The following is a 236377-nucleotide window of genomic DNA, read 5'->3' as shown; positions in this document are numbered from 1 at the left end:
TTCCTCTGCACATGGACTCAATGCTCCTGATGAGAAGATTGATTGGTGTATGAATTTAACCCATTAAAGCCTGAAAACACAAATTATAGCCAGAAAATTCTAATTTTTTGGAACTGAATATTTATTTCACTTTCTAATGACGCCCCCCCCCCACAAATTTCCAGAAAATTTAACATATATATATTTTTAATCTCATTTGATACATTAGGTGTTTTTAGTAACTGATAATCCACTTGAAGGCATTTTTTTTTATCATTTTTCAGATTGTATTCAGAAGGGTTTTTTTTGTCATTTATGATCATATTGATTAGATAGAGGTATCATAAAAGTATGTATCAAATATGATACAACAGGCTTTAAGGGGTTAATTAGTGACCATGCTAACTAGTGACTGCACTCTCAGATATTGTCATGAATGCCTCTAAATTTCATTTTTCATGATAATGTCCAAATATCCTCATCAGATATGTGTTTAGTAAATACTTAAATAAGAGAGAAAAGTCACGACTGCACTCATTGGAGGTCACCAGTTAACATGGTCTCTTTCTGAACTGTAACACCAATCTCATTTATTTTTGCAGGTTAACTCACTGAAGTCTAAAACAGTCTCCTCCCAGCTTGTTTGTCCATCTCTGTGCAGAGACACCGACACGTCACAAAGACGTTTGTCTCTAAAGCTTTCAGTCATTGCTGTCTCTGCTGATGGTCCACACTGAACTCTCCTGTTTCTGAGGGCGAGCCCGCCACCAGACGCACGGCGGCCATGATGCATCCATTTACACGTAGTTAACAGCAAGTTCATCTCTGGCCTTCAGGGTTTTGAACCAATGTTAGTTTTTTAGAAAGAAATTGTTCTTTTTAAATTTAAAATGAGTGAATCTGGAAAGCCTGGAGGAGGATTAGAGCCAGGGGTGAAGGGAAAAATAACTCTGAGCACTAAAGACAAACCTTATTAGACTAACAGAGAATCTTCTACTGATGAAACGATATTTAAGAAGGTTCTTTCTCTTTCATAACAATGGTCATTTTATTACAATGCTCTACACTTTATATATCTCATAGAACAGGGTCTATTAATGGTTTTTTTTTATCTAGTGTATTAGGCCTTAGCCTTAAAATACATGTGTGAAAATTTTAGACTACTTTCTTAACCGTATACAATTAGTACATAGTAGGGTTAGGGTTTATCATCCTCTATAATGATCAATAGTTTATTTTTTTTTGTACTTTGTCTTGTCAGCTGTGGTCCTGTCAGGTGTCTGCCCTTGTTTTTTGGACTTTTACGTTTGTTTTGTGTCAGTTTTATGTGGGACAACAGATGGAAATTAGTGACTCGCTAATCATTGTTTTCATTTACTCTGTATGAATGATCAATATCATTGCACACTGTCCCCTTGATAAACGAATAAACTAAACTATAAACATGGCCTGGCTGTTAAAGTTTCACCATTTGTTAAAGATTTGACTTTCAGAAAATTTAGATTATTTTTCTCCTCCTTTGTTCTTAAAGTGCGTTGTTTCTTCCTTCCCTCCCAGCCCTGATCCTCTTCTGGACTTTTCAGATTCAATTATTTTAAACTGAAATAATCTGACAAATAAAAATCACACAAAATCACACGTTTGCTTGTTTCCAGACTGCAGACAAAAACAAACTTAATGTTTTTTAAGTTCAATAAAGTCATCCACCATATTTACACAGTGACCATTTTCTTCTGACCAGAAATGAAACCATGGCGATCTGAGGAAAACATGAATATACCGTCATTATTCTGAATGACGGTAGATGAGGGCCACTCTAAAAAATAGATGAATAATAAAGAGGATTTGTTAATTTTAGAGAAAAATAACTAGTTAAGTTAAAAACTTGTACATTTACAGGGAGGAAAGCTAAGAATCTGAGATTATAAAGTTGAAAAATAGTCGATCGTGTCAGAGAAAATCGTACCAGTTGGAGCCATTTTCCTTCCACGAGTCTTGCAGGTGAGAACCTGATCAGATCATACTCTGGACTGATCAATAAGGAAATCCTTGTGATGTTAGTCCAGAATCATCACATTCTATACTTTTATCTGGACTCAGAAGAGACAACACTGCACACACAGGCTGTTTTCAGTTTGGTTTCTGAGAATTTGACTTTTTACATTTAAAATTTATTAAGCTGTAAAGTCAAACTTTGGAATTTTAAACTAGAAAATTCTGAATTTGCGTTCTTTTTATTTTACCATTCTATAATCCCCAAAATGTTGAGTTTTTCCCAGAAATTTCTTCTGACAATGAAAACTGTGAGTGTGTGCAAAATGCTTAGAGAAAACTTCAGACTTTTACTGTGTTTATTAAGCTTATGACTCAATAAAACTGTAGTTTCTGTGCAGCCCCAGTTGACCATTAATCCTGTTATCTGATGTTTGGAAAAAGTTTTCAAAGAGGACATTTTAACTTAAAACACCCTCATTTTCACTACCAAGCCTCACTTTTGGTCAGACTTGCATTGCAATACATGCAGCAAAGCATCAGAATAAAATCTGAGCTCTCCACCTGCAGAATGTGATCAGCAGAAAATGGTCAGTGTGAAAATATGCTAAACTGTTAATGGCTTAAATTTAACAGATAAATGTAGTTGTTTTTAACATTTGTCGATAAAACCAGACACTTGACTCTCTGCACACTCCCATCTTTTACATCAACTCTTGCGAACAATCTAGAAAACAAATGTAAAACCAGTCAGACAATCTTTTGGATAAAATAAACACTGGTGTGAGGAATACAACACTGGATCTGCAGAATATTTCAGAGGCGATGATGAGTTAAGAAATAAAAAGTCTTTTCCCACAACATAGAGATTCCCATGAAACCAAAAACAACAACAACAAAAAAAAAAAAACAGCATGTATGAATAATGTAACAAGCGCAAAAGCAACGATATCTGTGTGCAAAATTCACATCATTCGCAAAATTCCCTCGACAGGATTTGATGGATGCTGAAATCTTTGGGTGATTAAAGATGAAGCACTTAGAGACAAACAGGAAAACACAAATAAAAGAGACAAACATCCGTTATTCAGTCCTTTTAGACTGTTTCAGGCCACGTTTACACAACTTCAGCTGGAAACGGTGAAACGTTTTATGTTGGCTGCTCTTTAACACGACAATGGCGGTTTTTGTGCCTGAAAACAGGAACGATCTGAACACTGCTGTCTCCATCATTGTATAAACTTGCCACGAGCAGTTCCTCTGAAAACAGAGAATTTTTGCACATTTATTACACTTCCTGTTGATATTAATTAGTATCTGGACTACAACAATGGCGGCCTCCTGAGTTTGTGCTGCTCACTGCTGTGCCGTCTGCACAAATAATAGTGTTTTAACCATTTTTCTATGTGTCTACCTCACTTCTGCTCTGTGGAAGGAGGAGAACGAGCATGATCCTGTTTGAATGCATGGCAGCTGTTACTGAAACTGTTGACTGAGAGCAGAACTTTGTTAAAAACCGGTTCAATTTTCAGTGGATCGTTGTCGTGTAAACATGGCCTTAATCATTTTTTCATCTTATTGACATTATTAGTTAAAAAGGCAACCTGAAAGCAAATAAATAAGAGGACTTGGCATCTAAAATATGAGCACAGTATCTTAAATACTGCAGTATTTCAACATGTATGTAACTACAGGTGTGATATAAGGTTAAGAGTGAGTGGACGTTTCTGTGGCCTCTTGTCTTCAAACAGACAACACGCGACGATTTACGATTAAAATGTTTCAAAAGGAAACAATCTGTAACTGAAAGGTGTGAATCCACACTAAGGCAATGACTTTTACAAATGGGCCACAACGGGACAGGAAATAAATACACAAAGATTTTGTCCGTGACAGAGTAATTACAGGATGGCGTCTTTTGGCTAGAGAGGAGGAGAGGGAGAGAAACGCAGCGGCAGGAAGTAGAGTCCCGTGAGCGATGCTCTCCTCCATCCTCCTCCTCCTCCTCCTGGAGCCGGGCAGTGTCTACGCTCCGATCGCTCAAAAACAGACCAAAGACTTTTTATGGTGCAGCCCAGGAGGTTTAAAGGAGGCGGAGCCAAGAAACCGTGGGCTCTAACAGTCGGGACGAGCAGTTAGTGGTAAAGTTTGTTCCGACCCTGTACCACCGGTGCCACCACACCCTCAAAGTCACATCCTGACCTGTCTGCAGAGCGAGGCAGATGGACGAACAGCAGGAAGTGGATCACGGCGAGGACGAGGCAGCTGCGTGGTATTTGACGAAGGCGATGGCTGCCAGCTCTTTGCAGAACTCCTCCAGCACGATCACGCCCTCCAGGAGAGTCATGTGGTCGATGCTGCGGGACAAAAAAAACAGAAAGGGGAGATGGATTAAAAAACAACACAAACCCTCCATAGAGCTGACTCAAAAATGTGACAAATGTTCCCTCCTTTTCTTCCTGACCTGTCTGGCTTCGATAAAAAAAAAAAAAAGGTACTGTGAAAATTTTACTGCAAAATGTAAGCTTTTTTTTTTGGTTTAATTCCTGTGGAGTACTTCCTTTCTCTCTTTTTTTCCAAAATAATTTAACTTTTTCCCTAATCACATGTTCTTTTTAAATTCATGCTCTGAGATCACCAACATCCATGATTCACCTTCAGCCTTGACCCTTGCTCACAGAGATTTCTCCAGATTCTCTGAATCTGTTGATGATATTATGGACTGTAGATGGAGGGAGATTTAAAGTCTTCACTATTTGACAATGAGATGACCATTTTTCTGAAATTGTTCCACAGTTTTAGACACAGTTTTCACAGACTGGTGAACAGTCCATTAATACCACTTACGTTTTCAGCCTTTTGCTGCCTTGTCCCTACTTTTTTGAGACGTGATGCTGCCATCAAATTCAAAATTTGCTAACTTTTTTTTTTTTATGAATTGGTAAAATGTCACATCTGATATGTAGTTTCTGTTCTATTGTGAATCAAATACGGGTTTATGAGACTTGACAATCATTGACTTCTCTTTTTATTTACATTTTAAACAGCAACCCAACTTTTTTGGAATTGGATGTGTAAGTTCATGACTAATTCACGTACCTTTATCAAATAAATATTTTCAGGGTCTCTGCAGGTTTCAACAAGTCAAATGTAAGCATTTTTAAGACTTTTTTAGACCATAATGAATAAAATTTAAGACCCATTTCGCATCCATACTGGCAAAAAAGTACAAAAGATATGAAGGAAAATTGGAGGCCTGGAACTACTTGCATAGTATATGAATTTATTCACAGCTCTTTCACATTGAAGTACCACATTGCAGTGTGGTTCATATATGTTTACATCCACTGGCTTCAACCATGCATTAAATTGTTCATTCGGGAGCCACCATCTTATACAAGTAATTTGGCTTTGCTGTGGGCGTTTGTTAAGTTTTCTCCGCTGCTATGCTCCTCTGTAACACACCACGGCACGCACACAGCACACTAGCTGGTTGTGCTTGATAAATTCTGACCGGGCTGCACAGGTACTTTAGTTCCGTTTTGTAGTCATGTTACAGCGTCCTCAAAAATCGAAACATTTAAACGTGAGACTGAAGTTTATGCATTTGTTTTAAATAAAAGTAATGTTACCTTTTGAAGACTTTTCAAAATCACATTTAAGACATTTTATGTGTTTTTAATAGAACTGTAGACATTTTAAGTCCTTGAATTCAAACGATTGGATTTTAGACGTTTTAAGACTTTTTAAGACCCCGCGGATACTCTGATTTTGATACACTAATTAAAGCTTACATACAACATCGGTCTTCCTCCACTCTCTCTCTCCCCATATTTCTTCTCTCTTCAGCCAATAAAGGCAAAAAAGTCCCCCAACATTTCTCACAACATTCTGGGAAATCTGCAGCTTGAACCACGGCTTTCAGGGCTTTCAAGTCTTTGTGTTGATGAGCGTTTGAATATAAACAACATTTCTGAGGCCTCTGTAAAGCTGAGAAACCATGAAACTAAAATAAGCGTGAGACGAACACAGCAGCCTTCATACGTACGTGATGCCCTCTGGCTCCAGTCCCAGTAATCTCTTCCTCACCAGCAGCAGTTTGGGTGTGAAGTCTGGGATACGCTGAATCCTCAACATGAGATCCCCCACCACCTGAAACGCACAAATCAACACACACTAGTGAGAAAAACACAAAGACACTGTTAAATGGTCTAACACTGATAAAAGTATAAAGCACAAACTAAAGACAAACCATAAATTACACACATTACTAAAGATCTGCTTAGAAACAGCCCCGTCTCACCCTGACAATGACGGAGAACAGAGATCTGCAGCCGGGGGCGAGGTTGATGTAGGGGTCCAGCAGGTACTCGTGAAGGTGTGGGTGTGGCAACAAGGAGAGTTTGGAGAGCACGGCCGTCACCTGCAGGTTCACATCGTAGGGCTGCAGACACACAAGACATCAGATGATCACACTTTAATTAGAATTTCTCGCACATTAAAAAAGAAAATCAATTTCATCTTGTTTTACTCATGTTTCCACACACAAAAATTTTCATCCATGATAATTTTTGGAACAGGTTCAAGTCTATGCATATTTTAGCATCAGTCCAAGTCATTTTAATGGATGATTGATGTTTCAAAACAGATCCTGTTACTTTCTTCTCTCTCACCCAGCCACGCCGGACCCCTCCACTCCCTCTCTCACACCAAAACCTCCCTTTAAACCCCATTATTTCCCCGTGTATTATGTAGATATCAACCATGGAAATATAACAGACAAGGGCACTAGTTTGTCCTCACAGAGGCTCTCCATCTCTCCAACCTGGCACCGCTGTGACACATGAGCTGGTGCTGTACGCAGCTCTCTGTCCAATCAGCATCAGAGCCACAGGCTCATACTCACTGCTGATTGTTGTCACAATACAAAACAATTTGCCACATTTTACACATTTTCCCAGTGAAAATATATAAAACACACAACGCTCAGTGTGCAAGGTTTGAGTGATGTGTTTTTTGGATTATGGAACCGAGAGAAAAAGCATCAGAAAATAGCGGACCAGACCTGTGTTCTAAAAAGATCCATTTAGCTGGCAAAAAGAGTATTCCACTTCAGAACCATCTCTAATAATCTACAAATCCTCCCTCTAATGTCATTCATCAGACAGGTTTACCTTTCAGCTGTTTATATTCCAAAAGAAACTTCTCCATAATCAGCAGCTCATTACAACTCTGCCCTCATTTACCTCCTCACGCTCTGTTAGTGGACTTTAAATACGTTTAACTGCAGTGATTGGTGTTTGTATGCAGAGAGTGAACTTTGGTCTGAGTGGGAGAATTAAATCAGTGAGAAAAATCTCATTAAGTTTGACCTTAAATCAACTTCTGTGCTCATTTGCATGCAGAAAGCTTTTTTTATTTATTTAATTTAATCTGGTTATTTCATCTCCATCAACTAAAAGGATGTTAACTTTTAATTACAGTGATGAATAAAACTTGATTACATCAGTTTTTGCTTTGCTTTTCAGGCTTGTGGACAAATGGGGAAAAAAAAAAGTGAAAGGAAGGTTTTAAAACATAAAGCATGCAGTTACCTTGAAAAAGGTGTTGCAACAGAACTGCTTCTCACCTCTTGCATCTTTTGGGCACATGCTTTCACGTGATTTGACGTGCGATTGGAGCGAGTTATTTGCGCAGATTTAGAAAAAAATAAAGTGAGTAAACAGCTTTTAATCGCATGTTCTATTGCGATGAAAGAGATGCTTGTTGCTGTGGTGTGAACAAATTACACTGCTGAATTGTTCTCTCCTGTGTTCTTAAGCTGATGATTTCCAAGCTTCTAAATTATAGCATAGAGAAATGCCCTTTGTATGCCCATATAAGGACATATAAGGGCCGTGTGCAAAAACAGAAGGCACACAGAAGTGAGAGAAGAACAATGTCAGTAACTTACATCAGAAAAACAATATCAGTACTTTCAAGATTTTAAAGTGAATGTAGATCTGCTCCAAATGACACCCAAAGAGGGTGAATTTTTTCTATTCTAGCATAAGCTTAAGAATAAAAGGATGCATTCAGGATGAGTTTAAAAAATAAGGGGGGGGGGGGTGGTCATCATTTTTTTTTTTTTTCATAGTGTGTAAGTGATTAAAACATATATTTGATTAAAAACCGGATGCTTTAATTGATAAAAACAATTAGAACACATTGAAATGCCTGTGTGTGAAGACATTTTTATTGTTTTATAATAAATGCCGAATAAATGTCCTAAACATGCTAAAAGGAAATTGGTAATTGGTAAAAACCCATTGGTAATTGTCAGAACCTCCTTAAGGAGACAAATTATTTAAAAATCAATCAATCATTTAAAATCAAATTACTCCTTAGAACAGTTGTTGAATGAGACCCAGTGTTAAAGAGATTAATAACAAGACAGATTTTTACACTAAATACTAACCTGATCCAGGATACGACCCATCCTGTCAAAGAGAACCTTAAGGAAATGTCCCTCGAAGAACGGGGTGTCCAGGTTACACTTTTCAAATGGTTTTGGATTCCCCCTCCAGTCCCACCGCTGACAGATGCCACAGTAATCCCTGAACTGAGGAGAAGTTATGAATGATAAGAATCTGATTTATTGAAGTCTAAAAAAATCTGACAACAACATGACCCCCAATGTCTTTATCAGTGTTTTTATTGAAAGTTTTTTTCTTATTACATAAAAAGTTATTTGATCGGAGGTGTTAATTTACTAAGTAAACAGACTAATTTAATCTCCAAACATTTTTTTGTATCAATGAAACAATTAAAATCAACAGTGACTACTGAAAGCCTTGTATATCTTTTCTATGGTTGGTCATGGGGAGGCAGGAAACACTGCATTAAGGATCTATAAGACTAGATAGCGATGTCAATAAGCTCTGAAGTCACTGATTTTCTTGTTTGACAAATGCAGGACCTGATCCTGATGGATAAACAGTTTTCAAACTCCATCTCTATTCCCGTTTAGTCTAACGAGTAAGACTGATCCTTACCTGTCTGTGCGCATCTCTGAGGTAGGTGTCGTATCCCGTCCCTTCCACCTGATACGAAGACTTTGCCTCATCAGGAACCAAACACAGGAAACTGTAGGAGAGAAGTGAACTTTTAATCTTCAGTATTCAAAGACTAGGATGTGTCATAGAGGAAAGAAATTACAGTACCTCAAGAAGTGAGCACACCACTCACATTTCAGCAACTATATCATATCTTCTAAAGGGACAATACTATAGAAAACTTGGATATACTTTAGAGTAGTGAGTGTACAGCTTATATAGCAGTATAGATGTATAGCAGACACAGCCTTAGTGGTCTAAATAGCTGGCAACACAAGTGAGTACACCCCTAGTGATACCTGTACATGTGGTTCAAACATGCAAAGCCACCTGTCTGATTCATCATGTTCATGTTTTGGCCTGACTGGACCATATAAATGTGTGCATCATGAATTAGAGCTGTTAAATTTGATGCGTTGGGAACAATTCTCTTATATTGGCCCCTGGATGTTTGGAATTTCCACTCGGGGGACCAATAAAGGAATATCTTATCTTAACATGGAACCTCATGGCAAAGAACTCTCTGAGGATTTGAGAAATAGAATTGTTACTTTACACCAGTGGTTCCCAAACTTCTTCTGCCTGGCCCCCCTTTGGCAGAAGAAAATGTTTTCACACAAAATATTGAAACTTTGGGCACAATTTGGACATGTTCGCTGTGAGGTGTACTCACTTGGGTTGCCAGCTGTTTACACAATAATGGCTGTGTGGGGAGATATTTTCAGTGGATAGTAAATCTATACTGCTATACAAGCCGTACACTGGCAACTCTAAGCTATACCCAAATTTCATCTCTCTAGTTTTGTCCCTTGAGAAGACATAATATGGTTGCTGAAATGTGAGGGGAGAGCTCACTTTGTGAGGTACTGTGCATCTATAGACTGCTTTAAGATAAAGAGCAAAGTTAATTGCTTTGTGAAAATTGGTGATGCAGTAAAATCACTGGCAATTATTAGCAAAAATATGCATTGTTAAACTATACAAGAGTACTGACTGTTAAATGTGAGGCTTTTTATTTTTCATTGTTTTGTTTTACTCTTTTTGTCCTGATTGTTCAAAATAATCAATAAGACAAACCTAGAGATATGCAGCCAGGACTTTTTGTTGCTTTTTTCCTGTTAACCAAACCTTTACCAAACCGTAACGTAAAAAGTAAGATAGGAACCGCACCATGACCTCTGTTAATGGGTATATCCTGAGTTAAAATGTACCTGATGTGTATTTTCTACTCTCAAACTTCCTGAATGTATCACTGCATGACTTGTGTCCTAAAAATAAATTCAACCATCTCAGAGGAAACATCACGCTAAGACTAGGTGACCTCTCTCTTTTTCTTTGATGTTAACAAACTGAACTGAATCCTGCATCACGCACAGATCACATACCTGTTGACGATCTTATGGACCTCCGTTTTACCGTCTGACTTTGAGTGTTCAGGGCTCAGAGGAGGAGACGAGCTGAGCCAATCAGAACCGGACATCCTGCTGTCAGGAGAGACGTCATCACCGAACAGCGGATCCTCCTCCAGGTCTCTGCGGAGACGGACAAGAAGAAAAACACTTTTTATTTTTGATGAGCTCTAAAAATTAGGAACAAAAACAGGAATCTTTAGCATTACTGCAGCTCTCATCCTGTTCATCACTTATTTATATTCATTGTGGTTCAAAAGTCTGCATAGTTCAAAAGAAGAATTGAATATTCTTCCTGGTATTAAGGGCCTTAAGGGCTCCTTGATGTGCAAAGCCTCTCCTGTTTCTGTTATATAAGGTAGGAAGTGGGTAAATATATGGGTAGAGGTTCTTTTTGGAGTTGGTGTAGTATGATTCTAACATTTAAAACCTTTCTGTAATCTCCTCTCACTGTCTACAAACAATATAATCATGTAAAGAAAGAATAACAGTGCCGCATTCGGTGATTTAACTCTTTGCATAACTGTGTAAAACCTTAGCACTCACAAATAAAGAGGCTCTTATGAAAGCATCAAAAAATGTGTTGTTTAGGATTTTCTCTGCAGACAACAGAGCTCATACATCATTTCTGTGGCTCTCTTACCATGGGTTGGTAACCCTACATGATGATTAGAATGAATGAGGGAAAATTAACGACAAGCTAAGAGGTGAGTGGTGCCTCTTTAACCACTTTTCTCCCTGATGCTGTCATAAAAATGCTTTTAAAAGACACACTGATACACTATTTAGTGCATTAATCATTTGGTGTAATGGTTAGATTGAATTTGACAACTATATTCAAGAAAACACATTATAAGAGTCCTGTTGGTTCAGGATAAACCACTTCTAAGAGCTGGTTCCTCTCGTCAACAACAGACACCAGCTCCTACTTCAGAGATATTCCCTTGTTTTTGTATTTTCCTGGTTGTTTTAAAAGATAAAAAAGTCAAAATGGTACCACTTGAAGAGCCGAAAGACTGGCTCCTATTACTGAGCTGAGACGCATAATCCACATCACAAAAAGGGCTGTGATTCCCATCACTTCAAGCATCTCTGGACGGACATAAAGTTTTTGTATAGCAGCAGGATACAGCAGACCACATTAGATAACGAGGTGGTTTTTAATTCTAGCAGTATTTGTTCTATCTACACAACCAATCCAGTTTGGAGGAAAACCACCTCTGTATGCAGTCTGAGCTAGAGGTAAGCTGAGCTTTGAGGTAATTTTTGGTGCATTTTTCCTCTTTTTATTAGCTCCTATGTGGACTTGGTCTTTTGCAAATGCATTGCAGGAGCCAGTAGGAATTACTCTCTGAGTGCCAGTGTTGTATATTGTTCTAAGTGTGGAGTTGTATTCTTTTACAGTCTTTGGTTATCCTCTATAAAAGTGGGCAGTCGTTTTAACAGAAGCATTCATCGATGTATCCAAGCATGCTGAAGTGTGTGTTAACGTGTATGTGAGAAAGAAAAGGCTCCATGTTAGGCTACCACTGTTAATCTGTGTGCATAATGTGCACAAGCCTGTGAATATCAGAGAGTATGCACTAGCTTACTGCCCTTGTTCTTAAGACAATAATCGCCCACTGGTCTGGGTATTAAAAGGGGAAAACTGCAGGTAACGGGCTGGATATTGGGTCTGAGCTCTACAATTGCAGTCAGATGCAGGTTTGCAAAATCAGACCAGTGCAAGACTCCCGTCTGAGCTACCAGATACCAAAACATTTTCAGTACATGTTGAGGTATGCCTACAAAAAGCTTGAAGCATTACCACTTAGTATCTGAATGCCCATAACAGATATAAATCCCCTTTAATTCACTGCCTAAACAGAGTTTCAGACAGCTGATCATTCAGTTCCAGAATGTCTCTTCATGAAGTACCATTTGGTCTTTTTTACAGCTTTACAAAAAACAAAAAATGCGGCAGGCTAACCAATACCCCACCAGATTTATTTCCTGAACAGTTTATCAGCATGCCCTTTAAAGGTATGTTTATGAGGGAGAAATGCTGTTATAGAGGAACCACTGGCCTCTATGCTAGTGGTGAAGTCATACCTGTTCACTCTTACTGCCAGCAGCTTTGGACTTAAACAAATCAAGGTTAGCCTGAGATTCAAGGAAATGATACATGGGCTGTTTGCACAAGAGGCAGATTTGCACAGCTTGTCGGTTTTCACACAGGAAAAACACTGCTGCACACATTAATGTGCACTCTCTTGGTATCTGAGGGCTTTTAATACAAGGTAATAATGCTTTCTAAATGCCAGGGTTGTTTTTCTTTGGTCAAAGTTTTCATTCATCTTCAAAGTTTTGGCACTATGCAAGCTTCCATGCTTCACATGTAAAATATTAATAGTAATAAATTACCTTGCTTAAACTCCCAAAAAACTAATTCCACCAACCATGGTTTAAAAAAACAATCTCACTACTGAACACACAGTATGGAGCAGTTTTAGCAGAGTTGGTTCCACGTCTGAGAAACACAGCTTGTTGATGCATTCTCTTTATTTCTACTGGTGTGTATATTTTTCATGCAGGGGATTTTCCAGGCAGCCTGAGGCGAGATCCTTACACTGCATCATGAGGCTGCCCGTTCTCCAGAGGCTCCCGCTCCTCCTGAGGTTTGTTCTCCAGGTAGTTCCTCTCTTCCAGGCTGCGCAGCACCAGGCTGTGGAGGATGTGCTGGTTGGGTTTCTGGATGAGCTGCTCGAACAGCCGCAGAGTCATGATGCTGATCTGAGGACACAGGAGGAGGAGAAATCAACCGGAGGAACAAGCAGAATGAGACAAAAGTGACTTTCTCAAACTTCAGACGGATGATTCATCTCACTTTGATACGATGACAATGTGCTCTGTCACATAGTCATTAAAATTCATCTGCTTTTTCTACACCATATGATTCACTGAGCTCTGCATCCCTGAAGGGCAGATGGACATTTGTTACTTTGATTATTAAAGAGTCCAGAAGACTTAATGGATGTAGGATCTGCAGTTTTTAAAGCAGTTATGTGACTCAACAAAGCATTAAAGAGTCTAAAGATCCTTTGTCTAAGATTTTCCTAAGTACAAACATTCGTGTTGGGTTAACCTCATCTGACAGGTGGTCACAGTGCTCGATGAGTCTGTGTCTGAGCGGATTCTGAGCGATGGTGGCCGCCGCCTCCGGCTCCCTCTCCTCTCCCAGCAGGAAGTAAACCATCTCCTGCAGGAGAGCTTCCGACGTCACCTGCCTGATGATCCTGTTCAGCAGCGCAGTCGAGGTCAGGATGCCTACCTCAGACCTGCACGCAGACACAGAGATAACAAACCGTGATACTGAGAAGGAGGATGGTCAGAGTACCAGAAGTCTAACTTCCATTCAGTATCCACGCTGTAAAAACATTTGTCAACTTTGAATATGGATATGGTTGGAAATGACAATACTTCTTTTTGGTACATAGACATGCAAAAAGGAGTCATTTTCTTGTTGAATTCTATTAAACCAGACACACTTCATCTTGTTATAGCAGTGGCTGTGATGTGTTTTGCAGATAGACTGTGCTGAATGTGTCTGACTGTGGTGCTTCCTTTGTTTCTTTGTAAATCAGTTTGCTAGCCCAGGGGAGGGATTAGCGTCTTGATCTCCAGCTCCTGGCTCTGGCAGGTGATAAGATTTAGCAGAATAATGTCAAGATGAAAAACTTCATCTCTTGCCTCTCGACAGGCCATGCCTACTTTTTTATTCAGAGCTTCTGTAGTTAGTTTTCAGTTAGGACTGAATCAGCAGTTTGTTTAATCTTCCTTTTCCAGTTTTTGTTCATCAGAGAGGAAAATTGACTGTACTTTATTTTCTTTGTTCATGTTAGGTCAGTTCCCTCTAGCTTCAGTATTTCAGCTCAGCAGATATTTGATGTGTTGGTACCAGGTTTCTATACTTATCCCTATGTACTGTGTGCAAATTCCATATGGTGAAAACAGCCAGGACTTAAAAAGTACAACAGCTGCACAGAAACTGCACATTGTGGACACTGCTGAATAAAACGGGAACCATCAGACAAGTCTTTTTGGTTGCTAACATTATTTAACTTTGCACAAGGAAACAAAATTATTTCAGAAAAAAACAAAAACTACCAGGACCTAAATGATGAACTGACCTTTTTGTTGATCCATAGCACAAAGCTTGTCAAATCAAGTTAAACTGAGGGTTATCTTCATGTTTACAGTCTAAAAACTTCAGTAAGGGTTTGAGCCTTCACTGAAGAAAGCTTCATGGCAAAAACCAAGGAAATCAGTTTTAAACTGGAGATAAAAAATTGTTAATGAAATCATCACAGTGTTTCCAAGAGTCAAGAACTGGAGTAAGAAGAATCATCAAGAAATTTAAAGAGAGCCACACAGTCCAGAACATGCCTGACAGAGGCAGGAAGAGAAGAATTTCAAAGACTCTGGTAAGAGTGAGAGATGTGTCTAATAGGGGTGTAATGCTACAAAAAAATTTCAGTTTGGTAAGTTTTCGGTATGGTAATAAAAGCAAATACATAACAGAATTTCTATTTCATTTTATCAAATGGTATTCAAATAAAAAGGCTAAATAAATTACATTTAAATTATCAATAATGTTGCAATCTCCTTCCAAGAAGTCCTCAATCAATAAAAATATTAATAAATAAATTTTTGTATAATTAGGTTACTTTAATTGATATATTGACATATCTATACCCATTTTTTAAACACTAATATTTCCCAGCCAACTTGAACATATCATCATGCAATGCAAGTTAGCTTGTTAAGTATGCTAATTAGCGTCTATCCTGCCAACTTCAACACTGGATTACTTTTTTAACCAATGGGAACTACTACAAAGTTTTCACATCCCATCTTGGAGGATAAAGAGGTTAGAGCCGTGTGATATCTGAGGATAACTTTACCTATGACGCAGCTGCAGACATGATGGAGTCTCCTCTCCCCCTCCTCCGAGGCTGACAGTTGAAGGTACGCATTTACAATTATTTTAATTCACAAAACCAGAGCACCATTGTTATAATGAAAAAATCTTAAATCATGGGCATAACCGGCTGGTGAGACTTTTTGTTGTTCCTCCTCGTTAAAGTGACACTCTTGTTTGAGTGGAGCCTTTTCAAATGCTTTGATTGGTCTGCTCTACGACGTGCTGTCAGCAACACATCTGCTGAATAATGTCAGCACTACTGTTGTTGTCTTTGTCCACTGTTGTACGTTAATGGGAAACAAGGTGTTCCTGAACAGGACACTTTTATCTGGGAATATTCAGGCTGTTGCTGTCATTTGCTGTGGCTGCCAGGACAGTGTGACAGTAAGTTGATCTCTGGTTGTTCATCCGTGTATGAGCTTCGTTCAATGTCCGTTCGGTAAACGTCTGTACCGTACCGAGAGGCCTGTACTAAATGGGTATGGTACAAATACATGTACCTTTACAACCCTAGTGTCTCAAGAGCCCAGAACAACTGACAAGACTCTAGTGAAGGGCTTAGCCAAGTAAGGAACTGTAGTCTCAAAGAAGACCATCACTCGAGCCCTGAGTAGGAATGGACCAAGAAAAAGTCCACTTCTGCAGAAGAGACCCCTTCAAGCCAGACTTGAGTCTGCTAACCACAAACTGGAAAAGGATTATGAATTCTGGAAGCATGTCCTTTGGTTTGGTCAGATGAGACCAAACTAGAGCTCTTTTAGCCAGGAGTCAGGAACTGGGGATCTGGTAAAGGTGGACGCAATCACAAAGAAAGAAGGATATGTAAAAAATCTAGAACGAAAACCTGAAGCAGCTAAACTGGGTCTGGGTTGTTGCTTTATCTTAAACAAATCAACAACCCCAAAAATCTGTGGCTCCCGGTGAAAAACTACCTCCAGAACACCAAAGAGAACCTTGGTGACTGGCCTGACCAACGCCCTGACTGGAATGCTATTGAAAATCTGTGGGGTGAACTGAAGACAAAGGTCCATGCCAGAAGGCCATCAAATCTGGAGGAGCTTGAGAGATTCACCAAAGAAGAATGTCAGAGACTAAAATTACAACAAACAACTGCAGGCTGTTATCCAGCAAAAAGGAGACACTAATGACTATCAGCATCAGGGGGGCTAATATTTTAGACCCTGGTAGTTTTTTTGTGGAATATTTTCATTTCATTGGTGTGCAAAGTAAAATAATTTTGGCATCCAGAATAAAACTAGGATGTTTGAAAAAGCTGTGTTAAAAATTCTTTGCTAGGGGCGCGCCGGTAGTCGAGTGGTTGGGGCGTGCACCATGTACGCAGGCAACCCGGGTTTGAATCCAGCCCGTTTCACTACTTCCTGCATGTCTCTCCCTGCTCTCTTCCCTGTTTCCGACTCTATCCACTGTCCTCTCTCTAATAAAGGCACGAAAAAGCCCAAAAATAAATCTTAAAAAAATAATAATATTATTTATAATAAATAAATAAAAATTCTTTGCTAAATCAATTACATTTTCATAGGGGGGCTAATAATTTTGTCCCCACGTGTAACTTTGCACCAAACATGCACCGGGACAGGGATTTGATCCTGTGACAAGAGCACTAAGGACTGTTGCCTCTGTGAGTGGGTGCCTGTTTTACCAGCTGAGCTAGACTGCGCCCAATATACCGAGTATAGAAAATGACTGATAGTATTGAGCTGTCACGATGTATATCAACCAAAGAAAAGACTAAAACTTCAATAGAACGCTGATTGATTGATGATTCAGATCAGGACTTACGTCTGCATTAGCTGCGGTTCCATCACAGACACAAAGAATCGCTCCCTCACTGCCTTCGCCATCACAGCAGCTGCTGACTGTAGAGAGGAGAAAAACAACAATGTTGTTCAGCCTTCTGTGGCTTTCAGAAGCACAAACAGCTTGTCTACAGAGTGGCTCTTTTGTTCTGTTAACTCTGACTACAGGATGACACATCGCAACACAATGAAGCAGCATGAAAACCTTCTGAGCCTCTTTGATGAGCTGGTCGCAGTAATCGAGCCAGGACAGGAAGGAGATGAGGGCTCGCTTCCCCGTGAAGACAGCAGCGTCCTCTTTAAGGTTGTACACGTCCAGACTGGAAAAGAGGAAAATATTAAAGTGTTTTAAGAAATTTTTAAGCATATTCTCTCAAAGAGGCATGTCTCTGAGGATGCTGTTTAAAAGCTATCAGTGAAGTCAGATATTCACCCCCAGTTGACGGACTCCACGGTCTCGATGTCCAGAGGGTCCATAGACTGTGGCAGAGCTTTATAAAAGGAGACCAGCCTGTTGGTCAGAAGGTCACAGAGCTCCGTATTTTCTGTCAAACACTTGGCGGCTGCAGGCTCCGGTAAACTGACCAGCAGCATCAGACCTTCGCACGCCTTCACTACTATCCTCCCATCCTGAGCATGGGGAAACAGAGAAATATCATGCATTTATAACCCGTTTATACAATGCATCAACAGGAGTCTATATCCATTTTTTTTATTTTCAGATAGCAAGTTGTCACCCTTAACGCTTTGCATGGAAAAACGATTTGATATCTGAGAAATGGTTTGATATCTGAGCTCAGACTGCATATGGAGAGGGTCTGATATTTCCTCAACCAGACTGTGTTGGTTGTGTAGATGCAACACTTACTGGCACCCATAAAACACCAACCAGGACTGAAGTACTAATGGGCAGTCACTTGGTATCTGAGTGCCTAGCAGGCGTGGGCCAAACTGTTTTAAATTGTGGGATTCCCTCAATCCAACAATTACAATTACTTTTATTTTAACAAAAGGAACAAATATCTATCTTAAATCATGCAAATGCAAATAATAAGGCTTAATCTAATCAGCTTTACATAGAATTTCAGCCAATTTAAAGGGTTTTGTAGCACTGAACATAACAGTTAAGCTAATGGTTATTTTAGTATATTTGACTTACATAACTAGTAGGGCTGGGCAATTAATCGCAAATTAGATTAAATCGCAATATGGCCTGCTGCAATATTCTAATCCCAGACAGTGCAATACTTCTTTAACCTGAAATGTGTCAGAATACCAGATACAGTTTTTTGCATTAGATGTTTTATGCTCTACAGCAGTGTCACACAACCCTGCTCAACCAAAGAGCCAAATTGTTGAAAAATACCTTTGCAAGAGCCACAATCTAAGCGGTGAAAAGTGACAAAAATGGCATGAAGTACAATCAAAATGAGTTAAAGGTGGCAAAAATGGTAAAAAAGCAGCAAAAATGGATGAGAAGGGGCAAAAATTGGGAGAAAAGTGGAAAATAGTGAGAAAGTAACAAAAATGGTCCAAAAGTGGCAAAAAAAAAATTTGAGAGAAAAGTGACTATAATGGGCAAAAAGCAGTCAGGAGTAGCAAAAATGAGCAAAAAAATAGGAAACAAGTGATATGTTATGGCAAAAGGTAGCTTATTTAGATGAAAAGAGGCAAAATGGGAAAAAAGGGCAAAAATGGTGAAAAAAGTGGCAAAAAGAAGAGGCAAAAATTTTGGGAAAAAATGCAACAAGTGGTATGTAATGGCAAAAAGTCGCTTATTTAGACGAAAAAAGGCAAAAAATGGGAAAAAGGGCAAAAATGGGGAAAAAGTGGCAAAAAACAGAGGCAAAAATTTTGTGAAAACATGAAACAAGTGGTATTTAATCGCAAAAGGTCACTTAAATGGGCATTAATTGGCAAAAAATTGTGAAAAAGGGCAAAAAAATTGAATTACAGTGAAATAAATAAAATGGCAAAAGAAGTTGCAAAATGGCCCAAATAAAAGAAAAGGGGTTTTTTAATGGCAAAAGATAGCTGAAATGGGTGAAAAGTGGCAAAAATGGTGAAAATGGCAAAAAAAAAGAGTTTTTTCTAAGGTTTTCTGGGGGAATAATATTTCAGATTAAAACATAAAAGAGCCACATGTTGAGTATCACTGCTCTACACTATATGCAAACAGTTTCTTTTGTGTGTTTTTTTTTTTAAAAACCTACTTTTCTCCCTTGTGTGTGTTTTTTTTTTATTCAAAACAAGAATAACAAGAAAAGATATGAATCAAAATGTCTTTTCTTTTTTCAAGTTATTTATTTCTACTTGTGTTTATCTAATATGGTGCTCTTTTTAATAAAGAGTGATTTATTGCTTGTGTTTGTTAAACAATACATAAGATGGGGAACCTAAGAATACTCGCACATTAAATCGCAATTGCAATATTGGGAAAAACAATCGCAATTCGTTGATTTTTGCAAATCATTCAGCCTGAATAACTAGATCTTTACATAAATGATTAGACTGTGTATATAAGAGGTTTACGGCAGCAGTTAAAGCCAGTTCTCTGTTTCCCTGACTGACAGAAACAAGTGATCAAAGATAATTACAAAAATGTTTCGATTTTTAATGTTTTCCTAAAAGATTTTTATCATGCGATCTCAATTTATTCAATTTCCTGTTTGTGAAATTAGTTTGAGAGGCGCTTGATTGAGGAGGAACGCAAGATGTGGCCCCCTGGTGCATCTAACTCCAAGTACTAACAGCATGCCATGCCAGAGAGCATCAGCAACCATGCGCCTTGTTGCTGCTTTCCTTTTTGTCACTAGAAACTAGAGAGGCACCTGACTGTGGAAAGCGGACATCCATAAATGCATGCCTTGTTAGCTTCCATCCACTGATATAGCCATAGCTTTTAGAAGAAGACATGGACATTTCAAAGAAGTGGTCAAAGTTTAAGGATGTAATGAGGCAACTTAATAATAGTCATATATAAGGCTTGTCCTAACTGTAAAATTAATGGTTTAAAATATAAAAATTGATCATAAACATGAAAATTTGAGATATAATCTACAATGTTAGTTGTTAAATAACCCAAACGCTACAAAAATGCAAGGACAGAAATTATTACTAAACTTTATTGCTTAACTTTTAAAATATAATGGAAAAGTAACATCAAATGAGCCATTTTATAAGATTAGAACTTGAGAAAAAAACTCTAAAACCTTTTAACCTTTTATAAACCTTGTGAAAACAGCACTGAGGAGAATAGCTTTCACCAGAGAGTCCTCCCAAGTTATTCATCAACAGCGGAGACTAAAATCCGCATGCACCAAAGAACGCCACCTAAAATCCAGGGGTGTGTATGTGTTTAAGGTGTCTGCTGTCTGCAGCCAGGTTCTCCTGTGCATGGAAGAGCCCAGGAGACTGACAGGGAACTAGGAGTGTTATCAAGGAAGATTTTCTTGATTTAAGCTTGTTTTACAAAGCTGAGATCGACACACATTAATAATATCCAGACCCACAACTAAATTGTTTTGCTTCGACCCGAGTTTACACATCAGCAAAACTATTTTTCCCAAAGCTGTCAAAAGCTGTCAGTTGATAGCTTCAACCCATCTGGGTGGGGTTGGATCAATAAAGATCTGAAAGCTTAAAATATGAAAAACACATGGTTTGCCAATTATTAAGAGTCCAAATCTAAAAGTTAGTGAGTTATGCATTAAAAATATGACATTTCAGAATGACTGGCATCTAAAAATAATAAACAAACAACGTTTTAGGTGTCTGTAACTCTCAGTCAAACTGGACAAATGGCCCCATCTTGTGCCCTAAGTTTGCATGCATTTCAGCCTTGTTAAGTAAATAAATTCTCAGCATTTATAAAGTCATTAACACAAAAGCAAACGTTTGAAAAATCTGTTTAAGGCAAGCACTACAGCTATTGTTGTACAGAGCGATTGCAGGCTAAAGTCAGTGGAAACACAGTAACGCTCCCAACATTTGACCACTATAATCCTCTCTAATTTTGGCCTAAAGACACAGAGCTCTCCTCTCACTCTCCTTCATCAATTAGGGATAAAAACAGTGTGGTAGCTAGCAATGTGCAGAGCTTGTTTAACCCAAACAGGGGCGTGGTGACTCTGGAGAGCAAAAAGTGACTTTGCACTGTTTCTATTTATAAAAGTGCTACACTTCTGTATGTCCCCCTTTCAAAATAAGACACAGATATTCACTGAGGAGCTAAGTTGATATTTAACAGATACAGTGTTTGCAGAGGCCGTCTGGTGCACAGTGCTTTCTGCCAGTGTGATGTTAGAAACCAGTGTGGCCCAAATTTTAAAGCATGAAGACGTTACTTAAGTACCTATCAGTGACTGCATACTGCTTTAACTTACGGGGCTCTTTGTGAGGTTGAGCAGGGAGGAGACGAGGTTGTAGTTGTTGTTGTTGTTATTGTTGGTTGGACTGGAGGTGGAGGCAGCAGCTACAGCCGGCGACCCCTCAGGTTGTTCCTCTGACGGAGACTGACCCGTGTCTGGAGCCAAAACGTTCTCCTTCACCGGACTCTTTGTTTCAGGTCGCTTTGACTTGCTCTGTAAAGAAACAAAAAAATCACACATATGATTAGAAAAACTCTTTAACCTGTTGGCCTTAAAGTAACACTCTTTTGTGTGAAGATAAACATTTAGAAATGTACCACTGTATCTTTTTAATCTTTTTCTTTGTCAGCATGCATTATGCCTATAAAAGAGATATAATAATCATGATAACTGTGGTGGTTGGAAAACTGGTATCGATACAGTTTCAATCAGGGATGCACAATATTTGATTTTTGCCAATATCTTGACACTTCTATCATGAACCTTGATATTATGTTGTGAATGATTCAGCTGTGCAGTGTGAGATATTTCTAAGATGACTTTATAATGGCTGTGCAGTGTACACCAGGCCTTACCTCGAGGAAGAAGTTGACGAGGTACGGGTCTTGCTTCAGTTTGGCACAGACGATACAAAGAAACTGGATCTCCTCGTTTTCCGTTGGAGCAGCCAGCACCTCCCCACACAGCCGGATCAGTTTCTGAGTGTGACAGCCAGGGAAGAGATTAAGGTATAAATAACTTCAATCTGTCAGTAAACAGATGATTTTTAAGGAGGGAAAAAATCAACTGAGTGCTCCTCTTCTCACCTGTACAGGTCGGTGGACATTGATGTGGGGCAGGAGAGGCTGACGAATGTGTGCAAGCAGCTTTGTGTAAAACGTTAGCACCTGCTGCTTCATCCCTGGAGGACACTGATGGGACAAATCCAAACAGAAGGTGTTAGAAATGATCAGACTGGTCCAAGAAAACAGATGTGACCTCTATGTTTAAGCTGAATCCAGCTCAAAGTGGTGATTAGTCAAAGAACTGAACCAAACTGTGCAAGCATACGATCACTTGATAGCTCTGAATCTGTCGTTTTCCCTCAGATAATTCTCACTTCCTTGATTTCTGTTGTTCTTAACTTTGTCATTTCACAGGATATAGTGCAAGCATAAACCATCTTACATCTGCTTTTCCCAGTGTGTAGAGCGTCTCCAGGATCTTGTGGTGCAGGAGATACTCCATACAGGGTCCGGTCTCTCCAGACTCCCGCTCCGCCTCCTCCTGGGTCAGGATGTCCAGCATCTGTTCCAGGTGAGACGGGATGTTTGTGTCTGTGACCGGAGCTTTGTCATCTAATGGAGAAAACAGTGAAACCTGTCAGAGAAGGCATTGCATATCCACCAGACGCAACTTTAAAAGAAATGTTTTAAGGTTGTGCATCATGCTGGAAGCTTGAGGAAAACATTCTGTACTTTTTGTCTGACCACTTCCCCTTTAAAAGATTTTTCATTCCTGCTAACAAAAGAAGAAAAACATTTTAAAGCATCAATTTCAATCAAGCTGCTTAAAGTTCACTGTTGTTTGAACAGTTAAACATTCATTTTTATTTTCTGATCACTGACCTTTTTGGTTGCAGTAAATATATTTAATACCACCCTCTGGTATACAAAAAGGGCGGTCTCAGAGTCAACACAACAAAAACAATAAAAAATATGATCACAGCTTTCTGCTTATTTTGAGTCATTTTGGTCAGATAAGGACCTCTTAAACACCTAGATTTCTCGGTTGTGCAAGGTGGCACATCAGTTTGCATTGGCTGGTCATGCTTGTCAAGTTTGTGCCATGCTTAACCCCATGCTTGCCATCCATGCAAGGACCAAGGGCTGTGTATGTGCAAAAAACAGAGCACTCTGGGGAAGTCCAAACTTATTTGAGGCACATTATTCAAACAAACTGGACCTAAAGCTCTAAAGCTGTGACACTTAAATTGCAAAAACTTTCATCAAATCACTAAAACAAATTCTGAAGACTTTCAGGCTCTCTGAGTAAAAAAAACATAATCTACTAAAGTCACAAGTGAGCAAAAACATTAAATAAATAACCCTGACAACAACCTCATCGCTATAAAATCCCACAAACACCGATAATCTCACCAACTGTTCAGAGAAAGTTTGTTAAACTGGACTAACTGGGAGAACTGTAGAAGAGAAGCTGAACCAGTACGGAGGGTGTCACATACAACCAGACAGGTACATTAACCCTCAAATGTTCTGATAAAGACAGAAGGCGTACAAGTCGTACCTGCTCAGATCCCCACAGGCGAACACGAGACAAATCTGAAGGTGCTTTAGTCCTCACAGCAAACTCACCCAGCATGACATTCCTCTCATACTTCACATTTAAGGTTCTTAAGGCGGATTTTCCTCACAACCCTTCCCTTCACACCACCTGGGCTATTTCTACAATCGAGTGTTACATAAGCAGGAGTAGGGCTGGGTAATATGCACTGAGTTGTTGAGGTGTTTCTTACCAGAAGTCTCGATGTAATAATGTGTAATGGCCTTCCAGTGATAGACAAAGTCCTCCTGCAAAGGCAGCGACGGGGCCAGCTGGAAAAGAAAAACAGAAAATTTAGCAAAATATATGTTTACGCTGTTCCCACCGGACTCAACGTCAACATTTACTGTGTTTTCATTTTCTTAACACTCTAAAACAGAGTTCAGACTCAGCTTGATGTCACAATACCTGAATTTCAAACTTATATATGACCATAAAAATCAAACAATATACCTGTTTGGTACCATGAAAATAAAAATAACTTCAGTCCAAAGCACTTAAAATTTCTTTTTCTAATATGGATGCATCATTTTAAAACTCCAATACTAGCTTAGAAGATAAAAATTCAGCCAACTGTTAATTCTGATACCAATATCTTGTTTTTGTCTATTCTAGCTTCTAGAGCTAAGACTTGCAGCCTGTCAAACAGGTGACTTCCTCTTTTTAGAAAAAAGAACATTTTTCCCTAAATCAGCAGATCGGCATCAAAGCTAAGTCGCAATAACAACCAAGATACCATGGTTTAAATTTGGCTACAGCTGTTGATGCCACATTATTAGTTGAAGGGCCGGAGTTTGTCAACAGGGCTAATGTCGGTGCACGCACTGATGTCAACAGACGCATCGGTGCATGACAAAGAATTGTAGGCAAACTCCTACACACGGTCTAAATTGTACAAAACATTAAAGATGCAATTAAGAATGTTTTTGTACATTTAAGACAGTCAGCAAGAGTTTACATGCATTTTTGCATGGATTTATTCTTCTCCTACATAACTGTCATACAAATGAATGTAGTTTTTTTTAAAAATGATTTTTAACATTTTACTGATTTTTTGTGACATCAGGTACAATCATTTATCAATTAATTTGTACTTGTATACAAGGTGAAAGGTAAGGACAAAATATATCATAAAATATAAAGAGAAAGAAAACGTAACAATTAAAAAAACTGCATTTAATATGGGGAAAAAAACATTTAAAAAATTAAATCAATTTTAAAATTAGAGGAAAGTTTAATCAAATCTTGTAAATGATGGATGGACACACCAACATGGCATAGAACAGGGCTGGGCAATCAGAATTTAGATCAAAGACATAAATGAATGGCATTTTAATAGCTGCAGTAGCTTTCAAAACTTGGACCATTAAAAAACACAGACTTTATTGTTTTAAAACATATAAAAAGCATTGAAGTACTATACATTTTGAGGCCAAGTCCACGTGTAGGTTGGTTTCTCCTGTTCGATCACAACAGTGTGCAGCATTATTACTTTTTCACTGCAATGGTGGCTGTAGCCAAACTTGTGCTGATGTTAACATTGTTAACTGGACTTTCTCCGTGCTTAAACATAAACACAGCTGTGCAACCACTGTGGATGAGCAGACAGCTGAACAGACTATAGAGGCCACTGCTGCTTCATACAATGCTCTAAATAAAGGATGCATAAACGCATCGTTTTAACATCAGTATCAGCCCTTTTGACAAAAACAGTCAAAAATCAGCTAATAATGTGGGCATGAACACATAAAAGTTCCAGATGTTTGTATTGTGTCCTCACAGTTTAATGCTGGCATTTAGCACATCTAAGTGTTGATTTAGAGCAGTGTTACTCTCCGTGTGGGTCTGGAGCCACACGCGGCTCTTTTGTGATGATTTTTGGCTCTTTTATTTCTAAATTTGAAGTATTATTCCCTAGGAAAACCATTAAAAAGGAAACTTTGACCTCAGTCAAATAGGTCATCTTTTTGCTGCTTTTTGCCTGTTTTAATTATTTTTCACTCATTTCCCATCTTTTTGCCAATTTTAGTCATTTTTCACTAATTTCCCCCTCCTTTTTGCTCATTTCAGTTACTTTTCACTTAGTTTTTTTTTTGTTGCAATTTTCTGCCTATTTCACCTCTGTTCACCCATTTTTTTTTTGCAGCTTTATGACCTCTATTGCCATTTTTAACTTATTTTTATTGCCACTTTCACCCACTTTTCACCACTTAGATTGTGGCTCTTGCAAATGTATTTTTCAACAATTTGACTCTTTGGTTGAGCAGGGTTGAGTGACACTGATTTAGAGCAAAGATTTATGACTGGGCAGAGGATGTGACATGTTGTGAGGGGGTTACACAGAAAGACATGATGAAAAAACATCGGCATACGAATGGGCTGAATTGCTACTTTAAACACTAGTATCTGCTGAGAGTGTGCACTGTGTTTAGATGGGATTTTTTTTTTAATGGTAAGAAATTTCTGTTTTCAAACTGCTTGCCAACATGTGGACTAGGCTTGAGACTGTGAAGAAGAATCTGTATAAGGAATATCCTCTAGTTTTGGTTGTAAATTCTCAATGTTGGAGTGATTCCTGTATCAGTTTTTTATTTACCGATAAAACAAACCCTCCAATTATGAAGCTCACAAACAAGCTGGAAGTTAGAATAACAAATCAAAATAATATCTTAAAAACCCACATTTACCTGGAGACCCATCTCTACAACACATAAAACGCTCCCTGTGGGTCAGCTGTTTGTAAGTGTCTCTGACAATCTAATAATTTGATTCTTTTTGATAAGACGTGACTTACAATAACATCATCTATGACATTTAAAACGGTTAATAGCATTTAAAATACAGAGGCTTTTAGAAGACGCAAGTTAACCTGTCATATTTTTAATCAATAAAGAGATGGCAGTTTTCAGGAGTATCCATCACTGTTTGGTAGAGAAAAACACGAAAGCACCTAATATCCGGTGACAACTAATACTGTCTGTGGTATCAATCACCTATCAATAAAGTCTGATTTTCATCAGAATGATATTAAAGTTAAAAATCTGTTGTCGTGAAACCCATACCTGCTAAAATTTCACAGTTTTAACTCAGGTATGACAGAGCATGAGAGCAGCTTCAGGGCAGGTAGTCCTTGTTTGTAGCCGATAAAGCTAGCAGGTCGGCTAACACGTTAGCCTGAACTAAATTCTCCTAGATTATGAATCAGAAAAAACTCTGACTTTCCCTCTCACACTGACGCTAACAGTATTGCGCAACATCAAACAAGGCTGTGCAATCATTTCGACACAGCTCCACACGATAAGACTGCTGTTTGAACCGAGAGCCAGCGAACGTTACCGCATTAGCTTAGCTTCTTGAGGCTACCACTGGTGTGGCGGTTTGAGTGGTTACCGTGTTAACTGGTGACTTTCAGCCGAATGCGTCTACTGGGAGACAGAAAGGGTCTAAACAAATATATATTTGTTTAGTTTCTTGTCGAATTGGCGTTTCTTACATCATACCAAAACTAAATTTAGAGGTTTAAAGAGCTTCAGGACGTTTTCTGTTTCAACACCTAAATCATTCAATCAAACAAACTTCTTTCATAAAGACTCTTCCAGACAAAATCAGTCGTAATTCAACCCATTTTTACAAGAGAGCAGAGAAAAGTGTCATGCAATAGAAATGGGATGTTTAAAAGATTAAGATACCACTACATACCTATCTGAATTAAATTAATCCACAATAAACACTTTTGATGGTAAAAAAAATAGAGAAAAAATGTAAAACACTGAAAATATAATATTAACAAATATTATTATTGTAAAATTTAGTAATAAACACAAGAAACAGAACGGATTATAAAATATAAAAAATAAATAAAATGAGAGAAAAATCAAGGAGCAGTGTGAATGAGAAATGTATATATATAAATGTGAAAAAAAAATTTAAACATTCAAATGTAAGTTTAGTAGAGCAGAAAAGGGCTGAGCAATATTTAAGTATGTATACTATTTTCAAAATGAGAAATAAGGTGATTTGGGATTGTTTTACCTATGAAAATAGTCAGTAACAAGATTATGAGCCACTAACAGTTATATGCTCTTTTGACCATACAATAATGTGTTTGAAAACCTTTTGTTAAAGCGTGGAATTATCATTTTTAAAATTTTGTTTAGGAGTATTTTTATTAGTAAAAATTAAATGATACGGAAAATTATTGGAGAGCATGAAAACAAAAACGGAAGTCCTAGACACTTAGAGTTTGGCAAATGTTTTATTTTTAATCATAAAATAGCTGCAGCTGTTAGAGATGCAGGATATTGGATTTTTACTGATATTACAAACAAAGCCTGAGTCCATCAGAGCTGAGAGAGAAGCTACGAGGGAGCCAGTCTGATTGTTTTATGTTTGGGGCTTCATTGGAAATTCTCAGGGCTCACAGTGAGCCTCTTTTACTGTGAAGCACCCCAGAAAACTGCCAGTGTTTACAGCTGATATATCTGCTAGGCAGAAAATTTCACATCCGCCTGACTCCTATATCAACAAGCTAATACCTGCCAGAACAAATATCATGTGGACAATATTGTGCATCCTTTATTTACATGGGTGGCACAGGTTCCAATCTGGCCTATGGCTCCCTTCCCACATGCCATTCCCCACTCTTTCATATCCATTTGTATCTCTTATCTACTTTCATTCTCCATAAATAAAGGTATAAAAAGCCCCAAAATAAATCTTAGAAATATTACAGGTAAACTCCTCTTGCCATTGTCTAATTGTACTAATGAGAAGTGAGTTCCACTTTCCCACATGTTGCCCATAGAAATACTCTGATTCTAAAAATCAGGGTGAATACTGATACTGATGTTTTACTAATAACTTCTTTTGGTGCAACACTCTCACTATGCATTTCTTCTCTGGTGTTTAACCTCAGAACACAGCAGGTCACATCCTCTGCCCAATAATCACTTTCCTCTTTGAATCAGTCATTAGGTGAGCTAAATGCCAGAATTTAATTGATACCACACAACAATTAAACATCAGCTGACATTGGTTCACGCCCACATTATTTACTGCTGTCTGCCAACAGGGCTGACATTGGCCAATACAGATCTGTGCATCCCTAGTTGCATATTTCTGCAATTTAGACAGCTCTTTCTCCTCATGTTTTAAATCATTATAGTTCTGACTCAGTAACTTAAAGGAATATAACTTATTGGAGTTACTATCTCATAAATGGAGCATGGTCAACTATGATGGGATGTCAATCTCTGTTACGGCATCCAAGGTAAAGGGAACTATACCTTTACAGTGTAGACGTTTTTAACAAACTCAATGAACTGATATATTTCCAATTATTGTGCACAATTTAGACAGTGTATGGAAGTTCTGCAATTATTTTAAGTTAAACTGAAAATCTGATCAATGTTAAAATTTTAACATTTATTGTTGTGGTATCAAACAGGTTTCAATTCGGTTTGATTTCCAACAAACTTTGATACACTTAAACAACAATAAATCAATGCAAAAGTTTAGTATTCTGCGATTATGACAACAATTATAACTTCTCCACAATAAAAAATATTGTTTTCCAGATCGCAATTCAGTTTAAAAGATCGTAGTATAATTTTTGGTTAAATTTGTTGAGAATTTGTCCCACACAGCCGTGGAATAGAATTAAAATAGTGATAGGAAATTAAGTGAAAATATGAAATCAGAACAAGTAGTAACCGCGGCGAGCATAGGCACATTCGCCTAGAAGTCACCAATTAACACGGTTACTATTTCAATCACTACAACAGCTACCATTAGCGGCTAACCAGCCCATCCTACACTACTACAATTTAAAACACATAATTGGCCGCATAAAAACATGCTGACAGTACACCGTTCGGTTGGATGTAGTCGTACATGTATCGACAAACAATCACAACCACAGACTAATTTAAATTAACTAAAAACAAACAAACTGATTGCATAAACACAAAACGCTAATTAGCTAGCTCGCTAGTTAGCATCTTTTGCTTATGCTGACGTTATGATGTGATGTCAGGTCGACCTGAGGCCTCTTTAAACAAAATAAACGACACCAAAGAGCCCGCTAATGTTTAAATGTGAGGTGTAGGTTGGAAACTCACCGCTTCCACAGCATGCTGCAGAATAGAGGTAAATTTGGAGAACATCTTGTTCTTGGACTGGACGATTTTCTCCCGAGAAGACCGAGAGAATTCCTCTATCTTCTTCTTCCTGCTGCTGCCGCCTCGATCCAGATTGTTGCTTTCATATAATGACCCTTGTAACGAAAGAAAAACCGGGGCAATAAAACTGAGCACGTTGTTATCCTGCCGACCTCACAGGCCTGGCACCGCCGCTGTAAACAAGCCTCAGACTAAGGCTCAGGTACCGAGGAGGACTCTGGACACGGTGGCACTTCCTCCGCCAAAGGCTGCTGCTTTAACCACCTAGGCTGCATTCAGGTGTCACTGAGAGTAGGGAAAACGGGCTATTGAGCTGGGAAACAGCGCAACAGTGGCGTTTCTGCAGTAACAAACACATTCATTTCTCCACAGTGGATTTGGTTTGTAACCATAATGTCAATTATGGTTTGTAAAAAAAAATGAAAGAAAAACAAAATCACAAGTTTTACAAGGAAGAAACTTTCAAACTGAATGGTTGAGAGCCACTGATTTAAGAAACATTATCCTCTCATTTTAAAGGAGGGCTCTGTGAGTCTGAGCTGAAATTAGAAAGGAGTAAAGTGGTTAAAAGTAGGACGGGTGTTGTGCCCCTGTTTACTTTCAGTTGCCACCCTTAGCACACACCAGCAACAGCATGTCACAGATTAAACTACCCGCCAGCCACTAAGAGTCAAGAACCCACCTGGAGGTCACCACCCTGCCTCACGGAGGAAGTGAAAGAAACTATAAGAGCAGTGGTATTCACCAGCAGAGGAGCAATAGTTTTTTTTTTTTTTTTTTTTAAACCTTTTTTTTTTATTAACACTTGTGAGGAGCAATAGTAAGTATCTGCAGAACTGCAGGTAGCCGTTTCAGGGCCGCAGATCCAGGACCGTAGAAGTAGGACCCATGTTTTTCACTACATTTCCAGGACCGCTCCATCCCTCTCGTGAATGGTAGCAATAGCTAGCAACCTGTTAAAAAATGCTCATAAGCAACAAGCATGTGTGCTTGCAGGGTCCTGAATCTGCTGCCTGCAGATACACTTGGAACAGGAGATGGCGCTAGATGTCTCCTTCTGTGCTCTCAAACAGAGCTGCTACCACAGTAGCTGAGAAGTTCCTGTTTAAATGGAAAACATTTTTTTTCTGACTAGCAGTGGCGTGAATCATAGACATAATGAAGAGTAGACACCGCATTGGCTGCCGGGGCGCAAGAAATACGGCCGCCATCTTGGTCCGGTCATCCCACCTGGAAACATAAACTGAAGCAGCAGAGAATTCAAGATGCCAGAGCACTGTGCGGCGTATTCCTGTGCAAATCGGAGGACTTTTCACAGGTAAGATTGAACATTATTATTATTGGTTGTGTTTTGTAAATAGAATATTATTGTACTGTATTTATGTCCACCAGCGAAATCCAAGCCAGCTAATGTTAGCTAGGCTATGTTTACAGCTGGTGTTCACCTGGCTATTAGGCCAATTGAGACTATATATATATATATATATACAATTAAATTTAATTTAAATGAATGTAATAAATTTGTTAATTAAAATCAAATTATTTTTTATACTTTTCTTTTTTCTGATATATAACTTCTGTCTATTGTGTTATATCATATATGGATATATAATGTATTCATATATTGTTTCTTCATTTTTCAACTTATTAAAATAGCTGAGTAGTACACAATCTGCTTCTGCTTCTCTAATATATATTAGTGTTTATATATACAGTGCTTAACAAATTTATCAGACCACCCTAACCCTAACCAAAGTAAGGTTTATGACACAGCTGCCCTAAATTAACAGCACTGGTAATTACCAAAATCATTTTTTATGTTTCCGCAATGGTTAACACACCAATATGTAGAAGCTCTTTAACCCAAATGATATTTTTAATGCTAAAATATAATTTTTATTGTTATCCATGAATTTTCAAATTTACTGATTTACAAAAAAATGAAAAAATAGTAAAGCACATGAATATTTCTTGATTAATATGTCAAATTTTAGTTATTTACTTGCATTCCTGAACAGAAAAATGAGTTTTAGTGGTTGAATGTTATGCCTGATTAATTTCTTACTTCTCAGAGAAGCCCAGTGAGCCGGCTCAGATTTGGGTGAATTCAGTTTGAAATTCTTCATTCCTGTTCAAAATGGTAAAACGTGGAGACCTGACTGAAAAATGAAAGAGTCCACATTAACACACCTCATGATGCTGCTGTGGCATAAACCTTACTTTGGGTGGCGGTCTAATGAATTTGTTAAGCACTGTATATATAATTTATTTATATCTATCGTAAAATGCAAAATACCTATCATACATCACATATATCACATATCAGAATATTCTATTACTGTTAAGCCCACTATGGATATTAAAATACGCCGAACCATGTGTCCTGTATCATACCTACATGTATGATGTTTGCAGAAAAAAAAGACGTGAAAATCAGTTTAGTATTCAGTGAGTTATGATTGATTAAATGCGCTGACACCTCATTGCGCCTGCCAAACAGATTACACTGAGTGGAGCGGGTGACCGGACCAAGATGGCAGCCCCCACGACTCGTCAGCGCCAATAGGTAGTAGCGGCCGATGCGGCATCTACTCTTTATTATGTCTATGGCGTGAATCGCCACCAGTGTGGGTTTTTACATAGAAAATAATTTGGGCAATAATTTGGATGTGCATTGGACATCCAGTTTGCTTTGGGCTTCTACATGTGGGTGTGGTTTGGACTTAAACACACTGTATGTTAAATTTCACCACCAGGGGGCGCTCACCCAAACTAACACATTATGATGAGCACTACCCATCTCTGCTGTTTACCTCTAGCTTGAATTGAGGACTCTGTTCAATAAAAATGGCCCCTGAACAAGAAAACCACTGTTTAGTTTTCATTCATAAGTTTCTCATAATGAGGGAGAAAAGTGCATGTAATGAAAATCCCATTATAATCTACATTATTATTTGTTTCATTACCATATAAGGAATTGTGGAAGTTATTCTGATGTTTTTATACCACAGCTTTGCTGTGACACCAGCTGTGTGCCTTATTTTAGAAGTATGTGCTGTTATCTTAGACACTTGCTCTTCCTGTTGGTTGACAACCTCCAGATGATGAACTTTGCTCTCAGCACCCCAAGTGTTTGTGCAAAGCTGCATGAGATTTGTGTTGTTTCTGTTATGTGTGAGAAGTGTTTAAAAGAAACTGTGCCTGGACGAAGGGATGCGACCAAGGAGGTACTTTGAGACAGGGAGGCTGCGGATTCAAGGACGTTCAACCTGTTAAATCAAAGTGAAGGACTTTTTCTTCTCAAACTCCCTAAAAGGAGGGTTGCTTATTCTTCTCTAAAATCTGCTTTGTACAGACTATGCTGACTAAAGTATACGCCTACTCACAAAAAACTGTAACCGTGCATCCTTATATTACTGTGTTCACACATCTTTCCTCTGATTGGGTGGAAGTTGCATCTTATGATTGTAAACTGCTCAATCCCTTGCAAGTAAAGTCTTTAAAGACAGCTCACTCTCTTGTCATTTTTCTACACCGGCACCACCGGTCAGAGGTGGATGAAAGGAATTTTTCTGACAGTGCACTTCAGTGTTCACGCTGGAAGTGACACTAGAGTGCATGTGCATCCTAGGACCTTTTCCAAAACAAATGCAGATGTGTGTTTTTCAGTGCATATCTCCCTCATTATGATAAATTTATGAATGAAAACTAAACAATGGCTTTTGTACTTTTATAAATGCACCTTATGAGTAACATTTTATTCCTACGTTCAGTTCAGCTACTGTCACTCATCCTTTCTACAACTCTGTGGCTAGACCAGCTCTCCTGCCCTCCAAGTGAGAGTACGGGTGTCTGTGGAAACGCAAACTGTTTCAGCGTATCAAACCATACCAAACTGAACTGAATCAAACCGGACCTCCTGATAGAAACACGGCTAAAGACATCCAGAGCACAATCTTGATTGTGTCAATCCTGCTTCCTCACTTCAGTCTCATTTTTGGCCCAAACATGCCTAAAAATTCTGCAGTACTTTACATCTATAACCTTGTTCATTAAAGAAAATATTAAACTAGTGCTTGCTCAGGAAGGTCAACCTTCCCTAACCCTAACCCTGTCTGTCCCAGTTACCTTCATTCATTTAGGCCCCGTCATTAATGGTGGATTGCAGGGTTGTGTTTGCGCTGCAGGAGCTACTGAGCTTGTTATGGCTTTGACAGCTAAATCTGATGCTCCTTTACCACCACCGCGAAACGCATACACCAGATGTTCTTTAATCCAATGTGGAGAGCAACCAGAAGGACAACTAGAAGAAGTTTGTGTCAGTTTTCTGCAATCTTCTTCTTCTCCTTTGGTGCATTTCAGTGGCAGCGTTACAGCGCCACGTACAGGCTTGGCATATGCACTACAGCGTTTTCAGTCGTTTCAGTGGTTCCTGAAATGACTCCGTCTTTACAGAAAACTTTTTCAAAACGAAACGGCAATATATTGTTTTCGTCTCTGTGTGGACGGCACTTAGATGGTCTGTTTTCGCGTAGGCCCCGTCCATACGGAGACGAATTCAGGCGTATACGCAAAAGTTTTGTGTTGTATTGGCGTTTCATTCACAGGGAAACAGCGTTTCGGGTGACTGTAAACAATACTTTTTGAAAATGGGTCCCAGAGTGCATAAATCCATAACTGACTACCGTTTGGTCTCTGTGTGGATGGCTATCCGTATCTTTCTTGAAATGATTACGTCACACACAGCGTAGCTCCCCTAAGGCGCATTTGAGGGTCCAACCAAAACATTAATGGTGGATTACAGGGTTGTTTTCCTGCTGCAGAAGCTACTGAGCTTGTTATGGCTTTTACAGAAAAATCTGATGCTCCTTGACCACCACAGCGAAATGCAGACACCAGCTGTTCTTAACTCCAACGCGGAGAACAACCAAAAGGGTAACTAGAAGAAAGTTTGTCAGTTTTCTGTGATCTTCTTCTTCCCCTTTGGGGCATTTTCGTGGCAGCGTTACAGCGCCATGCACAGTCTTGGCATATGCACTACAGCGTTTTCAGTCGTTTCAGTGGTTTCATGCTTACACGGATATTTCCTGAAACAACTTCGTCTTTACGGAAAACTTTTTTCAAAACGAAACAGCAATATATGGTTTTCGTGCCCATTTGTACAGGGCCTTAGAATGGCGGGGGCAGGCAAAGTGCCTGGATGGACTTCTCTCATCAATCAAGAGCAGAAAAAACTGATCATTTAAAGTCTAACTGAGCATGTGCAGCATGAGCGCCATCTGCTGTTTATGATTGGAGGAGTTGTTGCAGCAGCTCCCAGTCTCCCCTATATGTGGACTTTATTCATATATTTTATTTGTATGTGCACTGCAAGATGCTGTAATGTTGCAAGTGTTTGTTGTTTGCCATGCAGAGTGACCGAGTCAACCCTGAATGATAAAAAATGGGCCTGTCCGAGCTGCACGTGAACGCAGCATCATAATTAGTAAACGGGATCAATGCATAGCAATGACGACAGGCAGCTGCCAAAGCATGCAGCGAGGCTAGGATCGATATTTCAGCTTGGAAACAGCAATCAATGAGTTCACTTTAAAAATAAAAACTATTGGAATCAGATACTAATCAATCGATTATTGTTATAAATAAATCTGGTATTAGAATGTCTCTGCTGTGGGATAAAGTTATGGGGATTATAAAGTATTTTATCTTTAAAGTAGCAGCAGGGCTTTAATACAATAAAACGGTTTTTAAAAAGATCCATTGCTGCTGAGTGTTGTCAACTTTATGATTTAGCCCAACGAGCGCGTGCAGAACAGCCGAGTCATCCCAGACACAAAGTCCCGGTTTAGAGAGCTGACAGCAGAGAGGGAATTCCAGGAAAGATTTCGTGCTGATTTTTCCATAATTGTGTGGTTTGATGTTGGGATGAGGACATGTGGTTAAATGAGGAGGATGCTGCCTGTCTGTGAGTCCAGGACACGCCCTGTCGCTCAAAGTGCTCCCTCCATAGCAGCAGTCTGCTCCCTCTAATCGCTGCTGAATGTTTCCCTGCTGTTTAATCCTCCAAATGACAGCCGAAAACTTCAGGTTCACGTAAAATCAGCCTCTGTTTCCGTGTGCCAGAGCTGCTCTGGATCATCTCCTGCTGGGGGGGGAATCTGCAAAGAAAGACAAGAGAGGCTCTACCTACCGGGCATGTCTGCGAGAGGTGAGTGTTTGCCGCAGAAGGCTTCATGACAGAGAGGAGAAAGTGTGAGAGTTTTCAGGGAGGAGGAGGGTGATGGTTCACGGGAGGATAGCATGAAGGAGAGAGCTCATTCCGTCGTGTTTCTGCAGGATCATGCTGATGATGACAGTGGAAGTGGGTTACATCGGTGCATGCTCAGAGCTGCTGCTGCTGCAGACCAACACTCTTTAACTTGGTCAGATCAACACTTTGTTGGCTGTATCACTGTCCTAAACCCCAGCTGTGCTAACAAACCTCCCCTGGGAGCTTTTATTTATTGTTTCTTAACCAGGAGCAGTTTTACTATTAGGCAGAAGTTAGTAGTTATCTAGGGCAGTGTTTCTCAGCCTTGGGGTCTGGACCCTCTTGGGGGTCGCCAGATGCCTTAAAAAAAATGAAGAATATTTTTTTAAAAATATGCTGTTGCGTATTTACACCGATTTTACCAAATGTTAACCCTTTTTCATCACTTTTTACCACCAATTTTGCCAATTTTAGCACATTTTTTTCCGGTCAAACCCCTTTTTTGTCAATTTGAAACCCTTTCCGTCACCTTTTTCTGCCTGTTTTTGTCACTTCTAAACCAATTCTTGCCACTTTCTGCCTGTTGTTGCCTCTGTTCACCCATTACTGCCTCTATCAACCGCTTTTTTCCATCCTTTTGCCCATTTTAACCACAGTTAACCCATTTTCCGCCTTTTATATCAATTTTTCATCCCATTCCACCAAATTTCCACCTTTTTTTGCTCTCTATAGCCATTTCATCCACTTTTTAAAAGCCTTTTACCACTTTTTGTGCCCGTTTTTGCCACTTTAACCTATTTTTTGGGTCATTCTTTCCACTTTTGTCAAATTTTGGCCATTTATGTTTTCTCAGCTTAACTCTACAATGGACCATGGTTTTGCTGACCTCCATGGGCCCCTAGTTTGGCTGGGTCCCAGAACCCCCCCCTTTATAACTCTTTTTGAGCAGCCTTATCTCTACATGACTATTCTTGAATGTTCATGGCAGTGTTCGACCACCTTCAGGTACAGTGGGGGTCCCCGGTCTCTGCCACCTTTATTTTGGGGGTCACAGGCTGAAAAGGTTGAGAACCTCTGATCTAGGGGTGTCAAACTCAGTCACAGCAGGGGCTGGATTCTGGATTCAGGACTAACCTGAGGGCCTAACAGGGTCACCTATTAACCAGAAACTGTCAACCTCATTTCACCAGTAACTAGAAAAGCACTCAGAGAGTGCAGACCTCCGCCATAAGCCCTATCTCCCAATGGTAAAGAATCCTTTAAAAAAATTCCTGGATCCGGTCTGGATCCAGGAATCAGATCCTGATCCGGATCAGTCCCAAAATCTAATCAGTTCTTCCCTATGCCATTTCTGACATGTCCTGAAAATTTCATGAAAATCCGTCCACAACTTTTTGAGTGATGTTGCTAACAAACTAACAAACCCACTCGATCACATGACCTCCTTGGCGGAGGTAACAATGAAATTAGTTGAGAAGCAATTCATCTGCAGTAGCATGAATCTGAATATGAGGGTGCAACAAGCTTTATGCTATAAAGGTGGAGGCTGGGGTGGAGGAGGTGAAGGTTTGCCAGCAGCAGCAGCCTGGTGCATCAGGGTTGATGAAAGCAGGGATTAGTGAGAAGGGCATCATATTTAGATACACCGGTCTGTTGTGAGAAAGAGCTATGATTGGCTCGGAGGCGATGATTGGGATCAGCTGACAGTCAGCTGACCTGGGCTGGGCGTATGACTTCTGTGTCCTGCATGAACAAATGCTGAGCTTCATTTGAAACAGAAATTTACTGAAGCAACAGTGAATAGTACTCTGTTTCTGTTGCATTAAGAAGCATTCTGAGTATTTAGGTTTGATAGTAATATTACAGATTAACCATGTTGTTGCTCTTCATGCAGTTGGGCCCCCGAAAGTTCCCATTATGTGTGGCCTTCATGTACTACAGGTACCTGCTCTACCAGATGAGCTAAGCTGGTGTCTGAATGAAGATGTTTTTGAGAGTGTAGCATGTGTGTGGACAGGATTATTTTTGAAAATGTGGGAGGTAATCCTCAGTTTTTAAAAATACCTGCCTGCATGCAGATGATGCCTTCAGTCATAACAACGGCAATGACTAAAACGTGCTGCAAAAATCCAGAATAAGAGCATGAATATTAAATGCGCTGCAAACACAGATGAAGAGACAGCTGAGCGGGGGCTGTGTTGGAGCAGCCCTGGGGGGCTTTCACTCATTGTTTGCTCTCATACATGAAAATACAGATTTCAGGTCTTTAGTGACCCACATTTGTATGTGAAACTCAGAGACATGTTTATTTCAAGCTTAAACTAAATGTTGACAATGACACAATTTAATGCCTAAACTTTTTGGGCATGATGAACTTTTTTGTGTTAATCTGGACAGATTTAATGCTCACAAATGCTTATTAACTTGTTATAAACAAACCTCAAACTTTTGCATTTGCATGGCTCAAAGTTCATGCATTGCATGTGTGTGCAGTTCTCTGCAGACTGGGGAGGATCCTCTACCTTTCCTCTGGTCTCATTGTAAAGTTCAGGACCAGCTTTATCTTTGTGAAATATTTCCTGCTCTGTGTTTTATACCTTAACTCAAGGTATGAGGCCCCCATGAGGCTGGGCCCCAGAAAGCTTCCTCCCCCTTATCAGCAGCTTTGCTGTGCACTTAGTTCTTAAAGTAATGAGAGATGAAGCTCTGATTGGTCTGCATCACATTCAAACATCATCTGCACAAGGATTCATACCTTGACTCTGCACAGGTGCAAGATAGCAAAATGTAGCAAGAAATCTCTGTGCAACATGTGCTTTAGACCAGTGGTTCCCAAAGTGGGGGTCGCGAGACAGTGAAGTGGGGGGGCCCAGGATGCTTTCCATAAAACAAAGAAAAATTTCATATGATTTAAAATCATACATTTTATCTGTTATTTTAAAAAATATTGCTAAAATGAGTTCAAATTAAAATCAAATTTTACTTATTAAGTGATATTTGTGCTTAAATGCAAGTAAAAATTATAAATACTATCTAAAATGCAAGTTTTGTACATGATGCTTTATGCAATATCATGCGCTTCATCCTCTCTGATGCAGTTATTTGGGGGGCACAGGCTGAAAAGTTTGGGAACCGCTGCTTTAGACAGCATGCCTTATGCCATCAAAATAGGGACCTTGTAGCGCCACATTATGTGATAACGCTGCATCATGTAATAATGTAATAAATTTTCAATTTATTAATTAATAACGCTGCATTTTGTAAGCCACTAAGCGGTTAGGGTTAGGGCAAGGTAGTAGGGTATGTAGCACAGCATTATGTAATAATGTAATACATTTTCCATTCATCATGTAATAACGCCACATTTTCTAAGCGGTTAGTTAGGGCAAGGTAGTTGGGTAGGGCATACCTTGGAGCCCACACTAAGTCCTATGGTTAGGGTTATTACATAATGCAGCGTTATTACATAATATGGCGCTACAGACCTTAAAAAGAAATAAATTATGGTTAAAATACTTCACTGTTAACCCAATATAAGAATAACTTCCTATATTTTTCATGTTGCTGTAAATGTAAGAGAAAGAAGAGACATCATGATGCCTATTTTTGTCCAGTATCATTCTTGTACTGGTCATAAAGAGTTTATTCCTACTCTCAGATAAAACTCATCCTTTATAATGAAGCTGAGGTTCTGTGCGTCCCTCCTCTGCAGTCTCCGTGTCTTTGAACCTCCCAGCATTGATGCGTCCTGCTGTATCTGAGCTCCATGATGCTGCTGCTGCTGGAGATCAATGAAGTCCACCTCCTGATCGGCCCCCTCGCGGTACGCCGAGCTGATTAGCCCGTTTAAACCCCCCTGCAAGCAGCCAATCATTATTCAGGAGAAGTGACAACCTGGAACCCTATGGGAGACGTGCCAATTATCTCTGTGTCAGTTACATGAACACATGTTTATATTTCATCATCCCAGTTTATTTATAATCACAATTAAGCTCCTAATATACTGCAGGCACACATGAGGACATAACATGCTGGTGTTCCTACAACATAATGACGATTTCTACTATTAGAACTTAAAAAATAATAATTTCAGCTGAAATACTGGGAGAATTTGCTTTGAAATTTTCAAGAATTTTCATATATTTTTAGGAATATATCTTGAAAATTTTTGAGAATTTTGATGGAAAATTCAGGATTTTTTAAAAATATTTTTGAGTGCTTTATTTAAAGTTCTTTTAAATGAAATTTGTGAGAATTTGCAGAAAAAAATTAGACTATTTTAATCTCAAAATTAAGGCTTTATGATTGAGTTTCATTGAAACATTTGAAGACATTTTGGGTTTTGGAGTTTTTTATTGGAAGCTTCAAAAATATGTTTATGATTTTTTACAGAAATGTTTAGGTAGGTTTTTTGAATTTTCTGGAGTTTTTGTTGCTATTTGACTTTATTTTGGTCAAAATTAATTCCTGTCAAAGACGAGGCTAAAATGTAAAATTGATCAGGTCCAAATTATCCTTAATAAGTGGGAGAAACTAAAAATGCATTGCAAACAAAAGCTGAGGTCTCAGGAGGTTAAAGTGGAGCAATGTTCACAATACAGTATATAAACCCATGACATTTATCTCAGGGTGACAGGAAGCAGACTCAAACACAGGAGTAGAGTTGAAAAACTTTACTGAAGAAGTTCAAAACAGAACCAAACAAAAATCACTCTAGATATCTCATCAAACTGAAAACTGAGAGGCTAGATAAAACACTAAATCTGTCTGCAATTCTCAAACACACTGGCTGGCTGTGAACTCCAGGAGAACAAAGACATCTGCCAGCCCTCAGCCTAAGTTACTTCCTGATTGAAGATCTCCATCAGGTGTGCTTCATCAGAGAGATGATTGCAGCCTGCCAGTCAAGTCAGGCTGGGATTGTGACACAGGGCTGATTTTTTCATTTTTAACCATGGTTAACCCTTTACCTACTGAGTCTAAAAATGGTGATTTGGACATATTTTGTTATTCTGGCTGTAAAATAGTCAGGAAATGCCCTAAGTCTGAGAGCTTTGCTCCCTTTTCCCAGGAGTACTTGAACTTGACATTTCCTATTTGGTTAATGATTATTTCACATTATATGGAATTGTCAGCAGTTTAAAAGAAGAAAAACACAAAACAGATTTGTTTTTCATGGCTTTAATGAGTAGAAATGTTGTTATTGCTCATGAAGTTTTGATTTGACATTTGAAATGTATCTATATCTATACATGTTTAGAACAATCACCAGTGATTTTTTGAGTCTAGGACTCTGGGTGTGCAAAACAGTGCAAAAGATAACTATATACATAGGCCACAATTAGTGCAAATAAAGGTGGAAAAATGCATTCTCAACATTCTCAGTAACATATTGTTATTGCACATGACAGACACGCACAAATGCCACTAACGCTACTTTTTGAAAACAAAAAAACACTCTCATTTGCTCTCATTTAACTCTCTTCCTTCACTCTCCTTTCTCACTCGTCTTCTGCCAAAGCTGCTGTTTTCTCAGTGCTGTTCGACATTAGCGTAATATATATACCACACATCATATATTGCCAGAAAGCACAGATTCTCAGCTCTCTGTCAGTGTTGGAATATTTTAGATTGAGCAAACTTTGGAGGAGTTACAGTGTTGAGAATCCATGTAGCGGTCTCGTGATACTTCTGGTGTTTTGCTATGAATGCCCACGTCATATGGTTGCAAGTAACATAATAACCAAATATGTGCGCATGCCCACAGTTCTCAGCTTACCAACACTGTTGAAATGTTTCTGATTGGACAAACTTTGACAGAGTTACGGTAATAATACTCATATCAAACACAGCGCTGGTCAGTAGGTAAAGGGTTAATCTCATTATCTCTGATTAATCATGATTAATCTCAGAATCTCTTTAGTTAATCATGATCAATCTCAGAATCTCTGATTAATTATGATTAATCTCAGAATCTCTGATTAATCATGGTTAATCTCAGAATCTCTGATTAATCATGTTAACCTCAGAATCTCTGATTAATTGTGATTTATCTTAGAATCTCTGATTAATCATGGCTAATCTCAGAATCAATGATTAATTGTGACTAAACTCTGAATCTCATTAGTTAATATTGATCAAGCTCAGAATCTCTGAATAATCATGATTAATCTCAGAATCTCTGTTTAATTATGATCAATCTCAGAATCTCTAATAAATCATGGTTAATCTCAGGATCTTAGTTAAATCATGATTGATCTCAGTATCTCTGATTAATCATGGCTAATCTCAGAGTCACTGATTAATTGTGACTAATCTCTGAATCTCATTAGTTAATAATGGTCAAGCTCAGAATCTCTGATTAATCATGATTAATCTCAGGATCTCAGTTTAATCATGAGTGATCTCAGAATCTCTGATCAATTATGATTAATCTCAGAATCTCTTTAATAAATCATGATTAATCACAGAAGTTCTGATGAATTGCGATTCATCTCAGAATCTCTGATTAACCTTGTTTAATCTCAGAATCTTTGATTAATCACAGCTAATCTCAGAATTTCTGATTAATTGTGATTAATATCAGAATCCCTGTAGTTAATCATGATCAATATCAGAGTCTCTGATTAATCTCAAAATCTCTGAGAAATCATGATTAATCTCTGAATCTTTTTAGTTAATCAAGATTAATCTCAGAATTTCTGATTAATCTTGATTAATCTCAGAATCTCAGTAGGTAATCATTATTAATTTCCTCTTTTGTCACATTTTGAAATTGTACTATTTCAGTTTAAAACTATTTTTTTTTCTTTTTTGGATTCTTGATTTGAGGGTCATTGACTTCCTGTTTGGATACAGATCGGCTTTTATTTTGAAAGACAATAAGGAACCTATTGAATACTGAATATTTTGACAGGCTCAGTAGAGAAGACAGTTCTGTTTTAGTCATGAACATTGAAGAATGTTTTATGGGCGCAGAAATAAATCTATAATAATCCTTACCTGTTTCCTGTTGCAGACTGATTTTTAGCCCCTTTTTGTGCTTTATTTCCTTAAATTAAAGAGCATCCATCCATCTAAAATTCTTCTGTCAGATGTGACATTTCCCCTCTCTGAAGAGAACAGATTGACTGAAATGGCTCCACTTTTCCTCGGCGAGTCCTTTCATGATGACCGGTCACCCCGGACCAGCGAGTGTCGGCCATAACTGCGCTCTCAGTCTAATAGTCGCCGACCTCCCGCCGCAGTCATCATCACAGGGCCGTCGGCTCTTACATCCTTCCATTAGCAGGCCCACCTTCTAGAAACCCGAGGATCTGCTGCTCCCTGTCAGCAGATTTCCTCTCTTCTATGTCAGAACCATTTCAGCGTGTTGTTTCTTTAAGGTCAGATCTCTTTGACGCTGTTATCCTCGATGTTGGATGTTTTTCAGGCAGAGGTGTTCTGTTGATGTTTATCTGAGACAGCTTTGAGAAGTTAAACTGAAAAATGATGAAATGATCACCTTGTTTCTGTAGCATCACCAATTAACAAGGCTGCCCATGAGGGGAGATAAAGGGGAGAGTTTCAGGGGCCCACAGAGGAAAGTCAGGAAAGTCATGGTCCCCTTTACAGTTAGTGTGATGACCAGAATAATCATCACTCTAATCGAAGCAACAAATCTGTTTAATCTGTTTATGCAGCATTTTTCTACATCTAAACCATTTCTCCTAAAACAGAATCACCTTTTATTAGTGCTGTTAACAAAGTGGATGAGAGCGGTGAACTAAACTGTTCAGAAAGTGATGTCAGACTTTACAGCTGAGCCACGATGCAGACAAATGTTGGGGTACCAGAAATTAAAGTAGAGGGCTTTAAAACAACTTAAAGGGGACAAAAAGGGACACCAGTGGTTTAAGGCATGCCCTGTGTACCCAGGTTTGAGTCCTGCCTGTGGCCCTGTCCCGTATGTCCCTCCCCAACCATCCCATCACTATTTCTGATTCTATCTACAGCCCTTCTCTTCCTATATAGTCAAAGAGACCAACAATAAATAAATCTCTTAAAAAAAGGAAAAAAGGGGCCAAAAATGAGTGGACAAAGGTGAACAGTGACAAAAATGGATTGACAGTAGCAAAAAATGGGATAAAAGTGTCAAAAGTAGGTAAAAAGATGCAAGAAAAGGAAAAAAAATGTCAAATTTGGATAAAAAAGAGAAAAAAGTGGCAAAATAAAACGAAAGTGGCAAATATTGGTTACAAAAGTGCACAAAATGGACAAAAATGAGTTAAAAGCTGCAAAAATGGGTTAAAAGTGGCAAAAGTAGGTTTAATGGGGAAACAAATATTTGAAAAAATGCGCAGAAATGATGAAAAGCGGTAAAAAGTGGCAAAAATAAGGAAAAATGGCAAATATGGGTTAAAAAAAGTGCAGAAAGGGGACAAAAATGAGGGAAATAGTTTAAAAAAATGCAAAAATGGGTTCACAGTAGCAAAAATGGGATAATAGTGTCAAAAGTGGATATAAAGATGCAAGAAAAGGGAGCAAATGTCAAATTTGGATGAAAAAAGGGGACAGAAAAGGGGCGGGAAATGATGAGGTTTGGTTAAAAAGTGGCAAAAATAAGAAAAAATGGCAAATATGGGTTAAAAAAAGTGCAGAAAGGGGACAAAAATGAGGGAAATAGTTAAAAAGTTGCAAAAATTGGTTCACAGTAACATTAATGGGTTAAAAGTGGCAAAAATTGGTTAAAAGCAGAAGGAAGTGAATGCAAGGAGCAAATTTGGGTAGAGACAGTACAAAAAGTCAGTGGAAAAAGGCAAAATTTGGATAAAAGCAGCAAATTTGCATTCAGAAAGTACAAAAAAGGGAATAAAAATGGGCAGAAAATGGTGACAATCACATAAATGTGTTAAACGTGGCTAAAATTGGACAATAGCAGCAAATGATGACAAGAACAAGTGCTGCTGACGTCGTAGGTCACTAGGGTCTAGATTTGACACAGGAGCAGGAACCCTGCTTTCAGGCTTCAGCTTTATTTTCCAGCTCAGAGTTCAAACATCCAATTCTCTGTTTGAAATCCCCCGACCCTCCCAGAGTCAGACCCTCCGTCCATCTCTGCTTGTATATTTATATTTCAGTGTTCTGCCATCATTGCTGTCCTTCTGTTGCTGCTGGCTCTTCATATGTGGCTGGATTTATTGTTCATCCCGCTCCATTTAAGCCTTTCATCCGTGCTGCGCTGCAGAATCTTACAACAACATGTTGAGCTGCAGAGTCCTCATGTGTGGGCCTGCACTGTTCATTCAGGGCTGAATATTTTTGCATCTCCTGTTTTAGGTCAGGTTTCATGGATCTTTTAGAAGGGAACGCTGGGCTAAGTTTGTGTACTTTAGGTTTTCTCTGACAGAGTGAATCAGAAAAGTAGATCATTTTCACGTGAGAAAGTTAAATCTGTTTTTCTGAATGAACATGGTACCTGCCGGTGTCACGGTTTAACTGGTGTTGGATTAGAAAGGAGGTTTGTCCCAGATGAAGGGGTGTATGTTGAACTATCTACACAGCTCGTCACAGCGGTATGAGTTAACGCAGTGGTTTTCAACGTGTGAGGCGGGCCTCCCCTGGGGGGCGCCATAAACCTGAAAAAAGGTTATTTTTCTTTGCTAACCTCTGCTGTGCATGGAGCTAAATGGATAGACTTATAGTTACTATAGGGACTATGCTATAGAGCAGCGTTACTCAACCAAAGAGCAAAATTGTTGAAAAATATCTTTGCAAAAGCCCCAATCTAAGAGGTGAAAAGTGACAAAAACAGCTTGAAGTAGCAATAAAAATAGGTTAAAGGTGGCAAAAAGGTCAAAAAGCAGCAAAAATGGGTGAAAATGGGGAGAATTGTAAAATTTGGATGAAAAAAGAGAAAAAAAGTGACAAAGGGGGCAAAAAATGAGATAAAAGTGGCAAAAAGACGTTGCAAAAATTAGCAAAAAAATTGGGGGAAAGAATGGATATTCCATGACAAAATGTAGCTTAAATGGGCAGAGGTGAAAAGGGCAAACATGGGGAAAAGTTTCAAAAAGAAGTTGTAAAATGGCCAAAAAGAAAATGAAAAAGGGGTATTTAACCGCATTATATTTGAGTAAGAGGGAAAGGCAGATGTTTAAGGACATTTGCAAACCAAAATATCCAAAATAAATTAATGTTAAAAATTTTAAAGATTAGACATAAATGTTTGAAATATATATATACATATATATATATAGCTATATATATATATATATATAATTTTTTTTTCTTTTTCTTTTTTTGAATCCTTTTTGTGGGTGGGGGTCCACCAAATGAATCATTTCTTCTTAGGGGAGGCTCACTCTCACACACTTTGGAAACCCCTGAGTTAACACATCTGCTCCCAACCTGGAGTCTGGGGTGTGACGTTCAGATTTCCTTCTGATGTTGTTGATAATAGCAGCAAATACTGCAGGTTTGTTTGAATATCAAGCACCAGCAGCATAGTCAGACTTTAGTTTTGTTTGAATTGACACTTTTTGGCTGTTATTGTTAAAGGAGGACACGTCCAGTCTTCCAAACCCTCCAAACCGCCCTGGATCTGATGGCTTCTAAATTCTGGCCCATCTCCAGTCCATCCTGCTGTGAACTCCTGGCCAGCCTCGCCCTTTTCTTCAGCTCTTCCTGCACAGCCTACCTGTTACACTGCAGAGTAATCTACATGATCAATGGTGGGTGGAAAAGGAGGCTCGTTCTGCAGCAGTCTAATGTGCTGCCTCCTCCCCATCAGAGCGCCGGAGAGGGCTGCTCGTGCTCCAGCAGCTCGACCCTCTGCATCAGCACTTTCCTCTGTCATTGTGAGTGTATGTGTGAATATCAGGGCTGGTGTGCGCGCGCATGCATGTGTCCTGGCCAAAGCCTGAATAATTGATGAGCAGGGGAAGGAGTAAGAGCTCTGCCGGACGGGACGGTGTGAGTGTAGAGATGGGGGAGAGGAATACAGCGTGGAGGCAGCCTAGCTACGACGGGCTGTGCAACTACGCCCAAAAAATCACCTCCTGCTTCGGACTGGATGGTAAGACGGAGGAGTGCAGATGGAGAGGAGCTTGTGTGTGGTGGGGGGGTGTGTTTCTTCTGCAGGGGCGATGGAGGCTGTGGTGGTGTTGCGATGCTGCTTCTGAGCGTGCTTGTGTTGGCTTGTGGGTAGTTGTGTCACAGCATCCACAAAGAGGATGACAACTGGAGGGCAGCGCCTCTCTGCAGCATGTCCTTACTTCCTCTCAGCTCCATGTGTGGGTGGAAAAGTGAGTGTTTTCCTGCTTTAACCTCATTATGGCACTTCTGGGATGAAGCTCTGCTGTCTCTGGAGGTGTGCTTGAATTAAGTCTAATGAGTTGAATCCTCCATCGATGTAAATATCACAGCCAGCAGCTCCAGCCAATCGCATCTCAGTCGAAGAGGAAAATCATTAAATTTAAAGTGCAGGCCGAGCCGCCGTCTCCACACTCAAAGGAGATTTTATGCTTTGTCATCTCTGCTGTGCTCTTCATCATGCCTGCGTACCTCACTGACCTATTTCACTTAGAGAGAGGGAGCACAAAGCCGAGATTTCCTCTCTGTTTGATGGGTATTACATGTCATGTCATGGATTTTATTTCTCTGCGTATCTATGTCAGAGAGCAGGGGCTTTGCAGCATCGTGTTTCTAAGTATCAGAGCTCTTTTGTTTGCTGGTTTTTAATCTCGCTTATTCCAAAAAAGAACCGCTGCACCTTTGACCTCAGGAATCATGCTCGTAAAGACTGGATGGCTGCAGGATTGTGACATGGATTTGGCTCGCAAAGAAAACATTCCTAAAGCCGCTGCCCGGAAAATACTCGTCCCATTAGCTGATTTGAAGATTAAAAACTCAGAACATGCCTTCTTATTGAGAACATCTAAAATCCCAAACCCGCTGGTTTTAGTTGCAGAGCCATGGCCGGTGTTTCTGATGAAGTTGCAGCCGCTCTCTGTCTCTTATTGTGAAGGGTCGTGCTGATGATTAATGTGTGTTTTTGCATTGTAGGCTGCTGCGATGACCTTGCTGCTCGGTAACCTTGTGAAGGACTGGCAGCCTCCCAAAGCAATCTATCCTGAAAGTGTTACTTAGATGACTGGGAGGCTGCATACTGATGTGCATCTGTTTGCTCTTGCTGCACATGAAGCCGCTTCAATGCAAAGAGAATTCGGAGAAAACATCATTATCAAATTAGATGCATCTTAAATCAGTGGTTCTGATGCTTGAGCAGGCCACATATTTATATCCACGGCCACTTCAGTAAAATTACTGAACTTTCTTTCATCCGTGCATGATTGCAAATGCAGGCAAGAGAGAAAAAAGAAAGAGAAACCCACTCAAAAGTCCTGCCAATAAATTTAGCTCCTCATGCTTTACACCGCTTTCCACATTATTAAGCAAATGACATTTTTCTATTATTTTCCTAAATATTAATGCAAATGACAGTCAGAGTATTTTTCAAGTCATCAGCCGTTAGAGCATAATTCAAATGTTTTTGAACAAACTTCATAATGATAACGTCATTTAAAAAAAAAATACAAACCTCAAAATTCACAAGGTTATAAAGAACTGAAAATGATCATTTGTTGAATTTGCAGCATTAGGAGGTCATATTTACTGAAATCAAAGCTATTTCAATCAAAAACATCCTAACAGGCAAAGTTCCATGTTAACATAGGAGCCCTTCTTTTATATCACCTTCACTATTCTTGCATCCATTGAACTTGTGAGTTTTTGGAGAGTTTCTGCTTGAATTTCTTTGCAGAATGTCAGAATATCCTCCCAGAGCTGCTGTTTTGATGTGAACTGCCCCCCACCCTCATAGATCTTTAACTTGCTACAGAAGGCACTGTTCTTCTTTTTGTACCATGGAAGAAAGTGGTCAGTCAGAAACTCTGTATACTTTGCCGAGATCCTTTTCACACCTTCAGGGACCCTAAAGGGGCCTATCAGCTCTCTCTTCATGAATCTGGTGCAAAACATGACTCCACCCCCTCCTTGCTGACATCACAGCCTCATTAGGACATGGTGGCCATCCACCAACCATCCACTGCTCCTCCATCTGGACCATCCAGGGTTGCACGGCACTCATCAGTCAACAAGACTGTTTGAAAATGAGTCTTCATGTATTTTTTGGGCCCACTGCAACCGTTTCTGCTTGTGAGCATTGGTTAGGGGGGGCTGAATAGTAGGTTTATACACGACTGCAAGCCTCTGGAGGATCCTACACCTTGAGGTTGGTGGGACTCCAGAGGCACCAGCAGCTTCAAATACCTGTTTGCTGCTTTGTGATGGCATTTTAGCATCTGCTCTCTTAATCTGATGGATTTGTCCATCAGAAACCTTCCTCATTATGCCTTTATCTGCACGAACCCGTCTGTGCTCTGAATCAGCCACAAATTTCTTCACAGTACGATGATCATGCTTAATTTTTCATGAAATATCGAATGTTTTCATTCCTTGTCCAAGGCATTACACTATTTGACACTTTTCAGCAGCAGAGATCCTTTTTTTTTCCCATACTGCTGAAACCTGGGGCCTGCTTAATGATGTGGAACATGTGGAAAAGTGCATTTTGAGGTTTTTATTTAAAAAAAATAATGGTTATCATTATGAAGTTTGTTCAGAACTTTTGAATTATGTTCTAATAGTCGACTTTAAAAGTATTCTGACTGTCATTTGCATAAATATTTAGGAAAATAAGAAAAAAATGTCATTTGCTTAATAATGTGGAAAACAGTGTAGTTTGAACAGTTTTCTTCAGATGTTGCCGCCTATGCTCTTCTGCCATTGGTTAATTGTTACTAAAGCATCATCATCACAAGTCTCCACAAATGTGGATGAAATAGAAGGCTGTGCTTCTGTTTGCTCTCTCTGTATTTGAAGCTGCTGTATTTCAAAATGCATTTAAAGAAAAATAATTGGATAAGATGGTCATGTCCGTTTAGGTAAAATTACTGAGCTTCATGCCATCTGTGCATGATCACAAATGCATGCAAGAGAGAAAAAAGAAAGAGAAATCCACGCTGTCAGTTCTGGTGTAAGTGTAGGGCTTTGCTTTGCTGCTAGTGATGGAGCGCCGGGCCGCTGCGTTCGTACGCGCCGCCCCATGCTATCTCAGTAGGTAGCATGCAGTAGTCTCCTGTTGATCAGGCAGTTACTGGCAGTTGATGTTAGCTTTTAAGCTAGCCAGGAGTTGTAGTTGAGACTGAGGTCTTCTTTTCACCTTTTTTGGGTTTTTCTTGATGGAAATTTCCCGTTCTTTCTCTCAAAGGTGTCCTGGACCATCCATCTTCTTTGTTTTCATAGGTTTCAACATATGATGTCAACTTAATTGTGAAAAAAATACTACAAGTCGAAGATATAACTCAAGATTGCATCTTTCTTGCTGCCACCTGCTCTGGTTGCCTGGCAACAGACTCATCTGTAACAACTTTCTAAATAGATGCAGGCATACACTTCTGGGCAGTCTCGAGCAGTTGTTAAATCCATGCCACTAGTACTGATGCTTATTTAGCTTTCTCCTGTTCTGTGCAAGAAAAAAAATGCTCCATGCATCAAAATCAGAGCCAATTGAGATTTTGTGCATAACAGGTGCTGACATGTGCACGCTGAGACATCAGTGTGGAAGCGGTGCATGAGTGTGTCAGGAATGAGAGGGTATGAACGTGCATAACTGCAACAAATGTGGAAAATAAACATCTCAGATAGTGATGTAAATACATTGAACGAACATCATTTAGTAGTAAAAGTGGTGTGAATCTTCTTTTAACAAAAGTAGTCTACTAGAGGGCCACTAAAATTTACTTTGGGGGCCCAACCTTGCCCCAGGGCCTCCAATTGAAGAGCCTGGCTCTACTCCATGACTGTTTTCACTGCTAAAAAGTTATCATGCTCTGATCATTGAAATTCTATGGTTCAAGGCAGGAGTCAGCTGTTGTCTCAGTGCCATACAGTGAGGTTGCCCAGGCCTAGTATTTTCCCCTCCTCCTTTGACTGACAGGCATGAAAACTTCCTGCTGCAAGGAATAAGTGTGACCAAGCAAGTCAGGAAATGTGAGTGGGTATGAGTGGGTAACCCTGAAATTTTCCAGAAAATTCCCAGGATGCATCAGTGAAAAGGGTAGAGATGCTCAAACTAGGGCTGGGCAATTAATCGAAATGTAGGTTAAATCGCAATGTGACATTTTGCAATTTTCTAATCACAGAGGGTGCAATATTTCTATGACCTGACTTGTGTTTTTGAAATACCAGTTTAATACATTTTATTAAGCAGAAGTGTTTTGCTCTACACATCATGCAAACATTCAAGTGCCAATATTTTCTAGAGTAATTGACAAAAGTTCCTACTTTCCTTGTTTGTGTATATTTTTGTCCTCTTCAAAATAAGAAATCCATAAAATCATCACTCCTTCATTACAATTCATATCAAATTTGCAATATAGGACAAAAATAATTGCAATAAGACATTTTTTTGGATTGATTTGATTTTGGGGGATTTTTGCTTAGAAATTTTTAGATATTTTTGCAGAAAGTGAAATGAGAAATGTATTTTGACATTTTTAGGAATTTGATTTGAATTTTGAGGGGGAAGTTTGCTTTGAAATTTACAGTATCTTCTTGAAAATTTGATAAATTTATTTGTAAATTTTGGGGAATTTGATTCAAATTTCTGGAAGAATTAGCTTGAAACTTTGAGGTAATTTCATTTTTCATTGATTGTTATTTAGTATTTTTTGTGAAAATTTGAGAAATGTATTTGTAAATTTTAAGAAGTTGATAAGATTTTTTTGGGGGGGAGGGGGGTGTTAATTTGAGTATTTTTATGAAAATTTAAAGAATTTAATTTATAATTTTTTGGGAATTTGATTTGATTTTTCGGGTGGTGGGCAGGTTTTTAATTTTTTTTTTTTTTGTAGAATTTTTGAACATTTATTTGTTGATTTTGGGAGACTGGATATAAATATCTGAGGGGAAAGAGCTTTGTGCGTTATAATATAGGATGGTTTCTAAGATGAGGAACCTGAAGAATACACAAGTTAAACTCCAATGTTGAGTGAAAAAATCATAGATTATTTTCCCAAATCGTTCAGCCCTAGCTCACGCAAAGACATGCTGGGTTACATTCAAGGTTTGCATCTGTGTCTGTATTATTTCCCCTCTTTCCTGTTCAGTATAAATACTCTCCTTTAGTTTTTTGACTGAGTCATTGAGAGGAAGCTTCCATGCATGCTCACTGATCATGTGGACAAAAGGGGAGGACAGAAGTGGAACGACTCAAAGACAACTCTATCTAACTAACTTAAATCAGTGTATTTCTGTAATCACACCACAGAAACAATCATCAAACCCACAGCTGACGTTCAGCCTCAGATCTGAGTAAACACTGTGAATGCTCCAGAAAGGATGCTGTTTATTTTCTCACTTTGACCTCAGAGTCGTCACTCTCACTACAAGCTGTCTGCTTCAGAAACACAGAGAAGGATCCTCTTTTGTCCTTGGATGGATGAGATATCAATCGTGTCCCATCAGGTGCAGAGACTCCCATGGTCCCCTAACGTGGATCCACCTAACCCCACCCAGAAGATAATCTTAGGCTCGACGTCAGCCCTAAGCTGCTTAAGGCACCAGGCTGGTCGGGCTGAAGACACTCGTAGTGTAAGCTCCTTTCTCTGCCTTTCACTCAGCTCCACCTGCAGTGGACTGCTTGGTCATACCTGCTGTTTGGCACCGCTAACCTTACGCTGGATTTCAGCGCCTCACTCCCTATATTTGAAGTGACAGCTGGAGGCCTCCGTAGATCAGCCATGGTTTGATGAGCTCTCCTTCCTGTGCTTGAGCCTCTACGAGCTCTCGGCTGTCTTCATTTGCATAGCTGGGGGGGTTTTAGAGCGGGTCTAAGCCCGACCCTGGACAACGTCTACCTGCAGTGTTTCTCCCTTCTCTGTGGGACGGTCGAAGGGGAGCAGGGCACCATGCCCACCCTCCCCAGCCTCAACAGCCTGGGGAAGCTGTGCAGCTCCAGCCGCAGCCACAGCGTCGACCGCGTTCGGGTGAAGAGGAAGAGCTCAGTGAAGAGGATGTCCATCATCGAAGACGGGCACGTGGCCGAGGTCCTTTACCTCATTCCTAAACAGTACATGGAGCAAGTCCCCTACCTCAACCCCAACGACTACTACCTGAGCGAGAGGCTGAATGATGTGGCGACAGGTAGGACATGAGGAGAGGTGCTTCTAGATCTGTGGGTCATGGCAAAGTAGTTCAACTTCCTCTAACAGCAGACAGCTAAATGAGAAATAGGAATAAAAGGCAGACTTTGGTCTGCTTCCTGTAAGAGCATTTGCATGTTCTCCCCGTGCATGTGAGGGTTCTCTCTGGGTACTCCGGCTTCCTCTCCCCACCAAAGACATGCTCATTAGGTTAACTGGTGACTCTAAATTGCCCGCAGGTGTGAGTGTGAGAGTGCCTGGTTGTCAGCCCTGTGACCGGCGATCAGTCCAGGGTGTGCCCCGCCTCTAACCCAATGACAGCTGGGATAGGCTTCAGCTACCCTCAACCCTAAATGATATAAGGGATGCAAAAAACTGATGAATGGATGAATGTGTAGATATGCAGACAGGGTTTCTAGGGTAAGACATCATCCAAACTGATATTAATGTTTATGTTTAAATCAATGCATCCCTCTCCACTGACCAAAGCCAGCCACACGCCTTCCTCTTTGATACCATTGCAACAAAAACAGAAGTCCCAGACGCTGATTATTAGGAAACTTCTTCTTCTTAAATATGAGAAATTGCAGACAGACTCCTGTCCACTGTCTAAAATGCAAAACATTGTAGAAAATTTAGAAAAGGGAGTGAAACTCACTCTGCTTCATTTCAGCAAACCTTTACAAATGTTGCCAATGTATTTGTGCAATTTAGACGGCATATTTAATCAGTATTATAAGAGCATTTAAAATTATAGTAAAGATTTGATAATATGTATAATGCCACAGCAACTAAATAGAAGTCCTTGACTCCCAGTTTTTGGTTATTCCAGAAAATAACACTTTTCACCAACTTTTACAAATGTTGCCAACGTCTTTAGACAATTTAGACAGTGAATTAGACAATATTAGTTTAGTTTACTTATTATTAGTTGAAATCAAGGTTATAATAGTTCTGGATTTTTCGTTAGTTTTTAATCTTTATTTCGTTTTAACTTTCTGTTTTCCATTTCAGTTGAGTTTTCATTCGTTTTGACAGCTGGTTCGTTAGTTTAGTTTAGTTTCTGTTTTGCAAAAATGTTTTGCTTTAGTTTAGTTTTTATTAGTTTGAGAGTTAATTTCGTTTTTTTACGGCTAGATGTTGGGACTAAGTGAGCGTCATACATTTTTAAAAACATATCCAAACAGGCGACTCTTCACTTATCATTTTGTTTATTTAATGATGATGTTTGAATAAAACTCCAGACATAAAACCACCACTGTGTGAAGTCTTAACCAATCAGATCGGGCCATTTTACCTCCCCAGACTTGGATAAAGGTGCCAGTCAGTCTGGGTGTGTCAAAGACTAAAACTAAGGATAATTTGTCTCCATTTTATTTAATTTTAGTTAGTTTTGTGAGTGCATTATACAATTTTAGTTAGTTTTCGTTTTTCTGGTAAAGCTTAGTTTTGTTTTAGTTTCAGTTAACTAAAATGATTTTTGAATTTTAGTAGTGATGCATGATAACTATTTCTTTGAACTGATACTGATAATTTCCTACTCCTGATGGCCGATAACCGATAATAACCGATATATTCTTTTTTCAATCGTTGATTTAACAAAAGAAGTTTATTTGATGTGTTTATGCACATCTGGGGGTAAGAAGGGGTTAATATGTAGTGAGCAAAGATATTTATAACTCATTTTAACTAATATCACTTATGTTTCTCGAAAAACAAAGAACTATTCTGACTTTATAACTGTTATTAGAGTTAACTTTTTTTAGTTAAACATTTGTGTACCAAGTACAACAGACACAAACAACTGACAGACGGTTTTCCCCCATAAAACCAAATGATAACAGGCTGTTATTCTTAACAAATGGACATATTTGGGGGTCTGTTTTTTTTTTTTTTTTTTTTTTTGCTGCTTAAGCCAGAATTACAGCGAGCTGATGTTTTACATAAAGATTAAAAATATGCACTGACATAAGTCATATCAGAGATAGGTTACAAATGTAAAGTCCACCATGGTCTGTGGCTAAACTTCTGTTCCTAACGTGGATCAGACTGAATGAAACCACGTCAAACAGAGCAGGCAGGTATACGTCTATGAAAGCAGCGATGGATCAGGAGACTGTCAGACTGATTTTGTTATTATAACGCTGCGCCTTTTGGCTCTGGCAAACTTTCTGCAGTTTTCAATGCCTGCTTACAATCAGCGCTCTGCCTGGTATTAGCCGTTGACTCAGTCCTAATGCCCGCGGCTGAGGCTAGTGGCTGCTGCCGCTTCGTTTTAACGCCGTTAGGATGATGACTCTAAAGTGACTCTGTCGAGGACTTCTTTCTACTCTATGCAACCTTTGCAGGGCAAATTCTACACACAAGGTGGTGTTATCTTCCCCGTAAATACTGAGTAACGCCACCATGTTGTTAGCATTTTAGCACAGGGGCTGCTTCCTCTTCTTCTCTGGTGCTTAACAGCGGGTCATGTGCTGCGGCGCCACCTGCTGTTTCGGAATGTGTAGTCTCGTGAGAAAGAAGACAAATGCCAGCACTGCCATCCTGACAAAAATATATATGTTATCGGGGCTAGTTGTCATGATATCGGGCTTATCAGAATGACGTAATAATTTCCTGTAATTGGCCTGATAATTATTAGTTATCAGTTATAGTTATCATGCACCCCTAAATTTTAGTTTTAGTTATTTAGTTAGTTTTAGTTAGCTACAATAACCTTGGTTGAAATAAAAAAAAGTCTGATGGGGTGCAGGTGGCCTAGTGGTTTAAGGCACGCCACGTTTACACGGATGGCCTGAGTTCGAATCTGGCCTGAGGCCCTTTACTGCATATCCTTTGTCCTCATCTATCAAATAAAGGCACAGAAATGCCCCAAATAAATCTTTATTTATAAAAAAAATCTTATAGCTCTTTGAAGCTACAGCAACAAAAATAGAAGTCAAAGACTCCCAGTGTTGGGCAGCTTATTGTTTTTGATTATTATAATTTGCAGGCAAATGCATGACCACACTAGAATGCAAAAACTTGTTGGCAACGTTTGGAAAAGTGGGTGGAAGTGGCAAAGAGTGAAGTTCCTCGTCACCCACTTCTCCAGATGTTGCCAATGTATTTGTGCAATTTAACCAGCATATTTGGAGAGTAAGAAGCAAATACAATGTTATTGATACTTCTTTGATGCCACAACAGCAAAAAAGAAAAGAATGCCCAGACACAAACTTTGGGTCATTTATTGTTTTCATGAACAAAAGCTGCAGCCAAACCCCTACATGTGGTTTTGTAGCACAGATTTGTTGGCAATGTTTGGGAAAGTGGGCAGACAACCCGCTTTTGAAAATGTTGCCAATGTATTCGTGCAGTTTAACCCTTTAAAACCTACCATTGTGCAAGTCCGCCAGGACATATTCTTACATTTTTACTTACTGTAGTGCCATTTTTGGGAGTATTTTTATTTGCTTTACATCAATATAACCCTTATATCCCAAGTTTTAATAATACGTATTGACTTACGTCTTAACTACTACAATAAATTGCTTAAAAGTGCAATAAACCTTAAAAAAAAAGAAAATCGTTTTTGTTTTTTTCACATATATTTCAAAATACAGAAATTGCACAGCTGTATCCCTCAAATTTGTAAATGTAAAAAAGTTGCATGATATCCTTTAGAACCACAGGAAATTTATTTGGAGTCTGTACATAACTTGCTTTTTGAGATATAGTCAATTTTGTAACCCGTAAAAAATCAAGCCAGATGAGTAGTTGGAGTCTTCATCTGACGCTGTAATTAGTTCAAAAGCTTTGCGCCAGCTATAAAACTGCCTAGCAAGACTGGGGTTTTGCGAATCCATAACTATATATGTGAGGAAGTGTGTCAAAGGTGTGTGTGTGTGATGGATGTCTGGTGTGTGTGGGTTGTGTGTCTGAGTGTTTTTGTTAAAAAGTAGAGGTGAAATGAGAGCAAGGGCAAGTATGTGTGCAGGCTAAGTTCTTCAAATGTATTCCGCAGAAAAAAATCAAATCCCGGGAAAAAAAACACCACTTCCTGTTGTTGGGGCCTATGAGGTAGGGATACTTAAGAATCATGAGACAGGTCATGCCCACAACGTGATGACGTTTATTTCAACGTAGGAGAGGCTGCAAATATGTGCATTTTATTTTGTATTTTTATAAACCCATCGCTGCAATGAAAAAGCGCTCTGAAACATGGTGAATGTGTGAAATGTTAGTGTAACTCCCCTGGTTTTATATGCAAAAAGATTGATCGATTTATCTTATCCGGTTTCAAATCTACCGCTAATCAAAAATGGATATGCTTATCGTAGCACTGGCACTACGCTAGATTCTACAGGGTTAAACCATATGTGTAAACAGTATTATAGGAGCATTTATATTAACAGTAAAAATGAAGCCTAAGAACATCCCTTCTGTTTGCACAGCTCGTCTGTGGTTCAACTGTTTGCTTCTCAGAGTGGAGGATGAATTTTCACACATTGCAACGAAGGCTCCAAACGTCAGGGCATGTTTGAAAGCAGTCCGTAAACCGGGCAGTGAGGTTGGATATGTGTGGTTCTTTGAGGGTGCACTGTCTCTGTGCTGACAAACTTTTTAGCAGCTTCAAACTCTCGTCTCAATCACAGGCGATCCTGTAGGACTATGATGAGCTTCTTTGCATCCAGAAAAGTCACACTTTTGGATTCAGAGCAAAAAGCACGTCGGTTATCACTCCCACTGCATCAGTAGTGCTGAGATACAGCCTCTAAAGTTCTGCAGACAAGGTGTGGGATGGGGCGGCACAGCGGCTGCTCCTCACCGCCTCTCTAAATGATGTTAATAATTGTGCAGTAAAGACGGTGCTCCCTCTCTTCTCGAATCAATCAAAATCAGGACGTGCACTGTCTGGTACCACAAATAATGGAGATGTAATTGATTTATGTTATTGATGATACTGATGCATTGATTTCTTTATGATCCCTTTCTCTTCCTGTACCATACTTGTTAGCTTTACACCGTGTGTCTCTCTCTGCTCTGTTTGGTGTGAGCAGCTCTCTCAAAGTCATTGATTGGTTTGCACTAACAGATTACTTCAATGTAATTGGATGTTGCTGTGTGATTACGCCTTCCACGGTCATCCACGCCCAACCTGTGCATATGTGGGAGCTACCGTGCACAAGTTACACAACCAAACCTGTCGGACTCTAATAAGTGTTTCTGCAAATGATGAACAAATTCAGGAAATTAATCAGCATCCTGACCAGGGTTATATAAGGCAGGAGTAACCCGTATGTAAGGACAGAGCTGCTGCATTTATCCAGGCTGCAGAACATGCAGCGACATGATGGCTTACACCAGGATTACAGCGTGGGCATGAGGACAAATCGAGATTTCCAGACCTTATGTATTCCCTGACAGCGTGCCAGAGACAGTAGTAAAATCATCATGCTTGGCTCTTAATTGTTTGCAGACAGAGGCAGCTCCAGCTTGAGTTTGACTGATGGTTCAGTGTTTGTCTCCGAAGGCTGACCCCGGAGCAAAGATCAGCGAGGGCCAGGCTTTTTTTAGACGTTTTGTTCTTCAGTGACAGCAGAAATAAACCCGGCAGTGACAGTCGGGGGCCGTGCCAAAGCTGCATGATTTTAAAAGCGTGCTGTTGAACATGAATGACACTGCATGGCTGCACACTAGACCACTTTTAAGATCTTCAGCAATTCTGGAAATGTGAGAGTCAACACACTACAACACTGAACGACAGCATTAACAGTTTATGGTTTATTTTGAGGGGTTTCATCCGGCTCCTCTCCTGGTCTGTTTTACAGGATACGTTCTAAAACTATTGTGTCGTTGCCACAAATGCTTCATGCTTCCTATCTTCAGCATGGCTGTGTTTGCTGTGCTTCCTCCTTCAGTCAGCTTGCTTCCTGATCGGCTATCGTTTTGTTCCACATGACAATCCACAGAGAGCATGCTCAGTTGTCCTTGATGTTCCCCCACACTACAGAATTTCTAATCATTGATATTGAACATGTTTATTATTTATAGTTTTAAATTGAAGCAGATCTCACTGGTTTCCACGCAGATTAGGGAGGTAAAAATCACTCCTAACGGCTCACACTGGAGGAAACTCCAGCGAGAGAGTCTCTAGAACCAAAGCGTAGAGCCATAGAGGTGTTTTACTCTATACATAATGCACGAATTCAAGTGCCAATATTTTCTAGAATAACTGACAAAAGTTCCTACTTTCCTTGTTTTTGTATGTTTTTGTCATCTTAAAAATAAGAAATCAATAAAATCATCACTCCCTTCCTTACAATTCATATCAAATTTGCAATATAGGACAAAATAATTGCAATAAGACATTTTTGTTGGATTGATTTGATTTTGGGGGGATTTTTGCTCATAAATTTTTAGATATTTTTGCAGAAAGTGAAATGAGAAATTTATTTTGACATTTTTAGGAATTTGATTTGAATTTTGAGGAAGAAATTTGCTTTGAAATTTACAGTATCTTCTTGAAAATTTGATAATTTATATTGTAAATTATGGGAAAATTTGATTTGAATTTCTTTGGAAATTTGTTTAGAAAATCTTAGTTTTTATGGAAATTTTTAACATTTGTAAATTTTCAGGAATTTGATTCAATTTCTGGGAGAATTAGCTTGAAACTTTTAGGTGATTTCATTTTTCATTTTCATTGATTGTTATTTAGTATTTTTATGAAAATTTGAGGAATTTATTTGTAAATTTTTGGGAATTTGATTTTTTTTTTGGGTGGGGGGGCAGGTTTTAAATTTTTAGTTATTTTCTTAAAATTTTTAATAATTTATTTCTAGATTTTGGGAGACTGGATATAAATTCTGGGGGACTTAGCTTTGAAACTTTTAGGCAATTTCATGAAAGTTTGAGAAATTTATTTGAAAAATTTTAAGAAGTTGATTAGATCTTGGGTGTTGGAGGTTTTTTTTTTTGCATTTGTATGAATATTTAAATTATTTATTGGTAATTTTATGGGAATTTGATTTGATTTTTTTGGGTGGTGGGGCAGGTTTTTAATTTTTAGTTATTTTCTAAGAATTTTTGAACATTTATTTGTAGATTTTGGGAGACTGGACATAAATTTCTGTGGAAACTAGCTTTGTGTGTTATGATATAGGATTGTTTCTAAGATGAGGAACCTGAAGAATACACAAGTTAAATTGCAATCGCAATGTTCGGTGAAACAAATCGCAGTTAGATTATTTTCCCAAATCGTTCAGCCCTAGTGGACACCACAAGACTATTTGTCGTTGAGCTGCACACGAGCCACAAATAAAAAACAAGCATAATAACAAAAATAAAGGTCACATTTTAAATGGTCATAAAATAATTGCATACATGTTTAAATGTATTAAAAATGACCAGAACCACCAAACACAGAGAAAAACTCTGCCAGAGCATTTAACTTACACGTCAAGCTTTTGTCTCAGAGTGGTGTCACGGTTTAACTGGTGTCAGATTAACAACTGACCCCCGTTCAACACTCTGACACTGCTCACCTCCAGATTACAAAAATCTTTCAGGACTTTTGGAGACATTATCAATACGTGGACAAAGTTTTCAGAGTCAGAAAGAAAGTTTAAAGAGATGAAGATGAGAAAGGAAAATGACAGACCTGAGCATGTATGAGAATGATGGTGGCGTGCTAAACTGTCTGCAGATCCTTCACCATTAATGTTGATGTGGCTCAGGTTACTGCTAAATCATTCTAGTCTGGAGGTGAGCTGCAGGAAGGGATGTTTAAAGTAAGTTTTATAGAAAAATAAAGTGTTCAAAATGAAATCCTCCACTCATGAAGGAAAACTGTGGAGGTAAATACTTTGAGTCTGACATGTTTGCATGAGGGTTTTGTGGGAGAATTTCAGGGTTGTAGCACAGCTAAGTCTGAACAACTGCATTCGATAATTCAGCCAGACTGAGAGACCGCGCCGCTGCTGTTTATAGTAACGTTTTCACAGTGGGAATTCCACGGACGTGAGATCTCTCAGAAACTCATGACCAAATGTGACTTTAGCAGAAAACTGTCATGGATGATCGACATTGTCAGCCTTCTGTCCTGCTGCCTGCAGCGAAAAACTCAGGAAACAGGAAAGAATATGGCTGAATCCTCACTAACAGAATGGTGTACAGTATCTCACAAAAGTGAGTACACCCCTAACATTTCTGCAAATATTTAATTATATCTTTTCATGGGACAACACACAATACAATGTAAAATAGTCAGTGAACACCTAGTACACCAGTGTAAATTTACTGGCCCCTCAAAATAACTCAACACACAGCCATTATTGTCCAAACCGCAGGCAACAAAAGTGAGTACACCCCTAAGTGAAAATGTCTAAATTGGGCCCAAAGTGTCAATATTTTGTGTGGCCACCATTATTTTCCAGCACTGCCTCTTGGGCATGGAGTTCACCAAAGGTTCACAGGTTGCCACTGGAATCCTCTTCCACTCCTCCATGACGACATCACGGAGCTGGTGGATGTTAGAGACCTTGCACTCCTCCACCTTCTGTTTGAAGATGCCCCACAGATGCCTAACAGGGTTTAGGTCTGGAGACATGCTTGGCCAGTCCATCACCTTTACCCTCAGCTTCTTTAGCAAGGCAGTGGTCGTCTTGGAGGTGTGTTTGGGGTCGTTATCATGTTGGCATACTGCCCTGTGGCTCAGTTTCCGAAGGAAGGGGATCATGCTCTGCTTCAGTATGTCACAGTTCATGTTGGCATTCATGGTTCCCTCAATGGACTGTAGCTCCCCAGTGCCGGCAGCACTCATGCAGCCCCAGACCATGACACTGCCACCACCATGCTTGACTGTAGGCAAGACACACCTGTCTTTGTACTCCTCACCAGGTTGCCATCACACACGCTTGACACCATCTGAACCAAATAAGTTTATCTTGGTCTCCCCAGACCACAGGACATGGTTCCAGTAATCCATGTCCTTAGTCTGCTTGTCTTTAGCAAACTGTTTGCGGGCTTTCTTGTCCATCATCTTTAGAAGAGGCTTTCTACTTGGACGACAGCCATGCAGACCAATTTGATGCAGTGTGTGGCGTATGGTCTGAGCACTGACAGGCTGACCCCCCACCCCTTCAACCTTCGCAGCAATACTGGCAGCAGTCATTCGTCTATTTTCCAAAGAAAACCTCCGGGTATGACGCTGAGTATGTGCACTTAACCTCTTTGGTCGACCATGGCGAGGCCTGCTCTGAGAGAAACCTGTCCTGTTAAACCGCTGTATGGTCTTGGCCACCGTGCTCCAGCTCAGTGTCAGGGTGTTGGCAGTCTTCTTATAGCCTAGGCCATCCTGATGTAGAGCAATAATTCTTTTTTGTCAGATCCTCAGAGAGTTCTTTGCCATGAGGTGCCATGGTGAACTTCCAGTTACCAGTTTGAGTGTGAGAGCAATAACACCAAATTTAACACACCTGCTCCCCATTCACACCTGAGACTTTGTAACATTAACGAGTCACATGACACCAGGGAGGGAAAATGGCTAATTGGACCCAATTTGGACATTTTTACATAGGGGTGTACTCACTATTGTTGCCAGCCGCTTAGACATTAATGGCTGTGTGTTGAGTTATTTTGAGGGGACAGTAAATTTACACAGGCTGTACACTGACTACGTTACATTGTATCAAAGTGTCATTTCTTTAGTGCTGCCCCATGAAAAGATATAATTAAATATTTGCAGAAATGTGAGGGGTGTACTCACTTTTGTGAGATGTGTATACTGAGCATTAGAAGTATGCAACATCAGTTGTTAGCTTGGTCTAGCATTGCCAGTCAAACATGGGGGTTTTTATAATTCCAGATCCAGGAGGCTCTAACTTGATTAGGAACAGTGATCATACTGATTCCACACACTGAAGGATATCTGGACAATGGGACGAAACGCTCTGATTGTTGGAGGTCAAACCAGGCCCTGAACCGAGCCTTATTCATCTCCAGCCCTGTTCTGCTCCTGTAGTGATGTTATCTGAAGGTCAGCCAGTGCTGGATGGAGCCTCAAACAAAGGAAAAATAAGTCTGTATGAGGATTCCTGTGGATTGCGGACTGAAATCTGTGGTTTTAATGTTTTGTTAAAGTCTTGGAGCTCTTGCAGGAGTAAAGAAACTTCAACAGAACTCTGCAGTGGGAACATATTTCTGTGTTTTCTGTAACCACAGCACAGGAATGTTAATGTATCCGGGGTGAAGTAGACTTTGAAGGAGTGAACCTGGTTGCACTCGATTGCTGTTTAAAGCTTTTCTGAAACAGAAATACGCCGCTGAAGAGCTGGAGGTAGAGAAGCAGCTCCGTCTGCTCCAAAAGAGTCCGCCCTGGTTTTCTATCAGTCATGCTGTGTGTCTACAGGATTTGTAAAAATCTGCAAATCGTCCTCCCGTGCATGGAGCTCAGAGTGGGCGTTTGAATGTGTGTGTGTAGTTGTTGCATCCTAATTTTAATCCCAGGATAACTGCAGAGAATGTCCACACATGCTGCTGCTGTTTACGGTAAATGTGACCTCTTGAATGTAAGTGTGGTCAGGGTTCATTCTGCTCGAATGCATTAGTGTGTAACTGAATCAGATGGTGTTTATTGGTGCTGACTGAGTAAACTCTAGGGCTGGGAATATATCAGGATTTTAAGATATATGGATGTACTTTCATGGATAGAGCTCATGCCAGGTCAAAATAATGTGATTAAATTACTTTGTTTAAAAAAAAATTAACGTCAGGCTTAAAGCTCAGTAAAAAGATTTTTTACAATTTGATTTAATAAGTATTTATAGACCTAGACAGCCAATAATAACCTTCCAAAGCAGCAGAAAGCAGCCTGTCATCAATCCTGTCTCTGAGCTCTGCAGCTCCTCTGACCTCATGAGCTGTGAGGCCTTCTATAGAGAGACGTGAGCCTTTAGAGTCATGTCCAATCAGGTTAATTTAGCACAGGTGGACTCCAGTCAAGGTGTAGGAACATCATGGCAAAGATCAGAGACACGGAGGAACCTGAGCTTTACAGCATTGATGAAAAGAGTCTAAATCAGTGATACTAAACGTGTGGCTCTTTTATGTTTTAATTTGAATCATTTTTCGCCCAGAAAACCTTAAAACAGGGAAACTACAACCTCAGAAATGATCCACTGCATGTCACATTAATCAGTTTGTTTCCCACACTTTTACAGTTGGCCTTAATTATCAACTCTTAAATTTGTCTGTATATTTCTAATGCCCTTATTAGCAATTTTTTTTGCCACTTTTAATCCATTTTTACTGCTTTTATCCCACTTTTGTCATGTTTTTACCACTTTTTGCCCATTTTAGTCCCTTTCCACTAATTTTGTGAGGTTTTCACCACTTTTTGCTCATTTTTGGCACCTGTAGCTCATTTTTTGTCACTTTTCACACAAGTTTTGCCATTTAATGCCCTTTTTTGCCACATTTTTTTTCTCCCCCATTTTTGTCACTTTTCACCTAATTTTTGGCATTTTACACTGATTTTTGCTCTTTTAACTCTTTTTTGCTGCTCTTTGACCATTTTGCCCCCTTTACCTTATTTTTTTTGCCACTTTAACCCATTTTTGCCACATTGTGGCTCTCGCAAAGGTATAATTTTTCAACGGTTTGGTTGAGTAACGCTGGTCCAGGGATTTTGGGCCCCCAGAAAGAGTATTACACAGGACCCCCTTAACTGCTAGCCAAGCAACAAATGTGTCATTTTTACAAATATAAATGCATCTCAATGTATTTTTAAGCCATAATGTCCCAGTTTATGAGCAATATGTTTTTACTGTGGTTAAATTAAAGTTACTTGCATTATTTCACAGTGCTGGACTACAACATTAGGACATTTTGAAGGGAGGAGCAAGGCCCCCCAATATTTTTTAAATTCTATTTGATGCAGATTTCAGTCTGTTGACTGACTCATCAGTCATTGTCGCTTTTGATCCAATAATGACTCTAAACACTAAGAAAAAATAAAATTAAACACACTTTTCATTGCAGGCTTCTCAAGGGCCCCTCCCTACTGTGGGCCTGGGTCATTAGTACCCTTTCCCCCCGTGCTACACCCATGCACTGGTTTAAATACTTCTGTCAATGTGATATTTTAGTTCTTTATTTTCATATATTTGCAAAATCTCTCAGTATAGAGTGATGAGGAAAAAATGAATTTAAATGGTTTTACAGCAAAATTGAAAAAAAGTGAAGGGGGTCTCAATACTTCCCAGCTGTCAAACCATTAGAATTTTTATCTGCTTTTAAACTCATGCCCGTTTACACCACGTTTGCTTCATTTTCCGTTTGTAAACGATGTAGTATACATGCCAGGCCAGTAGATGGCGGTGTGATTTTCGTGTCTGCACCAGATTCTGACTTGACCCATACGGCCTTCGACGGCGTGTGGGTTGAGTCAGAATCTGGTGCAGGCACGAAATACGTCTCCGCTGATCCAAGTGATGGTGAAGTAAATCAACTTTTTATCATGAAAGATGAAAAAATGCCCAATATTGGGTGTCTACAATGAAGCTTTTCATTATTTTCTCGTGACACCTGTGTGTTATTTCTTAATTGATGTGCCACGCATCATTCAGGTTTAAAAATCAGGTATAAGCGATGTGATTTTGATCAGTCCCAGCATGCACCGGTGCCGGCTGTGCAGCGTGTCGTTCCTAGCCAGGTTATTAATGGACGGTCTGACATGGATCATCCACAGGTGAGCCAAACGCAGTCCCAAGCTCTCATCCATGGATAATAGGCTTTAGTGGTCAGGAATGCTGCAGTCAGCCTCGTGCAGCATGAACATCCTGCAGACCACCACACATTAGAGAGAGAGCAGGATCATTAAAAGTCTATTACAGACACAATAAGACCACATCCTGGTAGATGATACCATAATGGACCATTTTGAACACAACTGTGAGCTCCAGCGGGGCGATTTGATTGGACAACAGCTATTGAATCAGCGCTGGCATGCAGAACAGAAGCTCCTTGACTTCTAATTCACCTTTCCTCTTCAGGTGTTCTGGGCTGAAATGAATCTTTTAACAGGTGCTCCTCATCCTTTTTGTAAATCCGGCTCCCCTGGACCGGTTCTGTTCTGTAGACGTGGACAAATTAGGGAAAGGGCAGGACAATGTGTTGCTTGTGTTGTGATGGTTGAGCCCCATGAATCATGATCACTAATAACAGTTTTATTTTAAAAGCTCCTCTGATACTCCTCTAAACCTACGGGTTGGATTATGCACAGGATTTATTTAAAACAGCATTTCATAATTTTCTGTGTGCTGAAGGAGGGGAGCTCCCCCATGCAGGTTTGGGCTTGATTTTGGGTCCGATGTCCTCCCTGACTCCTCCAGTGTCTCCAGTACCTGATTTGAAGTTTGCCAAAATTGATGATAGTTAAAGGTTTATGTTTTGGGGAGCTTGTTATGCCTTCATCAGACAGATTTAATTGTTGTGAAGTTGATTATAGTGATATTAATTGCTTATGGCTGCACAGATTTACCTGGCACAACTAAACCTGCCTCACATCAGTGCCTCACCTGGCTGAGTGCGCCGGTTTCCCTCTGGTCTATCCTCAGGACTGCCCACTCTTTAATGGCAATTTGTGACCCACATTCCTTAAAATTTTCAATCACAATCAAATGTTAAATGAGGAATTTCTACTTAAAATGGACTGAAATATTTGATAAAAAGACATGGAAACCTATCCTTCAAAAAAAAAGCGCATTATAGTTATATGTGGTTTGTGCATATAGGTTGTTTCTCTGTGGGGGTCAGGGAGTGGGGGACAGCTGTCAGGAATGAATGGAAACAGGAAAGTGAGAACTTTACAGCTCTACATGGACCTGTATGCTGTAGTTGTCATCAGAAAATTTCTACATACACTGAGTACGATCCCTACACTTTACAAAAAGGTCATTTCTACCACAGTTCAACCAGTTTACCTGGTGTGAAGGTGATCCATATCACTGATTAGTCAGTCCTGCAGCTATCCAGTTAAAGGCTGCACATAAGGGGGGATAAAGGGGAGCCTTCAGGGGCCCAGCCAAATGAGGAGCCCACGAGGGAGTCAGCAAAATCACGGTCCATTGTAAAGTTAATCTGTGCTAACCATAGCTCATACTTAACTGGAATAGTAACACTGCAAAAAAACATACTTAGCATAGTCACGGCCATCTTAAAGGGACATTTCAGTGTTTTTGAAGTCGGGCCGTACGAGGTACGTAGCAGTAGCAGTGGCGTTAGCCTCCAGGGATTTTAGTGAGCATTGCTCCTTTAAGAAGGACTCACTGGTTGTAGCAGCCAGGAAGCTAGGCTATACAGCGTAACAGATGGGTACAGTTTCCTCACAGAATTTAGCGTGTATTTGGTCAAAATTGGCCAAAAACAATGTTGGCTTAAACTTACTGAAAACATTTGACAAAATTTAATTTTTTACCCAGAAATCTCTGTGTTATGGCCTCTATTTTGCATTGCAAGAGCACTTAACCAATAGCCAGCTGGCAGCCCATGAAGCCCATTTTTCCACTTCTTTTTGTCACTCTTCTACCCTTTTTGACACTTCTATCCTGCTTTTTGCATTTTTTGCCCTTTTATACCACTTCTTGCCCATTTAGGCTGCCTTTTGCAAATAAATGCCAATTTTGCCCATTTTTCCCTCCTTTTTTTCCTGAGTTCTGCCCATTTCAGTCACTTTTTACTCATTTTTCTCCATGTTTCTGCCACTTTAGGACTGTTTTTGCCACCTGTAACTCTTTTTTTGCTACTTTCTGCCCTTTTTTGCCACTTTTCTCCCAGTGTTTGCCAATTTAAGCCCATTTTTGCCACTTCTTTTTGACACTTTTGTCCTGCTTTTTGCACTTTTTGCCCCTTTATGCCACTTCTGCCCATTTTTCCCACCTTTTTCTCTGATTTTCGCCACGTTTAACTGATTATTTGGTCACTTCCCTCCCATTTTTACCACTTTTCTCCCAGTGTTTGTTAGTTTTTGACCTTTTTTGCCACCTTTAACTTATTTTAATTGCCTCTTTTCACATCTTAGATTGTGGCTCTTACAAATGTCTTTTTCAACAGCTTGGCTCTTTGGTTGAGCAGGGTTGAGTACCACTGTGCTAAAGCATGATGGGCCACACCTACACTGTCCTCAGAAATGATAAAAACTGCAAAATAAGCTGATTTGAACCAAGTATTTTTATGTGATAAAGACTAGTTCTCAGGTTTTTGTTGAAGCTTATGAGACTATGAGGTTTTTTCATTATTACAGTTTAAAGCCAGATGTCCAGAGGCTTTAGAGCTGTGGTTTTTGACCAGTAATCATTTAGGTCAAACTAATTTTAGTTCATCAAACACCCATTAAACAAAGTTCCTCCACTTTCATAATAAAACTGGGTGGAGTCCAGGCTGCAGAAATGTCTGTTTCCCCCCTCTGGCATGATGAGGAAAAAACGCCCCGCTGCTCACTCCTGCAGGTCCTCGAGGATCCAGCAGGTGGCAGGGTTGAAACTGCAGAGGATGAAAATATTCATAAGGAGCTGCATGCATCAGCGTTTACTGAGGCGGTGCTGATGCTGAAAGCGGCCCTCCCTGCTGGACCTGAAGAGGCTGAGGGAAGGGGGACACGGAGCTGAGAGCGTGCCGCCGTCTACCGTGGCTGCAGCTGTGATGGGGATGACTGACTTTACTGGAATCATGCTTTTCTGCAAACATCTGACGTGTCTGCTGCTCTTTGGGTCTCTGTGGGCTCAGTCTGCTCATGTGCAGACAAAGACGGCTCTCTGTGGACCGGTTTAACTGTGAGGGAGATATGTAGACTGGAGTAACAATGCCGAACTATTAAAATATAAACTCATTATGAATTTGATGGCAGCGACACATCTCAAAAAAGTAGGGACAGGGCCATGTTTACCATCTTCTTTTAACAAGTCTGTAAACATCTGAGTGAGGAGACCAGTTGCTGGGAGAGGAATGTTGTCCCATTCTTGTCTGATGTAGGGTTCTAGCTGCTCTAACTTTACTGGATTTTTTCATTTTCTGATCTTCCAAATGTATTAGTGAAAGGTCTGGCAGGCCTATTTAGGACTCTTCTTCTGTGAAGCCATGCTGTTGTGATAGATGTGGTATGTGGTTTAGCATCGACTTGCTGAAATAGTCAAGGCCTTCCCTGACAGAGACGTTGTCTGGATGGGAGCAGATGTTGCTCTAAATCAGTGTTACTCAACCCTGCCCAACCAAAGAGCCAAAGTGTTAAAACATGACTGCAAGAGCCACAATCAAAGTGGTGCAAAGTGGCAAAAATGGCTTGAAGTAGCAATTAAAAATAACTTAAAGGGGGCAAAAATGGTCAAAAAGCAACAAAAATGGGTGAAAAGGGCAAAAATGGGGAGGAAAAGATGGAAAAATGGTAAAAAAAAAAAAAAAAAAAGAGTTACAGGTAGCAAAAAAATGGTCCAAAAGTGGCAAAAACATGGCAAAAATATGAGGAAAAGGGACTAAAATAGACAAAAAGCGTGGCAAAATAGGGCAAAATAGGAAACAAGTGGTATTGAATGGCAAAAGGTAGCCTAAATGGGCAAAAAGAAGTGAAAAATTGGTGAAAAGGGGCAAAAATGGGACAAAGGTGGCAAAAATAGAAAAAAAAGTGTCAAGAAGAAGTGGCATAAATGGGCAAAAAATAAGAAAAAAGGGGTACTTAATGGTAAGACGTAGCTTAAATGGGCGAAACGTGGCAAAAAATGAGGAAAAAGTGGCAAAAATGGGGGGAAAAGTAGGAAGAAAGTGATTTTTAATGGCAAAGGGATCTTGATTGGGTGAAAAGTGGAACCAAATGGTGAAAAAGGGCAAAAATGGGGAGGAAAAGGTGGAAAAATGGTAAGAAAGTAGCAAAGAATGGTCCAACGTGGCAAAAACATGGCAAAATATGAGGAAAAGGGACTCATATAGACAAAAAGCAGTCAAGAGTGGCAAAATAGGGCAAAAAATAGTAAACAAGTGGTATTTAATGGCAAAAAGTAGCTTAAATGGGCAAAAAGAAGTGAAGAATTGGTGAAAAGGGGTAAAAATAGGACAAAAGCGGCAAAAATAGGGAAAAAGTGTCAAGAAGAAGTGGCATTAATGGGCAAAAAAATTAGGAAAAAGGGGTGCTTAATGGCAAAGGTATCTCAATTGGGTGAAAAGTTCCCCAAAATAGTGAAAAAGGTCCAAAATGGGACATTTATGTTTGACGATTAAAGCCTTCTGTATAAGTCTGGGAAACAAACTGATTAATGTGATTATCTTCTGAGGTCAAAGTTTCCCTTTTCTAAGGTTTTCTGGGGGAATGATATTCAAATAAAGACATAAAAGAGCCACACGTTGAGTATCACTGTTCCTAAAGCTCTCTCTACTTTTCAGCATTGTTAGTTCCTTTCCAGATGTTAGAGCTGCCCATGCCATAGACACTAATGCAACCCCATACCATCAGAGATGCAGGCTTTAGACCTGAGCCAGGAGAACAAGCTGGATGCTCCCTCTCCTCTTTAGTCCACAGGACACGGTGTCTGTGGTTTCCTCTGACCACAGAACAGTTTTCCATGTTTCCTCAGTCCATGTTAAATGAGCTTTGGTCCAGAGAAGACGGCGCTGTTTCTGGATCCTGTTCACATATGGCTTCTTCTCTCCATGATCCAGCTCTAACTGTCATTGGTGGATGGCACGGCCAGCTGTGTTGACAGAGGATGATTTCTGGAGTGTTCCTGAGCCCATGCAGTGATTTCAGAACAGAATCATGCCTGTTTTTAATGCAGTGGCCCCTGAGGGCCCCTTCAGCCTTAACAGAGATTTCTCCAGATTCTCTGAATCTCTCTCTTTTTTTGATGGTGGGATATTCAGTCTTCACTATTTTACATTGAGGCACATTTTTCTGAAATTGTTCCAGAATATCTAGACACAGTTTTTCTCAGATTGGTGAACCTCTGCCTATCTTTGCTTCTGAGAGACTCTTCTTCTCTAAAATGCTCATTTTAGACCCAGTCATGTGTCCAACCTGATGACAATTAACCTGACCTCCTCTAGCTATTTTTCATAACCACCTACATTTTTATGGCTTGTTTTTTTTGCCCTGTCTCTACTTTTTTGGGATGTGTTGCTGCCATCAAATTCACAATGAGCTAAAATGTTTCCTGAAATAATAAAATGCCTCAGTTCCAACATCTGTTATGTTTTGTTTTGGATAAAATATGGCTTATGAGATCATTGACTTCTGTTTTCAGTTACATTTTACAAATCAACCAACTTTTTTGGACCTGGGGTTGCAGATACATCAGAGGACATTTAGAATCAAAGATGAGTTAATGATTGTTTTAGAGCTTACTGAAAGTGTGTCATGCACTGTGCACCAAAATGAACCAATCACCCGCAGAGTTCCCTCTTTTGTTAGAAATTCCCATGAATTTTTCATGTTTCAGATGTTTTTTTAATTCTCCCTGAGCACACATGGATCAGCTTGTCCTGCAGCATTCCTAACAAAGGTAAAAGCGTTATTTCTCTAAATCAGTGTTACTAAACCCTGCTCAACCAAAGAGCCAAGTTGTTGAAAAATACATTTACAAGAGCCACAATCTAAGTAGTGAAAAGTTAACCTTGCAAAGCAGATGGATACGCCCGTTTCCTTGATTTTCGCTGGCAAATCCATCTTGCAAAGCTCCCATCTGAACCGTTTGGGCCCGGTTAGAAAGTGACAGGACCAATCAGTGATGAGGGGCAGTACTTTCTCACGCAGCAGAGTCGTGATGTAAACAAGCAGCAATAAGAGTCTGGTGCAGTTATGGAGGAAGAGCTTAGCGTGGATGCTACTAAAGCGCCAGTTTAATCAGAACTTGACGACGTTTCTTTATTAAAATAAGAACAAAGAACAGCACTGAGTTGTTTTCTTTTCAAAAATGACAAAAGTCGAGTACTTACATGTCTATAGTCGCCATGTTTCGCGTTATTCCTCTGTAGCTACGCATGCGCAGCTCAATAGCGGTTATGTCACGTGTTTTGTTGCTCTGATTGGCCCTTAGAGATGTGACAGACAGAACGTTCACCCAATCACACTCCAAGTTTTTTTCAAAGCCTCTGCCTTTTCTCAGACGTTTCCTATTGAAGCTTTCCCATGTCAGGTTAGTGAAGAGTGGCAAAAAAGGACAAAAAGCAGCAAATACTGGGAGAAATTTGGCAAAAGTGGCAAAACAGGGCTGAAAGTGGCAGAAATGGGTGAGAAATGGCCAAAAAATGAGTTACAGGTGGCAAAAAAGTCCAAAAGTGGCAAAAACGCTGAGAAAAATGAGTGAAAAGTGACTGAAATGGGCAAAAATCAGAACAAATGTTAGGAAAAATGGGCAAAAAGTGGCATTTCAATGCAAAAAGCAGCTTAAATAGGCAAGAAGTGGCAAAAAAAGGCAGAAAATTGCAACAAACAGGATAAATTTTTTAAAAAGGGTAGAAAAATGACAAAATGAAGTGGCAAAAATGGGCTTAAAGCGGCAAACACTGGGAGAAGAGTGGCAAAAAAGGGCAGAAAGTGCCAAAAACGGGGAGAAAAATGAGTGAAAACTGACTTAAATGAGCAAAAATCAGCATAAAGGTGGGGAAAAATGGGCAAAAAGCATGAATAAGTGGCAAAATGGGAAATAAGTGGCATTTAATTGCAAAAGGCAGCTTAAATGGACAAAAAGTGGAAAAAGGTGCAAAAAATTGCAAACGAATGGATAAAAATGTCAAAAATGGGCTAAAAGCAGTAAAAATGGAATTAAAGTAGCAACAAATCGCAAATAAGGGCAATGGAAATATGCAGAGCAAATAAGAGGGTGACGAAGCCGATTGTGTAAGTGTGGGAAACAAATTGATTTGACTGATGTGACTTGCAATGGATAATTTCTGAGGTAAATTTTCCTTTTTAAGGTTTACTGGTGGAATAATATTTCAGATTAAGACATAAAAGAGCCACAAATCATCACAAAAGAGCCACACGTTGAGTATCACTGATCTAACTGGAGCTGTCAGTCCTCCATGGTCATCCGTGTGAATGATCACTGATCTGCTGCATTCACACGGCTCAGCCATGAACGTGCTCTCCCGTGATCCCGCTAATTGGATTTAAGAGGATCCACTAAAGATATTAATACAGAGCTCATGGTGGAGGTCGCTGTAAGTCAGACCGTGGACCTCAAATGCCCCCCTCCCCCCTCTTCACCCCGCTTGGTACAGTACATGACCTAAAGGGTGCGTGAGATGATGCAGAGCTGTTAGTCAAGCCTGGCTTTGCTGTAAGCAGAGCTTTATTTATGCACTCAAAAAACCCATAGGGCTTTTAAACAATATTAGTGCAGTAAACTGTAATACAAAGAGAGTTTTTATGCTTTTTGATGCACAGTTTTTCCCATAATAGTTGCTGATTGACACTTGGTTAAATGCTGCTCTATTCCAGAACACTCGTCAGGTCAATTTAAATGTCCCATAGTTTGCCTGTAAATGAAATCATGTCACAGCAGAAAAGTCCAGATGGGGGGCAGGAAGTGATTTCTGCATAAAATAATCAAAAAGCCAAAGTTTTGTTCTGTGATGGCTGTGAAAACTGGTTAAATTTAAAGTAAATGTAAGTATTGAGCTACATTTGAGTCCTGAAAACAGTGACACAAGCTTTGAAAAGCTCATGAAAAATCTACAGCAGATGGGCGTTAAAAGCTTCTGTCTAAAGTTGTGACAAATGGTGACACACAACACTGACATGGTTTGTTTCCACCAAGCGGTCCGTCTCTTTTCAGAGATCTGGGTCATTTGACCCAGTTAAGGAACAAGAGCGGGGCTTTGGTTCTCCTGGCTGGCTCGCCAAAAAAAAATCACAGCCGACTGTTTTTTTTTTTACCCACAGCCCCACCAGTTTGGCTTTTTAAATGTAGATTGAACAACAAAAATGGAAGAAATTAAACAGGCTGTCAAACAAGAGTCAGCTCCTCTTAGAACCGTCTCCTTTGTGAGCAACACGTCATTACTTTGGTCTAATACACAGATATACCAACAATCTTTCTGTTATGTTGATGGCCCTTTTTTTGCAACTTTTAGAAAAGTAGGTGAACTGATGTGAAGCAAAAGCTCCCTCTCTCCTTTTTCGCTAACTATGGCCTACTATTTGGCAAAAATGGAGGGAAAAAGCCCTGAACATCCCTAGCTTCACCAAAATTCCATCCACCACTTTTGCAGATAATGTCATTCATTACAGTTTACTAAACATTCTGTCATCTACATTAAAGATGATATCTTTCAAATTGAAATATTATGTCCTTTGCATTTTAGAATAATGTCATCCTTTAAAGTTTAAAAATTATTCCATCCTCTGCCTTTGAAGATGATGTCATCCTTTGAAATTTATAAAACATTCTGTCCTCTGCCTTTAAAGATGATGTCATCCTTTAAAGATTATAAAACATTCTGTCCTGTCTTTGAAAATGATGTCATCCTTTAAAGATTATAAAACATTCTGTCCTCTGCCTTTAAAGATGATGTCATCCTTTAAAGATTATAAAACATTCTGTCCTCTGCCTTTAAAGATGATGTCATCCTTTGAAGTTATAAAACATTCTGTCCTCTTCCTTTAAAGATGATGTCATCCTTAGAAGTTTATAAAACATTCTGTCCTCTGCCTTTAAAGATGATGTCATCCTTTGAAGTTATAAACATTCTGTCCTCTTCCTTTAAAGATGATGTCATCCTTTTAAGTTTATACAACACTCTGTCCTCTGCCTTTGAAGATGATGTCATCCATTGAAGTTATAAAACATTCCTTCCTCTGCCTTTAAAGATGATGTCATCCTTTAAAGTTTAAAAAACATTCCTTCCTCTGCCTTTGAAGATGATTTCATCATTTAAGGTTTATAAACTATTCCATTCTTTGCCTTTGAAGATATATTCCCATTTAGTTTTTAAGTATTTTCATTTTCCTTTAAGAATGATGTCATCCTTTTGAGTTAATAGATTATTCCATCCTTTGCCTTAGAAGATGATGTCATACTTGAAGTTTATACATTATTCCATCCTTTGCCTTTGAAGATATTTTCCCTTCAAGTTTTTCAATAATTTCATCCTCTGACTTTCAAGATGTCATCCATTGAAATGGATAAATCATGCCTTCCTCTGCTTTTGAAGAGGATGTCTCCAAAGCTTTGTGAGACATTCCATCCTTGCCTTTTGCGTTCAGGCCAGTCTAGGCCCCCAGGTGTGTTATCATTTTTGCCGGTTCTCTACATAAAATCAACAATAGAATAATTAAATGTGCAACTGTGTCCTAAAAATTCTGCCCTGTTCAGCTGAAAGGAGTAATTATGCATAAATTATGAAGGGTTACTATGCAGAGGTTAAAAGTGTTAATTGGATATAATTTTATACCTTTAAATGATTTTCTTTCTGTAAATACCTCTCTAAATGTGTTTATCATTTAGGAACATTTTGAGTTGTGTCTAACCAGTTGAATACATTTTTTATTTGGTTTTAATTATTCATATCGGTGCTCGGAGCTGTACCCACCTCCTGTTACTGTTTCTAGAAGAACACAGTATTTCACTGCATTGCTATGTGAGTTTCTGAGGCTCATGTGTTTTATGAAAATATCAAATAGAATAATTTCTGTTAATGTGGAGTCATTTTTCTGCACAGCAGGCTAATTACTGCACTGAATAGAGTGATTGATTTCCTCCTGCTGCCCTGTCATGATGTTGGTCTTTGTTGATGTGTGAGTTATGCAAAGGAGTGATGTTTAAAGGGTCATTCCTTAAAAAATCAGATTGTTGAAGTTTTTATTGAAGGAAGAGAAATGTCTTTCCGTAACTTCACTCTGCAGTAAAAGGTGAAGTTTTTTACTGCAGAGTAAAAAATATATTTATTTATTATTTATTTATTATTACACTACGTTTTATATGAACCTGAAACCTGAATTAACTTTCAGATCAGTGTTTTTTAATACAAGACTGAAAGAACTATTTACATTTTACAATAAGTTTAATATAAACTTGAAACTTGGACTGAGTTTAGGATCAATACTTTTGATCACAAGAGTAAAGTAACTGTTTACAATTTACACGGAGTTTTACATAAACTTGAACTTATAATAACCTTCAGTGAATCAATGAAAACATTTTTTTGGTATTTTTTTGGGAGAAGGAGGGAAAAGGAGAGTGAGGGGAGTTTTTTTTAAGCAATTAATAAAATGGGGTTAAAAATGAAAAGAGAGGGAAAGCGCTTCTCTCTGTCAAAGCAGTCTATTCAACATTCTCCTTCACAGAAACAAAGGGATGTGCCGTTTAATTCAACTTTAGTCATAATTATGAGATAAAAAGTCATAATGATGACATAAAATGTTATAATTATGGGATAAAAGTCATAATTATGAGATAAAAAGTCATAATTATGGGATAAAAAGTCATAATTATGGAATAAAAAGTCATAATTGTGGAATAAAAGCAATAATTATAAGATAAAAAGTCATAAATATAAGAAAAAGTCATAAGTATGAGATAAAAAGTCATAAGTATGAGATAAAAAGTCATAAATATGAGATAAAAAGTCATAAATATAAGATGAAAAGCCATAATTGTGAGATAAAAAGTCATAATTGTGGAATAAAAGCAATAAAGATGAGATAAAAAGTCATAAATATAAGATAAAAAGTCATAATTATGAGATAAAAAGTCATAATTATGTGATAAAAAGTCATAAATATGAGATGAAAAGTCATAATTATGAGATAAAAAGTCATAAATATGAGATAAAAGTCATAATTCTGAGATTAAAAGTCATAAATATGAGATAAAAGGTCATAATTATGAAATAAAAAGTCATAATTATGTGATAAAAAGTCATAAATATGAGATGAAAAGTCATAATTATGAGATAAAAAGTCATAAATATGAGATAAAAGTCATAATTCTGAGATTAAAAGTCATAAATATGAGATAAAAGGTCATAATTATGATATAAAAAGTAATAATTATGAGATAAAAAGTCAAAAATATGAGATAAAAGTCATAATTCTGAGATAAAAAGTCATAAGTATGAGATAAAAAGTCATAATTATGAGATAAAAAGTCATACATATGAGATAAAGTCATAATTCTGAGATAAAAAAAAGTCATACAGATGAGATAAAAAGTCATAATTATGTGATAAAAAGTCATAAATATGAGATAAAAAGTCATACATATGAGATAAAGTCATAATTGTGAGATAAAAAGTCATAATTATGGAAAAAAGTCATAATTATGAGATAAAAAAGTCATAAAGATGAGATAAAAAGTCATAATTATCAGATTAAAAGACATAATTATGAGATAAAAAGACATAATTATGTGATAAAAAGTCACAAATATGAGATAAAAAGTCATAATTATGTGATAAAAAGTCATAAATATGAGATAAAAAGTCATAATTATGAGATAAAAGTAATAATTATGAGATGAAAAGTCAGACTTATGAAATAAAAAGTCATCATTATGAGATAAAAAGTCATAACAATGAAATACAAACTCAAGATTATGAATTAAAAATTCTAAATTATGACAGAAAATGTTTTAATTGACTAATGACTTTTTATCACATAATTTCTACTGTGTAGCTCTCTTTTAATTATGATTTTTTTTATTTCATAATTTAAAATTTAATTATTATCATTATATAATTAATATAATTATGACCTTGGATTTCTTTTTTATTTCCTTACATCCACATTTTTCTTTATTAAGTGGCAGAAATGGGCTTCCATATGCCTACAATGAAAAGTGTGTTTTTATTTATTTATTCTTAACAATTAGTTATTATAATTATTGAATCAAAAGTGACTAAACGAATCAGTCAACAGACTGAAATTTGTATCAAATAGATAAAATACAATTCTGGGGGGACCCTCTCTTAAAAATGTCCAGCACTGTAAAATAATGCAAGTAAAAATATGCTCATAAATTGGGAAATTATGGTTAAAAATACATGAAAATGCATAAATATTTGTAAAAATGATGCAACATTTGTTGCTTGGCTAGCCGGCTAAGGGGATCCTGTGTAATATTCTGTCCAGGGGCCTGAATCCCTAGATGATCCCTGGTTCTGGATGCATGTTTGCATTGTTAAATAGGATTTTTGTGAAAGCTTCAACTCTACAACTTCATGGATTGTGAGCTCCATTTGAAGGTGGGATAAAATCGTCTAGCAAATCTGTTATTTTTGGATGTTTTTATGCCTCCTAGTTGGTGCCACAGCGTCATTTCTGCACATATGCATGCTTCTATACGTGCTCTGTCTGATCCTGCAGAATCACAGCAGTGATGTCTGAGGTTCTGGTGTTTGCAGGGATGTGGGGTGTCTGTTCGGTCACACAGAAGCAGCAGCAGCAGCAGCCACCTGGTTGCTGCAATGAGGAGGCGGCTGACACAACAGAGGGGAGGAGAGAGAAAAGGAGGGGAGGAGAGAGGGAAGGAGGGGAGGAGAGAGAGAGAGAAGGAGGGAATGAGAGGGGGGAGGAGTGGGTAGAGGAGGAGGAGGAGGAAAACAGTCAGGAGGCAAACCCCACGCTGGAGCTGTTATTTAGGAGGAGAGCTTAGAGCAGCGCCTACACCTCTCTCTCGCTCCCTCTCTCTCTCTCACTCTCTCACTCTCTCTCGCTCGCTCACCCAGTGGCGTCCCGTCTCTCCTTTTAGCTCCTCAGTCTTGACTATAAAAAGGACCTAGAAGCCTCTGCTGATCGATCCCGGAGCTTTTTTACTGCTGCAGCTTCACCCGGAGTCCAATGGTCATGGTCAAAGAAAAAGGTAGTCTGTCTGTGGTTTGTTTTGTCATCTGCAGTGCCAGGATGTGTCCAGTTGTTTCTCTCTTTAGGAGGAAGACATGCAGCAGCTGATCTGATTATTTTCAGGTGCACTGATGCATTTGTCAGTCATGATTTCATGCTTTTCTTTACGTGTGTTTGCCGTGCGTAGCATGACTCCATGTGTCAACATATGTAGAGACTTGGAGGTGCTACGCCCTGCTCTCCAGCAGCTGATGCTCAGCTTGGATTTATTTGGCAGCGTCAGGCTTTATGCTAATGTGTAGGAGCATCTGTCGTGTTGTATAATGACTGAAAATTGTCAGGCTTGTGTCAGAGATGAAGATAATTCAGGGGTAAATCAGTGTTTTTGTGCAGGATAAATCTGAAGGTAGAAATGTGGAGAGAAAGTGGAGCGCTGTCGTGGAGAGATGCACACTGCAGAGCCATGGACCCGCACTCTCTCTCTCTCTCTCTCTCTCCCTCTCTCGCTCTGTCTGCAGCCGTTGCCATGGTGACCATCTGAAAGGTACCCTCCATTGTTGTGAGCCGTGGCCTCATTCATAGTGTCCTGTTTAGAAAGGACTTTAAAAAAGGAGGATTGTTTTGGCCGCGGTGGCCGTGGAGCTGTGTGGGATTGATGGGGTGAAGCTGAAGAGGTATGAACGTCCCTGTTTGGTTTGCAGCATCCAGCGTGGTCGTGAGGTTGACTATTGTTTGTCAGTATGACTCACAGGTAGCAGATACATAAGCACTATTTTCTATAACACAATGTCCCGTAGAATTCAGTTTACTACCCTTTGACAGATTTAAATGGCTGAGAAACTGAAGGACGGAGTTAAAATCAACACTTGTGTGTTTTGCTTCTGCTGAGTGTCGGCAGCCAGCATCAACTCGTTAATCCCATGAGATTAAGGTCCGAAATTAACACCTTACATTTTGTTCAATCCAATTAATCGCTGCTATTTTGTCCTCTTTGGCACACCGTTATTGGGTTAATGTAGCCGGGCACTGTGGAGTCATCCTGTTCTCACAGTGATGCAAAATACTCCAAACAGGATTTATGGACTACTCTGAATGTCCAAGGCCACTGATCATCAACTGGCGGCCTGGAGGCCATATCAGGCCCACCAGAGCTTCCTGTGTGGCCCTGAAAGATCATTAAATTCAGAAAAGAAGGAAAAAAAAGTTGTTCTGGTTTTAGGAGGTTCCTTTGGCTTTAAATGTCTGCAGCTTTTAAATCCACCCACAAAACAATTAATAATTTAAATAGTTTTAGAATGACTTAACATTTGATCTGCTTTACAGAAATTTACTGTCATAATTAGTAGATATCTAAATAAAGGGTTAAGGTTGGCAGAAGTGCTGCAAAAATGGCCAGATAAAGTGGTGAAAAGGGGTTAGAGAGTAGCAAAAATGGGTTGTGGAGTGGTCCAAACGGATAAAAATTGATAGAAAAAGTGGTGAAAAGAGGTTAAAATGTGGCAAAAATTGGTAAAAGAGGAAAAAAGGGGCAAAAGGTATCAAAAATTGGTTACAAATGATAAAAAATAGAGCAAAAAATGTCATGAAAAGGAGTTAAAAGTGGCAAAAATAGAATAAAAGTTGCAAAATGGATAAAAGAGTGGCACAAAGGGATAAAAATTGGTACAAAAAGTGGTGAAAAGAGGTTAAAATGTGGCAAAAATGGGTTATAAAAGACAAAAAATAGTGCAAAAAAGTCATGAGAATGGGTTAAGAGTGGTTAAAAATAGAAGAAAAGTGGCAAAAATGGATAAAAACTTGTCATAAAGGGGATAAAACAATGCAGGAAAAGTGGTTAAAATGGGTCAAAGAATGAAAAAAAATGTTAAAAGTGGCAAAAAGTATCTAAAATGGGTTAAAAGTGGCAAAATGGCTTTTAAATTTGCCAAAAATGTTGAAAAAATTGATAAGAGTGGCACTAAGGGGTTAAAACATGCAGGAAAAGTGGTTCAAAAGGGGTTACAATCCTGCAAAAATTGGGTAAAAGGGGCAAAAAGTATCAAAAAAAGAGTTAAAAGAGTCAAAAATGTGTTAATATTGGTGTTAAATCACAATTGTGCAGGGTCCATTCTCTGGTATTTTCAGGGGTCCAGCCAACTCTGCTGTCAGGACTGTCTCCTTATGTCTGCTGCATTATAGATAACAGGGATAGATCTCACTGGGAATGACTAAAAATGTCCTGCAGTTTGAAAGAAAACACACAAATACAACTACAATAATTAAATCATACTAAAATATTTAATTTTTGTCTAGTGAAAGTCCAGCCCTCAGAGTTTCTGTCTAGAATAAATCTGGCTCTTGTGCGGATGTACGTGATGACCCCTGTCCTAGGCCGTGTTGACACTGGAATAATCCACCAAAAATACGACCTTTTATTATTTTTGTCGACAAAAAAGTTGTGCATAATTGACTGCCTTGTGCATGAATCTGCAACAACGGAACAGCTGTTTCCAATAGTTCACACTGTTGCAACTGAAGAAGACCATGCATCATTTCCACTCCATCATGATAATAAGGCTGTTTGATTCCTGCTCGTCACTAACTCATTAGCCATCAGCGTCATAGCATAGCAGCAAAGTCACAGCGCAAATAAACACAAAAATGCTTTGCCGGCTCAGTCTTACTAGTCATAACAAAGATTTCTGTTGAGAATGATTGATTTTCGTGCAGATAAAGGCATAATGAGGAAGGTTTCTGACAGACAAATTCATGGGATTAAGAGAGCAGCTGCTAAAATGTCATTACAAAGCAGCAAACGGGTATTTGAAGCTGCTGGCGTCTCTGGAGTCCCACCAACCTCAAGGTGTAGGATCCTCCAGAGGCTTGCAGTCGTGTATAAACCTACTATTCAGCCCCCCCTAACCAATGCTCACAAGCAGAAATGGTTGCAGTGGGCCCAGAAATACATGAAGACTCATTTTCAAACAGTCTTGTTGACTGATGAGTGCGTGCAACCCTGGATGGTCCAGATGGAGGAGTAGTGGATGGTTGGTGGATGGCCACCATGTCCCAACAAGGCTGTGATGTCAGCAAGGAGGGGGCGGAGTCATGTTTTGGGCCAGAATCATGGGGAGAGAGCTGGTAGGCCCCTTTAGGATCCCTGAAGGTGTGACAATGACCTCGGCAAAGCATATAGAGTTAGTGGTTCAATATTAATAATCAGAAAAACCGGTTGTGTGGACATTTGTGTTTTTTATGACTAATTGTTGAAATTTAAACATGCAATTAATATTTTTGATTAATTTCTTTTAACTATGAAAATTCAGCGGTTAGTCTCAGTTGACTGTTTTGGTGCTGATTAGATTTTGTGTCCTGACAATAATAAAAAATTATGATTATGATTAGTGGGGATGCTGAGCATTCACACTATTGATATTCACGTCAGCCATTTTGTTTATTAGTCTTCATCCGCGCCGGCTATCTCCTCCTTCATATTTTGCCGTATCGACATCGTTTAAACTAAAAAATTCAGTTTCTTCGTCATTCGACTGCTGTGACTTTTCTCATTTATAACTTTTATAATTGTTAAAATATGACAATTTTCATGCTATTTTCAGCTATTTCTATGCTTTTTCAGCCATTGAATGCCATTTTCAGCTGCTTTTAGGCTATTTTCAGCTATTTTTATGCTATTTTCAGCTATTTTAAGGCTACTTTTAGCTTTTCTTAAGCTATTTTCAGCTATGTAAAGGCTATTTTCAGCTTTTTTGGCTACTTTTAGCTATTTTTTTCATCCTTTTTTGCTATTGAATGCCATTTTCAGCTACTTTTATGCCATTTTATGCTACTTTTGTGATTTTGGCTATTTTCAGCAGTTCTTCCACAATTCAGCTCTCACCATCCCCACGCAATTTCAGCTGAAATTGCAATTTTGGTTTTAGGTTCCATATTCTGGACCTAAAATTTTGATTTGAGATGCAAAAACTTTGGGTTTTATACATGCAATTATAAGATATGGTTATAATAGTCAACTATCCAAGTTTGGCAATCATAAAAGATTAGAAAATTTCAGTGTTTGACAGATAAATAGATAAAAATATTTATTTACTATTTGGGCTTTGCACAATCATGACAAAGTAATCGAGATACAATGTTTAGTTTATGGACATAAACATTTGATTTGACATGCAAATGATCAGATTTCAAAATGTGATGAATAACTAACTCTCCAGATTTAGTAAACAGTCATGATTTAAAAATATTCAGTGTTTGACTGATAGCTGAATATTTAAAGGTATTTCAGTCATAATTTTGGCTTCCTATGAAACAACATAATCAAGATTAAATGATTTCTGGAAAGCACAGTACATTTATTTTTATTTATTCACAAACTTTATGTTATTATTTTTATGTATTTATTCTTATTTTAGTTATTTGTCATTGATTGGTTTTCTTATGAAAATGCTCTCTATCATGTGAGTTTTGAGTGTTGGAGTTTGATAAATGATCATGTTTAATAATCATGTCTTAGTTCCAGTCAGCATAATCATGTCTGTTTCAGACTCATTAAAGTCATCAGTGTGGATTAAAGCGATCAATCACTGTAATAAGTCAATAACTGACCCCATAGAGCATCAAGAACATCTGCACAAGGGCCAGATTTAGTACCAACATGAACTCTGGAGGCTGGAGTTTCACATTAACGTAAATTAAATAGATATTTTGGTCTGATTGAAATTTTATTGTAGTAGGATTTGTGTTTTCTTTTGAAATGCAGGACATTTTTAGTCATTACCAGTGAGATCTATCCCTGTTATCTATAATGCAGAAGGCCTGACAACAGGATAGCCGGGCCGCTGAAAACCCCAGAGAATGGGTCTGTAGTACTAGTATTAACTCATTTTTGACACTTTTAACCCCTTTTTGATACTTTTTGCCCTTTGTTGCCTCTTTAACCCTTTTTTTTGCATGATTTTAACCCCTTTGAACCACTTTTCCTGCATGTTTTATCTCCTTTGTGCCACTCTTTTATCAATTTTTTGCCACTTTTATTCTATTTTTGCGGTATTTTAACCCCATTTTTCAACACTTTTTCAACTTTAAAACCAATTTTTGCTACTTTCTATCTATTTTTGCCACTTTTCGCCTCTTTAACCCAACTTTTGCAATTATTTAATCCATTTAAACAATTTTATCCACATGTTTCATCTGTTTTGTGCCACTCTTATCAATTTTTGCCACTTTCATTCTATTTTTGCCATATTTTAACCCCATTTTTTCAACACTTTTTCAACTTTAAAATCAACTTTTTGCAACTTTTTATCTATTTTAACAGTTTATTCCGTATGTTTTATTGCCTTTGTGCCACTCTTATCCATTTCTGCCACTTATTAACCCCTTTTCATGACTTTTTTTGCTCTATTTTTTGTCATTTGTAACCAATTTTTGATAATTTATGCCCCTTTTTTCCCATTTTACTATTTTTTTTGCCACATTTTAACCTTTTTTCACAACTTTTTCTACAATTTTTTGTCCCTTTGTGCCACTCCAAAACCCACTCCACTCCCACTCCAAAACTATTTCAATATTACTACAGCAGACATTTAAAGCCAAAGGAACCTCCTAAAACCACAACATCTTCTTTCCCCCCTTTTCTGAGTTTAATGATCTTTCGGGGGCCAGACAGGAAGCTTTGGGGGGCCTGATATGGCCCCCAGGCCACCAGTTGATGATCAGTGCCATAGAGCCTGCAGCGAGTGCCTTAAGTTAAACAGATTGGTATTTTACTCCAGTTTGTGTTTCAGCAGAAGCTTCCAGCTCATGCTCGGTTTGTGTCCAAGTGTGGGCACGAGATATTTTTAAGTTCAGTCTGAAAATATTTCCACCATCAAAAAAAAAAAAAAAAAAAAAACATGTTTACTGGTGTTTTTTGGAGAGATTGGAGTGTGTAGGTGTGTTTGTGTATCTGACAGCGCTCTGCAGGATGGAGGCGGCGTCCGGCCGTCAGGCTTTTCTCTTCATGTGGACCCGACTTGCCACAAAAAAAAACCTGGGACACCCGCCATCGAGTCCCCGCTCTGCTCTGGCAGAGGACACGTAACCTCTGGATGCCACATGTTCAACTCCCACAATCCCTCTGAAAGTTTCCAGTGACCTAACCCGCTACCTCGCCTGCCCACTCACGGGTTTGTTTTTGGCAGGAGGGTTTCAGCTTTTCAGTCTTTTAAGCAGAAGCTGGGAGAGTTTTCTGACCTTCCATTTCTTGGTCCTGAGATCTCCTCCTGCAGCCCGTTGGAGGCCAGGTGGGCTGTGCACCTTCACAGCTGACCAAATAGTGAGCCGTACTGTACGCTCCCAGTGATGAATCATTAGAAAGAGAATGCAGTGTAAGCGTTTGTCTGCGTGCAGGCGGTTGTCCTATTTTCAAAGCCAAGAATACCTCTGGAACAGTTTGTAATGTATTCAGACCATGGACACCTACGTCTTTTTACCTTTCTCTGCACGTGCGCTCACATTTGTGCACATTTGTACAGCTGGATTCATGCTTGATTCATGCTCTTTTTCTTTGCTGCATTGGCTGCTTTAGATAGATTGATGCTGAGGTTGGACTAGACAGTTTTTTTGTCCTTTATGATCGTGGTCAGAGAGTCAAAGTCACGCTGACAGACAAAACAGAGCATGAGGTGGTACCCTAGCATTCATCATGAGGTTTGAAGGCAGAGGACCAGGGCGAGACAACACCTGCAAATGCAGCCTTAAACTTCAGTGACATCCCATTCTTAATCCATAGGGTTTAATATGACGTGGGTCCACCCTTTGCAGCTATAACAGCTTCAACTCTTCTGGGAAGGCTTTCCACAAGGTTCAGGAGTGTGTTTATGGGAATTTTTGACCATTCTTCCAGAAGCGCATTTGTGAGGTCACACACTGATGTTGGACGAGAAGGCCTGGCTCTCAGTCTCCACTCTAATTCATCCCAAAGGTGTTCTGTGGGGTTGAGGTCAGGACTCTGTGCAGGCCAGTCAAGTTGATCCACACCAAACTCTCTCCTCCATGTCTTTATGGACCTTGCTTTGTGCACTGGTGCACAGTCATGTTGGAACAGGAAGGGGCCATCCCCAAACTGTTCCCACAAAGTTGGGAGCATGGAGTTGTCCAAAATCTCTTGGTATGCTGAAGCATTCAGAGTTCCTTTGACTGGAACTAAGGGGCCAAGCCCAGCTCCTGAAAAACAAGCCCACACCATAATCCCCCCTCCACCAAACTTTACACTTGGCACAATGCAGTCAGACAAGTACCGTTCTCCTGGCAACTGCCAAACCCAGACTGGTCCGTCAAATTGCCAGATGGAGAAGTGCGATTTGTCACTCCAGAGAGCGCGTCTCCACCACTCTAGAGTCCAGTGGCGGCGTGCTTTACACCACTGCATCCGACGCTTTGCATTGCACTTGGTGATGTATGGCTTGGATGCAGCTGTTACCATGGAAACCCATTCCATGAAGCTCTCTACCACTGTTCTTGAGCTAATCTGAAGGCCACATGAAGTTTGGAGGTCTGTAGCCATTGACTCTGCAGAAAGTTGGCGACCTCTGCACACTATGCGCCTTAGCATCCGCTGACCCCGCTCTGTCATTTTACGTGGCCTACCACTTGGTGGCTGAGTTGCTGTCGTTCCCAATGGCTTCCACTTTGTTATAATACCACTGACAGTTGACTGTGGAATATTTAGGAGCCAGGAAATTTCTGGACTGGACTTGTTGCACAGGTGGCATCCTATCACAGTACCACGCTGGAATTCACTGAGCTCCTGAGAGCGAGCCATTCTTTTACAAATGTTTGTAGAAACAGTCTGTATGCCTAGGTGATGATTTTATACACCTGTGGACATGGAAGTGATTGGAACACCTGATTTACATTATTTGGATGGGTGAGTGCATACTTTTGGCAATATAGTGTAGTTGCCACTGCTGTAACTTCTCTTCTTTGTGTGTTTTGTTGTGCTTGCTTCTTCTTCGTTTGTTTAGTGGCAGTTTGCAAACAGTTCGGTGGATTACGGCCACCTGGACTGGAGTGTGGATGCTGTAGGAGGCTGTGTCTTTGCCTTTTCTCTTCCTCTAGACGTATTAATCATGTGACTGTGTGGACAGGTGCCTTATCACTGCTGTCATTCACTTTGACACTCTACATGGGATAAAGTGATTGATTTCCCCCTGACTGCTGGACGAGGCTGTAATCCTGCTGATTGACGGCACAATCATCACATTTACATCTCCACGCAGAGGTCTGCATGTCTACATTCCTGACGTCCTCCCATGAGCCTCCTGTGTTGTGGTCCTCTGTGGTTTTGCTGCAGACGACTGCAGAGGAGGCTCATCTTTGAAGGCTGCCAGCCCCCCCCCCCCAAAAGAGGAGCTAAAGCCTCTCACAGACATCAGTGCATCACACGCTCTGCCATAGATACACAGTGTTTGTACAGCTGGCACACAGGACCAGAATATACAGATGAGATAAGAGAGAGAGAGAGAGGCGATGACCTAAAATATTTGGACTATAATAACAGGATGGCTGTGAGAGTCTCATCTAAGAGGACTGTCCAACACCGTGTCCTACAAACGATGTTTGCATACAGTCACTGCTGCTCTAAGTAGGTTAGTGCAACATCCCAGTCATTGTCTGGACCAGTTTAATTTAAATGGATGAATGAAACAAGCAGGAGGACGGGATTGATGCAACTGCTGAAGGGTCCCGTGTTTGAGTTTGTGTCACTGCTGTGGTCAATGGTCAGGTTTTGGCAATAAAAGCCTCTTTTTAACCCTTTATGACCCACCATAGAAGGCAAAAATGAAGATAAAATGAAATTGTGCTCACTATGCAAAAAGACGGCATATTTATAAAAAGTATACTATTCACAGTAGAGCAATCAAATCTCTAAGTGTGCCAGATACTTTTGAGCATGCAGATGTTTGCAGAAGACTCTCTAGACACACTTCCAGTTGGCGAGGTCGCTCCCCTTTGGTTGGAGAAAACCGTGGCGCTGCAGAGCTTGGCGGAAACGCTGTATATGGAAAATCGCTGGTCAAGGTTTTATCAACACCTCTCTCTCATCAGTCTCATCCACAGCCACTGTCACCACACCTGCTGACAGTCACGGGCAATTTTCACTCCTGGATTAACATTTTTTACAACACAGCAAAAACTAAAAAAACAGATAAGGACAGACACGCGTTATAGGGCTGAATGTTCCTGTCTGATCTGGAGGTCTTTAAATTGTCTCTAAAGAGAAAATCAACCATTTCTGATCAAAGATCAAACTGACGCAGCTCTTTGCCCATTGACTCTCCCTCCTGTTCTCGCTCTCTCTCTCTTCCCTATCAATAACCAGATTATAATTGATCTCATTCATGAAATAACAGAGAATTTTCCTACATATTAGTCAAAGAACAGCCCTCTGAGGATTGTTTTATGGGTCTTTAGCAGAAAATGAAAAGAATCACAATTTTTGCATTTCTATAAAAACTGCCAGCACCAATGAATTGTTATGACTCAATGGTTGTCATGTAAATAAAAGACTGTCTCTATTAGAGGATAAATCTGTTAAACATCTCCAGCATTTTCTTTAAAAAGTCGGCTATAGAACATATTTGTCTATGTGGTAGGGTAACAGTTTTTGATATTAACAGGCTCATCCTTGTGTAATCCTGGTGTTCACAATAAAAGCACTCATGGAAAAACACAACAGTGAACCTTTATTGTGAAGGACTGTTGGCGGTAACATGTTTATCATTGATTTAGCTTCGTTCAGCAGCGGTGCCAGAGAGTTTAGGCTACTACAGAGTCTACAGCTGCTTCTCTAACCTCGTTTAGCACCACGTCCTGCTCCTTCAATCATCATCGACTTAAAAAGAGCAAATCATCAGTGAAACACACCTTTAAACAGGAGTTTAAGCCGACGTAATATAAGTCACTGCAGCGCTGGGCTGGGGTTGCAAAGCAACCCTGCTTCATGCTGTTATTAGAAATCAAACTCTGGGTGGAGAAAACACACCTGTTAGCTTATTACTGTGCTTCTCATAAATATGATTAAGTGTGAGTCATGAAGATGCAGAGAAGGGATACAGGGCTGCATGGCGGCGCAGGGGTTAGCGCTGTTGGCTCAGAAATAAAGGCTCCTTGTTCACTTCCTGTCTGGGCTTTTCTGTGTGCAGTTTGCATGTTCTCCCCGTGCATGTGTGGGTTCCTTGTCTTCCTCCCACCACCAAAGACATGCTCGTTAGGTTAATTGGCGACACCCCTGATGGCTGTGAGTGTGAGCGTACCTTGTCGCTTTTCACATAAGGCCCAGCTGTTTCGAACTGCGATTCCTCCCCCTTCCCCTCCGCCCCCTGGTTTGCTTTCACACAAGCAACATCGATCCATGCTCGGTCTGAAACAGCAGGTGGCGGTATGCATGTAGCTGGTTTACAATCCTGCCAAAGAGGAGAGAGAAGAAGAAGCTACCATGGCAACCACTGGGGTCGTGACCTGAGTGGATACTGTTTTAGTTTTGACCTAGCAAAAAGTTCATCCTGCAGCCATGGATGATTAAAATCACTTTTTAAGATGCCAGCAACTTTTCTCTTCGTATCTGCACATCTACTACAGCGCAGAGGATTAAATGGGCTCGCGCTGCACAGATATAGTGGTTTTTGAGGTGACAGTAGACTTTTATTGCCTTTGCATCTCCTCTCACTGACTCCAACTTGTGTTCATCTGTAAGGTGAGTCACAACAGACCGTTTATTGGCTGGATTCTAGTGATTTCCGCCCTTTATTGAGGAAAAATGTGAACAAACTGCCGCGCTTTGGAGAGAAGTTTAGCTTTTAGGATGACATCATAAAGCTGATACGTCGCTCTGTCCCGTATCTGGGAGGGGTTGCATTCACGTCTCATCCGAACTGAGCCAGAGTCCACCTTGAATTGCGCCAGAGACCACCTCCCCAAGTGGTCCCGGGCCCGGTGCCTGGGCGCGATTCATTTGCATTCACACTACCCAAATGAACCAGACTTTGGGCTCAAGTGCACTCGGATCTGGGACCAGGTGTGAAAGCATTTATGGTGTGAAAGCACCATAAATGTCAGCCCTGCAACTGATTTGAGACCAGAACAGGGTGTACCCGCCTGGCCAAATGACAGCTGGGACCTGGAACAGGATAAGCGGTGTCGTGCAGCCCTAGCCTGACATTTTCAGCTACCTCTCCTGTCTCTGCAGGGTTCAACTAACTCCTTGATCAGGTTGTGGGTAGCAGGTTGCAGGGACAGAGAGGTTAAAATTGTATGTAGATGTGAATTTGTGATTCATACACAATCTGCAAACTTTGGACAAACATACACAGCGTATGTTTATAGTGGGGTCATGAATATTTTAGGAGTTTCCTGTGAGAAATGATAAAACGGTAGGTTGTTAAAAATAAGGAGGAAACTGTTGCCAGGTATGGAAGAATCGTAAATTGCCATGACAACAGCTGCCTTTCGATCCAGCGTCACACAGTTGACTCTTCGGTGGCGGTGCACGCTGACTACGTGATGCTTTGTTGCTCTGATTGGACCATAATGAATGTGACAATGGACCAATCACCCTCTGAATGCTGTTTGTCCTTCTCAGACACCATCTATGGGGTGTTGCCCACATGAATGAAATATATCCCATACCATGGATAAACAAAGAACCCTGCAGTGATGCTTTGCAGATTCCTTCTCCATCATTTGCCTCCATAAAGACGGTTTTCCTGCCTACAGCTGCAGCCTGCCAAAGCCTGCTTCAACATTACTGAGACCAAACACAGAGAAAACCCTCTTAAACACCAGAAGTCTCGTCCCTTGTCTCCTGATTCTATTTTTCTGTGCAGAATCTGTTTTCAGAGATAGGCTGTTCAGCTGAGGCGAGATCAGGGATTGGGTGGATTTTGGCAAAAACCTGAATGACCAAAGTCACAGTGAGTGTCTGTGTATTAAACATCAATGGGTTTGATATCACAGGGAGGACAAACAGGACTGTGGAGCTCATAATGGGCTGTTGTTTGGCGGCGAGAAGCCAAAGACTTCATAAGCTCCTCTCTCCAAGCACAATAGTTCCTACGGTTCATGAAGGCACCGTTGTTTATCAGCCTGGTTTTATTTTCTCCTCTGTGCCGTTCACTCCTCATCATTATCCCTCTCACCGGTCCCTGGGGATTAGTCTTTAAGGCCGGGGGGCCTGGAGGAGGCCGATAGGGTCCCCCCCTCAATTTGTGCCCGTGTTTGAAGTGCTTTGTCTGGGGCGCTGGTGGCAGGGCCAGGAGGCGGGGCCAGGGTGAAGACTGCATCCATATTCATGGAGGGGAGGGTTAACAGCTCCTTGTTATGTCTGGATGATGAAGAGCTGAGCTCACCCTCCCCCAAACATACCGCACACTTATCCCATCATGCTCTGGGATTTCATGGTGGGCATATTTGGTTTCCTTTTGATACTGGTGACGGGTCAGACCCCGGCGGAATATTTTAAACCAAACTGGCTGGAAGGATGTTGGAGGAAATGTGTCTGCATGTTGTTTTTTCCTTTAAGTCTGGCTGCACACCAGACAGTTTTTAGATTTTAACCAATTTAAGAAACAAAGAAGACATCAAGAGAGTTTTCAGACAGTTTAAGACATCAGGGACGGATAACGATGAGACCGTGTCCCTGCTAGCCCAGTGATGCTCAACATGTGGCTCTAGATCCACATGTGACTCCTTTGTGATGATTTGTAGCTCTTTTATGTCTTAATTTGACTCAAGATTCACATTTTTGCCACTTCGTTTTGACTCTTTTATCCTGCTTTTTGCAATTTTTTTGCCCCTTCTTTTGGCCTTTATTTCCACTTTTCACCCATTTAAGCTTCCTTTTAGAATTAGATGCCACCGATTTCCCATTTTGCTACTCTTTGATGATTTTTGCCACATTTTTGCCCATGTTTGCCTATTCTTTTTGCCTTTTCTCCCATTTAAGCTGCATTTTGCAGTTATATGCCACTTATTTCCCATTTTTCCACCTTTTTTCTGATTATTGTCCAGATTGTTGCCACTTTTGGGCCATTTTTGCAACCTGTAACTCATTTTTTCCCACTTATCACACCGTTTTGCCACTTTTTGCCCTTTTTTGTCACTTTTTCTTCACATTTTTGTCACTTTATTCTTAGTGTTTCCCACTTTTAGCCCATTTTCGCCACTTCTTTTTGCCACTTTTCACCCATTTATGCTGCCTTTTGTGGTCAAATTCCTCTTAATTCAATTTTTCCACATTTTTTTCTGATTTTTTTTTGCCCATTTTAATGACTTTTCACTCCTTTTTTGCCACTTTTTGCCCTTTTTTGCCACTTAATTCACACTTTATCCACCTTTTTTCTGATTTTTGCCCATTTTAGTCACTCTTCACTCATTTTTTGCCACGATTTTGCCACTTTTGGATCATTTTTGCCTCCTGTAACTCATTTTTTTGCCACTTTCTACCCAGTGTTTGCCACTTTCTGACCATTTTTGCCACCTTTAACTTTAACACTGTGCTAGATAAAGCTCTCTGGATGAGGGACAGCTTTGAAGATGAGGATGTTGGTCATTCTGATTTGATTGAAGATTTTAAAAATGATTCAGTCAACGGAAGGTGTTTATTTTTAGGTTTTAATTTTCATATTTTTGTTCCTTTATCTGCTAACAGGGCTGAGAAATAAGGATTACAATGAATGTAGAAATTCTGTGCAGGTCTCAGAAACCCCCTCAGGTTGAAGGAGGTTGTTTCCAAACAGGTTTAGGGCTTCAGGTCTGAGGGGGTTTAACACAATTACATATTTATTATGCAGCATCTGGATCACATGCAAACTTAAACACTCCCAACACTTTGGGCCCAGTTTTGATGGTTAAAGGTGGCTTTCACACTAGAGGCCCGGTCCCGGATCTGAGTGCGCCTGAGCCCAAAGTCCAGTTTGTTTTGGTAGTTTGAATGTTGAAGAACCGCGCCTGGGCACGGTTTGGATGGGATGTGAATGCAACCGCGCTCAGATACAGGACAGAGTGTCGAATCAGCTTTATGATGTCATCGTAAAAACTAAACTTCTCTCCACAGCGCGGCAGTTTGTTCACATTTTTCCTCAATAAAGGGCGGAAATCATCAGAATCCAGCCAATAAGCAGTCTGTTGTGACTCACCTTACAGATGAACACAAGTTGGAGTCAGTGAGAGGAGGTGCAAGGGCAATAAAAGTCTACTGTCACCTCAAAAACCACTATATCTGTGCAGCGCGAGCCCATTTAATCCTCTGAGCTGTAGTAGACGTGCAGATACAAGAGTGAAGTTGCTGGCATCTTAAAAGTGATTTTAATCATCCATGGCTGCAGGATGAACTTTTTGCTGGGTCAAAACAAAAACAATCTTTGTTCAGGTCACGACCCCAGTGGTTGCCATGGTAGCTTCTTCTTCTCTCTCCTCCTTTGCGGGGTTGTAAACCAGCTACGTGCATACCGCCACCTGCTGTTTCAGACTGAGTACAGATGCAAGTGTCCCCGGGCACGGTTCGATGTTGCTAGTGTGAAAACAAGCCAGCAGGGGGAGGGGGAGGAATCACGCCGCGGAGGTAGGAAACCAGAAAGACACCCAAATAAGTTATGCTGGTGATGTCTTCTAGTGGCCAAAATAAAACACTCTGACCACACGTTAAAACCTGTGGACAGGAAGAGCAGACGGCAGGCAGCCCAGTAATCGTTTCATCTCCGTTCTCTCCTTCCATGACGGTGGCGAGCCAAAATCGTAAGTGAAACTGAAACTTCATGAATCGCTCTGTACAAAGCACACGCATCTGAGGCCAAAAGAACGGGACGCCAGGCCTGGAGACGACTGCTTTCTGCTGTTTTTATCTCTCCTTTGTCACACATCCACTCAGACACACAGAGACAACGCTGCCTCTCCTCCGGGGTTTCAGTCTGTCTGTAGTTGAAACTCCCGCGTCTGCATGTGTGCCTGAATATTTTATTAGATCTTTTCATCTTTTTGTTTAATTGAATCCCCCTCTCCCTGTGTGTTTCTAACATGATACTATGCTGTTGTGCTTCATGATTGGAAATGAAGAAACACGTCTGAATCCTCCTCAGCAGATTCCGCTCGCTCGATAAGCCCGCTCTATTGTTGTTTACCGTCGAGGTCGGTGCACGTGTTTCTGGGAAAATTCGTCCTGAGGGGATCCAAGATGGCCCTGTGCACTCCCCTCCAGAGTCTCATCTGCAGCTTTTATTATTGCCGACGCAGCTCGGCGCTGCTTAGCGGGGTGGGGGTGGGCGGGAAAGAGAGCAGCCCCCTTTCCTGTGGCTTTGGGATGCTCTGCTGGTTATTGTTCCCTCAGCTTTGTGTGCGTGTGCGTCATTGTGTGTTTAGGCTCATATCAGTCACTTTATCCCCCGGTGATGAGGCAGGACAGATCACGCTGTCAGCACGTCCCGCTCACAATGACGAGTGTGAGAGAGAAATTCTCCTACTGTAGATTTCACGGCCGGGCTCCCTGCTCCATGTACAGTCTGCTCATTTATTTATAGCCTTATATAAGATACATCCCAGCAAAGCAAGCTCTATTTTATACCGCAAACACATCAACGTCTGCAGCCTCACTGATGGAGTTATCTCACACTGAGGATGGATGAACACCAGATGATATATGTGATATATGTGATGATATGTGATGTATTTCACATCCATCTGGGCCAACCGACCAAAGACCAGGGGGAGACATCAAGGGGGGTCTCCAGATGCCCTAAAAACTAAGAATATTTCTCAAATAACACTGTTGCCACTTTACGCCAATTTTGCCAAATGTGATCCATTCCCATCTCTTTTTCCCACCAATTTTGCCAATTTTATGTTTTTTTCCCACTTAAAACCCATTTTTGTCTATTCTAAAACCCTTTCCACGGCCTTTTTTTGCAACTTCTGAACCAATTCGTGCTACTTTACACCTAATTTTGCCTCTGTTGACACATTATTGCCTCTATTAACCACTTTTTGCACCCATTTTTGCCCATTTTAACCACATTTCACTGTTTGATATGCCCATTTTGCCAGTTTAACCCATTCCTGCAAATTGCCAGTTTATATTAAATTTGCATCCAATTTCACCAAATTTCCACCCATCTTTGCCCATTTAAAGCCATTTCAGCCACTTTTTAGCGTTGTCCAAAATGTTAAGGTTGGCCTTGGATTTGCATCTGTTATTTCAGTATTGTGTACCTTTGCTTGTGCATTAACAATTGTACTGTGCTGAAGGCAAGCTGCACCAGAGCCAAGATAGTGTGCATGAACCAATCACACCGGTCAAATAAATTGGACTTTTGGGGGACTAACGCGCTTGGGCACGGTATGAATTGCCTAGTGTGAGTGGGCCCTAACAAAATATATCCACGTTTTCTATCTGCATGTGAAAATGCAGAGTCTGTCTGCAGAGAGGCTGCTCCATGTACAGTCTCTTCACTTATTTATAGCATTATATAAGATACATTCCAGCAAATCAAGCTGCATTTTATACTGCAAACACATGAGCATGTACAGGCTCACTAATGGATTTATTTCATATCCGTGTAAGTGGAGAAATTACTTCAAGTCCTGCTCTTGTGCATGTGACGAGGTTTGCTCAAAGAGATCTCACTAATGGACTTATGTCCAAACATCTATAAATGCTTCAATCTGAATTATTTCACTTAATTTAACCGCCTGTTTTATGCTGACTTCTTTAATTTTTATGAAACATTACGTACGGCTCCGTCCATGCTCCGTCTCTCTCTGCAGGCTCGCAGCACTTCAGTGGAAAAGGAGGGTGAAGCTGGAAAAACCCGCTCAAAGATTCCCAGAGCTGGGCTTTAAGGTCGTCTGTGTCTGTGGTCCCAACATCTGTCTTGGATTTTTGTCAACGTGTTGTGACGTTAGTGCTGTTGACTTTTCCATGATGGGTTTCCCTGCTGACACTCAGTAAAATGTTAAAAATAGACCGCTGGCAACACAAACAGGCCTGCATTAACATGTATACACTTTATTATGTTGATTATTTATGGCTGTAAAAGGTTTGGCATGAAGGGAGATTTATCCCCAGCCCTCCCTGCAGACTGTCTAAATGGAACTTTTTGCTCCTTTTTATCCATAAATATGCTTTTATAGAAGAAGATTTTTTTGTTTTAGCCTCAGTTTTAGTTTCAGATGTAACAGCCAACAATGAAGCACTAAAAATCCTCTTCATGAAACCAAAAACAGCAGCAAACAGCAGGCAGGAGAGGAAAGAATGAGATGTTCAACACGGTAAAAGATTTGGCTTCAAATATTTATTTATGTCTGAGGAGATAATGAGGTTAAAGTGAAGTCACAGCAGCTGTAATGCATCCTTTTTCTATACCGCTTATGCTGTTCAGGGTCACAGGGGGTGGAGCCTTTCCCTGCTGCCACTGGGTTAGAGGCGGGGTACACCCTGGGCAAGTCAATCTCAAGGCTGACATATACCCACTAAAGTTAGCAGGTAAAAGCGGGTTTTTAAACACAGGTAAACCAGCTAACAATCGACAAGTGACACCTTTTCCCGTGCCAGCAGATCCTGGTCTGATCGCCAGCAGACGAGCTGCATGGCTGGTTTTTTTTTCCTCTGGTGCATCATCAGCACGCCGAAACACAGCTAGGTAAACAATGGAAAGGAGCATGGAAGCCATGGACACGATGGTCAACTGTTTTCTGTACTTTGTACTTTTGTCCCTCTTTGAAAATAGACAAACTCAGCGCAGACTGAACGACATTAGAGCGCTGATGATATGAGGGCAGATGGAATTTGTTGCTGAGATGGCAAAGAGTTGCAGAAGTTGCAGACGGAGGAGACAACAATGCTCTGCTTCCCTCTGCTGCCGGCGTGTTTTTGTTGCCCCTAGTTATGGGCGCAATATTAGGCACATAGGCACGTTACAGCAAAGTCATCCCGCGTTCACCCGGCTGTGACGTTCCCACTGGGGCTGATCGGAGGCGAGCCAATAAAAACCCGTGTCCAGTCGACACGGGTCTGAATGCCGATTAGAGCCTTTCCCACTGCCGACAGGAGCCGATTGTTAGCGTGTTTAAACAGGTTTTTCGGCCAGTGGGAAAGGGGTAGTATAGAGACAGACAATCAGGCATGCTCACACTCACACCTACGGGCAATTTAGAGTTACCAGTTAACCCAGTGAGCATGACTTTGGTGGTGGGAGGAAGCTGGAGAGAACCCAGGCATGCACAAGGAGAACATGCAAATTCCACACAGGAAGGCCCTGACTGGGATGCAGACTTCGTCCTGTGAGGCAACAATGCTGACCTCTGCACCGCCGTGCCCAAACGTGAAAAAAATGCTCATAGTAGAAATGTTGTCTCATCTATTAAAGGGGACATATTATCCAAAAAATCCCTTCTTCAGGCTTTTCTAACAAAAATTGTGCCCCTGGCCTGTCCACAGTCCTCTCAAGTACCAGAAAAATCCATTCCCTTCTCCTGTCTTTTTCCACATTGCAGAAAATGTGTGCTGAAACAAGCCATTCTCAGATTTTTCCCCTCATGATGTCATGTGGGGGAGTTAGCCCCGCCCCCAGGTTCTGTTGTCCTGCCCTGCTTGTAAGCAAGTTCTGCCCTCCCCTCCTAAACTTTGGTTGTGTCTGAAACCACTTACTCATTCCCTACTTCCTTTCCACTATATAGTGAGCAAGGTGGCAACCAAAATCACTGGGAGTACAAAGTTAGGAGGACTGAGCTGCTGTTCATGCATGGTGTAGACTGCTGTACGTAAGCTGTTTCTCCTCTAATGAAAAATATGTTGCCTTTACCAGGCAAGCCCATCAAACATATCACTCACTGAATATCTGCTGTGTGAAATGCCCACAGTCTATTTTTGCAGCGTGATGTGCATCTTCTTGTCTGACATGTCAGAAGAGGAGAAAAAATGACCATAAAGAATCACAAACCCTGTTTCTGATGGTCTGCTTTGGTTTTATAGCCCACATGGAGACATGAGCATTTGTCTCAGTCTGCTTCATTAGCAGATTAAAACTCCTCAAGTACTGAAAAATGTTAAAAATATCAGAGTAATGTTCCAAAGCGAATGATAAACATGTAAGTTATTCCTGGATTAAGAGCATGCAGCTCCTGATGTCCCATGGTTGAATGTGATGTTTGTGCCGCGTTCAGCCACCCAGATGGCCTCTGTGTTTGTGTGGAGGTGTGATTTCACACACAGAGCAGCTGAGATTAGTTTGTGTCAACCGAGTCTGCTTCATGATGAGTCACTGTCCTGCTGACAGTCGTCACATCAGAGACACCGGAGAGACCAACCTGTGCCACTCGTATCAGCCGTCTCACATCCCTTCTTCTTCTTCTTCTTCTACTGTTTTTACATTTTCTATTCTACACCTGCTGGGCCAAAGGCGTCATGTTTGTGTCTGTTGCTCCTTGTGAATGTGTTACCTCACAATCGCTCTGAAGGACGACCTTCAGAAGCACGATTCACACCCCTGATATTCCTGAATTTGGTGTTGATTTTGATGGCTGCTTTGTCTGTAGGTCCTTACTCACCGGAGGCGTTTCTTCATGTGATCAATTCACATGATATTTTTATCCGAGCATGTGGAGGGAGTCAGTGCAAGCCTTTTCACTGTGCACAATTACAGCTGGTATTTTCCTGAACCGTGATCTGTTTTTACAAAGTTTCACTCCCGACGAGCACAAATCTGAGTCACACTTGTTGCTGCTATATGAAGAGGAGTAATGGTGTTTGCCCTCTTTTTCTAGGCTATTTACGTTTTAAATCTGTTATGATGTCGACCAGAGACAGACAGCAGGCAGCCTGACATGTCCATGTAAATGTAGATGCCAAACTAACAGGACTTTACTCCAGTGGCACATTTAACTAGAGTCTTTCTGACCTCAGGCTAATTACTGCTCCGGGTCAATCAGCTCTCTGAATTTACCTTTCTGACCAGTCTGTAGCATCACTTCCTCTCTAGTCGGAGTGGCTCCACTGCCCACGCTCTGGTCTGGCTCCGGCGCGTCCCAGAAGAGCCATCTAACATTACATTAACAGCCCAGGCCAAGAGCATCTGTATTTTAAATTTTAAATTTTAAAGTATATTTTAGGACTTGGGTATTTTGTGCTTGTTCCCACTTACTGTTTGTTGGAGATACGCTGCAGGTCTACTTTCAGCGCTGGCCTCTGCCAAATCACGTCAATTCACGTGGAAAAGATTGACCCAACAAACGGAATAACATGCAAAGTATCCTTTCAACTTCCCGATTGTAAATCATCTCTATATCAACATTACGTCTCATCCTGCAGCAAAAGCAAAAGGTCATCGGGAGGTCAGAGGGTCATGGAGCTACAACAGCGCCTCCACTGATGAGGAAAAGTTCACTTTTGAAGTGATAAATCACAGAATTTTAGATAACACCACACGTCCTTTGTAGCAAACATTGACCTTTTAACTTCTTAATGTACTCACTGAGGTTGGAAGCAGTAAAATCATGGAATCATGCCTAAGTGAAAGATGAATCAATGCCAAAAAGGTCAAATAAGCCGCTGTTGGCATACTATTCCTGTGTTAACTCACAGTTCCCCTGTCATATCTGTCCTCTTGTCTGAAGCACTTCCAGTGTGTTAGGTTGCTGCAGAGTGTGTTGGATTTACGGGAAAAGGTGCCATTGCACACAGAGGCAGAAACGTCATCTTCTGCTGGAAAGTGTCTTTACCAGAGGATTAAAAAACAGCAGTCTTTGGCAGTGAAAATATTTTTAGAATCTGCATAATTTATTCACAAAATCTCAGCATTCCGGTTTGCATAGTAAGGCGTGTTAAAATTAGCCTCCAGCTTATTTGCGTTTTTGTGGCATTTTACTGCATTGTTATTGATGTGCGAAGGCCTCCAGTGTTAAGATAGAAATGTTCTTAAGTCAAATTATAGTCTTTTTCTTTGTTTTTTTTTAACTCAAGAATTATTTTTGGGCTTTTCATGCCTTTATTCCATAGTGCAGGACAGTGGATAGAGTCGGAAATGGGAGAGAGAGTGAGGAGTGACATTTTGGAAGAGGGCCACAGGTTGGATCCAAACCCGGGTCGCCAACGCACATGGGTAGCCCCCCAGACCGCTAGGCAATTTGTGCGCCCATTATAATCATTTGTAAGCTGTTTTGAATCGATGAAAAATCAAAAACATTTTAGTCCAGTTCAAGCCAATAAAAGTCCTTTCCCTTTACTAACTGCATTTTTAATTGTTGCCTGAATCTGGTGCCAAATATTCGATATCTGCTACTGGTGACTAAAGTAGAATTAAATCGTCCTCTTTCTGTCTCATTTGGAGCAGAACGGCATCCTCTTCAGCTATCAAAGGATTTCAAACTGTTTTGATTGTTTATTTTAGTATCCCCACGAATTGCTGCCTCATTTTCCTACTAGTGTGCATAAATGCACAGGGGAGTTATTACTGTAAATAAAAAAGTTATTTTAGTTTATTTTTAATTGTTTAATTTTTTCCTTGTTTCATCAACTTGTGCCATTAACAAAAATACCAAATACTCAATAATTGTCATATCTTTTAACCCTTTAATTGCCATGTTTGTAATGTAAACAAACAACATTTTTTTGATGAAAAAAAAAACAAATTGATTTTTCTCAAGATACTACACTGAAAGTGAATAACTTATTTATGGATGACTGCAGCCTGGCATGTGTCATTGATTAGTAGAAACATTGGTTAAAATGCATGATTAGTTTTTCTGTGAGGTCAATTATTGTGAAATACTCACGTTTTTCACCCTTCTACGCAAAAAATGCACACCTTTAAATCATGTTATAATATATAATAATATATTATCATACATTTCAAAATTGTTTTACTGTTACTGAGTTATATTTTTCTCATTTAAGGTCAGCCCTGACCATAAATGTCAAATACTCATTCAGTTTACATTTTTTTAACCCTTTAAATGCCATGTTTCTTTGATGATGTCACTGCATTTTTAGATGCAAAATACACAAAAATCAATTTTTTTGCAAGTTACTACATGAAAATTAGAGAACTTATTTTTTGATTATTGCACAGACACACTCACAGACTCACACACTGATCTGCACTTAAACAAAATCTCAGAGAGTTAGTGAGCGGGGAGCAGAGGGCAGTGTAACACTGAAATCTGGTGGAGAAAACATGTATTTCCTGCCCTCGCCCATTTATGGTAAAAGTGATGTCACAGGGTAAAAAAATGTTCCTGGTGCAAATGTAAAGCCCCAACTCTCAAATGAAGCCTCGAAACCTGAAAATGCATGATTCATGCCTTAATGGCGTATGGATCAAAAGAAGTGGTTTGAATGGGTTTCAGTGGGGACTTTTTGCACACCAGGGATATTAACACTATAAAAAAGGTTTACTTTATTTATGTTGGCCTGATTGTTGTGGCTGGGACAGAATTTTGAAAATTGTGCAGAAATGAACAAAAAATACAATACATGAAAATATTTATTGTGAAAGAAGACAAAGTTAAAAAAAAATATATATAAACTAAGTGTGCATTTTTGGCAAAAGGGGTACCAGAGGGTTAAATGGATCTTAGTGATATCTTGCTTCTTCTCATCATGCTCCTGTGTGCTTTTTGTGTTTGCATACTGCCCTGCAGTCTCATGCCCTTATTTGGGCATAAAAGAGGCGTTTCTCTATGCTAATCAGGAGAAAGTGCAGAAGCTTCCAGCCCATGAGCATGTGGCGTTCATCAACTAAAGAACACAAGAGAGAGCAAATCAGCAGTTTAAGAATGGGTCATGAACCCCTCTGAGGTTTCTGAGAAACTTTGAGAACAAATTTAAGCAAAAATCTTAGGAGGATGTTGGTGAATGAAACTTATTATCATCCCTTGCTGATAAGATTTCTCACACTACCACAGAAACCATCTCTGCTCTTCCTCCTGACCCACCACTGTACTTTCACTGTCCAGTAATGATATTCCTTGAGGAGGCTAAAAACCACCAGGCAGTGATTCTAGTTTGATCAATATTTTTTGAACTGTGCAACACTGCATCATTAAAACTTTTCACAGCGCCCTAGAAGGCTTCATTAAAGAAATAAAGTTGTGAAGTCTGAGCTGTTGCAGATTGGATTTTGTAGCAATCAAACTGTCTCTGTATATACAGTAGGAGCAGCATGATGGTGCAGTGTGGTGGTGTTTGACAGAGCTGTATGCATAATCAGTATCACCATTAGGCAACTGCCTGGGGTCTTGTGCACCAAGGGGCCTCAAGGCTGAGGCAAAGGTGTGTGTGCATAAAAAACATTTAAATAATTAATGAGTGTTAAGAATGTAAATTAGGCACCTGGACTGAATAGAGAGGATTTAAACAGAGTATGAAAGACCAAAACATTCACTAGGAAGGACTGTGGACCAGTTTAAGCCCCTCAGAGATCCCTAAAATGTGTCATATCAGCTAAATTATGGCAACTTATCTCTATCTAGAGATGTAAAACCCATAAAATATTGGGTAACTGTGCTGTAAAACTGCATAAAAATAATTTAAAATCATGATTTGTGTTAGAACAAATGGTATCTACTCCAGAGTATGTGTTTATTGTTTATTTTAAACAAGGTACCCCTTGCCTTTACATGCTAAAGAGCTGAAAAAATGTTTTTTTTTAACAACTGATAATTTAAAAGGGAAAAGGTAGTATATGGTAATGTACAAAACGCAAGCTAGTTTTCTTATCAGCTTCATTTTCTAAAAAAAACAAACAAACAGACAAAAAAAATGGTTTAAATGCGATATAAGATTAAAGCACTACACTACCCACAATTCTTAAGAGTCATAGCGTCATGTCTGATTGGTGGAACCTGCTGTTACATGCAAATTTCAGCAATTAACTGTTACTACTGAAGTTGACAGTCTTGGAAAAAGTTGGTGGCCTCTGTTGATGTTCAAGGTGATGAAAGATGGCACCATATATGTTGCCTGCCTCCAGATCAACCAGTAGGTTTTTTCCAGATGTCCCATCACAGCAGAGAACTTCAGATGGTGATGATATTATCCTTTAAAGTTTATAAACATTCCATCCTCTTTCTTTGAAGATGATATCATCTTTTTAAGTTTTATAAACATTCCATCCTCTTTCTTTGAAGATGATGTTGTCATTTAAAGTTTATAAACATTCCATCCTCTTTCTTTGAAGATGATATCATCCTTTAAAGTTTATAAACATTTCATCCTCTTTCTTTGAAGATGATGTCATTTAAAGTTTATAAACATTCCATCCTCTTTCTTTGAAGATGATATCATCTTTTTAAGTTTTATAAACATTCCATCCTCTTTCTTTGAAGATGATGTTGTCATTTAAAGTTTATAAACATTCCATCCTCTTTCTTTGAAGATGATATCATCTTTTTAAGTTTTATAAACATTCCATCCTCTTTCTTTGAAAATGATATCATCCTTTAAAGTTTTATAAACATTTCATCCTCTTTCTTTGAAGATGATGTCATTTAAAGTTTATAAACATTCCATCCTCTTTCTTTGAAAATGATATCATCCTTTAAAGTTTATAAACATTCCATCCTCTTTCTTTGAAGATGATGTTGTCATTTAAAGTTTATAAACATTCCATCCTCTTTCTTTGAAGATGATGTCATTTAAAGTTTATAAACATTCCATCCTCTTTCTTTGAAGATGATGTCATTTAAAGTTTATAAACATTCCATCCTCTTTCTTTGAAGATGATATAATCCTTTAAAGTTTTATAAACATTCCATCCTCTTTCTTTGAAAATGATATCATCCTTTAAAGTTTTATAAACATTCCATCCTCTTTCTTTGAAGATGATGTTGTCATTTAAAGTTTATAAACATTCCATCCTCTTTCTTTGAAGATGATATCATCCTTTAAAGTTTTATAAACATTCCATCCTCTTTCTTTGAAGATGATGTTTTCATTTAAAGTTTATAAACATTCCATCCTCTTTCTTTGAAGATGATATCATCCTTTAAAGTTTATAAACATTCCATCCTCTTTCTTTGAAAATGATATCATCCTTTAAAGTTTATAAACATTCCATCCTCTTTCTTTGAAGATGATGTTGTCATTTAAAGTTTATAAACTTTCCATCCTCTTTCTTTGAAGATGATATAATCCTTAAAGTTTTATAAACATTTCATCCTCTTTCTTTGAAGATGATGTCATTTAAAGTTTATAAACATTCCATCCTCTTTCTTTAAAGATGATATCATCCTTTAAAGTTTTATAAACATTCCATCCTCTTTCTTTGAAGATGATGTTTTCATTTAAAGTTTATAAACATTCCATCCTCTTTCTTTGAAGATGATATCATCCTTTAAAGTTTATAAACATTCCATCCTCTTTCTTTGAAAATGATATCATCCTTTAAAGTTTTATAAACATTCCATCCTCTTTCTTTGAAGATGATGTTTTCATTTAAAGTTTATAAACATTCCATCCTCTTTCTTTGAAGATGATATCATCCTTTAAAGTTTATAAACATTCCATCCTCTTTCTTTGAAAATGATATCATCCTTTAAAGTTTATAAACATTCCATCCTCTTTCTTTGAAGATGATATCATCCTTTAAAGTTTATAAACATTCCATCCTCTTTCTTTGAAAATGATATCATCCTTTAAAGTTTATAAACATTCCATCCTCTTTCTTTGAAGATGATATCATCCTTTAAAGTTTTATAAACATTCCATCCTCTTTCTTTGAAGATGATGTTTTCATTTAAAGTTTATAAACATTCCATCCTCTTTCTTTGAAGATGATATCATCCTTTAAAGTTTATAAACATTCCATCCTCTTTCTTTGAAAATGATATCATCCTTTAAAGTTTATAAACATTCCATCCTCTTTCTTTGAAGATGATGTTGTCATTTAAAGTTTATAAACATTCCATCCTCTTTCTTTGAAGATGATGTCATTTAAAGTTTATAAACATTCCATCCTCTTTCTTTGAAGATGGTGTCATTTAAAGTTTATAAACATTCCATCCTCTTTCTTTGAAGATGATGTCATTTAAAGTTTATAAACATTCCATCCTCTTTCTTTGAAGATGATATAATCCTTAAAGTTTTATAAACATTTCATCCTCTTTCTTTGAATATGATATCATCCTTTTAAGTTTATAAACATTCCATCCTCTTTCTTTGAAAATGATATCATCCTTTAAAGTTTTATAAACATTTCATCCTCTTTCTTTGAAGATGATGTCATTTAAAGTTTATAAACATTCCATCCTCTTTCTTTGAAAATGATATCATCCTTTAAAGTTTTATAAACATTCCATCCTCTTTCTTTGAAGATGATGTTTTCATTTAAAGTTTATAAACATTCCATCCTCTTTCTTTGAAGATGATATCATCCTTTAAAGTTTATAAACATTCCATCCTCTTTCTTTGAAGATGATATCATCCTTTAAAGTTTATAAACATTTCATCCTCTTTCTTTGAAGATGATGTCATTTAAAGTTTATAAATATTCCATCCTCTTTCTTTGAAGATGATGTCATCCTTTAAAGTTTATAAACATTCCATCCTCTTACTTTGAAGATGACATCATCCTTTAAAGTATATCTAATGTCCATCATTGGCTTTGAAGATGATATCATCCTTTAAAGTTTATAAACATTCCATCATTGCCTTTGACGATGAGGTCATGCAACTCTTTCTTTCTCATATAAAAGGTGTGAAGCAGGAATTGCTTGGTCACGTTTGGTGTCCTGTAGTGTGTATTTTTGTGGTTCTACTAATTGAAAAGAAATGCTTTTAAACATTTTTCTTCACTAGTTTTAATTGCTCCAAGCAAAAAGAAGAAGGGCCTCATTCCTCCCTTTGCCTGGGGCCTCTACAGTACTCAATCCAGCCCCCTGGCTGCATGATAGAGCTGTATTAAAGGGCTATAAGGTGGTGCTGTAGGAGGTGGATGTAAGGAAGGCCTGGGTCATCAATAATCCAGAGCAATGTCTCTCTTTGGTCCTCCATCGATCGCTCCTGATGCTATTTCTGTGTCTTTGGCGGAGTCTTATTTTAGCCGTGCAGACTAATGATTCAGAGCAGTGAGAGCAGAGACCCTTTCATGTGTACTCTCAGTGTGTGTTTGCTGTGTGTATCTTTGTTTGAAAAAGAGAGAAACGGGAGGATGAAAGAATGAGGCTGCCTGGGCGAAGCTCATGAATGTAAAATAATCTGCTGGTTTGAAAACAGCTGATAAAGAGTGAGTGGTGCAGCACTGCAGCAGTATTTACCTCTGTGGAGAGAGAGTGTCAGCAGCACACTCAGTACGTTTACATGCACCGTTAAGACAAGGGGCAGTTATAGATCCAAACTTATTTACCATCTAAGCACAACCCCAAGTCCAAAAAAGTTGGAGCACTGTGTAAAACACATATTTTATTCACAATAGAACATAAACAACAGATCAGATGTTGAAACTGAGACATTTTACTATTCATGAAAAATATGAGCTCATTATGAATTTGATGACAGCACACATCTCAAAAAAGTAGGAACAGGGCCTTGTTTACTAATGTACAGCATCCTCTCTTCTTTTAACAACAATCTGGGAAGTGAGGAGACCAGTTGTTGGAGAGAAATGTTGTCCCATTCTTGCCTGATGTAGGATTCTAGCTGCTTAGCAGTCCTGGGACTACTTTGCTGGATTTTTCCTTTTCTGGTGCTCCAAATGTTTGGTATTGGTGACTGCAGGCAGACCAATTCAGGACCTGGACTCTTCTCCTGTGAACCCATGCTGTGGTGATGGATGTTTAGCATCGTCATGCTGAAATAGTAAAGGCTTTCCCTGACAGAGACGTTGTCTAGATGGGAGCATATGTTGCTCTCAAACAGGAGTGTCAACAACCGGGGCTGGATTCTGAATTTGGATCTAACCTGAGGGCCTAACAGGGTCAACATTTAACCATAGACTGTCAACCTCAGTTTCCCCAGAAATTATATTATATTAGAAACTGAAACCATGATTTTTAATGATCAAAATATAAGATAAAAGTCAAATTCATGAGTTTTATAGGTCAAAATATAAGATGAAATTAAAAATCCTGAATTTTAACAATCAAAATTTGAAATAAACATCAAAATCATAAGTTTAAATGTCAAAATATGAGATTAAATTAAAAGTTCTGAGTTTTAAAGGTAAAACACGATTTTTAAAAGGGTTAAAATAGGGTTTAAAATGTAAAATTATGGATCTAAAAGGTTAAAAGCATGAGATAAAAGGTTCAAAACAGGATTTAAAATTTAAAATCTAAAAGGTAGAAATTTGAGATTAAAAGTCAAAATTATGAGATGTTAAGGTTAAAATATGAAATAAATGGTCAAAAGCGTAATTTTTAGTCATAACTGTGAGATGCAAGTTATAATAAAAATATGATATGATCTGGTGGGCTGGGTAAAACTGCACCATGAGCCAGATTTGGCCCCCTTGCTCTAAAAGCTCTCTCTATTTTTCTGCAGTGCCTTTTCATTCCTCTGACCACAGAACAGTTTTCCATGTCTCCTCAGTCCTTGTTAAATGAGCTTTGGTCCAGAGAAGACGGCGCTGTTTCTGGATCCTGTTCACATATGGCTGCTTTTCTCCATGATCCAGCTTTAACTGTCGTTTGTGGATGGCACGGCCAACTGTGTTGACAGAGGATGATTTCTGGAATGTTCCCGAGCCCATGCAGTGATTTCAGTACAGAATCATGCCTGTTTTTAATGCAGAGGCCCATGCAACAAGAGCTGAAGAAGCAGCTACAATTGACCACCATGTGGAGCTACAGCACTGGGCATTTAATTCTCAATCTTTGTATAATGATGAAAGTCAGAAAAATAGAGATATTGACCTGAACTGTAAGTGCGGACTGTATTTGATGTATTTATGAGGTGTTTGGGTCAAAAATGCTGCTTCTTGGAGAGAAATGGCAAGAAATGTAGAAACTCAGACCTGGTGCAGCTTCAAATTCTTCTTCTTTTGTTTCTGTAGTTCCCTTGCACACATTTTAGATTGCTAACAGAGTTAACACTCCACTTTATGAATTTCAGCATGTAATAGTGTCTGTGTTAGCATGTTAGCATGCTGACGTTTGCTCGGTGCACAGCTGTTCATCCAGAGACGTCATCTTTTTCCAAAGCTGCTCTTCTTTAATCTTTTTTCCTCATATCTGCTCACAAAAAAAGCCGGAGGGATTTTTTGCATTTACAGGGAGATTTTTTGTCACGCTCACTTTGTCATTCATTCTCTTGAGCTTGGAGTGAGGTATCTAAGCAGAGCCAAGCCAAAGTCTGCTCATTGTTTCCTGTGCTGAACGTCCCGTTCTGCTTTCTGCCAAACACTTGACATCTGCAGAGGAGGACAGACTCTGTGTCCAACTACATCTCTGCAGCTTTGTGGGAACATGTGCACAAAATTCCATTTAAATCAGTATTAGATTAGAAAAATTATAGAGCTGTAGACGTCGTCCTGTCTGTAGCTGAAGGCTAAGTCTGTCTTTAACACCATTACATTTTATGTTGAGTAGTTACATCATTATTTTGTGCTTTATGTGTAGTGAATAACATTGAAAATGTAGCCTACCAGCTAAAGGGGGTGACAGCTGGCTTTCTCAGCTCAAGACCTCAAGCAGGCATGGGAGCAGTTTGCAGCTGAGTGAGAAGTGGTTGGGATGAGGGTCAGCACCTCCAAGTCCGAGGCCATGGTTCTCCTTTGGAAAAAGGTGGATTGATCCCTCTGGATGCGGAGTGAGCCTCTGCCTCAGGTAGAGGAGTCCTAGTATCTCCCCGGGCATGCATGCAAGGATGGATGGATGGATGTATGCATGTACAGATGGATGGATGGATGGATGGATGCATGGATGGATGGATGCATGCATGTACAGATGGATGGATGGATGGATGCATGCACGGATGGATGGATGGATGTATGCATGTACAGATGGATGGATGGATGGATGCATGCATGTACAGATGGATGGATGGATGGATGGATGGATGCATGGATGGATGGATGGATGGATGCACGCAGGGATGGGTGGATGGATATTTAAGAGCGAGGAAATTTCACCACTGGACTTGTTGCACAGGTGGCATCCTATCACAGTACCACGCTGGAATTCACTGAGCACCTGAGAGCGAGCCATTCTTTCACAAATGTTTGTAGAAACAGTCTGCATGCCTAGGTGCTTGATTTTATACACCTGTGGCCATGGAAGTGATTGGAACACCTGATTTCAATTATTTGGATGGGTTAGTGCATACTTTTGGCACTATACTGCATTAAAGTCCCCTGACACAGGTCCAAAGCATCTGCGTTTGGCTGTTATTCGGAGCTAATTCCCCACCCTGACTGACATCAGTTTAGCTCAGTTGCTAGGGCAGGCCCTGGTATACAGAGGCTGCAGTTCTTGATTGCAGATTCAAATCCTCATCCTGGCTTTGCATGGTGAATGTCTTTTCCCACTTTCTCTCCACATACTTCCTGTCTCTTTGCAGATTTCCTGTTAAATAAAGGCAAAAATCAATCATTTTTAAGAGTATTTTCCATGCACATTGCACATTTTGGTCCACTTGCATCTGTTTCTATGCAAACACAGACCAAACTTGAGGTTATTTTGCAACAATGGGGCAAATAAAAGTGCAAAAATGCCTTCAAATACACTCCAGTTTTTGCTTTTTTTCAACTTCCTGACAAATTTCGAGTCTTTTACTTCTTATTTTGAGAACATATCCTCTGTGATGCCAAAGTTCACCATTTGGCTTCCTCAGGGTGTCAAAAACACAGCTGAAGAGAGGACCCTTAGGTGTCTTGGCTCTTGCTGCCCAATGGTCCTCGTGGCTGGGTTTGGGGCTCATATGGGCCATGTGGGAGGACAGCTTGCATACAGAGACTTGGTTTATTGATGCTGTGGCAACTAAGGTGCAGGTTGTGCAGCTTTCAGTGGTGTAAAGGGACATAACTAGGGTTAGGGGTCTCTTCACTGAGAGCTTATCTGTTAAAATATCTCATGTTGAAAATTCAGATAGGATCTAGAAGATTTTATGCATGTAGGAGATTTGAAGATACTTCCACTGCTGACATCAAAATGAACAAAAATGCCAGTTTAGGGACAGGTGGACCCATTTAAAGGTTATGTAATGTGTGATAGTAGAATTAACTTTTGAATCCTGGACCACAGAAGCCATTTGTGTTCTTTTTTACTCTCTCCAGGATGCTTACTCACAACATGAGCCAGGCAAAGGCAGCAAATGTCCTCTAATATGTTTTCCTTTGTGGATGAAAGTATGCTAACTCAATAATGGAAGTGATTTTATTGATGACCTCTAAGAGCGGTGTTTACGTGTCCCTGCTCCTCTCGGCGTTTAAAACTCTCCGTCTCCTGATCAGACGGGTTATTTTTAGTCCCACGCTCTCAGAGGAGACGATCTGGGCTGAGAATCTGAAGTCGAGCTGTCCTGCTCAATGTTTTGCTTTTTCTTTCTTTCTTTTTTTTTCTTTTTTTTTTTTTTCACTCTGACAGCCTCTCAGCCTCTTTATCTTTATCTCTGCTCCGTGTGTTTGAGAAGCTGCAGGTCCCCGCGTGGCGTTTGTCCTTGCATGAACGCGCCTTAGAAGCAACGGTAGAAAAATTGCAGCAATGATCACATCCGGCGTCCATGATGACTCATCAGGTTCCCTCCTAATGGTCATGTCTCTTCTCTTGCAGTGGCTCATGCGCAGGACACACACCACCACTCCACAGAGAAGCCCCTGATCCAGTGCTACAAGTGTGGGGAGCCATGTAAGGGCGAGGTGCTCCGAGTGCAGAACAAGCACTTCCATCTCAAGTGCTTCACCTGCAAAGGTACGTTACCTCACACTTCACTCATGGAAATATTCACTAAACAATGCACTTCCAGCTGGCTGCACGCAGAAATGAGTCTTTCATGACTTTTGGACTAATTTGCCCCCGACAAACTGGAGGTTGGGCCTTATTCGAGTCACCTTTTAAGTCAGGAAGACAGTTTCTCATATGCATAGATGGTGTTTAGGAAAGGAAGAACCTAGAGCTGATCAGATACGGCAAAAAATATCAGATGAGAAAACAATTATCAAAGATGAATCCTGATTTTATAGCACTTGCATCACATGAATATGTCAACTTTAAGACTGTAACACTTCAGCATGCAATAATCGCTGCATGCTGAATAAGAAAACCCACAATCTCTTAATAAAAAGATGTCGTCCATTTATGATCAAACTGCTGCTATAGCTGCATCCATGCTGCTCTCTTTTGACCAGGAACAAGCATGTCAGCTTGAAGCTTTGTGAGATGGAGATTCATTCCTGTTCAGTGCCTGTGTCATTAACCCTTGTGCCCTCCTCAAATTTACTACCCTCTGGACACCTTCGAGGCAAAAATGTACACGTACTGAAAAACCGCCATTAAACCAGCATACATCGATATTTTTTTCTACTTTTTTTTTTCATAAATCTCTTTAACAACTTCAGACCTGCTCAAAACTACCAAATATTTAATAATCTTCTAGAGTTTAACCCTTTAAATGCCAGTTTGATTATTTGAAATATTTCATTTTTTACGGCAAAAAACAAAAAGTGAATTATTTTCCATATAATAAATAGTAGAAAGATGGGGCTTTGGTGCTGATAAGAGTCTAGAATGGGTCAAAGATTAGCAACAAAATAGATTTTTTTGCATTCGTATTTTTTACATAATATCAGAAATACCCTCTGGACATCTTTGAGGCAAAAATGCCCCCATGGACCTCCATTAAAACCAGGTTTTTTAATCTCACTGTCACTGCAGTATAAAATCATGCATTCTCTAATGTAAGCATTTCAATGTGAAGAAATGTAGTGAAATTTGGCATTTTTACCGTTTTCCACCAGATTCAACCATTTACCCATTGTAGGACCATGCACCAAATTCTTCTATTTTTGCCCATTAAATTATGGAGAGTTTTGTTAAAGTTTAAAAGGGTTAAAATTCTGAGAATTATTGGATGTTTGGTAGTTTTGAGCAAGTCTGAAGTTGTTAAAGAGATTTATAAAAAACAAAGTAGAAAAAATATTGATGTATGCTGATTTAATGGCAGTTTTTTGCACATGTACATTTTTGCCTCGAAGGCGTCCAGAGGGTACAAAATTCACTGAGAGAGTATGAATGACATTTAAGAGTAGGACATGTTGGATTTCAAAAATCTAACTAGAAAGAAAAGTTCCTGTAAAAATTCATGCCACAAGCTCTAAAACTGACAAAAAGATCACAAATAAAAAAAAAAAAAAACGTCGAGAAAAATGGACAAAAATGCCCGAGGAGGACGTAAGGGTTTAACTGGACTGGGCTGTAGGGGTTAGCATTGTTGCCTCATAGCAAGAAGGTTCCTGGTTTGCTTTCTGTGTGGAGTTTGCATGTTCTCCCCGTGCATGCGTTGGTTCTCCCCGGGTGCTCCAGCTTCCTCTCACCACCAAAAACATGCTCATTAGGTGAATTGGTGACTCTAAATTGGCCGTAGGTGGAGCGCAATCTTACTGGAACGCAATCTTACTGCTTGGACATGCAACCCAGATGATCAGTCTTTGTTGGGATTTCCAGTGTTTCTATCCAACGACTGTGGCTCAGATTGTTTTGGCACTGCTCTGCTGCATATTTATCTTTTAGCCTTCAATGCCAGCAGACACTTGACTCCAGCATACCTGCAGATGATGGCAGCAAAACAGAGAAAAGAAGCAGATTTAATGAACACAACCATGACCGGCTCTGGCAGCACAAACTGAATGAAAGCAAGCAAGTGTCCTATTATTGTGACAGGATCAAATTAGCTCTGAATTTTAAAACTTCACACCCTTAGCAGCCAGTTTTCACACCAGACTCCCACATTCTTCTTCTACTATTCAGAGAAACGCTCGTCTAATCTGTCTGAGAGCTCATTCTGAAACTGTTCACGGCTTTTTTTACAAGACAGTCCTTTCAGGAGCACAATATTTTTGTCTCACATGAGGAAAGCTGAGCCAGTAACCAGTAGTAAATAGAGTGAAACCCATCCAAAGATGAGATTTCACTACTGGAAACGTCAGTTTGGAGATGTAAGCAGCAGGCGGTGTTGGACGCTCCCTCATGCGTGATGGTTGCAGCTGCAGTCAGAGCACGAGATGTTTGCAGGGCAACGTCAGGTCAGCTCTGCTCTCAATTTATTATGTGGCTGCACATGTGAATAAAAGCTCCTTCTTTTATCAACGACAGGGCCCTAGACGACAGGAATTTTAAAGCCTTCTACTATTCTTCACTTAGTAATGGCCACATAAATAAAATAGGACCAACCATGCAGGGATTCTCCAGAGGGTGAGAGACTGTGAACTCAAGCATCAGAACATTTTTATCAAATATACAAAGTCTGAAGCAGACTGAGACGGTAAGAGCGATAACTTCCTGTTTCATGGCCTGATACTGAAATTCACCCACTCCAGGAAGACTGTAAAATAACAAATCATTCACCACTTCTCTTCATCTTTTTTACCTCCACCAAGGAGGTCATGTGATCAGCAGGGTTTGTTCGTTTGTTAGCAGCATAACTCAAAAAGTCACGGACGGATTTTGATGAAATTTTCAGGAAATGTCAGGAATGGCATAAGGAAGAACTGGTTAGATTTTGGGACTGATCTGGATCACCGTCTGGATTCAGGAATTTTTTAAAGGATTCTTGACTATTGCTTTTCTAGTTTGCCATGTTTTTACCACTTTATGATCCTTTTTGCCAACTGCAACTCATTTTTTGTCGTGTTTATCCCACTTTTTGACCCTTTTAGCCACCTGTAGCTCATAATTTGCCATGTTTTTACCACTTTTTTTTTTACCCTTTTTTGCCACCTGTAGCTCATTTTTGTCATGTTTTCACCACTTTTTGACCCTCTTTGCCACCTGTAGGTCATTATTTGTCATGTTTTCACCACTTTTTGACCCTCTTTGCCAACTGTAGGTCATTATTTGTCATGTTTTTACCACTTTTTGACTGTTTTTGCCACCTGTAAAAAGGTGGCAAAAATGACAAAAAGGGAGGGGAAACAGGACAAAAATGGGCAAAAAGGTGGCCAAAAGAAGAGGCAAAAATTTGGGAATAAAGGAAACAAGCGGTATTTAATGGCAAAAAAGTAGCTTATTTAGACAAAATGTGGCAAAAAATGGGAAAAACGTGGCAAAAAGAAGTTGCAAAAATGGGTAAAAAATAGGAGTAAAGGGGGTATTTAATGGCAAAAGGTAGCTTAAATGGGGAAAAAATGGCAAAAAATGTTGAAAAGGGGCAAAAATGTAGGAAAAGGGGAAACAAGTGGTATTTAATGGCAAAGGTAGCTTAAATTGGCAAAAAGTAGCAAAAAAATGGTGAAAAAGCTCAAAAATGGGTTAAAAGTGGAATAAATGGAGGAAAAAGTGGCAAAAAGAAGTTGCAAAATGGCAAAAGAAATAGGAAAAAGGGGGTGTGTAATGGCAAAAGATAGCTTAAATGGGTGACAAGTGGCAAAAAATGGTTAAAATGGCAAAAAAGTTTCCCTTTTGTTAAGGTTTTCTGGGTGAGTAATATTTAAAATGGAGACATAAAAGAGCCACAAATCATCACAAAAGAGCCACATGTTGCTCCAGAACCACAGGTTGAGTATCACTGACTTAGATCTATGCAGAATCCTCCCACTGAACTGTCAGCTCTATGAAATGAACTAAATATGACCATAGCACAATGTCAGGCCTCAAACTAGTGCAACTCCGGTCTTCCTCCAAATCTACCTGCATCTCCCAGTCCTTAACCCCCCTTTAGCTGGCCTGACTCATGCACTTCAAACTCTCTCTCCCTCACACATAAACTGAACAGCTGATTACATCCTGCCTTCACCTGTCGTCTTCTGATTCCTGCTGCTAGACTTAAAGAGCTCAGCGTGGATGCAGCTACAGCAGCAGTTTGATCAGGACTGGACATTTCTTTATGAAAGAAGAGCAAAGGACCACACTGAAGATTTTCTCCTGCCCCAAGTTTAAATCACCAGGTTTACTCCTCAGCAGTGGTGCATGCCTCCTACATCTGTGTGTTGTTGCTCTGATTGGCCCGTAATGAATGTGGCAGATCTTTGTTCAGTCACCCTCCAAGGGTGCATGAGCCTGCAAGAGTACATCCAGTGTTTGGTTTGCAGGACTTTGCTCTGCTCTCAAACATGGAAAAATTATATTTTGATTTCTCTTGTCCCTGAAGGCCACAGCATTCATACTTTCCTAACAAGGTGGATCTATGTTATCACTACTCATTTTCACCTCTTAGTCCTGCATACTGTCATAAAGGAAGCATCCAGACTGCTATTAAAAGTCAGAGCACTAATAATCCGTCAGCTTTTACCTTAATTATGATGGAGCCGCCCCCGGCTGCCCATGCAGGCCCCTCATGTTTCTGAAGCTGCCCTTCTAAAGTTAATCTGCGACTACAGCGCGGTTAGTGTTAGCTTAGTTCACCATAGGCTCAGAATAACTCGGACAAACACTGAGATTAGCACCTAATTCTGTCCTTTACAAGTGGATATAAATGCCCTCTGTGTGCAAACGAGTTAGCCGTCGCCAAAGAAGACACGCAGACAGCTTTAAGTTCTGACCTTTCTAAATTTAACACGCCGTTGTCAGTCCCAAACCTGGACTGGAATTAATCATCTGTTGTGTTTGTGCCCAGTTCACAGAGATTACCGACACTTAGAAAGGTTAAAATGTCACTGGCCAGAAGAATCAGAAACGGCTGCTTTTCAGAAGTTTATCAACTTTAAATGCCAAAAATTGAACCTGAAGTCACGTCATATTCCTAAACTGCCTTTCTAATGCTCCACTCGTGTTAATTCAGCAGCATGCGTCTTTAAAGCCTTGACTTGTTTGGACCTCACAGGCTAGTTTTCTCTGCACTCGGTTAGCTTACAGGCTAATCTTATCACCTTTGAGCCTTAATGCAATTAAACCTGATGCTGTCACTCATTCACTCCCATTCATCTGCAGGGTTTAGCCCTGCTCATTGCATAACAATGATTAGGTGCAGACTCTAACACACATAGTAGAATGTAATATTTTCAGTCTCGTCTGAGGAGTTCTTAAAAGTCATCGTCGTCTCAGGATTACTGAGCATGAAGTCAGGACCTGTGTCTGAAAACATTCTGGAGTTTACACAACATTTCTGTGATTGAGTTCTTTAAATCATGGAGAAAAAATGACAAATGACAATAATAATGGCTGGTAGCCTTTTAATGAAAAATACAGATTTAGATCCAGACTTTCCATGGATGCATCCATCTATCCATCAGTCCATACATCCTTCCATGCATTCATCAATCCATTCATGCATGCATCTATCCATGCATCCATCCATCCATTTATCCATCCATCCATCCATGCATCCATCCACCCATCCATCCATGCATCCATCCATCCATTTATCCATCCATCCATCCATGCATCCATCCATCCATTTATCCATCCATCCATGCATGCATCCATCCATTCATGCATCCATCCATCCTTCTATCCATCCATCCATTTATCCATCCATGCATTCACCCATCCAGTTATCCATCCATCCACCCATCCTGGAAGATTTATACAAAGATCTAACAGGTTTTATTGTTAGAATAGTTTTATATCTGACAGCACAGGCTGTATACAGAGGTGGTCTGGGATGCTTTCATCCAGTTTGGATTGGTTGTGTTTATGTATGTGCTAGCATGCTTTAAAGACCACCTTATCAACAGGAGTGATCTGTAGTATCCTGCTAGCATATAAAAAACACGACTATTACTGTCTGTCCAGCCTGATGGGAATTTTAGCTCCTTTTCAGCTCAACAAAAAGATCTGGTAACCTTGCAAAGCAGATGCATTCACCCGTTATCGTGTTTCTTTCTGGTGAATCCATCTTGCAAAGCTCCCATCTAAACAGATTGGGCCCTGTTAGAAAGTGACAGGACCAATCAGCGTCGAGGGGCTGTACTTTCAGGTGTGGCAGAGTCGGGACATAAGCAAACAGCAACAAGAGGCGGAAGAGATTAGTGTGGATGCTGCCAAAGCGTAAGGACAGTGAGAGCAGGTATCAGGTCAGGACTGAAGATGGATCGTTTATGGATGCGTGGACTAAAGCGCAGTCACTTGGTATCTGAATTACCAAAACGGATCATTAATGTAGGATTCAAACAGGGTAGAGTCTCTTCTGCAGGATTTATCAGTCTAAAATGTCTAAGTGCTGTATTTCTGTGAATATAAGCATTCGTTGATACAATCAGCAGTCATTAATAGAGTCATACCAACACTGAAATATCTCAAACTCTCCTTTGTTCCATAATTGATTTCTTACATTCCCGTGTTTCATGTTTGTATAGATGACAAGGTTATAGATGAATGGAAGGAAGCCTAATGGAGACTGACGGAGTGCTTTGGAGTATTTGGAGCCCGTTATCTTCAGAAACAGATCAAGGCCAGTTCCTTTGCTGCACAATAGTAACACTGAACAGCCTACCTCCACACCACAATGAAGGACCTTGCAGAAGTCGTGCTGATTAATCGAGTCCAAAGAAAGAAGGTTTTTTTAGAGGCTGTGCACACTGCTGATGAAAGGCTTGGAGAATATCTTTCATGTTGTAGCGCTCAGAGCCTTTAGATAGTATTTTTCACTCATTCACTCTCAGCACCCCTCCATGCATTGAGTGAACATCTCAGCATTAGCCGCTGAGGCGTGGTGGGAGTTTCACGGCTTGTTGGTTGGCTGCTTTATGTGTTAAAAGGGCAGAGCGCTGAATGACCCAACTCTATCTGTGTCCTGTACAGTGTGCGGCTGTGACCTCGCCCAGGGGGGCTTCTTCATGAAGAATGGAGAGTATCTGTGCACGCTGGACTACCAACGAATGCACGGCACCCGCTGCAACGGCTGTGGGGACTTTGTGGAGGGGGAAGTGGTCACCGCTTTGGGCAAGACGTACCACCCCGCCTGCTTCGTCTGCACCATCTGCAAGTAAGAAAAAAAAAACACATTATAGGGCAGTGATAAAGCACAGATCAGCCCAGAGAGACGTTACTACTGTAAATCAAAGGAATAAAGCTGGACTATCAGTGAAACAGCAGAGACACACCCATGAAATGAGGCCTGAAAGGGCTCTGGGTCAATAAGAATTCAATTTAAAGAGGACATGGACCCATCCCAGTCCTCCTGATTACATTGGTTTTAAAAAGATTTTTGACTGAATTTCATCCAGATGTACCCTCTGCTTCCCATCATATCAACTGATCCTGACTAGGAAATGCAACGCTGCAGATTTTTAGATCTGAAATTTAGTGATCAACTCATAGTCTCCAAATATTGGAGCATAATATGTGCAACGTGTGATATTTTGAGGCGATAAATAAGAGCTACTATGTTTGCAATCTTAATAAATTGTACTGAAGTACTAGTATTTTGTAGACAGATTTATATGTGCAACTTTTGAATCTAAAAACAAAAAAACAAAGATTAGCAGTAATAATGTTAAGTACTGTCCCATACTTTATCAGATCAGTCCTTAACCCTCTGACCCTCATCCACCTTCACTGGCTCCCTATCAAGTCCCGTATCAACTACAAAGTCCTCCTCCTCACATACAAATCTCTCCATGCTCTGGCTCCTCAGTACCTTTCTGATCCCCTCCATCCATACACACCATCCCGCAACCTTCGATCTTCAGACACTGGCCTACTTTCCACACCCAAAACCAAACTCCGAACCTATGGAGACAGAGCCTTCAGTGCTGCAGCCCCCACCCTCTGGAACACTCTTCCTGCAGACATCCGTAGCGCTCCATCTCTGGACATTTTCAAAAAACGTCTCAAGCACCACCTGTTCACCACAGCCTACAGTCTTCACTAAACCACCCCTAACACTCATCCTACCCCTCACACAGTTTGTCCATGTCTATGTGTTCCTGTAAATTGCCTTGGGTTTCTTGAAAGGCGCCAGACTGCCGCTCTGGTCTCACTGACTGCTATTAATTTTGTTTCATTTTGCTTTGTTTTATTTTTGTGTTGTTTCTTTGCCATGCATTGCATCCTGCAGCATCCTGTTGTGTTGCATCCATTATATGTTGTATCACTCAAAGTGTGTGAGAGTGAGCCTCCCCAAAGAGAAAATTATTCATTCGGTGGACCCCCACCCACATAAAGATTCAGATTTAAAAAACTTAACCATACTTTCAAACATTTATGTCTAATTTTAAATATTTTTTAACATTTTTATATCTTTGATATTTTGGTCTGCCAACGTTCTTTAACATCCGTCTTTACCAGGTAATCAGTTATTTGGTTTCAGTAATGAATTTATTGCCAATACTACCTGATTATTCTGCTCTGATAATCCTTAAAGCAGCGTTACTCAACCAAAGAGCCAAACTGTTGAAAAATACCTCTGCAAAAGCCACAATCTAAGAGGTGAAAAGTGGTAAAAACAGCTTGAAGTTGCAATAAAAATAAGTTAAAGATGGCAAAAATTGTCAAAGATCAGCAAAAATGGGTGAAAATGGGCAAAAATGAGGATAAAAAGTGAAAAAAGATGGGTGATAACAGACAAAAAAATGAGTAACAGGTGGCAAAAAATTGACCAAAAGTGCAAAAACAAGGCAAAAAACGGTTTAAGAATTAGTAAAAAGCAGTCAAGAGTGTCAACAATGGGCAAAAACAGTAAAGAAGTGGTATTTAATGACAGAAGGATGCTTAAATGAGCGAAAAGTGGCAAAAAATGTTGAAAAAGGGCAAAAATTTGAAAAAAGTGGCAAAAAGTAGAAAAGTGGTATTTAATGACCAAAGGTAGCTTAAATGGATGAAAAGTGTCAAAAAATGGTATTAAGGGGCAAAATGTTTTTCCTTTTTTAAGGTTTTCTAAAGGAATAATATTTAAAATTAAGATATAAAAGAGCCATGCATTATGGTGTAATGCATGGTTACGTGTATGATGTAATTTTATATAATTAGATTGTATGGAACAGTATCATATCCTGTCTTAATGTAGCCGGAGACGAGTTTGCCGATAATTTTTGATTTTTTAAAAACTCGATAGCTGGTGTCATCCCTATGCTCTTGTTAAAGATATAAATATATTTAGATTTGTATTGGAATCATACCAAAGTTTAAATGAAGGCATCATAACAACCATAATATTGTCCTGTATCATATTGCATCCGATTTCATCACCAGTGGACTGGTATTTTATGGTATCACACCGTCATTTTATGTCCTTTTTTTATTGCTTTTCATTGCATCATGTTGTTTCCTGCAGAACGTCTTCCTCTCATGTCGGTGTCCATCTTTGTTTACAGCAAACAGTAGCAAAGGGATTCTGCTGATAAACAAACAAAGTTAAAGTCCAGAGAGTTCTGGATCCCGGCCGACGGTGTACAGTACTCTGCCGTCTGTCACGTTTGAGTCATGAGTGTAAACGGCGTCCTCGGGCTCGCAGTGTTGACTCTCATCCTCATCATCAGGCCCAGCTAATAAACACTTGCCCACGGGCCGCCGCTCTGGTCTCACTGACTGATTGTTGTTGTCGCTCTGCTTTCAGACGGCCGTTCCCCGCCGGGGACAGAGTGACCTTTAACGGGAAGGACTGTCTGTGTCAGTACTGTGTTGAGCCCATGTCTCCAGGACCCAAGGATATCCTCGGATCCAGCAGTAAGTACAGTTAATGTCTGTGAGGGTGGGTTCGCTAAGGGATCCTGGACCTGGATCTGAGTTTACCTGACCTCACAGTCCTAATGAAAACACACTGTACTTTACTTTAGCACTGTACTCAAGTCTGCTTGAAGAGGTGGTCTCAGTCATGTGGACTCTGGCACGGTGTCAGCGTGAATGCAACCATGCCAGAGCATGGTACTCACACAGTCTTAAAGGCAATACTTAACATCTGACTCTTCAAAAACAGTCATATCTGTGCAGCACGGCCCGTTTCATCTGATCTCTCTGGCAGATTTGTAAGTAGGGAGATGAAAATGATAAAGAAAAGATAAAAGTAGCAGGATGGACTCCATTATCCACACAAAGCATTAATAAATGCCCTGTTCCCTCTTCTGACTCCTCTTGGGGGGGATTAACTATGCATACTGCCACCTACTGTGCAGACTGTGCACATACAGCTCCTTCAGAAAGTTTATGTTTCAGCCTGATACTACAGTCCAAAAAAATCATTTTTATTCTCATTAATCTACACTCAGTGCCCCATCATTACAAAGTAAAAACAGAATTTTAGAAATTTTTGCAAATTTGTGAAAAATAAAAAACTGAAATATCACACTGACAGAAGTACTCAGACTATTTTCTCAGTACTCAGCTGAAGCTCCTTTGCAGCAATCACAGCCTCTAGTCCACGGGTGTCAAACTCAAGGCACAGGGGCCAAATGCTGCCCATGGTGCAGTTTTACCCGGCCCACAAGATCATATCTGGATTAGAGTTGGCCAGCTGCTATGAGGTCTGCAGATTTCCGCCAGTAAAAAAAAAATTAAATTTAACCTTTAAGATAAAAAAGAAAAATCCTTGTTAAGTTATAAAAATCTGAAAAAGCAGAGAGTAGAAATAATTAGATAAAAAGTCAGGAATTAATTTGTTTTTTCATTTCATATTTTGATTTTGCATCCCAAGATTATGACCGAAACTTAGGATTTTGACATTTTATTTCATATTTTGACCTTTTAAATTCATAATTTTAATGTTTTTTTCTCATATTGTGACCTTTTAGAGTCACATTTTTTCCTTTTAAATCAAATCTTGACCTTTTAAACTCCTAACTTTGATTTTTAATCCCATGTTTTAATTTTTTAACTCCTGATTGAGAATTTTATCTCATATTTTGACCTTTTAGAGTCACAATTTTGAATTTTATCATCTAATTTGACTTTTTAAACTCTTGATTTTGTATTTTATTTCATATATTTTTCTTTTAAAAACCGTATTTGACTTTACATTTTGTATTTTGACCTTTAGGACTTATAAAGTTGACTTTTTATCTCAGATTTTGGGCCTTTAAAGTCATTTATCTATTTAGCATTTATTTGACATGGACACACAGTAACATTAATGCTGTGATATTTAATCATTTTAACTTTTCTTTTAGAAATCTTAAAATCATTTATCATCACTGTTTAATTTCCCCCAAAATTCATTGTCTGTGAAAACACGGTTGACAGTTTCCAGTTAAATTGGGACCCTGTTAGGCCCTCAGGTTAAACCGTAATTCAGATTTCAGCCCCTGCTGTGATTGAGGTTGACACCCCTGCTCTAGTCTCTTTGAATAAACTTGGATTGGGGACTTTCTTCTATTCTTCTTGACAAATCCTCCCAAGCTAATAATTATTTTGTGTATTTGAAAGTCTGGCCCTCAGAGTTTCTGTCAAGAATAAATCTGGCCCTTGTGCAGATATACTTGATGAGTCCTGCCATACAGTGTGAGAAAAGGTTGTGAACAGTTTATCTCACTCTTCAGAGCCTCAGTCATGTTCTCTTACAGTCGGAGGTCAGGGAGGCTCTGACTTTATCCGGAGTAGAAAAAGTGCCACGGCCACTACATCTGAGGATTATTTTGACAAATAATCAGGAGTGACAAGCCTCAAACTGGGCCAGGACCTCCATCAGCTGCAGGATGCAGCTTCATATTCAGCAGTGGTATCACTGACAGGAGAGAAAACAACTGTATGAGAAAAAAGAGAGAACAGCAGCAGCAGAGGATCCTTTCCTGCAGCTTTGTTACGCTTGAAAAGACTGAGTGAAGTGGAGGTATCATTCAGGGAGTTCCTCCACCTCAGTCTTCTCCAAACACAGCGGCGTTCAGCATTCCTTTATGAATAACACCAAGACGAGTTGAACTGAATAATGTATGGACATGTATTTCTCCTCTGCCAGAGCTGGGAATGTGCAGCCCACAAACCCCTCCTCTACCAACTCTCCTCTCTCTCCCCTCTCCTCTCTCTCCCCTCTCCTCTCTCTCCCCGTGGTCTCTCAGTTGGTGTTTGAAGAGCTTTTAGACAAGGTCACCTATAAATAAGGCATGCTGATTCTCCTCACGTCATCATGGCAGCCTCATTATGCCTTACGTAGTTACCGTCCCCCGTGGTTGCAGAGGGCTCTGTGTTACTTTCATCCTCCATTCATTAAAGACGAGATGACAGGATGATTGTTCTTTTAGAAATCAACCTTTCACACTTTAAGAGCCTCGGGATCCCACTTTGATGTGGAAGGAGCTTTTAGAACCACGGTAAGGGAGACGTGGATGATAGAAAGAGGCAGCTGTCAGAGCATGCTCAGTTACCCTCTACCACCACCTAGTGGCCTGGACTGGAACTAAGGAGACGACTCACTCTGCAGGAACTCATTCAGCTCCCGGTGGTGCTGATGCAACCGCAGGGTTGGGAAATACGTCAAGTTTTTATGAAATATCCATATGCACTACGTGGACAAAAATATTTGGCCACACCTGTTAACTATTTGACTTCCTGTTTCAATCTGAGCTGTTACTGCAGGTGTAAATCACCACCTATCAATGCAGTCTCAAACATTTGTGCTCCCTCTATAAGCCACCTTTCACCTCCACCCCAGCTCCTCCTTCATGCGATACCTCAGCCTGTGACCCCCAAAATAAATGTGCTAGGGCAAAGGACCCCCTCTGCACCCAAAGGTGGTTGAACAGCGATGAACATTCAAGAATAGTCATGTGCAGACAAGACTGTACATGAGGAGGGATACAGGGGAAGGTTTCTGGGACCCAGCCAAAATGGCGGCCCATGGTGGTCAGCAAAACCATGCTCCATTGTAAGGTTAAGCTGTGAAAACCACATTTTATATTTGCCCTGAATAATAACCACTCTTATCAATGAAACAAATATCTTTATTTATTCATTTGTGTGGTAAATAGCATTCTTTAAATAAAAAATAACTTTGTGCAGAGAACACACTACCATGATTTGGAACCAGATTCAGGCAAGAGAATAAATGCTTGGACTAAAAGTAAAGACTAAAATGTGAGGACTTTTTATGGACTAAAACTAGACTAAAACTAAAAATAATTGCCAAAATGAACACTGATGCTTTCCACATGCGTTTGTGGAGGGCCAAATATAGATAATGGCAATACGAGCAGATTAACAACTGCTAATAAAGAGAAAACTCAATTTGCCCTGAAACCTGCATTTATTCACTCATGTGTGTCTCGCTGCATGAACCTAATCTTTATGTTTTTTAACTCCTTCCTCTCTCCTCTCTGCAGACTGTGCAGGATGTGGTCGGGACATTAAGAACGGACAGGCTCTGCTGGCGTTGGACAGACAGTGGCACCTGGGCTGTTTTAAGTGTAAGGCCTGCAGCAAAGTGCTGACTGGGGAGTACATCAGCAAGTAAGCAGCTCATATCTGCACCAACGACAGGATTTATGGTTAAATGTAGCCCTAACTCATGATATGACACTTCACTGATGTTTAACTATCCCCTCTGTTCTCAGGGATGGCGCCCCCTACTGTGAGAAGGACTACCAGATCCATTTTGGGGTTCAGTGTGAAGCGTGCCACCAGTTCATCACAGGGAAGGTTCTAGAGGTGAGACAGGCTCATGAATACACCTGTGATTGGCTGTCGTTTAGAGTCACATGTCTGTCCGTGCAGCCAGGATGTAGAATTCATGAACTGTTTCTGTAAACAAACATTTCAGTTTTTCCTGCTCTCCTAATCTGGATTAGACATCAGGATTATATCACAGCAGTTACAGATACAATAAGCAGAATTTACACACTGACATATATATTAATGTAAAAGAGAGCATTCCCATGTTATGTTTTTGTAATTTAGGTCTTACAGTATCTCGAATATTTCCAAAAGTTTTTTTCAAAGACAGCCTCCTTCTCAATCCTTCTTCCAGTTTTGAATTAAGGGCTCTGTTCAGTTAAAAGCTGCCATGTTAAAGTGCTTTTACTAGAGAGAAACCGACATATTAGCTACGTTCACACTGCACTTAAAAGTGACCTGAATCTGATTTTTTTCTGACAGTGTGAACAGCGCAAGTCACATTGAATCTGACCTTTTCGAGTCAGATTCAGGTCACTTTTGTATGTGGTTCTTATGGTGCGTTCGATTGTACTCGGAAAGATCTTTCTGATCCGACTTTCGAGGTAAATGCTTTTCATCGCGTAAGCTTGAAAAACATGGCCGGCTGCAGTAAGCTGATGTTTGATTGGATGTTTTTCGAGGATCAAAAATTTCTGCAGGTGAAATATATTAGCTACTTGAGGGAGAGAGAGAAAGAGAAACGTCATATGCTGTAAGTATGACTTGAACGCAACAGCGAGGGGAATCCTGCATGCGTCATTGACCTTATAAGGGCATCAAAGCGAGCTCTGCAGAGGCCTGCACTGTAGTAACACAAATGCTAAATTAGACGACACATAAAAGTAAAAGTTGAGGAGAAAGTGACTCTGTTTACCTCTCACGGTGTGCAATGCCAGTTTGCTATCACGTCATTGCGACCGACTCGGGCTGCTTGGATCCTACCTGAAATCCCGGTTTTGAGTCCCGAGCTCAAGGACCGACTGCACTTTTCCAATTCGGAGGTCGGATTTAGTTCCGAGTACAATTGAACGCAGCATAAATCAGATACATATCTGATCTTTTTGAAGTTGACTGCAGTGTGAACAGGCAAACAAAACAATCAGTTCTAGCCTTTGTTTTCATTCATTGATTTCTCACAATGAAGGAGAAATGCAGTGAAAAAGGCACTTCCAGATTCACGCTGGAAGTGCCATCAGGGAACATGTGCATCCTTGCATCCTAAAGAATGTATGCCATTCTGTAGTGGTGTCCGAATTCACTATATAGTGCACTCATTCTTTCCCACAATGCATTTTGAAAAATAGTGAACAACCAATGTGCACTAGCCCAGCAATATTAACCATCATGCATAGCGGTTGCTGCTCTTAAATATGCAACGAATGAGAGGAGCACAGGAACACTAAAAACTTTATTTACTTTACTTTTTAGTTTGTTGGTTTTAACCAAATGTTCAGGATTGAAACCAGAGTAACTCTGAGGATTTCGAGTCATGAGACCATCATCTTTATGCAAAAATTAAGTTACATTACACACAAAAATGAAGATTATTTTACCACTAAAGACACAAGCCTTTCTTTTATCCATTAGTATTTTTATTTCTTTGGGAAAATACATCACATTTAGGATCAGTTTTCAATTATTTTCTACCAGGCGCTGTTATGGAAATCTACGAGCCGTTGCTGCCAAACGTTTTAATTGTGAGACGGTGATGACGTCATCGCTTGCGGCAGAAGTAGTGTCCAAAATCATTTTAGTGTTTTGCAGTTGAGTCCACTATATAGTCCATTATATGCTGCTCACTATAGAGTGGATAGGGAGTAGGGAATGAGTGAGCGGTTTTGGACACAGCCAATGAGTCAGCACAGAGTGCTGCAGCCCAGGGGTCTGTTCAGATTGTCCTTTTTGCTTAGGAAGGTTCCTAACCGAGTGAAACGACCCGGAAGCATTTTAGTGTCGGCCATGATAAAGGCCGTTCAAATTCTCCAACTGAAAAGGAAAGGAGCTTGATTCCTTCCTTCCTTTATTATCTCCTTTAGCCTAGGAAACACTGGACCATCCTTTACCAAAGGAGAGATGAAAAGACGACCCACAATTCTTTGCCTAAACTTAATTTAAACTGACACACCTGTTGACCGCTCATCAGAACAAGTGAACAATGACTGTAGCTTTACTAGCTCCGATTTAAACCGTAAAATTCAGTCAAACGTATAATCCATGTGATAAACAGAGGAATATTACAGTCATGAAAACTGTATCAGTCCAGTTATGATAACTATTTCATTTCTTATTTCCATTTTATTCAAATAGTAAACTGATCAGTTTTTTAAACTGCATTTGTTTTGCTATTTTGATTTGATTTGATAATACTTCATTGTCAGATGCAAGATCTGAAATAGTAAAGTAAATGTGATTAACGTTTGTAAATCTCAACCAATTAAAGTGATGAAGTCGGCATGTTGCCATGTTGTTGTTATTATATCTATCATCAGAATTATGCAGGGAAGACGCGTTTTATAGAACTTTTCACATGACGAGCTGAAAGAAAGACAGAACCAGAGAAGACTAACATTAACAGGGATGAGAGAATTAAAGAAAATGGATAGGTAGGGAATAAAACAAAAGTATTTAATAGCGTTGTGAAATAAAAGGACTTGAATATTATTTATCCAGATGTACTGACTTAGCAGAAAGTTCAGATTAAGAGAAAAGTTTCTGCTGTTCTGGATGTTTACAGTCACAGTTCCTCTTCCTGAAGAGACTTTAGGATATGAAAATCTTAATGAGCTCATATTTATCACTGACGTTTTAGCGTTTCATTAGCAGCACATAACAACACGGAGAACGCACCGGAGGTAGGCCTAGATGTGAATTTTGTAGTCCATCAATGTTGAATTGTAGTTTTTATACAAAAAACACACGTCACGTCTGTAACACCCGCCTAGGGGAAGTGCAGTCGGATTCCTTAATCACCACAGTTCTCCTTTCCTATCCTCTTACTCCCACCTTTCCTTGACCCTGTGACGTTTTTTGTCGGGGTCAAGGAAAAGTGGATAGGAAAGGACTTGGGAGGTAATTTTTTGGACTTTTTGAACGGACCCCAGGTGTCTATATCAGCTTGCCACACCTGGCCCTCATCATGGCCAATCAGCTCACACACACCTGGCATAGCACTGATTGATTCACACTGTGACTGATCAGTTTAAAATCTTGCAGCAGTTATCACAGTAAAAAAGACAAAAGGTCTCATCATCTCATACTAAAATGAGAAGCTCTTTGACATTGTATTTGTTCATTCATCTCATTTCATATCATAAATAAATATTCAAAATCTCCACTGTGCATTACATTTTTACATGTAGGTGTAAAGTCTAAAATAATTCAGTTAAAATTATGATATTTAAATATTTACTGCCCATATCTAAGCTAGAAGCTCACTGCATTTACTCTGAATAATTCTGTATTTTCTAATATGCATATATACAGTATCTAATAAAGAAAAGATGTAGTGTCACTTTTTCCCTGATATTTTTCAGTCCTACAAGGCACCAGTTTTGGATTTCTCCTGTAAAGCAACAGTAGATGTTCATTTCTTCAGCTTTATCATTAAAATAACAGCTACTGCATGTTTCAAACATATCAAAAAGCAACAAAGCCTCAGAAGTTATTAAAACTTATGGGATTTAAAAAAACAATCAAAAGAGTCTGGCATCTTTTGCAGCAGCTTTTAGTTAAAAATATAACTCAAGCTTTAAAGCTTTGGTGCGTTTTGATACCATAACAGAGATGATATCATTTTAAAGGTGCAGCATTCTGCCAGTCTTAGCCTGTGACGTCTCATCTCTGCCTCTCATAAATCACTGACGGCATGTTTCTCTGGATGCAGAGGTAAATGTAGTTTGATAATCTCTTGTGTAATCTCTCCAGCATTGAGCCAAGCAGACTCCTGACATGACTGCAGTTAATGAAAAGATTAATTTGAGCAGATTTTTGGTTCATGTCAGTAAATAAACATGCTAGCACATGCAGATGCACACATTAGATAAATATAACCTCTTAAATGATTGGATAATAAGAAGTGGTCACTGTTTTATCACTAATGTAATCATGAGTGTAATCGGAGCTGGTTTTCTATACCAGCCCCGCTCCTTTAGTTGGTCTCATACTCGCCTGTCCGTCCTGCAGACGGTGATCCAGTCAGACCAGAGTTATGTGTCGTTTAGTGGTATGAAAATGTCACAGCGAGCCAGCCAGGCTTACAGTAATCCAGCACTAAGGCAGATCTTTGTGACAATGGCGGAAAGGCTTCAGTGTTTCTGAGCTGCAGCCAACAGATCAGACTGTCTGATCACCGACCCAAGAACAGAGACGGTAAAAATAATGGAGCACGCCGCCGTTAGTGAGGCTGCCTTTGAAGCCGGGAGTTTAGGATTTTAGCCTTCAGATGCTAGTTTTCTTTAGGATACAGTGACCATATTTGGTTATTTTTATTTTCATTATCTATACTATCAAAAACTACTGTGACTAATTTCAGGACATAAGGATATTTTCAACTCATTTTAGAAATTATAATCCGGATGGAGCGGAGCGGATGGATTGTCTAGATTCCATGTCTGACATCAAGCGTATTCATGCTGCAAAGTTTCAAGCTGATATGTCTGCTACTGGTCTAAGAGAGACCAGACTAATCAGTGTTATTTGAGGAGAAAGAGGCTGTATCTATAGGTGTGGTTTAGTTAAAGCGACTGTAAGCCTGTAAGCAATGGCGACAGTGAAGAGATTAGCTTGGATGCAACTATAGTGGCAGTTTGAGAGGTGGGTGGATCAGGGGAGGAGCCAGGGAAGCACTTGGAGATGATGTCATCCTTAAAAATCTATAAAGTATTCCGTCCTTTACCTTTGAAGTTTAAGTCTATCCTTAAAAATCTACAAAACATTCTGTCCTTTGTCTTGGAGATGATGTCACCCTCAAAAGCCCATAAAACATTCTGTCCTATTCCTTTGAAGATGATGTCATCCTTTTAAATCTATAAAACATTCCGCCCTCCACCTTTAAAGATGATGTCATCCTTCAAAATCTATAAAACATTCCGTCCTCTGCCTATGAAGTTTAAGTCAGTCTTTTAAAGTTTATAAAACATTCCATCCTTTGTCTTTGAAGATAATGTCATCCTTTTAAATCTATAAAACATTCCGTCCTATACATTTGAAGATGATGTTGCCCTTTTAAATCCATCAACATCCCATCCTCCACCTTTATAGATGATGCCATTCTTCAGAATCTTTAAAACATTCTGTCCTCTATCTTTGAAGTTTTAGTCAATATTTTACAGTCTGAAGAACATTCTGCCCCTTGTCTTTGAAGATGATGTCATCCTTAAAAGTCCATGAAACATTCTGTCCTATACAGTTGAACATGATTTCATCCTTTTAAATTTATAAAACATTCCGTCCTCTACCTTTGAAGATGATGTTGTCTTTTAAAATCTACAAAACATCTGTCCTTTACCTTTGAAGTTTAAGTTAATCTTTTAAATCTATAAAACATTCTGTACCTTTGAAGATGATGTCGGCCTTTACAGCTTATCGTTGCCTTTTGTATGCAGGCCGGTCCGGGTCTGCCCTCTTTTACTGCGAAGCCATGCTGTTGTAACTCCTGTAGAATATGGCTTTTATTAAAATGAACCCCCGATCATTCTCTGTCCATAGAGACATGGAGTAAACTGACCATAACAGATTTATAGTTGCTTTTCTGAATCAAGCAGAAGCAGTAAAAGATTCTATTAACACCCAACATTAAAGACACCCAAAATTGACTACCCAGCCTTTGAATACAAAGTGAAAAGCTGATTAAAGGTTCTGTTACTGTTGACAAATGTAGAGTATTTAATTGCATGCTACACATGCAGCTTTAGTACCTTCATCACTCTTGATATTCAGTAAAGGAAAGTATACAGTGATGCCTCTGCTATAGTCACCCTTTTACATCAATAAAATGCAAATATTGTTCAGTATCTCCATATCTGAGTGGCTTTGGCAGCTGAAATGTAACTGAGGGCCATTATACTGCAGACAGAACTTCATTTGGGTATTTATCAGCCTCGGTCAAAGACATTTGAGCTTTATAATAGTGCACTCTGCATACAAAGTGCCACATTAATGCTGGGGGGAATTCAGGAGCTGCAGATGTCAGATATTTTTCTTAGATGGCTTTGTGTGGCTTAAAATACTCTCTAAGGACAGTCTGATTGTGAAGGGTGGTTTCATTTTTTAGGTTTGTGCAAAAAAACTTTGCTATTTTCCAGAATATTTCTAAGGTCTTCCTGAAGGAGCAGACCTGTTTCAGGGCAGAGTTTTCTCCCACAGCTGCACAGTTTCATCAGCAGTCCTGTTTACAGTAAAGTGAGAGTGGTTAGCAGCAGACAAGGTCTGATGAAACCAGCGTTTGTTCATCAGTTCAGGGAAATAAAAGTGTCTAAGAGCAGGCAGAGCACCGGGCTTGTTTCCTGGAAGTCACAGCGCTGCTTCACTCGCCTTCCTGCGAGCGTCATTCATCTTCATTTTCCTGTGATGTCAGCTCCCTTTTGTGCGCTCTGTGTTTTCCAGGCTGGAGATAAGCACTACCACCCGAGCTGTGCACGATGCAGCCGCTGCAATCAGATGTTCACAGAAGGAGAAGAGATGTACCTGCAAGGTGAGTCGGCCCACTTTTTTCCCCAATTTGTCATGAAAATGTAAGGTTTATCTGGGTTAAAAGAGAGTATCGAAGATATATTCAGAAAAATAAAGATACACCTCTCTAAACTATCCCTATACTTCTTAGTTTTAGTGCAAAAGTTCTCCCCTTGTGAGAAATAACTAGAGCAGTCAGTCGTTAGTACTTTGACTAGAACAGAAACTGTGGTGCTTTTAAATTCTGTTCATTATTTTTTGTTATGCAAAAACACAGTAGATCATTAGAAAAGTTTCCAGTGAAACCTCTTGCACAAGTGCTTAAAGAGTAGTTTGACATATGTTGCACTATAAACACCCTTTCCAAAAAAGCTGGGACACTATGATATGAACAAAAACATGCTACAGGGATTTTCTAATCCTTTTAAACCCATTTCCAACTGAATACAACAAAAGACGGGACATTTAATGTTCATACTCTTAGATTTTGTTGTTTTATGGAAGCATGCATGCATTGTTAAGTTGATACCTGCAACCTGTTCCAGAAAAGTTGGAACAGGAGCTGGAACATGTTTAGCACCATATTACATCACTTTTACTCTAACAACACTCTGTAGGCAGCTGTAGAAACTCACTGTTGAAGGATTGAGAGTGGAATTCTTTCCCATTCTTGCTTGAAGAACATCTGAAGTTGTATTGCTTTATTTTGTGCTTCATAATGTGCCATAAAATTTCAATGGGAGCTATGTGCTGACCCTTTCTTTTTCACTGTGAAGCCATGCTGTTGTAACTCGTGCAGAAAGTGTTTTGGCGCTGCCTCAATGAAATGAGCGGTCATGTCCCTGGTGGATACATGGTTTTCAACTGGTCTAGCCTCAAGGCCCACCACCACCACCTCTTGACTGAGTAATTGTGACCCAAATTTAAGACTTTCATTTGAATTTACCACCAGTATTGAAGTTTGTATCATATATGGAACAAAACATGGGCTAACAAAGAGAAAGGTATGTGCCTTTAAAAAAACATGCACACATGCATCCTATTTTTTTCTGTTCCCCATGGTAAGATGTGTATTTTTGGATTTTCTTCTTGATGTCTTGAAAAATTAACCCCAAAATGACCCAAATATCCTGCTTATCACTGAAAAAAGAGTAAAATTAAATGTCTGGATGTATATCTGTTTGGACATTCTTTACATCATGGACTTCTCGACACAGTTTTTTCCAGGCCTTCCCTAAAAACAGCTCCCCGACCCACTTTTGGCCACTGGTCCGGATGGAAGCATGTGTTGCACCCCACAGTATGAATGCAGCCTCCACAGATGTGCGAGTGACCCATGCCATAGACACTAACACACCCCCACACCATCACAGACGCTGGCTCTTGGACTTTGATAAAATCTGGGTAGCCTCACATTTTTCACCCACTGGGGGTAGTGAAAGTGACAACCACTTTTCTCTGCTCTCCCCACACATGGACTGGGTCATTTTCTTGGCCTTAGTGTACTGGCTGAGGACTGGGATAAACACCCAAATTTATTATATATTTATTTATTTATCATCTCTGACATTTCCTGCTTCCTGTTGTTTGTAAAGGTATGTCTAGTCTTGTAGACCACAAAAATCAGAATTGCCCTTTTGGATGAATGAAGTTGTCTGATTCTGAGTCTGTTATCCACACACTCTTTCACAGAGTGGTGAACCTCACTCCATCATTAGTGGGGATGCTGAGTAAGCATCCACACTATTGATATTTGCATCGGCCATTTTGATTCTTCTTCTTCTTCTTCTGTGTCCGCTATCTCCTCCTTCACACTTTGTTGTATCAGCACCGTTTAAACATTAAAAAAAAAAAAAAAACACTTTTTTCGTCATTGGACTGCTATGACTTTTCTCATTTCTAACTTTTATCATTTATAAAATATTTAACTTTAACAATGATAAACAGATGGCAAAATTTCACAAATCTGCACTATCTTCAACTCATTCCTCTGACACTTCTTGGGCTATTTTCACTATTCTACCATCATACTCTTCAGCTTCTTGTGCTCTTTTCAGCAATTTTTAAAACTTTTTTATACTATTTATACTTTTTCAACTATTTTGCTTTTAAAATTCTATATTTTGAGCAATGATTTCACATTCTTCACAAATCAGGTATTACACTCCAGCTTTCATGCTATTTTCAGCTATTTTCATGCTATTTTAAGCTATTTCTGTGCTTTTTCAGCTATTGAATGCCATTTCAGCTACTTTTAGGCTATTTTCAGCAAACTTTATGCTATTTTCAGCTATTTTATGGGTACTCTCAGCTATTTAAGATATTTTCAGCTTTTTAGGTTACTTTCAGCTATTTTTATCCCTTATTAGCTACTTTCATGCTATTGTATGCAATTTTTATGCTATTTTTGTACTTTTTGGCTATTTTCAGCAGTTCTTCCACAATTCAGCTCTAGCATCCCCACATAATTTTCGCTGAAATTGCAATTTTGATGTAGTTGATTATGAAAGACTGAGCCTTTCAGGAGCGCTCCTTTTATACCCAATCAGACCCTTTCACCTGCTACCAACTAACCTACTTACCTATGCAATCTTCCAGGTGTTACTATATCGTTCACACTCTTTTCATGCTCCTGTCCCATTTTTTTTTGAATGTCTTAAATGCATGAAAATCAGAATGTGTGCATTTGTCCTAAAAGTGTATCAGTTTGAATATTAAACATCTCGTCTTTGTGCTGGAATCAGTTTCATATGTTTGAAAAGGATCTGCACGTCTCTGTATTCTGTTTTTATGTCCCAGCTTTTTTGGATTGGAGGTTAACCTGCTGCAACAAACCTTTAAAAACAGAGCATGATGAAGCCTTGCTTTCATGTTGAATGTGGAGGTGTGGAGTAAATTTTCCCATCTTCCCTTCCTTCAGGATCAACCGTTTGGCATCCTGGCTGCAAAAACACGACGAGAACGGAGGAGAGACACAGGGAGCGGGTAGGAGCCTGACCGTCTCAGAGTGTTTCTTCACTTATGATGATTTTATCAGGAGATAAACTCCAGACATGGCAGCCCTCTCCCTTTAGAACAGTTAAACTTTAACCTGCTGTGGTCTGACTCGTTTTCCTGGCTCTGATGTGTGTACTCTGACGAGTGTGGATAGATGCTTCTGTACACGTGTATACTTACATGTTGGTGTGTGTGTGAGCTGTGTGTCGGGCTGCAGACGTGACACCCCAGTGTGATGTGGTGTGAACCCCCCCTCTCCCTCCCTTCCTCCACAGCTCTTGCCTCCGTCCCTCTTATTCCTCCAAAAAACACAAAGGCAGGTACTGTATTCGCTATTGGCTATGAGATGGCATCATCCTGTGTTCCTCCATGTACATAGGACACACGTCACTGTATGCTGCCATCTGCTGGAGACAGCCTGCAGTGTGCTCTCTGTGTCTCATACGGAGCCATTCAGTCTGTTTGTAACACCTGTAGCTCCCGTTTACACCTGGTGGTAACATCCTGATCCGGTCAGAGGTGGACGGCTCTGAAGATGATACATTTTAACAGCAGATTCACAATTATGGCAACAAAAAGAACAACTACTCACTCACCCCACCCTCAGCTTTTTGCTGCATGCTCTCCAGAATCCCTCCTCTCATACTCTAGGCAAAGATAGAACAAAATTATCAGCATCTAAAATGGGGGGGGGGGGGGGGGCTTTGGTAAATAAAGATTAAAATCATGTAAAGACGTCAGATACAAAATACAGAATTAAAGCTGTGTTTTAAATATTGAGCATTATACTTACTATTTAATTTGGTTAGTATGTATACATCACATATTTATTAAGATGAGGATGATGGAGGAGAAAGCAGGGACAGAGAGCAAGATGAGGATGATGGAGAAGAAAGCAGGGATAGAGAGCAAGATGAGGATGATGGAGAAGAAAGCAGGGACAGAGAGCTAGATGAGAATGATGGAGAAGAAAGCAGGGCCAGAGAGCAAGATGAGTATGATGGAGGTGAAAGCAGGGACAGAGAGCAAGATGAGGATGATGGAGAAGAAAGCAGGGACAGAGAGCAAGATGAGGATGATCGAGGAGAAAGCAGGGACAGAGAGCAAGATGAGGATGATGGAGGAGAAAGCAGGGACAGAGAGCAAGATTAGAATGATGGAGAAGAAAGCAGGGACAGAGAGCAGGATGAGGATAATGGACTAGAAAGCAGGGACAGAGAGCAAGATGAGGATGATGGAGAAGAAAGCATGGACAGAGAGCAAGATGAGGATGATGGAGGAGAAAGCAGGGACAGAGAGCAAGATGAGGATGATGGAGGAGAAAGCAGGGACAGAGAGCAGGATGAAGATGATAGAGGAGGAGAAAGCAGGGACAGGGAGCAAGATGAAGATGATAGAGGAGGAGAAAGCAGGGACAGAGAGCAGGATGAAGATGATGGAGGAGGAGAAAGCAGGGACAGAAAGCAGGATGAGGATGATGGAGGAGAAAGCAGGGACAGAGAGCAAGATGAGGATGATGGAGGAGAAAGCAGGGACAGGGAGCAAGATGAGGATGATGGAGGAGAAAGCAGGGACAGAGAGCAAGATGAGGATGATGGAGGAGAAAGCAGGGACAGGGAGCAAGATGAGGATGATGGAGGAGAAAGCAGGGACAGAAAGCAGGATGAGGATGATGGAGGAGAAAGCAGGGACAGAGAGCAAGATGAGGATGATGGAGGAGAAAGCAGGGACAGAGAGCAAGCAGGAGAAAGCAGGGACAGAGAGCAGGATGAGGATGATGGAGGAGAAAGAAGCAGGGACAGAGAGCAATATGAGGATAATTGACAAGAAAAAGCAGGGACAGAGAGCAAGATGGTGCTTGAAAACACAATATAAGTAAATTTAATTTAACTATAGTAAAAATATTGCATATTGATATAAAGAAATTACAGTTGAAAATAGATTATAATGCATAGATTTTCATAAAACAAAACAATGCCACATTTTTTGCTTGGCTGGCCAGCTAAGGTGGAGCTTGTGTCATTTTATGTCTGGGGCCCCAAAATTGCGGCATTCCTGTCGAGCGTAGAAAAGTGTGTTTTTGTGCTGTTTATTTGCATCATCCTTGATGTGCAAAGGCCGTAAGTCCTAACAGCTGCCCAAATGAACACAGCCAGTGAGGAGAAGGTGATATTGAAGTGTGGCATTATTCTAGAACTTGAACTCCGCTCAGGACATGAGTGCTGAAAACGCTTGTGCAACAGCGGCTACAACAGGCCTTTCTTGTTTATTAGGGTCAGTATGCATGGCTGCAGAAACCCCCTACTCTAGGCGTGTGTTAACACCAGGTGTAAACAGGCTGTAGTTCCGCTCATACCGAGGGTGCATGAATAAAATGTGCACACATTATTATCAGAAACATTCTCACAGTTAACTAATACTCTCTCCTAACTCATTCACAGATTAGGTACAGTAAAGCCTCATTAATGACCTGCTGCTGCCATCCAGACTCTTCATTCACATTAACAGACATCTAAGGACATAAACTCACAGCCTTAGAGCGCTCATTCACTTTGCAAACCTGCAGATGAATGTTATCATTAGACGACATGTAGTCATGATAGAGCAGTGAAAGGTAAATACAGCGCTGTTATTCCCTCCATCGCTCATACAGAATCAGAACCAAACCGGTTTAACGTTAAGGCAGACGGCTGTGGTGGATTATGGGAGAATGAGTGGCACACACCCATGTTACTCTGACTAATTGGTGTTTGTGTTTTGTCCTCACAGCCTACGAGGTCGTCGTCCGAGAGTATTTGTTCCCGACCTGGTTCAAGCGTACCTGGCTCACCGGGTCACACCATCTATGTAAGAAAAGACAGAGTTCTTCTTTAAAACAGACTTTTAGCTCAGCTGCTATAGTCAGGAATCATCCTGTAAATCAGGGGTGTCAAACTCAATCACAGCAGGGGCTGGTTCTACATTTAGGTCTAACCTGAGAGCTTAACAGGGTCAGCATTTAACCATGACTGTCAACTCATTTTAACCAGTGATGAAATATGAAAAAACAAAACCAGCACTAATTATAAGTCATTTGGAAATTCAGAAATCAAATCTGAGATAAAAATTCCATTTTATTAACTTAAAAGTTCAGAACACGAAATTTAGAATAGAAAAATAATGTTTTTAAAGAGCAAATATATGAGGAGAAAGTTAAATCATAAGTTTGAAAGGTCAAAATATGAGATCAAATTTGAAATCATGAGTTTAAAAATCAAATTTGACCTAAGATTTAAAATTGTGAGTCTGATAGTTCAAAATGTTGGATAAAAAGCCAAAATTCTGGGTTGAAAAGGTCAAAATATGAGCAAGAATTCAAAATGATGACTTAAAAAGTAAAAAAAAAAAAAAAGATTTAAATTCAAAATTGGGAGTGCAAAAGTTCAAAATATGAAATAAAAAGTCAAAAATATGATTTCGAAATGTTCAAATGTGAGAAAAAATTGAATTCATGAGTTTAAAAGTCAAAATATGGGACTAACAAGCCAAAGTTAGGATTTGAAAAGGTCAAAAATTACTTAAAATTTAAAACTGGGAATCTAAAAGCAACAAATGTTGCATATCAAGTTCAAATTATGAGTTGAAAGGTCAAAATATAAACCAGAATTCAAAATAATGACTTAAAAAGTTTTTAAAAATGATTTAAATTCAAAATTGGGAGTGTAAAAGATTGAAATATGATATAAAAAGTAAAAATTATGAATTTAAAATGTCAAAATATGAGAAAACATAAATAAATCATGCATTTAAAAGTCAAAATATGGGATTAAAAAACCAAAGTAAGGAGTTGAAAAGGTCAAAAATGACTTGTAATTTAAAATTGGGAATCTAAAAGATAAAAATGTGACTTATAAAGTCCAAATGATGAGTTGAAAATGCCAAAATATGAACTTGAATTCAAAATGATGACTTAAGTTTTTAAAAAATGATTTAAATTCAAAATGGGGAGTGTAAAATTTCCAAATATGATATAAAAAGTAAAAATTATGAATTTAAAATGTCAAAATATGAGAAAACATAAATAAATCACGCATTTAAAAGTCAAAATATGGGGTTAAAAAGCCAAAGTTAGGAGTTGGAAAGGTTAAAATTATGAACTAGAATTCAACATGATGATTTAAAAAGTGAAAAATATGATTTCAATTCAAAATTGGGAGTGTAAAAAGGTCAAAATATGATTTCAAAAGTACAAATTATGAATTTACAATGTCAAAATATGAGAAAAAAATGAACTTGTGTTTAAAAGTCAAGATATGGGACTAAAAAGCCAAAGTAAGGAGTTGAAAAGGTCGAAAAATGACTTAAAATCTAAAATTGTGAGTCTGATAGTTTAAAATGTGGGATTAAAAAGTCAAAATGATGAGTTGAAAATGTCAAAATATGAGCTAGAATTCAAAATGATGACTTAAAACATAAAAAAATGGTTTAAATTCAAAATTGGGAGTGTAAAAGGTCAAAATATGATATAAAAAGTAGAAATTATGAATTTAAAATGTCAAAAAATAAAAAATAAAAAATTGAAATCATGTGATTAAAAGTCTAAATATGGGATTAAAAAGCCAAAGTAAGGAGTTGAAAAGGTCAAAAAATGACTTATAATTTAAAATTTGACTTTTGATGAAATCTTTCTTAGATTTTTATGGCTTAACAAGGATATTTTAAATAATCAAGTTGAAGTTTAGATTTTTTTACTGGTGGAAATCTGCAGACCTCACACTGGTGGCCCAGTTAGAATACAAATATGATATGATCTTACAGGCCGGATAAAATCATTCCATAGACCAGATTTGGTCCCCGGGCCTTGAGTTTGACACCTGTGCTGTAAAATCAGCCCTAGAGCTTCTTCCAGACGTAGTTTTCTCCTGTATTTACCCTTGTCTGTGTTTGCATGTTTATCTCTGTCTCCCTAGGCAAAAGTAGACAATGAGATCCTTGATTACAGAGACCTAGCTGCCATCCCCAAAGTCAAAGCCATTTATGACATTGAGCGTCCCGATCTTATTACCTATGAACCTTTGTACACCACCTCCCTGGATGAGAGAGACGAGAGACAAGAGAGTGTGGGCGAGGTAAACACACGGACTGCATGCTTCTTCTCCTGCATGCACGCCATCTTTATGCACAAACAGAGCTGTGCATGAAGATAATATTCCACTCAATGATCCTCTGTTTAGCTGCAGGCTTCCATCTCCTCCTGGGGGAGTCTTATTCTTTAGGAAAAGACAAAAATAGGCAGATTAATGCAGAAAATGTCTTTCTGGAGCTTTCTCTGATGCAGAAATGAACCCTTGTTTTCTCTCACAGCTCCACACTGCCAGGAGGGAGCGTTCCCCGCTACCTGATGACAAGGTGAGATACGTCACGGCGTCCTGGGTTAGTTTCAGGGATTTTATCATCAACTGTGAATTCTGAAGCTTTTATTTTGAATGTGCATTGTATTGATGACGTTGGTGGCTGTGAGCAAACTCCTTTTGCCTCCTCATAAGTCAGAGTAAATGCACCACTATCTCTGCTTTGTACTGAGAGCTCTTAGAAAGAAAAGGAAAAGTTCCCTTCAGATATTCCTAGCATGTTTTCAATCTCCTGTTTTCCTCAACCATGTCGACACAAGTGTGAGGAAGGAAAATATTAGAGTGTGACAGGATGAAATCATCATCAGCATCGCTCCATGGTTGTTCGGACACTGTAAGGAGGAACTGTTGACTTTAACAGACTTTGGTGTCCATGCTCACTCTGACTCATGTTGGTAGGACTCGCTGTTAGAGACGTTTCAGAGCACGATTTAGAAAATCTAGAAAAGCGGTTCTCAACCCTGGGGTCGGGACCCCATTAGGGGTCGCAAGACACTGAGAGGGGTTCACCAGATGCCTTAAAGAAACTAAGAATATTTTTTAAATTACACTGTTGCCACTTTACAACAATTTTGCCAAATTTTAACCCGTTTTTTTTTCACTTTTTCCTAACAATTTTGGCACACTGTTGCTGCTCAAAACCCATGAGAAGTTCTTTCTCTGCGTGTCTCCTCCGTTTGCTTTGTTTTGACCAGGCACCTGCACAGTCACCTGTATTTTCTTTCCCATTTCTACAGCTTAAAACTTAGTTTGTGACAACACAAACACCTTCCTCACTGCCTCAATGCGTCTACTTACAACAATGAAGTCTTACAATGGAGAAGCAAGCCATGTTATTGCATTTTAATGCCATTTAGAAGATAAACAAGAATCCTTGGAAGCCACACCCCCCGAACATTTGCTCTGACTGTCACCAGTTAATATGACACACCGCCTGACACACAGACAACAGCCAAAGACGAGGACCAACCAATTACATTCAGGGATACAATGATGACTGGGTCCGCCACTTACTGCAGAACAAAAATCAGGTGGTTTCGCGAGCAGAAGAGCAATGACAGTAGTTGTGTGTTCTCTCAGATTCTGAGTGAGCTAAAGGCATGATTTTCCTCTCTCAGGCCACAATATTGCTCATGCGGGTAGAGATACTCTGCGCGCGAGCGGTGTGAAAGCTCTCGCAAAAGAAATTTGCTCGCGCGAATGTTTGACTCACATGTACAGCTCCTCTGCAGCCATGCACGCGGATCTCATATTTACTCGTGCAGATGCCGCCATATTTATAGCAATTTTTCATCCTATATTTTACCAAATTTCCACCTATTTTTGCCACTTTAAAGCCATTTCAGCCACTTTTTAATCCTCTTTTCCACTTTATTTGTCCTTTTTTGCCACTCTAACAGACTTTTGCCATTTTGGGGGGATTTTGTTGTCTCTTTCATTTTTTTTCCCCACTTCTAACCCATTTCTGCTTATTTTAAAATCCAATTTCACCACCTTATCCACCATTTTTTGCCATTACTAACCCATTTCAATTCTGTTTTTTAAGAAAAGGGACTTATATATATTTAAGAGGGCTACTTACTTCACAAATGATTAATAAAGATATTTGTTTCATTGATGAGTGGTTATTATTCAGGTTAGATATAAATTATGGATACTTCAGCTGACCTTTACAATGGACCATGGTTTTGCTGACCCCCAGTTTGGTTGGGCCCCAGAAAGCTCTACCTTTTATCCCCCTTTCTGGGCAGCCCTGTCTGCGCTGCACATGTTCATGGCTGTGTTCCTTGATCTAGAGCAGTGCCCGCGACCCCCAGAACAAAAGCACCAGAGACTGGGTCTCCAACTGTACCTGGAGGTGGTTGAACACAGCCAGGAACATTCAAGCAATAGTGCATACAAGGGGAGATAAAGGGGGAAGTCTCTGGGATTCAGGCAAACTGGGGGCCCATGGAGGTCAGGTAAACCACGATCCATTGTGAAGTTAAGCTGTTAAAACCGTATTTTATATTTGACCTGAATAATAACCGCTCTTATCAAAGAAACACACGTTTATTTGTTCATTTGTGTATAGCCTTCTTAAAATGATCATAACCACCATTGTAAAATGGTGGAAAAGGAGGTCAAACTAGTTTTTTAAAAAATATATTTGGGTTAAAGTGGCAAAAATAAGCACAGAAAGTAGTAAGAGGGGATTAAAAAGTGGCTGAAATGGCTTTTAAGTGCAAAAAAATAGTGGAAATTAGGTGGAATTGGATGGAAATTTGATATAAACTGTCAAAAATGGGTTAACTGTGGTTAAAATGGGCAAAAAAGGGGTGTAAAAAGTGATTCATAGAGGCAATAATGGGTCAGCAGTGGCAAAAATAGGCAGAAAGTGGCAAGAACCGGTTTATAAGTGCCAAAAACAGGCAGAAAAAAGTGATGGAAAGGGTTTAAAATGGACAAAAATAAGTTTTAAGTGGCAAAAATGGGCAAAATTGGTGCTAAAAAGTGATTAGAAAGGGTTGACGTTTGGTAAAATTTAAAACTATTCTTAGTTTTTTTCATGCATCTGGTGACCCCCTCTCAGTGTCTCACGACCCCCAAGGGGGTCCCGACCCCAAGGTTGAGAACCAGTAATCTAGAGGTAACAAATGCATGGCGGAGTTTCTCTCTAAAAATGTCTTTTATGAGCTGAAGGATATATCCTGGTCTGATTGAGCTACAATAATAATTTAAAGTTTATTATCTTCCCAGTCCTCCAGAAACATGTCGCCAACTCCACCTGCTGAGGTGAGTCTCCCTACCTCACTGGTGGATGTCCAGTAGCTGCTGATTTACCACCTGGTCTTTAATGACTTTGTTTCTGTGCGTCAGGGCTCGTACGACAGGCGGGAACGCATCCTCCAAAGGTCCACCAGTCAGGGCTCCATAGGATCACCAGTTTATAACCGCCACGGTTACACCCCCACCCTGTCCCGATCACCTCAGCATTTCCACAGACCAGGTGAGTCCTGAGACTAGACGCCGTGTTTGTGCGTAAACATGTCCTCAGACTGTTCAGGGTTAAATCTGTGATTTCAGGATGGCCGTTAGAGCTCTATGAGCTTTCACTGAAGGGTTCTCACTTCACGGCACTTTAAAGGAGAATTTCAACAAAATTGACTTTTGGTTGTTATTTTATTTTTTCTTTTAATTCTTTGGTTTGACATGAAAATCCCTCATCTTACAGGATAACAACTGTAAAGTCAATTTTGCGCCTTTAACAACTAAAAGTATCCTGATTTTTCTTTTCTGAAGTTTGATTTGAAAGTGTTACGGCCGGTTCAGACCAAAGATAAACTGAGTTTAGCCTGAGGGTGGGCTAAGGCCAAACAGGGAGAAGACATCAGACTCAGTCACAGCAGGGGCCGGATTCTGGATTCAGGTCTAACCTGAGAGCCCAACAGGGTCAACGTTTAACCTTAAACTGTCAACTTCATTTCACCAGTGATTAAATATGACTAAAAAAAAAACAAGCACTGATGATAAATCATTTGGAAATTCAAAAAAGAAAAAAATGATAAGTCTAAAGGCTCAAATCTGAAATAAAATTCCAGTTTATCAGTTCAAAAGATGAGAACATGATATCAAAAATAGAAAAGTAACGTTTTAAACGGCAAATATACAAGGAGAAAGTTAAATTATAAGTTTGAATGGTCAAAATATGAGATCAAATTTGAAATCATGAGTTTAAAAGTCAAAATTTAAATTGTGAGTCTGAAAGTTCAAAATATGTGATTATATGACAAAATTAGGAGTTGAAAATGTCAAAATATGAGCTAGAAAAATAAAAATGATGACTGAAAGAGTTAAAAATATGATTTAAATTCAAAATTGCGAGTGTAAAAGGTCAAAATATGATGTAAAAAAAATTATGAATTTGGAATATCAAAAAATGAGAAAAAAATGGAAATCATGTGTTTAAAAGTCAAAATATGGAACTATAAGCCAAAGTAAGGAGTTGAAAAGGTCAAAATATGACTTGAAAATTAAAATTGGGAATCTAAAAGATAAAAATGTGACATATAAAGTCCAAATGATGAGCTGAAAAGGTCAAAGCATGAAATGAAAAGTCAAAATCATAAGTTTGAGTCGTAATCTTGAGATGCAAAATTGTAAATAGGAAATAAAAACACAAATTATTCCCCCCCCCCCACATCTTGACTTTTGATGAAATCTTTCTCACTCTTCACTTTTTCAGATTTTTACAGCTTAACAAGGATTTTTTAAATGATCAAGTTGAATTTTACATTTTTATACTGGAGGAAATCTGCAGACCTCATACTGGTGGGCCAGTTAGAATAGAAATATGATATGATCTCGTGGACCAGATGTAATTGTTCCATGGGCCAGATTTGGCCCCTGGGGCTTGAGTTTTGCATCATGTGCAATTACACCGTGGGTGTCAAACTCGGGGCCCGAGGCCAAATCTGGCTTGTGGAACAGTTAAATCCGTCCCTCAAGCTTTTATCATATTTCTGTTCTAACTGGCCCACCAGTCTGAGGTCTGCAGATTTCCTCCAGTACAAAAATGTAAACTTAACCTTGATTATCAAAAATATCCTTGTTGATTCATACAATCTGAGAAAGTAAGGCGTAAAAAGAATTAGATATAAAAAAGTCAGGAATGTGGGAAAAGAAATTAATTTGTGTTTTAATTGCACATTTTCAATTTCAATAAGGACTAAAACTTAGGATTTTACATTTAATTTGATTTAATTTTGATTTAATTTAATTTGAGCATTTCAACTCCTATTTTTGGCTTCTTATATAATATTTTATACCTTTAGATTCTGAATTTTACATTTTTAGACATATTTTGTATTTCATCTTAACTTTGACTCCATAATTCCACAGTTTGGCCGTTGAGACACTGCTTTTAAAAACTGGAATCATATTCTGACTTTTATTTTCATGTTTTGACTTTTTTGGACTAATAGATTTATTTTTCTCAGATTTTGAGCCTTTAAACTTATTTTTTTATATTTCAAAATCATTTATCATCAGTGCTGAAGTTTTTTTTTTTTCATTTTTTATTACAGGTGAAATGAGGTTGAGAGTTTATGGTTAAATGTTGACCCTGTTAGGCCCTCAGGTTAGACCTGAATCCAGAATCTGGCCCCTCCTGTGATTGAGTGTGACACCCCTGCATTAGAGCCACGTCTCTGAGGCAGTCAGGTTTAAGGACTTTATTTGACAACAGTGCTAACCGTGGTGGGAGCACTGGCTGGTGGTTGGCAGAGATACAGAGACGCTGCAGAAAAAGAGGACAAAACGGAGTTAGAGAAGGAAAAAACTCTAGATTTAAAGGCCGAAGAGGACCCAGGTTACCCGACTAGACGCTGTAGTACAGAAACGCTGCAGAAAAAGAGGACAAAACGGAGTTAGAGAAGGAAAAAACTCTAGATTTAAAGGCCGAAGAGGACCCAGGTTACCCGACTAGACGCTGTAGTACTCAGGTGTCAGAGGTGAGGAGATCCTGATTACCAGTGATTATCTGCAGCTGGGGCCGCTAACAAGCTTCAGCCGTGACCGTCCATGAGCGATGGAGGCTGGGTTAAAACCAGTGTTAATTTTGGCAGCTATTTTTAATTGTAGTCTTAGTTTTAGTCTTTCAGTGAAGTGTATTTTAGTTTTAGTCACATTTTAGTCATTTCTTTCCTTTTTAGTTTCAGTCTAGCTTTAGTCAACAAAAACTCAAAACATTTTAGTCTAGTTTTAATCCATGAAAAGTCAACATTTTAGTCTAGATTTAGTCCATTAAACATCAACATTTTAGTCTAGTTTTAGTCTATAAAACATCAACATTTTAGTCTAGTTTTAGTCTATAAAACATCAACATTTTAGTCTAGTTTTAGTCTATAAAACATCAACATTTTAGTCTAGTTTTAGTCCATTAAACATCAACATTTTAGTCTAGTTTTAGTCTATAAAACATCAACATTTTAGTCTAGTTTTAGTCTATAAAACATCAACATTTTAGTCTAGTTTTAGTCCATTAAACATCAACATTTTAGTCTAGTTTTAGTCTATAAAACATCAACATTTTAGTCTAGTTTTAGTCTATAAAACATCAACATTTTAGTCTAGTTTTAGTCCATTAAACATCAACATTTTAGTCTAGTTTTAGTCCATTAAACATCAACATTTTAGTTTAGTTTTAGTCTATAAAACATCAACATTTTAGTCTAGTTTTAGTCTATAAAACATCAACATTTTAGTCTAGTTTTAGTCCATTAAACATCAACATTTTAGTCTAGTTTTAGTCCATAAAACATCAACATTTTAGTCTAGTTTTAGTCCATTAAACATCAACATTTTAGTCTAGTTTTAGTCTATAAAACATCAACATTTTAGTCTAGTTTTAGTCCATTAAACATCAACATTTTAGTCTAGTTTTAGTCCATTAAACATCAACATTTTAGTCTAGTTTTAGTCCATTAAACATCAACATTTTAGTCTAGTTTTAGTCTATAAAACATCAACATTTTAGTCTAGTTTTAGTCCATTAAACATCAACATTTTAGTCTAGTTTTAGTCTATAAAACATCAACATTTTAGTCCGGTTTTAGTCCATAAAACATCAACATTTTAGTCTAGTTTTAGTCTATAAAACATCAACATTTTAGTCTAGTTTTAGTCTATAAAACATCAACATTTTAGTCTAGTTTTAGTCCATAAAACATCAACATTTTAGTCTAGTTTTAGTCCATAAAACATCTACATTTTAGTCTAGTTTTAGTCTATAAAACATCAACATTTTAGTCTAGTTTTAGTCTATAAAACATCAACATTTTAGTCTAGTTTTAGTCCATAAAACATCAACATTTTAGTCTAGTTTTAGTCCATAAAACATCAACATTTTAGTCTAGTTTTAGTCCATAAAACATCTACATTTTAGTCTAGTTTTAGTCCATAAAACATCAACATTTTAGTCTAGTTTTAGTCTATAAAACATCAACATTTTAGTCTAGTTTTAGTCTATAAAACATCAACATTTTAGTCTAGTTTTAGTCCATAAAACATCAACATTTTAGTCTAGTTTTAGTCTATAAAACATCAACATTTTAGTCTAGTTTTAGTCTATAAAACATCAACATTTTAGTCTAGTTTTAGTCCATTAAACATCAACATTTTAGTCTAGTTTTAGTCCATAAAACATCTACATTTTAGTCTAGTTTTAGTCCATAAAACATCAACATTTTAGTCTAGTTTTAGTCTATAAAACATCAACATTTTAGTCTAGTTTTAGTCCATAAAACATCAACATTTTAGTCTAGTTTTAGTCCATAAAACATCTACATTTTAGTCTAGTTTTAGTCTATAAAACATCAACATTTTAGTCTAGTTTTAGTCTATAAAACATCAACATTTTAGTCTAGTTTTAGTCCATTAAACATCAACATTTTAGTCTAGTTTTAGTCCATAAAACATCAACATTTTAGTCTAGTTTTAGTCTATAAAACATCAACATTTTAGTCTAGTTTTAGTCTATAAAACATCAACATTTTAGTCTAGTTTTAGTCCATAAAACATCAACATTTTAGTCTAGTTTTAGTCTATAAAACATCAACATTTTAGTCTAGTTTTAGTCTATAAAACATCAACATTTTAGTCTAGTTTTAGTCTATAAAACATCAACATTTTAGTCTAGTTTTAGTCTATAAAACATCAACATTTTAGTCTAGTTTTAGTCCATTAAACATCAACATTTTAGTCTAGTTTTAGTCTATAAAACATCAACATTTTAGTCTAGTTTTAGTCTATAAAACATCAACATTTTAGTCTAGTTTTAGTCCATTAAACATCAACATTTTAGTCTAGTTTTAGTCCATAAAACATCAACATTTTAGTCTAGTTTTAGTCTATAAAACATCAACATTTTAGTCTAGTTTTAGTCCATTAAACATCAACATTTTAGTCTAGTTTTAGTCCATAAAACATCAACATTTTAGTCTAGTTTTAGTCTATAAAACATCAACATTTTAGTCTAGTTTTAGTCTATAAAACAACATTTTAGTCTAGTTTTAGTCCATAAAACATCAACATTTTAGTCTAGTTTTAGTCTATAAAACATCAACATTTTAGTCTAGTTTTAGTCTATAAAACATCAACATTTTAGTCTAGTTTTAGTCCATAAAACATCAACATTTTAGTCTAGTTTTAGTCTATAAAACATCAACATTTTAGTCTAGTTTTAGTCCATTAAACATCAACATTTTAGTCTAGTTTTAGTCTATAAAACATCAACATTTTAGTCTAGTTTTAGTCTATAAAACATCAACATTTTAGTCTAGTTTTAGTCCATTAAACATCAACATTTTAGTCTAGTTTTAGTCCATAAAACATCAACATTTTAGTCTAGTTTTAGTCTATAAAACATCAACATTTTAGTCTAGTTTTAGTCTATAAAACATCAACATTTTAGTCTAGTTTTAGTCTATAAAACATCAACATTTTAGTCTAGTTTTAGTCTATAAAACATCAACATTTTAGTCTAGTTTTAGTCTATAAAACATCAACATTTTAGTCTAGTTTTAGTCTATAAAACATCAACATTTTAGTCTAGTTTTAGTCTATAAAACATCAACATTTTAGTCTAGTTTTAGTCCATTAAACATCAACATTTTAGTCTAGTTTTAGTCTATAAAACATCAACATTTTAGTCTAGTTTTAGTCCATTAAACATCAACATTTTAGTCTAGTTTTAGTCCATAAAACATCAACATTTTAGTCTAGTTTTAGTCTATAAAACATCAACATTTTAGTCTAGTTTTAGTCTATAAAACATCAACATTTTAGTCTAGTTTTAGTCTATAAAACATCAACATTTTAGTCTAGTTTTAGTCTATAAAACATCAACATTTTAGTCTAGTTTTAGTCCATTAAACATCAACATTTTAGTCTAGTTTTAGTCTATAAAACATCAACATTTTAGTCTAGTTTTAGTCTATAAAACATCAACATTTTAGTCTAGTTTTAGTCTATAAAACATCAACATTTTAGTCTAGTTTTAGTCCATTAAACATCAACATTTTAGTCTAGTTTTAGTCTATAAAACATCAACATTTTAGTCTAGTTTTAGTCTATAAAACATCAACATTTTAGTCTAGTTTTAGTCTATAAAACATCAACATTTTAGTCTAGTTTTAGTCCATTAAACATCAACATTTTAGTCTAGTTTAGTCTATAAAACATCAACATTTTAGTCTAGTTTTAGTCTATAAAACATCAACATTTTAGTCTAGTTTTAGTCTATAAAACATCAACATTTTAGTCTAGTTTTAGTCCATTAAACATCAACATTTTAGTCTAGTTTTAGTCTATAAAACATCAACATTTTAGTCTAGTTTTAGTCTATAAAACATCAACATTTTAGTCTAGTTTTAGTCTATAAAACATCAACATTTTAGTCTAGTTTTAGTCCATTAAACATCAACATTTTAGTCTAGTTTTAGTCTATAAAACATCAACATTTTAGTCTAGTTTTAGTCTATAAAACATCAACATTTTAGTCTAGTTTTAGTCTATAAACATCAACATTTTAGTCTAGTTTTAGTCAATAAAACATCAACATTTTAGTCTAGTTTTAGTCTATAAAACATCAACATTTTAGTCTAGTTTTAGTCCATATAAACATCAACATTTTAGTCTAGTTTTAGTCCATAAAACATCAACATTTTAGTCTAGTTTTAGTCTATAAAACATCAACATTTTAGTCTAGTTTTAGTCTATAAAACATCAACATTTTAGTCTAGTTTTAGTCTATAAAACATCAACATTTTAGTCTAGTTTTAGTCCATTAAACATCAACATTTTAGTCTAGTTTTAGTCTATAAAACATCAACATTTTAGTCTAGTTTTAGTCTATAAAACATCAACATTTTAGTCTAGTTTTAGTCTATAAAACATCAACATTTTAGTCTAGTTTTAGTCCATTAAACATCAACATTTTAGTCTAGTTTTAGTCTATAAAACATCAACATTTTAGTCTAGTTTTAGTCCATTAAACATCAACATTTTAGTCTAGTTTTAGTCTATAAAACATCAACATTTTAGTCTAGTTTTAGTCTATAAAACATCAACATTTTAGTCTAGTTTTAGTCTATAAAACATCAACATTTTAGTCTAGTTTTAGTCCATTAAACATCAACATTTTAGTCTAGTTTTAGTCCATAAAACATCAACATTTTAGTCTAGTTTTAGTCTATAAAACATCAACATTTTAGTCTAGTTTTAGTCCATTAAACATCAACATTTTAGTCTAGTTTTAGTCCATAAAACATCAACATTTTAGTCTAGTTTTAGTCTATAAAACATCAACATTTTAGTCTAGTTTTAGTCCATTAAACATCAACATTTTAGTCTAGTTTTAGTCCATAAAACATCAACATTTTAGTCTAGTTTTAGTCTATAAAACATCAACATTTTAGTCTAGTTTTAGTCTATAAAACATCAACATTTTAGTCTAGTTTTAGTCCATTAAACATCAACATTTTAGTCTAGTTTTAGTCCATAAAACATCAACATTTTAGTCTAGTTTTAGTCCATTAAACATCAACATTTTAGTCTAGTTTTAGTCCATAAAACATCAACATTTTAGTCTAGTTTTAGTCTATAAAACATCAACATTTTAGTCTAGTTTTAGTCTATAAAACATCAACATTTTAGTCTAGTTTTAGTCCATAAAACATCAACATTTTAGTCTAGTTTTAGTCCATAAAACATCAACATTTTAGTCTAGTTTTAGTCTATAAAACATCAACATTTTAGTCTAGTTTTAGTCCATAAAACATCAACATTTTAGTCTAGTTTTAGTCTATAAAACATCAACATTTTAGTCTAGTTTTAGTCTATAAAACATCAACATTTTAGTCTAGTTTTAGTCTATAAAACATCAACATTTTAGTCTAGTTTTAGTCTATAAAACATCAACATTTTAGTCTAGTTTTAGTCTATAAAACATCAACATTTTAGTCTAGTTTTAGTCCATAAAACATCAACATTTTAGTCTAGTTTTAGTCTATAAAACATCAACATTTTAGTCTAGTTTTAGTCCATTAAACATCAACATTTTAGTCTAGTTTTAGTCTATAAAACATCAACATTTTAGTCTAGTTTTAGTCTATAAACATCAACATTTTAGTCTAGTTTTATTCAATAAAACATCAACATGTTAGACTAGAATTAGTCCATAAAACATCAACATATTCGTCTAGTTTTAGTCTATAAAACATCAACATTTTAGTCTAGTTTTAGTCCATTAAACATCAACATTTTAGTCTAGTTTTAGTCCATAAAACATCAACATTTTAGTCTAGTTTTAGTCTATAAAACATCAACATTTTAGTCTAGTTTTAGTCTATAAAACATCAACATTTTAGTCTAGTTTTAGTCTATAAAACATCAACATTTTAGTCTAGTTTTAGTCTATAAAACATCAACATTTTAGTCTAGTTTTAGTCCATTAAACATCAACATTTTAGTCTAGTTTTAGTCTATAAAACATCAACATTTTAGTCTAGTTTTAGTCTATAAAACATCAACATTTTAGTCTAGTTTTAGTCCATTAAACATCAACATTTTAGTCTAGTTTTAGTCCATAAAACATCAACATTTTAGTCTAGTTTTAGTCTATAAAACATCAACATTTTAGTCTAGTTTTAGTCTATAAAACATCAACATTTTAGTCTAGTTTTAGTCCATTAAACATCAACATTTTAGTCTAGTTTTAGTCCATAAAACATCAACATTTTAGTCTAGTTTTAGTCCATAAAACATCAACATTTTAGTCTAGTTTTAGTCTATAAAACATCAACATTTTAGTCTAGTTTTAGTCCATTAAACATCAACATTTTAGTCTAGTTTTAGTCCATTAAACATCAACATTTTAGTCTAGTTTTAGTCCATAAAACATCAACATTTTAGTCTAGTTTTAGTCTATAAAACATCAACATTTTAGTCTAGTTTTAGTCCATTAAACATCAACATTTTAGTCTAGTTTTAGTCTATAAAACATCAACATTTTAGTCTAGTTTTAGTCTATAAAACATCAACATTTTAGTCTAGTTTTAGTCCATTAAACATCAACATTTTAGTCTAGTTTTAGTCTATAAAACATCAACATTTTAGTCTAGTTTTAGTCCATAAAACATCAACATTTTAGTCTAGTTTTAGTCCATAAAACATCAACATTTTAGTCTAGTTTTAGTCTATAAAACATCAACATTTTAGTCTAGTTTTAGTCCATAAAACATCAACATTTTAGTCTAGTTTTAGTCTATAAAACATCAACATTTTAGTCTAGTTTTAGTCTATAAAACATCAACATTTTAGTCTAGTTTTAGTCCATAAAACATCAACATTTTAGTCTAGTTTTAGTCCATAAAACATCAACATTTTAGTCTAGTTTTAGTCTATAAAACATCAACATTTTAGTCTAGTTTTAGTCTATAAAACATCAACATTTTAGTCTAGTTTTAGTCCATTAAACATCAACATTTTAGTCTAGTTTTAGTCTATAAAACATCAACATTTTAGTCTAGTTTTAGTCTATAAAACATCAACATTTTAGTCTAGTTTTAGTCTATAAAACATCAACATTTTAGTCTAGTTTTAGTCCATAAAACATCAACATTTTAGTCTAGTTTTAGTCTATAAAACATCAACATTTTAGTCTAGTTTTAGTCCATTAAACATCAACATTTTAGTCTAGTTTTAGTCTATAAAACATCAACATTTTAGTCTAGTTTTAGTCTATAAAACATCAACATTTTAGTCTAGTTTTAGTCCATTAAACATCAACATTTTAGTCTAGTTTTAGTCCATTAAACATCAACATTTTAGTCTAGTTTTAGTCTATAAAACATCAACATTTTAGTCTAGTTTTAGTCCATTAAACATCAACATTTTAGTCTAGTTTTAGTCTATAAAACATCAACATTTTAGTCTAGTTTTAGTCCATTAAACATCAACATTTTAGTCTAGTTTTAGTCCATAAAACATCAACATTTTAGTCTAGTTTTAGTCCATAAAACATCAACATTTTAGTCTAGTTTTAGTCCATTAAACATCAACATTTTAGTCTAGTTTTAGTCTATAAAACATCAACATTTTAGTCTAGTTTTAGTCCATAAAACATCAACATTTTAGTCTAGTTTTAGTCCATTAAACATCAACATTTTAGTCTAGTTTTAGTCCATAAAACATCAACATTTTAGTCTAGTTTTAGTCTATAAAACATCAACATTTTAGTCTAGTTTTAGTCTATAAAACATCAACATTTTAGTCTAGTTTTAGTCCATTAAACATCAACATTTTAGTCTAGTTTTAGTCCATAAAACATCAACATTTTAGTCTAGTTTTAGTCTATAAAACATCAACATTTTAGTCTAGTTTTAGTCCATTAAACATCAACATTTTAGTCTAGTTTTAGTCTATAAAACATCTACATTTTAGTCTAGTTTTAGTCTATAAAACATCAACATTTTAGTCTAGTTTTAGTCTATAAAACATCAACATTTTAGTCTAGTTTTAGTCCATAAAACATCAACATTTTAGTCTTTACTTTTAGTCCAAGCATTTATTTTCTTGCCTAAATCTGGTACTAAATCATGGTAGTGTGTCCTCTGCACTCTGCTTAACCTGGGGTTCCTGCTTTCTACAGCTTTCTAATCACTACAGATGCATTGTTTTTGGCAGATTTACCCACAGTGGAGAGACATCACAGATTTTGAATGTCTGATGAAAATTGAATTACATTTTAATCTAGTTTTAGTCATCTTGATGAAAACTAAACTTAGTTATTGTCAGTTTTAGTCATCACAGATCTATTTTTGTTAGTCTAATTTTTGTCATGGAAAGAAAGGCTGTCGACGGATAGTTTTCATTGACAAAATTAACAAAATAAATTGGTCCCCAGATTTTCTTGTAAAGGTAATAATGGGTATCGATGTGTGAAATTAAAAGTAATCAGTGCTTGTGTTTAGGGATAGACCAGGGTGCCGGGGAACTTTTTTCAACCACGTTAATCTAAAGACATTTTAGACAATTCCATGCTCCCAACTTTGTGGGAACAGTTTGGGGATGGCCCCTTCCTGTTCCAACATGACTGTGCACCAGTGCACAAAGGAAGGTCCATAAAGACATGGAGGAGAGAGTTTGGTGTGGATCAACTTGACTGGCCTGCACAGAGTCCTGACCTCAACCCCACAGGACACCTTTGGGATGAATTAGAGCGGAGACTGAGAGCCAGGCCTTCTGGTCCAACATCAGTGTGTGACCTCAGTGTTCTCAGCTGTTCTGTCTTATTTATATAACCTTTATTTAAACAGGTTAGTCCCAGAGATCAGCGATCTCCTTTTCAAGGGAAACCTGACCAAGAACAGGAGCAAAACACAGCTCACACACGTCACACACTACACCAAGATGTCAACAAAAATAGCACAGGATTTTTGTTGGACAGTCTGATGTACTACCGCCATGAAAGAGAATAAAAATGGTCCAGTCTGAGTCTTCCTACTCACACCACAGTCTGATAAAATTATTAGGACAGTTGAAGAGTAAAAACCATCTCCTCTCATTGCATCATCATAAACTATCCGGTTTTAGCTAGCTACAAACCATGACAGTGTAAAAAACGTAGCTGATGACTCTTTGCTCTGAACGGGCCTGAACACTCTTCTAACTGATCATCTTGAACGCTCCTTACCTCTCACTTTGGGTGTTTTTTATTTCCTGTATATCTTCCTTTTCTTTCACCTCTTCACCTTCTCCCTCCTCCTCCTCCTCCTCACACCGTCTCCCCCTCTGCTGCCTGCTCCCGGGGCCCCGCCCCCCTCGTCCTCCCCCCTTGCAGAGGCTCTGACAGGCATGCAGAAGCTCTGCTCCTCTCTGTGCAGTAACAGTGTGGGCTCCAGAAATAATGACTCCCGCCCCACCTCCCCTTTCAGACACCACTTCCTCCCCCATAGCCAAGGTAAGGGCCCCACCACCCCAATCACCCCCCACCCTTCTCCTTCCCTAAAGGACAACCCGGTCATCTTCATCGTCACTGTGATGATCCTTCATGGCCCTGTTCTTCATTCTCCATCATCATGAAACCCATGAGTCCTTCTAACTTTTACAGCCATGTTTTTGGTTTTTACTAACAAGCGTGCACGTCGACCAAAGACAGCAGATCTTTGCACGCTGGATCCTCCCACCTTCATCACAGAGAGAGCTGCAGTCACAGCGTAATACAGGATTTCCCATTAAGATGAAACGTACAAAACAGAGAAAATCTTCAGAAATTACCTCGCTGATGCAGAGGCTGGATTCATGGGTGTAGCACAGGGGGGAAAAGGGTAGTGATTACCCGGGCCCACAGAAGGGAGGGTCCTTCAGAAGCCTGCAATGAAAAGAGTGATTTGATTGATTTTTTCTAAGTAATTAGTGACATTATTAAACCATCAGTGACTAAAGCAGTGATCCTCAATGCCCATTTAAGCTGCCTTTTGCAATTAAATGCCACTTATTTCCCATTTTGCCACTCTTTGATGCTTTTCCCCAGTTAAGTCACTTTTCACTCATTTTTTGCCACGTTTTTGTCACTTTGGGACCATTTTTGCTACCTTTGACAAATTTTTTGGTCACTTTCCACCCATTTTTGCCACTTTCTGTCCTCTTATGCCACTTTTCTCCACTTTAAGCCCATTTTCACTGCTTGTTTTTGCCACTTCTCACTCCTTTTTGACACTTTTATCCTGCTTTTTGCAATTTTTGCCCCCTTTTGCCTTTTTTTTGCCACTTCTCGCCCATTTTAGCTGCCTTTTGCAATTAAATGCCACTTTTTGCCCATTTTTCCCACCTTTATTTCTGATTTTTGCCCAGTTTAGTCACTTTTCACTCATTTATATCCATATTTTTGCCACTTTTAACTAACTTTTTTGGTCACTTTTGCCACTTTCTGCCATTTTTACCATTATTCTCCCAGTGTTTTCTGCTTTTAGTCCATTTTTGCCACTTCTTTTTGCCACTTCTCACCCATTTTTGCCACTTTAATCCTGCTTTTTGCAATTTTTTTTCCCCTTTTTGCCACTTCTTGCCCATTTAAGCTGCCTTTTGCAATTAAATGCCGCTTTTTGCCCATTTTATTCGCTTTTTTTGCCCATTTTTGCCACTTTCTTCCCATTTTTTTCCTCCCTTTTCTTCCAGTGTTTGCCACTATTTGACCATTTTTGCCACCTTTAACTTATTTTTATTGCTACTTCAAGCCGTTTTTGCCACTTTTCACCACGTTGATTGTGCCTCTTGCAAAGGTATTTTTCAACAGTTTGGCTCTTTGGTTGAGCAGGGTTGAGTAACACTGGACTAAATGAATCGGTGTAAAATACAATTCAGCTCCTCCCTTAAAAATGTCCAAATGCTATAGTACAGCCCTGTGAAATAATGCATGTCAATTTAATTTAACCATACTAAAAATGTTGCTCATAAACGGGGAAATTAAATATAAGACTAATACTCCATGCTATGAGACTTTGCATGCTGGATCCTTCATGCAGTCACTAAAATAAGTGGAAGTCTGATGTTTGAAAAAGGCTGCACCTCTGCTAATGCAGCAGCCAGGATCTTTGTGTTTGCAGCTTTGCATGATTCAGAACTATACTAGCAATCTAAATCCAACACACACAGGCAGTCCTTTGAATGCTTTATGACTGGTTTCATTTTGAGCCCTGGTTGAGACAGAACAGTTTTGAAATGCATGCTGCAGCTGGAGGTACTAACACCTTAAATGTGCCGTGGATTCGTGTGATAACAAACATCATGACTCATAACACTCAGCGTTTAACCCTGTCATGTCTAACTGCTGCCTTAAAGTGCTTCTGTGCCTTCATCCTGCACACAGCTCATTAACAGACATCTCTCAGAGCCAGTCAGAGCCCATCGTTCCTGTCTGTCCCCCCGTGTCACGCTGTTCCTCCTCCCTCTATCGTCCCTGCTTACGTTTCTGTTCTTGGTTCTTCTCATGGAGGCACCGACCCCCCGAGCGGCCGGAGCTCCCCTCTCCCGCTCAGGCCCGACAGCCGGCCGGTCACCCCGCCTCTCTCTCAGACCCCTAAACATTTCCACCTCCCAGGTAGGAGCGGGAGCGCACCCTGTCACTGCTCGTCCCGACATCCTCTGTTTGCTTGGTTCTTTGTTTCTGTCTACTTTTATTTTCTATCGCTGCTTTTTTCTTTTTAGTCTTTTTTGTCTTTCCTGCTTTTCTTTTTTGAAATTATGTTTTTTTTTTAGGGCTGTTAGAATAAATATGTTACCTGCAACAAGATTGTGGTCCAATTTAATAGATTAGATTCTTTTAGTCAATTGTGTTATCACTTTTTTGTCCATAAATATACAGACAACACAGCCAAAGTTAAAACTTCATACATTTACAGAATATAGAGGACTCTAATGTTGATTTAATAAGTCAGTATGTCTTAACAACCCCAGTTCCAAAAAAGCTGGGTGGCTTTTTCAAACGTAGATAAAAGTGGAAGTCAATGATTGCAAATTTGATGGCAGCAACACATCTCAGAAAGTTGGGACAGGGCAACAAAAGGCTGTGTGGTATTAATGAAACATGCCTGGAGGGGCATTTTGTCACTAATTAGGTTAATTTTCAACAGGTCAGTAGCATGACTGGGTATAAAAGGTGCTTTTTAGAGGGACAGAGTCTCTCAGAAGTAAAGATTCACAAAAAAAGGTCCAAAACTTGGGGAACGAATTCAGAAATATCCTCCTCAAGACTCTGAATCTCCCTCCATCTACAGTTCATAATATCATTAACAGATTCAGAGAATCTGGAGAAATCTCTGTGAGTGTGGGACAAGGCTGAAGGGGCCCTCAGGGGCCACTGCATTAAAAACAGGCATGATTCTGTACTGAAATCACTGCATGGGCTCAGGAACATTCCAGAAATCATCGTCTGTCAACACAGCTGGCAGTGCCATCCACCAATGACAGTTAAAGCTGGATCATGGAGAGAGGAAACCATATGTGAACAGGATCCAGAAACACCGCCGTGCTGAAATGCTGAAAAGTAGAGAGAGGTTTCAGAGCAACATATGCTCCCATCCAGACAACGTCTCTGTCAGGGAAGGCCTTGACTATTTCAGCAAGACAACACGAAACCACATACCACATCCATCACAACAGCATGGCTTCACAGGAGAAGAGTCCGGGTCCTGAACTGGTCTGCCTGCAGTCCAGACCGTTCACCAACAGAAAACATTTGGAGCATCAGAAAAGAAGACCCAGCTAGAATCCTACATCAGACAAGAATGGGACAACATTCCTCTCCCATCAGCTGGTCTCCTCACTTTACAGACGTTTACAGACTGGTGTTAAAAGAAGAGGGGCCAACATGGCCCTGTCCCAACATTTTTGAGATGTGTTGCTATTTTTTTAAATATGTAAAAAAGTCTCAGCTTCAACATCTGATTGGTCGTTTCTGTTCTATTGTAAATCAAATATGGGTTATGAGATTTGACGATCATTGACTTGTTTTTATTGGCACAGCGACCCAACTTTTTTGGAACAAGAGTTGAAAAAAAAAATTTTTAATATCTATTCAAAGGACCTTAAACATGTGATTCATGGAGTATTTAATCATGATGAATGGGATTCAGCACTAGATTGCTCTAAAAGCCCTTGTTTTCTTTCTTTTTGGTCATTAATAATCACTTTTTTAACTTTATTTTTTTGTTCTTGTTGTTTGTCTTTATTTTCTTTCTTTTTAAATTTTACGTTAGCCTCTACTTCCCTCTCTGTTTTGTGTGATTGTGTTGATTTCTGTGTTTCTGTCTTCAGACCAGTCTACATCTGTCGTTATTTTCCACTTTAGATCAGATTTTGCTTTTACCAGCGCCCTTCACATTAAAACATTATTTACAGGCAAAAATATTTATTTTTTATTCATCGTTGCTTCATGTTTAATATTTCTCCTCTGATATTGAGTCTGAATTAAAGAGACGGTGCATTTATCTGGATGTCATTGGTTCTGTTTCAGATCAGGGGAGTAACATCTACAGGAAACCACCCATCTACAAACAGCACGGTAACTTCACACCCTTATATTAGAGATGTTTTTAGGACATTAATGATAGAGGCTAGATTAGAGGTAGTATAAGTGAGCAGGTGTGTTTTACCTGTAATCAGAGTGTGTTGATCCATGTGTGTAGTCCTCATGTGTGTGTTTGAAGTCTGTCTCTTCTGTCATTTAAAGATGCTGTGTCTATCCTAACAAGTCACATTAGTCCTATTATTAGCAGCCAAACAGGACTATCGCCGTTTATTTGGATTTGCAAATCAAGGGATTTTTAACCCTCAGGCATCACTAGGGACATTTTTGTCCATTTGGGCTCATTTGTCCTCTTTCTCTGCTCACCATTTTGGCAGTGTTAGTGCATATGGTCTAATTTTTTTTGCAACAAAGTTTCTTTCTAGGCAGATTTTTGAATTCAAATTTCAATAGCTCTAATAGGTCAGAGGAACACTGTGAAACAAATTTACTACCATTTAAAGCCATTAGGGACAAAAATGTCCAAAAAACTGCTATAAAAACTTAACAGATTAAATTTTTTTTCTGATTTTTTTTTTTTGCATAAATCTCTAAAACAACTTCAGCTGTGCTCAAAACTACCAAACATTCAATCATTTTGAGGATTTTAACCCTTTAAATGCCAGTTTGATTACTTATGATAGCTGATTTCAGCCATGAACAATCAAAATGACAAATTTGACTATTTTTCTCAAAATGAAACCATAATATTACAGAACACATGATTATATCATGGAATGGCTCTGAGATCAAACAATGTGGTTGAATAGGAGTCAATGGGATATTTTTGTCCTTAATGACTCGAAATGATAGTAAATTTTAAATGAGATGCTGCACAAAAACTAAAAATGCATCAAAGTCGATATTTTGGCTAATCATTGACATTTCCAAGCTGGATTTAGAAATAATGCCCCAGCCATCTAACATTTGGTTTAAGGAAGATTTCCCTTTTTTTTTTTTTTTTTTTACTTTTTTTCATAAAAAACAACATTGACTTTAAGTAAAGTGGCATTTAAAGGGTTAAAATCCTCCAAATGATTGAATGTTTGGTAGTTCTGAGCACAGCTGAAGTTGTTTAAGAGATTTATGCAAGAAAAGAAGAAGTCAGCAAATTTTTTTTTCACTGTCCAAAGATGCATAGCCTTTTTTTTTTTAATCTATATCCAGAAAGTATTCAGACATCTTTCACTGTTTCATCCTGATGCTACAGCTGATTAAATTCATATTTACTCTCATTAATCTACACTCAGTACCCCATAAGTACTCTTAGCTGAAGCTCTGTGGGCAGTAATTACAGCCTCCAGTCTTTTTGGACACGACCCAACAAGCTCTGCACACCCTCTGAAGCTCAGTCAGGATGGATAGGGACTGTTGGTGCACAGACATTTCCAGGTCTCTCCAGAGATGTTGGATGGAATTCAGGTCAGGTCTCTGTCTGGGCCCCTCTAAAGTCATCCCTAAATCACTCCTGTGTTGTCCTGGCTGTGGTCTTAGGTGACCCTTCAGCCCAGTCTGAAGTCCTGAGCGCTGTGGAACAGGTTTTCACTGAGGATATCTCTTTACTTTGCTCTGTTCAGCTTCCCTGAGCAGCCTCCCAGTCCCTGCTGAGAAACACCCCCACAGCATGATGCTGCCACCACCATGAGCAGCATTAACAGTGCTGTTATAAAGGATCTGAATGCTGATGTCAGTGTGATATTTCAGTTTTTTATTTTTCATACATTTGCAGAAATTTCTAAAATTCTGTTTTCGCGTTGTAATGATGGGGCACTGAGTGTAGATTCATGAGAATAAAGATAATTTTTTTGACTGTAGCATCAGGATGAAACATAAAACCGAAAACAGTTCAAGGGAGATCTGAATCCTCTCTAAACGAGCTGTTAGGCCAGGGGTGTCAAACTCAGTCCGGATTCTGAACTTGGACCTAACCTGAGGGTCTAACAGGGTCAATATTTAACCATAAAATGTCAACCTTATTTTCACCAGAAATGAATTATGGGGTTAAAAAACTTGGCACTTATGAGAAAGGATTTTGCAATTAAAAGGTGAAAATTATAAGTTAAAAACTCAAACGCTCAGATAAACAGTCAAATGTATAAGTTTAAAAGGTGAAAAAATGACATTTGAAGTCAACATTTTTTTTAAAGGCAAAATATAAGATAGAATACTGAAACCATGAATTTTAAAAAACAAAAACTGAGATAAAATTCAAGATCATGATTTTTAACTTTCAAAATATGAGGTAAACATTGAAATCATGAGTTTCAAATCTCAAAATATGAAATAAAATTAAAAATCTTTAAAAAAGTTTTTAAGGTAAAAAAAATTAGATAAATTTTAAAGTTAGGAGTTGAAAAAGGTCAAAGCATGACATAAAAGTCAAAATCATGACTTTAAAAGGTCTAAAAAGGATTTAAAATTTAGAATTATGAATCTAAAAGGTAAAAATATGAGATAAAAGTCAGTTATGAGATGTAAAGGTTAAAATATGACATAAAAAGTCAAAACCATAACTTTTAGTCATAACTGAGATGCAAAATTGAAAATATTGAGAAAACACTAATTTCTTCCCCATGTTCGTGACTTTTTATCAAATTATTTTAACTGTTTACTTTTTCTCATTTTTATGACTCAACAAGGATGTTATAAATCATCAAGATTAAGTTTACATTTTTATACTGGAGGAAATCTGCAGACCTCATACTGGTGGGCCAGTTATAATAAAAATATCATATGATCTGGTGGGCCGGGTATAACTGCACCACGGGCCAGATTCGGCCCCCGGGCCTTGAGTTTGACACCTGTGTGTTAGGCTCTCTGATGGAAACATGTCACGTGCATGTATGTTTGTGCAGGATGCCACTAAAAACATTCGTGCAGCATCCTTACATTTCTCTTATTCTTCAGTAATGACTGAGGTGACTTGTTGGGAATGATTTTGAGAAGCTGACAGGAATATTTCCAACCTTGATGACCCAGGATAAAGTAGTCGCTCACGTCACATGATGCTGAAATGTTTCTGTGGTTGAGACTGTGACCCAGACACTGATAGATCAGTTCCCAACCTAGATACAGCCGCCATAGCACGCCAAAGCAAGTCTGGTGATGACATCATCAGATCCGCCACCTTCCCTGCTGCCCATGCTCCGTCTCCAGACGACAGCTCGAGGAGTGAGGGCGACCGTTGGCCCTGCTCTCTGGTTGTGTTAGGTACAGTCGGCTCCTGATGAGCATGCTCGTACAAACAAACTTCCTCTCTTCAAGCTGCCCTGAACGCTTTCCTGCTCCCCGCTTCACCCTGAGCTCACGCTGGTTTAATATCTGCCTTTAAGTTTGGCTTTCATTAAGCAGAAGGGTTCTTTAAGTTGTTTTTCTGCCATTATTTCCTGCTTTAGGAGGCTTCTGCATTACCATTTATGTTCAGGCACCGCACATGAAGGTGCATTGTCGATGAGGGCTGTCATGAAAGCCCAGTTTTAAACTTTGACATGATTCTAGTAGAAATTAGGTGATTTAAATACTGTTTTTGATGCCACACAAACAAAAGAGAAGGGAGTTTTCTTGCATTTAATCATAAAAAACATGCAGACTCCTGCACAACATCTGAATGTACACATACTTGCATGGCATTTTGCAGTTGAAACAATGCAAACATGCTTTTGCAGGTAAGGCTCTGCTCTCTCCTTCTCTCACGGCAGCTTTTTACAACAAAATGAAGATCTGCACCTTTCTAGCTGATACCTTTGGTTCTAAAAATAAATACCAACACGTGGTATCAAAAATATCTCAGTACCTAAAGTTCTGTCAGCCTTGCTGGTGATGCACCGCAGTGCCACAAATGCCCGGACAGAGATCACAGAGACTGACTTCAAACTGACTCCCGTCTGTCCGTCTTACATCCTGTTTTTCTGTGTCAAATCCTGACATGATTTAAAGACATCCTTCATGTCGATGTGGCCTAATAGTCCAACAAGTCTCTCTGTTCGTCTGTCTCGTCAGCTCTGTCTCACATTTGTGTCTCTATCTGTCCACATCCGTCCTGTCTCACTGAAGCAGCCATCTGTCTGTCTGTCTGTCTGGAAACCTGAACCTGATGCCAACTTAACCTGGTAGAAAACATGAAACACTTCTGATTGTCTTGCTGTTGCTCCTGTAGGCTCAGAAGGAAGGAGGCGGTCCAGAGAAGAAGAGGAGGAAGAGGCTTTAAAAAGAAAGCAGCTGCAGGAGGAACATCTCAGTAAGGTCTGTGTGATTTAGCTTTAACTTTATTTTAAACACTGCTGCTGCTATTTAAAGCAATGGCTGTGTTTAAAGATGGACATGTCTCCACTGTATAAGGTCTTAACCTTAACCTTAGAGCACATGCTGCATGGATCCGTGCCACAGGCACACCCTCAGTAAATTGCTTAGTAACTATTAAACTGTCCTTTTTTCCTCTGAAAGCTCCCCGTTGTGCCTTTCTAATGGTGCTCTCCACGCCTTCATAGCTCCGACAGAATGTTTTCTAGAGAGCCTGGAACTTGGCTGACTCTCCAGGGTCTTTTAGGATTAAATCCACACCAGTAACTCCATTATTGGACTTTTTATCTGTTTATATTCCTTATTTCGATCATTCCTGCAGCTAGCTGCTTAGCCTGCCACCATATTGTTTATTTGAATCCCAGCATGAATTGCGACTGGGCTATGGCAACCAATGGGAAGCTGTTCTGCCACCACTTCATGCTTTGCTAAACAGAGCATGTGCACAAACGAAAAAACTGCTTTTACTCCCCAGTAAAAGCGGAAATCATCAGAATCTATTCAATAAATGGTCTGTTGGGACTCACCTTACAGATGAACACAAGTTGGAGTCAGTGAGAAGAGGTGCAAAGGCAATAAAAGTCCCTTATTACCTCAAAAACTGCTGTATCTACGCAGCGCAAGCCGATGTAATCCTCTGTGCTGCACTTAGATGTGCAGATACGAAGAGCGAAGTTGCTGGCATCTTAGAAAGTGATTTTAATCATCCGTGGCTGCAGGATGGACTTTTTGCCAGGTCAAAACAAAAGCAGTCTTCGCTCAGGTCATGACCCCAGTGGTTGCCATGGTAGCTTCTTCTTATTTCTCCTCCTTTGCGGGGTTGTAAACCAGCTACGTGCATACCGCCACCTGCTGTTTCTGACTGAGTATATGCAAGTGGGCCCAGGCACGGATTGATGTGTGAAAGCAAGCCAGCGGGGGAAAGGGGAGGGGGAGGAATCGTGCCACGCCGCGGTTCGAAACAACTGGGCCTAATGTGAAAGCGCCCTTAGTCCTTAATGTTAACTGTGTTCAGTACATAAAAATCTTTGAGTTTTAATTTCCAATTCATTTTTTCTTTTGTCTTTATATTGACATTACTGCAGCATACACATTCTTAAAACCTGATGAAAAGGATGTTTAGAGCTTGACTGTGCACCACATGTTGATGATTTAGAAGACAAAAAGTCCAGGAGAGACACAGTGGATAAGAAATAGCAGAGTGCTCTTTTAACCTCAGATTGACCTAAGCAGACAGAGAGGCTTGAGCCTCCACACGGATATAACAAGCTGGCTTGTAGTCACATCAGCCCTGGGACTGAGTAGGCAATATTCGTAATCTTCTTCAAGCAAAAACTGATGAGTTCTGAAAATAATCTGGACATACCTACATTACATGGACAAAAGTATTTGGCCACTCCTGCCAATTATTAACTAGTCCCAATCTTGGTGCACATCCTCTCTCTCTCTCCTCATGTTTACTGTCTCTCTCCAACTGTCCTTTCAAAATAAAGGCAAGAAATGACCAAAAACAACTAAAAAAGATAAATGAACACTGACGTAAATCAGAATGGCGATCCATCTCCACAGATGTTTTTTGCGTGCAGTGCTTTTAGTGTGTCTTTGTTCAGCCACTCCTAACATGTGCGTTTCTGTGTTTAGATTCAGTCAGGTTTGGGGAAGCTCATTTTGAAGGAGGAGATGGAGAAGGAGCAGATCAGGGAGCGTCATGCACGGAGCCTCTCCGCCCAGCGATACGATCCCAAACAGACCAACTGTGACGGAGGTACGGGTCACAGACTCATGTCCTGTAATACCAGGTCTCTGACACACTATCCTCCACTTTATCTTCTCAAACTTAACAGAATATTTCAATGGAGATACAAAATATCACTTCTAGAAAGTTCTCACAGTAAAACGTCTTACACTCCTGAGAAAACGAGACTCATTGGTGAGCTGGCAATCCTTAATATTCAGATCAGCACATTTACCTGGCTATCACTGTCACTAATCTTCCATAGCTCTCTGCCAGTAGGTGATCCATTTAAACCTTTTTTAAAATCTTAAACCAAATATAAATCTAACCATTTTTCTGTTCCAGATCCAACTTCTCCCACCAAAACCAACTCTCTGCCCGGCTACGGGAGGAACGGGCTGCATCGGGTAAGAGCTCATTTATTCTAACATCCTAACATGATGATTAGAAAGTGGATGAACGACAGTCAGGAAAATATAAAAAACACAAATTTCATATCAAAGATAATAGACATAATTCCTTGAACTTTAGTTTTTGGGTTTTTAAATACAGACTCATTGTGAAATAAACAGAAATAGACCATATTCCCATGGTGGCTATGTTCCTGTGACCCAACCTCATAAATGCTCTAGAGCAGGGGTTCTCAACCTTTTCAGCCCAGGACCCCAAAAATAAAGATGCGAGAGACCGGGGACCCCCGCTGTACCTGAAGGTGGTTGAACACAGCCATGAGCATGCTAGAATAGTCAAGGCCGCCAATAAGGGTGAGAAAGGGGAGAGCTTTAACCTGAAAAATAACAACTCTTACTAAGGAAGCAAGTAATTTTTTCATTAAGTTATGTGTTAGATAGGCTTCTTAAGAATGGATTCAAATCCCTGTTGTTAAAAACAGAAATCAAATGTGTTAAAAACAGCTAGAATAGGTTAATAATGGCAAAAAATGGTGGAAAAGGTAGTGAAATTGGATTTTCAAGTAGCAGAAATTGGTTAGAAGTGGCAAAAATGTAATAATATTGGCAAAAAATAAGCAAAAAGTGGCAAAAGTTGGAAACAGTGGGAAAATCAGACATAGATAGTGGTAAGAGGAATTAAAAAGTGGCTGAAATGACTTTAAATTGTCATAAATGGGTGGAAAATATGGTGAAATTGGATGAAAAATTGATATAAACGGGCTAAAAGGGTTAACTAAGACAGGAAATGGGCAGAAATGAGCAGAAATTGGTTAAACTGGCAAAATAAACACATCAAATAGTGAAATATGGATCAAATGAGCATACAATGTGGTAAAAAGGGGTTAATAGAGGCTATGATGGGTCAACAGAGGCAATAATAGATGTAAAGTGGCAAGACTTGGTTTAGGAGTGGCAAAAACAGGCAGAAAAAAAATACTGGGAAGAGTTTGAAACAGGAAAAATGGGTTCGAAGTGGCTAAAAAGTGTTAAAATTGGCAAAATTGGTGGCAAAAAAAGATAAAAACTGGATAAAATTGAACAAAAATGGTGTAAAGTGGCAACAGTGTAATTTAAAAAAATATTCTTAGTTTTTTTAGGGCATCTTGAGACCCCCTCTCAGCATCTTGTGACCCCCATGGGGGTGCCGACCCCAACGTTGAGAACCACTGCTCTAGAGAATGGATGGGCTCAAAATCCCACAGAAACTATCCAGAATCTTGTGGAAGATTCTGTGAAGAGTGGAGCTGTTAGAGCTGTAAACGGGTGCAACTCCACATTAAAGTACATGCATTTTAATTACTGCAGCCCCTGTGGGTGGAATGATCAAGCGTCTAAATACTTTTGTCCACATAGTTTTAACATATGGATGGACACCCTCAAACCTTAATGCTCGGCTATCACCAGCGTGGAAGCATAAATCTTTGGCCTGAGGAAGTTTTCACACCCAAATCTCAACGTTTCTGTGATACAGTGGTTCTCAACCTTGGGGTCGGGACCCCCTTGGGGGTCACAGAACACTGGGAGGGGGTCGTCAGTTGCCCTAAAAAAATGAATATTTTTAAAATTACATTGTTGCCACTTTACACCAATTTTGTCAACTTTTTTGACACTTCTAACCAATTTCTGCTACTTTAAAATCCAATTTCACCACCTTTTCCACCATTTTTTGCCATTATTAACCTATTCTAGCCGTTTTTAACACATTTGATTTCTGTTTTTAACAATAGGGATTTGAATCCATTCTTAAGAAGCCTATCTAACACATAACTTAATGAAAAAATTACTTGCTTCCTTAGTAAGAGTTGTTATTTTTCAGGTTAAAGCTCTCCCCTTTCTCACCCTTATTGGCGGCCTTGTCTGCACATGACTATTCTAGACCAGTGGTTCTCAACCTTGGAGTCGGGACCCCCTTGGGGTCACGAGACACTAGGAGAGGTTCGCCAGTTGCGCTAAAAAAATGATTATTGTTTGAATTACACTGTTGCCACTTTACACCAATTTTATCATTTTTTTTTACCCCTTTCATTGTTTTTTCCCACCAATTTTAACGCATTTTTATCATTTAACACCTATTTCTGTCAGTTTTAAACTCTTTCCACAACTTCTTTCTGCCTGTTTTTGCCACTTCTAGGCTTAATGTTGCCTCTGCTGACCATTATTGTTACTATTAACCCCTTTTTACCACTTTTTACACCCGTTTTTCCAATTTTAACCCCATTTCACCATTCGATATGCCTATTTTTGCTAGTTTAACCAGTTTCTGCCAGTATCTGCTTACTTTTTCTTTCTCAGTTAACCCATTTTGCCATTTTTTTAAATCAATTTTTCATTTTTTGCCAATTTTAAGCCATTTCAGCCACTTTTTAACTCCCTTTTACCACTGTTTATACCCATTTTGCCACTTTAATCCATTTTGCCCTTTTTTTGCTATTTTGTCTGATTTTTGCCACGTCTAAACCGCTTTGGCTTCTTTTAAAATCCATTTTCACCACCTTTTCCACCATATTTTGCCATTAATAACCCACTGCAGCAATTTTTTAAACCTTTTTTTTAACAAAGGGGATTTACATTTTTAAGAAGGCTATTTACTACACAAAAAAAAAAATTCTTTGCTAAGAGGGGTTATTTTTTCAGGTTAGAAATGAAATATGGATATCACAGCTTAACTTCACAAGGGTTTTGCTGACCTCCATGGACCCCCAGTTTGGCTGGGTGCCACAAAGCTCTCATTTATCCCCCCTTATGGACGGCCTTGTCTCCACATGACTATTCCAAATTGTGCATGGCTGTGTTCAACAACCTTCGGGTACAGTGGGGGTCCGCGGTGTCTGGCACCTTTATTTCGGGGGTCGGAAAGATATGACATGATAACAACATTCAGGTTCTCCACCGTGAAACATGGCCACGAGGGGGATGTGCTCTATTACCTAACACTGTGGTGTTGCTTGTGTCCCTGCAGCCCCAGTCCACAGATTTCACTCAGTACAACAGCTATGGAGACATGTGCGGAGGAGGACGAGGTGAGAGCAGCTACCAGGAATAGTGCGCTGCTGATTTCAGTATAAAAAACAAAAAGGCTTTGTGTACACAGAGCGACGTGCTTTCTTCAATATTTGCATAATGATCAGGGACAGCAGTGTTGCTGGCGATCTGACAGCAGAACCATTAACTGTGAGTCTCATTTTCTGTCCCATGTTGTCCTGCAGAGTTTCAGGTATGTGTCTCATCTGCTTTCTCACCTGGCATGCTCCCTCACCTTGCATCATAGACTTGCTTGCTCATGAGTTGCAAGAGACACCTTGACCTCAGTGCACTCCGCCCACTCCTGCTTGCATCAGTGCTGGATTAAGGTCAACTACGGGGCGCCGAGTGCACTGACTTCATGCCCGAACATGCACTGCCCGGTAGCTGAACCAGTGTTCTGTAAATGCAATGTCCAACCATCGCCTCATGTCTTGTTCTGTGTGTTGTTTACCAGTGTTATGACTCAAGCTAAATGTCACATTCTAGTCTATTTCACCATAGAAATAATATCCAAAAACATCCAGAGAACATGTTAACCACGCCATTCTTGACACTAATGAAGATACTGATCCAAGCTACCCGCTCCATCCAGTGAATACTGAGCCCACTGCCATGAGTGGACATATTCATTACCATTAACCCTGCAGTCCCCTTCCACTATATTATATTTGTGTATGTTTTATTCTTTAGCACATTAAGGATGGCCGTGCAGCACTTGCAAGGATGGACAGGGGAGTATCTATGCCTAATATGTTGGAACCAAAAGCAAGTATCTTCTTCTTTTTGTCCTGATGAAAACAATGTCAGAAAAATCACACACTGTTCCACTGTTAAAGTGCATTTAAACTTCAAATAAAAGACACATTCAGACTGGTAGAGCCACCTAAATATGACCAAAAAGAGAGACCAGCCCAGACACAAGTAGAGGAATACACATAATGTAGTAACCCTTTAGATGTGGGGACATTGGTGGAAGAAATCCTGACGTTAGCTCTATTTATACTGGATGTTTATCACCTGGTGACCTCTGGGAATGCTTAATGATCACAGAGGATGTCTGTGTTTTTAACCCTCAGGCATCACTAGGGACATTTTTGGCCATTTGGGCAAATTTTCCTCTTTCTCTGCTCACCATTTTGGCTGTGTTAGTGCATATGGTCTAATTTTTTACAACAAAGTTTCTTTTTAGTCAGATTTTTGAATTCAAATTTCAATAGCTCTAATAGGTCAGGGGAACTCTGTGAAACAAATTTACTACCATTTAAAGCCATTAAGGCCAAAAATGTCCACTTCCAAAAAACTGCTATAAAAACTTAACAGATTAATATTTTTTCTTCTTTTTTTGCATAAATCTCTAAAACAACTTCAGCTGTGCTCAAAACTACCAAACATTCAATCATTTTGAGGTTTTTAACCCTTTAAATGCCAGTTTGAGTACTTATGATGGCTGATTTTAGTCATGAACAATCAAAATGACAAATTTGACTATTTTTCTCAAAATGAAACCATAATATTACAGAATTCATAATTATATCATGGAATGACTATAAGATAAAAAAATGTGGTTTGAATGGGAGTCAATGGGACCTTTTTGTCCTTAATGACTCGAAAGGGTAGTAAATTTTAATGCTTCACAAAAACTAAAAATGCATCAAAGTCAGTATTTTGGCTAATGTTTAACATACCCAGGGCTGATAAAAAAAACACCCCCCATCCCCCCAACATTAGTTATCTGGAAAATATTTACTGTTTTGGGTTTTTATTTGACCATTCTGTAATCAAGCTGGTATTTAAAGGGTTAAAATGCTGAAAATTATTCAGTAATGATTTTTTTGGATGAGAACTGAAGTTGATCAAAAGATTTGACCAGAAAAAAAGCAGAAAAAATATAATTTATCCTACTTTTATTGCTGTTTTTGGAAGTGGACGTTTTTATCCTTAATGACTTGAAAGAGTAGTAAATGTTAAATCGGATGCTACAGAAAAACTTATAAGCATCAAAGTCCATATTTTGGATAATCTTTGACATACCCAGGACTGATTAAAAAAACAGCTCTCACCCCCCAACATTAGTTATCTGGAAAATATTTACTGTTTTGTGTGTTTTTCTTTAGAAAAAATATGACCATCATGTAATTGAACTGCATTAAAGGGTTAAAATCCTGAAAATTATTCAGTAATCAATTGTTTTGATTAGAACTCAAGTTGATCAAAAGATTTAACCAAAAAAAAGCAGAAAAAAATATTAATGTATCCTATTTTCATTGCCATTTTGGGAAGTGGATGTCTTTGTCCTTAATGACTCGAAAGGGTAGTAAATTTTAAATGGGATGCTACAAAAAAAAACTAATAATGCATTAAAGTCAACATTTTTGGCTAATGTTTGACATTCCCTGGACTGATAAAAAAATGAAAAAAAAACAAAAAAAAACTCAAACCCCCCAACATTAGTTATCTGGAAAATATTTACTGTTTTTTGTGTTTTCTTAGAAAAAATGTGACCATCCTGTAATCAAACTGGTATTTAAAGGGTTAAAATACTGAAAATTATTCAATAATCGTTTGTTTTGATTAGAACTCAAGTTGATCAAAAGATAATATTTTGGCTAATGGTTGACATTTCCAAGCTGGATGTAGAAATAATGCCCCAGCCATCCAACATTTGGTTTAAGGAAGATTTCTAATTTTTTTCACAAAAAGCAACATTGACTTTAAGTAATCAATGTAATTAAAGGGTTAAAATCCTCAAACTGATTGAATGTTTGGTAATTTTGAGCACAGCTGAAGTTGTTTAAGAGTTTTTATAGCAGTTTTTTGGAAGTGGACATGTTTGTCCTTAATGGCTTTAAAGGGTAGTATATTAAAGTGATGCCTGAGGGTTAGTTCGCTGTGAATCCACCGTGTCTTGTATATGTGGGGTAAAAACTCAAGGGCAAATCACTGACTGTGTTTCAGCTCACACAGAATTCCTCTGAGAACATAATCTTTGCATTTTAAGGTGGTAATCTTGTATTTTAAGCTTTTTCTGCTCCTTTTCATGGCTGAAAATAACTGTAAACAAATGTTTGGAGAGGGAAACAGAAGTAAGACGTGTATATCCCTAAATACAAGCATATATTTGTTGCATATTAAGGACCGGACATATTTCCCTGTTAAAGCCTCTTGGTAGCTACTCTGTAGTTTGAGTACTGACTAGTATCGACTTTTTAATTTTCCTGAGTAGATTTATAGACCAGTACTTTTACTTCTACTCTAGTAAATACAATAGTGGGGATTTTTCCACCTCTGTGAAGATCAACAGAATAAACCTCGTGGGGTAAGCGACTGAGTTATGATGCGATACAAAAATGTCTCTAGCTAGCTCCTGTTTGAGTGCCAGTTTCCTTTGCTCCATCCTTTGTCCTTATTTAATCACCGTTTAAAAAGCCAAACTGGTACTGAATGAAGAGCAACCAGCTTTACTGAGCTGAACCAAAGATCTGTACCAGCATCATACCAGGACGAACCGCTACACTTGCACAAAATCCTTTCAGGAGCTGATGTGGTTTATCAGCTGAAATGTGGTTGGTAATTCGCCCTGGAATCATGGTCTATTAGCACAGGATTACAGTCCCAAACGTCCTCTGCGGTGGTTAAAATGACCCCAGGTCACCAGGTGATAGCGATCCCGTGTGAATAGGAGGCTAAGGAGATTTTCCTGGAGGTGAAAGACTCACATTAGCTGTCTCCCTGATTTAGCATGCTGCTTCAGGAGCTGTAGCGCTTAGCATGCTGGCTTCTCCATGCTCATCTGCACTAAGCTTTGACTTAAAGTGGCTGGATACTGTATGCAGCATACAGTGGAGAATCCAACGCCCAGACGTCATCCACACAACTCATATCACTATATACTGCTATAGTATATACCAGACCGGACCTTACTGTGTGGATATGAGTTGGCCTCAGACTTCTTCTAGTTGCTTATTATTGAGCATTTCAGCTAAAAAGACCAGACTTCTGTGGCAGCCATGTTCCTGTGACGTCACGCTCATGATGGGAAGCTCAAATGTTGTTAGCATGTTGATTCTTCTGATTTGCTGCCTGATTATAAAGCAACCATAAATACAATGTATGCCAAAAACCCAGAGAGAGATCAGAGCACCTTTTGAGTTGAAAGTGTGTTTTTAACCCAGATCACAGGCAATGCATTAACCTGCCTCCTCATCATTATTTATAAATAGTAATCAATCAATCTTTATTTGCATGACACCAGTTCATAACCAAGGTTAGACGAGAGACAAAAAGCAAGAAGAAATAAGTGCAGAAAGAGGAAAGAAGACTTTGTAGAAAGAGAGCAGGAAGGTGCAAAAATATCGAGGAATGTGTAGAAAAAGAGGGATAGGTGCAGAAAGGGAGAAGAGGAAGATACAGAAGGATGGAGTTAGTAGGTGCAGGGACAGATAAAAATTTAAGGTGCAGAGAAATTGAAAGAATGGTGCTGAAGAGAGAAGAGGAATGTGCTGGAAAAGAGACCAGAGAAGAGCAAAAAGAGGGAAAATGGAACTGCAGACAGAGAGAAGATACAGGTGCAAAAAGAGGGAGTAGAACCATGCAAAAAGGAGGAAAGGAGGGTGCAAAGACAAGAGAAAAGATAGAAGCAACAAAGGGAAGAAATATCTGCAGAAAAGAGAAGAGATAGTTGCAGAATAAGAGAAAAGATAGGTGCAGGAAACAGAAGAGATAGGTGAAGAAAAAAAAGAGAGATATTTGTAGAATAACAGAAGAGATAGTTGCATAAAAACAGAAGATATTGTTGCAGAGAAACAGAGAATATAGATGCAGAAAAACAGATGATAGGGACAGATAAATAGAAGAGATAGTTGCAGGAAAACAGACAAGGTAGTTTCAGAAAAACAGAATAAAATAGTTGCAGAAAAATGGAAGAGACAGGTGAGAAGAGAGAAAAGATGAGATAGTTGCAGGAGGGGAAGAGGAAGATACAGACAGAGTAAGAGGATGCAGAAAAAGAGAAGAGGAGTTTGGCAGAGAAAGTTAAACAAAGAGGAGCTGCAGAGAACCAGAAATAAGAAGAGCAACAACAATAAATCTGATGAATCTATGGCTCTTATGATAGAACAGACGTGAATCAGTAACAGCTTCTTTTACCTTTTTAAACATTTTTAAGCATGAGGTAAGGCTGCTTTGACATTACCTGGACCTGGACCAAGATCTGAGTTCATTTCTCTTTAGGTTCCTTTTGATCAGTGTGAACACAAGTGTGCCAGACTCAGGATCTGAGTCCACCTAAAGATCTGGTCATGATTTATGTCCAGTATCTCTCCTGATTTTCAGTGTGTGTTGTCTTTATTGTTGCTTTTCAATCAGGACACGATATTAGTTCACATTAGTAAGAATACTAATATTTATAAGATGAATCAAACAGTACGACATGATAATAACATTTAAGTCTCCCATCCTTAGCGGGACGTTACAGGAGCATGTCCGCTGTAGGACTATGGTGTACTAACCTCTACCATTGGCCAGTTTCTTCTTGTAAAAGTGGGATGAAGACGTAGAAACACTTCATTTTTCCAGGACTGTCATTCCCATGTGGGTTTACTCGGCCTACATTACTGGTGTTGGATCTAATTTTAGTCTGCATAAATTAATTTAGAATTAAAGCCTGTTACATAACTGTTTCATGTTTCTGCCCTTACCTGATCTATTGCACGTTTCTGCACCTAAAAGTGTGCACACCACAGTGCCCTGCATCCCCCAGACTACCCGATGAGCCTCCCGTCACACTCCTGTTCTCCCACCCACTGTTCTCTCTGTCAGTCAGAAAGCAAACATCCAAATTTGATGGTTTTGTTCACTAGGAATGGTTTGCAGGTTTTTAAAGCTTGACTCCAGTTTGTAGGTGTGACCTGTGCACTGACACGTGTCTCCTTCTGAAGGTGTATCCCTATGAAATGCTCATGATAACCAGTAGAGGGCGAGCTAAGCTGCCCAGGGATGTGGACAGAACCCGATTGGAGGTATCAGTTTTCCACGTGAATGTCTGCTTATGATTTAGGGTGCAACAGATCACAAAAGTCACGATCAGGAACGTTTCCAGGTTTTAAGTCACGGGAGGACACAGTTACCAGATTGGGGAAAAATACATCTTTATCAGGGTCCAGTTTCTGGGTTTATCAGGGGGCCATTCTCTGGGTTTATCAGGAGCCATTCTCTGGGTTTATCAGGGGGCCATTCTCTGGGTTTATCAGGGGCCATTCTCTGACTCTATCAGGGTCCATTCTCTGGGTTTATCAGGGGGCCATTCTCTGGGTTTATCAGGAGCCATTCTCTGGGTTTATCAGGGGCCATTCTCTGGGTTTATCAGGGTCCATTCTCTGGGTTTATCAGGGGCCATTCTCTGGGTTTATCAGGAGCCATTCTCTGGGTTTATCAGGGGCCATTCTCTGGGTTTATCAGGAGCCATTCTCTGGGTTTATCAGGGGCCATTCTCTGGGTTTATCAGGGGTCCATTGTCTGGGTTTATCAGGGTCCATTCTCTGGGTTTATCAGGGGTCAATTCTCTGGGTTTATCAGGGTCCATTCTCTGGGTTTATCAGGGTCCATTGTCTGGGTTTATCAGGGTCCATTGTCTGGGTTTATCGGGGGTCCATTGTCTGGGTTTATCAGGGGTCCATTCTCTGGGTTTATCAGGGGCCATTCATAAGGTTTATCACGGTCCATTCTCTGGGTTTATCAGGGTCCATTGTCTGGGTTTATCAAGGGTCCATTCATAAGGTTTATCACGGTCCATTCTCTGGGTTCATCAGGGTCCCAGCTCAATCTGTAGACGGAGCTAAGCAGACTTACTCAGCTTTAGATATGAAAAGTGTGACCTCAAGGTAACAGTGGTCCAGGACTGGAGGGGTAGTGCACTTGGGTAAGATCGGTGGACTTGAAGCACAGGTCATGTTAGAGAATAATTTGGGTCCATCACAAGAAAGCATCACAAAATATGACTGAGGTACAGCAACAGAACAGCACTTCCCATAGAAGTTCATGCTTCCCTATGCTGCAGTAACATCCAGTCTTTCTGCAGCAGCGATAAACATGCGTTTGAAAACTGTTTGTAACAACTGAAGTAATATAAATGCTAAACTTAAGATATGTATCATCATTTTAGTGGTTATTACTGAAAGCATTTAGGCTCTTTGGTGTAGAAATCCTGCACACTGCATCTTTAAACACTGCCTTCTTCTCAGTAAGAGTGAGTATTTAAAGGTCTGTTATGCACCGTGTTGATCGTCCGTGTTTAGGCATGCAAACATGACCACCAGGCCTCCGTCACCCCGTTAGATTTAAAGATTAAAGTCGTGTTTGCACCAGCACAGGGAGCTCTGAGGTGAACAAAGGACCGCTGTGATCTGTTGCACCGCTGCTTCTAGATTTCTCTGCTTTGTGTAAATAAAACGTTACACAATCAAACTGTAGCTGAATGTGCCGTATCCATTGCTTTCTGTCATTTTTGCAGTGACCCTTTTTATGGCTTTGGTGCTAATCTCAAACACCCCCCTCCCCCCTCCTTTGTTTTCTCCCCCTTTGTTCTCGATTCTAGCGCCACTTAGCACCCGAAACGTTCTTTGACATCTTTGGAATGGAGATCCAGGAGTTTGACAGGCTTCCCCTGTGGAAACGCAACGACATGAAAAAGAAGGCCAAGCTCTTCTAGCATGCACATATGTACATCCATCAGATAGCACACCATGACAACTGTACTCTAGATGTAGGTTTTGGTTCCTTTCCTTTTCTTCTGGATCTTTCTTTTTATCCTGGAATAATGAAGGAAGCAGGAGACGGACTCTTTTTGCTCCTGATCTTCCTCAGACTGTAAGCGGGATGATTTTTACCCTTAGATGCACAGAAAACATCAACGGGAATCTCTTCCATGTTCAAAAATGACAAAGAATGAGTGACTGATAAATAGGGTCATGTTATTTGGTTTGCTTGTTTTACTTCTTTCTTTGCTTTGGGTGGAAATGCTTTCCTTTCTTTCTTGCTTGTTTCTTCCTACTCTTTGTTGCTGATGATTCCTGTGGAACTTTGTAAGTACATTAGAACCTCATGGCGCCATTTTGCTCGTAGCTTGAACATGTGTCGGCTTTTCCTTCGCTTGGGCTGAAACTGTTTTAGTCCAAAGTTTGCAAGAATCGGCTCAGTGAGTCTTTGATTAAAAAAAGCAGTGGGGATGCAGTCAGCTGACCCATTTTACAGATCTTCATGGAGATGAATCCACACACACACACACACCCCCCTCCCTGCCGGCTGTACACACCGAACATCCATTGAACCCTGACTAAAGAAAACGTCTCTCTTCTCAGGCTCCCATAATCACGGCCACACCTTCCCTTTATGTATCAGAAGTACAAACTCCATCCAGTAACTGACCGATAGATCGCACACCCGAGTATTTGGAAGAACTGTTTTATAAATGAACCCACACTGCCATTTGTTGTATTGAAATCGAAGCCAATAAAGCTTTAAATCACCATGAACCATCGGATCCTCGGCTGTACCAAAGGGACCAACGACTGCTTCTGTTTCTTCCTCTCTGTTCACTTTTCACTCACCGGCTCTGTTACAGCACACAGGACGAAAGCAGCTACCACAAGTCTGCAACAGCTATAGAGGCTATTTTACAACCGCTATTCCAAAAAAGCTGGGAGGCCTTGTAAAACGTGAATAAAAAAATGAGTGTCCAAATCTTATAAACCCAGATTTGATTCACAATAGAACATAAACAACATATCAGAACAAACTGAAAAATGTTAGCTTATTTTGAATTTGATGGCAGCAACAGGTCTCAAAAAAGTTGGGACAGGGCTATGTTTACTAATGTGTAGCATCACCTCTTCTTACAACGAGAGTCTCCAGTTATTTGGGGGCTTTTTTGCTTTTATTAGATACACTATATTGCCAAAAGTATTCGCTCACCTGCCTTGACTGGCATATGAACTTAAGTGAGATCCCATTCTTAATCCATAGGGTTTAATATGATGTTGGTCCACCCTCTGCAGCTATAACAGCTTCAACTCTTCTGGGAAGGCTTTCCACAAGGTTTAGGAGTGTGTTTATAGGAATTTTTTGACCATTCTTCCAGAGCTCACACACTGATGTTGGACCAGAAGGCCTGGTTCTCAGTCTCCGCTCTAATTCATCCCAAAGGTGTCCTATGGGGTTGAGGTCAGGACTCTGTGCAGGCCAGTCAAGTTCATCCACACCAAACTCTCTCCTCCATGTCTTTATGGACCTTGCTTTGTGCACTGGTGCACAGTCATGTTGGAACAGGAAGGGGCCATCCCCAAACTGTTCCCACAAAGTTGGGAGCATGGAATTGTCCAAAACCTCTTGGTATGCTGAAGCATTCAGAGTTCCTTTGACTGGAACTAAGGGGCCAAGCCCAGCTCCTGAAAAACAAGCCCACACCATAATCCCCCCTCCACCAAACTTTACACTTGGCACAATGCAGTCAGACAAGTACCGTTCTCCTGGCAACCACCAAACCCAGACTGGTCCATCAGATTGTCAGATGGAGAAGTGAGACTGGTCATTCCAGAGAACGCGTCTCCACTGCTCTAGAGTCCAGTGGCGGCGTGTTTTACACCACTGCATCTGACGCTTTGCATTGCACTTAGTGATGTATGGCTTGGATGCAGCTGCTCGGCCATGGAAACCCATTCCATGAAGCTCTCTACCACTGTTCTTGAGCTAATCTGAAGGCCACTTGAAGTTTTGAGGTCTGTAGCCATTGACTTTGCAGAAAGTTGGCGACCTCTGCACACTATGCGTCCCAGCATCCGCTGACCCCGCTCTGTCATTTTACGTGGCCTACCACTTGGTGGCTGAGTTGCTGTCGTTCCCAATGGCTTCCACTTTGTTATAATACCACTGACAGTTGACTGTGGAATATTTAGGAGCCAGGAAATTTCTGGACTGGACTTGTTGCACAGGTGGCATCCTATCACAGTACCATGCTGGAATTCACTGAGCTCCTGAGAGCGAGCCATTCTTTCACAAATGTTTGTAGAAACAGTCTGCATGCCTAGGTGATGATTTTATACACCTGTGACCATGGATGGGTGAGTGAATACTTTTAGCAATACAGTGTATGATAATAAAGAGGGACACTGAATATAGAGAGAGTGGGGAAGACGTGCACCAAGCATGCTAGCCCAGGAATCACTCATGACCACTGTGTTGAGGACCAAAGCAATGCTCCATCCGAGCTAACCCACCGCCCAGTCCTGGGTCCGATTTGTTGGGTTTGTTCTCTGATGCTCCAAATGTTTTCTACTGGTGAAAGAAGCTGGGTGGTCTAAAAGCTCTCTCTTCTTTTCAGCATTGATAGTTCCTTTCCAGATGATTTCCAAGTTGCCAATATTTCAATGATCTGCTGGATCAAAAAGTGCAGAAATGATCTTCAGGAGAAGTGAGACAAGGAGAGAGAGTGAGAGGGCACTGTCTAAACTGCCCAAATATGTCAGAAACATCTAGAAAAGTGGGTTAAGCTGATGAGGAGCAAGGGATGTAAGCTGTTTTTCAGTTGAGTTAAGCGAGTGCAGAAGATTCCAGAAATTTTGATAATTATTAGTAAAAAGCTCTGGATTGTTTGGGACACCTTTTTCGCTTCCCAGTATCAAACAGGTTTAGATTTTCTTTTATTTAGCTGACATCAGAGCAGTTTTCTAAGTCTTCACAATTTTATATTGATATTTATTTTCAAGTTGAGCCAAAATTCTTAGACTCAGTTTTCCACAAATTAGTGAACCTCTGCCCATCTTTACTTCTGAGAGACTCTGTATCCCTAAAATGCTCCTTTTATGCTCATTGGTCATGGGTACTAATGAACCTCATTGTAAAATGCTCCTCCAGCTGGTTTTCATTAGTACCACTTACTTATCCAGCCTTTTGTTGCCCTGTCCCTACTTTTTTGAGATGTGTTGCTGCCATCAAATCCAAAATGAGCTCATATTTTTCCTGAAATGTTAAAATGTCTCAGCTTCAATGTCTGATGTGTTGTTTATGTTCTATTGTGAATAAAATATGGTTTTATGAGATTTGATAATCATTGACTTCTGTTTTTGTTTACATTTTTCACAGTGCCCCAACTTTTTTGGAATTTGGGTTGTAGTTTTCTGACTGATGAGACATTTTCTCCCAGAGTTGTAGTAGTGTCACAGTGCCAAAAAACATTTTAGCAGGATTTACAATCCAGAAACTTCTGTTTCTTTCCCGATTTACAGTCAACAACAGGGATAACAGGAAATGTCAGTTAGAGAATTTAAAGAACAGTTTATGATGCTTGAGGGCAGTTTACTCCACAGTGCCCGGTATATTTTAGGATTTTAGCCTAGCAAAGGTCAAGACAGGTTTGTATTTATTGAGCAATTTAAAACAGAGTATTTTACAGTCATGGGCATTTAGAGAAATAAGACATTAAATTATCATCATTCATATATTTAAATCCTCTGTAGGGATATCCCTCATTCTCTATGAAGCTGAGATGAACAACAGAGCAGGTAGAGAGAAAACAGGTAAAACAGAATCTTTGAGGTGTAACCAGAGAATTAAGACGCTTAAAATAAGCTCAGAAACAAGTGAATATTAAGACATGTATTTATTTAAACAGTAAAGAAAAAAAAAATCAAAATGTTCCAAGCAAAGACGATTTAAATCAATAATCTGAAATTTAAACGTGGAATTCTGTGATCAGTTTAAAATGTTTCTGCAGTAAATTCCACTGAAGGGGGACGTTTATTTACAAGTGCTTTATAAATAAATACATAAATAAAATTAATAAATAAACATATTAATCAATTAATCAATCAATGAATAAATATATCGATGAATAAATGAATGAACAAACAAATAAATGAATGAATGAATGAATGATTAAATAAATATACTCATAAATGAATGAATAAATAAATAAATCAACATATGTATTAAAAATAAATCAATAAATAAAGAAATGAATAAATAAATCAATAAATATATTAATAAATGAATGAATGAATGATTAAATAAATAAATATATTAATAAATAAATGAATAAATAAATAAATTACTGAGTAAATCAATCAATCAATAGATGAATAAATGATTAAATAAATAAATATATTAATAAATGAATGAATAAATGATTAAATAAATAAATATATTAATAAAGAAATGAATAAATAAACACATTAATAAATAAATGAATGAATGAATAAGTAAATAAAGGAGCGTATTTCTCCTTGTTAGGGCAGAAATGTCTGTTGTTTGGCAGACGTGTCCCACAGCTGTCAGCAGACATAAATCTCAGGGAAATGATAAAAAGCATCTTTTAGTTTGAACTAGGGCTGTCAAATGATTAAAAATTGTAATTGTGATTAATTTCAGAACTTCTGTAGTTAATTACACCATTTTATTGCATTTTTGAAGGCCATTATTTTGCATTTTAAAGTGTCATTTTAGAATTTTCCGAAGTCTTAAACTAAGGGTTAATGACGTCCTGTTTGGATACAGACCTGCTTTTATTGGTAGACTGAAGATTTAACATGAACTTAAAGGGATACTTCAACATTTTGGCAAATTCGTCCATTGCCATAATCCCTATAGTCTTAGTAATAGGTTCGTTACCTTCAGTTGTCGGTGCAAGCTGTTTTTAGATCGCCGCTGCCGAGTTCGAACCTGCTGTGCCAACTCAATGTAAGCAGACGGTATTCCGGCTCTCCCTCATCAAACTCATCAAATACACAATCCAACAACTCCAAAACGCTCTTGTGGACAAGTTGTGACCTGCACATTCACCACGTTATGAAATAATCCTGGAACATTACGAGACGGAGATGTTTTAAAGCTAAATGCAAAGCCGGAACTACACTCCAGACATGGCTGCTGCACTGTGTCACTCCGCCCAGTGGTTTACTCAAGAAATAGTTCCGAGTATTTGCTTCATGTGTCGTAATGTTACATAAGTATATGTTACTATTTCATAGCGTGGTGAATGTGCAGGTCACGACTTGTCCATGAGAGCGTTTTGGAGTTGTTGGATTGTGTATTTGATGAGTTTGATGAGGGAAAGCTGGAATACCGTCTGCTTACATTGAGTTGGCACAGCAGGTCCGAACTCGGCAGTGGTGATCTAAAAATAGCTTGCACCGACAACTGAAGGTAACGAACCTATTACTAAGACTATAGGAATTATGGCAATGGATGAATTTGCCAAAATGTTGAAGTATCCCTTTAACCACAGACAGTGGAACTGGTTTTGGATTAAAGATAAAATAAAAGAGAATTAAAAATGTTCAGATGACTCTGACTCGTCCACTCAGCTGTCTGTGAGGTTTTTTTAAATGAAGGAGTAGTGATGGATTTATTTGACATCAGTGTGGCTGCACAGAGACACCAAAGACACCAAAGTGTGCTCAAGGGTACAATAAAGCATGCCATTAACTCGAATTAAAAAAAAAAAAATGAACGCACTAATTGTGGACCCTGATTAATCGCAATGAACTTGATTAATCTTGACAGCCCTAGTTTGAATGTATTTGGCTGCACGTGTCTAAATGACTCCTGCATACTCTGGTACAGAGAGGAAAACTACTTCAATAGTTCTTTTACTCATGAATATAAAGGGAAAATATTTGTTCCTATAAAGAAAGTCCAACTGCTGTTAGTTTTTAGTCTCAATGATAGATTTTCAACATATGTTTTAAAATCAATCGGTCATTTATTGATCAGTAATGGGCTCCCAGGAAATCTCCCGCAGGGTTTGCATCCTGTAGTCTTTAGACAGCATCTTTTTTAATGAAGGAACAGTGAAAATGTTTTCTGATCAGTCTAAATTCATCACGAATCACTAATTTTTCTTAGAAAGAGTTAACATAAATGTCTCAACAACTACATTTAGAAAAGGCTAGTCAGCAGACAGACTATGATAGTCAGCTGATTTGATCATTTTTGCTTTCTTAGCTTTTAAACTCTCATTGAATCTAACTTGACAAACCTCACTAACTTTTATTTAACCCCTTTATTGGTGCACATGAAAGGTTAAAAATCACCTTATCCGGATTTTCACAACAAAATCATCCCTAAACTGGAGGGGAAAACATATTTAAAAAGAATTATTTGTTGAAAAATGAGAATCTAAATAAACAGATTTCTCCTGAACATCACATCAGGTTGTTCTGTGGCTCTGGTTCCATCTTTGCATGGAGCTGAAGGTTGGTCTCAGCTTTACCATTGCTTTAAAAAAACATTGATTTCCCCCCATAGGGATGGCATTATAACACCTGGTAAGTAACACTGATGCATGCTTTCATGAGTGAGAAGGGGGGGTGTCTTTGCATGCTTTGCATCATTCATTCGGGAAGAAACATTCCAAACTTTCCAACGCTAACGAGAAATCCAGACTAATGTAGGAGAAGTCAGGATTCTAACAGCAACAAATACTGGAGCAATCACAGCTCAGAGGTGTCTAAATCGACCCCTGCAGCAGAAACTGGGGCCTGGGGCTTCCAGATAAATATAGCGGTGCCTATAGCAGAAGGTTTTCTCTTTATTCATGCTCTAAAGTTTTCAAGCAGCCCAGCCTACAAAGAAAAACCACCCTGTGTTATAAATGTCACTTAAAAATGGGCCTTTAGTATTTCCATGTTGGCACAGAGCCTCCTCAGACTCAGGAACGTAGGCGGGGGGGTTCTCAGGTTGGTTAAAAGTATGCTGGGGTACACTCAGTACCCCATCATGTCATGATGGGGTACTAAATGTAGATTAATAAAAATAAATTTAACATTGTAGCATCAGGATGAAACAGAACCAAACTGAAAAAGTGAAGGAGATCTGAATGCTTTCTGAATGAGCTGTAACTACCTGCTTCTACGATGACCATGTGTGCTAGGTCTGTTATGGCTTATTTATTTATTTATGTTTAGCTTATTTATGTTTTATTATCTAAAAATGAAGAAAATCTGACATGCACTTATCAAACAGCTGAGCAGACAGGCATAAGAGCAGGAGGTTGTTGGAGTAAACTCATGTCAATCAGCATGCACCAGTCTTTTTAACAAAGCCGTTCTGCAGCCTCGCTTCCTCAGAGAGAATGAGCCGAGTTGTGTTGGATGGAGTTTTGCTGGATGTGTGTTTCTACAGGAGACGTTAGAAAAACATCAGGAGTCTTTGAAGAAGCAGCGAGACGCTGTGAAGTACCGGCTGAAAAAACTGGCAGCACGGCAGTCAGAGATCACCGTAAGTCTGCTCCAACCAACAGAAAAGTTAGCGTGACTATCAGTTACCTGATTATCGCATAATGTTTAGAAATGGAACTGTGAATCACTACAACTACCACTACAGCCGACCTATGGCTACGCCAGCGATGACTACCAAAGAACACAAAGACAACGTTAAAAAGAGGGTACGAGCTAACATTATAAAGCTGAAGTTTGCCATAAATTTACCAGTGATTATCTATCCCTATTAGAACCTGCAGGGCAAAACCAGCTCAGAAATATAAGAGTGTCTTTTGACCACTACGTGGAGCTGCAGCCTCGGGTATTTTATTCTCTATCTTTTCAAAGAATGCATGTTTACATCACATGAAACTACAGAAAACCAGATATTAACCTCAACTTCATCTCGTTGGATCTTCTACTGCACAGAGTCACTATTTAAATCAGTTAAAGTAGAGACATCCTATTCAGAACTTAGCTTCAGTGATGTTTACAAAGGGAGAATCCTTCTCCTTACACCATTGTTCCACTGAAGTCCACAAAATTACAGACAGTTTAATGCATAAACCATGTGGGTTTGAAAAGGGATATGAAATATATGGAGCCACAGACATGACATGGTCCAAAAAAAATTAAATTGTGGCCACAATATAGCTATAACGTACACACAAAATACTAACTCATGGCCACAAAATACCAATTTGTGGCCACGAAATAAGTATAACCTGCATACGCAAAACTAGTTAATAATATTAATATCATTCCTGACAGCTTGGTAAGCAAATTGAGCGCACTTTCTCTAAGGTCTAAGGTCAAGGCAGTAGATGGGCTAAAGCTACAAGATAGACAGGGATAGTATGATTGAATTTTATTTTAGGCTGGGAAGGAGCTTCAAAAACATCCTGAAACGCCTGGCATTGCAAGGAACCATTATTACTGAGAGCCAGGTTGCTTTACCGGCAGAGGTACGTCTTGGGCGCCGGGATAGGAAGGTGCTCCGATTTACTTACCTAGCTGTCCAGGAATGATATTAATATTATTATTTATTAATAACTCAAATTGGTATTTCATGGCCACAGATGAGTATTTCCTGGCCCTGAATTAGTATTTCGAGTGCACTTTGCACTATTTCGTGGCCACAAATAAGTATTTTGTGCACATGTTGTACTTATTTTGTGGCCACGAATTAGTATTTTGTGCACACATTGTACTAATTTCGTACCCACAAGTTGGTATTTTGTGGCCACAAATAAGTATTTCAAGCACACGTACTTATTTTGTGGCCATGAATTAGTATTTCGTGCACATGTTGTACTTATTTTGTGGCCACAAATTGGTGTTTTGTGGCCATGAATAAGTATTTCGTGTGCACGTTGTACTTATTTCATGGGCACTAGTTGGTATTTAGTGACCACGAAAAGTATTGTGTGCACACGTTTTAGTTATTTCATGGCCACAAACTGGTATTTTGTGGCCACGAATTAGTATTTCATGTACACGTTATTGATATATTGTGGCCACAATTTAATTATTTTATTTTTCTGACCATGTCATGTCTGGGGCTCCGTAGGAGTAGCTTCATTCCCTGTTAAACTGTTCTAGGGCTGTAAATAGTTATCTACAGTCCCACTTGAATTTCATTAATTATTATTTTTTAGAGATTTCTTATTATATTCAAATATTTTTTCACATTTTTTATTTAGATGTTTGTAAAAGGTTCAGTTGCTTTAATCCCTTTGTAGTTACACGAGGTGATCCACGTTTTTTGAATCGAGAACAGAGCGTTTTTTTTTTTTCCTGTCTGCTATCGTCCCAGCCGTGGAGAAAACTCCCTCCACCCTGATGGAGGTGCCCGGGATGCACAGGTAATGGCGTGCCAGCCGGGACAGGAGATGATACCTGGACTGGAATGTTTTCTACCACTACAGCAGGTTATCGCGGTTTTTCTCTCGTACATCAGCTTCTCTTGATGCAGCGAAGCCTCACTTGCCAAATCACCACCAGGGTGTGCTCCACCTTGGCGATAAACATCCCCGATAGCAGCCGTTGCGGCGCCTCTGTGTTTTGGTTTGAAAACTTTGTTGTTCATCATGTGATGTGTCATGTGACGAAACATTTGGTTCCTACACTTACGAATGGGTGAATTAGAGGCCAAGGAGAGACGGGAGAGACTCGAGAATGATTATATACAGCAAAAAATTTTAAAAAAAAATACGCTTAAATAGTAACTTCACCTTTCAAATATTAATGAGGTTTTAAATATTTGAATTATATTCGAACCCCGAAATTCGTTCAAACAGCCATAAACTGTTTAGCACAGGTTTATTTTACATCACACATTTTCTTCTTGCCTTAATGCATTATTCTACCTCTTATTGTGTGTTGTAATCAAAAATCCTGCCCCGTGTGTCTTAATCCTGATTCTAGAAAAAGTCCTCCGTGATCCGGGAGAGTATTGTCCAGAAATACCAGGAGATCCAGGCGGTGCTGGAGCAGGACCTGAGGCTCACCTTGTCCCACCTGGAGATGGAGGAGCGGGCGGCGGTCTCGGCTCTGGATGGGCTGATGGAGAAGAACTGCTCTCTGATCCAGGAGATCGAGCAGGACCTCGCCAGACTCTCCGTGGTCCTGGAGCAGACCGACGTTGAACCGGATACGATGGTGATTGACAAAGAAGCTAACGCTAGAAACTTACTTACCCTCTCATGTGTGTTTGGGCCTATTTGATCTTTTTTTTTTTTTTTTTTTTTTTGAATGACCAGATATGGAAAAGAACACAGGAGTCAAAATTTTCCACTTTCTATGTCAGACTAACAAAGCTAAAAACTATAAAAGCTAAGATTTGAGGCTGTGACAGGGCTTTACTGGTTTATCTAATCTTGATTTTTCATTTCCTCCCATCTAGTCTCTCTATTCGTTCCCTGAGCAGTCAGACATGGACACAGTGGACAGGTATGGACTTGAGAGTTATTTGACCCTCAGACATCGAAACACGCACATGTGCATTTAATACGTGTGCGCTAAACACGAGCACAAATGCACTGTGTTAGAAATAAACACAGTGACTGCCCTCTAAAGGTTGAAACCAGGTACTGCAACTGAATTTTTGTATTAGCCGACCTGGAGCCAGCTCCAAAAATTTGAATGTCATGCAAAAGTTCATCTTTTCCTCTGATTTAATTCAAGAAGTGGAACTTCCATATATTATAGGTTCAAAAATAAGTATTTATAATCCAGAAATGTTGACCTTCTATTAAATTCTGCCCATTGATCTCTCAGTACTTAGTCGGGGCTCCTTTTTCATGAATTCCAGCATCTCTGCTTGTGTCATGGAGCCGATCAGTCCGTGGTCCTGCTGGGGTGTTATGGAGCCCAGGATTGTTGAGTCTGGTGCCTCTCATCTTCCTTCAGAGTTTCTCGATGGGGCCTTCAAGCTTCAGAATATAAAAATGGCGTTAACTTCAGTAGTAGCAGACAACAGCCCAAGCTTGCTGGTAAAAACGGGCTCAACCAATCAGAGATGTTGCTGTGACGCTCTAGGATTGTGGGCTGTGTAGGTCTTTTTCCTGAAATCTTGAATAAACCAGGTCTTTTCTTAAAACGGGGTTGATATACAGTCTTGTGTCTTCTACAGCGGTGGTTCTCAACCTTGGGTCTGGGACCCCCTTGGGGGTCGCTGGATACTGAGAGGGGGTCACCAGATGCCTTAAAAAAACTAAAAATATTTTTTAAATTACACTGTTGCCACTTTATACCAGTTAGACCAAATAATAATCCTTTTTTGTATCACTTTTTAACACGCATTTTTAGCACATCTTTGCCACTTAAAACCTAGTTGTGTCCATTTTAAACTCTTTCCATCACTTTTTTCTGCCTGCTTTTGCCGCTACCAAACCAATTCTTGCCACTTTCTGCCTATTGATGCCTCTATCAACCACTTTTACCACAGTTAACCAACTTTTGCTGGTTTACAACAATTTTACATCCCAGTCCACCTAATTGCCACATTTTTTTTTGCACTTAAAAGCCATTTCAGCCATTTTTTAATCCCCTTTTAACACTTTCTGTGCCTGTCTTTGCCTAGTTGATCCACTTTTGGTTATTTTTTTTCCCTTTAATCTAATTTTTGTCACTTTTAACTCATTTATTTTCTTAAATTTCCAATTAAATCTAATTTTATCACCTTTTCCACAATTTTTTCCCTTATTAACACATTTTTAGCAATTTTTAACCCATTTAAATTATATTTTAACATAAGTTATCTTCTATCTAAAGAAGGCAATTCACTACACCAATGATTTTTGGTTTTAAAGGTCAAAATATGAGATAAAATTCAAAACTATGAGTGTAAAAGGTCAAAATATGGGATAAAAATTTAAAATTTTGAATGGAAAAGATCAATATTTGGGATTAAAAGTTAGAGTAAGTAGTTGAAACAGTCAAGATATGAGAAAAAAAATCTAAATCAAGAGTTTAAAAGGTGAAAATATGAAATTGAATTCAAAATCAGGAGTTAAGAAGGTGAAAATATGGAATAAAATTCTAAATCAAGAGTTTAGAAGGTGAAAATATGAGATAAAATAAAAAATGTAAGTTAAAATGGTCCAAAGATGAGCTAAAAATTTAAGATTTTAAATAGAAAAGGTTAACGTTTGTGATTAAAATTCAAAGTTAGTAGTTTAAAATGTCCAAATATGACTTAAAAATTAAAACTGTGAATCTAAATGTTCAAAATATGAGAATAAAGTCAAAATTATTAGATTTAAATGTCAAAAGATAAGATAAAATTCAAAACCATGAGTTTAAAAGGTCAAAAGATGGGATGAAAATATTAAAAAGATCAATATTTGAGATTAAAAGTTATATTTAGGGGTTGAAAATGTCAAGATATGAGAACAATTCCAAATCAAGAGTTTAGAAGATGAAAATATGAGATAAAATAAAAATTTTAAATTACAAAGGTCCAAAGAATAGCTAAAAATGTAAGATTTTAAATAGAAAAGGTTAACATTTGCGATTAAAATTCAAAGTTAGTAGTTGAAAATGTCGAAATGTAAGGTCAAATTCAATTTCATTAATTTAAAATGTCCAAATATGACTTAAAAATTTAAACTGTGAATCGTAATGGTCAAAATATGGAATAAAATCAAAATATGATTAAAAAAATACAAAACCATAACTTTAAGTTATAATTGTGAGATGCAAATTAGAACACACAAAATGAAAACACAAATTTCTTTTCCTACATCCTTGACTTTTTATGAAATTATTTTAACTCTTTCTAATTCTTATGACTGAACAGTGATATGTCAATCATCAAGGTTAAGTTTACATTGTTATATTGTGTTTAATCTGCAGACCTCATACTGGTGGGCCAGTTCTAATAAAAATATGATGATCTGGTGGGCGGGGTAGAATTGTGCCATGGGCCGGATTTGGCCCCCAGGCCTTGAGTTTGACACCCCTGCATTAGACTTTGAAGTTACAGATGTGGAACTGATGTCTCTGTGCTCTCCACCCTCCAGGGTGCTGGATCTACTGAACCGGACGGACCCCAGCAGTGTGAGTCTGGATGAAGCCAAAGCTGAACAGATCCTGAGCCTGTCCAACAACCTGCTGCTGCTCGTCTGCTCCCAGACGCCGATCATCAAGAAACTCTTCCGGAGCTGTGAGCCAACATGTCATCACTGCTGGTTCCATATCTAACGTCACCCTAGAAATGTTCTGATCACACTTTTCTCTCCAGATTCCAGCGAGGTGAGTCTGGATCCAGACACCGCCCACCCGAAGCTCATCATCTCCCCTGGAGGCAACAGCGCCACCTACAGCGACACCTGGCAGCAGCTTCCTGACCCGCCCTCTCGCTTCGACACCACCCTCAACGTCCTAAGCGTGCAGGGCTTCAGCTTTGGTCGCCACTACTGGGAGATCGACGTTACTGGAAAGACTTACTGGGAGCTGGGTGTCACCTATCCCACCATAACTCGTAAAGGCCCCACTGAGGACTGCTGGCTGGGGCGGGGCAGCGAGTCCTGGTGCGTGGAGTTCTTTGACGGGGAGTACACGGCCTGGCATGGGGGCGTGCCCCACCAGCTGCCCTTTACGAACCGAATCAGCCGAGTCGGCGTTTTGTGCAGCTTCCCTGCAGGGCTGGTGACGTTTGTGGAGGCGGAAAACATGACACAGCTTATCTCTTTCTGTGCCGGAACTTTCTCAGACCAGCTTCACCTCGCCGTCTGTCCTGGTCATGACCACAACGGCACAAACGCTGAACCCATCGTCATCTGTAATGCTGCTTCCCCCACCAGTGACCTCGGGTTGGAGTCTCTGCACAAAAGCATGGAATGAATCCATGCTGAGGGTCTATTATCCATCAGCAGGTTCATTATGAAGGTTTTACCAGGGTCTGGGAGAATACCTGATTCTGATTGGCTGGTTGGTGTGTGTTAAAGAATAGCTGTAGCAGCTAATGTGAACTAACCTAAACTTCTAAATAGTTCCCGTAAATAGTTTAGTCACTGTTTTATAGATGCCGGGGTCAAAACTCCCAAGAGGACATGGGCAAAAAAACAAACAGACAAAAAAAAAAAAACCTCTTGAGGTTGCAGATGTACTTGCTGTTTTGTATCTTAGTTGTGTATCATAAGTGTATTTGTGAAGTTATTTGCCCATTTGTAACGCACGATACACAGAGAAACCACTAGAGGGCACATAAGAGAGCTGAGGCCACATGATGTGTGGGATGTAGACTACAAACATGGCAACACTAAAGAAGCTTTCAATCAGAAGTAGAAGTTTTGGGGTCAAGTAAAAGTACAGTTACTCGAGTTACACTGTACTTAAGTAAAAATAAAATTACTGGTCTAAAAATCTACTCAAGTAAAAGAAAAATGTATTTGATTTAAAGTTTACATTTAGTCAGGGGTGTCCAACTCAATCACAGAAGGGGCCGGATTCTTAATTTAGGTCCAACCTGACGGCCTAACAGGGTCCACATTAAACCAAACTGTCAAGCACATTTTCGCCAGTAATAAATTATGGGGGGAAAAATTAGCACTGATGAAAAATGATTTAAAGATTTAAAAAGTCAAAATGATAAGTTACAAGGTTTAAAATCCGAAATAAAAAGTCTAACTTATTAGTTTGAAAGGTCAAAACACAAAATAATATGTTAGGATAATGTTTTTAAAAGGCAAAAATATAAAGAAAGAAAGTCACAATCATGTTTTTAGGCAAAGATATGACTTACAAGTTAAAATGGTGCACCAGAAATGTCAAAATATGAGATAAAGGTTGAAATAATAAGAAAAGGTCAAAATATGAGAGAAAAATAGAATAATACATTGAAAAAGCTAAAATTATTAAAGTCAAAATTATAAGTTGAAAAGTTTGAAATATGAGACAGAAATCAAAATAATAAATTGAAAACAGTCAAAATATGAGATTTTATTATATTTTTTTTCTCTCAGAATTCTGACTTTATTCTCACAAGTAAAAAAAAAATGTCAATTTTTTTTCAGTGGCCCTAATCCTCTTCTGTATTATTCACTATCCTCTTCTTTCAATAAAAGACGAAAAAGCTCCAAAATATACATGTAGTTTCTTTAATAAACTTAAGTAGATGTAAAAGTACTCATTTTAAAATGTACTCAAAAAGTACAAGTACACGAGAAAAAACACAGTAAGTTGAGTAAATGTAATTAGTTACTCTCCACCCCTGGTTACAACGGCGGTAAATCAGAGATCAGAGAATATTGGTATCAATAATCATGTAGGATCAGCTCTGACTGATGGCCAGAACACCCAGCTTCTCTTGGCCCCTGAAACGTCCTCTACCATGTGTAGACATAAAGCTCCTGGTGTATCGGTTTAATCCGTTACCGTGTTAACTGGTGACTTTCAGCAGACTGCGTTCGTATGTTGTGGTTAGAGCAGCAGATAAAAACAGACTTCACTAAAGGCTCTATGCTTTATTTTAGATGATAATAAAAAAAGTAAAGGTCTTTTTTTTTTTTGAGCATGTAGTGAGTCAATGAAAGCTTCAACACAAGCAACTTAATTTCACCGTGCTAATTTGCATTTAATATTTTTCAAACCATGGAAACAGAAAAGAAGCGCTGCTGTAAAAATAACTGCAACTGTCCTTTAAAAAGCAGTCTGAGGCACACGGGAGGTTTTATGTGCCAGGACACTCTTGTAGATGAGGTTGTTGATCTCAATGAGGTTTTCCTGGTTAGATAAAATAAAATTAAAATAAATAAATAGAGTGATTTAAATGCCCTTATTTTACATGACAACACACATTTTTGGAAAAATTCCTCATAAGTTCCACGTCTGTAAATCTCTCCATAAGTGAAGATTGTACAACTGATCAGAAAAAAATTTAGAATTAAAGCATTTTTTAGAAACGAGGGAGTACCTCCAGAAAAACGCCAAACTGGGCTTTAAAAGCACAACCTGGAAGTGTGACCATACTGTATTTATCTGTCCAATTTGAACGTGCATACGGTGGTAATAAAAGGTCTGAACACATTTTAAAATTCTCTAGATTTCTGCATTAACTGGTCATCAAATGTGATCCGGTCTAAATCACGAGTCTAGACAAACACAATGTGCTTAATCTGAAACCACATCAATAATTATAATATTTAAAGTCTTTATGAACACAGCCGTTACAGTCATAGTGCTGGAGGAAACAGGAAGTGAACCATTAAGGCCGCGTTACTCAACCCTGCTCAAGCAAAAAGCCAAATTGTTGAAAAATATCTTTGCGAGAGCCACAATCTAAGTGGTGAAAAGTGGCAAAGATGGGTTAAAGTGGCAATAAAAATAACTTAGAGTGGGAAAAACGGTCAAAAAGTGGAAAAAAGGGTGAAAAGTAGGCAGAAATGCCAAAAACTGGGTGAAAAGTGATGAAAATGGGGAGAAAATGTGGCAGAAAGGGCAGAAAGTGGCGTAAAAGGGTGAGAAGTGACAAAACAAAGAGTTACAGGTGGCAAAAATGGCCAAAAAGTGGCAAAAACAGGACAAAAAAGCATGAAAAGTGACTTAAATGGGCAAAAGGCAGCAAAAGGTTTTAGAATGGGCAAAAAGCAGCAAAGAGTGGAAAAAAATTTGGGGACAAAGTGGTATTTAATGGCAAAAGGCAGCTGAAATGGGTGAAAAGTGTCAAAAATAGCAAAAAGCAGGATAAAAGAGTGAAAAACCAGGGGAAGAGGGGCTAAAAGCAGGATAGTATTGTCAAAAAAGGGTGAAAAAAGTGGCAAAAGTGGGCTTAAAGCAGAAAAAAATGAATTAAAAGTGGCAAAAAAAATGGAAAAAAGAGGCAAAAAATGCAAATAAGGGCAATGGAAATATATAGACAAAAAAAATAAAGGTTGACAATTAAAACCTACTGTGACAGTGTGTGTGATGATAAATAATTTCTGAGGTCAAAGTTTCCCTTTTTTTTTAAGATTTATTTTTGTGCCTTTATTAAATAGAGGAGGACAGTGGACAGAGTCGGAAACAGGGTCAAGAGTGGGGGAGAGACATGCGGTAAAGGGCCTCAGGCTGGACTCGAAGCTTCCTAAGAACTGAAGCTAATCAACCTTGTCTATAAGTTAAAGAAAAAGAAGTCTTTCTCAGATGAGGTCAGTCACATAAGGCCCAGCTCCACTGCTGCAGGCCTGCATGCCTTCAGCCCCAGAGACAGGCTGCCAGCTTTCCTCTCTCCTTGGTAACCTCCTCTGCTGCAGGCCTGACTGCTGATCTGATACAGGTGAGGCAACTGGCTTCCCTGGGCAGGTGAGGCACAAGCCTGCAGCAGAGGAGAGAGAAAGAGAGAGAAGGAGAGAGGAGGAGAGAGGAGGAGGGAGCAAAACAAAACAAAACACACACCACCCATAACAAACGCGTTACAAAGTAATCCGCTAGGTACTCAGATTACTTTTTTGTTGTAACGAGTACCGTAAAGCTTTAGTTTTACAATTCAACTAATCCCGTTTTTAGTTACATTTTTATAAAAGTAATCCGTTACTGAAAGAAAAATCCCAAATGTCCTCTCTCTTCAAGAGAGAGAGAGAAGAAAAAAAGGAAGCTCCTTGAGGCATCTGCTCTGTTTGTCCTTCTCTCTTCCTGTAGTCACACAGAGAGGACAGCGGGCCACTGTGGGATTATCCCCATTATGATGGATTTTTAGATAAAAGGGCAGAGAACAACATCCTGGTGAAACGTAAGTTTAAAAGCTCCGTTTGCTTTCATTGAATCAGCTGTGCAGCTGTTCCAATTACACGCTGTTGGAGTGATTCTACCTGCCTCTCCTCAGCTTGTTGTCTGTGAGCATGTTAAAGAGCTGTGAAGGTTCTCCTGTCTGTTAGCGGTGTTCTCAGGCTGCACAGATACAGATTATGGGCTGTAAATTAGGCTGTACATTGGCATTAGAGTCTGCACATTCAAACGCAGATGTGCGGCCGTTATCTCTCGTTTTTACAACCGCCTAGTGGAGCGATTGGCTAAAGGGTTTTAATATTTAGTAACGCAAAAGTACTCTAACATGTTGAGTATCACTGCCTTTTAATGACTCTAAGGAGTCAGGAGTTAGCACACCTGAAGTTCAGTCAGTTAAAGGAGATCAGAGTCAGGTGTAGAGCTACTGTGACATAAAAACACTCCGACTGTTGGAGTTTGCTCTTCATGAGAAGCATCTGCTGACGTCAGCCTCGCAGAAAAGAAATCTCAAAGAATCAAGAATGGCTGAGTAGCATAAGTCATCTCAAAGACTGTAGGTATTCACCTGTCCACAGTCCGACAAACTGTCCACTAACGGAGACGATACAGTACAGCACCTCTCCATCATGGAGGGGAAAATGAATTCTCAAGTCTATCAAGGTATCCTACAGGATAATGTCAGGGTGGCTGTTTAACAGCTGAAGCTCAGAGGAAGCTGGGTGATGCAGCAGGACAGTGACCCTAAACGTGGAAGTAAATCCACTACAGCATGGCTTCACAGAAAGAAAATACACTGCCCAGACATGAATCCAATAGAGATGGTGGTGAATGGCCTCAAGACAGCCGTTCACACCAGACAGCCTAAGAATGCCTCTGAGCTGAAGCAGTTCTGTAAGGAAGAATGGTCCAAAATTCCTCCAACGCATGGCTGAGGTTACTGCTGCCAAAGGAGGTTCAACCAGTGATTAACTCCAGGGCTCACCTGCTTTTACTTGCCATCTCCTGAAACAAAGAAAATGTGGCTTATTTTATCACTTGACTCCATTTTTGTCGATTTTGGCTGAGAGATGTGAGCAGCTCATGGAAAAAGTAGGTGAGCCAACTACTCTCTACGCACAGCTAGTCTGAAAGCCTTGACTTGTTTACATCGTCTAGGTCTAAGTAATGTTGGGATAAAAGAGCCAGCTGTTTGAGCTCACACATGAAGCTCACTCTGAAAATTTGGGGAAGTTTTCAGTTGTTTTGTGTTTGAATGAAATCACTGAAAGAATAAACTACAGCTGCTGATACCTCTGAATTTCCTCATCCTGAAGTATGTAGCTCGTGGATCGGCCTCTGCAGCCGTCTGAAGACCCACAGGTAGCTGACCCATCATGGAGGACGCTCATACTCACCTTAAGTGACTGCTGATGATGTTTCATCGCTAATATGCATGTAAACTGCAGCTTTTTTTAGATGTTTTTGTGGACTCGCGTGCAAAAAAGAAAACCTCCATTTTCACTGGGTCCTTTTCATGCAAACATGCTTTAAATCAGCGTTACTCAACCCTGCTCAACCAAAGAGCCAAATCGTTGAAAAATACCTTTGCAAGAGCCACTAAGTGGTGAAAAGAGCAAAAACGGCTTGAAGTAGCAATAAAAAAAAGTTAAAGGCGGCAAAAATTATCAAAAAGCAACAAAAATGGGTGAAAATTGGCAAAAATGGGGAGGAAAAGGTGGGAAAAGGGTCAGAAAGAAGCAAAAACGGGTGAGAAGTGACAATAAAATGAGTTACAGGTAGCAAAAATGGTCCAAAATTGGCAAAAACAGTTGGCAAAAAAATGAGTGAAAAGTGATTAAAATGGGCAAAAAGCAGTCAAGAGTGGCAAAAATGGGGAAAAAAGTAGGGATAAAGTTGTGTTTAATGGCAAAGGTAGCTTAAATGTGATAAAAGTACAAAAAGAATGGTTCAAAGGGCAAGAAATAGGAAAAAAGTGGTATTTAATGGCAAAAGGCAAACTAGGTGGGTGAGAATTGGGAGCAAAAATTGTGTAAAGGGGCAAAAAATGGGATAAAAGTGGTAAAGCAAAGGGCAAAAAGTTTCAAAAATAGTGTCAAAAATGGGAAAGAAAATGTTGGGAAAAAAGTGGTACTTCATGGCAAAAGGTAGCTTAAATGGATGAAAAGTGGTGAAAAAATGGTGAAGAAGGGCAAAAATGGGATAAAAGTGGCAAAAAGAAGTGGCTAAAATGAGCAAAACTTGGAAAAAATTGGTATTTAATGACTAAAGCTAAATGAAGTGGGTGAAAATTTGGAGAAAAATTGTGGAAAAGGGCAAAAAAGGGGTAGAAGTGGTAAAAAAAAAAGGTAAAAAGTTGCAAAAAAAAGTGTAAAAATTGGGAAAAAGTAGGGAAAAAGTGGTGTTTAATGGCAAAAGGTAGCTAAAATGTGATAAAAGTTGCAAAAAGAAGTGGCTTAAAAGGGCAAAAACTAGGAAAAAGTTGCATTAATGACAAAAGGCAAATTAAGTGGTAGCTTAAAGGTAGCTTAAATGGATAAAAAGTGGCAAAAAATGGTGAAAAAGGGTAAAATAAAGTTTTCCTTTTTTTAGTTTTTCTTGGGGAATAATGTTTAAAATTAAGACATTAAAGAGCCACATGTTGAGTATCACTGCTTTTAACATTGAACCTAAATGATGGTTTAAATGCAGACAAGGACCTTAAAAGCACACAGATTTATCCTCATGTGTACCCGCTCTGTGGATCCAAAGTCTACATCCAAACAAATAGGCTGCTTTGCAAACATGCTCTCTGAGCTGTTGTGTTGCTTCTCTCTGCAGGATTGTTGCCTTTTACTAAAGTTCTTGCAATAATTCAAATATAAAAATGTTTTCTAAAACAGTGATCTTGGTTCTGCATCATGTTTCTGCTTGTTTAAAGTGTTGGAGGATTGTCTTTGTTCCGCATATTACTCCTGAATAAGAGAGTTTTCCAGGAGTTCAAGTTTGAGTCGATAAATCTGAGTCAGCAGCAGGGATGGATGCCAGACACCCCGGGCGAAGCAAAGGTTATCGTCCTAACTCAAATGTTTAGAGAAGTTCGTGTTTGATCAGACAGACGGCACGCTCTCATTTCACTCCGGTGGTGTTTTCTTATGGGCTGCAGTCATGAGGCTGAAGATCTGCTTGGTTTTCCTCCTCTTAGCGGTGCTCCTCGTACCGGCTGAAGTACGTTTTCACTGTGTTATTAGAAATATGTGTGCAGGAATGTGCTGACGTTTAGGAGTGGAAAGACTGATCATGCACTTTGCAGTAAATAAAAAACATGTACTTATCGTTCATGTTGGTTTTGAAAAGTCTTCATTTTTATCATTATAATGTTTGATAGCTATAGAAGGAATTCTACCATACAGCTGCACAGATTTGTTTTATTCTGACCTGTGTATTAATAACACTTCAGCTGAAATCTAGAAAGCACAAGAAGCATCGCCACGGTCATCGGCATCATGATCACGAGCACCACGGTCCCGGGCATCACGACAAGAAGAAGAAAGGCCGCTTCGAAGACATCATTCAAGGTAACTGCAGGCTTTTATTTCCAGGGTAAAGGTTTACAGTAAGGCAGAGATAACCCTCAGACCCGGGACAGGTCTGTGGGTTGTTATGAATGTTATTCATAACAATTTATTAAACTGCAGGATACTCTCAAGTCAATTATGGCAGGGGTTCTCAACCTTTTCAGCCCACCGCCCCCAAAATAAAGGTGCACGAGACAGGGGACCCCCACTGTACCTGAAGGTGGTTGAACACAGCCAAGAACATTCTAGCACAGTCATGTGGAGACAAGGCTGTCCATAAGGGGGGGGATGGCTTTCTGGCACACAGCCAAACATGGAGGTCAACAAACCATGGTCCATTTTAAAGTTAAGCTGTGGTATCCATATTTCATTTCTAACCTGAAAAATAACCACTCTTTTTAAAAAAAAATCTGTTTGTATAGTAAAAAGCCTCCTTAAAAATGTAAATGTAAAAATTGTTAGATCAGACAAAAATTGCAAAAAAAATGGCAACATGGGTTAAAGTTGCAAAAATGGGTATAAATAGAGGGAAAAGGGAGTTAAATAGTGGCTGAAATGGCTTTAAATTTGCAAAAATGAGTGGAAATTTGTTGAAATGGGATGAATAATTGATGAAAAACTGGCAAAAAGGGTTAACTGAGAAAAAAATAGGCAGATATTGGCAGAAATTGGTTAAACAAGCAAAAACGGGCATATCAAATGGTCAAATGTGGTTAAAATGGGTGTAAAAAATTGTAAAAAGGGGTTAATAGTAACAATGATGGATCAACAGAGGCAACATAAAGCTTAAAGGTGCAGTGTGTAAAATTTAGCCCAGTAGCATTTAGTAAAACAAACAAACTTGGTTAAATGAAACATGATGTCTATAGGTAGGTCTATCCTAATTAGTGTTTATCCACCTGAAAAAAATGTTTGTTTTTATATATTAACTCAGAATAAGCAATCTATTCATACATGGGAAGGGTCCCCTCCACGGATGCCGCCATCTTGATTTTTTGCATGTTTCTCTGGTGAAAATTGTGGCAACCGGTGGAATAAAAAAAAAAAAAAGTGTATCTGTTATTTGGTCGCTTCTGTGGCACCATAGAAACATGCAAAATGCAAAAATTCAAGATGGCGGCGTCCGTGGAGGGGACCCACCCCATGTATGAATAGAGCGCTTATTCTGAGTTAATACAAAATTTAAAAAAACACACATTTTTTCAGGTGGATAAACACTAATTAGGATAGACCTACCTATAGACATCATGTTTCATTTAACCAAGTTTGTTTGTTTTACTAAATGCTACTGGGCTAAATTTTACACACTGCACCTTTAAGTGGCAAGAATTGGTTTAGAAGTGGCAAAAACAGGCAGAAAAAAAGTGGTGGAAAGAGTTTAAAACTACAGAAATAGGTGTTAAATGACAGAAATTCATTAAAATAGGTGGGGAAAAAAATTATGAAAATGGGTCAAAATTTTACAAAATTGGTGTAAAGTGGCAACAGTGTCTTTTAAAATATATTCTTAGTTTTTTAAGGCATCTGGAGACCCTGTCTCAGTGTCTCACGACCCCCAAGGGGGTCCCGACCCCAAAGTTGAGAACCACTGAACTATGGTAAAAACCTATGCTTTAACAAAACAAAAAGTATTTATATATTTAATAATCACGATTCAAATTTATATTTACAAACTCAAACACATATGCTTTATTTAATCAGCTAAATGCAGAATCTAAGCTTTTTCAAGACATTTAACATGAAAGTTAGTGGTTATTTTAGTTCAGTCATTTTGCTCTTACTGCTGTTATTCATATTTGGTGGTGTGGCTGTTCTGGGACGCCCTGAGCTGAAGTGAAAGACATGAAGCAGAAACACGTTCCTGCCCCTCCTACGCCATTAAGGAAAGCATAAGGCAAGGAGAAAACCCCATCGGTAACCAAAGATGCAGGTTAAGGCCCCGTCCACACGGAGACAACAACGATATATTGCTGTTTCGTTTTGAAAAGGTTTTCTGTAAATACGGGACCGTTTCAGGAAATATCCGTGTAACCACGGAACCTCTGAAAACAATTGGAAACGCTGTAGTATATATGCCAAGCCTGTTTGTGGCGCTGTATTGCTGCCATGGAAATGCACCAAAAGAGAGAAGAACATCACAGAAAACTGCCCCAAATTTTCTTCTAGTTGCCCTTCTGGTTGTTCTCCACGGTGGATTTAAGAACATCTGGTATATGCTGTTCATGGTGGTGGTTACTGGAGCGTCAGATTTTGCTGTCAAAGCCATAACAAGCTCAGTAGCTTCTGCAGCACCAACACAACCCTGTAGTCCGCCATTGTTGTTTTGGTTTGATATGAGCAAGCAGGATAAGTTGGCTATGGTTTATGTGACGTAATCGTTTCAAGAAATATGTGGTTGGCCATCCACACGGAGACAAAACGGTTACAGATTTATGCACTCTGACTCGGACCCGGTTTCAAAAATTATCGTTTACAGTCACCCAAACACAGTTTCTGTGTGGATGAAACGCCGATATGGCAAAACACTTTTGCGTATACTCCTGCATTTGACTCCGTGTGGAAGGGGCCTTAAAGCACTGGTTCCAAACCTGGGGTCCAGTACCCCCCAAGGGGGGGCGCCAAAGATCTTGGAGGGGTGCAAAGCTTTGTGTGCTCTGAGGCTGCCAAAATTAGAATTGCAAATATTTACCATGATAAAGCAGTTTTTAAGTAGTTTATAAGAAGGTAAAAGGGGGGTTTTATCGGTGAAACAATAAAATCTATGTTGATTTTTGGCAGCAGTCTGTCTGTTTCTTCTCTCTTGGGTCCTGGGGGGGCTCCGCCTTTCTTAGTTACATGTAGGGGGGGCTCCAAGGAAAAATGGTTGGAAAACACTGCCTTAGAGCAGCTTTACTCAACCCTCCTCAACCAAAGAACCTAATTGTTGAAAAATACCTTTGAAAGAGCCAAAATCTAAGTGGTGAAAAGTGGCAAACATAGGTTAAAAGCATTAGAATAAGTTAAAGGGGGCAAAATGGTCATAAAGCAGCAAAAAAGGGTGAAAAATGGCAAAGCAGGCATGAAAGTGTTAAGAACAGTGACAAAAATGTGGATAAAAAGTGGCAAAAGGGCAGAAAACTGGCAACAGCATGACCAGAAAAAATAGAACGGCCGTTTGAGGCGGCAGACCCACGCCTAAGCAGCGCCACCGAGGAACTTACGCCCCCATTGATTACTATGGTGTGAAAGTTTGGTGAAGACCGACTTTCCGTTCTGGAGTTATCTTGTACACATACAAACAAAGAAACAAACAAATAACAAAGATACTGAACCCTTTACATGACCCCGATTTCATCGGCGTGGGAAATGAGTGAAAAGTGACTAAAACAGTCAGCAAAAGGTGGGAGAATGGGAAAAAGCAGCAGAGTGTCAAAAAAGAGAAAGAGTGGCAAAAGGCAGCTTAGATGGGTGAAAAGTGGCAAAAATAGCAACAAAGAGGATAAAAGAGTAAAAAACGGGAAAAGGGGCAATAAGATAATGGTAAATAAAAAGTGGCAAAAAGAAGTGACAAAAATGGGCTTAAAGCAGTAAAAATTGATTAAAAGTGGCAAAAAATGCAAATAAGGGCAATGAAAATATCCAGTAATAAAATAAAGGTTGACAATGAAAGCCAACTGTTTAAGTGCTGGAAACAAACTGATTAATGTGACTTGCAGTGGATAATTTCTGAGGTCAAAGTTTGTCTTCATAAGGGTTTTCTGGAGGTATAATTGTTCAAATTAATCCACAATAAACAAAAACCCTTAGCTAAGATTTCAATGCATTTATTTTAACCCTCAGGAGGGGCAAGATACACAGTTACACTCCGATTGTCCGTAACCAAAAATGGACACCAGAAATAAATAGAAATAAAATAATATGCATTTACTTTTTTAAACTTCTTTTGCACTAATATTTTAATATAGATATAGACCTGATTTATATAAAAGAAACAAAAAAAGAAATATTTTTTATAAACTACATGCAAATTGAATTTCCCTGAAGTGGCTCCTCCTGGCCTTGAATATGTTGCTAATGAGCAGCCTAGCTGTTGGTGCCAACTGCTAATTAGCTTGGTGTTTTGTATAGATGGAGGTTGGTTGTGTTGTTTTTGCACAGGTTGCATGTTTCATGATTTCTGTCATAACTTCCTGGTATTTAAATAAACACAGAATAATCCTGTATCTTTGCTTTCAGTCTTGCTGGTAGATTTTCTCATCCATGTTACTGGTAGCTTGTTACTGTGTGTAGTTAATTACTCATTCTGTGGTAAACTAGCAGTAAGTTTATGATTTGTCTCTGAGTAACCATGGCGATGTTTGCTTACCTAATGGCCTATATAATTATATTGATATAAATCTGTCTTGCTAACACCAGTGGATATCTCGCCGCTAAATCAGAAATATGACATGCTTTATGTGTTATGACAGAAAGACATCGTTGCCTTGTCCCTGTGCTTTCAGACGTCTGTGCGATCTCTGACAGAGCTGGCCAGGATGAAGAGGAGGAGGATGATGATAAAAATGAATGGCTGTATGATATCCAGGAGCCTACAGGTGAGAGAAAAGACTCATTCAGCTCATTCACGTTGTTGTCTTTGAAGGCTTTGCCATGCCCTCTTTGATTTCATCTCCATCTTTCTCTCCCAGGCGTGTGTAACCCAAACCCCTGCCACAATAACGGGGTATGTGAGCCGAAAGTCGGAGGAAAGAGGAAATTCAAATGTGACTGCCCAAAACCGTTCAAGGGGAAGAAATGCAAGAAAGGTTTGTTTAAAAAAAATACCTAATCAGGTCTCCCTAAAATAAAGAGCTACAAAAACACTTCCATTGGTGCAGGAGTTTGCACAAATAACGCACACGAGAAATAATCTTGTGGTTTGCCCTCTCAGGTCCGAAGATTTGTAGGAGGGGGAAATGTGGGTGTGGAGAGTGCGTGCTGACCTCGACCCCCCCGTACTATGAGTGCAAATGCAGAGCGCCTTTCCAGCCGCCAGACTGCAGAACATGTAAGTTCTCAACTAAACTCATTCAAGCACAAATTTCTGCATTTCCTGGAAACAGTTTTCCTCTGCAGATTCAGTGTGTGAGCCGAACCCGTGTCAGAACGGAGGAACGTGCACCAGGGATGGGAACAACTTTGACTGCCAGTGTCCTCCAGGGTACAGAGGACAATTCTGCCAAGTTGGTAAATCCTGCACACAATTTTTTTACTTTAGAGATTTGGGGATTTTTTTGTCTTTGTTATAAAATAGGCCAGCAGATAGAGTGGGAAACTGAGACCAGGAGGGGGCATAACATCCAAAGGTCCCTTCAGTGACGACCTTATGTCCTTCCTCTTAAGATCTTAACACACTGGGTCTGTTATGTTCGGATGTGTTTTATTCGGATCCGTAATCCGAAAAAACGTCAGGCACTCAGACCTTGCACACTGGGTCTGATGCATTTTTATTTGCCTTCAACTCAAAAATTCGTAGACTGTGGGGAATAGTTTCGTATTGTGATCATGTGGCTCTGTCACGCCTTTAAAATCCCACTGGATCCATCCTGACAGAAAGCTTCATACAGCACCCGCTCATGCATCAAAGCACTGAGCCAAGTTGGAGAAATGAAGAGTAACTTTTTAATTCAGCCTCTGCTATGACCTGTGAGTAGGCTACAAACTTCTGCTTTTGTCTGTTATATTTCCATATCTGATATCCACATAATAGAGCGGTGCAGTTGTATCACAATTTTGTAGGCAAACCCGGAAGTTCTCGTAGCATGGGTTCCCTCGGCGTCGAGCCTATGGGATTTTTCAGTGGGTTTTTGGATTATTGCTGAAAATAAGCTCCGTGTCCAATTAAAGTTTATAAAACTTACACGTTTTGTTCATACAGATAATCTTCATAAACTGATATTATAAGCATCATATCTAGTTCATTAATATGTCAAAAGTAAAAAGCTAATGTCATGCTATATTGTACTTCAACACGGTCGGCTAAATTTTACGTCATCACACGCAGATACAACTAAACGGCTCAGTTGCCGCATTTCGGATGATGACGTATGTAGTCCTTGTTAGCTATCTTTTAGCAACCACCTTTATTAAGACGTGAAAAGAAACACAATTCAAAAGTGGGGCACGTTTAAGATGTGTTTTTTGTCGTAGGATAACATGTTAAACTCTGTAGAGCTTGTGTTCACCACAAACTTTATTTCAGGCATTTAACTATTCAAAATTTCCAGAGACTTTCAGACGAGGGAACCGGAGGTGCTAGAATGCTAACTCACTTCCATGTTGTAGGACTCATTCCTGCACCACTCTATACACCGGTGGAGGTACCAGATGTGCTCGGGTTGCCAGATCGGCTCGGGGTCCTGTGCCTGTCAATGACGTCACACTACGGCAACTCCACTCGGACAAACTACGGATGTGCTCGGTTTAAAGCATTGCGCCCCATTTAATAAAAGTCAGATGTGCTCGGTTTAAAGCACTGCACACCATTTAATAAAAGTCAGATGTGCTCAGTTTAAAGCCCCTTATGGTTGTCTTTATTTCTATTTGTTCATTCAATTCACCTCGAACCTTAGTCTCCATATAGTACAGAGAATAACAACTGACTGTACTGTAATTTTGAGATGGCTTTAATTGTATATGTTAACTTTTGCAAATGAAAAAGAAAAAAAAATTCACCTGGAACCTTTGTCTCCATGTAGTACAGAGAATAACAACTTACTGTACTGTAATTTTGAGATCGCTTTAATTGTATAACTTTTCTAAATGAAAAAGAAAAAAAGATGTACTCAGGATCTCTATTTATCAATAGATATTTTTGCTTTTATCCCTTTCCTCAAATAGTGAGAGATTTCTTCGTAAAATTCATCCATGTTTTCTCCGAAGAACTACAATCCCGCAAAAACTGTTTTGTAATTCATCTGGACCAACCACAATCTTCTACATCATTCTGCCAACTTCCAGCCAATCATATAGCGTGACGTCATTGACAGGCGCAGGACCTCGAGCCGATTTGTCCAGCTGAGCACATCTGGTAGCTACACCAGCAAACTGGTGCAGTGAGGTTTAGGTGCGAGAGAGGGAGAGAAAGAGAGAGAGGGAGGGGCTGGGCAGGGGTGAGCAAGCAAGAGAGAATAAAGCAACAGGGGTTGATCTGAATTATCAATCAACCATCTGTTATATTTCCATGGTTGATATCCACATGATAAAAAAGCAAACTGGTGTTCAAAGTGAGATTTGGTGCAAGAGAGAGAGGGGAGAGAGAGGAGGGGTTGGGCGGGGGAGGAAGCAGTGGGAACTGTTTTGAATCATCAGTCACGCATTTAAATGACTTGGACTGATGCAAAATTTTGCATAAAATCAAGCAAAAATCTGACAGACGAAAATTTTGGCGTCAGTGTGCAAACATGGTTAGAACAACATGAGCTCAATTTTCTTTTATGACGTACTTTCTTTTATAACGTCTGTTGATTTTGTCCTTTTCGGACGAAATCAACGGACCCAGTGTGCAAAGGCTCTAACAACAGCCCATACATCATCTGCAGGAATGTTATTTTGTCAGCTCTCTATGAACTTTAAAATAACTTAAATTTGGATCAGATGAAGTTCCACTGTAACCTTGCAAGCAGATGGATACACTCATTTCAGTGTTTCTCACTGGTGAATCCATCTTGCAAAGCTCCCGTCTGAACCGTTTGGGCCCAGTTAGAAAGTGACAGCACCAATCAGCGATGAGGGGCAGTACTTTCAGGCACGGCGGAGTCGTGACGTAAGCAAGCAGCAACAAGAGGCCAGCGCAATTATTGCGAAAGAGATTAGCGTGGATGTTGCGAAAGTGCCAGTTTTATCAGAACTTGATGACATGTCTTCGTTAAAAGAAGAACAAAGAGCAGCAGTGTCATTTCAAAAACGACAAAAGTCATGTACTGACATGTCTACAGTCACCATGGTTTGCATTACTCCTCGGTAGCTGTGCAACTGCACAAGCACCTCTGTCGCAGCTATGTCACATGTTTTGTTGCTCTGATTAGCTCATAAAGATGTGACAGACAGAACGTTCATCCAATCACACTCCAGGTTTTTTTCAAATCCTCTGCTCTTTCCCAAACGCTTAATATTAAAGTTTTTTCAGATGGATGTATGAAACAAATCCATCTGGAGTGTCAGGTTACCTCCTCTGAGGGTTTAATTCATGAAGTACCCCTTGCAGAATTTCCCAAAACTGATATCAGTCTTGTCCTTGTCTCATTCTAAAATTTTGTGCTAAGATTCAAGGCTCTACGAAAGTTTTAAGACTGGAGATAACTTCCTGTTGTGTGGTGTTTTTTTTTTTTTTTTACTTCCCACAAAAGTAATAAATCCTTGCAAATGTAATAGTAATAACAGTTGGAAAATCACATGAAATTCGTGTATGGGCCTTCATTTACATAAAAGGCAGGTCGTCACTGAAGACATACTCTTAATGCAAGGTGTGAACACAAACACCAATGTCTGGTCTGATTACTGAGCACAGATGTTGAAACCAAGCAGTATCTCAGACTGTTTTTTTTTTTTTTTTGTCTCAGGCCCTGATGACTGCTTCGTGGACGATGGCGAGTCTTATCGAGGGAACGTGAGTGAGACCGACGACGGAGATGAATGTCTCCACTGGAATTCTCACTTCATCCTGGACAGCGGCGTCAATCCCTTCAACTCCTTCGAGGACAAAGATGGACTCGGCCCTCATAACTTCTGCAGGTCAGGAGGAAATAAGACTCAAAAAATAAGAAATCAGAATGAAAAATCTACAACATGGTGCTTAATCAGACATTTACTCTGACTCAGGAACCCGGACGGAGAGAACATGCCGTGGTGTTTCTTCAGGAGAGGACGCCGCCTACTGTGGGACTATTGCGACGTCACCGAGTGCAGCGATACAACAGGTGGGCTTTAAAACCACAGACACCTTTGTTACCTTATTAACTGAAAAGAGAAACCTAAAGATTAGCTGTCAATAAAGTGATGGAATCGAGAAAGGATAAAAACAACAAAATAAATCACTTTAAAGTAGTCATTGACAGTGTTGGGTGAAAAGCAGTACAAAGTACCTGTCTGTAGCACAGTGGTGTTAGCATTACTGCAGCTAACTTAATAATTATATAACTATTACTGTAAAAAAAAAAGTCTCAGTACTGGCATTACTGTAAATCCTCCTACTACCTGTAAAACTCAACCGTCCCTTATAATGCAACACTTGTGGATTCAGGTGAGTGACACATTTGCTTGAGTCTGAGGAGGGGTGGACAGGAACACTACTTTGGATCTGTTGCATAAAAGGACAAGAATGTGATGGTGAAGTTTAAACTGAATCAAATCTCCACTACCGTGAACTCTACATCAAAACTTTCTAATCACCTGCAAATGCAGCAACACAAAGCTAGAAGCTAGAGATGCCCAGAGCCAGAGTGAGGCTCAAGATACCTGCATGACACCGACACGTACTAACAACAGCAACAAGTAACCACAACAGCCGGGATCAATAGGGTGTTTGAAATTGTGACCTCGGTTGGGGGTCAGGAAGTAGGGGACAGCCATGAGGAATGAATGGAAACGGAAGAAAGTTAGTACTTCACAGCTCTAAATGGTTCTGAACACTGCAATTATCGGAAAATTTACACTTACGTCCTACATACGTACATCCTAGCATCGTCGTCCAGTGAAAGGGGACCAGAGTCTGGGGGAGCTGAGAAGCTAGCGGAGCTCCTTCTACATATAAAACAGGGGTGTTGAACCCAATTATAGCAGGGGCCAGATTCTGGATTCAGGTATAACCTGAGGGCCTAACAGGGTCACCTTTTTAACCGTAAACTGTCAACCTCATTTTCACCAGTAATAAAGTATGAAAAAAAACTCAAAACAGAACAAAACAAAACTTTGTGCTGATGATAAATGATTTTGAGGTTAAAAAGGAAAAAAGATAAGTTTAAAGCTTCATAATCTGCGAAAAGTTGATTTATTGGTTAACCCCTTAACACCTGTTGTCACATATTTGATACATACTTTTATGAAACCTCTTTCTAATCAATATATTCAATAAATTACTCAAAAAAACTTATGAATACAATCTGATAAATGATAAAAATGCCCCCAAGTGGATTATCAGTTACCAAAAACACCTAATGAATAAAATGAGATACTAAAAATGTAATTGTTAAATTTTATGGAATTTTTGATTTTTAAAAAATTTAAGTAGAAAGTTAAATGAATATGTCAGTTCCAAAAAAAAAAAAAAAAAAAAAGGATTTTCTGGCTATTATTTGTGTTTTCAGGCGTTAGGGGGTTAAAAAAGAAATTGAAATTGAAAAATTGAAATGGAAAAATATATAAATATTTTTTTACAGGCAAATATATTAGAAAGAAAGTCAAAATTATGAGTTTTAAAGATCAAAATATGAAATAAAACTTGTAATCATGAAATAAAAGGTCAATATATAATTCAAAATTCTAAATTGTGAGTCTAAAAGGTCAAACTATGGGATTATGAAGTCAAGGTAAGAAATTGAAAATATGAGATAAAACACAAAATAATTACTTGAAAAGGTCAAAACATGACTTAAAAATTTCAAATAATGAAACTAAAAGTTTGAAATATATAATATTGACATGTTAACGCTCATGATTAATCTGGAAAGCTTAACTCATAAAAAAAAAAAAAAAAAAACAAAACCGCAATTTAATCACATGACTAAGTTTGACCACAACTTTTTCCCATAGTCCTCTTGCACAGATGTTAACGTCCCTAGGGTGGAAAGGTTAAAAGCTAATGTTTGCAAACAAGAACACAGGTTCGAGCCATGATAGCTAATGTTTTAATGTAAGCAAAGAAGCTAACAACAGCAGGGGATCAAGCAATAAGCTAATGTTGCTAATGTTAGCAAAGACGGTAAGAAGAGCAGGGGATCAAGCCATGATAGCTAATGTTGCTAATGTTAGCAAAGATGCTAAAAAAAGCAGGGGATCAAGCATGATAGCTGATGTTGCTAATGTTAGCAAAGACACTAACAACAGTAGGGGATCAAGCATGATAGCTAATGTTAGCTAAGACACTAACAACATCAAAGGATCAAGCCATGATAGCTAATGTTAGCAAAGACACAACAATAGGGGATCAAGCATGATAGCTAATATTGCTAATGTTAACAAAATCGCTAACAACAATGCAGGATCAAGCCTTGATAGCTAATGTTGCTAATGTTAGCAAAGATGCTGACAACAGCAGGGGATCAAGCATGATAGCTAGTGTTGCTAATGTTAGCAAAGACGCTAACAACAGCAGGGGATTAAGCATGATAGCTAATGTTGCTAATGTTATCATAGAAGTTAACAACGATGCAGGATCAAGCCATGATAACAAATGTTGCTAATGTAAGCAACGACACTAACAACAGCAGGGGATCAAGTATGATAGCTTATGTTGCTAATGTTAGCAAAGTCACTAACAACAGCAGGGGATCAAGCATGATAGCTTATGTTGCTAATGTTAGCAAAGACACTAACAACAGCAGGGGATCAAGCATGATAGCTTATGTTGCTAATGTTAGCAAAGATGCTAACAACAATAGGGGATCAAGCCATGAGAGCTAATGTTGCTAATGTTAGCAAAATTGCTAACAACAATGCAGGATCAAGCCGTGATAGCTAATGTTGCTAATGTTAGCAAAGATGCTAACAACAGCAGGGGATCAAGCATGATAGCTAATGTTGCTAATGTCGGCAAAGATGCTAACAACTATAGGGGATCAAGCATGATAGCTAATGTTGCTAATGTTAGCAAAGATGCTAACAACAATAGGGGATCAAGCATGATAGCTAATGTTGCTAATGTTAGCAAAGACGCTAATAACAGCAGGGGATCAAGCATGATAGCTAATGTTGCTAATGTTAGCAAAGATGCTAACAACTATAGGGGATCAAGCATGATAGCTAATGTTGCTAATGTTAGCAAAGATGCTAACAACTATAGGGGATCAAGCATGATAGCTAATGTTGCTAATGTTATCATAGAAGCTAACAACAATGCTGGATCAAGCATGATAACTAATGTTGCTAATGTTAGCAAAGACACTAACAACATCAAAGGATCAAGCATGATAGCTAATGTTGCTAATGTTAGCAAAGACACTTACAACAGCAGGGGATCAAGCCATGATTGCTAATGTTGCTAATGCTAGCAAAGTCGCTAACAACAATGCAGGATCAAGCCATGATAGCTAATATTGCTAATGTTAGCAAAGATGCTAACAACAGCAGGGGATCAAGCATTATAGCTAATGTTGCTAATATTACTAAAGACGCTAACAACAATAGGGGATCAAGCATGATAGCTCATGTTGCTAATGTTAGCAAAGATGCTAACAACTACACAGGATCAAACCATAACGCCAAGCTACACCAGCGCAGACCAGCAGACCTGGATTTGTCCCCAAACAACAACATCTAAGCTAACTTCTGCAGTCGCTAATGGGTCGCCAGAGACTGCAGACCATGGACATCGTTGACGACAAGGGGCTTCAAGACATCATCTGGGTCGCCTCGATGACCCGTCCTTCAGAACACCTACGAGAACTACTGTCACAAGAATCCCTGAACTGTATGACAGCTTAAAAGGCAACTAAAGCGGAGCAGCTGGCCTGAGCTACATTTTTTACACTGACCAGAGACCACTGGACATCAGTCAGCAGATTCAGCTACCTCGAGGTAACAGCACACCTGATCATTCACTTTACAGCACAAGTTACTTTCTACCTGATGTGTTTGTCTGCTGGGCTCTACTGCAGTTTATAAATATTATTGATCAGTGAATGAAGACACTCTGATTTACAAACCACAAATTAGTTTAAAAACTCTAGTTTGTTTAATATTTCTTCATTTAAACACCATACTTCTACTAATTTAGCTCAAACAAAAATGCAAGTAAATGGTAGTATGTTAAATGTAATTTATAGATAATAATACATTTTTAGTAAAAAGTTGTGCATGGATAACCTGACACACCAGATGATGGATGTGTTTCACACATCATCTTCCTTTCCACCATCCTTTTGTCATTATTTAATCCACATTTTGGAAGCCAAACTGGTACCAAATGAAGAGCCATTTGGGAGCCAAACATCCAGCTCTACCGATCTGGGTCAAGTTATCTGATCTCTAAAGAAAAGAGACAGATTTCCCAAGGGACTGAGCAATTAACAAAATTATATATAATGAAGGTAAAGTAGCCCGCTTCAGGCTAATAAAACTAAAAGGGCCAGGTCAAGACCAGATATAGTCCAGAGTTGATATCATCCAAGCTAGCGCTGGCCATCAGTTCCACCAACCGGCCAAGAGCGGTGCAAAAGGCTGACTTGACAAGCAATAAAGTACAGAAAAAAAAACTTGTGTTGCAAACGGCTCCTGTGTTCTAAAAACGTGTGTCACTGGAAAAAAAAAGGTTTGGGAAACGTGGTGTAAACCATGACAAAACTGGACAGAACTTTTATTTTTGCCTGAATATTTCACTACCTTTAGAACACAAAAGTAGTCTAAGAATGCATTTTTTTTTTTTAATTTTCGCACTTTTAATGCTTGGCATCATCTAAACAGTTCAAACATAGCTTTTTGGTAGTTTTTCTATGCAGAAATCATCTCTTACACCCCGCAGGGGGTCCTCCACTGCTGTGCGACGTCATCTGTAAAGATCCTAGTGGCTTGTTGCAGCAGACATGGTGGAGGAAATGTCTCCTACTGTGCACTCCTACTCCTACTCGCGCTCCCTTTTACCCTCACCCTTGAACAAGACGGCAAGCTACTTGAACTCCTTCACTTGAGGCGGAGACTAACTCCCCACCTGGAGGGATCAATCTGCCATTTTCCAGCAGAGAACCATGGCCTCAGACTTGGAGCTGACTCTCATCCTGACCGCTTTGCATGCAGCCGCAACCCCATCCCTGTGCCTGCTGGAGGACCTCAGCTGAAGAAGCGAACAGAACCACACCTTCTGAAAAAAGCAGGGATGAAATTCTGAGGTCTACAAAATGGAAACCCTCTTTCCCTTGGCTGCGCCTTGAGATCCCGTCCATTGAATAACAAAAGAATCAGAAATAAGGGGCAGTCTGACTGTTTGGAGAATGTGGGCACAGGGACTTGCAGCGATGAATGTGGATGTGTAATGATCCTAGATTTATAGAGTGTAGAATAATATTCACAGCATCAACTTCATACACACTTTAAAAAGAGAGGTTCATATTCAACATTAGATGCCTTCCTTTCTAATAAACATGCATGCAAATCGACACAGACGGACACATCAGTTATAAGATAGTAAAAGATAGTAGGACAAAGTAGAAGTAAGATATTACTCGGTTCTACATCACAAGCTGACTTTGGGGGACCTCTAATGGTAAAGACTGAAATTGGATGAACAAGCATCCATTGTTCTTTTATAGATCATTCCCTCTTTAGAGCAGCCTGATGACTAGAAAAAAAAATGTGGGGAGGGCTGTCCAGGTCCTGCTCACTTTTGCTCTTTTGTAGCTACCAGCTGCTCTGGGTTCCAGTGTGGGAACAGACGCTTTATTCCTAAACAGTTGAAGTGTGACAGAGATGTCGACTGTCGGGACAGATCTGACGAGGCCAGCTGTGCAGGAATAGGAAAATCCTTTGCTCATTCAGGAGGTCCAACATAGACGATGGTGGATGTTCTGCAGATAGAAAAGGCTGATGCTGGTCTTGCTCATGTTTATTCTTTTGTAGCTGCTCCAACCAGCGTCCCTGACTGCCCTGGGTTTACATGTACAAATGGACGCTGTATTCCTAAAGAGTGGAGGTGTGACAGCGAGGACGACTGTGTGGATGGGTCTGACGAGGCCAACTGTGCAGGTATAGGAGCAACCTTTGCTCAATCATGAGGACCACCATAGGTGACTGTGGATGCTCTTCCAAAAGGGAAGGTTGACTCTGGTCTTGCTCGTGTTTGCTCAGTCATAGACACCAGCTGCTACGGGTTCCAGTGTGGGGATAGACGCTGTATTACTAAACAGCAGAGGTGTAACGGAGATGATGACTGTGGGGACGGGTCAGATGAGGTCAACTGTGCAGGTACTGGAAAATCCTTTGCGCAATCATAAGGTCCAACATAGACGATGGTGGAAATGCTAAACTCTGGTCTTGCTCATGTTTTGTAGTTGATCCATCCAGGGTACCTGACTGCACTGGGTTCATGTGTAAAAACAGACACTGTGTTTACATACAGTGGAGGTGTGGCGACTGTGAGGACGAGTCTGACGAGGCCAACTGTACAGGTATAGGACCAACCTTTGCTTAACCATGAGGCCCCCATAGATAATGGTGGACTTTCAGCTTTCAAGAAAGGCTGACTCTGGTCTTGCTCATGTTGACTCTTTTGTAGCTGCGCTAACCAGGGTCCCTCGCTGCTCTGGGTTCTAGTGTGGAAACACAAAGTGTATTCCTAAACGGTGGAAGTGTGATGGAGATGACGACTGTGGGGACGGGTCTGACGAGGCCAGTTGTGCAGGTATACGAAAATCCTATGCTCATTCATGAGGTCCACCATAGATTAGAAAAGTGGATGTTCTACGGACAGAGGAAGCTGACTCTGGTCTTGCTCATGTTTGCTCATTTGTAGCTGTTCCAACCAGCGTCCCTGACTGCCCTGGATTTAGATGTGCAAGTGGACGCTGTATTCCTAAACAGTGGTGGTGTGACGGAGATATCGATTGTGGGGAGCTATCTGACGAGACCAACTGTGGAGGTATAGGAGCAACCTTTGCTCAATCTTGAGGACCACCATAGGTGATGGTGGATGCTCTTCCGAAAGGGAATGCTGACTCCGGTCTTGCTCATGTTTGCTCTTCCATAGCTATCACCTGCATTCGAATGTTCAATTGTGGGAACAGAACCTGTAGGCCTAAAGAGTGGAGATGTGATGGAAAAGACAGCTGTGGGGACGGGTCTGATGAGGTCAACTGTGGAGGTATTGGAATACCCTTTGCTCAATCATGAGGACCACCATAGATGATGGTGGACTTTCAGCATTCAGTAAAGGCTGACTCCGGTCTTGCTTGTGTTTGCTCTTTTGTAGCTATCAGCTGCTCTGAGTACCAGTGTGGGAACGATGTGATAGAGATGTTGACTGTGAGGATGGGTCTGATGAAGCCAACTGTGCAGGTATTGGAAAATCCTTTGATCAAACATGAGGTCCAACATAGATGATGGTGGATAGGCTAACTCTGGTCTTGCTCATGTTTTGTAGCTGCTCCATCCAGGGTACCTGACTGCACTGGTTTTCTATGTAAAAACTGGTGTAGTCAATTGATTAAAACAATTAATCAAGTCTTTAGTTTTAGTAATGTTTAGATTTCTCAATGTTCTTATTACCAAGTGTTTATTTTCATTATTTTAACTGTATGCACAGCACTTTTAAAGTGCTTTTACTAAAAATGTATTATAATTATTATTAGTGGGGATGCTGAGCATGCACACTACTGATATTCGCGTCGACCATTTTGTTTGTTATTCTTTTTCCGCGCCGGCTATCTCCTCCTTCATACTTTGTAATATCAACACTGTTTGAACTTTTAAAGATTCAGTTTCTTTGTTATTCGACTGCTATGACTTTTCTCATTTCTAAATTTTATCATTTTTAAAATAAAGCTGTTTTCATGCTATTTTCAGCTATTTCTATGCTTTTTCAGCAATTGAATGCCATTTTCAGCTACTTTTAGGCTATTTTCACCTATTCTTATGCTATTTTCAGCTATTTTAAGGCTACTTTCAGCTATTCTTGAGCTATTTTCAGCTTTTTTAGGTTTCTTTTGGCCATTTTTAGGCTACTTTAACTTTTTTTAGACTATTTCAGCTATTTCTATCCTTTTTTAGCTATTGAATGCCATTTTCAGCTACTTCTATGCCATTTTTTGCTATTTTATGTACTTTTATGCTTTTTTCCAGCTATTTTTGTGCTTTTGGCTATTTTCAGCAGTTTTTCCACAATTCAACTCTCAGCATCCCCACACAATTTCAGCTAAAATTGTAATTTTAATCTAGTTATTATTATTATTATTATTAGTTTCTGTAAATTACATTTAACATTCTACCATTTACTTGTATTTTTGTTTGAGATAAGTTAGTACCAGTATGGTGTTTAAATGAAGAAATATTATACAAACTAGAGTTTTTAAACTTATTTGTGGTTTGTAAATCAGAGTGTCTTCATTCACTGATCAATAATATTTATAAACTGCAGTAGAGCCCAGCAGACAAACACATCAGGTAGAAAATAAGTTGTGCTGTAAAGTGAATGATCAGGTGTGCTGTTACCTCGAGGTAGCTGAATCTGCTGACTGATGTCCAGTGGTCTCTGGTCAGTGTAATAAATGTAGCTCGGGCCAGCTGCTCCACTTGAGTTGCCTTTTTAGCTGTCATACAGTTCACGGATTCTTGTGACAGTAGTTCTTGTAGGTGTTCTGTGGTACAGGTCATCGAGGCAACCCAGAGGATGTCTTGAAGCCCCTTATCTGGCGACCCTTTTGCGATCGCATTAATTAGCTTGGATGTTGTCATTTTGGGGACAAATCTGGGTCTGCTGGACTGCACTGGTGTAGCTTGACGTTATGGCTTGATACCCAGTATTCTGACTGTAACATTAAAATTGTGACTTCATTCCTGGAATTCCGAGTGCACCATCATAATCCTAACTTTATTCCCAGAATCCCGACTTCACCATCATGGATTTGACTTTATCCCCAGAATTCTGAAGGTACCATCATAATCCTAACTTAATTTCCAGAATTCTAAATTTAGCACTGCAATTCTGACTTTATTCCCAGAATTCCAAGTGCACCATCATAATCCTAACTTTATTCCCTGAATCCTAACTTTATTTCCATAATTCTGACTGTTCCATTATAATTCTGACTTTATTCCCAGAATTCCAAGTGCACCATCATAATCCTAACTTTATTCCCTGAATCCTAACTTTATTTCCATAATTCTGACTGTTCCATTATAATTCTGACTTTATTCCCAGAATTCCAAGTGCACCATCATAATCCTAACTTTATTTCCCTAGAATTCTGACCGTACTACCATAAATCTGACTTTATTCCAGGAATTCTGACTGTACCACCATAAATCTGACTTAATTCCAGGAATTCTGACTGTACCACCATAAATCTGACTTAATTCCAGGAATTCTGACTGTACCACCATAAATCTGACTTATTCCTAGAATTCTGACTGTACCACCATAAATCTGACTTATTCCTAGAATTCTGACTGTACCACCATAAATCTGACTTATTCCTAGAATTCTGACTGTACCACCATAAATCTGACTTATTCCTAGAATTCTGACTGTACCACCATAAATCTGACTTTATTCCTAGAATTCTGACTGTACCACCATAAATCTGACTTAATTCCAGGAATTCTGACGGTACCACCATAACTCTGACTTTATTCCTAGAATTCTGACTGTACCACCATAAATCTGACTTAATTCCAGGAATTCTGACTGTACCACCATAAATCTGACTTTATTCCTAGAATTCCAACTTTATCTTTTTAATTTAAGATTTCGCTGGTACTAAATGCTTCTGATCTGAATTTTCCCAGCCCAGTCTTACAGTGATTCAGGTGAGTTTTAAGGAGACTTACTGAGGTGAACCTAATATAAAAAGACTGGACTGTGACAACATGGAGACGCAGCCTCGTATGAAGGCGGGACGGTGTGAGCAGGGGCGGATACGCAGTAAACAAACATCCAGTATGAAACAGGCCGATTACTATTAACAAATACCATATGCCACAAAAATACAATACAAAAATACCGAAATACCCCTTTAATCTTCTCAACAGCTGATCACTTTATTTGACTTCCTGATGAAAATGTGACTTTTTGAGATCTTCTTGGGTTCAGCGTTGAACTTACATAAGACATTTGAACCGTCAAAGACAGAGCCTTGGATTTTTTTTTCCTTTACTGATTGATTTTATCACAGAAACCTCTTCACTGTCTTCATCTTCTCCAGCATCTCACTCACCTCCACTGTTGTCTTCTTTTTGTTTCCAGAGGCATCATCAACAGATGACCAAGATCCCCCCTGCCCCACAGCTCCACCGCCCCAACCCACCCGTCCTCAACCAACAGATGCCAAACCCCCGACCACCGAAAGACCCAGCCAGGAGGCGCCCACTTCTGCTGCACCCACTGTTCCTGTGACCGACCCAATTACTCCGCAGTTTGCCACGTGTGGAAAACCGCAGCCGAAAAAGCCCATCACCAGGATCTTCGGGGGTCTGAAGGTCGCTCCGGGTGCGATTCCTTGGCAGGTTTCTCTGCAGGTGAGACCGCAGGGCTCCAACCAGGACTTCCAACACATCTGTGGAGGCGTCATCATCGATAGCTGCTGGGTGCTGACGGCCGCACACTGCATGTAAGTACAAAAGCACCCATTAAATAACAACTCAACATAATTATTTATTTATCATTGTTGTAAATGTAGTAGTTGGAGTCAGGCAGGTCCACAGCAGCAGGTCACCCGTCCTGCTCCAGGTGGTTTAACATTCCACGCTGTTTGTGTTGAACAGATTACTGAAGAAGGAGATGCGTGTGTTGATGGGGTCGCTGTCTCTAGATACCACTCAACCTACGGAACAAATCGTTAACGTCCAGGAGGTCATTGTCCATGAGAACTACACAGAGACGCCTACAGCTGTCTACAACGACATTGGTGACATAGTCCTGTCATTCTCTCTCTCTTTTTTATACGAAACAACCATGGTTATTAGATTTATTACAAAGGTCTAACTTGGACCAGATCCTAGGATGTTTTAAAACATGAATTTTTATGTTGATATGATTCTAGTGAAAATCAAATCATGTCAACACCATAGCAACAAAACAGAAGACCTGCACTCCCCATATCAGTCAGTTATTTAATTATAAAAAATGTAGACTTACTTTGTGCAACATGGACAATGTGCAGGGATTTGCAGGATTTTTAAATGCTGCTGATGATTTTGTCTAAAGAAATTAAAACTGGACAATGTTGCACGATTGCACAATTGCACAAAACACAAATTTCAGTATTGTGTAAATATTCCTTATGTCTGATGCAATTTACACACAGCTTAGGCCAGTGATAGTCAACGTGTGGCTCTGGAGCCACATGTGGCTCTTCTGTGATTACTTGTGGTTCTTCTGTGTCTTAATTTTTCCAATTTTCATCCATTTAAGCTACCTTTTGCAATAAAATGCCACTTTTTTCCTACTTTTTTGCCCAGTTTTGCCACTTTTTTCCCAATTTTTGGCACTTTAATCCCATTTTTGCCACTTTTTTTTTTTGTTTTACATTTTTGCCACTTTTATCCATTTTTTTAACCCATTTGAGCTACCTTTTGCCCTTAAATACCACTTTCTATACTTTTTTCCCAATTTTTGACACTTATTTTGCAACTTCTCACCCATTTTTTTAATCACTTTTATCCCATTTTTGCCCTTTTTCATTTTTTTTCTTCCCATTTTCACTCAATAAATTTACCTTTTGTCATTAAATACCACTTTTTCCAAAGTTCTGCCCATTTAAGCCACTTCTTTTTGCCACTTTTATCCCATTTTTGCCCTTTTCACCATTTTTACATCACTTTTCACCCATTTAAGCTGCCTTTTGCCACTAAATACCACTTGTTTCCTCTTTTTTGCCCTTTTTTGCCACTCTTGACTGCTTTTCGCCCATTTTAGTCACTTTTCACTCGTTTTTTTGCCATGTTTTTGGACCATTTTTACTACCTGTAACTCATTTTTTTCTGTCACTTCTCACACATTGCTACTTTCTGACCCTTTTTCCTGACCCCAGTTGTTGCTTTTTATGTGCTTTGTTTGAAAATGCAGAGCTTAAATTGTAAAGCTTTTCACCATTTCTACCCTACCTATGCAATGTTCCGTAAAATGTTACCTTCAGACATTTTGAGGAGGCAGAAGTGAAAATTATTGGACTCCAGCATGATGTAAAATGATTTTAGAATGATAATGACACTTGGCTTAGCCTCGGATTTTAACCATGTCTGGCTCCGCCCCTGCCGTCCAGCCTCACTCAGTGATGGGAATCATGGCTCTCAGCTCAATAATAAGAGCTTCTCATGTAGTTCCATTCTGGGTTTTTATGTCTTTAAAACGACAGCAAAAATTGAATAAAGGGAAACAGTCTGATATTAGGTTGTCACTAAAGATATGTTGTTAATGTAGAGTATGGATGCACAGGCTAAAGTTGTGTCACTTTGTATCCAAATTCTACAAAAGGCATTGTTAATCCCTGCATCCCCACAATGCATTGCCTGGAAAACCTCTAGACAGTGTGCACGAGTCGCCTGCAAAACACATAAAATCCACAAAATGCACAAAAATATGGACCATGCTGACTTTGAGCTCGTGTTCTGGAAACATGACCATGACCTTATTTTATCTGTTTCAGCTCTGCTGAAGCTGAGGGGTTCCAATGGCGTTTGTGCGAAGGAGACTCAGTTCGTGAAGGCAGCATGTTTGCCTAACGGCCCACTGCCTGATGGGATGGAGTGTACCATTTCTGGATGGGGAGACACTGAGAACTGTAAGACCACTTCTCAGAAACACTGCCAAAAAAGCTAAGCTGTCACTTTCCTTTTAGATATCTAAGCTGCAGAAGCCTGAAACGTGTGTGAGTTTTAATGAGGATTTGCACTGTTAAATGTCATTTTTCTGCAGCTACTTTTGGAACCAACCACCTCCTAGAAGCCAACGTGCTGTTGATAAATCAGGAGAAATGCTCTGAACCAGTCATTTACGGCAGAGTTCTGGATAATTCTATGATCTGTGCCGGTCACCTGCAGGGAGGAGTGGATTCCTGCCAGGTGAGTACAGGAAACACGCTGATGAGTGAATACTAACTCTAAAATAGTTAGCATGTCTGACCAAGGCAGAAACTTCTGACCAGAGTCGGCAGAGGCCTGTTTGTCTGAGGGAGATTCAAAGCCAAAGAAACAATGAAACCAATAAAAGTTGGGGCGCTGAGTAAAGGGAGCCTGGATAATCCAGGTCTGGGAGCCTTAAAAAACCAGGTCTGGGAGGCTCGATAATCCATGTCTGGGAGTCTCAATAATCAAGGCCTGGGAGACTCAACATCCAGGTCTGGAAGGTTCAATAATCCAGGTGCGGGACACCCAATAATCCATGTCTGGGAGGCTCAATAATCCAAGTCTAAAAAGATCAATAATCCAGGTCTGGGAGCCTCAATAATCCAGGTCGCGGAGGCTCAATAATCCAGGTCTAGGAGGCTCGATAATCCAGGTCTGGGAGTCTCAATAATCAAGGCCTGGGAGACTCAACATCCAGGTCTGGAAGGTTCAATAATCCAGGTGCGGGATGCCCAATAATCCATGTCTGGGAGGCTCAATAATCCAAGTCTAAAAAGCTCAATAATCCAGGTCTGGGAGGCTCAATAATCCAGGTCGCGGAGGCTCAATAATCCAAGTCTAGGAGGCTCAATAATCCAGGTCTGGGAGCCTTGATAATCCAGTACTTGGAGGCTCAATAATCCAGGTCTGGGAGCCTTGATAATCCAGTACTTGGAGGCTCAATAATTCAGGTCTGGGAGGCTCAATAATCCAGGTCTTGGAGGCTCAATAATCCAGGTCTGGGAGCCTTAATAATCCAGGTCTGAGGGGCCTAAAATCAGGTTTGGGAGGCTCAATAATCCAGGTCCGGGAGGTTTAATAATCCAGGTTTAGGAGGCTCAATAATCCAGGTCTTGGAGCATCAATAAACCATGTCTGGGGGGCTTAAAAATCAGGTCTGGGGAGCTTAAAAATCAGGTCTGGGAGGCTCAATAATCCAGGTTTGGAAGGCTCAATAATCCAGGTCTGAAAGGCTCAATAATCCAGGTCTGAAAGGCTCAATAATCCAGGTCTGCAAGGCTCAATAATCCAGGTCTTGGAGGCTCAATAATCCAGGTCTGAAAGGCTCAATAATCCAGGTCTGAGAGCATCAAAAATCCAGGTCTGGGAGGCTTGATAATCCCGGTCTTGGAGGCTAAATAATCCAGGTCTGGGAGCATCAAAAATCCAGGTCTGGGAGGCTCAATAATCCAGGTCTGGCTCAATGAGGACCTGTAAATAATCATGTTGACACCACACATCTGAGGATTATTTAGACTCATATTCTGCTGTGACGAGCCTCAAATGTGGTCGACAATGGTCCCGTATCACCTGGTGTGGATCCAGCCTTATATGGGGCCAATTTGTGAGTTTGCATCTGTTTTTGTCTTTCAGGGCGACTCTGGAGGACCTCTGTCCTGTAATGACAACAACTCTCACGTTATCTACGGTCTGGTGAGTTGGGGCGATGAGTGCGGACGGAAGAACAAACCCGGGGTGTACACCAGAGTCACCCACTTCATGGACTGGATCAGGTCAAAAATTCAAGCAGCACAAGCGTAAAACAACCTTTATTCTCTAAACATGGCTGCAGGAGCCTAAATCTGGTTTATGGAGCAGGAGTTGGATTTTTAAAGACTTTTTGATTCTAATTCTGCCGTTACATCCCTCAGACATTTGTGTTACTGAGGATGGAATGTGTAATCTCATCTCAGATTTGATCTGCTAGAATGACAAAACATGTTTTTACATGTATTCAGGACCAAAGCTTTAATTAAAGATACACGACAGTCCATAAAGAGTAAATGTCTTCTGTTCTTATTAACGAAGCTAACACGATCATCTGTGATGGGAAATGTTTCCAGGATAATATTTCAACTTCAGAGGAAATTCTGGACAATTGTCTCAAAATTCCAACAGCAGAAATGATTTCGATGTTGTAGGAAAGCCAAATGAACATCCACATGGACATGCAGGGTCTAAGGATCGCTAGAAGGTTTGGTCATGTTTTAGATAGTTTGGTGTAAAATTCTACGTATTGTTCCTTTAAAAAGGGTTGAATCTTAACACATCCTGGGAAGGGTCTGGTCTGTACCTGATTCTTTCTGCTCCACATAGGGACCGTTGGATATTTAGTGGTTATTTTTATTCACAGAGGAAGACCAGATCCTCCTCCTCTCCAGCTTTTTTGCACCACGCTGTCAACGCTGAAGTTATTTGACCTCCCTCTGTGTTTTCGGAGCTGCAGGGCAGAAACTCTGCAGGCCGCTGACATGTGACGAAGGCACGCATGTCCTCTGTGGTCTGCTGAGCTGTGTGGACAGAAATTTACACTCGGGTCATTTCCTCTGTGATCCACATGGAGTTGGAGAGAAGAGGAGAGCTGCTGAGAGACAGGACCCACTTTACTGCAGAGCAAAAGGCTGAGGATGAAACTGACTCCAGGTTTGGGGGCGACGAAAGTCTGGAGTGAAATCAGGGCATGGACACGAGCCATAAAGATGAAACTGGCTCTTTAAATGAATAAAATAGGAGAATATCCATGTATCTCTGTCTGATTCTGCTGTCACAATCTCTGTTAGACTTATAGAGAAGGAAGGTGCTCTTACTAAATCCTTGACTTATCTCCCACCAAGAGTTGAATCCATTCTTATTAGATCAGTGATACTCAACGTGTGGCTCATCTGTGATGATCTGTGGCTCTATCATGTCTTCATTTGAATCATTATTCCCCCAGAAAACCTTCAAAGGAAAATTTGACCTCAGAAATGTAATTATCTTTGCATGTCACATTAATCAGTTTGTTTCCCACTCTTACACAGAAGGCTTTTTAATTTTTGTCTGCATATTTTCATAACCCTTATTTGCAATTCTTTGTTACTTTAATTCAACTTTTACTGCTTTTAGCACATTTTTGACACTTTTATCCTACTTTTTGCCATTTTTGCCTCTAGTTTTGCCTTTGTTTTGCCCAGTTTTGCCCATTGAAACTGCCTTTTGCAATTAAATGCCACTAATTTCCCATTTTGTCACTCTTTACCCCCTTTTTCTTATTTTTGCCCATTTTAGTCACTTTTCACTTGTGTTTCTCTACTTTTTGCCACTTTTGGACCATTTTTGCCACCTGTAACTCATTTTTTGCCACTTTTCTCCCAGTGTTTGCCGCTTCAAGCCCATTTCTGCCACTTCCTGTTGTCACTTTTTTTCCCCCTTTTTGCCATTTTTATCCTGCTTTTTGCAATTTTTTGCCCCTTTTTGCCACTTCTTGCCCATTTACTGTAAGCTGCCTTTTGCAATTCAATGCCACTTTTTTGCCAATTTTTCCCACCTTTTATTCTGATTTTTGCCCATTTTAGTCACTTTTCACTCATTTTTTGCAATGTTTTTGCCACTTTTAACTCATTATTGGTCACTTCCCACCCATTTTTGCCACTTTTCTCCCCGTGTTTGCTTCTTTTTGACCATTTTTGCAACATTTAACTTATTTTAATTGCCTTTTATCACCATTTAGATTGTGGCTTTTGGCAATGTATTTTTCAACAACTTGGCCCTTTGGTTGAGTATCACTGTATTAGACCCTCTTTATCAACCAGACTTTATCGTTTATTTTCCTTTATTATAGGGATTTTTTTCTCAGTTCCAGTAAAGCCAGAGGTCAGGGCTGTTTAGGAGAATCTAAAGAATAGAGGGCTCGGCTATTTTTTCCATGAGCTGCACACGTCTCAGCCAAAACAGAGAAGAAAATGATAAACAGAAATCATATTGACCTTGTAGTAGCAGATATGTCTGTCCTGATAGGTAGAATGTTTGCAGTCAATTTTTCTGATGATCCTGATGAAGGCAATGAGCTGGTAAAGTTGTCCTCTAAACCAGTGGTTTAGTTTTAGTGACTTTTCACTCATTTATTGTGATATTTTTGCCACTTTGGACTCATCATGTGGTCACTTCCCACCCATTTTTACAACTTTTCTCCAAGTGTTTGCTGCTTTTTGACCATTTTTGCCACCTTTTACTTTTTTTAATTTCCATTTTTCACCACTTAGATTGTGACTCTTGCAAATGTGTTTGTCAACAGTTTGGCTTTGGTTGAGCAGGGTTGAGTAACACTGGTCTAAATAATATATGGGTTTCACTTTCTGAAATGAGTGACAAAAATATCGAACTTTTTCATGATGTTCAAATTTTTTTGAGATGTACCTCTACAACCGATCAGGTGACTTGTGGAGAGACTTATGAGGTGAGAGACAGGACTGTGACAGCAGGGAGGTGCAGCCAACACGCTGCACATGCAGAACTGGTATGAAAGCGCTGCAGCTGCACGCAGCAAAACATGAATCTAGTCTGAGACGGCTGTTAAAGTTAAACCATTCCAGGCAAGATTTGTTTTTCTTTTATCAACACAGATTTTTAGCTCGCTACAGTCCCTTAAAATTTTGTCATATTTTCTGTAAATTAAAATGGACTCTGCTTATTGACCTCCATTCATGTTGATGTCTGAACTTCGGCTCAGTCCTGAAGACAGCAGATGCCAGTCTGTAAGCCGACACACAGTGTTTTGTGTTTCTTTTACTGCACATGTGCAGCTCTGTGTCCTCCTCTACAGTGTTGAGTGTGTATGGGTGTGTCTCTGTGGGTGTGTCTAGGTCAGTGGTTCTCAACCTTTTCAGCCCGCGACCCCCAAAATAAAGGTGCCAGAGACCAAGGACCCCCACTGGACCTGAAGGTGGGTGAACACAGCCATGAACATTCAAGAATAGTGTGGAGACAAGGTTGTCCATGGGGAGGGATGAAGGGGGAGGTTTCTGGTGCTAAGCCAAACTGGGAGCCCATGAAGGTAAACAAAATCATGGTCCGTTGTAAGGTTAAGCTGTGAAAAACATATTTTATATGAAATAATAACCACTCTTATCAAAGACAAATATCTCTATCTATTCATTTATGTAGTAAATAGCCTTCTTAAAATGAAAATAACTTTTGTTAAAAACGTATTTAAAATGGGTAAAAAATTACTTAAATTAGTTAATAATGGCAAAAAATGATGGAAAAGTGTTGAAATTTGATTTTTAAAGAACATAAATGGGTTAACAGTGGCAAAAATTAGATAAAAGGGGCAAAAAACAACCAAAAATGGATTAAATTGGCAAAAATGGGCAAAAAAGTGGTAAAAGGGGATTAAAAAGTGACTGAAATGGCTTTAAAGTACAGAAAAATTAGGGATGAAAAATTGATATAAACTGGCAAAACTGGGATAACTGGTTAAAATGGACAGAAAGGGATGCAAAAAGTGATTAATAGTTGCAATAGTGAGGCAGAAAGTGGCAAGAATTGATTAAGAAGTGACAAAAACAGGCAGAAAAAAGTGATGGAAGGGGTATACAACTGAAACAAATGGGTATTTAATTTAAAAAATGTGCTAAAATTGGTGTTAAAAAGTGATGAAAGAGGTTTAAAGTTTGGAAGAATTGGAGTAGAGTGGAAACAGTGTAATTTTAAATATATTCATACATTTTTTTCAGGCATCTGGTGACCCCCTTTCATGCTACGTTCGATTGTACTCGGAACTCGGAAAGATCTGGGTCGGAAATTCCGACTTCCGAAGTAAATGCACTTCATTGCGTAAGCTCGGAAAACATGGCCGGCCGCAGTAAGCTGATGTTTGTTTGGATGTTTATCGAGGATCAAAAATTCCTGCTGGGGAAATATATAGCTACATGAGGGAGAGAGAAAGAGAAACGTCATATGCCGTAAGTATGACTTGAACGCACCAGCGAGGGGAATCCTACATGCAACTTATACGGGCATCAAAGCTGTGCAGAGGCCTGTACTGTAGTAACACAAATGCTAAATTAGACGACACATAAAAGTAAAAGTTGAGGAGAAAATGACTCTCACTGTGTGTGACGCCATTTTGCTATCACATCATTCCGACCGACTCGGGTTGCTTGGATCCCACTCAAAATCCCGAGTCGGAGTCCTGAGCTCAAGGGCCGTTCTATTGCACTTTTCCAATTCTGAGGTCAGATTTATCTGAGTTCTGAGTACAATCGAACGCAGCAGTAGTGTCTCGCGACCCCAAAGGGGGTCCCGACCCCAGTGTTGAGAACCACTGGTGTAGGTGATCAGGTGCTGATACAGGTGGCTGTGGCTGATTGGATCATTGAAGAGGAAGGTGCTGCTGCTGATTGGTCTGACCACTCCCCCAGCCTCTAAATCTCAGCTGCTGCTCTCCTCTTCACCAGCCTCTTCCAAAGAAGCCAGCAACTCTAGCTTTTATGACTTTGTGAGTTTTGTGACTTGAGTATTTAGACGTGGAAATTAGCTTTGGTAACTTGGTACTTAGATTGTGATTGGTAAATTTGTGAAGATTTGTGTTAACCATTTAGCTCCTGGCAGCAGTGAGTAACCACTTTTGTTCATTTGTTTGTTACTCTTCCTAAGACTATTAAACTGCTGCTTAACTTTGCTTCACTTGTAATACTGGCTATCATGTGAGTGGGATGAGTGAGGCCACACGTTATGTTCTGTCCAGGTTCCCCTAGACTGGGACGGTGCCATCGTAGACTCATTATGCAACCTCTGCATAAGTCAGTGCTGCCATTGGTCTCCCTCTGTCTAAAGCAGGGCTGTCAAACTCAAGGCCTGCGGGCCAAATCCGGCCAGTGGTGCAGTTATACCCGGCCCACCAGATCATATGATATTTTTATTAGAGATGTCCCACCAGTATGAGGTCTGCAGGTTTTCTCCAGTATAAAAGTGTAAACTTAATCTTGATGATTTATAATATCCTTGTTGAGTCATAAAAATTAGGAAGAAATGAGTGTTTTCTCTAAATTTTCAATTTTGCATTTCAAAGTTATGACAAAAAGTTATGGTTTTGACTTTTTATTTTATATTTTAACCTTTACATCTCATAACTTTGACTTTTATCTCATATTTTTACCTTTTAGATTCATAATTTTACATTTTAAATCCTATTTTGACCTTTAAAAGTCATAATGTTGAATTTATCTCATGTTTTGACCTTTTTCAACTCCTAACTTTAACTTTTATCTCATTTCTTAATCTTTGAAACTCATGATTTTTAATTTTATCTCAATTTTTTGACCTTTCAAGATCATGATTTTTAATTTTATTTCATATTTTGAAATTTAAAACTCATGATTTCGATGTTTACCTCATATTTTGACTGTTAAAAATCATGATTTTGACTTTTATCCCACATTTGGACCTTTTTCAACTCCTAACTTTTTTTTTATCTCATTTTTTTAAATTAAAAAAAAGTTTTTTTTTTTTTTATTTTTTTATTTTATCTCAGTTTTTTTACACCTTTAAAAATCATAATTTTGACTTTTATCTCATGTTTGACCTTTTTCAACACCTAACTTTTTTTTAATCGTATTTTTACCTTAAGAACTCATGATTTTGATGTTTACCTCATATTTTGACTGTTAAAAATCATGATTTTGAATTTTATCTCACATTTCGACCTTTTTCAACTCCTAACTTTATATGATTTTTAATTTCATTTCATATGTTGACAAGTGAAACTCATGATTTCGATGTTTACCTCATATTTTGACCGTTAAAAAATTGTGATTATGAATTTTATCTCAGTTTTTGACTTTTTAAATTCATTGTTTCAGTATTCTATCTCATATTTTACCTTTTAAAAACATTAGTGTGACTTTAAATGTCATGTTTGTACCTTTAAAACTTCTTAGTTTGACTTTTTATCTCAGATTTTGAATTTTTAACTTAAAAAAAGTTTTTTTTTTTTAGTTTTTTACCCCTATAATTTATTTCTGGTGAAAATAAGGTTGAAATTTATGGTTAAACATCGACCCTGGTAGGCCCTTCGATTAGACCCAAGTTCAGAATCCGGCCCCTGCTGTGATTAAGTCTGACACCCCTGGTCTAAAGTCTGGACACGTCCCTGCTCTAAAACACAGATGATGATAATTGTCTTCATCCCGGTGTTTCTTTAATTGATGATTGGTCAGTAGTGTATTATATAACAGCCACACATCATTTACAGTGTGCAAAAAGAGGAATTAAACATGCAAAGTGTTTGACATGAAGTCTTTGTACATAAAAAGGAAGCTGAGGCCGTCTTTGCTGCTCTTTAAATCCGGTCTCAGGGGTCTTTAATGTAAAACAATGTCAGTGGCTGCCTGTTCAGTCCGTTCACATCGATGCAGGGGTTCAGCATGGGGAACAGCGGCTCTGCACACTGCACACAGAAGGAGTGAAGCAGACTCATCGAATCAGCGTCATAGAATGACAGCTCCCCCTTCTGGAGGTTCACCAGTATGCCCAGCTTCCTCACTCTCCTTCCCACTGACAGCTGCTTCTCCTGGGTGTCATGGCATGCCAGGTACTGGCCGTCCCCGTGGTAGATGCACCAGGATGTGCTGTTTAAGTTAAGAGTTGATGAACTCTGATTGGTGCTCTCTTTTCTGACATCCGCCCCCGTGGTCACCCCGGTCAGCCAGTACGGTTTCTCCTGAACTATGACCTCCCAGTAATGTTGACCAGTAGTGAAGCTCTCCTGGGCGAGGACGCTGTACTGGGAGTCATAAGGCCGGAGGCTCATAGCTTCACCGCCCGGCTGTCTCCTCCAGAACACCCGCCTCATGTCACCGGATATTTCCAATTTAGGATGAGCCGTGCTGCAGTCCAGAGATGGAGAACTCAGATCTGCAAATAAAACCCCGCATTCAAACAGAGATAAAAACATCATCATGAATCAGAGATAACAAGAGCTCATTTTAGATTAAATACGGGCCGATTCTTCACTAACATGACCACATTCGAGGGAAGTGTTGGGACAGAGCCACAGAGAGGTCGTCCACCAGCTTCTCCACAGTTCTCATCTTCTCAGGGTCACACAGGGATCGGTCTACTTCCTGGATCGGGGCTAAATCCAAAGGGTCGCTGCAGAAACAGAATCAGCGACATTCATTGCAAATCTACAGACAAAAAAATAAACAATGCAAAGTGATGCAAATAAAACAAAATCCCTGCAGACAGATTAGAACAGGGGTGTCAAACTCAAGGCCTGGGGGCCAAATCCAGCCCGTGGTACAGCTATACCTGGCCCACCAGATGATACCATATTTTTATCATAACTGGCCCACCAGTATGAGTTCTGCAGATTTCCTCCACTTTAAAAAGGTAAACTTAGCCCTGATGATTTAAAATTTCCTTGTTAAGTCATAAAAATGGAAAAAAAAAGAGTTAAAACGCATAGATAAAAAGTCTGGAATATTAGAAAATAAATTCTGTTTTAATTTCATATTCTTAATTTTAAACCTCACAGTTATGACGCAAAGTTACGGTTTTAACTTTTTATTTCATATTTTGACCTTTTCAATTCACAATTTTGACTTTTTATCTGTTTTTTTTTACTTTTACATCCTCAATTTTACATTATTAAGTAATATTTTGACTTTCTTAACTCACGATTTTGAATCTTTTCCAACGTTTTGACCTTTTTTATCTCATAATTTGACCTTTTGTATTCTCAGGTTTAAACTTTAAGTAATATTTTGACCTTTAAAACTCAAAATTGTATTTTTTCATGCTTTGACATTTTAAACTGATGATTCTGAAATTTATCTCACATTTTGATTTAAAACTCACGATTTCAATTTTTTATCTTGTGTTTTGACCATTAAAAGTCATGATTTTAACTTTCTATCTCATATATTTGCCTTTTAAAGACATTATTTTCACTTTAAATGCCATGTTTTGACCTTTTGAGCTGATAAGTTTGAATTTTTATCTCTGATTTTGAGCCTAAAACTTATCATTTTGCCTTTTTTTAAAATCTCAAAATCATTTATCATCAATGCTAAGGTTTTTTCCCCCATGATGCATTGCTGGTGAGAGGTTGACAGTTAATGGTAAACTGTCTGGCCTGGATACAGCGGCTAACCCCTCCATAATGATCGCAAACCCATGCTGAAGCAGAGCAGGACGACAAAACTGCCGCTGTGGCTACATCTGAGCTAATCACTCCACTAGCAGCCGTTGTAAACAACCACTCACACAACGACTAACCATGACGACCAGCCATGACTGGCTCCAGACCCCTGCGACTCTGACTGAGATAGGCGGTGTAGATCCTGAATAGATGGAAAGCAATGTTTGCCAAGTGGGAAGAAGTGGCGACAAAGAAAAAAACATGGTGTCAAGGTCTTTACACACTGAGTCCGTTATTTTTGGATGCGTTTTTATTTGTCTTCACAGCAAAAATTTGTAGAATTTGGGAAATTGTTTTGTACTGCAAGCCCATGACTCTGTCACTCCTTTAAAATCCCACCAGATCCATTCTGACAGAAAGCTTCATACAGCACCTGATCATGCGTCATAGCGCTGATCCAAATTAGAGAAATAGAGAGAGCAACTTTATAATTCAGTCTCTGTCGTGACCTTTGAGTAGGTTACAACTTATGCCTTATCTGTCATATTTCCATGGCTGATATCCTCATAATGACTGAGCAAAGTTTGGTGTTTGAAGTGAGGTTTCAGTGCGTGAGGGTAGGTGCATTTCTGTGCTTTGTTTTTTACCACTTTTGGTACTCCCACAAGCCAATGTGGAAAGCATCAAGCAGGAACAGCACATGTTCCTGCCTTTCCTGATCCTACAAGAAAAGCCAGAGGAGGCCGAAATGACATCGATTAAGACAAAGCAAAATAAAGAAGTAGTTGGGGTGGAGGAGGGTTAAACAAACAGGCTTGCAGAGGGAGCGGCGGAGCATAGAGCAACCCACATACTCAGCTCTGCTGCTCATCCCACAAATGCATGATCCTTACAAATGTGGCATCATTTAAAAGGGTAATTGTTACGGCTGCCGCCGTCTGGGAATCTTTACCTCCCTATTTGAGTGTGTGTGTGTGAGTGTTCTTGTTTGCCTGGCACTCTGCGATTTCTCAGGTTGCCCCTGCTGCATAGGCTTAATGCAGTGATTCCAGCCACCTGTGCAGAAGAAGCCTGATTGGCCTGGAGGTCCTGCAGCCCAATCCACCAACCAGAAGAGAGTGCAGAGGATAAAATGAGCCAGCCACCAGAGGACAGCAGCAAGCTGTAACCAGCCAAGCTCACGTGCCTCTTGCTAGTTGACATTATTGTTAAACTATTGTATCTCTGTAACTTTGTTGAGGCACTAGTCTTTTGTGGTTTTTGTATAGCCTAATTAGTTACCTTATACACACACTTAGTTTATCTGTTGGTTTGTTTGCTGTTTTGTAATTCCTTTTGTTAATTAGGGTAGTTAGGTTTTTGGTTGCTTTTGTTTGCTAAAACTCAGTTAGTTTAATAACTCTAGGTTAGAGTCTCTTTTTGTTCTCGTTTTCCATTTTGCACAGCACTCATTAGCCCTTAGGTTGCTTCACTTTTGTTTGTCAAACCAACTTTACTTTTGTTAATAAATAACTTTATTTAAACCTTGAACATCTGGGGTTTTTTTATGTTACTTCCCTTTCCCCTAGCGAGCTGGTTGTAACAGTAATAAACAGGCTTTCCAAGGGTATAAGATTTATTACCAAGAACTGTTATTACAACAAAGAAATAATCTACCAAACACAAATTTCCTTACTTTTAGTGCTATGTTTATAAGTGCTTAACAAATGTATTAGACCACCTGTCATATTTGTCTCAGAGACCATCCAGCATCATGAAGTGCTTCAATGCGGACTCTTTCATTTTCAGTCAGCTCTCCATGTTTTACCATTTTGAACAGGAATGAGGAATTTCAAACTGAATTCACCCAAATTTGAGCCGGCTCACTGGGCTTCTCTGAGAAGTCAGAAATGAATCAAGCATAACATTCAACCACTAAAACTCATTTTTCTGTTCAGGAATGACAGTAAATAACTATAATTTGACATATTAATCAAGAAATATTAATGTGCTTTACTATTTTTTCAGTTTTTTTGTAAATCAGTAAGTTTGAAAATTTGCAGAAGAAATCCTGCACACTGTGTTAGCAGCACCAAACATCTGCAACATTTTGATAATAAACTTAACCAATTCTCTAATGCAATTTTTTTTTTGTTGGCTGACAATCTCTACGCACTGTTGTGTTTGCACAAAAATATTGGCATACAAAGTTTAAATCTTTGGTACTGAAAGGTTTCAAATGGTTTTGTGCAATGTGAAATGCTGCCACGTTTCTTTTTTTTTTTTTTTTTAGATAAAATCCTGCTGTTATAATGACAAAAATATTCACAACATTTTTTAGCAAATCACGCAACATTGCCATTGTTTGTAGAAAAACCCTGCAACAGTCTAATTATGCAAAAACATCAGCAACATTTCGGCAATGAAATGTTGCCAGTGGTTTTGTGCAATTTGGAAATCCTGCACATTGTTGAAAAAATTGGAAATGTTTTGGTTAAAAATATGTTGCCAAAGTTCCATTTAAGTTTTTTCTGTGTTGCTGGTGTTTTGTTTTTTTTTAACGTTTCTTTTACAGTCAATGTCCTGCACAACCTCTACATTTATACAAAAACATTTAGACGTTACTGTACTGACATGTTTTGTTTGTGTGCACTTTAGACAGGAGTTTGTTTGCCTTTTTCATAATTTAAAACAATATGTTTCCAGATATTGGCTGCCCATGACTTACATTTTAATGTCATAGTATCAAACATGTACCAGTATATGATGAGATAGTATCATTTCACAGTTTTAAATCCTGAAATCATGACATCCCTACCTGTAGCTTGAGGTCAGAGGGTAGAAGGATTTGACACTCGGGGCAGAAGAGAGGGCCCTGACGGTCCGACTCATCTGTCTCCCACACGGTCTGGATGCAGCTGAGGCAGAAGTCGTGACCACACAGCAGCGTGACAGGATCTGTGAAGACGTCCTGGCAGACGGGACACTTCAGAGATTCCTCCACAGTCCCCATGGCTCCTTTCTCTCTCATGGTGCAGCTGCTCGGCGAGCTTGGAGCTCCTGGCCTCCAGCTCATCAATGTTTCACAGCAGCTCCTGGGCCCTGGAGTCAGATTACTAAAGAGGAGCTGATGTTTTCCAGCAGCGTTTCAGGCCATTGACTCTCAGGAGAACAAACAATGAAGGGAACATTTCCAACACACTGGATTAAAAGATTTAAAATACCAGCTCTATGCAGAGCCATGAAAAATTCAAACACAATGAAATGAGGATCTTTCCATGCTGTATATACTGCATACTATCAAACAACAGCTACAGCCATACCTGTATAAAACATGACCATACTTCAGCAGATCGCCGCCTGATGCTACAGTGGTTTAAATTCTTCTTTATTCTCTAAACCAGTGTTACTCAACCCTGCTCAACCAAAGAGCCAAATTGTTAAAAAAAATACCTTTGCAAGAGCCACAATGTAAGTGGTGAAAAGTGGCAAAGGTGGCAAAAATGGTCAAGAAGCAACAAAAATGGGTGAAAATGGCAAAAATGGGGAGGAAAAGGTGGAAAAAAGGGTCTGAAAGTAGCAAAAATGGGTGAGAAGTGACAAAAAATTAGTTACAGGTAGCAAAAAATGGTCCAAAAGTGGCAAAAACATGGCAAAAAAAATGAGTAAAAAGTGACTAAAATGGGCAAAAAGCAGCCAAGTGTGGTGTTTCATGTTGTACATTTTGATTTATTTTGTTAACTTCCGGTTTCCGGAGTCACTCCTGCTGGCCGCTAACTTTCATTTGTGTTTCCTGAGGCAATTCCCCCTCCCCCCCGGGTGCTGTGGAGAGATCACACCTGCAGCGAGTTCTCATCAGAGGGACTACTTAAGATCGGCTGCAGCTCTCCACCAGCGCCTGAGTTTTGACTACCTTCCCTCGCGGTAACCTTTGCTCCAGGCTCACACACTCTCTTGAGAATCCTTCAGAGAAGTCTCCAGAGTTTACTATTTGATCTTTGAGTAATTTCCAGTGCTTGTGTTTTTGTGGACTTCTTATAACGTGCCTCCTCCTTTCTTTTCCAGTGCCTCACTCCCCGCTCACTGCAGCCAGCTCCAGCACTCTCTCCCCCCGGACTCTTGGACTCACATTCCTGATTAGTTACCTGTGCTAATAAATACTGTTTAAACTGCTTTTCCGCCTCCGCATCCTGGGTTCTACTACACCACTCACACAACAGAAAACTCAGGCCAGAAATGGACCCAGCGGACCCGGATTCAATCAAGACTGCAATATCTCACCAAGGACAACGCCTCGGACAACATGAGACTATGTTAAAAGGTATCCTGCAATCACTACAATCCCTCAGCACCCAGGTCTCCAGTATCTCCGACCAATTACTCACTGCCAATCAGCCTCAGTCCTCACCACCAGAGCCTGCACCTGTTAGCAATCAGCCACCCTTAGCAGATCCCACACCTTCCCCCCCTCTCCACCTCCTTAGAGAGCCTCAGGTCCCCCACCCAGATGTCTTTTCAGGAGAGATAGGCAAAGCTCGAGGATTTTTGTTACGTTGCTCTTTGGTATTTGATCAGCAGCCCCTTAGTTATCCCACAGACAGGGCTAAGATAGCGTTTGTGATAAATTTGTTACGTGGTCAAGCCTCCCGTTGGGCCACCGCTATTTGGGAGCGGGAATCCCCTTTGTTAGCATCTTTTTCTGTGTTTTCCAGTGAGTTGTGTCGCATATTTGATCACCCCCTCCAGGGCCAAGAAGCAGCCAAGCGTTTATTTTCCCTTTCACAAGGTTCTAGATCCGTGGCAGAATTTTCCATAGACTTTCGTATCACGGCTTCTGAGAGCGGGTGGGGGGAAACTGAACTCAAGGGGATTTTCCTTAGAAGTTTGTCAGAGGAGTTAAAGGACGAACTAGCTTCTAGAGATGAACCTGATTCCCTTGAGGGCCTCATTTCACTAGCTATACGCATTGATAATCGGTTGAGGGAAAGACACAGAGAGAAGAGCCAGGCCAAAGGCCTTAGATCACGGACCTTGGCTCCCCCTTCTGGTCAGACAGGTTTCCAACCTCCTGTCACACCTAGACCTCCTGTAGAGTCCCCCTCGTCCTCCCAGGAAGAACCCATGCAACTTGGTAGAGCCCGTTTAACCCCCGGTGAACGCCAGAGGAGATTTAATCTCAAACTTTGCATTTATTGTGGTCAAGCTGGTCATTTTCTCGCCTCCTGTCCGGAACTGTTAAAAGACAGGGCTCACTCGTGAACCAGGGCACACGAGTGAGCCAGACCAATTCCCTTCCTGGCCCTCCCCTACGTTTAGCAGTTCCAGCTAGCTTAGTGTGGGAACACGACTCAGTGCCCATTCAGGCTCTCATTGATTCAGGGGCCGACGACAACTTTATTCAAGACAGCCTCGCGCAACAACTCCACCTTCCCTTAGAGCCCTTAACCACCCCCAAGACTGTCACGGCCCTTGACGGTAGACTTATCGCTAAGGTTACTCATCGCACTGTTCCCATCACATTAATCATCTCTGGTAATCATCGCGAAAGCCTCCAGCCTTTTGTTATCCCTTCCCCTCACGCACCGGTGGTGTTAGGTCTCCCCTGGTTACAGCTCCATAACCCCCAAATCAATTGGAAAACTGCTACCATCTCTAACTGGAGCATTCATTGTCACTCCCACTGTTTACGTTCCGCCAATCCTCCTGTTCACCACCCCTCAGTCACTCCCTCGCCTCCAGATTTAACTAACGTTCCCTCTGAGTACCACGATCTCGCTCCCGTCTTTAGTAAAGAGTTAGCTGTCTCTCTCCCTCCGCACCGCCCGTACGACTGTGCGATTGATCTAATCCCTGGCGCCTCCCTGCCTAGTAGCCGCCTTTACAACCTCTCCGTCCCCGAGAAGGAGGCCATGGAGGCGTACATTCATGACTCGTTAGCCTCCGGTCTCATTCGTCCCTCCTCATCTCCACTAGGGGCAGGATTCTTTTTTGTCAAAAAGAAAGACACTACACTCTGCCCGTGCATTGATTTCAGGGGACTTAATGATATCACCATAAAGAACAAGTATCCTCTCCCCTTAATCGATCCCTCTTTTGAGCCTCTGTGTTCAGCCAAGGTTTTCTCCAAACTTGATTTCAGGAACGCTTACCACCTTGTCAGGATCAGAGAGGGGGACGAGTGGAAGACAGCTTTTAAGACTCCTATGGGACACTTTGAGTATTTGGTCATGCCTTTTGGTCTTACGAACGCCCCAGCAGTCTTCCAGGCCCTAATTAACGACGTGCTCAGAGACATGCTTAATAGATTCGTGTTTGTCTATTTCGATGATATACTCATCTTTTCCCACTCCCTTGAACAGCACCAGCAACACGTTCGCCTAGTTCTCCAGAGACTGTTAGAAAACAGACTATATGTGAAACCCGAAAAGTGTGAGTTCCACTCTGACTCAGTCAGCTTCCTAGGGTTCATCATCGCTCAGGGCCAGTTACAGCCAGATCCCGCAAAAATCAAGGCAGTGACAGATTGGCCCATTCCTACTAACCGCAAGGAGCTTCAGAGGTTTCTGGGCTTCGCCAATTTTTACAGGAGGTTTATTCGTGATTATAGCAGGGTAGCAGCCCCTCTCACTAGGCTCACCTCCCCTAACTCCCCCTACCGGTGGTCTCCAGAGGCAGCAGCAGCGTTCACACGGCTCAAGACTCTTTTTACCTCTGCACCTGTCCTCAAACATCCGGACTCGTCCCTTCAGTTTGTTGTGGAGGTGGACGCATTC

At 39.3% G+C, this 236377-nt stretch overlaps 5 protein-coding genes across 13 annotated transcripts; 3 read left to right on the top strand and 2 right to left on the bottom strand.

Annotated features, from left to right (window-relative positions):
- Window positions 1-249: 249 nt before the first annotated feature.
- fhip2a (FHF complex subunit HOOK interacting protein 2) lies at window positions 250-30358 on the bottom strand. The gene is made up of 17 exons (XM_041789585.1): window positions 30066-30358; window positions 24140-24218; window positions 22792-22961; window positions 22431-22535; window positions 22200-22322; window positions 21640-21837; window positions 17688-17884; window positions 17460-17574; window positions 17238-17314; window positions 13599-13791; window positions 13083-13246; window positions 10451-10597; window positions 9006-9096; window positions 8429-8572; window positions 6275-6415; window positions 6020-6123; window positions 250-4328 (listed from the first exon to the last, which is right to left on the bottom strand). The coding sequence occupies exons 1-17, from the start codon at window positions 30108-30110 to the stop codon at window positions 4217-4219; spliced, it is 2205 nt and encodes a 734-aa protein (XP_041645519.1). The 5' UTR covers window positions 30111-30358; the 3' UTR covers window positions 250-4216.
- Window positions 30359-36258: 5900 nt separating this feature from the next.
- LOC121510981 (actin-binding LIM protein 1-like) lies at window positions 36259-177743 on the top strand. 9 transcript variants are annotated; one of them, XM_041789420.1, is made up of 25 exons: window positions 36259-36333; window positions 111160-111297; window positions 118282-118465; window positions 121037-121146; window positions 124728-124854; window positions 124959-125052; window positions 131662-131749; window positions 134648-134712; window positions 137494-137571; window positions 139674-139832; window positions 140068-140112; window positions 142854-142889; window positions 142974-143103; window positions 154996-155115; window positions 157150-157254; window positions 159169-159216; window positions 162289-162429; window positions 163376-163461; window positions 165160-165283; window positions 165599-165660; window positions 168665-168725; window positions 168912-168919; window positions 169420-169494; window positions 174666-174746; window positions 176321-177743. In XM_041789420.1, exons 1-25 carry the CDS (start codon window positions 36321-36323, stop codon window positions 176432-176434), a joined length of 2292 nt encoding a protein of 763 aa, XP_041645354.1. In that variant the 5' UTR covers window positions 36259-36320; the 3' UTR covers window positions 176435-177743. The 9 variants fall into 9 exon arrangements, with proteins under 9 accessions (XP_041645354.1, XP_041645353.1, XP_041645356.1 ...); XM_041789419.1 differs by lacking the exon at window positions 36259-36333 and adding an exon at window positions 79239-79447; XM_041789422.1 differs by lacking the exons at window positions 36259-36333; window positions 154996-155115 and adding an exon at window positions 79239-79447.
- Window positions 177744-182492: 4749 nt separating this feature from the next.
- Window positions 182493-190325, top strand: LOC121510791 (probable E3 ubiquitin-protein ligase TRIML1). The gene is made up of 6 exons (XM_041789008.1): window positions 182493-182519; window positions 183901-183996; window positions 186405-186638; window positions 188617-188621; window positions 189503-189645; window positions 189724-190325. Exons 1-6 carry the CDS (start codon window positions 182493-182495, stop codon window positions 190323-190325), a joined length of 1107 nt encoding a protein of 368 aa, XP_041644942.1.
- Window positions 190326-197272: 6947 nt separating this feature from the next.
- LOC121510760 (hyaluronan-binding protein 2-like) lies at window positions 197273-221501 on the top strand. The gene is made up of 13 exons (XM_041788975.1): window positions 197273-197390; window positions 197623-197740; window positions 202222-202314; window positions 202408-202524; window positions 202650-202766; window positions 202835-202945; window positions 206320-206491; window positions 206579-206676; window positions 216864-217227; window positions 217382-217524; window positions 219265-219399; window positions 219534-219679; window positions 221096-221501. The coding sequence occupies exons 1-13, from the start codon at window positions 197331-197333 to the stop codon at window positions 221261-221263; spliced, it is 1842 nt and encodes a 613-aa protein (XP_041644909.1). The 5' UTR covers window positions 197273-197330; the 3' UTR covers window positions 221264-221501.
- Window positions 221502-227675: 6174 nt separating this feature from the next.
- On the bottom strand, window positions 227676-232700 carry LOC121511479 (tripartite motif-containing protein 14-like). The gene is made up of 3 exons (XM_041790203.1): window positions 232423-232700; window positions 228501-228634; window positions 227676-228397 (listed from the first exon to the last, which is right to left on the bottom strand). Exons 1-3 carry the CDS (start codon window positions 232494-232496, stop codon window positions 227835-227837), a joined length of 771 nt encoding a protein of 256 aa, XP_041646137.1. The 5' UTR covers window positions 232497-232700; the 3' UTR covers window positions 227676-227834.
- Window positions 232701-236377: the final 3677 nt, after the last annotated feature.

Source organism: Cheilinus undulatus, linkage group 6, assembly GCF_018320785.1.
Source record: "Cheilinus undulatus linkage group 6, ASM1832078v1, whole genome shotgun sequence".
Taxonomy (NCBI): Eukaryota; Metazoa; Chordata; class Actinopteri; order Labriformes; family Labridae; genus Cheilinus; species Cheilinus undulatus.
The sequence above is the reverse complement of the archived record's forward strand: the minus strand, read 5'-3'. Positions and strand labels throughout refer to the sequence as shown.

Excerpts from the sequence above, each read along its gene's own strand:
- LOC121510791 (XM_041789008.1), top strand. The coding sequence starts at position 182,493 with ATGGGCTCCCAGGAAATCTCCCGCAGG. Across the intron at positions 182,520-183,900 it reads CCCAGGAAATCTCCCGCAGG|GAGACGTTAGAAAAACATCA; the intron begins GTTTGCATCCTG and ends GTGTTTCTACAG. Across the intron at positions 183,997-186,404 it reads CACGGCAGTCAGAGATCACC|AAAAAGTCCTCCGTGATCCG; the intron begins GTAAGTCTGCTC and ends TCCTGATTCTAG.
- LOC121511479 (XM_041790203.1), bottom strand. The coding sequence starts at position 232,496 with ATGAGTCGGACCGTCAGGGCCCTCTCTTCTGCCCCGAGTGTCAAATCC. Across the intron at positions 228,635-232,422 it reads CCTCTGACCTCAAGCTACAG|CGACCCTTTGGATTTAGCCC; the intron begins GTAGGGATGTCA and ends CTGTTTCTGCAG. Across the intron at positions 228,398-228,500 it reads CTTCCCTCGAATGTGGTCAT|ATCTGAGTTCTCCATCTCTG; the intron begins GTTAGTGAAGAA and ends TTTTATTTGCAG.
- LOC121510760 (XM_041788975.1), top strand. The coding sequence starts at position 197,331 with ATGAGGCTGAAGATCTGCTTGGTTTTCCTCCTCTTAGCGGTGCTCCTC. Across the intron at positions 206,492-206,578 it reads GGCCCTCATAACTTCTGCAG|GAACCCGGACGGAGAGAACA; the intron begins GTCAGGAGGAAA and ends ACTCTGACTCAG. Across the intron at positions 219,680-221,095 it reads GAGGAGTGGATTCCTGCCAG|GGCGACTCTGGAGGACCTCT; the intron begins GTGAGTACAGGA and ends TTTGTCTTTCAG.
- LOC121510981 (XM_041789419.1), top strand. The coding sequence starts at position 79,426 with ATGGTCATGGTCAAAGAAAAAG. Across the intron at positions 124,855-124,958 it reads ACTGGGGAGTACATCAGCAA|GGATGGCGCCCCCTACTGTG; the intron begins GTAAGCAGCTCA and ends CTCTGTTCTCAG. Across the intron at positions 143,104-154,995 it reads TCAGCATTTCCACAGACCAG|AGGCTCTGACAGGCATGCAG; the intron begins GTGAGTCCTGAG and ends CCCCCCTTGCAG.
- fhip2a (XM_041789585.1), bottom strand. The coding sequence starts at position 30,110 with ATGTTCTCCAAATTTACCTCTATTCTGCAGCATGCTGTGGAAGCG. Across the intron at positions 22,962-24,139 it reads TTATTACATCGAGACTTCTG|ATGACAAAGCTCCGGTCACA; the intron begins GTAAGAAACACC and ends TTTCTCCATTAG. Across the intron at positions 6,124-6,274 it reads TGTTCTCCGTCATTGTCAGG|GTGGTGGGGGATCTCATGTT; the intron begins GTGAGACGGGGC and ends TGTGCGTTTCAG.